General features: G+C 38.6%; 3 protein-coding genes across 3 annotated transcripts; 1 reads left to right on the top strand and 2 right to left on the bottom strand.

Moving 5' to 3' along the window:
• Nucleotides 1–33168: 33168 nt before the first annotated feature.
• On the bottom strand, nt 33169–33934 carry LOC147611305 (uncharacterized). Its single transcript, XM_086784861.1, has 2 exons — nt 33388–33934; nt 33169–33295 (listed from the first exon to the last, which is right to left on the bottom strand). The coding sequence occupies exons 1-2, from the start codon at nt 33750–33752 to the stop codon at nt 33169–33171; spliced, it is 492 nt and encodes a 163-aa protein (XP_086640987.1). The 5' UTR covers nt 33753–33934.
• A 336-nt stretch (nt 33935–34270) lies between these two features.
• Nucleotides 34271–36630, bottom strand: LOC147611304 (uncharacterized). Its single transcript, XM_086784860.1, has 3 exons — nt 36499–36630; nt 34451–35267; nt 34271–34380 (listed from the first exon to the last, which is right to left on the bottom strand). The coding sequence occupies exons 1-3, from the start codon at nt 36595–36597 to the stop codon at nt 34271–34273; spliced, it is 1026 nt and encodes a 341-aa protein (XP_086640986.1). The 5' UTR covers nt 36598–36630.
• A 1694-nt stretch (nt 36631–38324) lies between these two features.
• Nucleotides 38325–38853, top strand: LOC147611303 (uncharacterized). The gene is made up of 2 exons (XM_086784858.1): nt 38325–38452; nt 38532–38853. Exons 1-2 carry the CDS (start codon nt 38325–38327, stop codon nt 38851–38853), a joined length of 450 nt encoding a protein of 149 aa, XP_086640984.1.
• Nucleotides 38854–288358: the final 249505 nt, after the last annotated feature.

The following is a 288358-nucleotide window of genomic DNA, read 5'->3' as shown; positions in this document are numbered from 1 at the left end:
GTGTTTATCTTGGTCTACGGTGCCTCTGTTTTGTGCTATCTTTGTGGCGTGGGTGGTGTGGTGAACTGTGAAAAGTGTTCCAGCCGGTGGCTGGTGGTGCCCCCGTTCGTGTTGTTGTATCCAAGTTTGGGAGGTGAAGGGCTATAGAGGCATGGTCTTTTTTTCTTTTTTTCACCTCACATTCTTTTGGTGCCCCCACTGAGGATAGCTCAGGTATTTCTCTTGCCTACAAGGGTGTATGCCCTAGAGTAAGAGATTGAAGGAAGGTGTTTCCAGTTTTTTTCTTGGGATTTGAAGGTGAAGCTTGGGGATAAAAATGATGTTGTATCCGGAGTTTTTGGTGGTTCTAATGAAGATGTAGCAGATTTTCTTGAGAGGTTTGAGGTTGCATGCATTAGCAACCTTGTTGATAATGAAGAGCAGGTGTTGAAACTTTTGAGGATCTTTTTGAAGAGTGATGCTAGAGATTGGCTCAAAGGTTTTGAAGCAAAAGAAGCTAAGGCTGTACCACCTAGTGTTTTGACATTAGATAGGTTGACAAAGGCTCTTTTGGAGCAGTTCCAACGAGTTGAAGACTCGAGTGTGCTATGGCAGGAACTCAATGATTTGCGACAGGTACAAGGACAAAACGTGGATGATTTTTTGCATGTGTTCACAAGGTTGTGGGATCGATGGTGCTTTTCTTTGCGGAGTGAGGCTCCCTCGATGTTTGTGAAGAAAGGATTGTTTGTAAGTGGTTTGCTTCCTGCGTTGAAGCTCAAGGTCAAAGGGAAGAAACCCAAAACGTTTGAGGATGTTGTGCAGATCGCAAGGGACAAGGAGTGGAAGATGAAGAAGATGGCAGATCTCGGTATGCATTCACAGAGGGTGTGCATGAGGATCTCTTTAATGCTGGAAAGGATGCCAAATCTTTTTTGCTAGAAGGAATGCCTTCAAGGTCAAAGTAGGTGAATAAATGTATGCTTGATAAGCCGTCAGGGTTCTTTTCGTGGTTGAAAGGGTGTCCGAATGAGGATTCCATACAGGTTAAAAAGCCAAAGCAAAAGGAGTGCTTGACAGGTCTTGAAGAGAAGCCATTGTTCTTGGAAAGCGGGGTTGTTGAAGATGTTATTATGCCGAATGAAGAGATGGATGTGCTAATTTGTGTAGAGGAAGAGATATCCTTGCAAGAATCGAATGTCGATGCTGTTGTGGAAAGTAATTTGGAATGCTCTCTTGGTGACGAGTTGATTGTGGTTGTTGGATGTTGAACATATGTGTGGTGACACACCCATGTGGGAGGGTAAGCAAGTTCTTTTGGTTGATGGAAAAGATGCTTTTTCGAATGATATTTGTTTTGATGTTTCTTCTACACAAACCATTACCAGGAAGGAGGATAGGGTAGAGAGCTTTTCACTTGAGGATGATGATGTGAGTGCTTATATGTGTGGACAAGATGTGGACCATGAGCTGATTGCTTTGAAGAATGAAGAGGAGCAGGTCATTACGAACTTCTTGGATGAGCATGTTTATGATTGTGAGAATGTGATTGATGCTATGGATGTTTCCTTGTCTGATGAGCCAAGTGATATGGATCTTATGCATGAAGATGAAACCTGGATGGGCATAGACAAGAATGTTATGGATGATTGCTTTGATGTGACTTTGGACAGGAAAGATGATGCTCCCTTGTATGCTTTGAGTAGAGGATGGTGTTCACAAGTGGTCTTGAATTTGATGATGAGTGCTGCCATACAACAGGTTAGACAGATGAGTCTATGCATTGTGGGTTATCACTTATGTGATGCTTTGAAGCAAGAATCGACCAAACTTTTGGACAAAGAGGACAGGATGTGTGATGAGGATGTTACAAAGGGGTTTTTAGCTGCTATGGGTGAGAATGATGTAGTGATAAAGGAGAAGCTTTCAATGAAAAAGATGGATATATGGTCAAAACAAGTACTCTTGGATGTTAAAGTTGAATGGTGGTCTATGCGTTTTGGACACGGTTTGCATGCAATTGTTGAGGGTGCTTATCTTCTCAAGTGGTGGCAGTGTATTGATCAATCCTTGTTCTTTCAAGAGCCTTTATGCTAGCATGGTGAATTTAAAAGGATGCTCTTTGACCTAGGTGGGTGGATGTGGTATGCTATGATGTTAAGTTGGGTGATACAACTTTGGCCGTTTGATCCAGGAATATGAATGCAAGTTCTTGTTTTCTGTTGAGCATGAATGCTCTAGCAGATGGGGGGGTTGGCAAAGTATGTCAGGCATTTTTCTGAGAGGTGTTTTGGGCTTGGGTACATATGAATGCATGGTGTGAATAAACGCTTGGCCTTGGAATGCCTTGGTAGGTGTACAGGGTGGACGGTTTGGATGTAGGCTTGTACAGGCTTGTCCGCAATGTGGTTTGTTGGGGATGATATCAGCTGCTCGGTCGTTGGAAATGTGTGCGCGTCCCAAGTATAAGTGGGCACTCGGAAGGTCGTATTTGAAGGTGTGGAAACCTGGGGGGTAATTAATTATTGAGGGGACCAAGGTTGCCTTGTAGATGGTGTGAAAAGTAAGGTTTGGAAGGATGTAGCCTTGAGCATGGTGTGAAAAGGCATTGGGGGTGGCCATCCATTAGGCTTTAGGCAAAATAAAAAAATAATAATATTGAAGTGGCCAAAAAAGCAAAGAGGACGTGGAGGTTTCTGGAGCCGCTAGCGAGAAGCTCTGGAAAGTTGGCGAATGTGTGAGAAGCGTGGGCTGTGGGTGCGCCAAGTACAGGAGGAGAGACGCCTTGTGTAGTGAGGCCTTGCGGAAAACAGCTCGGGCGTGTGCAGCCACAAGCGTAGGAGGGAGCCTTGAAGAGGTCATGTGGCTAGGCGCAGCCGAGAGCTACAGTGAGCGGCGGGTGATGCGCAGCTGCTGCAGACAAAGAGAAGAGGCCGCCTTGTGGTGGTAACACAATGTGCAGGCATAGGGGCTCGAGCTGGTGAAGGGCCGCCGTTGGATGCGAAGGAGGGTACCTTTGCTTGGGCTGGCGTTACAGGTGGTCGTGTGGTTGGTGCAGAGAGAGGCATGAAGAAAGGAGGGGAGCCGATAGGCTGGTGGTCCGCTATTGGAGCTAGGGGCCTTTGGGTGCAGGCAGAGCTGGCAATGGATTAAAGGAGGCAGCCTTTGAAGTGGCTTGGGCTAGGTGAAGCCGGATGTGGAAGCACAGGTAGGTGCTGAAGACAGGGTGGCAAAGAGGGAACAGTGAAGAGGGCACGCGTGGTCGGACAGAGGATCGTGTAGAGGCTGGTGGGGCCAGTAGCACTACAGATAAGCTGCACGTGGCAGAGGATCAGCACAGAGAGAGAGAGAGAGAGATGTTTGGGTAGCTGCTCTGCTGACGACACACACAGAAGTGATGGGCTGCAGAGAGAGTTGAGGGTTAGCTGGTGGGGCGCCCTCTGAAGAGAGAAGTGGCCGGGTTCTTTCTGGTGTGGTTGGTATAGCACGCAGGCGAGAGGTTCGCGGTGATTGAGAGGATGTGGTGTATCCTCGGCAGTGAGATGACAGGTCAGAGTGTTGATGTGTTTGTGGTTGCAAAGGCTTGGTCGTCAGATGCAAGGTCGTAATTCCTGAGGTGGTGTGGCCGTGGTGGAATTCCCTTGGCAATAAATCCAGGCGTGAGTCTTTGTATGGTTGTGTGAGTAAGGCTTCTGTGTCGGGAGAAGCTTGTATGAAGTGTTATGTGACTGGGAATATATTGCTGGTGTTTATCTTGGTCTATGGTGCCCCTGTTTTGTGATGTCTTTGTGGCGTGGGTGGTGTGGTGAACTGTGAAAAGTGTTCCAGCCCCGCCGGGTGGGCTGGTGGTACCCCGTTCGTGTTGTTGTATCCAAGTTTGGGAGGTGAAGGGCTATAGAGGCATGGTCTTTTTTTCTTTTTTTCACCTCATAACGTCGACGAATTTACAATGATCATACAAAAAAATGGAGAATATTTCTGGTGGAGCAATTGGAACATCTAATTAGTGGCAATGTGCGCTTTAACAATGAGGAACCAGTGGATATTTGGCCTGAACGATGGAGACTAACAAGAGTAGCCACAAATGAGGTGATCCAACAACCCAAGGAATTTGAGGCGGATTCGAAGCAAATACTAGAATAGGACATGGATGACATGATAAATGCCTTACACGATGGTACATAAGATTGAGGTTTGGAACACGAAGGGGTAGAAGAAAACACACAATGTGTGGAATAAGCTTCCCACCAAGAAGAGAAACAGCTAAGCAGGCTTGCTCGTCTTCCACTATATCATGGAGCACATGTGTTTGTTTTACGCGCTTGCCTATCCATATTGAACTTGCAATCAATTTGTGGATGGTCTGATACGAACATATTTAAACTTTTGCATAAATGATGATATCATATGCATTTAGTCAGTTATGTATCTTTATATGCATTTTTTATCTGACTATTTTGTGTAAAAGCTTATTGAAACATCAAATATTGCCAGAAGATAATGAGATGCCAGTGGACCATAGTTGAGTAAAAGCAATGTTGCACTCGATTGGCATGAGCTACAACACACACCATGCGTGTCCAAATCATTGTATTCTTTATCATTGACAAGATTACAACAATGCAATACAATGTCCGCATTGTGGTACATCGAGATATAGACAAGATGTGCAAGGAGAAAGGGTACCAACAAAAGTTTTACGACACTTTCCCATCATCTCTCGGATTAAAACAATGTTCAAGTGCAATTCCATTACAGGATTGATGACATGGCACCGTAACACTAGGTCCACGGATGGTGTTATGTGTGTGCCCCCACAGATTCCCCTGCATGGAAGCACATTGAAGAGAAGTGGGAAGCCTTTCAAGAGGAGGCTCACCATATTCGACTCAGACTAGCGATGGATGGAGTGAATCCATTTGGTCTATGAAGTTCATCATGGAGTATATGGCATGCATAGAAGAATGCATAAAAGATAAATTTTTATTATAAAAGTGTTACTTTTATCATAATTAATTTTCATGCATAGAAGTATGCATAAAAGATAATTTTTTTAATTATAAAAGTGTTGCTTTTATCATAATTGATTTTCATGCATAGAAGTATGCATAAAAGATAAATTTTTATTTTATAAAAGTGTTACTTTTAACGTAATTGATTTTCATGCATAAAAGTATGCATAAAAGATATTTTTTTATTATAAAAGTGTTACTTTTATCATAATTGATTTTCATGCATAGAAGTATGCATAAAAGATAAAAAAAAATTATTATAAAAGTGTTACTTTTATCATAATTGATTTTCATGCATAGAAGCATGCATAAAAAAATAAATTTTTATTATAAAAGTGTTACTTTTATCATAATTGATTTTCATGCATAGAAGTATGCATAAAAGATAAATTTTTTAATTATAAAAGTGTTACTTTTATCATAATTGATTTTCATGCATAGAAGTATACATAAAAGATAAATTTTTATTTTATAAAAGGGTTACTTTTATCGTAATTGATTTTCATGCATAAAAGATAAATTTTTATTATAAAAGTGTTACTTTTATCGTAATTGATTTTCATGCATAGAAGTATGCAAAAATGATAATTTTTTTAATTATAAAAGTGTTACTTTTATCATAATTGATTTTCATGCATAGAAGTATGCATAAAAGATATTTTTTTTAACTATAAAAGTGTTACTTTTATCATAATTGATTTTCATGCATAGAAGTATACATAAAAGATAAATTTTTATTATAAAAGTGTTACTTTTATCATAATTGATTTTCATGCATAGAAGTATGCTTAAAAGATAATTTTTTTTATAAAAGTGTTGCTTTTATCATAATTGATTTTCATGCATAGAAGTATGCATAAAAGATAAATTTTTTTATTATAAAAGTGTTACTTTTATCGTAATTGATTTTCATGCATAAGAGTATGCATAAAAGATAAATTTTTATTATAAAAGTGTTATTTTTATCATAATTGATTTTCATGCATAGAAGTATGCATAAAAGATAATTTTTTTATTAAAAGTGTTACTTTTATTGATTTTCATGCATAAAAGTATGCATAAAAGATAAAATTTTTATTATAAAAGTGTTACTTTTATCATATTTGATTTTCATGCATAGAAGTATGCCTTTAAAAAAAAAAATTTATTCGGAGATCGAGGTAAATGAATATTCCTCAAGAAATCCATGTTTTTGAAATTTGTAAATAAGTATTCGTGGAAAGAAATTTAGAAAAAGAGAAATCGAGATAGTACCTTTCGAGAAAGATAATTTTAGGAAGAACCTTTCAGACCTAAACTCTGATTCAGACTATTGACTAAGACCTAATTCCTTCGTCAATTTTAATTAATGACGATGTGCCCACTTCAGGGAAAATGTACTCAAATCACCCACCGAATCTGAAACTAAATTAAGACTTTTGCTTTTGATCTGAGGATCAAGTTAACAGAATTCGAGGAATTCTGTTTGGAATTGAAACCTGGATCTAGAAGTATTGAGATACGGATTTAAGATATACTCATGGTATTCAAAAAAAAAAATCAAAACTGTAAACTTGCATAGAAACCCTGTCTTCTTAAAAGACTGTCTTACGCCAGAATGCTGGAGGGAGCATTTGGCATATATGTTTATCTAAGGGAAATTCGGTTGCAACAGCTGGCGGGGAGTGTTCGAGGGACAGCTCACGCGGCAAAGCCTGTCGAGGTCTTGACCAGCCTCGGTATGGTTAAAATGGTGCGCTTCCGGTACGATAGACGAGGACCGACGAAGCGGTCCCTGAGTGAAGTGCCACGACACCTAAGGAGGATCCTGGAGGGTTCTGAGCAGGCAATGCACGGGCTCGCAATGCCGAGGACATCCATGTGTATGTCGAGGAAGATATTATATGATGGACCTATGTTATTGTAATCTATCACACTGGATCTTGTTGTTGACTTGCTGGTCTCAACGAAGAGTTCGGAGTGATACTGTTTTGTGAGAAACAAAGTCTCAATGGAAATTTTGAAGTATGACATGTGTAACCCATAAATTGAATGTCAATGGATTGTTTTATAGATTAAAGTTTTAAAGAGGAGTGTGTGCGTATCTGTTTTCTAAAGCTAAAGTTAAGAATGGCATTTCAATTATGGGTGGGTGAGTACTTGTTTGGATCTACCGATTCCAGTGGTGTGGCAGGGTGGTGGCTAACCCATGGGCCGGATGGGGTTAGGCTAGAATCAGTGGAGTTTTAATAATCAAACTCAAAAATCTTAGGATTACGCTAAGATTCGAGTAGCTAGTCAATTCCCTGATAAATTTTTTAAATAAGTGGATCAACGGCGGCTGTGCCTGATCTTGACCAGGAAAAAAGCGTTGAATTTACTAAAATGATCAAATTATATCAGTGATAGTTTCCTTCTATCTAGTTTATTCAGTTGAAGGATAGCTTAGAATTGATCATGTTAGAAAAATTCGTTAAGAAAATTTAAAAAGGTGGAATCGTCCTCGCTTTTCGGGCATGGGAAATTTTCTCGGTTTCGGTTTTCGGAGTGACCACCAGCCTAGTTTCGTGCTCAAACATTCGTGGGCGAGGCCCTGAGTGAGAAACCCTACCCTGCGCATAAGGGGACTGCTTCCGCTCTGTCAGCTACTACCGGAAGCCTGGTGCGCGGAGGGGGTAGAGGGATCTCACAGTTGGTATCAGAGCCAGGTTGAAAGCTAATAAGGATAAATAAATTCTTATCAGAAATTGATAATAAGAACTCAAAAAAGAATTTTCATAATGTATTTTCATTCTGTAAGCTTCTTTAATAAATAAATTTTAATCAAAGAATTTGTTTTTATAGATGGAAGTTTCCTATTTATCTGGTATTCCTGACCTCACCCAATCTCAAGATATGATTGCGTTTGTGTAAGATTCCTCCCCAGCCTCTCAAGATGTCCAGCATCTTCCCGTGTAATTAAATTCCTCTTCAGAAATATAAAAGATCTTGTTTCTAACTGTTTTAACATAGAGAGAGAAAATATTCTAGAGAGAGAATATTCAAATTTTTAATATTTTTGGATAGAAAAATATCTCATCTTATTAAAATGAATTTCCCTGAAACAGAAATTTAAAAAGAACTTTCCAATGTGCAATTGGAATAAATTGGAAAACAATCCATGTGTGGGGAGGAGATGAATCCAATTTTGTAAAAGAAGATACCCAAAAAATGAGTAAATGCTCACATAAGTTGAAGAGTTGACTATGTACAAGGTTTATTAGTAAGAAACTATGAGTAATATCAAAAATATGAGAAATTTTGGATATAATGATTCCATTTTGACACATATGTAAGGAAGGGGAGGCCCTTCAATGAAGCACCTACTTCACATGCTTGAATGAGTTTTAAACTCATAAATAAAGGGATATTTTATCTCTCCTCTCTCCTAATTCAAGTCTAGTTCCAAAACGTTAGCTTAAGTGACCTAAAAATGGTCAAAAATTGACCAAACTGATTTGGAAAATTCTAGATCACTTTATTTGGTTAGGAGCTCAATTTTTCCTATAAATAAAAGCCTCCACTTTGTTGAAAAATAATAGTGTTTAATACATTGCTACTCTACTCCACCCAAGCCAAAAACTATGAATTTATTAATAATTCACTAGTTTTTGACATTTCCCTCTTCCAAAGATTGGTTGGCCACTCTTGTTCAAACAATATTTGAACCCTCAAACCATCAAGCCAAAGGAAAGCTTTCAAAGTCATTAGTAAGTTGGTGATTCTTATTTTCACTTATTTTATGGTTTTTATGGCTTTAAATGGTTTTTATGCTTTATGTCTTCTCTAAAAATGTTATACCTCATTACAAAAAGGCATTTCCTTCTCTTTTCTAACAAAACCAACCATTCTCTATCCTAGGTGAATGGCTAATTGATTAATGTCAAGTTTTTATAATGATTATTTTATTATAAAAGTGTTACTTTTAGCATAATTGAATTTCATGCATATAGGTATGCATAAAAGATGATTATTTTATCATAAAAGTGTTACTTTTAGCATAATTGAATTTCATGCATAGAGGTATGCACAAAAGATGAATATTTTATTATAAAAGTGTTACTTTTAGCATAATTGAATTTCATGCATAGAGGTATGCATAAAAGATATTTTATTGTAAAAGTGTTACTTTTAGCATAATTGAATTTCATGCATAGAGGTATGCATAAAAGATGAATATTTTATTATAAAAGTGTTACTTTTAGCATAATTGAATTTCATGCCTAGAGGTATGCATAAAAGATGATTATTTTATTATAAAAGTGTTACTTTTATATATTTGAATTTCATGCATAGAGGTATGCATAAAAAATGATTATTTTAGTGTAAATATTTTATCCAAAAAAATGATTATTTTATTGTAAAAGTGTTACTTTTATCATATTGAATTTCACGCATAGAGGTGTTGAAAAAATGATTATTTTATTGTAAAAATGTTACAAAAAAGATGATTATTTTATTGTAAAAGTGTTACTTTTATCATATTGAATTTCATGCATAGAGGTATGAAAAAAAATGATTATTTTATTATAAAAATGTTTTTTAAAAAATGATTATTTTATTGTAAAAGTGTTACTTTTATCACATTTGAATTTCATCCATAAAGGTATGCATAAAGATGATTATTTTATTGTAAAAGTGTTACTTTTATCATAATTGAAATTCATGCATAGGGATATGCATAAAAGATGATTATTTTATTATAAAAGTGTTACTTTTATCACATTTGAATTTCATGCATAAAGGTATGCATAAAGATGATTATTTTATTGTAAAAGTGTTACTTTTATCATAATTGAAATTCATGCATAGGGGTATGCATAAAAGATGATTATTTTATTATAAAAGTGTTAATTTTCACATTTGAATTTCATGCATAAAGGTATGCATAAAGATGATTATTTCATTGTAAAAGTGTTACTTTTATCATAATTGAAATTCATGCATAGAGGTATGCATAAAGATGATTATTTTATTGTAAAAATGTTACTTTTATCATTTTTGAAATTCATGCATAGGGGTATGCCTAAAAGATGATTATTTTATTATAAAAGTGTTACTTTTATCATATTTGAAATTCATGCATAGGGGTATGCATAAAAGATGATTATTTTATTATAAAAGTGTTACTTTTACCATAATTGAAATTCATGCATAGGGGTATGCATAAAAGATAATTATTTTATTATAAAGTATTACTTTTATCATATTGAAGTTCATGCATAGAGGTATGCATAAAAGATGTTTATTTTAGTGTAAAAATGTTACTTTTATCATATTTGGATTTCATGCATGAAACGGCCATCAATACTCGCTATGGGCATTATGAATTTACTGTCATGCCGTTCGGATTAACGAATGCCCCAGCTACATTCAATCGCCTAATGCAGGACATCCTCAGAGAATACTTGGACGTCTTTGTTCTAGTTTTCTTTGATGACATTCTGATTTACTCAAGGAATGCAGCTGACCATGGGACTCATGTCCAAAAAGTTCTTGAGATTCTAAGGAAGCATCAACTCTTTGCCAAAAAGAGCAAATGCACTTTCTCTGCCGACCACGTTGAATACTTGGGCTTTCTGGTATCTAAAGATGGAATTTCTCTAGATTCCACAAAAATCCAAGTTGGAATTTCTCTAGATTCCCCAAAAATCCAAGTTGTCATAGATTGGCCCGAACCAAAGACAGTGAAAGAAGTCAGAGGATTCTTGGGATTGACTGGTTGGTATAGAATTCTTATACCAAAGTATGCTCTCATAGCTTCCCCCCTGACTAGCCTTCTCAAAAAGAATACCCCATTTCAATGGTCTGCCAAGTGCCAAAGTGCTTTTGATAAGCTGAAAACTGCCTTGGTAACTAGTCCCGTTCTGAAGCTGCCAGATTTCTCTCTACCCTTTGAGGTAGTAACTGATGCAAGTGGTTTTGCCCTTGGAGGTGCACTCATGCAGGAAGGTCATGCAGTGGCCTATGAATCCCGAAAGCTGAGAACGCATGAGAGGAATTATACTGTACACGACCTGGAATTGCTTTCAGTAGTCTATGCCTTAAAGTTGTGGAGACATTACCTACGGGGAAAAAGATTCACTTTGATGACAAATCATCAGAGCTTAAAGTGGATCTTTACTCAGAAGGACCTCAACATGCACCAAAGAAGATGGATGCAGACCCTGCACGAATTTGATTTTGAAATCAAGTACCGCCCAGGCAAAGAAAATGTGGTAGCAGATGCCCTCAGCAGAAAAGCCTCCTTGCTTGCAATTACTATAATATCAAATCCTTTGATTATTCAAGCAAGTGAGAAGATCATGCAGGATAGATTCTTTGGCCCTATTGCTACCCTACTTATGTAGGAAAGCAAAACTCCGCAGGAGTTGAACAGAGTTCAAGGGTACAGCCTGGATGATGGCATTATGTATTATAATCGTAGACTATGCATCCCCAATGATGAGGGAACCAAAGGGCAAATTTTGAATGAAGCCCATGAACAGCCTTATTGCAGGACATCCAGGTTTCATCAAGACCTACATGTCCGTAAAGAAAAGCTTCTTTTGGCCTGGTTTGAAAAAGGATGTGCTGAATCATGTACGTCAATGTCTGACATGCCAGAAAGTCAAAGCTGAGAGAGTAAAAATGCCTCGGAAGTTACATCCATTGGACATCCCCCAGATGAAGTGGGAATGTATCAGTATGGACTTCATTACTAGATTACCTTCAGTGCAATCAGGTTACAACTCCATCTTCGTGGTAGTTGACAAACTAACCAAAGTTGCCCATCTAATTTCAGTAAAAGAAACCTACACTGCAGTGGATGTGGCCAAAGTGTTTCTCAAAGAAATCTTCAGATTGCATGGCCTACCCAAGAGAATAGTAAGTGACCGAGATCCCAAATTTACTTCAAGGTTTTGGACAGCATTTTTCGAAGCAGTGGGAACTTTCTTGGATCTCAACACAGCTTATCACCCGGAGACCGATGGTCAAACTGAAAGAGTAAACCAAGTAATTGAAAATATACTTCGGTCATGCTGTGGGGCAGGGAACCCAAGAAGTGGCTAAGCTATCTGCACCTAGTCGAGTTCGCCTACAATGCTTCTTATCACCGAAGTATCGGGATGAGCCCTTTAAAGCTCTCTATGGACAAGATTGCTTAACTCCATTAACTTGGTCCGACCCATTGATTAGGGTCGAGATGTCCAGACAGATGCTTGACGACATGGAGCATCAGATGCAGGAAATTCGTAAAGATATAAAATTTGCCTAGGATAGACAGAAGCAATATGTAGATAAGAAGAGGACAGATAGAAAATTCAAAGAAGCAGATATGGTCTTCATTCGAGTATGACCCAAAAGAAGTTCCTTATCTCTTGGGAAGTACAAGAAGTTATCCCCCAGATATTGTGGGCCATATCTGATTACAAAGAAAGTAGGTCTTACCCTACGAGCTTCTTCTGCCTCCTCATCTCAAAGTTCATAATGTATTTCATGTAAGCCTTCTAAAGAATTATGTGCCAAGCCCAAATCATATGCTTGATGATGAAATCCTAACCTCTTTAAACCAAGGGCAGATGGAACTCCAACCTAAAGAAATTCTTGATGTTCGAGAAAAGATTCTCAGGAACAGAATCAAGGATTTCACTGACGTAAACAAGAACATGTGAACATGTTAATAACATTTGTTAATAACACAAAAAATCTTGTGATCACATGTTATATTCACAAAGCTTTCACAAAGGCCTAAAAAATTTATCTTTGTCGGGCATAAAAAATCTTCTTAGGTGGCCACTGACTTGCTATTATGTGAAGATGGTAACATGAGAACATGTGAATAGCTTATTCCCATGTGTAGCCAAGCTTTTAAGGGGTTCCCAAATGGCAAGTGACCTGTTATTTTGTGAACGGTAACATGAGAACATGTGAATAACTTGTTCACATGTGTTATTATCACAAAAAATCTTGTGATCACGTGAATATTAAATCCCTGAACAGAATTCTCAGAGAATTATTAGTAAAATGGAAGTTCTATCCTTTTGAAGATGCCCCCAGTTTGCGAGATGAGGACATCTCGCGTTTTTTAAGTGGGAGAGAATGTAAGATTCCTCCCCAGCCTCTCAAGATGTCCAGCATCTTCCCGTGTAATTAAATCCCTCTTCAGAAATATAAAAGATCTCGTTTCTAACTGTTTTAGTCTAGAGAGAGAAAATATTCTAGAGAGAGAATATTCAGTTTGTTAATATTTTTGGATAGAAAAATATCTCATCTTATTAAAATAAGTTCCCCTAAAACAGAAGTTCAAAAAGATTTTCAGAAGGTGCATTAGAAATTAAGTATAATCTGTTCAAGAGGTATTATCCTAGGGGTGAAGATTTTTAAAAAAATTTAAATTAAGGTTCCTATGGACCAATAAGATTCATCCAAATGTAAGGAGGAGATAAATGAAGAAATAAAATAAAAATCCCCCAAAAATGAGTAAATACTCACATAAGATGAAGAGTTGACTAAGAACAAGGCTAATTATAGTTAAAAAGGAGAGATATTTAGAAGTAATGATGCATTTTTGACACCTCTGCATGGGGATTTTCCCCTCATGAATGAGGCGCGTACTTCACATGTGCAATTGAGTTTTCAAAAATTGAGATATTTCATCTCTCCTCTCTCCTAATTCAAGTCTAGTTCCACAAAGTTAGCTCAACTGACCTAAAAATGATCAAAAATTGACCAAACTGAATTGGAAAATTCTAGAATTAGTGTGTTTAGTTAGGAGCTCACTTTTTCCTATAAATAGAAGCATTTCTCTTTGTTGAAACTCAATAGTGTTTTATGCATTGTTACTCTACTCCTCCCAAGCTAAGAACTCTGAATTTATTAATAATTCACTAGTTTTTAAGATTTTCCTCTTCCAAAGATTGGTGGCCACTCTTGTTACAAACAAGAGTTGAACCCTCAAACCATCAAGCCAAAGGAAAGCTCTCAAAGTCATTAGTAAGTTGGTGATTCTTCTTTTTTTCACTTATTTTAGGTTTTTTTTTATGGTTTTAAATGGTTTTTATGCATTATGTCTTCTCTAAAATTACAAATAATGTTATGCCTCATTACAAAAAGGCATTCCCCTCTCTTCTGTAGCAAAACCAACCGTTCTCTATCCTAGGTGAATGGTTAATGTTTAAAGTCAAGTTTTTATAATGTTTGTCTTAATTAAGTGGAAAAATGTTTACTTTAGGATAAATTTCAATGCTCTTGGTGCACTTTTAATTAGTTTTAAAGACTTTAAAATTTGCAAAATGGTCAGCCATACAAAGGAGGTTATGGCAAAATTTTTAGAAATTAGTGAAATAAAATTCATCTTTTATTATTCTAAAAGAGTAATCCTTATAATTTCTATATTCTAAAGTATCATTTTCATGCATAGAAGATGCATTTTGATTATTTGTATAAAAAAGATAATTTTTTAATTATAAAAGTGTTACTTTTATCGTAATTGATTTCAATGCATAAAAGTATGCATAAAAGATAAACTTTTATTATAAAAGTGTTACTTTTATCATAATTGATTTTCATGCATAGAAGTATGCATAAAAGATAATTTTTTTTAATTATAAAAGTGTTACTTTTATCATAATTGATTTTCATGCATAGAAGTATGCATAAAAGATAATTTTTTTTAATTATAAAAGTGTTACTTTTATCATAATTGATTTTCATGAATAGAAGTATGCATAAAAGATAAATTTTTATTATAAAAGTGTTACTTTTATCATAATTGATTTTCATGCATAGAAGTATGCATAAAAGATATTTTTTTAAATTATAAAAGTGTTACTTTTATCATAATTAATTTTCATGCATAGAAGTATGCATAAAAGATAAATTTTTATTATAAAAGTGTTACTTTTATCGTAATTGATTTTCATGCATAAAAGTATGCATAAAAGATAAATGTTTATTATAAAAGTGTTACTTTTATCATAATTGATTTTCATGCATAGAAGTATGCATAAAAGATAAATTTTTTTATTATAAAAGTGTTACTTTTATCATAATTGATTTTCATGCATAGAAGTATGCATAAAAGATAAAGTTTTATTGTATAAAAGTGTTACTTTTATCGTAATTGATTTTCATGCATAAGAGTATGCATAAAAGATAAATTTTTATTATAAAAGTGTTACTTTTATCATAATTGATTTTCATGCATAGAAATATGCATAAAAGATATTTTTTTTATTATAAAAGTGTTACTTTTATCATAATTGATTTTCATGCATAGAAGTATGCATAAAAGATAAATTTTTATTATAAAAGTGTTACTTTTATCATAATTGATTTTCATGCATAGAAGTATGCATAAAAGATATTTTTTTTAATATAAAAGTGATACATTTATCATATTTGATTTTCATGCATAGAAGTATGCATAAAAGATAAATTTTTATTTTATAAAAGTGTTACTTTTATCGTAATTGATTTTCATGCATAAAAGTATGCATAAAAGATAAATTTTTATTATAAAAGTGTTACTTTTATCGTAATTGATTTTCATGCATAGAAGTATGCAAAAAAGATAATTTTTATAATTATAAAAGTGTTACTTTTATCATAATTGATTTTCATGCATATAGAAGTATGCATAAAAGATAATGTTTTTAATTATAAAAGTGTTACTTTTATCATAATTGATTTTCATGCATAGAAGTATGTATAAAAGATAATTTTTTATTATTAAAGTATTACTTTTATCATAATTGATTTTCATGCATAGAAGTATATTTAAAAGATAATTTTTTTATTATAAAAGTGTTACTTTTATCATAATTAATTTTCATGCATAGAAGTATGCATAAAAGATAAAAAAATTTATTATAAAAGTGTTACTTTTATCATAATTGATTTTCATACATAAAAGATAAATTTTTATTATAAAAGTGATATTTTTATCATAATTGATTTTCATGCATAGAAGTATGCATAAAAGATAAATTTTTTATTATAAAAGTGTTACTTTTATCATAATTAATTTTCATGCATTTTTTTAATTCGGAGATCGAGGTAAATGAATATTCCTCAAGAAATCCATGTTTTTGAAATTTGTAAACAAGTATTCGTCTAAAGAAATTTAGAAAAAGAGAAATCGAGATAGTACCTTTCGAGAAAGATAATTTTAGGAAGAACCTTCCAGACCTAAACTCTGATTCAGACTATTGACCAAGACCTAATTCCTTCGTCTCAGTTTCAATCAATGACGATGTGCCCAGTTCAGGGAAAATGTACTCAAATCACCCACCGAATCTGAAACTAAATTAAGACTTTTGATTTTGATCTGAGGATCAAGTTAACAGAATTCGAGGAATTCTGTTTGGAATTGAAACCTGGATCTAGAAGTATTTAGATACGGATCTAAGATATACTCATGGTATTCAAAAAAAAAATCAAAACTGTAAACTTGCATAGAAACCCTGTCTTCTTAAAAGATTATCTTACGCCAGAATGCTTGGAGGGAGCATTTGGCATATATGTTTATCTAAGGGAAGTTCGGTTGCAACACCTGGCGGGGAGTGTTCGAGGAATAGCTCACGCGGCAAAGCCTGCCGAGGTCTTGACCAGCCTTGGTATGGTTAAAATGGTGCGCTTCTAGTACGATGGATGAGGGCCGACAAAGCGGTCCCTGAGTGAAGTGCCAGGACACCTAAGGAGGATCCTGGAGGGTTCTGACTAGGCGATGCACGGGCTCGCGGTGCCGAGGACATCCATGCATATGTCGAGGAAGATATTATATGATGGACCTATGTTATTGTAATATATCACACTGGATCTTGTTGTTGACTCGCTGGTCTCAACGGAGAGTCCGGAGTGATACTGTTTTGTGAGAAACAAAGACTCAATGGAAATTTTAAAGTATGACATGTGTAACGCGTAAATTGAATGTCAATGGATTGTTTTATAGATTAAAGTTTTAAAGAGGAGTATGTGCATATCTGTTTTCTAAAGCTAAAGTTAAGAATGGCATTTCAATTATGGGTGGGTGAGTACTTGTTTGGATCTACCGATTCCAATGGCAGGGTGGTGGCTAACCCATGGGCCGGATGGGGTTAGGCTGGAATCAGTGGAGTTTTAATAATCAAACTGAAAAATCTTAGGATTACGCTAAGATTCGAGTAGCTAGTCAATTCCCTGATAAATTTTTCAAATAAGTGGATCAATGGCTGTGCCTGATCTTGATCAGAAAAAAAACATTGAATTTACTAAAATGATCAAATTATATCAGTGATAGTTTCCTTCTATCTGGTTTATTCAGTTGAAGGATAGCTTAGAATTGATCATGTTAGAAAAATTCGTTAAGAAAATTCAAAAAGGTGGAATCGTCCGCGCTTTCCGGGCATGGAAAATTTTCCCGGTTTCGGTTTTCGGAGTGACCACCAGCCTAGTCTCGTGCTCGGACATTCGTGGGCGAGGCCCCGAGTGAGAAACCCTACCCCGCGCATGAGGGGACTACTTCCGCTCTCAGCTACCGGAAGCCTAGTGCACGGAGGGGTAGAGGGATCTCACACTTTGGAAAGTACAAGGTGAAGAACATGGATGTGTATTTAGTCCCTTTAGTTGAGAAGCTTCGTGTTCTATGGGAGGGCATTGAAGTTCATGATATTTCCAAGAGGTTTGGATAACGTGAACTAACATTGAGAGGAATACTTATGTGGACTATGCATGATTGGCCTGGCTATGGAGAGTGCTCAAGTAATATTGTAGCTTGTTAACATATTATGTTAAGTCATGATTGTCATCCAAACTTACCTGCCTATAATCTTTTTAGATGTTCTACACGGCTTTGAGTGTCATGCTATATGTCCATTATGTGGGTTGCAACTTGAGGCTCAATACTCAAAGTCTATGAAGAAGATAGTATACAAGGGCCACAAGAAGTATCTCCCAGCGGACCATCCTTTGCATGAGGGATTTCTAGGGAGGTCTCCTTGCATATGGAAGAGAAGTGATTGGAGGACCTTGTGGGAGCTCGATCCAACCTGTACACCTCCATGAATGAAGCATCTGTCCATTTTCCATCAACTTCCATACTGGAATGACCTTTTAGTGAACCATCTTCTTGACCCAATGCATATTTTCAAGAATATAGCCGAGGTGCTTTGGAAAACCATCACAGGACTAAAGGAGAGCAAGGCACAATGAGATGATTTACAAGAGGTTCAATGCATGCACCACTTATGGGCCCAAAATACAGCAAATAGAAAGGTGAAGCTACCAAAGGCACCTTGTGTCATGACAAAAGATGAGCAACGGCGTGTAAAGAAGTGCATTAGTGAGTTTCATACCCCTATAGGATGCATGCATAGCTCGAAGGGAGCATTACAAGGCACGATGAGCTTAGTGGCTTGAAGCACAAATTCTTGCAATTCGTGCTTCCTATAGCCAGCAAGGATTGCCTCAACGATGACATTAGAAAAACAATTTACAAAATTGAAGCAGTGGTACGTTGGATATCAAGGAAAGAGACTAGTAGAGACACATTGGAAGTAGCACGGTTAAAATCCATCGAGGATGCACAATGGCTGAGAAATACTTTCCAACAAGTAATTTAACCATTCAATTGCACTTGCTAGTTCGTGTGGTTGATGAAGTTGCTATGGGTGGGGTTGTCCATAGGCGATCGATGTTTTTCTTGGAGAGATTTATGAAGACACTTAAAGGATTTGTTCATCAAAGAGCTCGTCTCGTGAAGGTAGTATGGCAGCGGGATGGCTTGTTCAAGAATCACTTGTATATATAACTGAATTTCTCGGTACGTATGATCTCCATATGCCAAGAGTATGGACACAAGAAGAAGATGATCAACTAGTTAGGGAAGAGCCACAAGGGAAAGGCCTGTGAGAACAATGAATGTAGCATTGCATGAGAAGATCAATAAATTTTACATCTAAAACTCACAAGAAGAAGATGATCAACTATTTGGGGAAGAGCCACAAGGGAAAGGCCTGTGAGAACAATGGATGTAGCATTGCGTGAGAAGATCAATAAATTTTGCATCTTAAACTCACATGCTATGGAGAAATGGATCAAGAGATATAACTTGGTGAAGGCTGAAAGGGACCAAGCTTGTTTGAGTTTTAGAAGGAATCCAACAACCCGCACACTACCGTACCCAACAAAACTTGTACTTCTTCCAGACTTTCCTTCTAATAAATGGCTCGAGCAAACCATACTACAAGCTAAATACAATGGTGAATCAATAAGTGATGAGGAGGCAGAGCTTGCATATGGTTGTGATTTCCATGTATGTGAGTTAGAGATATCTACGCATTATCTTTTATGTTGTGCTTTCATGAATTTATACAACAAAAGTACTTATTTATCGTGTGCTTGCATTATCATAAGTTTGGGACAATTTGGTCACGCGGATGTCACTTTCCAGTAGAAGGAATAGATAAAAAGAGAACAACATTTGATTGTGGTGTGAAGGCTAATTTCATGTAAGAAAGTCGTTCAAGTGCAAGTGATGGTAATACTAAAGTAGGCATGCTAGATTATTGTAGAACAATCCAAGATATTATCAAGGTTGGATGCATAAAGTTTGATATGTTCATTTTTTATGTGAAATGGTTCAAGTTGCTCACTGAAGGGGTGCAAGTAACTGTACACAAAGACAAGTGTGGATTTCTTTAAGTAGACCATACAAAGATATGGACTAACCAAAGGGACACAATTCACTACAAGGAAAAGCGACCATAGGCGTGTTTTGACAGTGTGCTTTAAAATGTTATGGGAGCGTTTATAATCGCGTCTACAGACATGCGTCTATGTGTGCATCTATTTTGGCATCTATATACGTGTCTATGCGTGCGTCTATTTTAGCGTCTACATGCACATCTATAATAATATAAATGCACATATAGATGCGTATATAGACTCCAAAATAGATACCTTTATAGTCTCTATTATAAACACATATATAGACGTAGATATAGATGCGCTTATACATGCATAAATTGATGCACTTAAAGATGCGCTCTGGAATTTTAAAAAAATTCCAGAGAGATGCCTGTGTAGATATACAGCTGCATTTTCTACACATGTAGCAGCTACATTTTCTGCATAGGTAGCTCTCTGGTTTAAGTTTTTGCTTACTTGTATATAGACGAATCAAGATCAGCAAAGATATCAACATAAAAACTTAAATTAAAGATAGATATGTACAATAAGATTTGTGAACACACATAATTAAAGAAGATGAGAAATTGCATTTTATATCCAAAACTTTCTCCATACATGAAGCACAAGTTCGTGTGGTCCGTTCTCTCATGGGGTCCCGGATCGTCAACTTCTAACTGTCTGAATCTAGGTTCTCGAAAAAGATGCACAAGCATGCCAAATGGCGAAATTTCCAACCGTGGCCCAAACGACGCCAAAGAGGCATGAAATTTGAATCATGCATGGACAAATGTGTGGCAACAAGCAACCCGGATCTTTCTTGTTGTGTTCAGATGCGATTCGGACTTATTTTGGATCCGAAACCTTGTTATGGCGGTTTTGCACTATCTTTGCCGAGAAGTGATTGCGATGCACAAATCCATGCACGAAGTGATGTGGACATAGAGAAACTTCCCTAGCACAAGTCCATGTGGTCCATTCTCTGATGGGTCCCGGATCCTCAACTTCTAACTGTTCGAATCCGGGTTCTTGAGAAAGATGCACGAACGTGCCAAATGGCAAAAATTTCCAACCGTGGCGCCGAAGAGGCATGAAATTCGAATCATGCATTGACAAATGTGTGGCAAGCCACCCGGATCTAGTTGTGTACCATGCAGATCAACAAAACCAATTACTGTCAGAAGAGACCTACTTCACATGACGAGAACCAAGGAGCTACAATTGCATTCGATCTAGCTGCGTACCATGCAGATCAACAAAATCAATCACTCCAAGAAGAGATCTACTTCACATGACAAGAACCAAGAAGCTAGAATTGAATTTTATCTAGCTCTACCACGTGGTAGAGCTGTATCCAACCTAGACCACATTGTAGAGCTAAATCGTAGAGCTAGAATGCTTTGAGGTCTAGCTCTACCATGTGGTGGAGCTAGAATTGCATTTGAGGTCTAGCTCTACTATGTGGTAGAGCTATAATGCATTGATCTAGCTGTGTACCATGCAAATCAACAAAACCAATTACTCCAAGAAAAGACCATGACAAGAGCCAAGGAGATAAACAAGTGTGTTGAATTTCGCTGGGACCCAACTTTGACGCACTGGGCAAAGTGATTGCGATGCCCAAATCCATGCACGTAGTGATGTGGACATAGAGCAACTTCCCTAGCACAAGTCCGTGTGGTCCGTTCTCTGATGGGGTCCCTGATCCTCAACTTCTAACTGTCTGACTCTGAGTTCTCAAAAAGGATGCACGAGCATGAAAAATGGCAGAATTTTCCAAAAGTGGCCCAAGCGGTGCCGAAGAGGCATGAAATTCAAATCATACATGGACAAATGTGTGGCAAGCAACCCGGATCTTTCTTGTTGTGTTCAAATGTGATTCAGACTCATTAAGGACCCGAAACTCTGTTATGGCAATTTTGCACTATCTTCGCCATTATCCTCGCCGGGACCCAACTTTGACGCGCTAGGAGAATTGATTACAATGCCCAAATCCATGCACAGAGTGATGTCGACATAGAGCAACTTCCCTAGCACAAACCTGTGTGGTCCGTTCTCTGATCGGGTCTCGGATCCTCAACTTCTATAATTGTCCAAATCCGGGTTCTCGAAAAAGATGCACGAGCATGGCAAATGGCGGAAATTTCCAACCGTGGCCCAAACGGCACGCCGAAGAGGCATGAAATTAGAATCATGCATGGACAAATAGGTGGCAAGTAACCCGGATCTTTCTTGTTGTGTTCAGATGCGATTCGGACTCATTTGGGATCCAAAACTCTGTTATGGCGATTTTGCACTATCTTCGCCCGAGACCCAACTTTGACGTGCTGGGGAAGTGATTACGATGCCCAAATCCATGCACGGAGTGATGTGGACATAGAGCAACTTCCCTAGCACAAGTTGGTGTGGTCCGTTCTCTGATGGGGTCCCACATCCTCAACTTCTAAACTGTTCGAATCCGGGTTCTTGAAAAAGATGCACGAGCGTGGCAAATGACAGAAATTTCCAACAGTGGCACAAACGGCACCGAAGAGGCATGAAATTCGAATCATGCATGGACAAATGTGTGGCAAGCAACCCGGACCTTTCTTGTTGTGTTCAGATGCGATTCGGACTCATTTCGGATTCGAAACTCTGTTATGGCGATTTTGCACTATCTTTGCCGGGACCCAATTTTGACGCGCTAGGAGAATTGATTGTTATGCCCAAATCCATGCACGGAGTGATGTGGACATAGAGCAACTTCCCTAGCACAAGTCATTATTGTCCGTTCTCTGATGGGGTCCCGGATCTAGCTGTTCATATCCGGGTTCTCGAAAAAGATGCACGAGCGTGCCAAATGGCGAAAATTTCCAACAGTGGCCCAAACAGCGCCGAAGAGGCATGAAATTTGAATCATGCATAGACAAATGTGTGACAAGCAACCCAGACCTTTCTTGTTGTGTTCAGATGCGACTCGGACTCATTTCGGACCCGAAACTCTGTTATGGCGATTTTACACCCAACTTTGACGCGCTAGGAGAACTGCCTGCAATGCCTAAATCCATGAACGGAGTGATGTGGACGTAGAGCAACTTCCCTAGCACAAGTCTGTGTGGTCCGTTCTCTGATGGGGTCCCGGATCCTCAACTTCTAACAGTCTGAATTCGGGTTCTAGAAAAAGATGCACGAGCATGCCAAATGGCGAAAATTTCCAACCGTGGCCCAAATGGCGCCGAAGAGGCATGAAATTGGAATCATGCATGGACAAATGTGTGGCAAGCAACCCGAATCTTTCTTGTTGTTGTGTTCATATGCGATTCGGACTCATTTCGGATCCGAAACCCTGTTATGGCGATTTTGCACTATCTTTGTCGAGACCCAACTTTGACGCACTGGGAGAATTGATTGCGATGCCCAAATTCATGCACAGAATCTGAAACTCTGTTATGGCGATTTTGCACTATCTTTGCCGGGAGACCCAACTTTGACGTGCTGGGACAATTGATTGTAGTGCCCAAATCCATGCACGAAGTGATGTGGACATAGAGCAACTTCCCTAGCACAAGTCCGTGTGGTCTGTTCTCTGATGGGGTCCCGGATCCTCAACTTCTAACTGTCCGAATCCAGGTTCTCGAAAAAGATGCACGAGCGTGACAAATGGCAGAAATTTTCAACAGTGGCCCAAACGGCGCCGAAGAGGCATGAAATTCGAATCATGCATGGACAAATGTGTGGCAAGCAACCCGGAACTTTCTTGTTGTGTTCAAATGCGATTCGGACTCATTTCGGATCCGAAACTCTGTTATGGCGATTTTGCACTATCTTCGCCGGGACCCAATTTTGACGCGCTGGGAGAATTGATTGTGATGCCCAAATCCATGCACGGAGTGATGTGGACATAGAGCAACTTCCCTAGCACAAGTCAGTGTTGTCCGTTCTCTGATGGGGTCTCGGATCCTCAACTTCTAGCTGTCCGTATATCCGGGTTCTCGAAAAAGATGCACGAGCGTGCCAAATGGCAAAAATTGCCAACCGTGGCCCAAACGACGCCGAAGAGGCATGAAATTCGAATCATGCATGGACAAATGTGTGGCAAGAAACCCGGATCTTTCTTGTTGTGTTCAAATGCGATTCGGACTCATTTCGGATCCGAAACTCTGTTATGGTGATTTTGCACTATCTTCGCCCCAGGACCCAATTTTGACGCACTGGGAGAAGTGATTGCGATGCCCAAAGCCATGCACGGAGTGATGTGGACATAGAGCAACTTCCCTAGCACAAGTCCGTGTGGTCCGTTCTCTGATGGGGTCCTGGATCCTCAACTTCTAACTGTCCGACTCTGAGTTCTCGAAAAAGATGCACGAGCGTGCCAAATGGCAAAAATTGCCAACCGTGGCCCAAACGGCACCGAAGAGGCATGAAATTCGAATCATGCATGGACAAATGTGTGGCAAGCAACCCGGATCTTTCTTGTTGTGTTTAGATGTGATTCGGACTCATTTCGGATCCGAAACTCTGTTATGGCGCTTTTGCACTATCTTCGCCAGGACCCAAATTTGACGTGCTGGGAGAAGTGATTGCGATGCCCAAATCCATGGACGTAGTGATGTGGACATAGAGAAACTTCCCTAGCACAAGTCTGTGTGGTCGGTTCTCTGATGGGGTCCCGGATCCTCAAATTCTAACTGTCCGAGTCCGGGTTCTCGAAAAAGATGCACGAACGTGGCAAATGGCAAAAATTTCCTGTAGTGGCCCAAATGACACGGAAGAGGCATGAAATTCTAATTTTGCATGGACAAATGTGTGGCAAGCAACCCGGATCTTTCTTGTTGTGTTCAGATGCGATTCGGACTCATTTCGGATCCGAAACTCTGTTATGGTGATTTTGCACTATCTTTGCCGGGACCCCAACTTTGACACGCTGGGAGAATTGATTGTGATTCCGTATGTGCTAGTTAGCATATCCTGCATGCTAACTAGCATCCTCGTTAGCATACTTTGTATGCTAACTAGCATCCTAGTAAGCATACCCTATATACTAACTAGCATAGCATATATGCTAGTTAGCATACCCAATACGCTAACAAGCATACCAGATATGTTGGAAATTTCCGCCATTTGGCACGCTCGTGCATCTTATTCGAGAACCCGGATACGAACAACTAGAAGTTGAGGATCCGGGACCCCATCAGAGAAGGGACAACACTGACTTGTGCTAGGGAAGTTGCTCTATGTCCACATCACTCCGTGCATGGATTTGGGCATCATAATCAATTCTCCCATTGCGTCAAAATTGGGTCCCGACGAAGATAGTGCAAAATCACCATAACAAAGTTTCGGATCCGAAATGAGTCCGAATTGCATCTGAACACAACAAGAAAGGTCTGGGTTGCTTGCTACACATTTGTCCATGCATGATTCGAATTTCATGCCTCTTCGGCTCCATTTGGGGCACTGTTGGAAATTTCCGCCATTTGCCACGCTCGTGCATCTTTTTCGAGAACCCGGATTCGAACAGTTAGAAGTTGAGGATGTGGGACCCCATCAGAGAACGGACCATGCGGACTTGTGCTAGGGAAGTTGCTCTATGCCCACATCACTCCGTGCATGGATTTGGGCATCGCAATCACTTCTCCTAGCACGTCAAAGTTGGGTCTCGGTCGAAGATAGTGCAAAATCGCCATAACAGAGTTTCGGATCCGAAATGAGTGCAAATCACATTTGAACACAACAAGAAAGATCTGGGTTGCTTCCACATATTTGTATATGCATGATTCTAATTTCATGCCTCTTTGGCGTGCCATTTGGGCCACGGTTGGAGATTTTCGCCATTTGCTACACTTGTGCATCTTTTTCGAGAACCCGGATTTGGACAGTTGGAAGTTGAGGTTTCGGGACCCCATAAGAGAACGGACCACATGGACTTGTGCTAGGGAAGTTTCTCCATGTCCACATCACTCCGTGCATGGGTTTGGGCATTGTAATCAAATCTCCTAGCGCGTCAAAGTTGGGTCTCGGCGAAGATAGTGGTGAAGATAGTGCAAAATTGCCATAACAGAGTTTCGGGTCCGAAATGAGTCTGAATCGCATGTGAACACAACAAGAAAGATTCAGGTTGCTTGCCACACATTTGTCCATGCATGATTCGAATTTCGTGCCTCTTCGTCGCCGTTTGGGCAACTGTTGGAAATTTTCGCCATTTGCCACGCTCATGCATCTTTTTCGAGAACTCGGAGTCGGACAGTTAGAAGTTGAGGATTCGGGACCCCATCACAGAGAACGGACCACATGGACTTGTGCTAGGGAAGTTGCTCTATGTCCACATCACTCTGTGCATGGATTTGGACATTGTAATCAATTCTCCTAGCGCGTCAAAGTTGGGTCCCAGCCAGGATAATGGCGAAGATAGTGCAAAATTGCCATAACAGAGTTTCGGGTCCTTAATGAGTCAGAATCACATTTGGACACAACAAGAAAGATCCGGGTTGCTTTCCACACATTTGTTCATGCATGATTTTAATTTCATGCCTCTTCGGTGCCACTTGGGCCACTTTTGAAAAATTCTGCCATTTGCCACGCTCGTGGATCCTTTTTGAGAACTCGGAGTCGGACAGTTAGAAGTTGAGGATCCGGGACCCCATCAGAGAACGGACCACATGGACTTAGGCTAAGGAAGTTTCTCTATGTCCACATCACTCTATGCATGGATTTGGGCATCGCAATCACTTCGCCCAGCGCGTCAAAGTTGGGTCCTAGCGAAATTCAACACACTTGTTTATCTCCTTGGTTCTTGTCATGGTCTCTTCTTGGAGTAATTGGTTTTGTTGATTTGCATGGTACACAGCTAGATCAATGCATTCTAGCTCTACCACATAGTAGAGCTAGACCTCAAATGTAATTCTAGCTCCACCACATGGTAGAGCTAGACCTCAAAGCATTCTAGCTCTATGATCTAGCTCTACAATGTGGTCTAGGCTAGATACAGCTCTACCACGTGGTAGAGCTAGATCAAATTCAATTCTAGCTTCTTGGTTCTTGTCATGTGAAGTAGATCTCTTCTTGGAGTAATTGATTTTGTTGATCTGCATGGTACACATCTAGATCGATGCATTCTAGCTCCACCACATGGTAGAGCTAGATCGAATGCAATTGTAGCTCCTTGGTTCTCATCATGTGAAGTAGGTATCTTCTTACAGTAATTGGTTTTGTTGATCTACATGGTACACAACTAGATCCAGGTTGCTTGCCACACATTTGTCAATGCATGATTCGAATTTCATGCCTCTTCGGCGCCGTTTGGGACACGGTTGGAAATTTTTGCCATTTGGCATGTTCGTGCATCTTTTTCGAGAACCCGGATTCGAATAGTTAGAAGTTGAGGATCCAGGACCCATCAGAGAATGGACCACATGGACTTGTGCTAGGGAAGTTTCTCTATGTCCATACCACTCTGTGCATGGATTTGTGCATCGCAATCACTTCTCGGCAAAGATAGTGCAAAATTGCCATAACAGGGTTTCGGATCTAAAATAAGTCCGAATCGCATCTGAACACAACAAGAAAGATCCGGGTTGCTTGTTGCCACACATTTGTCCATGCATGATTCAAATTTCATGCCTCTTCGGCGTCGTTTGGGCCACAGTTGGAAATTCCGCCATTTGGCATGCTCGTGCATCTTTTTCGAGAACCCGGATTCGGACAGTTAGAAGTTGACGATCCGGTACCCCATTAGAGAACGGACCACACGGACTTGTGCTAGGGAAGTTGCTCTATGTCCACATCACTCTGTGCATGGATTTGGGCATCACAATCAATTCTCCCAGCGTGTCAAAGTTGGGTCCCGGCGAAGATAGTGCAAAATCACCATATCAGAGTTTCGGATCCGAAATGAGTCCGAATCGCATTTGAACACAAGAAAGATCTGGGTTGCTTGCCACACATTTGTCCATGCAAAATTCGAATTTCATGCCTCTTCCGTGTCCTTTTGGCCACTATTGGAAATTTCTGCCATTTGCCACGTTCGTGCATCTTTGTCGAGAACCCAGACTTGGATAGTTAGAATTTGAGGATCCGCGACCCCATCAGAGAACCGACCACACGGACTTCGGTATCTGAGAAGTGGGTGAGTGGCAATGGCATATAAGAGGGCACTGAGTGGACACCTGTCTGACCGAATGACCCAAGGACCAAGATTGAGAAAGGTGATTGCCAAGGATGCATTGGGTTGTAGAGTCAGCATACAAGCAGTAGATGACATTAGCCATTTTTGGCCCGAATCCCATCTGAGCCATTGTCTGTGAGATAGAATCCCAGTTGACCGTGTCAAAAGCTTTAGCAAAGTCCACTTGTATAATAAAAACATCCTGGTCAGAATATTTTGCATATTCAATAGCCATGAGAGCATTGCCAATATTATCATGGATCTGCCGCCTAGGAACAAAGCCATATTGCAAGGGATGTAGACCCTCATAAAGCACTTGCAAACAACAGGCATCAATGTGATGGGCCTCCAATCCATGAGATGCTCACACAAATTCCGCTTGGGGATGAGTTTAACTATGCCATGCTTCCATGATTGGGGGAGTACTCCTGTATGCCAAGCCTCATTAATTATTTGCAGGATAACACCTTTAAGGTCTTCCCAAAAGTGTAAGAAAAATTCCACCGTGAGGCCATCATACCCTGGTGCCTTACCAGTGCTGAGATGGGACAAGGCATCATCAAGCTCGACATCAGTGAAAGGCATATCAAGTTTGAGAGCTTCCTGTGGGTTGAGAATAGGAAGAACATGTTGTAAAAGAGTATCCCGAGCTTGTAATTCGTGCAAAGAAGTGGTAGCAGGGGGTGCAAACAGTTTCTGAAATAAGAAAAGCATTCATGTTGGAGCTCTGAGAAAGATCAAGTCCATTCACCATCCAGTTTACGGACTCTGAGGCAAGAGGTCTTCCTCCTAGAAGCATGTAACCCTTGAAAGAAAGATTTTGAAGAGCAGTCTTTATCCATGAATTGAGTCATCCTTGCCCAAACGTGCCACTTGGCCAATTTCCATCAGTAATTAGCTTGCAAGAGAGCTATTGAGATGACTGAGAGAGAGTGTCCATTTGTTGAGAGGAGAGGGGCTGCAATTGGGAATGTGTAGTTAAGGACTGAACTACTACTTTGGCATGCTGAACTTTAGCTCTCCAGTCAGGCATGAAATTACTCCCATATTCATGAATAGCATGCTGAAGCCTTTCCACAAGGCGTTGCCATGCAAAATTACAGTCATAATGGACATGTGCTGTAAGAGGAATTATGGCATATCGGATCAATTGTTGAAATTGTGCATGATATGTTTCATCCGAATGGAATGTAAAGGCATGTCATCCCAGGGCTGACCAAACTGAATATTCAGCCATAAAAGAGCATGGTCCGAGAGACCAAGAGAGTGATCAACCTCAATATGAAGACTGAAATCTGTATATGCGGTAAATACCATCTATCCAAGCAAGCCCAGTAGTTAGTAAAGGCATTATGATGATAGGTGTAGCCCACTATTCCAGTGTGCATGGCTGTCCATAAATCTTGTGCATGTGTCGTGGTAAGTAACTCCTCCCATGATCGCTTTTCAGAAGGGATCATATGAGATCTATGAGTAGTGTTGTCTGATGGCATGGGAGAGTTATCAAAGTCTCCGCCAAGAAGAGCACAAGATCACCATGGGTAAGAAGCAATTGTGACATGTGAGGCTTCGACCGTAGTAATCACAACCTTAGTCTAACTAAACTGCACTTAATGATGTTTAAGAGATAGATAAATATGTGTCAATGCAATGCAGCTATATTAGATGATGAATGCGGTTACAATGAGATCCAAAGGGATCTATGCTGTCCTAGATGATGTCTACCCCTGGAAGAGAGGGAAACATGCTGAATAATGATGAAGGATGGCTGAAAGATGGCTGTCCAGACTCCAATGCTGAGTTCCACCACTTGTATGATGCTGGTATCCCTCTATGTAGGAGTTGGGAAGATGGCTGAATATGCTGATGCGTGGATGCGCTGCTGTTCCCAGCCCTCTTGGTGTAGAAACGCTGAAGGAACACACTGTTGGATGCTGAACTGTATCCCCCTTTGCTCCTAGGAAGGAAAATGCTGAAGAGATCTAGATGTCTATGCTGAAATGATGCATTTCTTTATATATGGGGAATTGGTGCTGGTCAGCCAGCTTGGCTACAGCAGCAGTCAGCCAGCTCTGAATATGCTCACGACTGCCATTTTAATGCCATAAATGCTTTAAAGGCTGGTTGGCTGACTTGAATGCTATCGGTTGCCTCCACAAGCCCCAATGCTTTTGTCTAGATGGTTAATATAATGCTACAATGCTGAATCCAATCCATACCATGTGGTACATGCTGAAAACATTCATTTAAATGTCCATAAAATGCTTGATAAATCCTGATTAAATGCCTGATGATGCCATGCCATAAAATAATGCCATGTCACTGTACACCTGAATGGTGTGCACGTGACATTCCCCACTGCTAAACTGTTGCTGGGTGGTATACCTTGCAAACTTCGACTCCTCTGTGATCCTTCTCCTCTGAACCGCTGCCCCCTTCTGTCTTCTGCTGCCGGGACTGAGGTTGTCTGCAGGAGTGAAATCCTTTGAGCCAAGACTCTATATACTGTGGAAATTGAACGGCAAATGCTGCTAAAACTGCTTGGAAATACCTGAGTCACCCCTGACCTGCCTGTGGAAACCTTTCACCTACCATCTCCGTTGTTTCTAAAGCTCTGAACCTCCTGAGGCGATGTTGGAGCAAACTTCCGTCTTCTGTGGAAGAGAAACCCCCTGCTGCTACCAGTTGAAGTCCAAAACTTATGTCCTCCTTTGATGATGGATGTCATTCTTTTCCAGAGAGTTCATGGGCAAACATTTATGCCTTGCAGATGCAAGATCGACTGCTAAGATGACTGCTAAGATATCTCCTATGCAAACCATGTGCAACTCTATATGCTGTGAAAGAATGCAGATAGATGGGTTACTAATGCATACCTAAGGGAAAATCCCTAAGGGTGGCCTGCAAGATTTTGAGAACTGGGTTTAACTGTGCGGAAGCGATTAACATAATGTCTGATTGAATGACTGATGGAATAAACATGATCTAAAGCTGGTTACCCCCTGTAACGCTCTGATACCAATGTGACATGTGAGGCTTCGATCGTAGTAATCACAACCTTAGTCTAACTAAACTACACTTAATGATGTTTAAGAGATAGACAAATATGTGTCAATGCAATGCAGCTATATGGGTGCGTCTATTTAGCGAGCCAAGAGCAGTGAGCACAGAGCAGTGAGTAGAAATAAAGTCCTTGTGAAAGTGAGCAAGTAGGGGCATGGTATGATGTTAAGCGAGCATGTAATGTTAAAAAGAGTGAAACCATAGTGCAACTCTATAATGAACAGAACAAAGAAGACTAAAAAAGTTTAAAAATGACTATTGCAAATAAAGCATTTTCAAATGAATGGTGCGGATATAAAAAATCACTACAAAACTCATACTACTTGGCTCGCTAAAAAGACGTTGAATTGGTCATTGGAGCTACTAATAGAAACAAACTATTGTTTGCAACCACATGGAAACCACAGCGACTAGATAGCATAGAAATCAAGCCATTAAGATGCACACCAATTTTAATAGCCATACCACTGACACAACAATATAATACTCTTTAGAAACCATAACCATAGGATTTAAAAAATTTATAATCCAAATAAAAATTGTCCAACAATCAGCTACATGCTATTGTAAAAAACATTCAGAAGCATAACATCCATCAAAACATTACTTCCAATAGTCCCAAAAAAATGATTGTCTCAATTAAAAAAAAGACTATCTCTAATGGCATTCTGATGTAGACATGTGATCCTCATAACTGCAAGAGACACAAAGAAAAGAAAATAAGCTTTATCAATACAAAATTATTCTCTACTAACATATTTATCTTTTCAACATGCATACCTTTGCTGAGTATGGTTCTAACAGGTGATCATAGATCCGCTCATCCTTGTCTAACATTATGACATTGCGATCCATAAATGCTGCCACTAGCCCAAGAGTTCCAGTGCCAGCAAACAAATCCAAAATCGTGTCCCCAGGACGACTGAAGACGGAGACGATGTATTTGCTAAGCCGCTGACCTCTCTGACAACCGCCCCGCCATGGTCTACCCTTTCTCTTCACCAGATCCTCCGATGGCACTCTTGAAAATGCACACAAACCATTAACCATATGCCATAAAGATCACCGAAAATCATTTTAAATTCTATCTTGATTTGAATGCATACATACATGTCAAAGATAAGATCTTGCCCTACATCAAGATCATCACCTAGTGCCAAATCCCTTAGTTGATCCCCATGCATCACAAAGCTTGTAGCAGGAGATGTTGAGCGAACAAAAACAGCCAATATTAGACAAGTGACCTACAAGCAAAGACACATTGGTTGTTCATGCATTTTCACCTTAAATGGGACAAAGAAGATTTGCACAAATGACAGCCCCAAAGAGAACAACACCAATACCTGGGTAGTAATCATTTGCCCCATCTTCTTCCCAATAGGTGGAGTACACCTCACAACCTGTCTATGATAAATGCCAAACCCAACGCTCTGTGCAACCTGCTCAATGGTCACTCCTTCTTCCATAGTGTAAAGGCATGTAAAGAAGCCTCGATCCGAGAGACAAGAATCAACAACTTTAAAAGTAGAGTCATACATGCCATCCCCAATCTTATTCCAATATGGAACCTTGTTTGCAACACAACCTCCAATGATGATATTTGAGGGGAAGTCTGCAAATATCAACTCCACACAGTAATCGGACCCTCTACTCTTAACATTCCCTACTGTGCAAATAACATTCATGGCATCAAGCACTTGCTTTCCCAATGAGGATGCATCCTCCATGTTCACAAAAGTAGCTGCAAGGTCCTCAATACTGACATTGAAGGCATAAATGGTTCCTATAGACAGGTTTTTGACATTTAACACACATAGTCTCAAGTCAAAACAATCGGATCACGATAGAGATGAGGTAGGAAGCTCACATACCTGGAGCTTGCAATGTCTTGGTTATGATGTCAGTTGGTTGTATCCCGCCTGCACTACTATTGGATGTCTGTTGTTGACTCTGCTCCCTATTTGCTTCCATTGCTCGATTCACCTCCAATGCACGATTCACTATTTCCCTCCCTAAATTCACTGGCAATGACTTACGAAAAGAAGCCGATGCAATCGATGTTGCATGTGATGTGGATGTGGCCTCATTATGATCAATTTGCTGGCTACGAAGCTCCAATATAGACTTATGTTGGCGATACAGATCAAGCTCCTCCTCCGGCACATGGTTTCTTTCAAGGTCCAACCACCACGGGCAGAAACGAGACTCTATGCTTGACATGGCCTGTTCAATGACAAACATGGGTAAACACAACTCACCCTCAATATGAACATGTTTCTCAATCATGGATTCAAAATGACAAATTCAATCACTTACTCTTCCAAGCTTCAAATCGGCATACATATAAGATTGATTGTCAACACAAAGCCACACACTAGCGAGAGGGGGTAAAATATCCAATTGGTGCTCCTCAATTTCAGAAAGCAACCATCTGCAAGCCAAAGCACAAATGATAAAACAACACACAGAAAGAAGCATGCATGTTTTTTAACAAGGAATATCTGGGTTATGTTGGAGGAAAACCTATAAACGACTCGCCGTGTAGCACTTTGTAGGCCTGGTTGATGGTCAATATCATGGCTAAATTTTATGCCTCCTTCGTGCACTTTGAAAGCCCTTTTGAAGTACTTTCTTCTGCATAGAACAACAAAAGAGGTGAATCGGCTCTCACCTGGCAACCTGACTCGATCGGCATTTTTAATATCATTTTGGATTCTCAAACCCAGCTCCGTGATCTGAAGCCAGTAGGAGTACATGTGCAGCCATTCCCTAACCTTTGTCTTATCATTTGGCATACCCTCAAGTGATCGCACTGCAGCCTGAGAGTTGTCCAATAGCTTGACAATGTGAGCCTTATCTGTGTCTCTGATGCAAGCAGAACCTATCATATTGAGCTTTTCCTCTGTGGCCACATGATTGCTTGACGCGTGCCATGGGAGGGAGAGCACTGCACACCAAAAGGCCTCACCATTGGAGGGATCAGCAATCCTTGCATATTTTGATGTTTTTCCTCTGTAGAGAACTTCTACCTTTCGAGTCACATTCTCCCTAGCAGACTCGGCAAGTGGTCCATTTGTTGATGCCTCATCAATTTTTTGCTACATCTCATCCTTGAACAAGAGCCAAGTCATAATCTGGATTGGCAAATGAAGCCAACTAGGCCTTCCTCTGGCAGATGCACTCTGCATCTCTCTCTCAACCCATAGCTTGTCCTCATTGTCCAAATGTGCCATGAGAGTTGTTAGGTCGGACTCTCCCAATCTTCTTAGTTGAAATAGACGATCACCAAATGTGGTTGGCACAAATGCATAATCATGCGTCCTACAAAACAAAGAAGAAATATGTTAATATTCTTGAGTACAAACAACTTACTTGACATAGAAGGAGACTCTGATGACAAATTAACTTACTTGTTCAACCTGGACAATGAAAACAAAAGCTCACCCACATCCCTCCGCTCGAACACATAAAATTTACAGAGAACACAACAATGCATGGACAAATCCCCTTGAAACCCTGTAATAAAACACAAAATTAGGAAGGACAAAGAAGCATAAGAAACTATAACATCCCAATGAGAACTCACCTGTAGAAATGCAGTCCATCCAAGCATTGTGTCGATTATTACCATCAAGAATATGCACCATTTTTCGGCTCAAGTACGGACCCCACTCGGGGTCAAGTGCAAGAGTTTCCTCAAATTGTTGATTCACAGTCCTCCAATGCTCATCCCAAGATTCCTCCCTCTCTTGTGTCAATGGTGTCTCCTCCCCTTCCAAGTCCATAATTGATACTGTGAAAGCTCCCATGCTCTCAATGTACCCACCTAGTTTTTTGAAGCTTCGAGTAAGAGATTTATCTGTTGAGGGAGAAACCTTTCGGATTGCCTCCGTCTGGATCATCCTACAGAGAGGAACACGTGGAGGTGGAGACCTAAATTTGACTCCTATCCTATCTAAAAAGGCTTGTGGAGTAGATGTCTCTAGAATCTTCCCAAAAATATCAACCTTATTTTTTTTCTGCTTGCTTCCTTCAGTTTGGGTTGTGACAACTGTTTCTTCTTGATCCTCTAGTGGATGTGTGTTCTCTTCCCCCTCTATCTCTCTCCCAGTATCCTCAGTATTCTCACCTTCATCCTCATTATCACCACCTTGAGTATTCTCACCCTCATTTTGATCACCTTTATTTTCCTCAATTGCCCCCACTACATTTTGTCCATCCTCCTCATTTCTTTCATCACTATGTAGATGCTGCCTATCCATATCCACCTCCAGGTTAGTGTCATCTATGATATGTACCGCATGCTCTGTAGTAGTAGGGTTTGAGGAGGCGGCTTGCTCCAAAGTGCTAGAAAAATCAGCTTGCCTCCTTGTGTGTCTCGATGAGCTCTCACCTGGGCCAACCTGCACACTCTTTTTTTGCTTAGCAAGAGGTAACTCATCCATTTTTGCACAACAAGAACCTTTCAAGCAAGATGCTCTAGTGAAATGACTCGAACTCATTTGAAAACCAGATAGCCATGCAAAAATACAAGAACAAATCTTCAAATAGTATTGTACTCGTATTGTATAATTAATTGATTATTTTAACAGCAAATTCAGTAATACGACACAAACTTAAAGAAAAGGTGGCACATTCACTAAAGAGATTAAATTCAGTACTGCAACACAATCATCAAACAAAGGTGGCACATTCACTATCCAACAAAACGGCCAACTCATTATAACGAACAGAATATCTTTGAGATTATCATATGGAGTGCTTTGGCCCAAATTCCAAGGCATTCAAAGCCGTATTGAATATTTTAAAAAAATCTCCATTGGAAAATATTTACGGAGCCCTTTTCAGGTGTTCAATTCAAGGCATTCAAATTTATTGGAAAATATATAAAGATTCGGTAGCCCAAATCTGAAGGCGTTCAATATTGAGTACTAAGAAACTTTAGAAGTGATATTTCGCAATCCAACACTTTTTTAAGGACAAACTTTTTTCTTTTTGTGCTATTGTTCTTTAGATGCACATGTTTGCTGGTCTCCTCTCTCGACTGTGTGAGTCGTTTCTCAACCAAGAAGACATCAAATGTGAGTTTTTTGAGCTTCTTGTATACACAAAGTCTGCATAATATAGACAGTAGTAAGAGAGACACTCTATGCAATGTGTTTGAGACAGCACCATATAGATAGCATGTTCTTACACTACTCTCTCCAAATTTCTGCCGTCGGGGGGATCCAAGGGGGGCCGGCGCGGCAGCCATTTAGGCCCCCCTTGGCGGGGGAGTTCGGGGGCAGCGCCCCCGAAGCTTGAAACGAACTCAAAATCGTGACGATTTTGTCACTGCTCGGCAGCAAAACATCCTATTATTTTGTGCGCTGAGCGCACAAATTAATTCAAGAAAAATAGCAAGAGGTAACGCCGCACATCTCATACTGTGTGTGGAGTGTGGCAGCAGCAAAACATCCTATTATTTTGTGCGCTGAGCGCACAAATTCATTCAATAAAAATAGCAAGAAGTAACACCGCACATCTCATACTACTGTGTGTGGAGTGTGGCGGCAGCAAAACATCCTATTATTTTGTGCGCTGAGCGCACAAATTCATTCAGGCAAAATAGCACAAATTCATGGATGATGATACCTTTCTGTGTCTCTTTGTTGGGGAGAAAGATTGGAGTGGGGAGAGGGCCCTGCGCATGAGATCAGCGTTTCTTTGCTGGGGAGACGTATGATGCTTCATGATCGCTTCTCTGCGTGTGTGTTCGAGGGAAGATGCTTCTGTGTGGAGGACGACTAAAAGCGTTAAGTAATTGCTTCATAAGAAGTAGCCAACTACTAAAAACCCTAAGTTAGGCACTGGACAAATTTTTTTATCCTAACACTAATGAATTTCAACACTAAAATTTAAGGGTTTGGTCAATATTTTTCCGATTTATTTAAATCTATAGCACAGTTATGCTATGGCATCCAACTGGTAGAGTTTTTGAAATCTAATAGGAGATTATGAAAAAGCGCAAGAACTAACACAAAGCAAATATGTGTGTGTGTGTGTGTGTGCGTGTGTGTGTGTATACATACACACACGTGTACACACAAACATATATACATATATACATGTACTCTTCTTGATACCCTTCATTATGACTATTTTTGCAATAAATATTTTTATTTGCTTCTACCCATAGTCTTAAAATGAGCCTGGTAAAATTGTATTATGGCTAGTATATGCTATTGATTAGAGCAAGAACATCTAGTATTAAAATATTTTTGGCTAATATTCAATGTAAATTCCTTAATTGTTGTTGTGATTGCATTATGCAGGGAGGCTCGTGTTTTCCTCCATTCTACAATGGGTGCATGCATTCGAGTCCCCTTCTTGAATGGCAAATGTCTTGTGTCAATCAACATGATCTGGGGGAAGCTTGGAACTATTGGTGGGATAAATGTGGAGGCCTTACTTGAAATTGGAGGAGAGTATGAGCCCATTTGTCCTTTACACTTGTATGCAGGGATTGGAGACGAGGCATATTTTATCTTGGAGCATTCATTGTCCTCTGTATATATTGCCAAATCAGAGAATTATTTTGAGACCCCAGAACAAGGCCCCTCAACTATATTTCCTCCCGGTTCTCGAAAGAGTACTCCAATGTAAGTGGCATTAACTTTGTCTTTGACATTTTTTGTTTTGCATTGCGCATTGAATTAGAGAGCATTGTGCTTTACAGTGACTTGGACACTGAAGAGATAGAAGAAATCAATGTCCAAGCACATGGGTCATTGCAAGAGGAGATAGAGGTCTCTCCTGTGGAAAAGTGCGTTCAACATTTGGAAGAGGAAGATGTTCAGTTTGATACTGCGGTCTCTTGCTTTCAAATAATCCGCATGTTACCTCCTACTGATGTCTTGCACACTTTAATCCATGATTGTGATTACAAAGGCAAGGTAAAAGAGCTTCCCAAGGTGTACCCAGAGTTCAGTACATATGAGCTTGAAGGTGGGAAAGGTATGGAAGGGATGGAGCAAAAATACGAGGGCAACATTTGGACAAAGCCACAAACGCAAACTAGGGCCAATAAAACTTTTGTTCTTACGAAGAGCTTCTGCGGGGGAACCTTCCAGTGCATGAATGAGCACTGCTCCTTTAGGACACGTATGAATCAACCAAACAAACTCCATTGGAATGGGCAGCTGATAAAATCTCCAAAATATGGGAATTTAGCAATTGGGAGCTTCGGGAACCTTGAGTGTTTTTTCTGCAAGCATGTGCCAATGTGTCTTAAAGAATGTCCTGCCTGTGTCTATTATTTTATGCCAAAAGAATCAATGCATAGCAGACTATTTATTCATTATGGCAAACATACACACATGGTTTCCAAGGGAATGTGCCGAGCATCGATACGAAATATCAAGGCCTTTGTAGCACGTGCAGTGGGCATCGACCACAACGCTGGGCCCAGAAAGGTACAAATGATTGTGGCAAGGGAGGTGGTTTTAAGAGCATTCACTGATGATGACAAGGCACAGGGAGAATTCATGACAGAGAGGGAGCTACAGGAGATGTCGCAAGAGTTGCAAAGTTTGATAAATGTCAAAAAGTACGTAGGAAGTGCAATTTAGCAAAGAATAGTATGCAATTATCATCTTTAATACACTAAGTATGCTTTATGAATGCAGGGTGAAGCAGATGGTAATGCAAACACGAAAAACAACACGGCCTCTGGGTGAAGGATATGAAGCCATTCTTAATCTAAAAAGAACATGCCATTTTGAGTTCTTCCATGGTTCTCGATTTCCATTGCAAGCCACCACTACTACTGAGCGTTGCTTTATCTTTAAGATGTCTACTACTGGACCTGGTTCTGGGATTGACATTGTTCGGCGAATGGACAAGGATGGTAATGGGGATCTTAATCAAGCATGGGTCTGCTTTGATCATGTGCATCGAGTGGATACTGGATGGCATACAATGGGAGCACATGTTTATGACCACATGTAAGTTACAAGCGGTAGAGAGCATTGCTTAATTTGTGTCTTTAATATAACTCTGTTTCCATTTGTGGCATGTAGGATTGGTGAGCTATTGACAATAGCAACTTGTGAATTTAGAGAAGAGGATGAGGATGCTCAAGTCATGTTTTGGGAAAATATGAATTTGGTAATGGTGGAGCACACAGGGAAGGTAGCAAATTTTTTTGGGTTTATGGCGGATGAGGCTGGCGCTAACTGGAATGCAGTGAGACGTGTCTTCAACGATGGAAAGGAGATGATTGAAAGGGAAAGGTCATGTTTATGGCATTGGGAAGACAACCTTTGTGTCCACACGCAGAGGTACATCTATAGCCCACATCAAGAAAAGCACAGGGAGATGTGTGAGAAGTGGAGGACTGCCCCAAACAAAGAAAGTGCCCTTCAGCAATTTCGCAGGATACGAGCATGGTGGGCAACTGGCAAGGCAGCTGATAGAAACATCCCTAAGCTTCTTAGCTGGTTGAGTTGGTGGCACTATAGGGTTAGTCGATGGGGTCATTTCATTTTAAAGGTAATGTTTGTAAGAGATTATTCATTGTATTATTGTGTGCCTCCTACTTATGTGCACTGCATTGTTTTTAATCAATTTCTACCACTCTCTTGTAGGATGGAGAGCCTATTGTCAATGCTCTTGTCCCAAGGACAAATATGTCAGAGACCAAGCATGCAAGCTGGTTGGCAGGGGAGGGGTATAGGCAAAAGATTAGTCTTTATGATGCTTGTGTGACAGATCTAATCAATGCTTACTTCCAATGTGCCAGACAACTGGCTTTCTTGGAAGGAAAATACACAGGTTGTGGGCCTACATTGGAGCTTTTGGTTGAGAGAGCTCTTTCTCGACAGAAAGCAAGTCCATCCCCAATAGCTACCTCACGAGCAGTGGATGATGCAGTGGCGGGGACCCCTATGTTTTCAAATAGGGTAAAATTCAAGGGTGAGAATAAAACTATTCGAGCCAAAAGGCCACTACACGACTCAACAGAAGAAAACTTTGGCAACTCTAGCCATAGGCCTGAGTTTAACTATGTGACAAGAGAGAGGTTAGAGCCTGCAATAGAGGTCGATGAGCAATGCAAAGTTTTAGAGAGCCTTGAAAGTGATGTGCATGATACAAAGTGGGCCTTGCGGAGGATACCAACAGTGAATCGAGTTGAGTGCAACCACTGGGCATCAGGGAAAAAGTGTAGCTCAAGGTTGCGAGGGGGTGATGTCAGTCCTTGTTTTTGGAGTGATTGTCAACTATCCTCCTGGAAAAAGGAGAAGTATTGCTATTTTTGTAATACAGATGTTAGGCACACTTGGAAAATTACAAAGACAATATTACATCCACCAGAGGATGTCCCTTGTGTTTGGCCCATTGCTAAAGGTACCAAGTTACAAGTGAAAGAAGCCTGCAAGCTTATTAGAGCAGGATATGACATTGGTATTCCTCTTGAGTTTTTTCTAGAAAAGGAGCTTGCAAAAGGCACTAGCGAGACAAACAAGGAGGTGAAACAATTTCCATATCGACGAGGAATTTCAAAGGCTGCATTTGGTCAAATCACTGCAGCCTTAGATATGCATGCAGAAGTTGTAGGCAGCCATATACATATAGAAGGGGTAAAGGAAACATTTAGTATTAATCCATTGACCAATGGGAGCCAAGACACATCTCTGATAGAGGTCACTATTCAGAAGAATCCAATGTGTTCATGTGTGGAGTTCAGAGATAGAGTGGCCAAGAAAAGACCATATCTTGCATGCAAGCACATATACTTTGTGTTCTTAATGATTCTGGGACAGGATGTGAACAACAATATGCATATTCATCAAGTTTGTATTTCTGAGAGAATTGTAAAAGACATGCTAACTAAGTCTATTAGAAGTCATCCTCAACAGCTTTAGGAACCTGCAACCCACTTTAGTTGAAATATGTATGGGGGTCATGTCATACCAGCTGAACCGTAGTACTTGTTTTGGAAATGTTTTGGTTATTTTATAAATTTTCCTGTCTATTGTCTTTTGTTTGCTAATGGCTCTCCAACATTGTGAATACTATAGATTCAATATCTTTTTAGCGAGCCAAGCAATATTGGTTTAATAGTGATTTTTTGTATCTGCACCATTGGTTCGAAAAAAAAAATATTGCAATGGTCATTTTAGAACATTTCATGTCTTCTTTGTTTGATTGCTACAGAATTGCACTGTGGTTCCACTCTCTCTTTAACATTTCATGCTCGCTTAACATCATACCATGCCCCTACCTGCTCACTTTCACAAGAACATGAGCTCTACTCATTGCTTTGTGCTCGCTGCTCTTGGCTCGCTTTTTGACCACCCCCCAGCTATATTAGATGATGAATGCGGTTACAATGAGATCCAAAGGGATCTATGCTATCCTAGATGATGTTTACGCCTGGAAGAGAGGGAAACATGCTGAATAATGATGAAGGATGGCTGTCCTAACTCCAATGCTGAGTTCCACCACTTGTATGCTGGTATCCCTCTATGTAGGAGTTGGGAAGATGGCTGAATATGCTGATGCGTGGATGCGCTGCTGTTCCCAGTCCTCTTGGTGTAGAAACGCTGAAGGAACACACTGTTGGATGCTGAACTGTATCCCCCTTTGCTCCTAGGAAGGAAAACGCTGAAGAGATTCAGATGTCTGTGCTGAAATGATGCGTTTCTTTATATATGGGGAATTGGTGTTGGTCGGCTAGCTTGGCTGCAGTCGGCCAGCTCTGAATATGCTCACGACTGCCATTTTAATGCCATAAATGCTTTAAAGGCTGGTCGGCTGACTTGAATGCTATCGGCTGCCTCCATAAGCCCCAATGCTTTTGTCTAGATGGTTAATATGATGCTACAATGCTGAATCCAACCCATACCATGTGGTACATGCTGAAAACATTCATTTAAATGTCCATAAAATGCCTGATAAATCCTGATTAAATGCCTGATGATGCCATGCCATAAAATAATGCCATGTCACTGTACACCTGAATGGTGTGCACATGACAGCAATGGCATGCCACATGGAAGCTTTGGAAGCAGAAGTTTGCGAGGCATAAACAGAGGCAAATTCCCAAATATCACCATTGACATCACATTGAATCACCATCCATCTGCCATCACAATCATTGAAGGCAAGCTGGGGCTGCAGTTCATGTCTGACCAATATGCAAAGACCCGAGAAATGCTTAGTACCTGCATAGTGGATATCATAGCCCCCAAAATAGCCAGCCTGGCCAGCCATAGAATGTTGGTTATGTTCTTGCAAACAAAGAATGTCCGACTGCCTGGTTAAAACATAATTCCACACTAGCCTCCACTTAGAAGGATTGCAGAGGCCCTGTACATTAAGAGTGACACAATGGAGTTTGTCAAGCATGAGGATATATACAAAGGAGGAGACCAAGAATATACAACCAAAGAGTGCTTAAGCATTAGCCATCATGGGCTGCAGCCCTTCCTTCCCTGGGTCAAAGGATAGCCCTTCCTCAGACTCACAAATAAGAATGTGTTTTTTGAGAATGGACCGTGGTTGTAGGGAGTTTGCCAAAAAGCCAAAAGTGTTTCCCAAAAAAAGAGTTAGGGAAACGAAGGCGAAGTAACATGGAAATTTTACGGATGAAGGCCTTAGTGCTGGAGCACGTCCAAAACAAATGAGGCACCGTTTCAGAAGGGGCCATGCATCGAAGACAAGAAGCAGATGCAATCCTTCATTTAGCAAGAGTGACCCCCACAGATAAGGAACCTGTAAGACAATGCCATAGGAAAAGCTTTTGCTTGAGAGGCAATTTACTCCTCCATAAATTGCAAAGATTCTTTCGCCACCAAGCAAGTGATTTTGTCATATGCCAAAGAGAATTAGCATGTGAATGAATCCATGGTGATGGTTGGAGGAAAGAGTATGTCGTCCTAACCATTAGGTCAGAAAGAATAACACGACGAGAATTTGAGCCCACCGGGTGTAACTGCCAATCCTGTAATCTGTCCCTGTTAGATAAAGGAGGGATGGGAAGAAAAGGCTGTAGCAAGTCAGCAATTTTCCTCCAAATGAACCTATGATGCATGGCTAGTGGATAGGAAGCCATAGCCTGAGGGAAGGAAAGCATTTGACCAGTAGCATCAACAACATCATTTATGCACCTAATCCCCAATTTGCTGAGATTGTATGCCCGAATCGGCTCTTGCAGGGCCAATGGAGAATCAAAAACAGCACTCTAGTAAATGCATTCCTGCCCCGAAGGGAATTGGCATGAGACAAAAGGAAGGGTGCCCAATGAGCATGCAAAAGGACCTGTTTCCAATTGCAAATAAGTGAAGTGGCAAAAGGGCAGCCCGGGATAGAACCTACAAATCTGCCCAAAATGACCTCCCCGTGATCAGTGATCCATGCACCATGTGCATAAGTGCATAAGGCCGTGCACGTGGTTGCAAGCATATGAGTCCATGGCTACGTCTGACGAAAAAAGGTGAGTAGGAGAGGAATTTTCCTTGCCAAGACATGATGCGCAATATTCAGCATAGCCTGAGACATGAAAGCAGAAGTGTCCTGAGAGGTCCAATGTATCAAAGGCAAATAGTATTGAACATAGGCCATGATAATCAACTGGACAATCTGGAGCCTAACATGGAGTGGCCAGGTGGAGAGCTTCCAGTAGTGGAGCTTGGCATGAAGTTTGTCAAAATCTACTTTAACTGTTGTTTCCTAGTGATGTACCAGCCAATAGGGTAACCAAGATAGCGGACCACATCATAGGGTTGCATAATGTGTCCGGGCCATAAAAGAACACGCCAATCATATAAATGCAGAGGTATGAGGCTGGATTTGTCAAAATTGACAGGCAGGCCAGCAGCCATGCCATATATAGAGAGAGTGTCCATAAGAGTCTTCAACTGTTGTGGAGAATTATGCTGCATAAAGAAGGAGTCATCTGCATATGCCTGAGCCATAAAGAGAGAAGCTCCAGGAATCTGAAGACCAATGAGAAGGTCCTGCGCGGTAAGATGATCCAAGTATTTGAGAAGTGGGTGAGTGGCAATGGCATATAAGAGGGCACTGAGTGGACACCCTTGTCTGACCGAATGACCCAAGGACCAAGATTGAGAAAGATGATTGCCAAGGATGCATTGGGCTGTAGAGTCAGCATACAAGCAGTAGATGACATTAGCCATTTTTGGCCGGAATCTCATCTGAGCCATTGTCTGTGAGATAAAATCCCAGTTGACCGTGTCAAAAGCTTTAGCAAAGTCCACTTGCATAATAAAAACATCATGGTCAGAATATTTTGCATATTCAATAGCCATGAGAGCATTGCCAATATTATCATGCCTAGGAACAAAGCCATATTGCAAGAAGGGATGCAGACCCTCATAAAGCACTTGCAACAGGCATCAATGTGATGGGCCTCCAATCCATGAGATGCTCACACAAATTTTGCTTGGGGATGAGTTTAACTATGCCATGCTTTCATGATTGGGGGAGTACTCCTGTATGCCAAGCCTCATTAATCATTTGCAGGATAACACCTTTAAGGTCTTCCCAAAAGTGTAAGAAAAATTCCACCGTGAGGCCATCATACCCTGGTGCCTTACCAGTGCTGAGATGGGACAAGGCATCATCAAGCTCCATCAAGCTCCACATCAGTGAAAGGCATATCAAGTTTGAGAGCTTCCTGTGGGTTGAGAATGGGAAGAGCATGCTGTAAAAGAGTATCCCCAAGCTTGTAATTCGTGCAAAGAAGTGGTGGCAAGGGGTGCAAACAGTTTCTGAAAATAAGAAAAGCATTCCTGTTGGAGCTCTGAGAAAGACCGAGTCCATTCACCATCCAGTTTACGGACTCTAAGGCAAGAGGTCTTCCTCCTAGAAGGCATGTAACCCTTGAAAGAAAGATTTTGAAGAGCAGCCTTTATCCATGAATTGAGTCATCCTTGCCCGAACCTGCCACTTGGCCAATTTTCGTCGGTCATTAGCTTGCAAGAGAGCTGTTGAGACTGAGAGAGAGTGTCCATTTGTTGAGAGGAGAGGGGCTGCAATTGGGAATGTGCAGTCAAGGACTGAACTACTGCTTTGGCATGCTGAACTTTAGCTCTCCAGTCAGGCATGAAATTACTCCCATATTCATGAATAGCATGCTGAAGCCTATCCACAAGGCGTTGCCATATGAAAAATTACAGTCATAATGGACATGGGCTGTAAGAGGAATTATGGCATATCGGATCAATTGTTGAAATTGTGCATGCTGCAGGTATCCTTTATTGATATGTTTCATCCGAATGGAATGTAAAGGCATGTCATCCCAGGGCTGACCAAACTGAATATTCAATCATAAAGGACCATGGTCAGAGAGACCAAGAGAGTGATCAACCTCAATATGAAGACTGAAATCTGTATATTGTTGAGCATGCAGTAAATATTACCATCTATCCAAGCGAGCCCAGTAGTTAGTAAAGGCATTATAATGATAGATGTAGCCCGCTATTCTAGTGTGCATGGCTGTCCATAAATCTTGTGCATGTGTCGTGGTAAGTAACTCCTCCCATGATCGCTTTTCAAAAGGGATCATATGAGATCTATGAGTAGTGTTGTCTGATGGCATGGGAGAGTTATTAAAGTCTCCGCCAAGAAGAGCACAAGATCGCCATGGGTAAGAAGCAATGGCATGCCACATGGAAGCTTTGGAAGTAGAAGTTTGCGAGGCATAAACAGAGGCAAATTCCCAAATATCACCATTGACATCACATTGAATCACCATCCATCTGCCACCCATCACAATCATTGAAGGCAAGCTGGGGCTGCAGTTCATGTCTGACCAATATGCAAAGACCCGAGAAATGCTTAGTACCTACATAGTGGATATCATAGCCCCCAAAATAGCCAGCCTGGCCAGCCATAGAATGCTGGTTATGTTCTTGCAAACAGAGAATGTCCGGCTGCCTGGTTAAAACATAATTCCACACTAGCCTTAGAAGGATTGCAGAGGCCCTGTACATTAAGAGTGACACAATGGAGTTTGTCAAGCATGAGGATATATACAAAGGAGGAGACCAAGAATATACAACCAAAGAGTGCTTAAGCATCACCCATCATGGGCTGTAGCCCTTCCTTCCCTGGGTCAAAGGATAGCCCTTCCTCAGACTCAAACAGGAATGTGTTTTTTGAGAACTCCAACCCAATTGAGAAGAACTGGGGGAGTGGCTGAGGTAGAGGCTTGGCCTGGAGTAGGAGTAGATGCATCCCAGTGGTGAGATTGAAGGGGTGTTTGCCTCAACACCCTCTTGGGCTGTAAAAAACCATCATTATCAGGGGCCTTCTCTTTCTCTTTACCTTTGTCCTTGCCTTTAGCTATGGCTAGCATTTGCGAAGCCACTTTCCCAACTTTGGGGGCATTTTTATCCAAATTCTTGGACCCAATAGTCTCTTGCTTATGAGTGGGCTGAACTAGGGGAGAAGGTATAGCAGTGGCTAGAGGGGGATGCAAGACAATAGTGTTGAGATTCAAGCTCGATGTCAGTGTGAGCCAGCTATGCTATGTGCTGGCATGTTAGGTAGGAACATGTGTGAGACATAAATGACCGCGTGTCCAGCTGGTCATAGTGTGTGGACATTAGCTAGGGTTAGATGTGTGTGGACACAACTCATAGTGTTGTGTGTATTATGGATTATGGCATTATGCTTTGTGTGAGAAGGGAGATGGCTTTCCTCTTTGGTTAGGGTTTGCAATATACATTAGGGTTTGCTCCTGTGTGTGTGTCTCCTTCCTCTCTACCATTCTTTCAACATGGTATCAGAGCCTTGTGCTGTTTATTAGGGTTTATATGAGTGAGTGAAGAGGGAGAAGAAGCTGTGAGGAGAAGCTGTGAAGCTTGCCATTGGAGCTGTGAAGCTTGCCATTGGAGCTGTGAAGCTTGGAGCACACTGATTCTTATCAGATCTGAGAGCTTGGCCTACCAGGTAAGGTCTTCTAAACATCCTTGAGCGGATTGCAGGTGATTCAGGCAAAAACAAAGCAAATTAGAGCAATTCAAAGCAAAGAAAATTTCTGGTTTTTGAAAGCTTTCCATTAAAGCTTGGAAGCACTGATGTATGGTGGAAATACATGTAAATCTGGCAAAGCAAACATGTATCTGACAAGGAGAGATGTATTGGCAACTCCTATGCAAGCCCTACTATGATTTTGGAGCAATTTACATGCATTTGAATGAGTGAAAATCTCTGGTTTTTTGAGCTCTCACAAAATAGAGAAAAAGGAGTCAAGATTTGATGCATTTGGAGCATATTTTTGGCAAAAATCCAACCATTGACTGGTTGCACACATACTTAGGTGTGTTGGGGACTTAAATACATCATCAATTTGTGTTATAATCATCCCCAAATCCCTGTAGAGCAGGCGGTGCAGCTCCTACAGTGAAACAAGGCAGAATTTTGACTTTTTTGCTACGAGGAGATTGATTTCCACTTGGTTGCTTGATAACTTCCACAATTTCTTTAGAAATTGGTTGCTATATACATTGGAGAAGAGGGCTACATGTTTGGTTTGATCAATTATGCTTAATTGAGCTGGGAATGAGCTGATTAAACAGGTTGTCCATTGGTTGCAGAGAAACAAAGTGATTTTAATTGAGCAATTAATCCTTGGTCTTAAACAATTGGACAAATTCCTCTTACATGGAGTTGATGGACACTATTGCTAAGCTAATGAATTCCTGGTTGCTCAATTTGGACAAAAAAAAAAAAATTAGAGCCAATTTACTACTGGTTTTTTTGGTTTTTCTGGTTTTTCCCAAAACAGAGAAAGGGGTTTTCAAAAATTGATCTGTACACATGTCAGATGGTGTTGATACTCTACATTGAGGTTGTTTAGGTGTCAATGCAAGTTGTCCATACTTGATTGCACCACTACATTGTGATTTGGAGCCGTGGAAGGTGCATCAAAACAGGGTATCTCGGACTGCATGAGCCAGTTCATTTTGGATGCATACAGGTTGATTTTCTACATCAAATTTGAAGATTTGTGGTTACTTTGGAGTATCTGGAACACTCATTGGAGTGTGGTTGAGCTGAGGAAGGCTCCGTTATAGTTTTGGACGAGTGCAGAAGGTGCACATTGAGCATGGTGAAAAGATGGATAGGAAGAACTTCCAGGCATGGAAGTACAGGATCAAAAGTTTCTTGAAAGGAAAAGGATTTTGGAATCTCATTACAGGTGCTGAGCTAGAGCCTGAGCTACCACGACAACCTACACAGCAGTAGGTTCTAGCTCACAAGCAATGGTCAAAAAGAGCATTCAAAGTGCTCCATTATCTGTCTATATGTATTTCTGATGCTATACTCATACACATACAGGATGCTGAGAATCCCAAAGATGCATGGGATACTTTGGTAAAGATGTTTGATACAGACACGAGTGCTCGCAAGTCTTAGTTTGCGACAGTAGATACATAACGTGAAGCGAAATAAAAGGAGCATCCATGATTATGTGCAAGAAATAAAGAAGTTTGCAGATGCATTGGCAACAATAAGTGCCGCTATGCCTGATGATGATTTGGTGGATATTACCTTGCGTGGTCTTAGCAAGGAATATAAATCTTTTGATACATCCATCTCGGTTCGGAGTACAGGTTTACCAGATTTTGATGAGTTGGTTTCCCTTTTGCTTGTTGAGGAAATCAAACTCAGTGATTCATTTATGGATGCATCTGCTAGCCATGATGATAATGGCAGAAATCAGGCTTTCTATTCTCAGAGAGGTTTTAGAGGCAGGGGGAGATTTGCATCACGTGGCCGTGGTGGTTATGGTCGTGGATGGCAGGACAGGTCACCACAACAGAATTTTCAGCCTACATATGGTGCTAGAGGTGGTCGTGGATATACACCTCAGAGAGGCAGAGGTAACCCCCATGGTAGAGGACATTGGCAAGGCCAACAAACATCTATGCAAGATGTGGAATGCCATTATTGTGGAAAATATGGTCATATGGCTAATGATGGCACTGCAAATCATTTGTTTGCCATGAAACATGTTGTGGGATCGATGATGACAAATGCTAAGAATGATGACACATGGTATATGGACTCAGGAGCATCAAACCATATGAGATGTCATGGTGAATGGTTTGAGCATATGAAGCCTATGGATGTGAAAGGCTATGTGGAAACAGGAGATGATACCCAACATGTCATTGTTGGAAGTGTACCATTGGTTATGCACAATGGTCAAACAAAGCATATGTCTGATGTATTGTATGTGCCTTCTATCACAAAGAGCTTGGCCTCAGTTGGTCAAATGGTGGAACAGGGATTACAGGTTCGTTTCAACGAGCATAGTTGCTTCGTTGAGGATTTTAAACATGGATGTAGAGTCATTGCTAAAGGCAAGAAAGAAGGCCGATTGTTTAAGCTGGATGCTGGAATTCTTGAGTTAAAATCAGCCATGTTCTCTAAAAGCAAAAATGTGGTACAGGGTCAATATACAAAGATTAAAGAACATGCAGACAAGAGGCATTGTCTCAGTGGATTGCCTAGATTCAAATATGATGGGAATATGCATGTTTGTAAAGCCTGTCAGTTTGGAAAGCAGGAAAGGTTGAGGTTTCCTAGAGAAGGAAATATGAGTAGTAGGCCACTTGAGATAGTGCACAGTGATGTATGGGGTCCTGCACAAAATGCATCTATCAAAGGCAGTTTATACTATGTGACATTTATTGATGATTTCAGCAGGATGACATGGATATACTTTCTTAGAGAGAAGAGTGAAGTATTGGAAAAGTTCATGGATTTCAAAGCTTTTGCAAAAAAGCAATATGGCTGTTGGATTAAATGTTTGAGGACAGATGGAGGTGGTGAATACACTTCAAAAGCTTTTGAGCATTTCTTGAGGAAGCATGGAATAAGAAGACAATTGACTTGCAGGTATACACCTCAGCAGAATGGTGTGGCTGAGAGAAAGAATAGAGTCATATGTGAAGTGGCTAGGGCGATGCTCATTGAAAAGAGTATGCCAGATTACTATTGGGCAGAAGCATGTGCTAATGCAGTGTACATACTGAACAAAACACCTACAGCAGCCATTCATGGAAGTACGCCAGAGATGCGGCTTATAGGTTATAGGCCAGACATTGGACACCTCAAAGTTTTTGGATGCATAGCTTATGTACATGTGCCTGATGAAAGAAGAAGGAAATTGGATCCTAAAGGAGAAAAATGTGTATTTGTTGGATATGCACAGGATCGAAAGGCATACAAATGTTACAATCCACAAACTAGACAAGTGGTCACCTCACGAGATGTGGTGTGATGAGCTTGCTAGTTGGTACAAAGCAAAGGATGAGGGTGTCATTGAGTCACTTGAAGCAGATGTGCCTGTGAACTTGCCACAAGCAAGTTCTAGTTCTACTTCTATGTCTGGGTGAGCAGCATCAGAGGCTGAGAGTAGTATACGTCCATGGTCAGGACGTTTGAGGCTGAGAGTAGTACTGTACGTCCATGGTCAGGACGTTTGAGGCTGAGAGTAGTATTGTACGTCCATGGTCAGGACGTTTGAGGCATGAGAGTGTGAGCACTGGGAGTAGTGCTATGGATAAAGGAAATAAGAAGGTCAAAGGAATTGGAATCACAGGTTATGAGTCATCTAGTTCGGAGAGTTTGGATGAGGAGCTTGGCATACCTGTTTTACGCACACCTGGTGCTAGGCAGGATAGATATGTGCCACCACATGCTAGAGTGACAGGTGTTCAGAGTGACCCGCAGGCATTGCGGAGATCCTAGAGAGTCAGATATCCAATTGACATATTGACATATCGAGATTTTGCTATGCACTATGCATATATGACATCTATGGTGAAGCATGTGGAACCTACATGCTACACAGAGGCTATTTAACACTAGTTCTGTAATTGGACACTTAAGTGTCCTGAGACACTAAAGTGTCTAGCATTTTTCTTGAATTTTTGTGGGCAATCTATTAAGAGTTTTGAAATGCTTAACATCCATAGATGTTCCTCAAGACCCAAAAAATCCTTGAGATTTTTTAAATTGCACTTTTCTTAGCTTTTGCAAGGTAATATTTTAATTTTCTTAGACACATGCTGATAAAACGCATGATTTTTGCTGTTTTCAAAATAGTAGTAATTTGGACATAACTTTTAGAAGGGACATAGTTTGATCATGAAACTTGGCTTGATGGAAAGCCCATGATGTAAACTAAATCCTGGAATCATCAAACGATAATTATTGGATAAATTTTTGACTCGCTAATATTGAAATGACGTTTTTTATACAGGTGGAGCATGAATTTTTCTCCTTCCATATGCAAGCTAATAATGTAAAACTTGAGGTGCACCCATGTTATATAGGTTAAATACTACTTTGTTTTGAATTTTCCAAAACTTTAGAGCCACTTTTTGGGCCTCTTCTCATACATGGCCTTTTGCGCAACCTGTTTTTAATACATAAAATGTCTAATTATTAGCCTAATTTTGATTTTCATCAAAGGGAAAAGCTATGTAAGTGCATTATTTGTTGTAACTATAGGTGTAGACTACTTGTGCAAGCATAGTTATGATTAGTTTTTGATAAAAGATGATCAAATTTTACATTTTTATTTTTTACAGTTTTTTTAGAACTAGGCGATAAGAACCTACTTAAGTGGAGGCTAAGTTAGTGTCATACACATCAAAATATGGCTTATTTATCTCATCTCAAGCATGAAAACCAATAATCAACATTCTCATTGATAGGGCTACATTATTTTTTAGTGGCGTGATTGAGTTTTGATAATACGCGTTACTTTTGCTGATTTTATGCAACTTTTTTGGAAAAAAATTTAGGAAAGGAAAATGATTTTTTTGGTGAACTTCTACCTCCTTGGACTAATGTATGCTATCAAAATATCTTGGGAAAAATGCTATCGATATCATTGCATTTTTTTTTGAGAGAATGATGCTTGCATATTTTGAAAAATCCTGAAAAATGTTCATTTTCAAGACATATGCTACTTTGTTGCTTATGTACTTCTAAATAAAAAGGCATTTTATATGTTTAGCATTTTTTACATAAGCATAGGGTTATGTTCTACATGCCCAATGAAGCATTTTGGTTTCTAAAGCCTACATTAGGAGTTTGATTTTTTTTCGCAACCCCCAAAAAAGGACACTTAAGTGTCCTGTTTTGATACCAAACTAGTGTTAAGAGCATGTATGGGAGAAAGCAATGGATGTTGAGATGGACGCATTGGTCCATAATGATACATGGGATTTGGTTGCACTATCAAAGGACAAGAATGTTATTGGATGTAAATGGGTTTACAAAGTGAAGTGCAAATCTAATGGTTCTATTGAAAGACATAAAGCAAGATTGGTAGCAAAGGGTTATGCACAAACCCAAGGATTGGACTATGATGAAACCTTTAGTCCAGTGGCTAAGATGGGCACAGTGAGAGCAATCTCATTGCTATGGCTGTAGCTAATGGTTGGGAAATGCATCAGATGGATGTCAAAAATGCATTTCTAAATGGAGATTTACAAGAGGAAGTGTATATGGCACAACCAGAAGGGTATGTACACCCAAGATATCCCACTCACGTATGCAAATTAAAAAAGACATTGTATGGTCTGAAGCAAGCACCTCGTGCTTGGAGTGATAAGATGAGCAGATATCTTATCTCACTTGGTTTTCAGTTTTCTACAGCAGATTCTTCACTCTATGTGAAGAAGACAGAGCATGGGATTGTTTTACTTGTCATCTATGTGGATGACTTGATTATTATAGGTGATTATGGTGCAAATGTGATGCATGTCAAGAAAGCTTTGAGTGGGCAATTTGACATGAAAGACCTTGGTGAGTTGAGATACTTTCTTGGAACAGAAGTGATCAAAGATCATGCAGGTACATGGTTAGTACAGCGCCAATATGCATTGGATATGTTGGCAAAATATGGCATGACAGGGTGTAAGCCTATGAGTACACCTTTGGAGCAAAATGTGAAGTTGCGGGGCTGATTATGGTGATGAGTTGGATGATCCATCTATGTACATAAAGATGGTTGGTAGTCTCATATACATGACTATCACACGCCCAGATTTGAGTTATGCTGTGGGGCTAGTAAGCCAGTTTATGCAGAGCCCCATAAAACCTCATTTGGATGCAGTGAGACGTATTATGAGATATGTTAAGACCACTGCACATTATGGTCTACTTTATGAGAGTGGTAAAAGCTTGGATATACATGGCTACACATATGCTGATTGGGCAGGTAGCTCATATGACACGAGGTCTACTAGTGTGGATATGCTTTTACACTTGGAAGTGCCGTTGTGAGTTGGAGTAGCAAGAAGCAACCTACAATTGCTTTATCTAGTACAGAGGCTGAATACAGGGGTGCAGCCATTGCTACTTGTGAGGCAGTATGGTTAAAGAGTCTCTTGGCAGATTTGGGTGAGCCTATTGATGGCAAAGTTGTCATTCATTGTGACAACATGAGCAGTATACAGTTGGCCAAGAATCCAGTATTTCATGCGAGGACCAAACACATAGAGGTCCATTATCACTTTGCCAGAGAGAAGATACTGGATGGTACAATTGATCTACAGTATGTGAAGACTGAAGAGCAAGTGGTGGCAGACATCTTTACAAAGCCACTTAGCAGGGAGAAGTTTGAGTACTTCCGTACTATGTTGGGAGTACATGAGATGAGCTTGAGTACTTCCGTACTATGTTGGGAGTACATGAGATGAGCTTGAGGGGGAGTGTTGAGAGCTTTGATATCCCAAGCTCATCTACATCTTCATCGACATTACATCATAAGCTTGAGAGGGGCTGTTGAGATTCAAGCTCGATGTCAGTGTGAGCCAGCTATGCTATGTGCTGGCATGTTAGGTAGGAACATGTGTGAGACATAAATGACCGCATGTCCAGCTAGTCATAGTGTGTGGACATTAGCTAGGGTTAGATGTGTGTGGACACAACTCATAGTGTTGTGTGTACTATGGATTATGGCATTATTGTGAGATCCCTGTCCCCACCATGCGACGGATTCGGGGTACTAGCAGCGGAAGTAGCACATCATGCGTGGGTAGGGGTCTCACACTCGGGGCCTCACCCACGGATATCCGGACAAGAGACTAATCCGTCGGTTTATCCAAAACCGAAACCGGAAAAACTTCCTTTACCCGGAAAGCATGGGCGATTCCACCAGGATAACTCTTTACTCTAACATAGTCAAGATCATTACGGATCATCTGATCTGACTGCACCTTTAACGGTACTTGGTCAAATCAAGGAAGAAACTTGCACTTGGATCATTGGGATCAACGCTTTTTTCCCCATCAAGAGGCACAGCCGTTGATTCCTATCCATAGAACAATTTCTATCCGGGATTTACTTCATCTATCGTAATAATAGAAATTAAATCTCGATTTACGGATCCATCAGTCCAGCCTAACCCCATCCGATCCCATGGGTTAGCCAACCGCCCAACCACTGTAGTGATGGGATCCAATTTGGAATTTGGTTAGGTTTTGTCCCAGGTACCAAGGAAAAGAGTTCCAAGGCCCCCTAGCCGGAATTTCCGTTCATGCAAACATAAAACTAGCCACACCACTTACACACCCAATATGAAATTGCCTTTTTCTTAGCATCGGCTAACTTTAAAACAATCCTTTAATGAAACCATAGTACCACTGATCACAATCTTCCAATTTATCCGGTTGATTCATAATTTCCCATCATTCCTTCATCAGAGTATCTATGGCATCATTGGCAACTAGAACGCTCACCACCTGTCCACACAGGGGCCTTTTCAATAGTTCCTAGCCCATAATACTCGGTAATATAATTACTTATAAAAATCAAGATGGACTCTCGTTGAAGATCAGCAAGATCAACCAACAGATCCATATAAAGAGCCATGGACTCATCCATTGAAGACCAGCAAGGTCAATCAACCAGATCCATGCCCGGTTTCACAAAACAACTCTTACTCCTTGTTCCAATATCTTCCTCGACGCACGCGTGGGTATCCTAGGCGACCCAGAGCCCGAGCACCGTATGGTCAGCACCCTCTAGGATCCTTCACAGGTGACCTAGCGCTTCACTTATAGGCCGCTTCCTTGGTCCCTCATCCACCGTACCGGAAGCTCACCATTTTAATCGAATCGAGGCTGGTCAAGACCTCGGCCGACCTTGCTACACGAGACGTCCTCCATTGACTCTCCGTCAGCAGTTGCAACTTTATCAGTTAGGTCTCCACGACCTTAATCACAAGACGGTCAAAATGCTTTCCCAGCATTCTTGACATAAAACAGCCATTTACAAACAGCATTTACAACAGTTTACAAATACAGTTTCTATATTAATTCTCATTTTTCCACATTATCCCTCATTAATCCACATTACTTATTCCACATTCTATTTATATATGTACTCATCCAATCACATCATTTTCCATCTCTTCACTTCAGATTCCTTCACATCACATATCATATATTCACATCCATATCCACATCCACATCCATATCCATATCCACATCCATTTATATATGTACTCATCTAATCACATCATTTTCCATCTCTTCACTTCAGATTCCTTCACATCACATATCATATATTCACATCTATACATCCACATCTACATCCACATTCACATACATCCACATCCACATTTCCATACATCTACATCCACATTCACATACATCCACATCCATATTCCCATTCACATCTATACATCCACATCCACATTCCCATTCACATCTATACATCCACATCTACATCCACATACATACATACATCCACATCCACATTCCACATTCACATCTATACATCCACATCTACATCCACATTCACATACATCCACATCCACATTCCCATTCACATCTATACATCCACATCTACATCCACATACATACATACATCCACATCCACATTCCACATTCACATACATCCACATCCACATTCCCATTCACATCTATACATCCACATTCACATCTATGCATATACATCCTCATGCATACATCCACATTCACATTCACATCTATACATCCACATCTACATCCACATTCACATCTATGCATATACATCTTCATGTATACATCCACATCCACATTCACATCTATGCATCTACATCCATATTCACATCTATGCATATACATCTTCATGCATACATCCATTTTCACATTCATACATCCACACTCCCATCTCCACATCCACACATCCACATACATACATCCATTTCCACATTCCCATTCATATAACCCCATATGCCTTCACATCTAATCTTTTACATCACATCCATTCTCGCCCTATCACAACCCATATACATCTTATCCTATCACATACACTTCTTACCTCATCCCATACACATCTTAATTCATCTTATCACCTCCTAACTTATTTCATAAGCATCTTATCACCTCTTATCACATCTTATACACTTCTTATCACATCCTATCACCTCTCATTTCTATTTATAGAATACAAGAGAATTCTTATATTTGATATAAGATTTCTTTACACATTTATTTATGCATAAATTCCATTTAAGGAGATTAATACTTTCGAAGTAAAAATCAATCTTTTATGCATCTTCCTATGCATAAAGTCATTTTAAATGAAAATGACGCTTTTGAATTAAAATTCAATCTTTCATGCATCTTCCTATACATGAATTCAATTTAGATGAGAATGACACTTTTGAATCAATCTTTTATGCATCTTCCTATGCATAAATTCAATTTGGTAGGAATTACACTTTTAGAATAAAAGAATTTCTCTTATGCATCTAAGTTATGCATAAAATCCATTTATAAGGAAAATCACACTTTTAGTATAAAAAGAATATCTTTTATGCATACCTATATGCATGAAATCCAATATGATAAAAGTAACACTTTTGATATAAAAATTTTCCTTTATGCATACTTCTATGCATGAAAATTAAAAATGATAAAAGTAACACTTTTGATATAAAAATTTTCCTTTATGCATACTTCTATGCATGAAAATTAAAAATGATAAAAGTAACACTTTTGATATAAAAAATTTTCCTTTATGCATACTTCTATGCATGAAAATTAAAAATGGTAAAAGTAACACTTTTGATATAAAAAATTTTCCTTTATGCATACTTCTATGCATGAAAATTAAAAATGGTAAAAGTAACACTTTTGATATAAAAAATTTTCCTTTATGCATACTTCTATGCATGAAAATTAAAAATGATAAAAGTAACACTTTTGATATAAAAAAATTTTCTTTATGCATACTTCTATGCATGAAAATTAAAAATGATAAAAGTAACACTTTTGATATAAAAAATTTTCCTTTATGCATACTTCTATGCATGAAAATTAAAATGATAAAAGTAACACTTTTAATATAAAAAAATTATCCTTTATGCATACTTCTATGCATGAAAATTAAAATTTAATAAAAGTAACACTTTTATGTTAAAATAATAATCTTTTATGCATACCTCTATGCATGAAATCCAAATATGATAAAAGTAACTCTTTTATGTTAAAATAATAATCTTTTATGCATAGCTCTATGCATGAAAATCAATGATGCATAATATAAAAATCAATTTCTCTATGATTACAATGAATATCTTTCAATTAATCCAGGATGATAATTCCTAGAATATGGTAGGAAGTCCTCTTTTTATGCTTTGAATGAAATTATTTTATGCATAATTTTTATAAAAATTTTGCCATAGCTCCGCTGCTATGACTGATAAATCTCAATTTTTCTAAGGGATAAAGCTTATCATTAAGGAAATAATTAAAATGATCTCTAATTGGATCATTAATCCATAATGGATTGAATCATCAATATACATAAACTAAAAGCATAGAAAAAAGCCATTAATTTGGCCTCAAGCATAGCTTAATCTTGGGTTAAGGAAAAGCTTTATGAAAAGCTTGATTTGGATTGAGTATGGGTCATGAGTATGACCATTTCTTGAGTGAGAGAGAGAAATTACATAAAAACCATTAGAATTTAAACATAAATGGAAATTTACTTCAATAGCATTTATTAAATTATGTAACTCTTCACTACTATTCACCAATTAACTTCAATAGCATTTAAAAAACCATACCAATTAAGCTTCTCAAGCTTGAGAGGGGTTGAGAAGAGAGAAACATTGAGAAATTATAGAAAAGACCAATATTCACTAATTACCTTACAAATTGCTTGATTCTTTGTTCACGGTAGAGGCCCCCAACCAATCAATTGGTTAAGTATGTTGATGGAGCCACTAATTGGGATTGAAGAAAGAGGGAAGCTCCAAAAACTAGTGAATTATTAAATGAATTCACAGTTCTTGGCTTAGGTGGAGTAGAGTAACGATGCATAAACACTATCTATTTTTCAACAAGGGGGAGGCTTCTATTTATAGGAAAAATTGAGCTCCTAACCAAACAAACTGATTCTAGAATTTTCTAAATCAGTTTGGTCAATATTTGACCATTTTTAGGTCAGTTAAGCTAACTTTTTGGAACTAGACTTGAATGAGGAGAGAGGAGAGATGAAATATCTCAATTTTTATGAGTTTAAAACTCATTCAAGAATGTGAAATATGCACCTCCTTTAAAGAACTCCCCTTCCTTACATATGTGTCATAATGGAATCATTTTAATATTGCTCATAGTTTTTTTACTAATAAACCTTGTACATTTTCAACTCTTCATCTTATGTGAAATATGCACCTCCTTTAAAGAACTCCCCTTCCTTACATATGTGTCATAATGGAATCATTTTAATATTGCTCATAGTTTTTTACTAATAAACCTTGTACATTTTCAACTCTTCATCTTATGTGAAATATGCACCTCCTTTAAAGAACTCCCCTTCCTTACATATGTGTCATAATGGAATCATTTTAATATTGCTCATAGTTTTTTACTAATAAACCTTGTACATTTTCAACTCTTCATCTTATGTGAGCATTTACTCATTTTTGGATACCCAAAATATCTCATATTTTTAATATTGCTCATAGTTTTTTACTAATAAACCTTGTACATTTTCAACTCTTCATCTTATGTGAGCATTTACTCATTTTTGGGTATCTTCTTTTACAAATTGGATTTATCTCCTCCCTACATATGGATTGATGCTATTGGCCCATAGGAACCTTAATTGGACCATAATCCAAAAATTTCTGAAAATCTAGACCCTTAGGCTAAGGTCCTTTATACCCATTTCCAATTAATTCCAATTGCACATTGGAAAGTTCTTTTTGAATTTCTGTTTCGGGGGAACTTATTTTAATAAGATGAGTTATTTTTCTATCCAAAAATATTCATAATCTCAATATTCTCTCTCTAGAATAATTTTCTCTCTCTAGGCTAAAACAGTTAGAAACAAGGTCTTTATATTTCTGAAGAGGGATTGATTACAGGGGAAGATACTAGACATCAAAAAGGGGGTTGGGGAAGGAATCTTACAATTATGCTTTGTGTGAGAAGGGAGATGGCTTCCCTCTTTGGTTAGGGTTTGCAATATACATTAGGGTTTGTTCCTGTGTGTGTGTCTCCTTCCCCTCTATCGTTCTTTCAACAAATAGGACATTCAGAGTCCAGATGCCCGTACTTATGGCATGAAAAGCAAGCACCTGCAAAAATTCCCCATTTCAATTCAAAGTACTTTTGGCCCATTGGCAAACCTTCAACCTCGACTGCAATCGAGGGGAGGGTAGGGGTATCTGTGTCCCACAAAACAAAATCTATTACGATTCCCAGCAGCAGGCAGGGCGAGGGGGGCAGATAACTTGGCCCAGTGCAGCGGCCAACACTGGCAATTCTTCTCGCATATAGTCTGGGAAATTAACCACCTCCACCCAGACAGGACAATGATGTCGTATGAGACTTTGATAGTCCTTATTGGGGGACCATGGTATAGCATGTACCACTTGCCTGCCATAAAATAAAGGAGAAAATTCAAGCACACGTTGCTTCTGCAAGGCAGAAGATAATGACTGCAGTTTGTGCAAGCTTCTTAAGCGGTTGTACCAGAGATGGTAGCTGCAATTTATAAGTAACCTGAGGAATAGGCTTGCTCCAATCCTGGCGAGATTGATGGAAGTCCTCTTTCAGAGTATGAAAAACATATTGAGCCTCTGCATCTATACTTGCATTTGAAATCAAATCAGCACATCGTCTTTTGACCTCCTGAGTGCGCTCCTTGCGCACCTAAGAGGTTAATCTATGGGTTTAAGAGAGTTTTAGGTAGCATGAAAGGGTGGGTCTAATCAAGGTAGAGAGAGAGAGAGAGAGAGAGAATTAAGATAATTCACATGTTTGAACTTCCCCTTATAGCTTAATCATACTCTTAAGTAAGACGCCTCTATTTGGTTACCCGCTCATCAATTTATGGTTTCAACATGAACCCACACACTTGGTTCATAATAATCAAAGTATTGTCAATCTATGAAATAAATAGTTAAAACCAAAGCTAATGCTCGACATGACTAATCAATTGTGGGTCCTATGGACGCCCCTCTCCCAAGGTCTAATTGCCACAGAGGAACACCCTTAAAACTAAGTTGCACCCCAGAATCCAAATCACACTAAAATCAACTATCTAGCCTCCATGCTAGCCTTGTTATGTCTAGACAATGGGACATAATATCAAGTAATGAATTCTTAAGGCAATCCAAAGAGTTTCAAAAAGGTGTTACAACCACTTGCTTAGTCAAATAAGTACAGTGTCAAAACTTGATGAGTTTCATTTAATACTGCTATGCTATATATAGCAGGGTTGCATCTGAATCCATGATGAGGGAGAAGAGAACAAGAAAAGGAAGGCAAGGGGTATAAAACAGGAAATATTACTAGCAACACACATTTTTTTCCCCATCGCTGGTCGCATGCCCGCTTCTTAGCTCGCCCCTCACTACACAAACACCACACACACCACACACACACACACACACCACACAGAGCATCGATACCCCAACAACACACACGCTACCTGTGGCCGCTGTGAGCTTGGGATTGTGAGATGAAGCGAATGTTTGAAGATGCTACAGTGTGCGCGAAATGCAAAAGGAAATTGACATACATGTTGATGTTTTTTTTTAAGATTTGGTCTTATAAACGACCCAAGAAATAATGTGGGTTATGCATCGCAATTTCGATGCTTATGCCACTTATTTCCAGTTTGCTATGGTCGCTACTACGGTGGCATATACAACTGCATTTCAAAGGTCACATAAGCATCTACGAAAGTGACCCACGCTATTTTCTTCATATTTATATGAGGGTCGCTATGTATAGACCATTCTTGTAGTGGTTGAGGATCCGGGACCCCATCAGAGAACGAACCACACGGACTTGTGCTAGGGAAGTTGCTCTATGTCCACATCACTCCGTGCATGGATTTGGGCATTGTAATCAGTTCTCCTAGCACGTCAAAGCTGGGTCCCGCGGCGAGGATAGTGGCGAAGATAGTGCAAAATTGCCATAACAGAGTTTCGGGTCCTTAATGAGTCTGAATCACATCTGAACACAACAAGAAAGATCCAGGTTGCTTGCCACACATTTGTCCATGCATGATTCGAATTCCATGCCTCTTCAGTGCCGCTTGGGCCACTGTTGGAAATTTTCGCCATTTGCCACGCTCGTGCATCCTTTTCGAGAACTCGGAGTCGGACAGTTAGAAGTTGAGGATCCGGGAACCCTATCAGAGAACGGACCACACGGACTTGTGCTAGGGAAGTTTCTCTATGTCCACATCACTCCGTGCATGGATTTGGGCATCGCAATCACTTCGCCCAGCGCATCAAAGTTGGGTCCCAACGCCATTCAACACACTTGTTTATCTCCTTGGTTCTTGTCATGGTCTCTTCTTAGAGTAATTGGTTTTGTTGATTTGCATGGTACACAGCTAGATCAATGCATTCTAGCTCTACCACATAGTAGAGCTAGACCTCAAATGCAATTCTAGCTCCACCGCATGGTAAAGCTAGACCTCAAAGCATTCTAGCTCTACGATGTGGTCTAGGTTGGATACAGCTCTACAACATGGTAGAGCTAGATCAAATTCAATTCTAGCTTCTTGGTTCTTATCATGTGAAGTAGATCTCTTCTTGGAGTAATTGATTTTGTTGATCTGCATGGTACACAGCTAGATCCATGCATTCTAGCTCCACCACATGGTAGAGCTAGATCGAATGCAATTGTAGCTCCTTGGTTCTCGTCATGTGAAGTAGCTCTCTTCTTACAATAATTGATATGTATGGTACACAACTAGATCCGGGTTGCTTGCCACACATTTGTCAATGCATGATTCGAATTTCATGCCTCTTCGGCGCCGTTTGGGCCACGGTTGGAAATTTTTGCCATTTGGCACGTTCGCGCATCTTTTTTGAGAATTCGGATTCGAACAGTTAGAAGTTGAGGATCTGGGACCCATTAAAGAATGGACAACATGGACTTGTGCTGCTAGGGAAGTTTCTCTATGTCCACATCACTCCGTGCATAGATTTGTGCATCGCAATCACTTCTCGGCAAAGATAGTACAAAATCACCATAACAGGTTTTCGGATCTGAAATAAGTCCGAATCGCATCTAAACACAACAAGAAAGATCGGGGTTGCTTGTTGCCACACATTTGTCCATGCATGATTCAAATTTCATGCCTCTTCGGCGTCGTTTGGGCCACGGTTGGAAATTCTGCCATTTGGCATGCTCGTGCATCTTTTTCGAGAACTCGGATTCGGATAGTTAGAAGTTGAGGATCCGGGACCCCATCAGAGAACGGACCACACGGACTTGTGCGCTAGGGAAGTTTCTCTATGTCCACATCACTCTGTGCATGGATTTGGGCATCACAATCAATTCCCCCAGCGCGTCAAAGTTTGGTCCCGGCGGTGAAGACAGTGCAAAATCACCATAACAAAGTTTCGGATCCGAAATGAGTCCGAATCGCATCTGAACACAACAAGAAAGATCTGGGTTGCTTCCCACACATTTGTCCATGCATGATTTGAATTTCATGCCTCTTCCGCGTCGTTTGGGCCACTATTGTAAATTTTCACCATTTGCCACGTTCGTGCATCTTTTTCGAGAACCCAGACTCGGACAGTTAGAATTTGAGGATCCGGGACCCCATCAGAGAACCGACCACACAAAATTGTGCTTGGGAAGTTGCTCTATGTCCACATCACTCCGTGCATGGATTTGGGCATCGCAATCACTTCTCCCAGCGCGTCAAATTAGGGTCCCGATGAAGATAGTGCAAAATCGCCATAACAGAGTTTCAGATCCGAAATGAGTCCGAATGGCATCTGAACACAACAAGAAAGATCCGGGTTGCTTGGCACACATTTGTCCATGCATGATTTGAATTTTATGCCTCTTCAGCACCGTTTGGGCCACGGTTGGAAATTTCTGCCATTTGGCATGCTCGTGCATCTTTTTCGAGAACTGGGATTTGGACAGTTAGAAGTTGAGGATCCGGGACCCCATCAGAGAACGGACAACACGGACTTGTGCTAGGGAAGTTGCTCTATGTCCACATCACTCCGTGCATGGCTTCGCAATCACTTCTCCCAGCGCATCAATGTTGGGTCCCGACGAAGATAGTGCAAAATAACCATAACAGAGTTTCGGATCCGAAATGAGTCCGAATCGCATTTGAACACAACAAGAAAGATCCGGGTTTCTTGGCACACATTTGTCCATGCATGATTCGAATTTCATGCCTCTTCTGCACTGTTTGGGCCACGGTTGGCAATTTTCGCCATTTGGCACGCTCGTGCATCTTTTTCGAGAACCCCAATTCGGACAGCTAGAAGTTGAGGATCCAGGACCCCATCAGAGAACCAACAACAATGACTTATGCTAGGGAAGTTTCTCTATGTCCACATCACTCCGTTCATGGATTCGGGCATCACAATCAATTCTCCTAGCGCATCAAATTTGGGTCCAGGCAAAGATAGTGCAAAATCACCATAACAGAGTTTCGGATCCGAAATGAGTCCGAATAGCATCTGAACACAACAAGAAAGGTCCGGGTTGCTTGCATGATTTGAATTTCATTTGTCCATGCATGATTCAAATTTCATGCCTCTTCGGAGCCGTTTGGGCCACTGTTGGAAATTTCTGCCATTTTCCACGCTCGTGCATCCTTTTCGAGAACTCAGAGTCGGACAATTAGAAGTTGAGGATCCGCGACCCCATCAGAGAACGGACCAGACGGACTTGTGCTAGGGAAGTTTCTCTTTGTCCACATCACTCCGTGCATGGATTTGGGCATCGCAATCACTTCCCTAGCACGTCAAATTTGGGTCTCGGGCGAAGATAGTGCAAAATTGCCATAACAGAGTTTCGGATCCGAAATGAGTCCGAATGGCATCTGAACACAACAAGAAAGATCTGGGTTGCTTGCCACATATTTTCCCATGCATGATTCTAATTTCATGCCTCTTCCGCGTGCCGTTTGGGCCACGGTTGGAAATTTCTGCCATTTGCCATGCTCGTGCATCTTTTTCGAGAACCCGGATTTGGATAGTTAGAGGTTGAGGATCCGGGACCCCATCAGAGAACGGACCACACAGACTTGTGCTAGGGAAGTTGCTCTATGTCCACATCACTCCGTGCATGGATTTGGCCATTGTAATCAGTTCTCCTAGCGCGTCAAAGTTGGGTCCCGGCGAAGATAGTGGTGGTGGGCGAAGATAGTGCAAAATTGCCATAACAGAGTTTCGGTTCCGAAATGAGTCTGAATCGCATCTAAACACAACAAGAAAGATCCGAGTTGCTTGCCACACATTTGTCCATGCATGATTCGAATTTCATGCCTCTTCGGCGCCGTTTGGGCCACTCTTGGAAATTTCCGCCATTTGCCTTGCTCGTGTATCTTTTTTGAGAACTCGGATTCGGATAGTTAGAAGTTGAGGATCCGAGAGCCCATCAGAGAACGGACCATGCGGACTTGTGCTAGGGAAGTTGCTCTATGTCCACAGCATGGATTTGGGCATCGCAATCACTTCTCCGAGCACGTCAAAGTTGGGTCCCAGTGCTATTCAACACACTTGTTTATCTCCTTGGTTCTCGTCATGGTCTCTTCTGGAGTAATTGGTTTTGTTGATTTGCATGGTACACAGCTAGATCAATGCATTCTAGCTCTACCACATAGTAGAGCTAGACCTCAAATGCAATTCTAGCTCCACCACATGGTAGAGCTAGACCTCAAAGCATTCTAGCTCTACGATGTGGTCTAGGATGGATACAGCTCTACCACGTGGTAGAGCTAGATCAAATTCAATTCTAGCTTCTTGGTTCTTATCATGTGAAGTAGATCTCTTCTTGGAGTAACTGATTTTGTTGATCTGCATGGTACACGGCTAGATCGATGCATTCTAGCTCCACGACATGGTAGAGCTAGATGGAATGCAATTGTGGCTCCTTGGTTCTCGTCATGTGAAGTAGGTCTCTTCTTAGAGTAATTGGTTTTGTTGATCTGCATGGTACACAGATAGATCTGGGTTGCTTGCCACACATTTCTCCATGCATGATTTGAATTTCATGCCTCTTCGGCGCTGTTTGGGCCACAGTTGCAAATTTTCACCATTTGGCACGTTCGTGCATCTTTTTTGAGAACCCGGATTCGAACAGTTAGAAGTTGAGGATCGGGGACCCCATCAGAGAACGGACCACATGGACTTGTGCTAGTGAAGTTTCTCTATGTCCACATCACTCCATGCATGGATTTGGGCATCGCAATCACTTCTCGGCAAAGATAGTGCAAAATCGCCATAACAGGATTTCGGACCCGAAATGAGTCCGAATCGCATCTGAACACAACAAGAAAGATCGGGGTTGCTTGTTGCCACACATTTCTCCATGCATGATTCAAATTTCATGCCTCTTCGGCATCGTTTGGGCCACGGTTGGAAATTCCGCCATTTGGCACGCTCATGCATCTTTTTCGAGAACCCGGATTTGGACAGTTAGAAGTTGAGGATCCGGGACCCCATCAGAGAACGGACCACACCGACTTGTGCTAGGAAAGTTGCTCTATGTCCACATCACTTCGTGCATGGATTTGGGCATCACAATCAATTCTTCCAGTGCGTCAAAGTTGGATCCTGGGCGAAGATAGTGCAAAATCACCATAACAGAGTTTCGGATCCGAAATGAGTCCGAATCGCATATGAACACAACAAGAAAGATCCACGTTGCTTGCCACACATTTGTCCATGCATGATTCGATTCTCATGCCTCTTCAGCACCGTTTGGGCCACGGTTGGAAATTTTCACCATTTGGCACGCTTGTGCATCTTTTTCGAGAACTGGGATTTGGACAGTTAGAAGTTGAGGATCTGGGACCCCATCGGAGAACGGACCACACGGACTTGTGCTAGGGAAGTTGCTCTATGTCCACATCACTCCGTGCATGGCTTTGGACATCGCAATCACTTCTCCCAGTGCGTCAAATTGGGGTCCCGGCGAAGATAGTGCAAAATCGCAACCATAACAGAGTCTCGGATCCGAAATGAGTCTGAATCGCATTTGAACACAACAAGAAAGATCCGGGTTTCTTGCCACACATTTCTCCATGCATGATTCGAATTTCATGTCTCTTCGGCGCTGTTTGGGCCATGATTGACAATTTCCGCCATTTGGCACGCTCGTGCATCTTTTTTGAGAACCCGAATTCGGACAGCTGAAGTTGAGGATCCGGGACCCCATCAGAGAACGGTCAACACTGACTTGTGCTAGGGAAGTTGCTCTATGTCCGCAATACTCTGTGAATGGATTTGGGCATCACAATCATTTCTCCCAGCATGTCAAATTTGGGTCCCGGTGAAGATAGTGCAAAATCGCCATAACACAGTGAAATGAGTCCGAATCGCATCTGAGCACAACAAGAAAGGTCCGGGTTGCTTGCCACACATTTGTGCATGCATAATTTGAATTTCATGCCTCTTTGGCGCCGTTTGGGCCACTGAACTTGGAAATTTCTGCCATTTGCCACACTCGTGCATCTTTTTCGAGAACCCGGATTCGGATGGTTAGAAGTTGAGGATTTGGGACCCCATTAGAGAACGGACCACACGGACTTGTGCTAGGGAAGTTGCTCTATGTCCACATCACTCCGTGCATGGATTTAGGCATCGCAATCACTTTCCCAGCGCGTCAAAGTTGGGTCTCGGGCAAAGATAGTGTAAATCGCCATAACAGAGTTTTGGATCCAAAATGAGTCCGAATCGCATCTAAACACAACAAGAAAGATCCGAGTTGCTTGCCACATATTTTTCCATGCATGATTCTAATTTCATGCCTCTTCAGCACGCCGTTTGGACCATGGTTGGAAATCTCTACCATGTGCCACGCTCGTGCATTCGAGAACCCGGATTTGGACAGCTAGAAGTTGAGGATCCGGGACCCCATCAGAGAACGGACCACACAGACTTGTGCTAGGGAAGTTGCTCTATGTCCACATCACTCCGTGCATGGATTTGGCCATTGTAATCAGTTCTCCTAGCGCGTCAAATTTGGGTCCCGGTGAAGATAATGGCGAAGATAGTGCAAAATCACCATAACTGAGTTTCGAGTCCGAAATGAGTCCGAATCGCGTCTGAACACAACAAGAAAGATCCGGGTTGCTTGCCACACATTTGTCCATGCATGATTCGAATTTCATGCCTCTTCGGTGCCGTTTGGGCCACTGTTGGAAATTTCTACCATTTGCCAGGCTCGTGCATCTTTTTCGAGAACTCTTATTCACACAGTTAGAAGTTAAGGATTCGGGACCCCATCAGAGAACGGACCACACGGACTTGTGCTAGGGAAGTTACACTATGTCCACATCACTCCGTGCATGGATTTGGGCATCGCAATCACTTCTCCCAGCGCATCAAAGTTGGGTCCCAGCGCCATTCAACACACTTGTTTATCTCCTTGGTTCTCGTCATGGTCTCTTCTTGGAGTACACAGCTAGATCAATGCATTCTAGCTCTACCACATGGTAGAGCTAGACCTCAAATGCAATTCTAGGTCCACCATATGGTAGAGCTAGACCTCAAAGCATTCTAGCTCTACCATGTGGTCTAGGTTGGATACAGCTCTACCACCTAGTAGAGCTAGATTAAATGCAATTCTAGCTTCTTGGTTCTTGTCATGTGAAGTAGGTCTCTTCTTAGAGTAAAAGGTTTTGTTGATCTGCATGGTACACAGCTATATCCGAGTTGCTTGCCACACATTTTTCCATGCATGATTCCAACTTTTTGCCTCTTCGGCGCCGTTTGGGCCACTGTTGGAAATTTCCACCATTTCTACGCTCCTGCATCTTTTTTGCTCGAGAACCCAGATTCGGACAGTTAGAAGTTGAGGATCCGGGACCCCATCAGAGAATGGACCACATAGACTTGTGCTAGGGAAGTTACTCTATGTCCACATCACTCTGTGCATGAATTTGGGCATCGTAATCACTTCTCCCAGTGCGTCAAAGTTGGGTCCCGGCGAAGATAGTGCAAAATCGCCATAACAGAGTTTCGGATCCAAAATGAGTCTGAATCACATCTGAACACAACAAGAAAGATTCGGGTTGCCTTCCACACATTTGTACATGCATGATTCGAATTTCATGCCTCTTCGGTGCCATTTGGGCCACGGTTGGAAATTTTTGCCATTTGGCATGCTCGTGCATCTTTTTCGAGAACGGACCACACGGACTTGTGCGAGGGAAGTTGCTCTATGTCCACATCACTCCGTGCATGGATTTGGACATCGCAATCACTTCTCCCAGTGCGTCAAAGTTGGGTCCCAGTGCCATGCAACACACTTGTTTATCTCCTTGGTTCTCGTCATGGTCTCTTCTTGGAGTAATTGGTTTTGTTGATTTGCATGGTACACAGCTAGATCAATGCATTCTAGCTCTACCACATGGTGGAGCTAGACCTCAAATGCAATTGTAGCTCCACTAGGTAGAGCTAGACCTCAAAGCATTCTAGCTCTACGATGTGGTCTAGGTTGGATACAGCTCTACCACGTGATAGAGCTAGATCAAATTCAATTCTAGCTTCTTTGTTCTTGTCATGTGAAGTAGATCTCTTCTTAGAGTAACTGGTTTTGTTGATCTGCATGGTACACATCTAGATCCGGGTTCCTTGCCACACATTTGTCCATGCATGATTCGAATTTCATGCCTCTTTGGTGCCGTTTGGGCCACGGTTGGAAATTTTTGAGATTTGGCACGCTCGTGCATCGTTTTCGAGAACCCGGATTCAAACAATTAGAAGTTAAGGATCCGGGACCCCATCAGAGAATGAACCACACAGACTTGTGCTAGGGAAGTTGCTCTATGTCCACATCACTCCGTGCATGGATTTGGGCATCACAATCAATTCTCGAAGCGCGTCAAAGTTGGGTCCCGGCGAAGATAGTGCAAAATCCCCATAACAGAGTTTCGGATCCGAAATGAGTCCGAATCACATCTGAACACAACAAGAAAGATCGGGGTTGCTTACCACACATTTGTCCATGCATGATTTGAATTTCATGCCTCTTCAGCACCGTTTGGGCCATGGTTGAAAATTTCCACCATTTGGCACGCTCGTGCATCTTTTTCGCGAGAACCCAGATTCGGACAGTTAGAAGTTGAGGATCCGGGACCCCATCAGAGAACGGACCACACGAACTTCTGCTAGGGAAGTTGCTCTATGTCCACATCACTCCGTGCATGGATTTGGGCATCACAATCAATTCTCCCAGCGCATCAAAGTTGGGTCCCGGCAAAGATAGTGCAAAATCGCCATAACAGAGTTTCGGGTCCGAAATGAGTCCGAATCGCATCTGAACACAACAAGAAAAATTTGGGTTGCTTGCCACACATTTATCCATGCATGATTCGAGTTTCATGCCTCTTCGGTGCCGTTTGGGCCACGGTTGGAAATTTCTGCCATTTGGCACGCTTGTGCATCTTTTTCGAGAACTTGGATTCGGACAGTTAGAAGTTGAGGATCCGAGACCCCATCATAGAACAGACCAAACTGACTTGTGCTAGGGAAGTTGCTCTATGTCCACATCACTCAGTGCATGGATTTGGGCATCACAATCAATTCTCCCAGTGCAACAAAGTTGGGTCCCCGCGAAGATAGTGCAAAATCACCATAACAGAGTTTCGGATCCGAAATGAGTCCGAATCGCATATGAACACAACAAGAAAGATCCACGTTGCTTGCCACACATTTGTCCATGCATGATTCGATTCTCATGCCTCTTCAGCACCGTTTGGGCCACGGTTGGAAATTTTCACCATTTGGCATGCTTGTGCATCTTTTTCGAGAACTGGGATTCGGACAGTTAGAAGTTGAGGATCTGGGACCCCATCGGAGAACGGACCACACGGACTTGTGCTAGGGAAGTTGCTCTATGTCCACATCACTCCGTGCATGGCTTTGGACATCGCAATCACTTCTCCCATGCGTCAAATTGGGGTCCCGGCGAAGATAGTGCAAAATCGCAACCATAACAGAGTCTCGGATCCGAAATGAGTCCGAATCGCATTTGAACACAACAAGAAAGATCCGGGTTTCTTGCCACACATTTCTCCATGCATGATTCGAATTTCATGTCTCTTCGGCGCTGTTTGGGCCATGATTGACAATTTCCGCCATTTGGCACGCTCGTGCATCTTTTTTGAGAACCCGAATTCGGACAGCTGAAGTTGAGGATCCGGGACCCCATTAGAGAACGGTCAACACTGACTTGTGCTAGGGAAGTTGCTCTATGTCCGCATCACTCTGTGCATGGATTTGGGCATCACAATCAATTCTCCCAGCATGTCAAATTTGGGTCCCGGTGAAGATAGTGCAAAATCGCCATAACACAGTGAAATGAGTCCGAATTGCATCTGAGCACAACAAGAAAGGTCTGGGTTGCTTGCCACACATTTGTCCATGCATAATTTGAATTTCATGCCTCTTTGGCGCCGTTTGGGCCACTGAACTTGGAAATTTCCGCCATTTGCCACACTCGTGCATCTTTTTCGAGAACCCGGATTCGGATAGTTAGAAGTTGAGGATCCAGGACCCCATCAGAGAACGGACCACACGGACTTGTGCTAGGGAAGTTGCTCTATGTCCACATCACTCCGTGCATGGATTTAGGCATCGCAATCACTTCCCCAGCGTGTCGAAGTTGGGTCTCGGGCAAAGATAGTGCAAATCGCCATAACAGAGTTTTGGATCCAAAATGAGTCCGAATCGCATCTAAACACAACAAGAAAGATCCGAGTTGCTTGCCACATATTTGTCTATGCATGATTCTAATTTCATGCCTCTTCAGCACGCCGTTTGGACCATGGTTGGAAATCTCTACCATGTGCCACGCTCGTGCATTCGAGAACCCAGATTTGGACAGCTAGAAGTTGAGGATCCGGGACCCCATCAGAGAACGGACCACACAGACTTGTGCTAGGGAAGTTGCTCTATGTCCAAATCACTCCGTGCATGGATTTGGCCATTGTAATCAGTTCTCCTAGCGCGTCAAATTTGGGTCCCGGTGAAGATAATGGCGAAGATAGTGCAAAATCACCATAACTGAGTTTCGAGTCCGAAATGAGTCCGAATCGCGTCTGAACACAACAAGAAAGATCCGGGTTGCTTGCCACACATTTGTCCATGCATGATTCGAATTTCATGCCTCTTCGGTGCCGTTTGGGCCACTGTTGGAAATTTCTACCATTTGCCACGCTCGTGCATCTTTTTCGAGAACTCTTATTCAGACAGTTAGAAGTTAAGGATTCGGGACCCCATCAGAGAACGGACCACACGGACTTGTGCTAGGGAAGTTACACTATGTCCACATCACTCCGTGCATGGATTTGGGCATCGCAATCACTTCTCCCAGCGCATCAAAGTTGGGTCCCAGCGCCATTCAACACACTTGTTTATCTCCTTGGTTCTCGTCATGGTCTCTTCTTGGAGTACACAGCTAGATCAATGCATTCTAGCTCTACCACATGGTAGAGCTAGACCTCAAATGCAATTCTAGGTCCACCTTATGGTAGAGCTAGACCTCAAAGCATTCTAGCTCTACCATGTGGTCTAGGTTGAATACAGCTCTACCACCTAGTAGAGCTAGATTAAATGCAATTCTAGCTTCTTGGTTCTTGTCATGTGAAGTAGGTCTCTTCTTAGAGTAAATGGTTTTGTTGATCTGCATGGTACACAGCTATATCCGAGTTGCTTGCCACACATTTTTCCATGCATGATTCGAATTTTTTGCCTCTTCGGCGCCGTTTGGGCCACTGTTGGAAATTTCCACCATTTCTACTCTCCTGCATCTTTTTTGCTCGAGAACCCAGATTCGGACAGTTAGAAGTTGAGGATCCGGGACCCCATCAGAGAATGGACCACATAGACTTGTGCTAGGGAAGTTACTCTATGTCCACATCACTCTGTGCATGAATTTGGGCATCGTAATCACTTCTCCCGGCGAAGATAGTGCAAAATCGCCATAACAGAGTTTCGGATCCAAAATGAGGCCGAATCGCATCTGAACACAACAAGAAAGATTCGGGTTGCCTTCCACACATTTGTCCATGCATGATTCGAATTTCATGCCTCTTCGGTGCCATTTGGGCCACGGTTGGAAATTTTTGCCATTTGGCATGCTCGTGCATCTTTTTCGAGAACGAACCACACGGACTTGTGCTAGGGAAGTTGCTTTATGTCCACATCACTCCGTGCATGGATTTGGACATCGCAATCACTTCTCCCAGCGCGTCAAAGTTGGGTCCCAGTGCCATTCAACACACTTGTTTATCTCCTTGGTTCTCGTCATGGTCTCTTCTTGGAGTAATTGGTTTTGTTGATTTGCATGGTACACAGCTAGATCAATGCATTCTAGCTCTACCACATGGTGGAGCTAGACCTCAAATGCAATTGTAGCTCCACCAGGTAGAGCTAGACCTCAAAGCATTCTAGCTCTACGATGTGGTCTAGGTTGGATACAGCTCTACCACGTGGTAGAGCTAGATCAAGTTCAATTCTAGCTTCTTTGTTCTTGTCATGTGAAGTAGATCTCTTCTTAGAGTAACTGGTTTTGTTGATCTGCATGGTACACAGCTAGATCCGGGTTCCTTGCCACACATTTGTCCATGCATGATTCGAATTTCATGCCTCTTTGGTGCCGTTTGGGCCACGGTTGGAAATTTTTGAGATTTGGCACGCTCGTGCATCGTTTTCGAGAACCCGGATTCGAACAGTTAGAAGTTAAGGATCCGGGACCCAATCAGAGAATGAACCACACAGACTTGTGCTAGGGAAGTTGCTCTATGTCCACATCACTCCGTGCATGGATTTGGGCATCACAATCAATTCTCGAAGCGCGTCAAAGTTGGGTCCCGGCGAAGATAGTGCAAAATCCCCATAACAGAGTTTCGGATCCGAAATGAGTCCGAATCACATCTGAACACAACAAGAAAGATCGGGGTTGCTTACCACACATTTTTCCATGCATGATTTGAATTTCATGCCTCTTCAGCACCGTTTGGGCCATGGTTGGAAATTTCCACCATTTGGCACGCTCGTGCATCTTTTTCGCGAGAACCCAGATTCGGACAGTTAGAAGTTGAGGATCCGGGACCCCATCAGAGAACGGACCACACGAACTTCTGCTAGGGAAGTTGCTCTATGTCCACATCACTCCGTGCATGGATTTGGGCATCACAATCAATTCTCCTAGCGCGTCAAAGTTGGGTCCCGGCAAAGATAGTGCAAAATCGCCATAACAGAGTTTCGGGTCCGAAATGAGTCCGTCGCATCTGAACACAACAAGAAAAATTTGGGTTGCTTGCCACACATTTATCCATGCATGATTCGAGTTTCATGCCTCTTCGGTGCCATTTGGGCCACAGTTGGAAATTTCTGCCATTTGGCACGCTTGTGCATCTTTTTCGAGAACTTGGATTCGGACAGCTAGAAGTTGAGGATCCGAGACCCCATCATAGAACAGACCAAACTGACTTGTGCTAGGGAAGTTGCTCTATGTCCACATCACTCCGTACATGGATTTGGGCATCACAATCAATTCTCCCAGTGCAACAAAGTTGGGTCCCCGCGAAGATAGTGCAAAATCACCATAACAGAGTTTCGGATCCGAAATGAGTCCGAATCGCATATGAACACAACAAGAAAGATCCACGTTGCTTGCCTGACATTTGTCCATGCATGATTCGATTCTCATGCCTCTTCAGCACCGTTTGGGCCACGGTTGGAAATTTTCACCATTTGGCACGCTTGTGCATCTTTTTCGAGAACTGGGATTCGGACAGTTAGAAGTTGAGGATCTGGGACCCCATCGGAGAACGGACCACACGGACTTGTGCTAGGGAAGATGCTCTATGTCCACATCACTCCGTGCATGGCTTTGGACATCGCAATCACTTCTCCCAGTGCGTCAAATTGGGGTCCCGGCGAAGATAGTGCAAAATCGCAACCATAACAGAGTCTCGGATCCGAAATGAGTCCGAATCGCATTTGAACACAACAAGAAAGATCCGGGTTTCTTGCCACACATTTCTCCATGCATGATTCGAATTTCATGTCTCTTCGGCGCTGTTTGGGCCATGATTGACAATTTCCGCCATTTGGCACGCTCGTGCATCTTTTTTGAGAACCCGAATTCGGACAGCTGAAGTTGAGGATCCGGGACCCCATCAGAGAACGGTCAACACTGACTTGTGCTAGGGAAGTTGCTCTATGTCCGCATCACTCTGTGCATGGATTTGGGCATCACAATCATTTCTCCCAGCATGTCAAATTTGGGTCCCGGTGAAGATAGTGCAAAATCGCCATAACACAGTGAAATGAGTCCGAATCGCACCTGAGCACAACAAGAAAGGTCCGGGTTGCTTGCCACACATTTGTCCATGCATAATTTGAATTTCATGCCTCTTTGGCGCCGTTTGGGCCACTGAACTTGGAAATTTCTGCCATTTGCCACACTCGTGCATCTTTTTCGAGAACCCGGATTCGGATAGTTAGAAGTTGAGGATCCGGGACCCCATCAGAGAACGGACCACACGGACTTGTGCTAGGGAAGTTGCTCTATGTCCACATCACTCCGTGCATGGATTTAGGCATCGCAATCACTTTCCCAGCGCGTCAAAGTTGGGTCTCGGGCAAAGATAGTGTAAATCGCCATAACAGAGTTTTGGATCCAAAATGAGTCCGAATCGCATCTAAACACAACAAGAAAGATCCGAGTTGCTTGCCACATATTTGTCCATGCATGATTCTAATTTCATGCCTCTTCAGCACGCCGTTTGGACCATGGTTGGAAATCTCTACCATGTGCCACGCTCGTGCATTCGAGAACCCGGATTTGGACAGCTAGAAGTTGAGGATCCGGGACCCCATCAGAGAACGGACCACACAGACTTGTGCTAGGGAAGTTTCTCTATGTCCACATCACTCCGTGCATGGATTTGGCCATTGTAATCAGTTCTCCTAGAGCGTCAAATTTGGGTCCCGGCGAAGATAATGGCGAAGATAGTGCAAAATCACCATAACTGAGTTTCGAGTCCGAAATGAGTCCGAATCGCATCTGAACACAACAAGAAAGATCCGGGTTGCTTGCCACACATTTGTCCATGCATGATTCGAATTTCATGCCTCTTCGGTGCCGTTTGGGCCACTGTTGGAAATTTCTACCATTTGCCACGCTCGTGCATCTTTTTCGAGAACTCTTATTCAGACAGTTAGAAGTTAAGGATTCGGGACCCCATCAGAGAACGGACCACACGGACTTGTGCTAGGGAAGTTACACTATCTCCACATCACTCTGTACATGGATTTGGGCATCGCAATCACTTCTCCCAGCGCAACAAAGTTGGGTCCCAGCGCCATTCAACACACTTGTTTATCTCCTTGGTTCTCGTCATGGTCTCTTCTTGGAGTACACAGCTAGATCAATGCATTCTAGCTCTACCACATGGTAGAGCTAGACCTCAAATGCAATTCTAGCTCCACCATATGGTAGAGCTAGACCTCAAAGCATTCTAGCTCTACCATGTGGCCTAGGTTGGATACAGCTCTACCACCTAGTAGAGCTAGATTAAATGCAATTCTAGCTTCTTAGTTCTTGTCATGTGAAGTAGGTCTCTTCTTAAAGTAAATGGTTTTGTTGATCTGCATGGTACACAGCTATATCCGAGTTGCTTGCCACACATTTTTCCATGCATGATTCCAACTTTTTGCCTCTTCGGCGCCGTTTGGGCCACTGTTGGAAATTTCCACCATTTCTACGCTCCTGCATCTTTTTTGCTCGAGAACCCAGATTCGGACAGTTAGAAGTTGAGGATCCGGGACCCCATCATAGAATGGACCACATAGACTTCTGCTAGGGAAGTTACTCTATGTCCACATCACTCTGTGCATGAATTTGGGCATCCCAATCACTTCTCCCAGTGCGTCAAAGTTGGGTCCCGGCGAAGATAGTGCAAAATCGCCATAACAGAGTTTCGGATCCAAAATGAGTCCGAATCGCATCTGAACACAACAAGAAAGATTCGAGTTACCTTCCACACATTTGTCCATGCATGATGCGAATTTCATGCCTCTTCGGTGCCATTTGGGCCACGGTTGGAAATTTTCGCCATTTGGCATGCTCGTGCATCTTTTTCAAGAACGGACCACACGGACTTGTGCGAGGGAAGTTGCTCTATGTCCACATCACTCCGTGCATGGATTTGGACATCGCAATCACTTCTCCCAGCGCGTCAAAGTTGGGTCCCAGTGCCATTCAACACACTTGTTTATCTCCTTGGTTCTCGTCATGGTCTCTTCTTGGAGTAATTGGTTTTGTTGATTTGCATGGTACACAGCTAGATCAATGCATTCTAGCTCTACCACATGGTGGAGCTAGACCTCAAATGCAATTGTAGCTCCACCAGGTAGAGCTAGACCTCAAAGCATTCTAGCTCTACGATGTGGTCTAGGTTGGATACAGCTCTACCACGTGGTAGAGCTAGATCAAATTCAATTCTAGCTTCTTTGTTCTTGTCATGTGAAGTAGATCTCTTCTTAGAGTATCTGGTTTTGTTGATCTGCATGGTACACAGCTAGATCCGGGTTCCTTGCCACACATTTGTCCATGCATGATTCGAATTTCATGCCTCTTTGGTGCCGTTTGGGCCACGGTTGGAAATTTTTGAGATTTGGCACGCTCGTGCATCATTTTCGAGAACCCGGATTCGAACAGCTAGAAGTTAAGGATCCGGGACCCCATCAGAGAATGAACCACACAGACTTGTGCTAGGGAAGTTGCTCTATGTCCACATCACTCCGTGCATGGATTTGGGCATCACAATCAATTCTCGAAGCGCGTCAAAGTTGGGTCCCGGCGAAGATAGTGCAAAATCCCCATAACAGAGTTTCGGATCCGAAATGAGTCCGAATCACATCTGAACACAACAAGAACAATCGGGGTTGCTTACCACACATTTGTCCATGCATGATTTGAATTTCATGCCTCTTCAGCACCGTTTGGGCCATGGTTGGAAATTTCCACCATTTGGCACGCTCGTGCATCTTTTTCGCGAGAACCCAGATTCGGACAGTTAGAAGTTGAGGATCCGGGACCCCATCAGAGAACGGACCACACGAACTTCTGCTAGGGAAGTTTCTCTATGTCCACATCACTCCGTGCATGGATTTGGGCATCACAATCAATTCTCCCAGCGCGTCAAAGTTGGGTCCCGGCAAAGATAGTGCAAAATCGCCATAACAGAGTTTCGGGTCCGAAATGAGTCCGAATCGCATCTGAACACAACAAGAAAAATCTGGGTTTCTTGCCACACATTTATCCATGCATGATTTGAGTCTCATGCCTCTTCGGTGCCGTTTGGGCCACGGTTGGAAATTTCTGCCATTTGGCACGCTTGTGCATCTTTTTCGAGAACTTGGATTCGAACAGCTAGAAGTTGAGGATCCGAGATCCCATCATAGAACAGACCAAATTGACTTGTGCTAGGGAAGTTGCTCTATGTCCACATCACTCCGTGCATGGATTTGGGCATCACAATCAATTCTCCCAGTGCAACAAAGTTGGGTCCCGGCGAAGATAGTGCAAAATTGCCATAACAGAGTTTCGGATCCGAAATCAGTCTGAATCGCATGTGAACACAACAAGAAAGATCCGGGTTCCTTGCCACACATTTGTCCATGCATGATTCAAATTTCATGCCTCTTCGGCACCATTTGGGCCACTGTTGGAAATTTCTGCCATTTGGCACGCTCGTGTATCTTTTTCGAGAACCCGGATTCGGACAGTTAGAAGTTAACGATCCGGGAACCCATCAGAGAACGGACTACACGGACTTGTGCTAGGGAAGTTTCTCTATGTCCACTTCACTCCATGCATGGATTTGGGCATCGCAATCACTTCTCGCAGCGCGTCAAAATTCGGTCCCGGGGAAGATAGTGCAAAATCACCATAACAGAGTTTCGGATCCAAAATGAGTCCGAATCGCATCTGAACACAACAAGAAAGATCCGGGTTTCTTGCCACACATTTGTCCATGCATGATTCGAATTTCATGCCTCTTCAGCACCGTTTGGGCCACGGTTGGAAATTTCTGCCATTTGGCACGCTCGTGCATCTTTTTCTTCGAGAACCCAGATTCTGACAGTTAGAAGTTGAGGATCTGGCACCTCATCAGAGAACGGACCACACGGACCTGTGCTAGGGAAGTTTCTCTATGTCCACATCATTCCGTGCATGGATTTGGGCATCACAATCAATTCTCCCAAGGCGTCAAAGTTGGGTCCCGGAGCGAAGATAGTGCAAAATCACCATACCAGAGTTTCGGGTCCGAAATGAGTCCGAATCGCATCTGAACACAACAAGAAAGATCCGGGTTGCTTGCCACACATTTTTCCATGCATGATTCGAATTTCATGCCTCTTCGGCGCCGTTTGGGCCACTGTTGAAAATTTCTGCCATTTGCCACGCTCGTGCATCTTTTTCGAGAACCCAGATTCGGACAGGTAGAAGTTGAAGATCCGGGATGCCATCAGAGAACGGATGATGCACTTGTGCTAGGGAAGTTGCTCTACGTCCACATAACTCCGTGCATGGATTTGGGCATCGCAATTATATCTCTCGGCACGTCAAATTCTGTCCCAGCGAAGATAGTGCAAAATCGCCATAACAGAGTTTCGGATCCGAAATGAGTCCGAATCGCATCTGAATACAACAAGAAAGATCCGGATTGCTTGCCACACAATTGCCCATGCATGATTCGATTTTCATGCCTCTTTGGCGCCGTTTGGGCCATGGTTGAAAATTCTCGCCATTTGGCACGCTCGTGCATCTTTTTCGAGAACTCAGATTCGGACAGTTAGAAGTTAAGGATCCGGGACCCCATCAAAGAACCGACCACACGGACTTGTGCTAGGGAAGTTGCTCTATGTATCACTCCGTGCATGGATTTGGACATCAGAATCAATTCTCCCAGCGCATCAAAGTTGGGTCCCGGGCGAAGATAGTGCAAAATCGCCATAACAGAGTTTCGGGTCCGAAATGAGTCCGAATCGAATCTGAACACAACAAGAAAGATCCGGGTTGCTTGCCACACATCTTTCTGTGCATGATTCAAATTTAATGCCTCTTCGGCACCGTTTGGGCCACGGTTAGAAATTTCTGCCATTTGCCACGCTCGTGCATCTTTTTCGAGAACTCGGATTCGGACAGTTTTAGAAGTTGAGGATCCAGGACCCCATCAAAGAAGGGACCACACAGACTTGTGCTAGGGAAGTTTCTCTATGTCCACATCACTCCGTGCATGGATTTGGGCATCAGAATCAATTCTCCCAACGAGTCAAAGTTGGGTCCCGGCGAAAATAGTGCAAAATCGCCATAACAGAGTTTCGGGTCCGAAATGAGTCTGAATCGAACCTGAACACAACAAGAAAGATCCGGGTTGCTTGCCACACATCTTCCCATGCATGATTTGAATTTAATGCCTCTTCGATACCGTTTGGGCCGCCACAGTTGGAAATTTCTGCCATTTGCCACGCTCGTGCATCTTTTTCGAGAACTCGGATTCGGACAGTTAGAAGTTGAGGATCCAGGACCCCATCAGAGAAGGGACCACACAAACTTGTGCCAGGGAAGTTGCTCTATGTCCACATCACTCCGTGCATGGATTTGGGCATCGCAATCAATTCTCCCAGGGCATCAAAGTTGGGTCCCGGGCGAAGATAGTGCAAAATCGCCATAACAGAGTTTCGGATCCGAAATGAGTCTGAATCGCATCTGGACACAACAAGAAAGATCCGGGTTGCTTGCCACACATTTATCCATGCATGATTCGATTTTCATGCCTCTTCGGTGCCGTTTGGGCCACGGTTGGAATTTTCCACCATTTGGCACGCTCGTGCATCTTTTTCTAGAACCCGGATTCGTACAGTTAGAAGTTGAGGATACGGGATCCCATCAGAGAACGGACCACATGGACTTGTGCTAGGGAAGTTGCTCTATGTCCACATCACTCCGTGCATGGATTTGGGAATCGCAATCAATTCTCCCAGCACATCAAAGTTTGGTCCCGGGCGAAGATAGTGCAAAATCGTCACAACAGAGTTTCGGATTTGAAATGAGTCTAAATCGCATCTGAACACAACAAAAAAGATCCAGGTTCCTTGCCACACATTTGTCCATGCACGATTCAAATTTCATGTCTCTTCGGTGCCTTTTAGGCCACGGTTGGAAATTTTTGCCATTTGGCATGCTCGTGCATCTTTTTCGAGAACCTGGATTCAGACAGTTAGAAGTTGAGGATCCGGGACCCCATAAGAGAGCGGACCACACGGACTTGTGCTAGGGAAGTTTCTCTATGTCCACATCACTCCGTGCATGGATTTGGGCATCGCATTCACTTCTTGTAGTGCATCAAAGTTGGGTCCCAACGAAGACAGTGCAAAATCGCCATAACAGAGTTTCGGATCCGAAATGAGTCCGAATCGCATCTGAACACAACAAGAAAGATCCGGGTTGCTTGCCACACATTGTTCCATGCATGATTCGAATTTCATGCCTCTTCGGCGCCGTTTGGGCAACTGTTGGAAATTTCCACCATTTGCCATGCTCGTGCATCTTTTTCGAGAACCCGGATTCGGATAGTTAGACGTTGAGGATCCGGGACCCCATCAGAGAACGGACCACATGGAATTGTGCTAGGGAAGTTGCTCTATGTCCACATCACTCCGTGCATGGATTTGCGTGTCACAATCAATTCTTTTAAGTGCGTCAAAGTTAAGTTGGGTCCCGACGAAGATAGTGCAAAATCGCCATAACAGAGTTTCGGGAAATGAGTCCGAATCACATCTGAACACAACAAGAAAGATCCGGGTTGCTTGCCACACATTTGTCCATGCATGATTCGAATATCATGCCTTTTCGGCACTGTTTGGACCACGGTTGGAAATTTTCGCCATTTGGCATGCTCGTGCATCTTTTTCGAGAATCCGGATTCGGACAGCTAGAAGTTGAGGATCCGAGACCCCATCAGGGAAACGGACCACACGGACTTGTGCTAGGGAAGTTGCTCTATGTCCACATCACTCCGTGCACGGATTTGGGCATCACAATCAATTCTCCCAGTGCGTCAAAGTTGGGTCCCGGCGAAGATAGTGCAAAATCGCCATAACAGAGTTTTGGATCCGAAATCAGTCCAAATCGCATCTAAACACAACAAGAAAGATCCGAGTTGCTTGCCACACATTTGTCCATGCGTGATTCGAATTTCATGCCTCTTCGGCTCCGTTTGTGCCACGGTTGGAAATTTTCGCCATTTGGCACGCTCGTGCATCTTTTTCAAGAACCTGGATTAGGACAGCTAGAAGTTGAGGATCCGGGACCCCATCAGAGAACGGACCACACGGACTTGTACTAGGGAAGTTGCTCTATGTCCACATCACTCCGTGCATGGATTTAGGCATCGCAATCACTTCTCGCAACACGTCAAAGTTGGGTCCGACGAAGATAGTGCAAAATCGCCATAACAGAGTTTCGGATCCGAAATGAGTCCGAATCGCATCTAAACACAACAAGAAAGATCCGGGTTGCTTGTCACACATTTGTGCATGCATGATTCGATTTTCATGCCCCTTCGACGCCGTTTGGCCCACGGTTTGAAATTTCTGCCATTTGGCATGCTCGTGCATCTTTTTCGAGAACTCGGATTCGGACAGTTAGAAGTTGAGGATCTGGGACCCCATCAGAGAACGGACCCCACGCACTTGTGCTAGGGAAATTTCCATGTGGTCTAGATTGGACATAGCTCTACCACGTGGTAGAGCTAGATCAAACGCAATTCTAGCTCCTTGGTTCTAATCATGTGAAGTAGGTCTCTTCTTGGAGTAATTGATTTTGTTGATCTGCATGGTACAGAGCTAGATCGATGCATTCTAGCTTCACCACATGATAGAGCTAGACCTCAAATTAATTCTAGCTCCACCACATGATGGTAGAGCTAGACCTTAAAGCATTCTTGCTCTACAATGTGGTCTAGGTAGAATACAGCTCTACCGCGTGGTAGAGCTAGATCAAATGTAGTTCTAGCTCCTTGGTTCTCGTCATGGTCTCTTCTTGGAGTAATTGGTTTTGTTGATTTGCATGGTACACAGCTAGATCAATGCATTTTAGCTCTACCACATGGTAGAGCTAGACCTCAAATGCAGTTCTAGCTCCACCACATGGTAGAGCTAGACCTTAAAGCATTCTAGTTCTATGATGTGGTCTAGGTTGGATACGGTTCTACCATGTGGTAGAGCTAGATCAAATGCAATTGTAGCTTCTTGGTTCTTGTCATGTGAAGTAGATCTCTTCTTGGAGTAATTGATTTTGTTGATCTACATGGTACACAGCTAGATCGATGCATTCTAGCTCCACCACATGGTAGAGCTAGATCGAATGCAATTGTAGCTCCTTGGTTCTCGTCGTGTGAAGTAGGTCTCTTCTTAGAGTAATTGGTTTTGTTGATCTGCATGGTACACAGCTAGATTGATGAATTCTAGCTCCACCACATGGTAGAGCTAGACCTGAAATGCAATTCTAGCTCCACCACATGGTAGAGCTAGACCTCAAAGAATTCTAGCTCTACGATGTGGTCTAGGTAGAATACAGCTCTACCACATGGTATAGTTAGATCAAATGCAATTCTAATAATTGGTTTTGTTGATGTTCATGGTACACAGCTAGATCGATGCATTCTAGCTCTACCACATGGTAGAGCTAGACTTCAAATGCAATTCTAGCTCCACCACATGATAGAGCTAGACCTCAAAGCATTCTAGCTCTATGATATGGTCTAGGTTGGATACAGCTCTGCCACGTGGTAGAGCTAGATCAAATGCAATTCTAGCTCCTTGGTTCTTGTCAATGACATGTGAAGTAGGTCTCTTCTTGGAGTAATTGATTTTGTTAATCCGCATGGTACACAGCTAGATCGATGCATTCTAGCTTCACCACATGATAGAGCTAGACCTCAAATTAATTCTAGCTCCACCACATGGTAGAGCTAAACCTCAAAGCATTCTTTCTCTACAATGTGGTCTAGGTTGAATATAGCTCTACTGCGTGGTAGAGCTAGATCAAATGTAATTCTAGCTCCTTGGTTCTCGTCATGGTCTCTTCTTGGAGTAATTGGTTTTGTTGATTTGCATGGTACACAGCTAGATCAATGCATTCTAGCTCTACCACATGGTAGAGCTAGACCTCAAATGCAATTCTAGATCCACCACATGGTAGAGCTAGACCTCAAAGCATTCTAGCTCTACGATGTGGTCTAGGTTGGATACAGATCTACCACGTGGTAGAGCTAGATCAAATGCAATTCTAGATGCTTGTTTCTTGTCATGTGAAGTAGATCTCTTCTTGAAGTAATTGATTTTGTTGATCTGCATGGTACACAGCTAGATCAATGCATTCTACCTCCACCACATGGTAGAGCTAGATCGAATGTAATTGTAGCTCCTTGGTTCTCGTCATGTGAAGTAGGTCTCTTCTTAGAGTAATTGGTTTTGTTGATCTACATGGTACACAGCTAGATCGATGAATTCTAGCTCCACCACATGGTAGAGCTAGATCTGAAATGCAATTCTAGCTCCACCACATGGTAGAGCTAGACCTTAAAGCATTCTTAGCTCTACGATGTGGTCTAGGTAGAATACAGCTCTACCACATGGTAGAGCTAGATCAAATGCAATTCCAGCTCCTTGGTTCTTGTCATGTGAAGTAGGTCTCTTCTTGGAGTAATTGGTTTTGTTGATGTGTATGGAACAGAGCTAGATCGATGCATTCTTGCTCTACCACATGGTAGAGCTAGACCTCAAAGCTTTCTACCTCTACGATTCTAGCTCCACCAGATGGTAGAGCTAGACCTCAAATGCAATTCTAGCTCCACCACATGGTAGAGCTAGACCTCAAAGCATTCTATCTCTACAATGTGGTTTAGGTAGAATACAGCTCTACCACAGTTACATTCAACCTCAGCCGGTTACATTCATTGAAGTCTAGCTCTACCACATGGTAGAGCTAGAAGAATGCATTCTAGCTCCACCACATGGTAGAGCTAGATTTCAAAGCATTCTAGTCAATACATTTATTAATCTTGCTCTGCCACCTAGTAGAGATAATATCCATTGAAAATCCAGCACTAGAATACTTTAAAGTCCAGCTAGAATGCATTTATCTAGCTCTACCATGTGGTAGAGCAAGACTAATAAATGTATTGAGAGCTCCAAGATGGAAATACTCTTCATCTCCTCCACAGTGTTTTCATGGATATATATTGTGATTTTTGAATATGATATTTTAAGTTTTTTTTAAAGTGTAAGAATACAATAACTATAATTAACAATTGTGGTTTTTGTTGCAGGTGAAAGATGTCTCAGAAAAGAAAAGTGGTGGAAGTTCCGATCAGTGTTAACTTTGCCTCTGCTGATCAACAACGACATTGGTACTTAGATATTTGGGGTCTTCAGGGTTCACAATTTAACAAAATTCATCTATTTGTTGCTAGTGATGTGGGCATGGATACTTTTGAGGATCTAGGACCAATGCCTCTATCTTATATTTCTGTAGTTGATTCTCATCCCGATATTGAATGCATAAATATTGGGGTACCTGGGATCCATGAGTATCAACTAGATCCCAAGGCATTCATTATTGAACGAATGGTAAGAGATAAACAAGATACTATGTTCTCTCGAGGGTGGAAGTTAGATTGTGCAAGTCAAGAAATAACTCTTGAAGAGTTGCAAGCTTCCATTGCTTATTGTGTGAAAGGCAAACAAAAAAAAGAGAAAATGCCCTCTAAAAATCCAGTTCAAAAAAAGGCAAAAAGCAGTACAAGTATTATGGATGTAGATGAAGCAGTTCTTAAATCTACAGTAGAGAAAACAGGCTTGGAAAATTCAACAAAAATAAGATTTGTGGATCCCAAAGTTTTGGAAAATGAGGTGCAAAAGGCACTAAAGAGTGATACAGGGGGTATGGAAAAATACTCTAAGTATTTTCCATTCAAGTACAAAGAGTATGAGATCCCTGTAGATCAATGGCTAGCTTCTGATCACTATAACTCCCGTCAAATAGAACCTCATCGTGTGGATGAATGCGTGTTATTTTTTGGTGCAAGTGCAAACAGGCCAGGAGTATGTGCATACTTGATGCCTGTAAAGAATGTTGGCAAGAAGAAAGGAATTCCAATGAAACTAAGTGAGGTAATAGAGGAGAAACTCATTGAGTATTCATATTAGATTATTGATGGCCAACATTCCATCTATGCTGCAAAATTCTTACGGTATCAAGAAATGGAAAAAGATGGTTGTACTCAAGACCTGATACAAGTGTATGAAAAAGGGAAGGCTCGAATTGTTGTCGATCCAGAGCCACAAGTTACGACGGCCATATCTGCTATAGCTAATGAAGAGGCCCAATCATTATATATCAAACAACCATACTATGATGTCTTGCAGCACTTGAGGAGTCAGTGGATCTTCAATAATTCTCCGTCAAGGCTAGCATCTGGAGTAACAGAGGGCTCATCATCTCGTGTAGACTGGGATGTATGTCTATATCCCTTGCTCTCTTATAATTATATGTTTTGAAAGAAATACTTGATTTTGATCTTTTTTCTTTTATTTCTTTTTGCGAATGGCTAGAATTACGGTGGGAGCATCCTTCATTTCAAAGCAGTCTCACATGGTCATTTACTCTGATGAAGTTTTCAAAGGCTAGCTTGAAATCATGGAGAAGCAAAACAAGAAACCAACTGCCACAGTTTTCAGATGTCTTGCTGGGCCAGATAAATAAGAAGTCAAACAAATACAATCAAAAATCAGGTCTGGACAAATTGTTCTTCCAAGGGTACTAAGGATGTAGATGTAATTGACATGCCAGAGCGTATCAAGTAGCTCAAGCAAGATAAAATTATTCAAGATGCATTGCTTGTAGAGTTCAACACTCTGAACAAGGACAAACAATGTCAAGATTGGTCAGAATTAACTATCACCTATAGCATCAATGAGGTTGTATACTCAGTTCTTTTGAAGTTATGTGATGTGTATATAAAGTCAAAGCTACAGGTTTGATCAAAGAAGATTGATTTTCCAGTAGAAGCAAGGCAATATGTGGAGTGGAATATCAGCCTTAGCAAAGAAAGTTCAACCTTGTCCTTGGATCTTCCTTGGTGTATTTATGCTGTGAGTCTTCCATTCGACGGGAGTTACTACTTGAAGCGCCACCTCAACAATCCAATTTCCATTGGGTTATGTGTTCTAGATAACACTGAAGATTTGGGAAGAAATATGCATTGGGATGTGGAATCATTTTGCAACACCATATTGGGGAATATGGGAATTTCCCAGTAGTTTGGGACACGTGATCAAATCTTTGGATTAATCATAACTTGAACACCGTTACTCCAAATTGAGCGCTCTATAGCTCACTAGATTCCATTTTCCAAGCGCTTTCCAACAATAGGTCACATGATATGGTTTTAAGAAACTTATAGGCATGTTATCTAGGTCCCACCTTTTTAGTATTCAAAAAATGGGAGTTGGGAAATTCCCAAACTCACGAATATAGTGTTTTGCAATCTTTTGAATGGCATTATGATCATTACAGGGGTAGATCTTTGCCATCCCAATATGTGTTGCTTACCTTTCTTAATATTACAGATTTTATTCACTTGCAAAATGCTCTAAAAAATTTGAGTGGCATACCAAAGTAACAGTATAATGCGGCATTGCATTTTCGACGTGACAACTGATGCATTGGTGCAATAGAGTTCTTCACATCCTTAGTGTTTTTCAGCTAGTGTTTTTCAGCAAGGGAGATGCCTTTCAAGGACTAGCAGATGTTCCTGATCCAGGTACACAAGCGACAATATTGGATACTGGACTTCTTGATATAGATAATGAAGATGTTAAAACTATCCCATATATTGAGTTTCTAAGAATCAAGAAGAATCTTTTGATCAAGCAATGTATTCAAAAGTATTGCAGAGAAGGCTGCAAGCTTGTTGATTTTTTCATTCAGTAATGGCTATATCATCGAGCTAGGGCTAGCACTAAATAACGAAGTGATTTTCCTAGTGGAGAGTATTGAAGATCAAAGAAAGATGGGAACAAGGCTTCTTGACTTTGCAAAGTCAAGAAATGAGCAACCAGTTCTGCCTATTACTAATAATCAAAGGAATACCACGGAAAGATCGAGACATGGTGAAGTTCGTTCAGCTCGAGATTTTTTGGATTTTGAAGACAGTATGTAACTTCTTAATGGGCTTTCCTTGTATCTTCAATACTTTGATTTGGTGATGTTTTGACTTGTTATATCCTTGGTTCATTTTTTAGTAGTATTTAGTTCTTTTGATTTTATACAATGCTTTTATTATTTTTGAAGCTCTCTCCAAATTGGGCTTTAGAATCTAGAATTACCAAGTTATGGATCCTAACATGTTCATTGACGAATTCACTTTTTACATAACCAATTGGTGAATTTGGAAAGCCTACTTAGTGGTCGCACAATGGAAAGCCTACTAAGTGGTCGCACAATGGCCAGGTGGTGAATATGAAAATCTTGCTTATAAATCTAAGATGATAGAGCTAGAGATCCTCTCATTTACTTCAATCCTACCCTGTGGTAGATCTAGATTTCAATAGGTCTACAATTTGGTGGAGCTAGCTACCTCCTCAAAGTGGTGGACCAAGAATCCATTAAAGTCTAGCTACCTCTTCAAAGTGGTGGAGCTAGGCCAATGCACCCCCTCGACGACAATTTTTGCAGAGCATCCATTTAAGTCTAGCTCTACCATATGGTAGAGCTAGGCCAATGCATTTCTAGCTCCACCACATGGTAGAGCTAGATCAAATGCAATTCTAGCTCCTTGGTTCTTGTCACGTGCGATGAGCTAGAACCCACTGAAGTCCATGTGGTAGACCTAGAACCTATGTGGAAGTCTACTGGCTCCACCCATAAAGAAGCTATCTTGATCCCCAACTCAACCACGTGGTAAAGCAAGACTTATAAATTGTAACTCTACCATGTGGAAAATCTAAAACATCTAAAATTTTAGCTTTACCATATAGTTGAGTGGTTTTGTGTTTCTCACCTCCACCTACTCTTGGAGCTCAAGGGTGGATCTCAAGGCCTACTTCCAACAAGAGCTCCCTTGCAAACTGGCTCTACCAAATGGTAGAGCTAGAATAATGGGTGTATTTGGAAATCCATTTTAAACCCTCCAATTCTAGAGTGAGCAAGATCAAAAATTCATTAATATGAAAGGTTGAGATACATTGAAAATTGAGATACATCATTTTTTGTTCCCATTTTCTCTGCGAATACAATGGGCCAAGTGCATATCCTTTACCATTATGGTGACCCGCTTTGCATGGATGGCATACAAGTTTGTGTCCTCCAATAAATTAACGAGATATGCTTGCAAGTTCTCTAGGGCAAACAACTGCATCCGACATTCTTTCTTGTATTCCCATAAAATTTCTTTGCATGTTAGTGAGAAAGGTGCCCTCCGGATGAGAAGATCCACTCAGCGTCTCCTGCAAGCGGGGCCACAAGGAAGATAATCAGCGGGACGTGGTTGTAGGGGGAGAGGCCTATAATACGTTGACTTCCTTCTGTTTCTTTTTGGGGCCAATGCTTGTTCCTCTTTCTCCCCTTGCTACTCTTGTTGTTGCTCTTTCTCTTGCTCTTGCTGTTACTCTTGCTCTTAGTTCTTCTCTTGCTCCCCTTGCTGCTCTTGATGTTGCATGATGTTAATGTGTGGCAAGGTGTAAGATTCCTCCCCCACCCCCTTTTTGATGTCTAGTATCTTTCCCTGTAATCAATATAAAGACTTTGTTTCTATCTGTTTTAGCCTAGAGAGAGAAAAATATTCTAGAGAGAGAATATTTAGATTTTGAATATTTTTTGGATAGAAAAATATCTCTTCTAATTCAGATGAGTTCCCCTGAAACAGAAATTCAAAAAGAATTTTCCAATGTGCAATTGGAATTAATTGAAAATAGCTATAAAGAACCTTAGCCTAAGGGTCTAGATTTTCAGAAATCTTTAGACTATGGTCCAATTAAGGTTCCTATGGACCAATAGCATCAATCCATGTGTAGGGAGGAGATAAATCCAACTTGTAAAAAGAAAATACCCAAAAATGAGTAAATGCTCACATGAGGTGAAGAGTTGAAAATGTACAAGGTTTATTAGTAAAAAATTATGAGCAATATTAAAAGTATGACATATGTAAGGAAGAGGAGTTCTTTAAAGGAGGTGCATATTTCACATAAGATGAAGAGTTGAAAATGTACAAGGTTTATTAGTAAAAATTTATGAGCAATATTAAAAGTATGACATATGTAAGGAAGGGGAGTTCTTTAAAGGAGGTGCATATTTCACATAAGATGAAGAGTTGAAAATGTACAAGGTTTATTAGTAAAAAACTATGAGCAATATTAAAAATATGACATATGTAAGGAAGGGGAGTTCTTTAAAGGAGGTGCATATTTCACATGCTTGAATGAGTTTTAAACTCATAAAAATTGAGATATTTCATCTCTCCTCTCTCCTCATTCAAGTCTAGTTCCAAAAAGTTAGCTTAACTGACCTAAAAATGGTCAAATATTGACCAAACTGATTTAGAAAATTCTAGAATCAGTTTGTTTGGTTAGGAGCTCAATTTTTCCTATAAATAGAAGCCTCACCCTTGTTGAAAAATATATAGTGTTTATGCATCGTTACTCTACTCCACCTAAGCCAAGAACTGTGAATTCATTTAATAATTCACTAGTTTTTGGAGCTTCCCTCTTTCTTCAATCCCCATTAGTGGCTCCATCAACATACTTAACCAATTGATTGGTTGGGGGCCTCTACCGTGAACAAAGAATCTAGCAAGTTGTAAGGTAATTAGTGAATATTCATCTTTCTATAATTTCTCAATGTTTCTCTCTTCTCAACCCCTCTCAAGCTTGAGAAGTTTAATTGGTATGGTTTTTTTTAAATGCTATTGAAGTTTGAATAGTAGTGAAGAGTTACATAATTTAATAAATGCTATTGAAGTTAATTTTCATTTATGTTTAAATTCTAATGATTCTTATGTAAATTCTCTCTCTCACTCAAGAAATGGTCATACTCATGACCCATTCTCAATCCAAATCAAGCTTTTCATAAAGCTTTTCCTTAACCCAAGATTAAGCTATGCTTGAGGCCAAATTAATGGCTTTTTCTTATGCTTTTAGTTTATGTATATTGATGATTCAATCCATTATGGATTAAGGATCCAATTAGAGAATCATTTTAATTATTTCCTTAATGATAAGCTTTATCCCTTAGAAAAATTGAGATTTATCAGTCATAGCAGCGGAGCTATGGCAAAATTTTTATAAAAATTATGCATAAAAAATTTTCATTCAAAGCATAAAAAGAGGACTTCCTACCATATTCTAGGAATCATCATCCTAGATTAATTGAAAGAATTTCATTATAATCATGGAGAAATTGAATTTTAATATTATACATAAAGGATAAATTTTTATATCAAAAGTGTTATTTTTACCATTTTTATTTTCATGCATAGAAGTATGCATAATGGATAAATTTTTATATCAAAAGTGTTATTTTTACCATTTTTATTTTCATGCATAGAAGTATGCATAATGGATAAATTTTTATATCAAAAGTGTTACTTTTATCATTTTTATTTCATACATAAAAGTATGCATAAAAGAAAATTTTTATATCAAAAGTGTTACTTTTATCATTTTTAATTTTCATGCATAGAAGTATGCATAAAGGAAAATTTTTATATCAAAAGTGTTACTTTTATCATTTTTAATTTTCATGCATAGAAGTATGCATAAAGGAAAAATTTTTATATCAAAAGTGTTACTTTTATCATATTGGATTCCATGCATATAGGTATGCATAAAAGATATTCTTTTTATACTAAAAGTATGATTTTCCTCATAAATGGATTTTATGCTTAACTTAGATGCATAAGAGAAATTCTTTTATTCTAAAAGTATAATTCCCTACCAAATTGAAATCATGCATAAGAAGATGCATAAAAGATTGATTTTAATTTCGAAAGTGTTAGTCTCCTTAAATGGAATTTATGTATAAATAAATGTGTAGAGAAATCTTATATCAAATAAAAGAATTCTCTTTTTTTTTTTAAAAAGATATGAAATGTGATAAGATGTGATAAGAGGTGTATGAGATGTGATAAGAATTGATAAGATGCGTATGGAAAGTGATAGGATGTGATAAGAGGTGTGATAAGAGGTGATAAGATGCTTATGAAATAAGTTAGGATGTGATAAGATGAATTAAGATGTGTATGGGGGGATGAGGTAAGAAGTGTATGTGATAGGATAAGATGTATATGGGTTGTGATAGGGCGAGAATGGATGTGATGTAAAAGATTAGATGTGAAGGTATATGGGGTTATATAAATGGGAATGTGGAAATGGATGTATGTATGTGGATGTGTGGATGTGGAGATGGGAGTGTGGATGTATGAACGTGAAAATGGATATATGCATGAAGATATATATGCATAGATGTGAATGTGGATGTAGATGTGGATGTATAGATGTGAATGGATGTGGATGTATAGATGTGAATGGGAATGTGGATGTGGATGTAGATGTGGATGTATAGATGTGAATGTGAATGTGGATGTGGATGTATGTGAATGTGAATGTGGATGTGGATGTATGTATGTTTGTGGATGTAGATGTGGATGTATGAACGTGAAAATGGATATATGCATGAAGATATATATGCATAGATGTGAATGTGGATGTAGATGTGGATGTATAGATGTGAATGGATGTGGATGTATAGATGTGAATGGGAATGTGGATGTGGATGTATGTGAATGTGGATGTAGATGTGGATGTATAGATGTGAATGTGGAATGTGGATGTGGATGTATGTATGTATGTGGATGTAGATGTGGATGTATAGATGTGAATGGGAATGGGGATGTGGATGTATGTGAATGTGAATGTAGATGTGGATGTATAGATGTGAATGTGGAATGTGGATGTATAGATGTGGATGTATGGGAATGTGGATGTGGATGTATGTGAATGTGAATGTGGATGTGGATGTATGTATGTATGTGGATGTAGATGTGGATGTATGGATGTGTATGTATGAATGTGGATATGGGATGTGGATGTATAAATGAGGATGTGAAAATGGAGGTAAGCAGGTAGATGTGGATGTATGGATGTGAATGTGGATGTGGATGTGGATGTATGGATGTGGATATGGATGTGTATGTATGAATGTGGATATGGGATGTGGATGTATAAATGAAGATGTGAAAATGGAGATAAGCATGTAGATGTGGATGTATGGATGTGAATGTGGATATGGATGTGGATGTATGGATCTGGATATGGATGTGAATATATGATATGTGATGTGAAGGAATTTGAAGTGAAGAGATGGAAAATGAGGTGATTGGATGAGTACACATATAAATGGAATGTGGAATAAGTAATGTGGATTAATGAGGAACAATGTGGAAAAATGAGAGTTAATATAGAAACTGTATTTGTAAACTGTTTGTAAATGCTGTTTGTAAATGGCTGTTTTATGTCAAGAATGCTGGGGAAGCATTTTGATCGTCTTGTGATTAAGGTCGTGGAGACCTAACTGATAAAGTTGCAACTGCTGACGGAGAGTCAATGGAGGACGTCTCGCGTAGCAAGGTCGACCGAGGTCTTGACCAGCCTCGGTTCGATTAAAATGGTGAGCTTCCGGTACGGTGGATGAGGGACCAAGGAAGCGGCCTATGAGTGAAGCGCTAGGTCACCTGCGAAGGATCCTAGAGGGTGCTGACCATACGGTGCTCGGGCTCTGGGTCGCCTAGGATACCCACGCGTGCATCGAGGAAGATATTGGAACAAGGAGTAAGAGTTGTTTTGTGAAACCGGGCATGGATCTGGTTGACTGACCTTGCTGGTCCTCAACGGATGAGTCCATGGCTCTTTTATATGGATCTGTTGGTTGATCTTGCTGATCTTCAACGAGAGTCCATCTTGATAAGTGATTATATTGCCGAGTATTATGGGCTAGGAACTATGGAAACGGCCTCTGTGTGGACAGGTGGTGAGCGTTCTAGTTGCCAATGATGCCATAGATACTCTGATGAAGGAATGATGGGAAATTATGAATCAACTGGATAAATTGGGAGATTGTGATCAGTGGTACTATGGTTTCATTAAAGGATTGTTTTAAAGTTAGCTGATGCTAAGAAAAAGGCAATTTTCATATTGGGTGTGTAAGTGGTGTGGCTAGTTTTATGTTTGCATGAAATTCCGGCTAGGGGGCCTTGGAACTCTTTTCCTTGGTACCCGGGACAAAACCTAACCAAATTCCAAATTGGATCCCATCACTACAGTGTGTTGGGCGGTTGGCTAACCCATGGGATCGGATGGGGTTAGGCTGGACTGATGGATCCGTAAACCGAGACTCAGTTTCTGTTATTACGATAGATGAAGTAAGTCCCGGATAGTAATTGTTCTATGGATAGGAATCAACGGCTGTGCCTCTTGATGGGGAAAAAAGCGTTGATCCCAATGATCCAAGTGCAAGTTTCTTCCTTGATCTGACCGAGTATCTTTATAGGTGCAGTTGGATCAGCGTGATCAGTAATGATCTTGACTACGTTAGAGTAAAAAATTATCCTGGTGGAATCGCCCGTGCTTTCCGGGTAAGGGAAGTTTTTTCCGGGTTCGGTTTTGGAAAAATCGACGGATTAGTCTCTTGTCCGAATATCCGTGGACGAGGCCCCGAATGTGGGACCCCTATCCCGTGCGAGAAGTGCTACTTCCGCTGCTAGTACCCGAATCCGTTGCTCGGTGGGAACAGGGGGATCTCACAGTTGGTATCAGAGCATTTGGTTAATAAAGATAAATTGAGAAGACAAATAGGTCAGAAATTTATCAAGAAACACAAAAAGGTTGTAATTGTGTGATATAATTCATACAATTTGATATTCAAATTGAAATTCGTAATTTGGTAATTGGGTTTTCAGATGGAAGTACCGCAATTATATAGAATCCTTGGCTTGCTTGAGGCCTAGACATGATGGTATTTACCTTATAATTCCAAGGGCCGTGACTATCCGTATATACTGAGAGTATAACTGCAGCTCTTTACTGACAGTATATACGAGTAAATCTAAGACTTGAAATTATAAGCGTTAATGCTATCCAGATGATGAATTTGAATGTGGTTGATATGATTTTTAATTCTGTTTGGGAACTGATGAATTGATTGGGATTCTGATTGAAAAATGATGAATTTTGAAATTTAGTTGAAATATAATAACTTGAGCAAAACCGCAATGAGGATGAATGGGACGAGTCCCTGTAATGATAAATGATGATAATGATTTCAACAAATCACTATGAGATTAGTGGATTGTGCTGTCAAAGTACTACTGTTAACACTTGACTCGGTATATCAAGTTAAGGGATGACAAATTGAAAACTTGCTTGACTGAAATTCCCGTGGAGGAATGTTCAGAAAGAAAAAAATTTCGATCTGATGGACCATTATCGTGTTAAAGATATGAATGATATGATCTGAAATGAATTTATTTAATGATGAGTTCTATATAAGGGATATTTATCCCCGTATTCTGTTGGGTTGACCAGAATATAAGGAACCCTAGAATAAATTGGATCTTAAGAAAAAGAGTTGTCCTCTACTTGGCGAGATGAGGACATCTCACACTTTTTTAAGTGGGGTAGAATGTAAGATTCCTCCCCAGCCTTCGAGGCATACAGGAGTAAGAATCTCCCTTTTTTATCTTAAAATTATTCCCTCTCAAAAATAAAAGAAAGATTCTGTTTAAAAAAAGGAAGACCCTTTCCCTAGAATACTTCTCAGGAGTCACACTGTTTTAAGGATTCAGAACAATGAGTTCAGAAGTGAAAATCGGTGTTTTGGATACCAAGGTTTTGGTCTTCATTCGAGTACGACACAAAAGAAGTTCTTTATCTATTGGGGAGTTTAAGAAGTTATCCCCCAGATATTGTGAGCCTTATCTGACTTCAAAGAAAGTAAGTGACTTAGCTTACGAGCTTCTTTTATCTCCTCATCTCAAAGTTCTTAATGCCTTCTATAGAAAATTGTGCCAAACCCAAATCATGGAAAGACGGTAAAACTTCAGTGGCAAGCTACCGTTGGCTTCTAAGTTACGCTAGCTCCTTCCTTTATATAAGTCGTAACTTTTACTTGTCACTCACAGTAATCTTACTCCCATCGATCTCCTTTCTTCCTAATCTCCTTCATGGCTTGGCAACAAGAATTAGTTTTATCCATAATGATTCCTCACCTTCAAGACGCAAGTGAGTCTGTGAAGAAGGATTTTATAGAACAGTATGAGCGCTCACTTTTCCCTCACTTGGGAACTTCTGTAGCGCAGACAAAATGGCGGACCTATCAAGACATAACTAGGGTAACACCCTGGGGTCAGCAACACTTTCGCAACAATGTCCGCTTGGCCATGGTTATTGAAGCCTTGGGTTTGGGTCCCCGATACTACTGCGTCATGAGATCAAGGCATCCTGGGTTTTCTGAGCGGGTCTTCTTATTGGCGTGTTTTCTTCCTCATGAGAAGATATGCCTTTACCCCGTTTTTGACTTGCCTCTCAGAGGTCCTTTTGTTAGATCACCTCATACCACTGAGATAGGTGCGGCAATAACCAGCAGAATCATTCCCATAGATGAGTTACCCTATACTTGTGCAGCTTGTGAGTGCTGCTTTTGTGATCATATGATGGACGGGCTTATGGAAGTGTAAAGAGTTCTTCTATCTTTACTGTATAAGTTCCGAGAATGAATAAAGTTTAAATCTTGTTCTTATCTTGAATCCTGCTCTCTTTGAGACTTTTTCTTGGTGGTTAATCCTGATTTAAATTTTTCTCTAAGTCTCATAATTCGTGCATCTTGCGAAATTATCCCAGTTTGCGAGATGAGGACATCTCGCGTTTTTTAAGTGGGGTAGAATGTAAGATTCCTCCCCCACCCCCTTTTTGATGTCTAGTATCTTTCCCTGTAATCAATATAAAGACCTTGTTTCTATCTGTTTTAGCCTAGAGAGAGAAAAATATTCTAGAGAGAGAATATTCAGATTTTGAATATTTTTTGGATAGAAAAATATCTCTTCTAATTCAGATGAGTTCCCCTGAAACAGAAATTCAAAAAGAATTTTCCAATGTGCAATTGGAATTAATTAAAAATAGCTATAAAGAACCTTAGCCTAAGGGTCTAGATTTTCAGAAATCTTTAGACTATGGTCCAATTAAGGTTCCTATGGACCAATAGCATCAATCCATGTGTAGGGAGGAGATAAATCCAACTTGTAAAAAGAAAATACCCAAAAATGAGTAAATGCTCACATGAGGTGAAGAGTTGAAAATGTACAAGGTTTATTAGTAAAAAATTATGAGCAATATTAAAAGTATGACATATGTAAGGAAGAGGAGTTCTTTAAAGGAGGTGCATATTTCACATAAGATGAAGAGTTGAAAATGTACAAGGTTTATTAGTAAAAATTTATGAGCAATATTAAAAGTATGACATATGTAAGGAAGGGGAGTTCTTTAAAGGAGGTGCATATTTCACATAAGATGAAGAGTTGAAAATGTACAAGGTTTATTAGTAAAAAACTATGAGCAATATTAAAAATATGACATATGTAAGGAAGGGGAGTTCTTTAAAGGAGGTGCATATTTCACATGCTTGAATGAGTTTTAAACTCATAAAAATTGAGATATTTCATCTCTCCTCTCTCCTCATTCAAGTCTAGTTCCAAAAAGTTAGCTTAACTGACCTAAAAATGGTCAAATATTGACCAAACTGATTTAGAAAATTCTAGAATCAGTTTGTTTGGTTAGGAGCTCAATTTTTCCTATAAATAGAAGCCTCACCCTTGTTGAAAAATATATAGTGTTTATGCATCGTTACTCTACTCCACCTAAGCCAAGAACTGTGAATTCATTTAATAATTCACTAGTTTTTGGAGCTTCCCTCTTTCTTCAATCCCCATTAGTGGCTCCATCAACATACTTAACCAATTGATTGGTTGGGGGCCTCTACCGTGAACAAAGAATCTAGCAAGTTGTAAGGTAATTAGTGAATATTCATCTTTCTATAATTTCTCAATGTTTCTCTCTTCTCAACCCCTCTCAAGCTTGAGAAGTTTAATTGGTATGGTTTTTTTTAAATGCTATTGAAGTTTGAATAGTAGTGAAGAGTTACATAATTTAATAAATGCTATTGAAGTTAATTTTTATTTATGTTTAAATTCTAGTGATTCTTATGTAAATTCTCTCTCTCACTCAAGAAATGGTCATACTCATGACCCATTCTCAATCCAAATCAAGCTTTTCATAAAGCTTTTCCTTAACCCAAGATTAAGCTATGCTTGAGGCCAAATTAATGGCTTTTTCTTATGCTTTTAGTTTATGTATGTTGATGATTCAATCCATTATGGATTAAGGATCCAATTAGAGAATCATTTTAATTATTTTCTTAATGATAAGCTTTATCCCTTAGAAAAATTGAGATTTATCAGTCATAGCAGCGGAGCTATGGCAAAATTTTTATAAAAATTATGCATAAAAAATTTTCATTCAAAGCATAAAAAGAGGACTTCCTACCATATTCTAGGAATCATCATCCTAGATTAATTGAAAGAATTTCATTATAATCATGGAAAAATTGAATTTTAATATTATACATAAAGGATAAATTTTTATATCAAAAGTGTTATTTTTACCATTTTTATTTTCATGCATAGAAGTATGCATAATGGATAAATTTTTATATCAAAAGTGTTACTTTTATCATTTTTACTTTCATGCATAGAAGTATGCATAAAGGATAAATTTTTATATCAAAAGTGTTATTTTTACCATTTTTATTTTCATGCATAGAAGTATGCATAATGGATAAATTTTTATATCAAAAGTGTTACTTTTATCATTTTTACTTTCATGCATAGAAGTATGCATAAAGGATAAATTTTTATATCAAAAGTGTTATTTTTACCATTTTTATTTTCATGCATAGAAGTATGCATAATGGATAAATTTTTATATCAAAAGTGTTACTTTTATCATTTTTAATTTTCATGCATAGAAGTATGCATAAAGGAAAAATTTTTATATCAAAAGTGTTACTTTTATCATATTGGATTTCATGCATATAGGTATGCATAAAAGATATTCTTTTTATACTAAAAGTATGATTTTCCTCATAAATGGATTTTATGCTTAACTTAGATGCATAAGAGAAATTCTTTTATTCTAAAAGTATAATTCCCTACCAAATTGAAATCATGCATAAGAAGATGCATAAAAGATTGATTTTAATTTCGAAAGTGTTAGTCTCCTTAAATGGAATTTATGTATAAATAAATGTGTAGAGAAATCTTATATCAAATAAAAGAATTCTCTTTTTTTTTTTTAAAAAGATATGAAATGTGATAAGATGTGATAAGAGGTGTATGAGATGTGATAAGAATTGATAAGATGCGTATGGAAAGTGATAGGATGTGATAAGAGGTGTGATAAGAGGTGATAAGATGCTTATGAAATAAGTTAGGATGTGATAAGATGAATTAAGATGTGTATGGGGGGATGAGGTAAGAAGTGTATGTGATAGGATAAGATGTATATGGGTTGTGATAGGGCGAGAATGGATGTGATGTAAAAGATTAGATGTGAAGGTATATGGGGTTATATAAATGGGAATGTGGAAATGGATGTATGTATATGGATGTGTGGATGTGGAGATGGGAGTGTGGATGTATGAACGTGAAAATGGATATATGCATGAAGATATATATGCATAGATGTGAATGTGGATGTAGATGTGGATGTATAGATGTGAATGGATGTGGATGTATAGATGTGAATGGGAATGTGGATGTGGATGTATGTGAATGTGGATGTAGATGTGGATGTATAGATGTGAATGTGAATGTGGATGTGGATGTATGTGAATGTGGATGTGGACGTGGATGTATGTATGTTTGTGGATGTAGATGTGGATGTATGAACGTGAAAATGGATATATGCATGAAGATATATATGCATAGATGTGAATGTGGATGTAGATGTGGATGTATAGATGTGAATGGATGTGGATGTATAGATGTGAATGGGAATGTGGATGTGGATGTATGTGAATGTGGATGTAGATGTGGATGTATAGATGTGAATGTGGAATGTGGATGTGGATGTATGTATGTATGTGGATGTATAGATGTGAATGGGAATGGGGATGTGGATGTATGTGAATGTGAATGTAGATGTGGATGTATAGATGTGAATGTGGAATGTGGATGTATAGATGTGGATGTATGGGAATGTGGATGTGGATGTATGTGAATGTGAATGTGGATGTGGATGTATGTATGTATGTGGATGTAGATGTGGATGTATGGATGTGTATGTATGAATGTGGATATGGGATGTGGATGTATAAATGAGGATGTGAAAATGGAGGTAAGCAGGTAGATGTGGATGTATGGATGTGAATGTGGATGTGGATGTGGATGTATGGATGTGGATATGGATGTGTATGTATGAATGTGGATATGGGATGTTTGTAAATGGCTGTTTTATGTCAAGAATGCTGGGGAAGCATTTTGACGGTCTTGTGATTAAGGTCGTGGAGACCTAACTGATAAAGTTGCAACTGCTGACGGAGATTCAATGGAGGACGTCTCGCGTAGCAAGGTCGACCGAGGTCTTGACCAGCCTCGGTTCGATTAAAATGGTGAGCTTCCGGTACGGTGGATGAGGGACCAAGGAAGCGGCCTATGAGTGAAGCGCTAGGTCACCTGCGAAGGATCCTAGAGGGTGCTGACCATACGGTGCTCGGGCTCTGGGTCGCCTAGGATACCCACGCGTGCGTCGAGGAAGATATTGGAACAAGGAGTAAGAGTTGTTTTGTGAAACCGGGCATGGATCTGGTTGACTGACCTTGCTGGTCCTCAACGGATGAGTCCATGGCTCTTTTATATGGATCTGTTGGTTGATCTTGCTGATCTTCAACGAGAGTCCATCTTGATAAGTGATTATATTGCCGAGTATTATGGGCTAGGAACTATGGAAACGGCCTTTGTGTGGACAGGTGGTGAGCGTTCTAGTTGCCAATGATGCCATAGATACTCTGATGAAGGAATGATGGGAAATTATGAATCAACTGGATAAATTGGGAGATTGTGATCAGTGGTACTATGGTTTCATTAAAGGATTGTTTTAAAGTTAGCTGATGCTAAGAAAAAGGCAATTTTCATATTGGGTGTGTAAGTGGTGTGGCTAGTTTTATGTTTGCATGAAATTCCGGCTAGGGGGCCTTGGAACTCTTTTCCTTGGTACCCGGGACAAAACCTAACCAAATTCCAAATTGGATCCCATCACTACAGTGGTTGGGCGGTTGGCTAACCCATGGGATCGGATGGGGTTAGGCTGGACTGATGGATCCGTAAACCGAGACTCAGTTTCTGTTATTACGATAGATGAAGTAAGTCCCGGATAGTAATTGTTCTATGGATAGGAATCAACGGCTGTGCCTCTTGATGGGGAAAAAAGCGTTGATCCCAATGATCCAAGTGCAAGTTTCTTCCTTGATCCGACCGAGTATCTTTATAGGTGCAGTTGGATCAGCGTGATCAGTAATGATCTTGACTACGTTAGAGTAAAAAATTATCCTGGTGGAATCGCCCGTGCTTTCCGGGTAAGGGAAGTTTTTTCCGGGTTCGGTTTTGGAAAAACCGACGGATTAGTCTCTTGTCCGGATATCCGTGGACGAGGCCCCGAATGTGGGACCCCTATCCCGTGCGAGAAGTGCTACTTCCGCTGCTAGTACCCGAATCCGTTGCTCGGTGGGAACAGGGGGATCTCACACAAGGTCTTTCCCCTACAACTGGGTGCCTACGAGACTGGGTGGGAAGGTCTTGCTCCTACTTCTCCTCTTGCTCCCCTTACTGCTCTTGATGTTGCATGTTAATGTGTGGCAAGGTCTTTCCCCTACGGCTGGGTGGGTGGGAATCTCCATGTGTGCCCATGTAGGCTCCCCATAGTCCGTGTCGGTGTCAGTGTCAGTTTCTGTTACGCTGCTATCTTCCATGCCATAATCCACTAACTTTACCTGCTTGCTTGGCTGGGATGAGCTAGCTTTCTCTGTCAATTTTTTATTCAATTTGCCATTGTAATGCTCCAAATTCTTGTTTGTGTTGTCCCTCAATCGAGCATGTCATTCTTCACTCATCTTCTTCATTGTTTTCTTTGTCCGCGCCATAGTGAGGAGAGCTGAGGGTAAGGATGAGGGTAAGAATGGGAAAAAATAGAGGTCGACCTTTATTTATACAAAAAAATGCCATCATTTCAATAACCCTAATTTTAAGAGGTCACTTATGCATGCAAACAAATCGTACGCATGCTACATCTATGGGGCATCATTCGAATAAGTGTTCACTAGAGACATTTGATTGAATCGAGGAAATATTTAATTGGTTTGGAAGGGTGCAAAATTAGCCTTTCTGGCCAAATTGCATAGTGAATTTTTGCACCCTTCTAGCACTTATCACAAAGCATCAAAACACACAAATATGTGGATTACCAAGCATGTAATATTTCAAAATCAGCATCAGACTTCTTCAAGTATTACAACGCAACGTAAATCTTTGGGATACAATTCAAGTCATCAAAAAAACTATATTTGAAGATATTACAAAGGTTCCTTGCTACCAATCAAACCTAGCAAGGGTAGTATATCAATTTATCAAAATTGGTAATGATGCATGACTTCACGGTCCTCGAAACCAAGGGGGACTCTAAAAACCACAACAAAATTTGCATAATAGACTGCCGGTGCTTGTCAATGTTCCTAGCAAACCCCAACGCCCTTCTGCGGTCAGCTTGTTGTATGGAGTGGTCATTACGTGGCCTCCCGCTCATCAGCATGGAAAACTGAGCCCTGTAGATGCTACATGCAACAACAAAATTATCGATCTGGCTGGCAAGGTTGTGCAAATCCTTGACTTCTAGCTCCTTGGGTTGAGAGGGCATCCTCATCAGGTTGCATGGGAACCTCGATAGAGAATAAGTACCGTGCAAGTTTCGAAGCAGTGAGTGTGCCTATGAGGAGTTGAGTGCTTGTGTGCTCTTAAATTGCTTATACAAAATGGACAAATAGAGAGAGGGTGTTCATTTATAGTGGCCAATGTAATCATTACACAAAGCCCTAGTTTTCAAAAAAATGTGACGCACCAGAAAAATGGAATTTTAAACACGAAAGATAACATGGTTGAATATTAGGCAAAAAAGAACCATTTACATTCTCAATTATTACATTCAATAGATAGTATCCCCATAGATCAGCTACACATCAACCATAGGCCTCATTCAAGCCTATAGGGATCCATACTTTACCAACTCTCCCATGTGTAACCCTCATAGATAGTATCCCCATAGATCAACTACACATCAACCATAGGCCTCATTCAAGCCTATAGGGATCCATACTTTACCAACTCTCCCATGTGTAACCCTCCATGCCGCATGACATGCACGTCTTGTCTGTGCCCTCCACCTTGCTATTTTCTGACCCTTACTTTTCATTTTGGCAATTTGGGCCGATTTGGACATTTGAGCCCTCTCGCTTGAAAGGTTTCTTCCAAAGGTATAACCAAAGAACTAATCAAACATTTCTTGAGATAGTTTGTTCAAGTCCTTCCACCTCCATGTCTTGTGTTCTTGAAATAGACTCCCTGTGCATAGTAATGACTTTTCTCCATTGCTTGGGTGCTCCACATGTCAAGCGAGCTGTAGGCGTTCATGAAATATGCAGCATGAGCGTACAAGATGTGCTGCAGATACCAAACAAACCACCATTCAGGAAAAGTGCATTAGAAGAAGAAATTTGTTTTCAAAAACCTTTAAAAGCATTATATTACCATGTAATGCACAATATTCAATTCACCCCATGTGCGGACCACGGCTTCAATGAAGCTTTTCACCTCTATTGTTTTACAATTTTTGTCTGTTGTGCTGCTTTGACTCATCAACCGCACTACCTTATTGAAATTTTCCCGCACTTGCTCACGCAAAACAACAATGTTTGCATCCAAACTGTCTGAAGTAGTACAAGCACAAAGGTCTTTCCACAGCTCCCATCTCTTCGCCATAAACATTTTCACCCTCCTCAACATGTTCCATGTCTCCATTTCTCTGAACCTTGTCCCACTTGTTTGCAAGGCTTCTGGAAAAACCTTCTCGCCTTGCCTCCACTCATTGAAACCTTCTCTCCTTGCTCAAAGTTGCATACTCTTCCAACACCTACACATGCAAATCCACCTTGTGTTGATTCAATGGCACATGACTGCTAGTGATTTCACACAATGCCATGCTTAGAAGGAGTTGATAGTGGAAAAGAAGAGGAAGGCCCTAAGATCACAATAGATATATATATATATAGAGAGAGAGAGAGAGAGAGGGAGAGGGAGAGGGATAGGAGTTGAGATTAGAGAGAGGGAGGATGCAGTCACATGAGGTAGAGAGAGAGAGAGAGAGAGAGAGCGTGTTTGCATGCCATTAGAGAGAGAAAGGGAGAGTTCAAAGTAGCGTTGAGAGGATTGCATAGAGAGGGATAGAGTGAGGCTATGTAGGCCAAGCTCACGATAGAGAGAAAAGAGAGAGAGAGAGAGAGAGAGAGAGAGAGAGAGAGAGAGAGTTGGTACAATTTTTAGGGGAAAAAGAGATTGAAATTTGAATTTTGACATATATGTGGGTTTGGGATAACTTTTAAAGCAAAAAAGTTAAAAATGAAATATTTGTTATTCACAATTTTTGGTCCTCCCCTTAGTTGTGAGATTGATGATGTGGAAAGTGACAAGAGATCTCTGATTTGGTTGATTTGGTGGGGAAATAGAGGCAATAAATAAAGGAGAAAAAGGTGGAGGCATTCAATGATGAGATATAGTGGGCTTTAGGGAAAAATCAAGGTTAAAAATTGAATGTTATACATGTATATGGGTCTGGGGTCAGTTTCAAAGTATAAAACTTGCAAAATGGGGGTAAAAAATACTCCATTTTGGGCTCCCCCTTAGTTACGAGTTTTCTAGAAAGAGAAGAGGAGAGATAATGATAACATGAGACCCTATTTTTGTAGAGGAGTTATGGGCTAGAAAGCTCAAATTATAGGCTCCAAGTAGCCCTCTTGATTGACCTTCTCTCCTTAAGAAAGCACAAAATTAGCCTTAATTCCTAAAAATTAGGAATCCTTACAGGGCCCAAAATTGTCCAAAGGTCTCCTAATGATGAATTATGATTGAGGACTAATCTATAATAATAATAAAATAGAGACAATATTATCATGAAGGAATGCACATATTATTCCAAAGAGTGCATACATATTTACAACCTTGGAGGCTGCGACACTCATCAATACACTCTTCCTTGTTTTGCCACATACAACAAATGATTCATCACATTTTGAAACCTAGAGGCATGTGTTTCCCCTTTTCTAATGATACACCTATTCCTCTTAGGACCGTAGACTTTGCACCTTACAATATTACCTTTGACAAACCTTTTTAACCAAGGTTTATGCTCAATCTTAGGCTATGACATCACTATTTTAACACCCTCCCTTTATCTCATATACCTAGACTTTGGACCATTTAAAGAGACAAGTGAGGTATTTTCTTACACCTAAAATAGAACAAGGACCTTGAATATGAGCAATTCATAAAAAGATTCTCATCTTCAGTTGAAGATGATGTTGAGGTGTCTTCAATTACCTCCATGGTGTTTGTCGAGTGTTCCTTCTTCTTTTTGTTCCAACAATATTGGATAACCCACATCTCGTATGACTACCATTTAGGTGTCTCATTGCTTTGGCAGCACATCATGGGTGGAATGTACATCAATTGGACATTAAGACTGCATTCTTGAATGGTGATTTACATGAGGAGGTGTATGTATTGCAACCTACTAGTTTTGATGTGAAAGGGAAGAGTCTAAAGTATACAGGTTGAAAAAAGGAAGAGTCTAAAGTATACAGGTTGAAAAAGGCCCTGAATGGCCTTAAGCAGGCTCCTAGAGCATGGTATGAGAAGATTCATGCATACTTGGTTACAAATGATTTTTGTAATAGTCCAATAGAGAGTACCCTCTATGTGAAGAGGAGTAAGGACACATTTTTGGTCATTGTTCTATACGTTGATGACATGCTACTCACGGGACCTGATATAGATTAGATTTCAGCCTTTAAGGCTAATTTGCAGCCATTGTTTGAGATGTTAAATTTGGGGCCCTTGCATTATTATTTGGGGATTCAATTTATGCAGCTCAATGATGGCATTGTTATGCTGCAGTCTAAATATATACAGAAGCTATTGAAGAGGTTTCATTTTAAAGACTATAAACCTGTGGCTACACCTATGGAGACAGGTACTTGACGTAGTCTTCAAGATGAAGGAGACTCTTTTGATGCTAGTTTGTATTAGCAGGCTATTGGATCCCTTCTTTAGCATGAGGCCAGATATATAGTATGCGGTCTCACAGTTGAGCAGATTTATACATAGCCCAAGTATGAAGCATTGGTAAGCTATCAAATGAGTTTTCCACTATTTATAGGGCACTCAATATTTTGGATTGTTTTATCCAAAGGGGGGTTTCACAGCTGCATGCTTTTAGTGATTCAGATTGGACTGGATGTTATGACACACAAGTGTCCACTAGTGGGTTTTCTTTCGCCGCCTTGCAGATTCATGTATATCATGGCTCAGTAAGAAGCAGCCTACAGTGGCCACTTCAAGCTATGAAGCTGAGCATAGGGTAACTTTTACAGCTACAGTTGAGTGTGTGTGGCTCAGACATCTTATCATTTATGGCTAGACAGTCATCTAGCACTACGATTTTCACCGACAACCTGAGCGTATTAGCAGTTCGAGGAATCCAGTGTTTCATGCTCGCACTAAGCACATTGAGGTGCATTACCACTTTGTCAGGGAAAGACTCTCTACACCAAAGATCAGCTTGGTCTATGTGCCTACACATGACAACATGGCAGATTTATTCACGAAGGGTCTTCCTCGTGAAAAGTTTGAAGCTTTTCATAAATCTTTGGGCTTACTGCCTTCTCAAGATTGATCGGCCATCCCATGTACATGTTCACATTATCACTACAGGGGGGGATTTGTAGCATTATATGGTAGTGATGTGTATGAACACACTTAGGACCACTGGGGCACTTTTTTCACTACGAGGTTTTTTCCCCCGTGCATATGTACATCCTCTTACCTACTCATTTTGGGGTGTGTACTTATCTTTAGTATTTGGCACACATTTGTTCATTCTAATCTAGTGAGTTTGTGTGCTCTCAAGCTTCTCTATATTGTTTGTGTGCAATGTTGTAACCCTAACCCTAACTCCAACAAGCACAACACTCAAAGTAAATTGATGAGAATGAGTGAAGTACAAGTAAAATGACATGATAGGGTCAATTACACACACTCCTACGTGTGTACATATACTTAGAGGAAAAGAATTCCTAAAGAGGGAAAAAGTGCCCCGGTCCATCATTAGTCTATGTCCACATATCACTACCATTCAAATGGTTACACTAACTACTACTAACGGAAAAAGTGCCTAAAGGGTGCATGTGCCCCCTTGCCTTGAAGTCTCCTGGACACCATCATGGATTGCATGTGCATGTGTCTATCCTCCAAAACTCTCTTGCCCAAACTCTATTTGAGAGTAGAAATGGATGATCATTGGATCTACCACTATTTTGTGTCTCCATGATAATTGCAGAGCAATGAGGTCTTCACAACTCAACTAATGGTTCTCCTTCTCGAACATTTAATATAATATTAATACTCTCAAGATAATCTAAATTACTAATGAAACATTTGATCGTTTAAATACTTTTGAGACACTCAAGATAATCCAAGTTACTAATGAAACAATTAGGCATCAAAAACTTGCCATGGTTAAGGATTTTTCAATTTTTCTTCTCTATTTTTAGCACCTTAGCAACAAGCTTTAAATCATTCCCCATATAACAAATTGTTACATATTTTAGGATATTTCATAGTTAGATGAAATAATATTCTCTTCATTATCTAGGAAATTGCATTCCTATTTGTTATGTATTTTAGTATATTTCCTAGTTAGATAAAGGGTAATCTCTTCATTATTTGGTTAGACAAAAGGATATGCTTTTCATTTGTTATGTATTCTAGTATATTTCCTAGGTAGATAAAAGGGTATTCTCTTCATTATCTCATTAGACAGAAGGATATTCTTTTCATTATCTAGAAAGTATCTTCATTATCTCATTAGATGATTTGGTTAGATGAAAGAGTATTCTCTTCATGATCTAGTTAGATAAAAAGCATATTATTTTCATTATCTAGAAATGAGATTTCCTAGTTAGATAAAAGGGTATTCTATTCATTATCTGGTTAGATGAAAGGATATTCTTTTTAATATCTAGAAAGGATATTCTCTTCATTTTCTATTTTCTTATATGTATTTTAGTATATTTCCTATTTAGATAAAAGGGTATTCTCTTCATTATCTGGTTAGATGAAAGAATATTCATTTCATTATCTAGAAAGGATATTCTCTTCATTTCCTATTTGCTTATATGTATTTTAGCATATTTCCTAGTTCAATGAAAGGAAATTCTCTTCATTATCTAAGAAATAGAGCTATCTATGACGTGGGGTATGTACCCCACATAGAGCTATCTAGTCAATGTTTCTTTTTACATGGAGAATTAGATAGATTCTATATTTTCTATTAATATAGGCATAGGAAATAAGATAGTGAATTATTAGACCTTGTTCTTTCTATACAAAAAAGTTATAATTACCTATATTGAAAATGATAAAAGACATTGTAATTACCTAAATAAGAAATAAGAAAGGACAATACATTCTCCATGGTCCAAAATTTTTACTTTGTAAGATACAAGGTTAGGATATTACGGAATATAAAATATTATTATTATTTTTTTAGGATATGGAAAAAAATCACTATTTAGTAAATGAGACAGAGCAAGTTGTAATTAATATAGAAAATTATTTTCATAATATATCTCTCATAATGAAAAGTTGATCAATATGCACACATAGACATGTTGAATTTGAACTCTACACTTCTGATTTTTCACTCTCTAAAATGCTATGAAAACTAAACACCAAGTTATGATTGAATGAAATGAGCATAGAAGTGTTTACATTTGTAGGAATGAACCCTCTCTTATCTTGTATTGTATTGGATATTCTAATTCATAAGATAATATTTTTTAATTCAAGTTGATGACTATGGATTCATAGATAAGAACTTAAATATATATATATATATAATACATTTTGTTAGATTTTTGAAATTTAAAAAATTTAAAAAATGTATTATTTTTAAAATATTATTTCTAAAAAATAAATATGTTAGTTTAACTACTAAATAATACATTATTCTATCCCCAAATTTTTTTCTTTTATTGAAATATTTTTTTATTTAAGAATTTAAAATATTTTTTAAAAAATTAAAAATATTTTTAAAAATACATGCATTTAAATTATATATATTACATGAAATAATAAATACATATATTATATTGCATTTAAAAATAGCTCAAAGAAAAAATCATGAATTTAAGTTATATATATTACATGAAATAATAAATTATATATATTATATATTATATTGGGTCCGCCACTATCACCATGCGCTTCTTCATGGTGGTAGCGCTGTGTAACGACAACTCGAATGTGCTGGCCACAGGCTGCGTATTCCATCCTTCGTGTCGGCGGAGCGATACGGTCCGACTTGCTTCTAACCAGCCGCACAAAGGGCTTCCCTGACTATGATTCCTTCAACGCCGCCGGACGCTTGCTGTCGGACTTCCCGTCTGGCACAAACGGACTTCCGTTGTCCGTCTCCAACATGGTCGCTTGCCCTTCGCCTAGTGCCACCATTCCCTAGCATACGTATCCTCTTAGAACACAACAAAACGTAACGCCATTCATGATCCCACATGAGTGATACTTTGCCCACACCAATGCCCTCAATTCTACCTATTACCTAGCACAATCCTACAATGGTGTGATAAACATCTTGGAGTGGGTTGCAAGGATTATTGATTATCCACATGAATCCGCTCCTTTTGAGATTGGATACATTGTCTATGATTGCTACAAATCATGAATATATTCTCACAATTGATACTAATAGACTCTCACAATTGATACTAATAGACGCTAAGGCAATGGCAAAATTTTTAAACAACACAATGATTTTGTTTCTCAAAAACATCTATCTTTTTTATTATTATTTAAAGACCCAACGCACCTATCAATTAAAGGTATATACGTTAGCCTTGCAAGTTGAGGCAAGCTCAACCACCACCCCTTTTTTGTAACACGCCCCCTTCATTCAAACGCACTTGTCCACATTAGCCAGAAAAGTAGGGTAGTTAAAATGGGATTATACAACCCACACCATTCATTTCCTTTGTGGGGAGGAACTAATACGTGCCTTAGTTTAAAGAAGGAAATTACCTTGCAAATTTATTTATAAATGGTTTCAAGTTTTTTCAAGGTTTTAAAAAGCATATAGCATGATCAAAATTCAAAATTTATGTTACACCCCCTTACAGTGTGTGAAGATGACTCCACCAAAGAGATGTTGGGTGGAGTCATCTTCACTTCCATTTAATGTGTGAATATGACTCCACCAAACAAGAGATATTGTGGAAAGTAGATTCATCACTCTACATGAATTGAATGATTTTCTGAGTTCCTAGCTATATGAATTGTGTAAGATTCCTCCCCCAACCCCTTTTTGATGTCTAGTATATTCCCCTGTAATCAATTCCTTTTCTGAAATATAAGAGATCTTGTTTGTGGCTGTTTTAACCTAGAGAGAGAAAATATGCTAGAGAGAGAATATTCAGATTATGAATATTTTTGGATAGAAAATTAACTCATCTTATTAAAATAAGTTCCCCTGAAATAGAAATTCAAAAAGAATTTTCCAATGTGCAATTGGAATTAAATGGAAATAAGTATAAAGAACCTTAGTCTAAGGGTCTAGATTTTCAGAAATTTTTAGATTATCGTCCAATTAAGGTTCCTATGGGCCAATAGCATCAATCCATGTGTAGGGAGGAGATAAATCCAATTTGTAAAAGAAGATATCCAAAAATGAGTAAATGCTCACATAAGATGAAGAGTTGAAAATGTACAAGATTTATTAGTAAAAAAACTATGAGCAATATTAAAAATATGAGATATTTTGGGTATCCAAAAATGAGTAAATGCTCACATAAGATGAAGAGTTGAAAATGTACAAGGTTTATTAGTAAATAAACACATATGTAAGGAAGGGGAGTTATTTAAAGGAGGTGCATATTTCACATAGGATGAAGAGTTGAAAATGTACAAGGTTTATTAGTAAATAAACACATATGTAAGGAAGGGGAGTTCTTTAAAGGAGGTGCATATTTCACATAAGATGAAGAGTTGAAAATGTACAAGGCTTATTAGTAAAAAAAAACTATGACACATATGTAAGGAAGAGGAGTTCTTTAAAGGAGGTGCATATTTTACATAAGATGAAGAGTTGAAAATGTACAAGGTTTATTAGTAAAAAACTATGAGCAATAAAATTTTGACACATATATAAGGAAGGGGAATTCTTTAAAGGAGGTGCATATTTCACATGCTTAAATGAGTTTTAAACTCAAAAATAATGTGATATTTTTATCTCTCATCTCTCTTGAACCAAACCAAATCAAAATGGAACCAAACCGAATCAAAAAGTAACCAAACTAGGTCTAAATCTAGTCCAAATTCAACCAAACTGACTTGGAAAATTCTAGAATCAGTTTGTTTGGTTAGGAGCTCAAATTTTCCTATAAATAGAAGCCTCCCCTTGTTGAAAAAAATATAGTGTCTTATGCTTTGTCACTCTACTCCACCTAAGCCAAATTAGATAGAGTCTTATGCTTTGTTACTCTACTCCACCTAAGCCAACTTTGTTACTCTACTCCACCTAAGCCAAATTAGATAGAGTCTTATGCTTTGTTACTCTACTCCACCTAAGCCAAATTAGATAGAGTCTTATGCTTGTTACTCTACTCCACCTAAGCCAAAATATAGAGTGTCTTATGCATTGTTACTCTACTCTACCTAAGCCAAGAGTTGTGAATTCTTTAATAATTCACTAGTTTTTGATACTTCTCTCTTTCTTCAATCCCCATTGGTGGCTCCATCAACATACTAAACCAATTGATTGGTTGGGGGCCTCTACCGTGAATAAAGAATCAAGCAAATTATAAGGTAAGTATATTGAATTTTGATCTTTCTATAATTTCTCAATGATTCCCTCTTCTCAACCCCTCTCAAGCTTGAGAAGTTTAATTGGTATGGCTTTTAAATGCTATTGAAGTTAATTGGTGAATAGTAGTGAAGAGTTACATAATTTAATAAATGCTATAGAAGTTAATTCCATTTATGTTTAAATTCTAATGGTTTTTATGTAATTTCTCTCTCTCACTCAAGAAATGGTCATACTCATGAACCATTCTCAATCCAAATGAAGCTTTTCATAAAGCCTTTCCTTAATCCAAGATTAAGCTATGCTTGAGGCCAAATTAATGCCTTTTTGCTATGCTTTTAGTTTATGCACATTGATGATTTAATCCATTATGGATTGATGACCCAATTAGAGACCATTATGGATTGATGATCCAATTAGAGACCATTCTAATTATTTCTTTAATAATGAGCTTTATCCCTTAGAAAAAAATTGAGATTTATCAGTCATAGTAGCGGAGCTATGGCAAAATTTTTATAGAAATTACGCATAAAATAAATTCATTCAAAGTATAAAAAGAGGAATTCCTACCATATTCTAGGAACTATCATCCTAGATTAATTAAAAGAATTTTATTATGTATGGAGATGTGGATGTTGCATGTAGATGTAGATGTATGGATGTGAGTGTGAATGTGGAGGTGGATGTATGCATGGGACGTGGATGTATGCATGTAGAAATAGATGTGTAGATGAGGATGTAAATGGAGATGTGGATGGATGCATATAGATGTAGAGGTATAGATGTAGATGTGAATGGATGCATATAGATGTAGAGGTATAGATGTAGATGTGAATGGAGATGTGGATGTATACATGTAGATGTAGATGTATAGATGTAGATGTGGATGTTACCTGCGAAGGATCCTAGAGGGTGCTGACCATACGGTGCTCGGGCTCTGGGTCGCCTAGGATACCCACGCGTGCGTCGAGGAAGATATTGGAACAGAGTTGGAGTTGTTTTCTGAAATCGAGCATGGATCTGGTTGATTGACCTTGCTGGTCTTCAATGGATGAGTCCATGGCTCCTTATATGGATCTGTTGGTTGATCTTGCTGATCTTCAACGAGAGTCCATCATGTTAAGTGATTATATTGCCAAGTATTATGGGCTAGGAACTATCGAAACGGCTCCTGAGCGTTCTAGTTGCCAATGATGCCATAGATACTCTGATGAAGGAATGATGGGAAATTAAGAATCAATTGGATAAATTGGAAGATGATGATCAATGATACTATGGTTTTATTAAAGGATTGTTTTAAACTGGTTGAATCTGGTTGAAAAAGGCAATTTCATATTGGGTGTGTGAGTGGTGTGACTAGTTTTATTTTGCATGAACATCCGGCTAGGGGGCCTTGGAACTCTTTTCCTTGGTACCCGGGACAAAACCTAACCAAATTTTTAATTGGATCCCATCACTACAGTGGTTGGGCGGTTGGCTAACCCATGGGATTGGATGGGGTTAGGCTGGACTGATGGATCCGTAAATCGAGACTCAAACTTTTGTTTTTACGATAGAAAAAAAAAAATCCCGGACAGAAACTGTTCTATGGATAGGAATCAACGGCTGTGCCTCTTGAATGGGGAAAAAAGCGTTGATCCCAATGATCCAAGTGCAAGTTTCTTCCTTGAACTGACTAAGTATCTTATAGATGTAATCGGATTATCTCGATCAGAAATGATCTTGACTACGTTAGAGTAAAAAGTTATCCTGGTGGAATCGCCCATGCTTTCCGGTAGAGGAAGTTTTTTCGGGTTCGGTTTTGGAACAACCGACGGATTAGTCTCTTATCCGGATATCCGTGGGCGAGGCCCCAAGTGTGGGACCCCTGTCCCGCGCGAGAAGCGCTACTTCCGCTGCCAGTACCCTGAATCCGTTGCTCGGTGGGAACAGGGATCTTACAAATTGAGCATTGTAAACATATTGTTCTCTATGATTTTTTATTGCTTTCAAGAGGCTCTTTCATCTCTCTCTCTCTCTCTCCTCCCACACATGTTTGTGTGTGTGTGTGTGTGTTGATTTGAATTCTCCTCCCTTTTTATACATCCAAACCTTCCTTGAATGCCCTTGATTCATGTAACAAAGAGCTGATAATAGATCTAAGATTCATCATTCTTAAAACCCTTTTCTTTCTAAAAAAACATTTGAGAGGTACCTTTCCTAGTTTATTTTCTGTTTCCCTTTTAGTTGATCAAAATTCTACCATCAAAGATGTCTCTCTCTCTCTCTCTCTCTCTCTCTCTCTCTCTCTCACTCTCTCTCTCTCTAATTAGGACTCTACATATGTTCTATTACACAAGTTCTTCTTGGATCCAACCACCTGTATGTAGATCAAAGGTAGATACTAGGTAAAAATTTTAATATCTTAGATAGGTATTGGTAACATTTAGATCAATGCTCCAATCCTTCTAAAGTAAATAACAAGATCAATGCTCCAACCTTCTAAAACTATCATGAAGTTTGAAATGGTTTAAAATGCTCACCTCACCCAAGCCTATACCTTCACAGACATGCCACCCATCTTCACACTACTTGAGACACCAAAAGGTAGATTTAAATGTTTTACTCAATGTTTCAATATTTATGCTTTTTCCTACAACCAACTCTAAGCCATAGAGCCTTTGGAGTCCCCAATCTCTGGTTATATTGACACCTTCAATGTTGACTCAAGTTGAGTGTATACTCAATGTAATGAGTTAAAGCATGTTTCAAACACTATAAAATAACACCCTTCAATATGCCTATCTCGAAGTTTTTGCACCAAGGCTAGCCCTTGAAAGTTAAAAGTTGACCCACTTCAAAAAAAAAATCCTTTTTGAGATTTCATCTCGAACTCGGCCACCTATGTTGAACATGGAGTTTGAGGTAAGATCTCTTACCTTTTTAAAAAGAACCTATTATTCCTTAAAATAATGAAAGAATATCATTTCAGATCTAAGCATAAACTTTAAAAGACATTATGTTTCTTATCCAAGAACTATGTTGAAATTTATGATTTTTCATGAAAATAGACAACCTTTTTCTTGAATATTTTAGTGTAAAACCATGACTATTTTGATTTATAATCATTTTGATATTAAAAATTGGCTTACCTACAGTATTACATGATGGCACTGCCAACAAGAAAAGAGTTAAGAAATACTTTTTATCCTCTAAGCACTCCACCTAAATTTACAAAATTAATTATAAGGGTTTCTAAATGAGAAATAATCTAGATACACTATTTTATATTGTAAGTAAATGTGTCCTACATAGCCTGGCCTAACAAGGCCTTGGCTCGAACCTTTTAAAAATGTCTAAGCGATCAAGGATTTTTATAATGTACAATGTAGCTTTTTGATCCCAATTTCATGAAGTATTTTCTTTAAAAAAATATAAATTCTTATTAGAAGATTAATGTTGACAATTTGATTGAGGATAATACCCTAAAAAAATTTCATGTGATACCATGTCATTACAACACCCCCCTTGATCACACTTACTAACTGAATTGCACAACCAAAACTAGTCTTAAATAGCTTAAGTAGATTTTTAATCCCTTAAAGCTCTAGCTTCACCAACTTAGTACAATAATCAGTTTTCATGAGGATATACGTATTTGCAGTTTAGTAAGAAGGAGGGTTAAACAATCCTATAAAATCAAGACTCCACTTTTGAAATGGTTTAAGAGACAACAATAGATTGTGTGGCATCTAGTTTGTTGCATTTCACCGACCCAATCTTTAACAAACATCACACTCTCAAGAAACTTTGAAGACATCCTTTCAAACTATGGGCCAACATAATTTTTCTTGAGACAGCTTTTAGCTTGTAATTCGAATGGAAAAATCAAATTCCAAATGTATGTCGCATGGAAAAATCAAATTCCTGTAGCCAATTCATCCATAACAGGCCATCTTTCTTGCTAACTTTGGATTATTAACCATAAATAGTAAGGCTTGATGATCGAATTGAAATGTAAAATGGTTACCAAAAGGTAATATCAAAATTTATTTATGCTTCTCCCTCTATAGTGAAGTAGATGCATGCTGCACTGAACACCATCTGACCAATATAATATATTGGTAAATCCATCCTTCATTTTATTCTTGCATAAATCACACCTTCTATTGCCACATCTAATGCATCAATGGATACACGAAATAGTTTCCACTAATCTAGGGGATGCACATCTAGAAAAGGGCTAACATAAGCTATAAATAGTGAAAAGCCTTATAACAATTATCTAACCAGTCATATTGTGCATCTTTCTTTGTCAACAAGTAAATTGGATAAGACACACATTGGCCACTAAAAAGCGACTATGCCATTGGATTTGACCTTGAACTTGGCTCAACTCCTTGTGCTTTGAGTGCTTTGATTGGAAGACACCATCTCCTCAAAGAGTTCCATTGGCCCAACAACAAAATTGCATCTAGTAGGATTCAAACTGAGTCAAGCAATATGACATTTTTCTAGAGATAGTGATAAATAGACTAAATGTTCCATTACTTTACTAAAAAGACTGCAATCATCCAAAAATACCCTCATGTATGAAATTAGATATTTATTAAATATTTCCTAAACCAATCATTATAATATTTCTAGAGAATTGTCTCACAAAGCATTTGGTCAATGCTCGACCCTCATGTTGCTACTACAGGTGACATATGTGCTCTATTTTATAAGCCCCCCTATATGAGGAGTATCCATTGTGGTGGTGGTGAGCATTGGGCACCTAGAATTTTCCAATATAGACATTGGATGGTAAAACCAAATGTAGCCATATGGTTAGGAGATGCCTTATGTAGACTTGGCACGCTGCCAAGTCAAGTATGATGCATGCTTATGTGGGCTATGTGATTGCATTAGTCAGTGCTAGATAGCAAATAGAGGATACATTATTCTCAGGTTAGCGGCCCATTTGATGAATCGAGATGGTCTTAGATGTTTGTGGAACCTACAAAATTTACCTCTACGATGCTTTGTCGTAGTCTAATATTGTCCTAGTTAAATGATATAGTCTATTGGTAATTTTGGACCAAGTTATGGGTTGGCAGAAATATCTAACCTACATCCATGTCGACCCTAGGCACTACTCATTGTGCTCGAGTACTGATTTAAAAAAGACATCCTCCTTCCATAGTACATCTAGATTGCCATTAAAACTCTTTACTCCAAGCACACGGGTCCGCAGACAACCATCAGTTTTGTAGTCAAGATTGCAAGCAGTAAATTTTTTACTCTCCACTTCTTTCAACAATTAAGTACTTTATAATGTATTAATCTTACTTATTCTATTAGGTTTTTTAACATGGTATCAGAGCATTGGCTCCAGGAAAAGCTTATTTTAGTAGTTTACTATTTGAAGGTATTTTTGGAGAGATGACCCAACCTACAAATAACATAACCTGCTCGTGTTTATCCTCCACTATTTGGCGATGAAAAGTTGGATAAGATAAATTACACTTTTGGAAGTTCAAGATTAGGCCATTCTTGATTCATATGATTTGTGAGAAATCTCAAATAGTGGTTGATGCAAAGTAGAGTCCTACTCCAGATCCAACAGATCCACTATAGAACATTTGCTAGATCCTACTCTTGCTTTAGTGTGGAGGAAAAAGAATGTAGATATGCTATGTGTCATTGTCACCATCGTCTCACTGTTTCGATTCGGTTCGATGATGATGACCCTAATTCAACATACTACCACAACTTTTGAAGCATGGCAAGTCCTTAAAAACCAATATGAGACGAGGAATCATACAAGGATTTAAAACCTTGAGAGTAAGATTATAATAGAAAGACATTCCACAAATAAAGAATTTGTAAGATTAAATGGGAGTGGGGATCACTAGACTAGTGAATAAATAGCCAAAGATAAATTAGAGTGTTGTCCCCAAAGTATGACAATTTAGTGACCTCAGTAAACACAGAGGTGCACAACATGTGCCAATACTTTTGAGGTGGAAGAGAAGATTCTCTTTAAACCTAGAGATGATAGTGTTATTGTATTCTTTGTTGCAAATATAAAGAAAGGCAAGGAGAAGGGATCCAGTAACCCCAATGCTTATGAAAACAAAAGTCAAAGGAAAAATATTTTTCCTACAAAAGCTTGGTCATGTAGTCAAATCACGTAGATTGAAGAAGAAAGAAGATGAGAAGAATGGCACTTTGAAGCCTTTGAAGAAGGAGTCTGGGTATAGTGCTAAAGCAAACTTGGAGCTATTTCTGGTGGCAATAGAAGAAATCTATGTAAAGTTAGAGCATTCCTCATCATCTCATGGTTCATGGATCATCAATGGTTGAGTATCCCAACATAGGACCAATAAAAAGGGTTTGTATATATTGCTCAAGCCTATGGTGGGGGACTCCACCTTGTTAGCATCAAGAATGATGCCAAATACTAGCCATGGGTTCAGGTACCATTTCTTTCATTTCTAGCAATGGTGATACTAAGAAGTTGTCTTATGTCCTTTATATGCTAGACATCGAGAGGAACCTATATGCTAAGAAGTTATCTTACACCAACATCAAGAGGAATATACTGTCTATGCTAAGAAGTTCTCTTATGTCCTTTATATGCTAGACATCAAGATGAACCTATATGCTAAGAAGTTGTCTTATGCAAGACATCAAGATGAATCTATATGCCAACATCAAGAGGGATATATTGTCTATGGCCATAGCTGATCATGACTTGAAGGTTCTCTTCGATAAGGTTGGTGTAATCATCACATGCCAGTGAAAATTTTATTGGGAGAGTAATCAAGTTCTAGCCCGAGTTGATGTTAGGACAAGCAGACTATGGCTTGAGATATTTAGACACATGGGCTTTCTAGTCCGGGCATGGGATCTATACCTATAGTCATACTCTTCTTTTGTTAGTTCATGAACAACAACCTCACTATACAAAAAAAAAAAAGAAAAAAGAAGATACAATTATTTAAAGAGAACAATATAGTTTAAAACTAAAATGGATTAAATAAATGAAAATAGTAAAAGAGACACTTACAAAACAAGAAGTAAAGGAGGATTTTCCTCCCGAGCCAAAGTGCAACACTCCTCACTTTCACACTCTTGAAACACTTACCTCGCATGTTGGTGAAGAGCACTTAGATACTTTCTCCACTCCTCTTGTAAGCAAACGCTTGGTTTCTCCATGTTGGTCTTTGCTGCTCTCTTAATGTTTGCTTTCCTATTACAGAGGAGAATCTTCATCCTCTTCTTCATCTAGTCTTTCGAGAAGCCAAGGCCCGAATGTGAAACAAGAAATGCAATCTTGAGCACATCAGTAACATCTTGTTTTAATAGCTTATCTTGTGCTTTTCAGAATTTTGTGAACTCCAAGTTTGCAAGTACATGCATCCAATTGATGACTTGCTTCCCTTCGTTAAGAGTCCTAATATGGGATTGATCATGGTGATAGACACAAGATTAAACATAAGATTAAGGTGGATTAAATCACACAAGAAACTACATGACTAGAGAGAAAGAGAGAGAGAGAGATTGTACACTCAACAATAGCTCTATTGCATTTCCCAATGAACAATACAATGAGGATCACAATATCACATGCAACATTCTTATCTTACCACAATATCTTGCACCTCTAGGGTGCGTTCACATACTCAACCCTAAGATTCACTCTCACACATTTTACATTGCACATTTCAACACCCCTCCTCAATGTAAACTTGGGTGTTTGCATATAATCTCTCGATGTGACCAACTCATCTCTCACCCCCAATAACTTGGCGTTACCTGTGAGATCCCTGTTCCCACCGCGCAATGGATTCGGGGTGCTAGCAGCGGAAGTAGCACATCTGCGCGGGGCAGGGGTACCACACTCATGGCCTCGCCCATGGATATCCGGACAAGAGACTAATCCGTCAGTTTTTCCAAAACCGAACCCGAAAAAACTTCCTTTACCCGGAAAGCACGGGCGATTCCACCAGGGTAACTCTTTACTCTAACATAGTCAAGACCATTACTGATCAAGCTGATTCGATTGCACCTATAAAGATACTCGGTCAGAAAAAGAAAGAGACTTGCACTTGGATCATTGAGATCAGCGCTTTTTTCCCCATCAAGAGGCATAGCTGTTGATTCCTATCCATAGAATAATTTCTATCCTGGATTTACCTTATCTATCGTAATAACAGAAATAGAGTCTCGATTTAGGATCCATCAATCCAGCCTAACCCCATCCAGTCCCATGGGTTAGCCAACCGCCCAACCACTGTAGTGATGGGATCCAATTAGGATTTTAGTTAGGTTTTGTCGCGAGTACCAGGGAAAAGAGTTCCCAGACCCCCTAGCCGGAAGTTCATGCAAACATAAAATTAGTCACACCATTTACGCACCCAATATGAAATAGCCTTTTTCTCAGCATCAGCTAACTTTAAAACAATCCTTTAATGAACCCATTATATCATTAATCACTATCCTCAAAATCTCTAGTTGAATCCATATTTCCAATCATTCATTCATCATTGGTGCACTTCGGCATCATTGGCAACCAGAACGCTCACCACCTGTTCACTCAGGGGCCTTTTCAATAGTTCGGAGCTCATAATACCCGACAATACTTTCACATATAAAAATTCAAGATGGAATCCTCGTTGAAGATCACCAAGATCAATCAAGAGATCCATAAGAGAGCCATGGACTCATCCGTTTTGAAGACCAGCAAGGTCAATCAACCAAATCCATGCTCGATTTCAGAAAACAACTTTTACTCCATGTTCCAATATCTTCCACGACGCACGTGTGGGTATCTTCAACGACCCAGAGCCCGAGCACCGTATGGTCAGCACCCTCTAGGATCCTTCGCAAGTGACCTAGCGCTTCACTCATAGGCTGCTTCCTTGGTCCCTCATCCACCGTACCGGAAGCTCACCATTTAAATCGAACCGAGGCTGGTCAAGACCTCGATCGACCTTGCTACGCGAGACGTCCTTCATTGACTCTCCGTCAGCAGTTGCAACTTTATCAGTTAGGTCTCCATGAACTTAATCCATAAGACGGTCAAAATGCTTCCCCAGCATTCTTGACATAAAACAGTCATTTACAAACAGTCACAAAATACAGTTTCTATATCGAACTCTCGTCTTTCCACATTATCCCTCCTCAGTCCACATTACTTAATCCACATTCCATTCAATGTGTACTCATTCTCATCCATTCCCTCATATCGACGACACATTAATTCACATACACGTTCACATTCATTATTCTACATACACATCCATGTTCGTACATCCACATCATACATCCAATCCCATATCCACATTCATACATACACATCCATATCCACATTCATACATCCACATCCACATCCACATTCACATCCATACATCCACATCTACATGCATACATCCATTTTCACATCCTCATTCATACATCCATATCCCATATCCGCGTTCATACATACACATCCATATCCACATACATCCACATCTACATGCATACATCCATTTTCACATCCTCATTCATACATCCACATCCCATATCCGCATTCATACATACACATCCATATCCACATCCATACATCCACATCCACATCCACATTCACATCCATACATCCACATCTACATACATACATCCATTTTCATATCCTCATTCATACATCCACATCCACATACATACATCCACATCTGTATCTACATCCATACATCGACATCCACATCCACATTAACATTCATACATACACATCTACATGCATACATCCATTTTCACATTCATACATCCACACTCCCATTTCCACATCCACACATCCATATTCACATTCATACATCCACATCCACATACATACATCCACATCCGTATCGACATCCATACATCCACATCCACATCCACATTCATACATCCATTTTCACATTCCCATTCATATAACCACATACGCCTTCATTTCTATTCCTTTACATCACATCCATTCTCGCCCTATCACAACCCATATACATCTTAACCCATCACATACACTTCTTACCTCATCCCATACACATCTTATCACATCTTAACTCATCTTATCACATCCTAACTCATCTCATATGCATCTTATCACATCTTAACTTATCTTATCACATCCTAACTCATCTCATATGCATCTTATCACACCGTATCACATCTCATACACCTCTTATCACATCCTATCACTTCCCATACACATCTTATCACATCTCGTACACCTCTTATCACATCCTATCACTTCCCATACGCATCTTATCACATCTCATACACCTCTTATCACATCCTATCACTTCCCATACGCATCTATTTATGCATAAATTCCATTTTAAAGAGAATAACACTTTCAAAATAAAAATCAATCTTTTATGCATCTTTCTATGCATAAACTCATTTTAAATGAGAATGACACTTTTGAATCAATCTTTTATGCATCTTCTTATGCATAAATTCAATTTAGTAGGAATTACACTTTTAGAATAAAAGAATTTCTCTTATGCATCTAATATATGCATAAATATCATTTAGGATGAAAATCACACTTTTAGTATAAAAATATCGTTTATGCATACCTCTATGCATGAAATCCAAATATGATAAAAGTAATATTTTTACAATAATATAATCATCTTTTATGCATACCTCTATGCATGAATTTCAAATGTGATAAAAGTAACACTTTTACAATAAAATAATCATTTTTTGTAACATTTTTATAATAAAATAATCATTTTTTTTCATACCTCTATGCTTGAAATTCAATATGATAAAAGTAACATTTTCACAATAAAATAATCATTTTTTAAACATTTTTATAATATAATAATCATTTTTTATCATACCTCTATGCTTGAAATTCAATATGATAAAAATAACATTTTTATAATAAAATAATCATTTTCTTGTAACATCTTTACAATAAAATAATCATTTTTTTAATGCATACCTCTATGCATGAAATTCAAATATGATAAAAGTAACACTTTTATAATAAAATAATCAACTTTTATGCATACCCCTATGCATGAATTTTAATTATGATAAAGGTAACACTTTTATAATAAAATAATCATCTTTTATGCATACCTCTATGCATGAAATTCAACTATGCTAAAAGTAACACTTTTATAATAAAATATTCATCTTTTATGCATACCTCTATGCATGAAATTCAACTATGCTAAAAGTAACACTTTTATAATAAAATATTCATCTTTTATGCATACCTCTATGCATGAAATTCAACTATGCTAAAAGTAACACTTTTATAATAAAATATTCATCTTTTATGCATACCTCTATGCATGAAATTCAACTATGCTAAAAGTAACACTTTTATAATAAAATATTCATCTTTTATGCATACCTCTATGCATGAAATTCAACTATGCTAAAAGTAACACTTTTATAATAAAATATCCATCTTTTATGCATACCTCTATGCATGAAATTCAACTATGCTAAAAGTAACACTTTTATAATAAAATATCCATCTTTTATGCATACCTCTATGCATGAAATTCAATTATGCTAAAAGTAACACTCTTATAATAAAATAATCATTATAAAAACTGGACATTAATCGATTAACCATTCACCTAGGATAGAGAATGGTTGGTTTTGTTAGAAAAGAGAAGGAAATGCCTTTTTGTAATGAGGTATAACATTTTTAGAGAAGACAAAAAGCATAAAAACCATTTAAAGCCATAAAAACCATAAAATAAGTGAAAAGAAGAATCACCAACTTACTAATGACTTTGAAAGCTTTCCTTTGGCTTGATGATTTGAGGGTTCAACTCTTGTTTGAACAAGAGTGGCCAACCAATCTTTGGAAGAGGGAAATGTCAAAAACTAGTGAATTATTAATAAATTCATAGTTTTTGGCTTGGGTGGAGTAGAGTAACAATGCATTAAACACTATTCTTTTTCAACAAAGAGGAGGCTCCTATTTATAGGAAAAATTGAGCTCCTAACCAAACAAACTGATTCTAGAATCTTCCAAATCAGTTTGGTCAATTTTTGACCATTTTTAGGTCAGTTAAGCTAACTTTTTGGAACTAGACTTGAATTAGGAGAGAGGAGAGATAAAATATCACATTATTTATGAGTTTAAAACTCATTCAAGCATGTGAAGTAGGCGCCTCATTGAAGGGCCTCCCCTTCCTTACATATGTGTCAAAATGGAATCATTATACCCAAAATATCTCATATTTTTAATATTGCTCATAGTTTCTTACTAATAAACCTTGTACATATTCAACTCTTCATCTTATGTGAGCATTGAAAGGACTCCCCTTCCTTACATATGTGTTAAAGTGGAATCATTATACCCAAAATATCTCATATTTTTAATATCACTCATAGTTTCTTATTAATAAACCTTGTACATATTCAACTCTTCATCTTATGTGAGCATTTACTCATTTTTGGGATATCTTCTTTTACAAAATTGGATTTATCTCCTCCCCACACATGGATTGATCTTATTGGCCCATAGGAACCTTAATTGGACCATAATCCAACAATTTCTGAAAATCTAGACCCTTAGGCTAAGGTCCTTTATACCCATTTCCAATTAATTCCAATTGCACATTCGAAAGTTCTTTTTGAATTTTTGTTTCAGGGGAATTCATTTTAATAATATGAGAAATTTATCTATCTAAAAATATTCAAATTTTGAATATTCTCTCTCTAGAATATTTTCTCTCTCTAAGTTAAAACTGGTAGAGACAAGATCTTTTATAGGGGATTGATTACAAGAGAAGATGCTGGACATTTTGAGAGGCTGGGGAGGAATCTTACATTCTCTCCCACTTGAAAAACGCGAGATGTCCTCATCTCGCTGGGGGGTAATTTCGCAAGATGCACGAATATGAGACTGAGAGAAAATTTAATTAAGATTAACCACCAAGAAAAGTCTCAAAGAGAGCAAGACTCAAGACAAGAACAAAGATTTCAACTTTATTCACTCTTGGAACAATACAGTAAAGATAGAAGAACTTTTTACAATTCCATAAGCCCGTCCATCATATGGTCACAAAAGTAGCACTCACAAGCTGCACACGTATAAGGTAACTCATCTATGGGAATAATTCGGCCGTATAAGGTATAAGCTGCACACGTATAAGGTAACTCATCTATGGGAATAATTTGGCCGGTTATTGCAGCGCCTATCTCATTGGTATGAGGTGATCTAACAAAAGGACCTCTAAGAGGCAAGCTGAAAATGGGGTAAAGGAATATCTTTTGGTGAGGAAGAAAACACGCAAGTAAGAAGACTCGCTCAGAAAATCCACCATGCCTTGATCTCATCACGCAGTAGTATCGGGGACCCAAACCCAAAGCTTCAATAACCATAGCCAAGCGGACATTGTTACCAAAGTGCTACTGACCCCACGGTGCTACCCTAGTTATGTCTCGACAGGTCCGCCATTTGGTGTGAGCTACAGAAGTTCCCAAGTGAGGAAAAAGTGAGCGCTCATACAGTTCTATAAAATCCTTCTTCACAGACTCGCTTGCGTCTTGAAGGTGAGAAATCATCATGGATAAAACCAAGTCTTGCTGCCAAGCCATAAAAGAGATTAAGAAAGAAAGGAGATCGATGGAAGTAAGATAAATGCGAGCGACAGGTAAGAGTTACGACTTATATAAAAGAAGGAACTAGCGTAACCTAGAAGCCAATGGGGTATCTTGCCAACTGAAGTTTTACCGTCTTTCCATGATTTGGGTTTGGCACATATTTCTATAGAAGGCTTTCATGAGATACATTATGAACTTTGAGATGAGGAAATAAAAGAAGCTCGTAGGCTAAGTCACCTACTTTCTTGAATTCAGATAAGACCCACAATATCTGGGGGATAACTTCTTATACTTCCCAAGAGATAAAGAACTTCTTTTGGTCCATACTCGAATGAAGACCAAAACCTTGGTATCCAAAACATCGATTCTCACTTCTGAACTCATCGTTTTGAATCCTTAAAACAGGAGAGACTCCTGAGAAGTATTCTGGGGAAAGGGTCTTCCTTTTTTAAACAGAATCTTTCTTTTTTTTTAGAGAGGAAATAATTATAAGATCAGAAAGGGAGGTTCTTACTCCTGTATACCTCGAAGGCTGGGGGAGGAATCTTACATTCTACCCCACTTAAAAAAGTGCGAGATGTCCTCATCTGGCAAAGTAACTCTTTTTCTTAAGATCCAATTTATTCTGAGGTTCCTTATATTCTGGTCAACCCAACAGAATACTGGGATAAATATCCCTTATATAGAACTCATCATTAAATAACAATTCATTCAGATCATATCATTCATATCTTTAACACGATAATGGTCCATTAGACCGAAAAATTTCTTTCTGAACATTCCTCCATGAAATTTTCAGTCAAGCAATTTGTCATCCCTTAACTTGATCTACTGTGTCAAGTGTTAACAGTAGCAATTTGACAGCACAATCCACTAATCTCATAGTGATTTGCTGAAATCATTATCATCATTCTAGTTATGAATATCATCACAGGGACTCGTCCCATTCATCCTCATTGTGGTTTCGCTCAGCTTATTACATTTCAACTAAATTTCAGAAATCATCATTTTTCAATCAAAATCCAAATCAATTCAATAGAATTAAAAATCATATCAACCACATTCAAAATCATCATCTGGATAGCATTAATGCTTATAATTTCAAGTCTTAGATTTACTCGTATATACTGCCGATAAAGAGCTGCAGTTATTTCCTCGGTATATATGGGTAGTCATGATACTTGGAACTATAAGGTAAATACCATCATGTCTAGGCCTCAAGCAAGTCAGGGTTCCATACAATTGCGATAATTCCATTTGAAGACCCAATTACTAATTTATGAATTTTCAGTTTGAATATCAAATTGTATGAATTATATCACACAATTACAACCTTTTTGTGATTCTTGATAAATTTTTGACATATTTGGCTTCTCGGTTGATCCTCATTAACCAAATGCTCTGATACCAATTGTGAGATTCCTGTTCCCACCGCGCAAAGGATTCGGGGTGCTAGCAGCGGAAGTAGCACATCTGCGTGGGGCAGGGGTCCCACACTCGGGGCCTCGCCCTCGGATATCCAGACAAGAGACTGATCCGTCGGTTTTTCCAAAACCGAACTTGGAAAAACTTCCTTTACTCGGAAAGCACGGGCGATTCCACCAGGGTAACTCTTTACTCTAACGTAGTCAAGACCATTACTGATCAAGTTGATCCGACTGCACCTATAAAGATACTCGGTCAGAAAAAGGAAGAAACTTGCACTTGGATCATTGAGATCAACGCTTCTTTTCCCATCAAGAGGCACAGCCGTTGATTCCTATCCATAGAACAATTTCTATCCGGGATTTACTTTATCTATCGTAATAACAGAAATAGAGTCTCGATTTAGGATCCATCAGTCCAGCCGAACCCCATCCAGTCCCATGGGTTAGCCCACTGCCCAACCACTGTAGTGATGGGATCCATTTAGGATTTTAGTTAGGTTTTGTCCCGGGTACCCTGGAAAAGAGTTCCCAGACTCCCTAGCTAGAAGTTCATGCAAACATAAAATTAGTCACACCACTTACGCACCCAATATGAAATAGCCTTTTTCTCAGCATCAGCTAACTTTAAAACAATCCTTTAATGAACCCATTATATCATTAATCACTATCCTCAAAATCTCTAGTTGAATCCATATTTCCAATCATTCATTCATCGGTGCACTTATGGCATCATTGGCAACCAGAACGCTCACCACCTCTTCACTCAGGGGCCTTTTCAATAGTTCCTAGCTCATAATACCCGACAATACTTTCACATATAAAAATTCAAGATGGAATCCTCGTTGAAGATCAACAAGATCAATCAACAGATCCATAAGAGAGCCATGGACTCATCTGTTGAGGACCAGCAAGGTCAATCAACCAGATCCATGTCCGATTTCAAAAAACAACTTTTACTCCATGTTCCAATATCTTCCACGACGCACGTCTGGGTATCTTCGGCAACCCAGAGCCTAAGCACCGTACGGTCACCACTCTCTAGGATCCTTCGCAGGTGACCTAGCGCTTCACTCATAGAAGGCTTCCTTGGTCCCTCATCCACCGTACCGGAAGCTCACCATTTAAATCGAACCGAGGCTGGTCAAGACCTCGGTCGACCTTGCTACACGCGAGACGTCCTCCATTGACTCTCCGTCAGCAGTTGCAACTTTATCAGTTAGGTCTCCATGAACCAAATCCATAAGACGGTCAAAATGCTTCCCCAGCATTCTTGACATAAAATAGTCATTTACAAACAGTCACAAAGTACAGTTTCTATATCGAACTCTCGTCTTTCCACATTATCCCTCCTCAGTTCATATTACTTAATCCACATTCCATTCAATGTGTACTCATTCTCATCCATTCCCTCATATCGACGACACATTAATTCACATACACATTCACATTCATTATTCTACATACACATCCATGTTCGTACATCCACATCATACATCCAATCCCATTATATCCACATTCATACATACACATCCATATCCACATCCGTACATCCACATCCACATCCACATTCACATCCATACATCCACATCTACATGCATACATCCATTTTCACATTCTCATTCATACATCCATATCCCATATCCCCGTTCATACATTCACATCCATATCCACATCCATACATCCACATCTACATGCATACATCCATTTTCACATCCTCATTCATACATCAACATCCCATATCCACATTCATACATACACATCCATATCCACATCTATACATCAGCATCCACATCCACATCCACATTCACATCCATACATCCACATCTACATGCATACATCCATTTTCACATCCTCATTCATACATCCACATCCACATACATACATCCACATCCATACATCCACATCCACATCCACATTCATACATCCACATTCACATTCATACATACACATCTACATGCATACATCCATTTTTACATTCATACATCCACACTCCCATTTCCACATCCACACATCCACATTCACATTCATACATCCACATCCACATACATACATCCACATCCATATCTACATCCATACATCCACATCCCCATCCACATCCACATTCATACATCCATTTTCACATTCCCATTCATATAACCACATAGGCCTTCATTTCTATTCCTTTACATCACATCCATTCTCGCCCTATCACAACCCATATACATCTTAACCCATCACATACACTTCTTATCTCATCCCATACACATCTTATCACATCTTAACTCATCTTATCACATCCTAACTCATCTGATATGTATCTTATCACATCTTAACTCATCTTATCACATCCTAACTCATCTCATGTGCACCTTATCACATCTTATCACATCTCATACACCTCTTATCACATCCTATCACTTCCCATACGCATCTTATCACATCTTATCACATCTCATACACCTCTTATCACATCCTGTCACTTCCCATACGCATCTTATCACATCTCATACACCTCTTATCACATCCTATCACTTCCCATACGCATCTATTTATGCATAAATTCCATTTTAAAGAGAATAACACTTTCGAAATAAAATCAATCTTTTATGCATCTTCCTATGCATAAATTCATTTTAAATGAGAATAACACTTTTGAATCAATCTTTTATGCATCTTCCTATGCATAAATTCAATTTAGTAGGAATTACACTTTTAGAATAAAAGAATTTCTCTTATGCATCTAATATATGCATAAAATTCATTTAGGATGAAAATCACACTTTTAGTATAAAAATATCTTTTATGCATACCTCTATGCATGAAATCCAAATATGATAAAAGTAACATTTTTGCAATAATATAATCATCTTTTATGCATACCTCTATGCATGAATTTCAAATGTGATAAAAGTAACACTTTTACAATAAAATAATCATTTTTTTGTAATATTTTTATAATAAAATAATCATTTTTTTTCATACCTCTATGCTTGAAATTCAATATGATAAAAGTAACACTTTTACAATAAAATAATCATTTTTTGTAACATTTTTATAATAAAATAATCATTTTTTTTCCATACCTCTATGCTTGAAATTCAATATGATAAAAATAATATTTTTACAATAAAATAATCATTTTTTTGTAACATTTTTACAATAAAATATTCATTTTTTTATGCATACCTCTATGCATGAAACTCAAATATGATAAAAGTAACACTTTGATAATAAAATAATCAACTTTTATGCATACCCCTATGCATGAATTTCAATTATGTGATAAAAGTAACAGATGCTACATGCAACAACAAAAAGGTCAATCTGGGTGGCAAGGTTGTGCAAATCCTTGACTTCTAGCTCTTGGGTTGAAAGGGCATTCTCATCAGGTTGCATGGGAACCTCGATAGAGAATAAGTTTCGTGCAAGTTTGAAAGCAGTAAGTGTGCCTATGAGCATAAGGCCTTATGCTTTAAGCTTTAAGGCCTTATGCTTTATGCTTAAGGCCTTATGCTTAAGCTTTATGCCTTATGCTTTAATCTTGATGCATAAGCCTTATACATAAGCTTTATGTTAGGGAGGTAGAGGGCATCGTTGCATATACTCCCACACCCCCCAGAAGTTGGCAACCTATGCAGTAGCAGCAAAGGGGTGCAGGGGCTCCACAAATGCATCAACAGTATACTAATTTTGAACATAAGCCACCGATGGCACAAGAGTAAGCACGACCTGTACTTGGAGCTCAACCTCCTGCTCCTGGAACTGCTCCTATGAGGTTTGTTGACTACGACAATTCAAATATGTGTAGAGACTTGGTAAACCCAAGCTCTGTGGAGGAGGAATATGCATCATATTCATCCAAGGAAAATCTCTTTCAAAGTCCCGCATATCCAAGCCAAGCACTGAGCCTCAACCGGGGGAACAAAATTCTTTGATGTTGCTAGGTGGCTACCAACTCCAGGCCCCTCAGGTCAATGGAAGCAAAGGAAAGTAGAAGACAAACTAATTGGCCCCTGTTTTGTGAGTGCAGAGAATCCCATTGGGCTCGTGATTGTTCACATCGCCCAAGGCAAGCAGCTCGATCCAATACAACAGTACCACCGTTTTCACCAATTGAAAGATATTGTCTAGGGTGTTATGTAGAACACTTTCCAAAGGATTGTTTGCTGAAACCATATGAGGAAGGCACCTCTCAACCAAAGGTCTCACTCAACTTTGTAGAGGCAGTTCCATCACCACCTTCATCAGAGAATGAGGATGTCGTGCCACTTAGAGTCATGACTAGATCACAGACACGAAATGCCGAAATGCAGACTGATGAGACACCTCGAACTAGGGATGCAAAGGCAAATCTAGTGGACAAGACCCTTTATTCCAATAGAAAAAGGACCACTAGGAGGAAAAAGAACCGCAACAAGCAAACTAAGAGTGCATCCACTAGTTCTCAAGAAGTCTCTAAACAAAACATGAAGGATCAAGCTTTTACATCCCAAGAAGTGCATGAGGAGCATCAGGCCTAGTGCTAAACAAGACGAGGCTAGTACAATCGAGGATAGTTCTGGGGGTTCTATTTTTGTGGATAAGGTGAACGAGATTCTAGATGCCATCATTGATGCTCATAGAAGTCGCATTGCAGCTTTATATGAGCTACCCAAGAAGCTTCAAGAATACCCAAACCCTCGTGAGGAGAAGATCAATCTAGCTGTACATCAGCAACTCATTAGGGAAGCTCACTCAATACTCGAGGGCCCACCTCCACCTATCCCTCGGGGCCCCACCTCTCTTAAGCCAACATTAGAAACCATACCAAAAGTATCATCAAGTTGGGAAATGAAAAGTGAGCTGATCTCACAAGCTCATAGCAAGAAGTCTGCACCAATTGACACCCCATTGAAAGAAGGCATTCTGCCACCACCTAGTCTTGCCTTCCCATGCAATGATGAAGTTATTGATGCTAACAAGCACATGGTAAATGAGATGTGGGCAGCAGTTCATGAGAAAGTTAATGAGAATATGTCCTCTATTATTTCACCTCCATTCTCTGAAGTGGATTTTACCAGGGACACAGAAAATAACTTTAGATGCCCAAGCACCCAGGAGGAAGTTCAAACAATTGTTTCTCCTAGAAGTAAGCATACAATGAAAACCTTACCATCTTGTTTGGGAGAATATGAGAACTATTCTCAAACCTTGAGGATACCCTCCATGCATAGAAGGTTGACAAAGGAGATGGATATGGGTATCGTGCAAGCTATTTTGTCAGCACCAGTTTGTCAGCACCAGTGGCTTGTACCTTACCTTTGCTTGATTTGATAAAGCTTCGACCAGAGTTGTGGAATGATACTGCCACATGTTTGTCAGAGCAGGTATTGCTACAAAAGGGTCACCATCAATGTACTATACACCCTGAGACAAAGCATGTTATGCCAGTTCCTATCAACAAAGTAGGAAAATTTTGTGAGGATGATCAGGGAAATGCTACCCTCCCATTATAAGTGCGAAAAGTAGCTTCAACTGCAATACTTGATAGTGGTGCAGGAGTGGGCATTGTGACAAGGTCCATTTGGGAAAAGTGGGGCAAACCAGCTATTAGGAGTACAAGGATGTGCTTGCATCTAGCAGATGGAAGCTTAGAACATCCCATTGGGCTGCTAGAGAACATATTGGTCACCACATGTGGGATTGACTATGAGCACACATTTGCAGTAGTGGATTTTGGAAAAAGCATCCAAACTATGAAGTGATATTGGGTAGACTATTCATGCAACAATTTCAAATGATTGAGGATTGGGGATACAATTATTTGTACCTCCGACATGATTCTATCATCACAAGGGTCAATCTAAAGAATCACTCATATCGTGATGTAACGCGGTCTCCAATAGATAAGTTTGATTCTGCTTCATGTGAGGGCTCAAGAGTTACATTGTCAGATGGGCGAGAAGATCTGTGGATGTGTGGAGCATCATGTAAGGATTTCAACACTGAGAGACTTAAGGGTAATTGAAGTGTATCAGATGAGGCATACATTCCACAACCCTTTCCCTGAGCACTTAATTAATCTCCTAGAATGGAGTCATGTCCTTGCAACATTATTGACATGTGCTTTACCTAAGCCAATTCAATTTTGTGACTCAGATGGATATGACATTATTCCTATACGAATGGTACAACCACGTGACCCTCTAGATGATTTGTAATATGGGGTTGCATCCACAGCACTGCATGTAGAGGAAGTCTTAGTGGAGGATTTAACACTCGAATCGGCTAATGATGCTGATAAGGAAGCCGGATGGGACTCTGATTTTGATGATGATGTGATAATCCCCGAGGAAGAGTTAGGAAAGGCACGCCTACTCTTGAGAGGAAGGGAGGTTCAAATAGAGATCCCTCGAAGCCGACCCAAACGTAAATGCTGTAAGAGCCATAAGAGAATCCGTAAACAAGATGAGAGGGAATGACGTGAGAGAATACAAAAAGAAAACGAGGAGTTTAAGAAACACTCTCGACCACCACCTCACTTCTCAGGAAAGAATGGATATCTATACTATGTCCAAGCACAAGATAGTATCAAAGACCAAGTAAAACGATCAGATGGATTCCAACCAGGAGAAAAGCTAAAAACTGTTAGCAAAAATCACAAAAAAACAAAGAGACCAAAACAAAAACTCAAGTTTCAAACCGATTCAAAAGAGAGTGTCGGAAGTGCAAAGATAACGATTGAACAAAAAACTCTGATGCAAGATTGCAAAAGAGAGCTCAAAACCTCATGGTCTTCAATTAGTGATGACTCAACAAGTGGACAAGACAAGGTCTCAATGTTTCCCCCAACTTCACACAGTACACTCTTCAAGATCAGAAGATTGTTCTTCAACAGCCCATGCGACAAAAGCCAAGCATGCTAGGGGTTTCATATGATGGTCCAGAAGATGCAAAAAAAATTGATATCACTGAGCCAGGAAAAGAGCCTCGCTATGTGTGGATTGCCACAAACTTGTCCTTAGATGGGGAGAAGTTATTAATTCAAACAATAAAGGAGTATCGCGATGTTTTTGCTTGGAGTTATAAAGACCTCAAAGGAGTTGATCCAAGCATATGTCAGCATACAATTCCATTGCGAGAGGATGCAAAGCCTTCCAAGCAACGTCCTTATACTTACAATGAGAATTTTGCATGAAATATAAAAGAAGAAATAGACAACTCTTAGAGGCAAAATTTATCTATGAGATTGAACACATTGAATGGGTCTCCCCTATTGTAGTGGTGCCCAAGAAAAATGGAAAACTTCGAGTATGTGTAAACCTCAAGAAGGTAAATGCAGCTACAGTACGTGATCATTACCCACTTCCAATCACGGATCATGTTTTGGAACGTGTTGCAGGGAAAAATTTCATATAGTTTCTTGGATGGATTCTCCGATTACAATCAAGTGTCAATTGATCCGAAGGATCAACATAAGACAGCCTTTGCAACAACTGAAGATGGCATCTTTGCCTATCGTGTTATGCCATTTTGTCTAACAAATGCACCTGCAACCTTTCAGCGGCTAATGAGTCATGTATTCAAGGAGTACCTTAGGCTATTTCTTGAGATCTTCATGGATGATTTATGTGTTCACTCGCAAGAGCGTGATGATCATATAGAACACCTCAGACTTGTGTTTCAAAAGTGTCAAGTTTATCGTATATGCTTGAATCCTGACAAGTGCAAATCAGACAAGGGAAGATTTTGGGCCATATTGTTTCTCGCAATGGTATTTCAACAGATATGGATAAAATTGATGTCATTATCTCATTACCTCGGCCTATCAACCCTAAAGGGGTACAAATATTCATGGGACATTGTGGCTATTATCGTCGATTCATCTACATGTACGCTGTCCTAGCGAGACCATTGTATGCTCTTCTTATAAAGTTTAATTGGACTGACGAGTGTGAGGAATCCTTTGAAAAGTTGAAGCAAGCATTAGTATCTGCACCCATCTTACGGGCACCAAATTGGAACCAAATCTTTCATGTCCATATTGATGCTTCAAACTTTGCAATTGGATGTATTTTGGTTCAATCGGGAGAACATAATAAGGATTTCCCAATCTCATATGCTAGTCGATAATTGAACAATGCTGAGAAGAATTATAACACAACAGAAAGAGAAGGTTTGTCCATGATATATGCAGTGAAAAAGTTTTGCCATTACCTTTTGGCAAACAAATTTATATTTTTTGTGGACCATCAAGCACTGCTATATTTGGTGAATAAGCCTTGTGCAACTGGAAGGATTGTGAGGTGGTTTGTCATCCTTCTTGAGTTTGATTTTGAAGTGGCTGTCTGAAAAGGAACAACTCATCTTCTTAGGGCAGATCATTTGTCTCGAATCACCTCTGTGGTGAAGCTCCTGTGGGTGTGGATGATGATATGTTAGATTCAACACTTTTCCTTTAGAGACAGCTCCTAAATGGTCTGAACCCATCATAGAAATTTCGACAAGTGGACAGATACAACTAGTGGATCCTAATGTGGACCTATGGTGACCATTCAAGTTAATCTCAAGGAGATTATATCGTCAGGGTAATGATGGAGTGTTGCGGTTTATACCTAACCCTGACCAATATGAGGAGATCTTGGAATGGGCACATGAGGGTATTTGTGGAATCCATGCATCAACTACTACTTGTGTGTGACGTATAACTTAGGATTGGCAATGTTGGCCTACCATGCATGCGGATGCTGAAAAATTTGTTCGTAACTGTGCTTTATGTCATATTCAACAACCAATTTATAATGTCACATTATTCCAAATTTCAACTACACCAAGTTGGAGTAAGTATATTGTGGACAGCATGGTCATACTGATCGAACAATTCCTAAATATCGAAAGCATGCTATTGAAGTTGAAGCGGCCAACTATATGCTGATAGAGGGCCAACTCTACAAGAGGGGCAAGGATGGCAACTTGTGCATGTGTGTATGTGAAGCTGACTACTTGAAAATCTTCACTCATGCACATGCAGGTGTTGGGGGTGGACACTTTTCAGGCAATATCACAGCTAAGTTGATTAGGTGGTCTGGGATTTGGTGGCTAACCTTACAAATGGATGCCAAAGAATATGTGAAAGCAAGTGATGCCGCAACATATTCAGATTCGGTTGTAGAAACTGCAACACAACGTTGTTTCGCTGGTCCAAGAAATAAGACAACCATTAATGAAGAAACAATTGCCACTAGTAGATCGCATAGATAAATATGAGCTGGCCCAATCTGCATCTGTGTAACCCAAAAGAGAAAGAGATGGAATGGAGTTGGATGTGAATTGTCGTTGATAAACCAAACCATAATCTGTAGTGCCTTTCAAGTATTTCAACATGCGCTTTGCTGAAGACCAATGCTTAAGAGAAGGACATGCAAGATGTTACCCGAGATAGTTAGCAATAAACAAAATGTCAGGACGAGTGTTCAAACCAACAACTTGAAGACATACAACCAAATTAGCATATGGTTGATTTGTAACAAGCTGGCCACCACCATCAGAAGTGTTTTTCATGGAACTCGCAAGACAAGGAGTAGTTGCTGAATGTGCAGATTCCAAACCAAACTTCTTAATAGTATCTTCAATAAACTTTGACTGTCAAAGTAATAAAATACCTTTGCTGCGATCCCTTTGAATCTGAATGCCAAGACATGAGTGGAGCTCTCCAAGATCCACCATATCAAATGCCGAAGATAACAACTGCTTAATTTGGTGTAGAAATCCCAAATCATTGGAAACAAGGATTGTATCATCCACACAAAGGGCAAGGATTACAAAACTACCATTTTGGTGTTTGGTAAATAAGTTGGGATCAGAAGAGCAAGAGAGAAAGCCATGGGAGGTAAGAAAAAGATCAAACTTGATGTACCAGGCCCGTGAAGCTTGTTTAAGACCATATAAAGCCCTATGAAGATGAGCAACAAGATCTTCCTTACCTGCAATAACAAATCCTTCTGGCTGCTCCATGCAAATTTCTTCATTCAAATCTCCATTCAAGAAAGCTGTGCGCACATCCATCTGATGAATTTCTAAGTCAAATTGAACAGCAAATGCCAATAAAACCCGAATACTAGTAATGGGAACAACTGGTGAAAAGGTTTCATGATAATCAATGCCACCAACTTGAGAATAACCTTTGGCAACTAAATGTGCCTTGAATTTATCAAAGGATCCATCTGCTTTAAATTTTGTCTTATATACCCACTTACACTTAATGGCAGTACGGCCAGGAGGCAGCCCAGTGAGTATCCATGTATCTTTAGAGATAAGAGAATCGTACTCTGCTTCCATAGCCTCTTGCCATTGATCCTTTTGTGGAGAATATATAGCATCACTGTACGTGGCAGGATCTTCAAAAGTAGAGAAAACATTAGCATCAAAATCTTCATCACAAACATGACAAGAACCATTCTCAAAATCAATAGGCAGATCAATAAAAATGTCAACATCATCAATGACAGCATTCGGAATCAATGGTTGTGAAGAGGAAAGTTGCTCTTTAGATGGTTGTGAAGAGGAAAGTTGCTCTATAGAAGAAGATTCATCATCACACAAGAATGGAAAAGCTTGAAGCAAAGATTTAGTATCATCAGAATCATCCATGGACCATGTACCGCCCATAAGCTGTTCATTGAAAATAGCATCACGATTCACAAGCACTTTCTTGGAGGACGGGTCATAGAATTTGTAGCCTTTGGAAGTGTCATAATACCTAATAAAAATAACTTTAAGCCCAGGAGCATCAAGCTTTGCTCGTGTTTCTTTAGGAACATGCATATAAGCAATACATCCAAAGGTTCGAAAATGAGATACAGAAGGAATTTCACCTGTCCATGCTGTGATGGGTATCTTACCAGAAGGAGCAGTAGTAGGAAGATGATTTTGAACAAAGACTACTGTCAAGAGAGCTTCACTCCAGAAAACACGAGATAACCCAGAATGAATTAGCATACATCGTATAGCATTGATAATAGTGCGATTCTTACGTTCAGCAACACCGTTCTGTTGAGGTGAATATGGAATAGTATGTTCATGATGAATACCAATATGGTCCGTACAATAACTCTCAAACTCACGAGACACATATTCTCCACCATTATTGCTACGAAGTTTCTTGAGGCGACGACCAGTTTGAAGTTCGGTAGCCTTGTGAAATTGCTTAAAAATAGATAACGCCTCAGATTTTTGTCGAAGCAAGAAAACAACTATATACCGTGAGTAATCATCAATAAACGTAATGAAATAACGATGTTGTGTTCTTGATGGAGGCAAAGGTCCACAAATGTCAGTATGAACAAGATCCAACAAATCATGAGAATGAACTGAATTCGAGAGAGGAAAGGGTTTATGATTGTGTTTGCCAAGAGCATAAAACTCACAGATTCCCATATGAGGATGAGCTTTAAGATCCATGCCACGTACAAGACCTTGACGATGAAGATCAAGAAGCTTTGAGAAATCAGCATGAACAAAGCGATGAGGCCATATCTTGCAATCATGATCACCTGGAGCAGTGAGAACATTTGCTACAGCATCATTAAGAGAGAGCTCAAACAAATTACCATTACGAGAAGTAGTTGCAATAATCTATCCATCTTTCTCAATGTGGCATTTGGTGTGGTTGAATCCAACAAACAAACCAAGATCAACAAGTCTTGCAACTGAAAGAAGATTATGTTGAAGTTCTGGGACATGTAAAACCCCTCGTAAAACTCGAGTTGAAGAAGATAAGGTGCCAAGATATAAATCTCCAATGCCCTTGACTTGACAAGTTATATCATTAGCAAGATAAAAAACACGCTTAACAGGTAAAGAATGATAGTTATGTAGCCACTTAGATTCATATGTCATATTTCCTGTAGCACCAGAATCAATAATGAAAAGTGAACCATCACGTACATGAAGTATTCTGTCTGGGGGAACTGAACATAAAACACAACTTGTTTTAGGCACAACATTATCATGATGCTTGGCTGCATATGCTCGATTTCGATCTACATCAAATCGACGCTTAAAGCACATGGAAGAGGGATGATCAGATCTTCCACAATAAGAATCTCTAGATAAATGTGGTTGTTTTGTGGTAATGTTGTGTTCTTCATCATATTGACGTGCCCAACAGTCATCTTCAGTATGACCATTCCTATTGCAGTAAGAACAATGCTTGTTAGGAAATTTGAGACGAGAGAAACTACCACCACCACGACCACCTCTGCGGTTGCCTCGTTGAAAAGGACGCCTTCGCACATAAAAGGCCCGTTCCAATTGTTGTGACTCAGGCTCCTCTTGTTGTGAAAACATAGCTCCATCATGACCAACGCTACGTCGTTGTTGACGTTGAGAATACTCAATCAAAGATATGCAAGTTTGGTCAAAATCAAGATCATCCTTGTTAGAAAGAATGGTAACAATGTTGTCATAAGACAGATCCTTTATCGTATCAAGAAGAATTATAATAAGTTGCTTTTGTGCAACAGGATCACCCGCAGCAAGTTGATTAATAATATATTTGAAAGAATCAATATGCCCCGTCATAGCAGTACCAACTTCATACTGTAACTTTGAAAGCAAACCTCTCAAATAAGTGTTTCTGTAACAGACTTTTTCTGAAAATTTGCTATAAGATACTCCCATACGTCATGGGAAGTAGGAAAGTCATACACATCAAGCATGAGAGAATCACTAAGAGCAGAAAGAATGTACCAATGAGCTGCTTTATCATGCCTCTACCAATCCATATAAGCACGATGCCATGCATCAAAAACAGGGCCTTCCGTGATAAGAACGTTGTCAAAATCCGGAATAGTAGACTGAGACGGACATAGAGAATCGCCAATAACAACATCTGAGAGCTCATCGCCTTCAAGAATTAACAACATCTTTGCTTTCCAACCGGGAAACCCTTAGCTTTGAAAAGAAGGAATAGAACGTTGGCCAGAAGGAAAACCATTGACGAGAACAGTCATAGCCATATCTATCTGCGAGAAGACGTATAAGATAAAATCACAAAATCTGCACACCATAGACAAGGACGACCGCAAGAGATAAGAGATGTCAATCAGAAAAGAGTCCTCAAAATAGAGAGACGTGGGACACAAGATTCATTGATAGATGCTTGATGAAAAAGCTAGATTGGTGATTTTGCTAAAAATAGCAAAATAATAAGAGACGCTTGACGAAAAAGCTAGATTTGGCAGTTTGCTGAAAATAGCAAAATAATAAAAGACGCTTAATGAAGATGAAACCTGTGTGCTCACAAAGACGCTTGACGAAGACGAAACCTGTGTGCTCACACAAAGAACCTGTTTGCTTATTCAAAGAACCTGTTTTACTGTTACAGATGCAGTTTGCCTGAACTGTCATAACTTTTGACTCACAACTCCCTTTGACAAACTTTTTTGATAGGTTTTGGTTTTAAGGATGCGATTAAGAAACAACTCTAATTACAACAAGTTAAGCTATAAAATCATGTAGACAACACATAATCAAAGAATAATCTTGTAAGACATGAAATTATAATCATGAATTTAACAAGAAGACATATATGCTTCCCTTATAGATGCTCTGACACCATGTTGAAATGTAAAGAGAAAGAGACGAGACAAGAGACACATCATGTATGCTCCCAAAGACTGATTCATATTGAGGACAAAATACATATATATAGGTGAGACCAAGTTAGGTAAAGTGAGCCATATATAGAGCTCCAAACATGACTAACTCAATTGGACAACCAAAACTAGTCTTAAACAACTTAAGTAGATTTTTAATCCCTTAAAGCTCTAGCTTCACCAGCTTATTAGTACAATAATCAGTTTTCATGAGGATATACGTATTCGTAGTTTAGTAAGAAGGAGGGTTAAACAGTCCTATAAAATCAAGACTCCACTTTTCAAATGATTTAAGAGACAACAATAGATTGCGTGGCATCTAGTTTGCTGCATTTCACCGACCCAATCTTTGATAAACATCACACTCTCAATAAAATTTGAAGACATCCTTTCAAACTATGGGCCAACATGATTTGGCTTGAAACACCTTTTAGCTTGAAACACCTTTTAGCTTGTAATTCAAATGGAAAAATCAAATTCCAAATGTATGTCGCGTGGAAAAATCAAATTCTTGTAGCAAATTCATCCATAACAGGCCATCTTTCTTGCTAACTTTGGCTAATTAACCATAAATAATAAGGCTTGATTATCCAATTGAAATGTAAAATGGTTACCAAAAGGTAATATCAAAATTTATTTATGCTTCTCCCTCTATAGTGAAGTAGATGCATACTGCACTGTGAACACCATCTGAAGACCAATATAATATATTGGGAAATCCATCCTTCATTTTATTCTTGCATAAATCACACCTTCGATTGCCACATCTAATGCATCAATGGATACACGAAATAATTTCCACTATTCTAGGGGATGCACATCTGGACAAGGGCTAACATAAGCTATAATAGTGAAAATTCTTCTAACACTTCTCTAACCAGTCATATTGTGCATCTTTCTTTGTCAACAAGTACATTGGATAAGACACACATTGGCCACTAAAAAGCGACTATGCCACTAGATTTGACCTAGAACTTGGCTCAACTCCTTGTGCTTTGAGAATGCTTTGATCACCTCCACTTTCTTATAATCTACTACTATTCTCATGGAAGACACCATCTCCTCAAAGAGTTCCATTGGCCCAACAACAAAATTACATCTAGTAGGATTCAAACTGAGTCAAGCAATATGACATTTTTCTAAACACAGTGATAAATAGACTAAATTTTCCATTACTTTACTGAAAAGACTGCAATCATCCAAAAATACCCTCGTATGAAATTAGATATTTCCTAAACCAATCATTAGAATGTTTCTAGAGAACTTTCTCACAAAGCATTTGGTCAATGCTCGACCCTCATGTTGCTACTATGGGTGACAAATGTGCTCTATTTTATAAGCCCCGCTACATAAGGAGTAGCCATTGTGGTGAGCATTGGGCACCTAGAATTTTCCAATATAGACATTGGATGGTAAAACCAAATGTAGCCAGATGGTTAGGAGATGGCTTATGTAGACTTGGCACTCTGCCAAGTTCGACGCATGATTATGTGGGCTATGTGATTGCATTAGTCAGTGCTAGATAGCAAATAGAGGATATATTATTCTCAGGTTAGAGGCCCATTCGATGAATCGAGATGGTCTCATATGTTTGTGGAACCTATAAAATTTACCTACGATGCTTTGTCATAGTCTAATATGGTCCTAGTTAAATGATATAGTCTATTGGTAATTTTGGACCAAGTTATGGGTTGGCAGAAATATCTAACCTACGTCCATGTCGACCCTAGGCACTATATATAACCTAGCTTGGTAGCCTTAGTTTATTGTGCTCGAGTACTATTATAAAAAAGACATCCTCCTTCCATAGTACATCTAGATCACCATTAAAGCTCTTTACTCGGAGCACACACGGGTTCGCACCAGACCATCAATTTTGTATTCAAGATTGCAAGCAGTAAATTCTTCACTCTCCACTTCTTTTAACAATTTAGTACTTTATATTTTATTAATCTTACTTATTCTATTATGTTTTTTAACATGGTATCAGAGCATTGGCTCTAGGAAAAACTTATTTTAGTAGTTTACTATTTGAAGATATTTTCGGTGTAAGATTCCTCCCCAGCCTCTCAAAATGTCTAGCATCTTCCTCTGTAATCAATCCCCTCTTCAGAAATATAAAAGACCTTGTTTCTAACTGTTTTGACTTAGAGAGAGAATATTCTAGATAGAGAATATTCAAATTTTGTATATTTTTAGATAGAAAAATTTTTCATATTATTAAAATGAATTCCCCTGAAACAGAAATTCAAAAAGAACTTTCCAATGTGCAATTGGAATTTATTGGAAATGGGTATAAAGGACCTTAGCCTAAGGCTCTAGATTTTCAAAAAATTTTGGATTATGGTCCAATTAAGATTCCTATGGGCCAATAGCATCAATCCATGTGTAGGGAGGAGATAAATCCAAATTGTAAAAGAAGATACCCAAAAATGAGTAAATGCTCACATAAGATGAAGAGTTGACTATGTACAAGGTTTATTAGTAAGAAACTATGAGTAATATCAAAAATATGAGATATTTTGGGTATCCAAAAATGAGTAAATGCTCACATAAGATGAAGAGTTGAAAATGTACAAGGTTTATTAGTAAAAAACTATGAGCAATATTAAAATTATGAGATATTTTGGGTATAATGATTCCATTTTGACACATATGTAAGGAAGGGGAGTCCATTAAAGAACGTGCATATTTCACATGATTGAATGAGTTTTAAACTCAAAAATAATGTGATATTTTTATCTCTCCTCTCTCTTGAATCAAACCAAATCAAAATGGAACCAAACCGAATAAAAAAGGAACCAAACTAGATCCAAATCTAGTCCAAATTCAACCAAACTGAATCTAAAAAATTCTAGAATTCAGTTAGCTTTGGTTAGAGCTTCCCTCTCCTATAAATAGAACATGAGTCCTTTGGAAAAAAATAGAACATGAGTCCTTTGGAAAAAAATAGAAGAATTTTACTATACTAGAGTTATGCTGAAATAATGCTAATTCCTACTATTCTCTAAAATTCTCTCCAAATTGAAGAAATTGGAGCTTCCCTCTTTCTTTAATCCTCATTGGTGGCTCCATCAACATACTTAACCAATTGATTGGTTGGGGGCCTCTACCGTGAACAAAGAATCAAGCAATTTGTAAGGTAAATGGTGAATTTTGATCTTTTCTATAATTTCTCAATGTTTCTTTCTTCTCAACCCCTCTAAAGCTTGAGAAGCTTAATTGGAATGATTTTTGAATGCTATTGAAGTTAATTGATGAATGGTAGTGAAGAGTTACATAATTTGATGAATGCTATTGAAGTTAATTGATTAATGATAGTTAAGAATTACATAAATTTCCATTTATGCTTAATTCAAATGGTTTTTATGTAATTTCTCTCTCTCACTCAAGAAATGGTCATACTCATGACCCATTCTCAATCCAAATGAAGCTTTTCATAAAGCTTTTCCTTAATCCAAGATTAATCTATACTTGAGGCCAAATTAATGGCTTGTTTCTATGCTTTTAGTTTATGTATTTCATGAATATTGATGATTCAATCCATTATGGATTATTGATCCAATTAGGGATCATTCTAATTATTTCTTAATGATAAGCTTTATCCCTTAGAAAAATTGAGATTTATCAGTCATAGCAGCGGAGCTATGGCAAAATTTTTATAAAAATTACGCATAAAATAATTTCATTCAAAGCATGAAAAGAGGACTTCCTACCATACTCTAGGAATTATCATCCTAGATTAATTGAAGATATTCATTGTAATCATAGAGAAATTGATTTTTATATTATGCATAATTGATTTTCATGCATAGAGGTATGCACAATAGATTATTATTTTAACATAAAAGTGTTACTTTTATCATAATTAGATTTCATGCATAGAGGTATGCATAAAAGATTATTATTTTAATGTAAAAGTATTACTTTTAGCATAATTGAATTTCATGCATAGATGTATACATAAAAAATGATTATTTTATTATAAAAGTGTTATTTTTATCATATTTGAATTTCACGCATAGAGGTATGCATAAAAGTTGATTATTTTATTATAAAAGTGTTACTTTTATCACAATTGAATTTCATGCATAGAAGTATGCATAAGAGTTGATTATTTTATTATAAAAGTGTTACTTTTATCATCATTAGATTTCATGCATAGAGGTATGCATAAAAGATTATTATTTTAATGTAAAGGTGTTACTTTTAGCATAATTGAATTTCATGCATAGATGTATGCATAAAAGATGATTATTTTATTATAAAAGTGTTATTTTTATCATATTTGGATTTCATGCATAGAGGTATGCATAAAAGTTGATTATTTTATTATAAAAGTGTTACTTTTATCACAATTGAATTTCATGCATAGAAGTATGCATAAGAGTTGATTATTTTATTATAAAAGTGTTACTTTTATCATAATTGGATTTCATGCATAGAGGTATGCATAAAAGTTGATTATTTTATTATAAAAGTGTTACTTTGATCATATTTGGATTTCATGCATAGAGGTATGCATAAAAGTTGATTATTTTATTATAAAAGTGTTACTTTTATCACAATTGAATTTCATGCATAGAAGTATACATAAGAGTTGGTTATTTTATTATAAAAGTGTTACTTTTATCATAATTAGATTTCATGCATAGAAGTATGCAAAAAAAGATATTCTTTTTATACTAAAAGTGTGATTTTCATCATAAATGGATTTTATGCATAACTTAGATGCATAAGAGAAATTCTTTTATTCTAAAAGTGTAATTCCTATCAAATTGAATTTATGCATAGGAAGATGCATAAAAGATTGATTCAAAAGTGTCATTCTTATCTAAATTGAATTTATGCATAGGAAGATGCATAAAAGATTGAATTTTAATTCAAAAGTGCCATTTTCATTTAAATTGAATTTATGCATAGGAAGATGCATAAAAGATTGATTTTACTTCGAAAGTATTAATCTCCTTAAATGGAATTTATGCATAAATAAATGTGTAAAGAAATCTTATATCAAATATAAGAATTCTCTTGTATTCTATAAATAGATATGAGATGTGATAGGATATGATAAGAGGTGTATAAGATGTGATAAGAGGTGTATAAGATGTGATAAGAGGTGATAAGATGCTTATGAAATAAGTTAGCAGGTGATAAGATGAATTAAGATGTGATAAGATGTGTATGAGATGAGGTAAGAAGTGTATGTGATAGGATAAGATGTATATGGGTTGTGATAGGGCAAGAATGGATGTGATGTAAAAGATTAGATGTGAAGGCATATGGGGTTATATGAATGGGAATGTGGAAATAGATGTATGAATGTGGATGTGGATGTATGGATGTAGATACGGATGTGGATGTATGTATGTATGTGGATGTAGATGTGGATGTATAGATGTGAATGGGAATGTGGATGTGGATGTATGAATGTGGATGTGGATGTGGATGTGGATGTATGGATGTGGATATGGATGTGTATGTATGAATGTGGATATGGGATGTGGGTGTATAAATGAGGATGTGAAAATGGATGTATGCATGTAGATGTGGATATATGGATGTGAATGTGAATGTGTATGTAAATTAATATGTCGTCGATATGAGGAAATGGATGAGAATGAGTACACACTGAATGGAATGTGGAATAAGTAATGTGGACTAAGGAGGGATAATGTGGAAAGATGAGAGTTCGATTTAGAAACTGTATTTTGTGACTGTTTGTAAATGACTGTTTTATGTCAAGAATGCTGGGGAAGCATTTTGACCGTCTTGTGGATTAAGGTCATGAAGACCTAACTATTAAAGGTTCAACTGCTGTGACAGAGAGTCAATGGAGGACGTCTCACGTAGCAAGGTCGACCGAAAGCATTTTGGCCGTCTTGTGGATTAAGGTCATGAAGACCTAACTATTAAAGGTTCAACTGCTGTGAGACGGAGAGTCAATGGAGGACGTCTCACGTAGCAAGGTCGACCGACTTGACCAGCCTCGGTTCGATTAAAATGGTAAGCTTCCGGTACAGTGGATGAGGGACCAAGGAAGCGGCCTATGATGAGTGAAGCGCTAGGTTACCTGCGAAGGATCCTAGAGGGTGCTGACCATACGGTGCTCGGGCTCTGGGTCGCCGAAGATACCCACACGTGCGTCGTGGAAGATATTGGAACAAGGAGTAAGAGTTGTTTTCTGAAACCGGACATGGATCTGGTTGATTGACCTTGCTGGTCTTCAACGGATGAGTCCATGGCTCTTTTATATGGATCTGTGGGTTGATCTTGCTGATCTTCCACGGAGATTCCATTCTATTATATGAATATATTGCCGGTTACTATGAGCTAGGAACTATGGAAAAGGCCCCTGAGAGAACAGGTGGTGAGCGTTCTGGTTGCCAATGATGCCATAAGTACACCAATGAAAGAATGACTGAAAATAAGGATTCAACCAGAGACTTTGAGGATTGTCATCAGTGACATAATGGTTTTATTAAAGGATTGTTTTAAAGTTAGCTGATGCTAAGAAAAAGGCAATTTCATATTGGGTGTTTAAGTGGTGTGACTAGTTTTATGTTTGCATGAACTTCCGGCTAGGGGGCCTTGGAACTCTTTTCCTTGGTACCCAGGACAAAACCTAACCAGATTCCAAATTGGATCCCATCACTACAGTGGTTGGGCAGTTGGCTAACCCATGGGATCAGATGGGGTTAGGCTCGACTGATGGATCCGTGAATCGAGACTCATTTTCTGTTTACGATAGATAAAGTAAATCCTGGATAGTAATTGTTCTATGGATAGGAATCAACGGCTGTGCCTCTTAATGGGGAAAAAAGCGTTGATTCCAATGATCCAAGTGCAAGTTTCTTCCTTGATCTGACCGAGTATCTTTATAGGTGCAGTCGGCGGATCAGTCTGATCAGTAATGGTCTTGACTACGTTAGAGTAAAGAGTTATCCTGGAGGAATCGCCTGTGCCTTCCGGGTGAAGGAAGTTTTTCCGGGTTCGATTTTGGAAAAATCGACGGATTAGTCTCTTGTCCGAATATCCGTGGGCGAGGCCCCGAGTGTGGGTCCCTGCCCATGCATGAAGTGCTACTTCCGCTGCTAGTACCGCGAATCCGTCGCATGGTGGGGATAGGGATATCACAATTGGTATCAGAGCAGGTTTAAAACTAATACGGATAAGTAAATTCTTATTATAAATTGATAATAAAAATTCAGAAAAAGCATTTTTCATAATGTATTTTCATTCCGTAAGCCTCTTTAATGAAGAATTTTTAATAAAAGATTTTTTTTTATAGATGGAAGTTCCCTACTTATCTGGTATTCCCGACCTCACCCAGTCTCAAGATATGACTGCGTTCGCCTTCGAACATCTCATCTCTTCCGCTTCAACTCAAACAAGCCGAGCAAGACTCGCACGCCATTTTGCGGATTTATATTTTCCTACCCCAGTGGAGAGAATACAGCATAAGTGGTTTGCAGGGCAATATGTCCACGCCCCTTGCGACCGTCGTACAATGCTGTGGGTGGCAGAATCTCTCATTGACTATGATCCTGTTAAAGCTGAAAATGGTGTGTGGTGTCATTCTATATCATTCAACGCCTCGAAATTTCAAACTTTCATGTCGAATTTATAGACTCCTTAGTCGATTTATCCCTAAGGAGAAAATAATAGCTCCCTTCGCAGTTAGAGAACTTATGTAACAGGGCATGACTATGGCCCAGTACGGTCCTCTTATATGTCTTCTGAGGAGATTTTGAACTCAGAGCCAAGTTGCTCTATGTACATATTGCAACTTTTATATAAATAAAGAAACGTTTTCCGGTGAAAAAATTCATGTTGGATAAATGATTGTTTATGGCGGATGATCTGTTGATACAGAAAAAAAATCTGTTATCGAACATATGTCATAGATCTCCATTAAGATCTTGTCTTGTATAAGAAATTGTTTTCCGAACTCTTAAGTCTTAGGATCTCGTGAATAATATCAAAATAAAAATTTAATAATATATAAATTTTGGCAGAATCATGAGACGAGGAAACCGTGGTCATCAGCCAGACCCTGTCTCTGAAGATGACGAGCTTGAACTTGATGTTCGCAAGGCTCTTCATAGGACTCAGCCAGGACCCTTCAAAGGAGAAGGGGAGAACCTGGGCGAGGCTATGGAGAAATGGGTGGAAGCCTTGGAAGAGTATTTTAATGTCACAGGATACAATCATCAGAGCAATTGGCTAATGAAGATCAACTGAGAAGCCAAATATGTCAAAATTTATCAAGAAACACAAAAAGGTTGTAATTGTGTAATATAATTCATACAATTTGATATTTAAACTGAAAAATTCGTAATTTAGTAATTGGGTTTTCAGATGGAAGTACCGCAATTGTATGGAACCCTGACTTGCTTGAGGCCTAGACATGATGGTATCTATCTTATAGTTCCAAGTATCATGACTACCCGTATATACCGAGAGTATAACTGCAGCTCTTTACTGACAGTATATACGAGTAAATCTAAGACTTGAAATTATAAGCGTTAATGCTATCCAGATGATGATTTCGAATGTGGTTGATATGATTTTTAATTCTGTTTGAGAATTGATGAATTGATTTGGATTCTGATTGAAAAATGATGATTTCTGAAATTTCGTTGAAATATAATATAACCTGAGCGAAACCACAATGAGGATGAATGGGACGAGTCCCTGATGATAAATGATGATAATGATTTCAGCAAATCACTATGAGATTAGTGGATTGTGCTGTCAAATTGCTACTGTTAATACTTGACACGGATGATCAAATTAAGGGATGTCAAATTGAGAACTTACTTAACTGAAATTCCCGTAGAGGAATGTTAGAGGAATGTTCAGAAGGAAATTTTTTGGTCTAATGGACCATTATCGTGTTAAAGATATGAATGATATGATCTAAATGAATTGTTATTTAATGATGAGTTCTATTTAAGGGATAATTATCCCCGTATTCTGTTGGGTTGACCAGATTATAAGTAACCCCAGAATAAATTGGATCTTAAGAAAAAGAGTTGTCCTCTACTTTGCGAGATAAGGACATCTCGCACTTTTTAAGTGGGGTAGAATGTAAGATTCCTCCCCCAGCCTTCGAGGTATATAGGAGTAAGAATCTCCCTTTCTGATCTTAAAATTATTCCCTCTCTAAAATAAAAGAAAGATTCTGTTTAAAAAGGGAAGACACTTTCCCCAGAATACCTTATCAGGAGCCCCCTGTTTTAAGGATTCACAGCAATGAGTTCAGAAGTGAGAACCGGTGTTTTGGATGCCAAGGTTTTGGTCATCAGTTAAAAGACTGCCCGACTCCTACCATGAAAAGGGCACAGGGAAGTCTAGAACCCAAATTCAGAGACTAATTCCTTCATACCAATCTAATCAGGGTCCGTCTCGGACAAGATTGCTTAAACTAGGTCCAACCCATTGATTAGGGTCGAGATGACCAATCAAATGCTTGGCGACTTAGAGCAGCAGATGTAGGCAATTCATAAAGATATAAACGCTGCCCAAGATCGACAGAAACAATATACAGATAAGAAGAGGATAGTCAGAGAATTCAAAGAAGCAGTTAGGGTCTTCAATTGAATACGGACCAAAAGAATTTCTTTATCTCTAGGGGAGTATAAGTAGTTATCTCCCAGATATTGTAGACCAAAGAAAGTAGGTGACTTAGCCTATGAGCTTCTTTTATCTCTTCATCTCAAAGTTCTTAATGCCTTCTATAGAAAAATGTGCCAAACCCAAATCATGGAAAGATGGTAAAACTTCAGTGGCAAGATACCGTTGGCTTCTAGGTTACGCTAGCTCCTTCCTTTATATAAGTCGTAACTTTTACTTGTCGCTCACAGTAATCTTACTTCCATCGATCCCCCTTCTTCTTAATCTCCTTCATGGCTTGGCAAAACAGGAATTAGTTTTATCCATGATAATTTCTCACCTTCAAGACGCAAGCGAGTCTGTGAAGAAGGATTTTATAGAACAGTATGAGCGCTCACTTTTTCCTCACTTGGGAACTTCTGTAGCTCAGACCAAATGGCGGACCTATCAAGACATAACTAGGGTAACACCCTGGGGTCAGCAGCACTTTCGTAACAATGTCCGCTTGGCCATGGTTATTGAAGCCTTGGGTTTGGGTCCCCGATACTACTGCGTCATGAGATCAAAACATCTTGGGTTTTCTGAGCGGGTCTTCTTACTGGCGTGTTTTCTTCCTCATCAGAAGACATGCCTTTACCCCGTTTTTGGCTTACCTCTCAGAGGTCCTTTTGTTAGATCACCTCATACCACTGAGATAGGTGCGGCAATAACCAATAGAATTATTCCCATAGATGCGTTACCTTATAACACCATATTGGGGAATATGGGAATTTTCCATAAGTTTGGAAGATGTGGTCAAATCTTTGGATTAATCATAACTTGAACACTGTTACTCCAAATTGAGCGCTCTATAGCTCACTAGATTCCATTTTCCAAGCGCTTTCCAACAATAGGTCACATGATATGGTTTTGAAAAACTTATAGGCATGTTATCCAGGTCCCACCTTTTTAGTATTCAAAAAATGGGAGTTGGGAAATTCCCAAACTCACCAATATAGTGTTTTATACGTGCGCAGCTTGTGAGTGCTGCTTTTGTGATCATATGATGGACGGGCTTATGGAAGTGTAAAGAGTTCTTCTATCCTTACTGTATATGTTCCAAGAATGAATAAAGATTAAATCTTGTTCTTGTCTTGACCCTTACTCTCTTTGAGACTTTTCTTGGTGGTTAATCTTAATTAAAAAAATTTCTCTCAGTCTCATATTTGTGTATCTTGCGAAATTACCCCAGTTTGCAAGATGAGGGCATCTCGCGTTTTTCAAGTGGGAGAGAATGTAAGATTCCTCCCCAGCCTCTCAAAATGTCTAGCATCTTCCTCTGTAATCAATCCCCTCTTCAGAAATATAAAAGACCTTGTTTCTAACTGTTTTGACTTAGAGAGAGAGAATATTCTAGAGAGAGAATATTCAGATTTTGAATATTTTTAGATAGAAAAATTTCTCATATTATTAAAATGAATTCCCCTGAAACAGAAATTCAAAAAGAACTTTCCAATGTGTAATTGGAATTTATTGGAAATGGGTATAAAGGACCTTAGCCTAAGGGTCTAGATTTTCAGAAATTTTTGGATTATGGTCCAATTAAGGTTCCTATGGGCCAATAGCATCAATCCATGTGTAGGGAGGAGATAAATCCAAATTGTAAAAGAAGATACCCAAAAATGAGTAAATGCTCACATAAGATGAAGAGTTGACTATGTACAAGGTTTATTAGTAAGAAACTATGAATAATATAAAAAATATGAGATATTTTGGGTATCCAAAAATGAGTAAATGCTCACATAAGATGAAGAGTTGAAAATGTACAAGGTTTATTAGTAAAAAACTATGAGCAATATTAAAAATATGAGATATTTTGGGTATAATGATTCCATTTTGACACATATGTAAGGAAGGGGAGTCCATTAAAGGAGGTGCATATTTCACATGCTTGAATGAGTTTTAAACTCAAAAATAATGTGATATTTTTATCTCTCCTCTCTCTTGAATCAAACCAAATCATAATGGAACTAAACCGAATAAAAAAGGAACCAAACTAGATCCAAATCTAGTCCAAATTCAACCAAACTGAATCTGGAAAATTCTAGAATTCAGTTAGCTTTGGTTAGAGCTTCCCTCTCCTATAAATAGAACATGAGTCCTTTGGAAAAAAATAGAACATGAGTCCTTTGGAAAAAAATAGAAGAATTTTACTATACTAGAGTTATGCTGAAATAATGCTAATTCCTACTATTCTCTAAAATTCTCTCCAAATTGAAGAAATTGGAGCTTCCCTCTTTCTTTAATCCTCATTGGTGGCTCCATCAACATACTTAACCAATTGATTGGTTGGGGGCCTCTACCGTGAACAAAGAATCAAGCAATTTGTAAGGTAAATGGTGAATTTTGATCTTTTCTATAATTTCTCAATGTTTCTTTCTTCTTAACCCCTCTAAAGCTTGAGAAGCTTAATTGGAATGATTTTTGAATGCTATTGAAGTTAATTGATGAATGGTAGTGAAGAGTTACATAATTTGATGAATGCTATTGAAGTTAATTGATTAATGATAGTTAAGAATTACATAAATTTTCATTTATGCTTAATTCAAATGGTTTTTATGTAATTTCTCTCTCTCACTCAAGAAATGGTCATACTCATGACCCATTCTCAATCCAAATGAAGCTTTTCATAAATCTTTTCCTTAATCCAAGATTAATCTATACTTGAGGCCAAATTAATGGCTTTTTTCTATGCTTTTAGTTTATGTATTTCATGAATATTGATGATTCAATCCATTATGGATTATTGATCCAATTAGGGATCATTCTAATTATTTCTTAATGATAAGCTTTATCCCTTAGAAAAATTGAGATTTATCAGTCATAGCAGCGGAGCTATGGCAAATTTTTTATAAAAATTACGAATAAAATAATTTCATTCAAAGCATGAAAAGAGGACTTCCTACCATACTCTAGGAATTATCATCCTAGATTAATTGAAGATATTCATTGTAATCATAGAGAAATTGATTTTTATATTATGCATAATTGATTTTCATGCATAGAGGTATGCATAATAGATTATTATTTTAACATAAAAGTGTTACTTTTATCATAATTAGATTTCATGCATAGAGGTATGCATAAAAGATTATTATTTTAATGTAAAAGTATTACTTTTAGCATAATTGAATTTCATGCATAGATGTATACATAAAAGATGATTATTTTATTATAAAAGTGTTATTTTTATCATATTTGAATTTCACGCATAGAGGTATGCATAAAAGTTGATTATTTTATTATAAAAGTGTTACTTTTATCACAATTGAATTTCATGCATAGAAGTATGCATAAGAGTTGATTATTTTATTATAAAAGTGTTACTTTTATCATAATTAGATTTCATGCATAGAGGTATGCATAAAAGATTATTATTTTAATGTAAAAGTGTTACTTTTAGCATAATTGAATTTCATGCATAGATGTATGCATAAAAGATGATTATTTTATTATAAAAGTGTTATTTTTATCATATTTGGATTTCATGCATAGAGGTATGCATAAAAGTTGATTATTTTATTATAAAAGTGTTACTTTTATCACAATTAAATTTCATGCATAGAAGTATGCATAAGAGTTGATTATTTTATTATAAAAGTGTTACTTTTATCATAATTGGATTTCATGCATAGAGGTATGCATAAAAGTTGATTATTTTATTATAAAAGTGTTACTTTTATCACAATTGAATTTCATGCATAGAAGTATGCATAAGAGTTAATTATTTTACTATAAAAGTGTTACTTTTATCATATTTGGATTTCATGCATAGAGGTATGCATAAAAGTTGATTATTTTATTATAAAAGTGTTACTTTTATCACAATTGAATTTCATGCATAGAAGTATACATAAGAGTTGGTTATTTTATTATAAAAGTATTACTTTTATCATAATTAGATTTCATGCATAGAAGTATGCAAAAAAAAGATATTCTTTTTATACTAAAAGTGTGATTTTCATCATAAATGGATTTTATGCATAACTTAGATGCATAAGAGAAATTCTTTTATTCTAAAAGTGTAATTCCTACCAAATTGAATTTATGCATAGGAAGATGCATAAAAGATTGATTCAAAAGTGTCATTCTTATCTAAATTGAATTTATGCATAGGAAGATGCATAAAAGATTGAATTTTAATTCAAAAGTGCCATTTTCATTTAAATTGAATTTATGCATAGGAAGATGCATAAAAGATTGATTTTACTTCGAAAGTATTAATCTCCTTAAATGGAATTTATGCATAAATAAATGTGTAAAGAAATCTTATATCAAATATAAGAATTCTCTTGTATTCTATAAATAGATATGAGATGTGATAGGATGTGATAAGAGGTGTATAAGATGTGATAAGAGGTGTATAAGATGTGATAAGGGGTGATAAGATGCTTATGAAATAAGTTAGCAGGTGATAAGATGAATTAAGATGTGTATGAGATGAGGTAAGAAGTGTATGTGATAGGATAAGATGTATATGGGTTGTGATAGGGCAAGAATGGATGTGATGTCAAAGATTAGATGTGAAGGCATATGGGGTTATATGAATGGGAATGTGGAAATAGATGTATGAATGTGGATGTGGATGTATGGATGTAGATACGGATGTGGATGCATGTATGTATGTGGATGTAGATGTGGATGTATAGATGTGAATGGGAATGTGGATGTGGATGTATGAATGTGGATGTATGGATGTGGATATGGATGTGTATGTATGAATGTGGATATGGGATGTGGGTGTATAAATGAGGATGTGAAAATGGATGTATGCATGTAGATGTGGATATATGGATGTGAATGTGAATGTGTATGTAAATTAATATGTCGTCGATATGAGGAAATGGATGAGAATGAGTACACACTGAATGGAATGTGGAATAAGTAATGTGGACTAAGGAGGGATAATGTGGAAAGATGAGAGTTCGATTTAGAAACTGTATTTTGTGACTGTTTGTAAATGACTGTTTTATGTCAAGAATGCTGGGGAAGCATTTTGACCGTCTTGTGGATTAAGGTCATGAAGACCTAACTATTAAAGGTTCAACTGCTGTGTGACAGAGAGTCAATGGAGGACGTCTCACGTAGCAAGGTCGACCGAAAGCATTTTGACCGTCTTGTGGATTAAGGTCATGAAGACCTAACTATTAAAGGTTCAACTGCTGTGAGATGGAGAGTCAATGGAGGACGTCTCACGTAGCAAGGTCGACCGACTTGACCAGCCTCGGTTCGATTAAAATGGTAAGCTTCCGGTACAGTGGATGAGGGACCAAGGAAGCGGCCTATGAGTGAAGCGCTAGGTTACCTGCGAAGGATCCTAGAGGGTGCTGACCATACGGTGCTCGGGCTCTGGGTCGCCGAAGATACCCACACGTGCGTCGTGGAAGATATTGGAACAAGGAGTAAGAGTTGTTTTCTGAAACCGGGCATGGATCTGGTTGATTGACCTTGCTGGTCTTCAACGAATGAGTCCATGGCTCTTTTATATGGATCTGTGGGTTGATCTTGCTGATCTTCCACGGAGATTCCATTCTATTATATGAATATATTGCCGGTTACTATGAGCTAGGAACTATGGAAAAGGCCCCTGAGAGAACAGGTGGTGAGCGTTCTGGTTGCCAATGATGCCATAAGTACACCAATGAAAGAATGACTGAAAATAAGGATTCAACCAGAGACTTTGAGGATTGTCATCAGTGACATAATGGTTTTATTAAAGGATTGTTTTAAAGTTAGCTGATGCTAAGAAAAAGGCAATTTCATAGTGGGTGTGTAAGTGGTGTGACTAGTTTTATGTTTGCATGAACTTCCGGCTAGGGGGCCTTGGAACTCTTTTCCTTGGTACCCAGGACAAAACCTAACCAGATTCCAAATTGGATCCCATCACTACAGTGGTTGGGCAGTTGGCTAACCCATGGGATCAGATGGGGTTAGGCTCGACTGATGGATCCGTGAATCGAGACTCATTTTCTGTTTACGATAGATAAAGTAAATCCTGGATAGTAATTGTTCTATGGATAGGAATCAACGGCTGTGCCTCTTAATGGGGAAAAAAGCGTTGATTCCAATGATCCAAGTGCAAGTTTCTTCCTTGATCTGACCGAGTATCTTTATAGGTGCAGTCGGCGGATCAGTCTGATCAGTAATGGTCTTGACTACGTCAGAGTAAAGAGTTATCCTGGAGGAATCGCCCGTGCCTTCCGGGTGAAGGAAGTTTTTCCGGGTTCGGTTTTGGAAAAATCGATGGATTAGTCTCTTGTCCGGATATCCGTGGGGCGAGGCCCCGAGTGTGGGTCCCTGCCCATGCATGAAGTGCTACTTCCGCTGCTAGTACCGCAAATCCGTCGCATGGTGGGGATAGGGATATCACAATTGGTATCAGAGCAGGTTTAAAACTAATACGGATAAGCAAATTCTTATTATAAATTGATAATAAAAATTCAGAAAAAGCATTTTTCATAATGTATTTTCATTCCGTAAGCCTCTTTAATGAAGAATTTTTAATAAAAGATTTTTTTTTATAGATGGAAGTTCCCTACTTATCTGGTATTCCAGACCTCACCCAGTCTCAAGATATGACTGCGTTCACCTTCGAACATCTCATCTCTTCCGCTTCAACTCAAACAAGCCGAGCAAGACTCGCACGCCATTTTGCGGATTTATATTTTCCTACCCCAGTGGAGAGAATACAGCATAAGTGGTTTGCAGGGCAATATGTCCACGCCCCTTGCGACCGTCGTACAATGCTGTGGGTGGCAGAATCTCTCATTGACTATGATCCTGTTAAAGCTGAAAATGGTGCGTGGTGTCATTCTATATCATTCAACGCCTCGAAATTTCAAACTTTCATGTCGAATTTATAGACTCCTTAGTCGATTTATCCCTAAGGAGAAAATAATAGCTCCCTTCGCAGTTAGAGAACTTATGTAACAGGGCATGACTATGGCCCAGTACGGTCCTCTTATATGTCTTCTGAGGAGATTTTGAACTCAGAGCCAAGTTGCTCTATGTACATATTGCAACTTTTATATAAATAAAGAAACGTTTTCCGGTGAAAAAATTCATGTTGGATAAATGATTGTTTATGGCGGATGATCTGTTGATAAAGAAAAAAAATCTGTTATCGAACATATGTCATAGATCTCCATTAAGATCTTGTCTTGTATAAGAAATTGTTTTCCGAACTCTTAAGTCTTAGGATCTCGTGAATAATATCAAAATAAAAATTTAATAATATATAAATTTTGGCAGAATCATGAGACGAGGAAACCGTGGTCATCAGCCAGACCCTGTCTCTGAAGATGACGAGCTTGAACTTGATGTTCGCAAGGCTCTTCATAGGACTCAGCCAGGACCCTTCAAAGGAGAAGGGGAGAACCTGGGCGAGGCTATGGAGAAATGGGTGGAAGCCTTGGAAGAGTATTTTAATGTCACAGGATACAATCATCAGAGCAATTGGCTAATGAAGATCAACTGAGAAGCCAAATATGTCAAAATTTATCAAGAAACACAAAAAGGTTGTAATTGTGTGATATAATTCATACAATTTGATATTTAAACTGAAAAATTCGTAATTTAGTAATTGGGCTTTCAGATAGAAGTACCGCAATTGTATGGAACCCTGACTTGCTTGAGGCCTAGACATGATGGTATCTATCTTATAGTTCCAAGTATCATGACTACCCGTATATACCGAGAGTATAACTGTAGCTCTTTACTGACAGTATATACGAGTAAATCTAAGACTTGAAATTATAAGCGTTAATGCTATCCAGATGATGATTTCGAATGTGGTTGATATGATTTTTAATTCTGTTTGAGAATTGATGAATTGATTTGGATTCTGATTGAAAAATGATGATTTTTGAAATTTCGTTGAAATATAATATAACTTGAGCGAAACCACAATGAGGATGAATGGGACGAGTCCCTGATGATAAATGATGATAATGATTTCAGCAAATCACTATGAGATTAGTGGATTGTGCTGTCAAATTGCTACTGTTAATACTTGACACGGATGATCAAATTAAGGGATGTCAAATTGAGAACTTACTTAACTGAAATTCCCATAGAGGAATGTTAGAGGAATGTTCAGAAGGAAATTTTTTGGTCTAATGGACCATTATCGTGTTAAAGATATGAATGATATGATCTAAATGAATTGTTATTTAATGATGAGTTCTATTTAAGGGATAATTATCCCCATATTCTATTGGGTTGACCAGATTATAAGTAACCCCAGAATAAATTGGATCTTAAGAAAAAGAGTTGTCCTCTACTTTGCGAGATAAGGACATCTCGCACTTTTTAAGTGGGGTAGAATGTAAGATTCCTCCCCCAGCCTTCGAGGTATACAGGAGTAAGAATCTCCCTTTCTGATTTTAAAATTATTCCCTCTCTAAAATAAAAGAAAGATTCTGTTTAAAAAGGGAAAACACTTTCCCCAGAATACCTTATCAGGAGCCCCCTGTTTTAAGGATTCACAGCAATGAGTTCAGAAGTGAGAACCGGTGTTTTGGATGCCAAGGTTTTGGTCATCAGTTAAAAGACTGCCCGACTCCTACCATGAAAAGGACACAGGGAAGTCTAGAACCCAAATTCAGAGACCAATTCCTTCATACCAATCTAATCAGGGTCCGTCTCGGACAAGATTGCTTAAACTAGGTCCAACCCATTGATTAGGGTCGAGATGACCAATCAAATGCTTGGCGACTTAGAGCAGCAGATGCAGGCAATTCATAAAGATATAAACGCTGCCCAAGATCTACAGAAACAATATACAGATAAGAAGAGGATAGTCAGAGAATTCAAAGAAGCAGTTAGGGTCTTCAATTGAATACGGACCAAAAGAATTTCTTTATCTCTAGGGGAGTATAAGTAGTTATCCCCCAGATATTGTAGACCAAAGAAAGTAGGTGACTTAGCCTACGAGCTTCTTTTATCTCTTCATCTCAAAGTTCTTAATGCCTTCTATAGAAAAATGTGCCAAACCCAAATCATGGAAAGATGGTAAAACTTCAGTGGCAAGATACCGTTGGCTTCTAGGTTACGCTAGCTCCTTCCTTTATATAAGTCGTAACTTTTACTTGTCGCTCACAGTAATCTTACTTCCATTGATCCCCCTTCTTCTTAATCTCCTTCATGGCTTGGCAAAACAGGAATTAGTTTTATCCATGATAATTTCTCACCTTCAAGACGCAAGCGAGTCTGTGAAGAAGGATTTTATAGAACAGTATGAGCGCTCACTTTTTCCTCACTTGGGAACTTCTGTAGCTCAGACCAAATGGCGGACCTATCAAGACATAACTAGGGTAACACCCTGGGGTCAGCAGCACTTTCGTAACAATGTCCGCTTGGCCATGGTTATTGAAGCCTTGGGTTTGGGTCCCCGATACTACTGCGTCATGAGATCAAGACATCTTGGGTTTTCTGAGCGGGTCTTCTTACTGGCGTGTTTTCTTCCTCATCAGAAGACATGCCTTTACCCCGTTTTTGGCTTACCTCTCAGAGGTCCTTTTGTTAGATCACCTCATACCACTGAGATAGGTGCGGCAATAACCAATAGAATTATTCCCATAGATGCGTTACCTTATAACACCATATTGGGGAATATGGAAATTTTCCATAAGTTTGGAAGATGTGGTCAAATTTTTGGATTAATCATAACTTGAACACTGTTACTCCAAATTGAGCGCTCTATAGCTCACTAGATTCCATTTTCCAAGCGCTTTCCAACAATAGGTCACATGATATGGTTTTGAAAAACTTATAGGCATGTTATCCAGGTCCCACCTTTTTAGTATTCAAAAAATGGGAGTTGGGAAATTCCCAAACTCACCAATATAGTGTTTTATACGTGCGCAGCTTGTGAGTGCTGCTTTTGTGATCATATGATGGACGGGCTTATGGAAGTGTAAAGAGTTCTTCTATCCTTACTGTATATGTTCCAAGAATGAATAAAGATTAAATCTTGTTCTTGTCTTGACCCTTACTCTCTTTGAGACTTTTCTTGGTGGTTAATCTTAATTAAAAAAATTTCTCTCAGTCTCATATTTGTGTATCTTGCGAAATTACCCCAGTTTGCAAGATGAGGGCATCTCGCGTTTTTCAAGTGGGAGAGAATGTAAGATTCCTCCCCAGCCTCTCAAAATGTCTAGCATCTTCCTCTGTAATCAATCCCCTCTTCAGAAATATAAAAGACCTTGTTTCTAACTGTTTTGACTTAGAGAGAGAGAATATTCTAGAGAGAGAATATTCAGATTTTGAATATTTTTAGATAGAAAAATTTCTCATATTATTAAAATGAATTCCCCTGAAACAGAAATTCAAAAAGAACTTTCCAATGTGCAATTGGAATTTATTGGAAATGGGTATAAAGGACCTTAGCCTAAGGGTCTAGATTTTCAGAAATTTTTGGATTATGGTCCAATTAAGGTTCCTATGGGCCAATAGCATCAATCCATGTGTAGGGAGGAGATAAATCCAAATTGTAAAAGAAGATACCCAAAAATGAGTAAATGCTCACATAAGATGAAGAGTTGACTATGTACAAGGTTTATTAGTAAGAAACTATGAATAATATCAAAAATATGAGATATTTTGGGTATCCAAAAATGAGTAAATGCTCACATAAGATGAAGAGTTGAAAATGTACAAGGTTTATTAGTAAAAAACTATGAGAAATATTAAAAATATGAGATATTTTGGGTATAATGATTCCATTTTGACACATATGTAAGGAAGGGGAGTCCATTAAAGGAGGTGCATATTTCACATGCTTGAATGAGTTTTAAACTCAAAAATAATGTGATATTTTTATCTCTCCTCTCTCTTGAATCAAACCAAATCATAATGGAACTAAACCGAATCAAAAAGGAACCAAACTAGATCCAAATCTAGTCCAAATTCAACCAAACTGAATCTGGAAAATTCTAGAATTCAGTTAGCTTTGGTTAGAGCTTCCCTCTCCTATAAATAGAACATGAGTCCTTTGGAAAAAAATAGAAGAATTTTACTATACTAGAGTTATGCTGAAATAATGCTAATTCCTACTATTCTCTAAAATTCTCTCCAAATTGAAGAAATTGGAGCTTCCCTCTTTCTTTAATCCTCATTGGTGGCTCCATCAACATACTTAACCAATTGATTGGTTGGGGGCCTCTACCGTGAACAAAGAATCAAGCAATTTGTAAGGTAAATGGTGAATTTTGATCTTTTCTATAATTTATCAATGTTTCTTTCTTCTCAACCCCTCTAAAGCTTGAGAAGCTTAATTGGAATGATTTTTGAATGCTATTGAAGTTAATTGATGAATGGTAGTGAAGAGTTACATAATTTGATGAATGCTATTGAAGTTAATTGATTAATGATAGTTAAGAATTACATAAATTTCCATTTATGCTTAATTCAAATGGTTTTTATGTAATTTCTCTCTCTCACTCAAGAAATGGTCATACTCATGACCCATTCTCAATCCAAATGAAGCTTTTCATAAAGCTTTTCCTTAATCCAAGATTAATCTAAACTTGAGGCCAAATTAATGGCTTTTTTCTATGCTTTTAGTTTATGTATTTCATGAATATTGATGATTCAATCCATTATGGATTATTGATCCAATATTAGGGATCATTCTAATTATTTCTTAATGATAAGCTTTATCCCTTAGAAAAATTGAGATTTATCAGTCATAGCAGCGGAGCTATGGCAAAATTTTTATAAAAATTACGCATAAAATAATTTCATTCAAAGCATGAAAAGAGGACTTCCTACCATACTCTAGGAATTATCATCCTAGATTAATTGAAGATATTCATTGTAATCATAGAGAAATTGATTTTTATATTATGCATAATTGATTTTCATGCATAGAGGTATGCATAATAGATTATTATTTTAACATAAAAGTGTTACTTTTATCATAATTAGATTTCATGCATAGAGGTATGCATAAAAGATTATTATTTTAATGTAAAAGTATTACTTTTAGCATAATTGAATTTCATGCATAGATATATACATAAAAGATGATTATTTTATTATAAAAGTGTTATTTTTATCATATTTGAATTTCACGCATAGAGGTATGCATAAAAGTTGATTATTTTATTATAAAAGTGTTACTTTTATCACAATTGAATTTCATGCATAGAAGTATGCATAAGAGTTGATTATTTTATTATAAAAGTGTTACTTTTATCATCATTAGATTTCATGCATAGAGGTATGCATAAAAGATTATTATTTTAATGTAAAAGTGTTACTTTTAGCATAATTGAATTTCATGCATAGATGTATGCATAAAAGATGATTATTTTATTATAAAAGTGTTATTTTTATCATATTTGGATTTCATGCATAGAGGTATGCATAAAAGTTGATTATTTTATTATAAAAGTGTTACTTTTATCACAATTGAATTTCATGCATAGAAGTATGCATAAGAGTTGATTATTTTATTATAAAAGTGTTACTTTTATCATAATTGGATTTCATGCATAGAGGTATGCATAAAAGTTGATTATTTTATTATAAAAGTGTTACTTTTATCACAATTGAATTTCATGCATAGAAGTATGCATAAGAGTTAATTATTTTACTATAAAAGTGTTACTTTTATCATATTTGGATTTCATGCATAGAGGTATGCATAAAAGTTGATTATTTTATTATAAAAGTGTTACTTTTATCACAATTGAATTTCATGCATAGAAGTATACATAAGAGTTGGTTATTTTATTATAAAAGTGTTACTTTTATCATAATTAGATTTCATGCATAGAAGTATGCAAAAAAAAGATATTCTTTTTATACTAAAAGTGTGATTTTCATCATAAATGGATTTTATGCATAACTTAGATGCATAAGAGAAATTCTTTTATTCTAAAAGTGTAATTCCTACCAAATTGAATTTATGCATAGGAAGATGCATAAAAGATTGATTCAAAAGTGTCATTCTTATCTAAATTGAATTTATGCATAGGAAGATGCATAAAAGATTGAATTTTAATTCAAAAGTGCCATTTTCATTTAAATTGAATTTATGCATAGGAAGATGCATAAAAGATTGATTTTACTTCGAAAGTATTAATCTCCTTAAATGGAATTTATGCATAAATAAATGTGTAAAGAAATCTTATATCAAATATAAGAATTCTCTTGTATTCTATAAATAGATATGTGATAGGATGTGATAAGAGGTGTATAAGATGTGATAAGAGGTGTATAAGATGTGATAAGAGATGATAAGATGCTTATGAAATAAGTTAGCAGGTGATAAGATGAATTAAGATGTGATAAGATGTATATGAGATGAGGTAAGAAGTGTATGTGATAGGATAAGATGTATATGGGTTGTGATAGGGCAAGAATGGATGTGATGTAAAAGATTAGATGTGAAGGCATATGGGATTATATGAATGGGAATGTGGAAATAGATGTATGAATGTGGATGTGGATGTATGGATGTAGATACGGATGTGGATGCATGTATGTATGTGGATGTAGATGTGGATGTATAGATGTGAATGGGAATGTGGATGTGGATGTATGAATGTGGATGTGGATGTATGGATGTGGATATGGATGTGTATGTATGAATGTGGATATGGGATGTGGGTGTATAAATGAGGATGTGAAAATGGATGTATGCATGTAGATGTGGATATATGGATGTGAATGTGAATGTGTATGTAAATTAATATGTCGTCGATATGAGGAAATGGATGAGAATGAGTACACACTGTGAATGGAATGTGGAATAAGTAATGTGGACTAAGGAGTGATAATGTGGAAAGATGAGAGATCGATTTAGAAACTGTATTTTGTGACTGTTTGTAAATGACTGTTTTATGTCAAGAATGCTGGGGAAGCATTTTGACCGTCTTGTGGATTAAGGTCATGAAGACCTAACTATTAAAGGTTCAACTGCTGTGACAGAGAGTCAATGGAGGACGTCTCACGTAGCAAGGCCGACCGAAAGCATTTTGACCGTCTTGTGGATTAAGGTCATGAAGACCTAACTATTAAAGGTTCAACTGCTGTGAGACGGAGAGTCAATGGAGGACGTCTCACGTAGCAAGGTCGACCGACTTGACCAGCCTCGGTTCGATTAAAATGGTAAGCTTCCGGTACAGTGGATGAGGGACCAAGGAAGCGGCCTATGAGTGAAGCGCTAGGTTACCTGCGAAGGATCCTAGAGGGTGCTGACCATACGGTGCTCGGGCTCTGGGTCGCCGAAGATACCCACACGTGCGTCGTGGAAGATATTGGAACAAGGAGTAAGAGTTGTTTTCTGAAACCGGGCATGGATCTGGTTGATTGACCTTGCTGGTCTTCAACGGATGAGTCCATGGCTCTTTTATATGGATCTGTGGGTTGATCTTGCTGATCTTCCACGGAGATTCCATTCTATTATATGAATATATTGTCGGTTACTATGAGCTAGGAACTATGGAAAAGGCCCCTGAGAGAACAGGTGGTGAGCGTTCTGGTTGCCAATGATGCCATAAGTACACCAATGAAAGAATGACTGAAAATAAGGATTCAACCAGAGACTTTGAGGATTGTCATCAGTGACATAATGGTTTTATTAAAGGATTGTTTTAAAGTTAGCTGATGCTAAGAAAAAGGCAATTTCATAGTGGGTGTGTAAGTGGTGTGACTAGTTTTATGTTTGCATGAACTTCCGGCTAGGGGGCCTTGAACCTCTTTTCCTTGGTACCCAGGACAAAACCTAACCAGATTCCAAATTGGATCCCATCACTACAGTGGTTGGGCAGTTGGCTAACCCATGGGATCAGATGGGGTTAGGCTCGACTGATGGATCCGTGAATCGAGACTCATTTTCTGTTTACGATAGATAAAGTAAATCCTGGATAGTAATTGTTCTATGGATAGGAATCAACGGCTGTGCCTCTTAATGGGGAAAACAGCGTTGATTCCAATGATCAAAGTGCAAGTTTCTTCCTTGATCTGACCGAGTATCTTTATAGGTGCAGTCGGCGGATCAGTTTGATCAGTAATGGTCTTGACTACGTTAGAGTAAAGAGTTATCCTGGAGGAATCGCCCGTGCCTTCCGGGTGAAGGAAGTTTTTCCGGGTTCGGTTTTGGAAAAATCGACGGATTAGTCTCTTGTCCGGATATCCGTGGGGCGAGGCCCCGAGTGTGGGTCCCTGCCCATGCATGAAGTGCTACTTCCGCTGCTAGTACCGCGAATCCGTCGCATGGTGGGGATAGGGATATCACAATTGGTATCAGAGCAGGTTTAAAACTAATATGGATAAGCAAATTCTTATTATAAATTGATAATAAAAATTCAAAAAAAGCATTTTTCATAATGTATTTTCATTCCGTAAGCCTCTTTAATGAAGAATTTTTAATAAAAGATTTTTTTTTATAGATGGAAGTTCCCTACTTATCTGGTATTCCCGACCTCACCCAGTCTCAAGATATGACTGCGTTCGCCTTCGAACATCTCATCTCTTCCGCTTCAACTCAAACAAGCCGAGCAAGACTCACACGCCATTTTGCGGATTTATATTTTCCTACCCCAGTGGAGAGAATACAGCATAAGTGGTTTGCAGGGCAATATGTCCACGCCCCTTGTGACCGTCGTACAATGCTGTGGGTGGCAGAATCTCTCATTGACTATGATCCTGTTAAAGCTGAAAATGGTGCGTGGTGTCATTCTATATCATTCAACGCCTCGAAATTTCAAACTTTCATGTCGAATTTATAGACTCCTTAGTCGATTTATCCCTAAGGAGAAAATAATAGCTCCCTTCGCAGTTAGAGAACTTATGTAACAGGGCATGACTATGGCCCAGTACGGTCCTCTTATATGTCTTCTGAGGAGATTTTGAACTCAGAGCCAAGTTGCTCTATGTACATATTGCAACTTTTATATAAATAAAGAAACCTTTTCCGGTGAAAAAATTCATGTTGGATAAATGATTGTTTATGGCGGATGATCTGTTGATAAAGAAAAAAAATCTGTTATCGAACATATGTCATAGATCTCCATTAAGATCTTGTCTTGTATAAGAAATTGTTTTCCGAACTCTTAAGTCTTAGGATCTCGTGAATAATATCAAAATAAAAATTTAATAATATATAAATTTTGGCAGAATCATGAGACGAGGAAACCGTGGTCATCAGCCAGACCCTGTCTCTGAAGATGACGAGCTTGAACTTGATGTTCGCAAGGCTCTTCATAGGACTCAGCCAGGACCCTTCAAAGGAGAAGGGGAGAACCTGGGCGAGGCTATAGAGAAATGGGTGGAAGCCTTGGAAGAGTATTTTAATGTCACAGGATACAATCATCAGAGCAATTGGCTAATGAAGATCAACTGAGAAGCCAAATATGTCAAAATTTATCAAGAAACACAAAAAGGTTGTAATTGTGTGATATAATTCATACAATTTGATATTTAAACTGAAAAATTCGTAATTTAGTAATTGGGTTTTCAGATGGAAGTACCGCAATTGTATGGAACCCTGACTTGCTTGAGGCCTAGACATGATGGTATCTATCTTATAGTTCCAAGTATCATGACTACCCGTATATACCGAGAGTATAACTGCAGCTCTTTACTGACAGTATATACGAGTAAATCTAAGACTTGAAATTATAAGCGTTAATGCTATCCAGATGATGATTTCGAATCTGGTTGATATGATTTTTAATTCTGTTTGAGAATTGATGAATTGATTTGGATTCTGATTGAAAAATGATGATTTCTGAAATTTCGTTGAAATATAATATAACCTGAGCGAAACCACAATGAGGATGAATGGGACGAGTCCCTGATGATAAATGATGATAATGATTTCAGCAAATCACTATGAGATTAGTGGATTGTGCTATCAAATTGCTACTGTTAATACTTGACGCGGATGATCAAATTAAGGGATGTCAAATTGAGAACTTACTTAACTGAAATTCCCATAGAGGAATGTTAGAGGAATGTTCAGAAGGAAATTTTTTGGTCTAATGGACCATTATCGTGTTAAAGATATGAATGATATGATCTAAATGAATTGTTATTTAATGATGAGTTCTATTTAAGGGATAATTATCCCCATATTCTATTGGGTTGACCAGATTATAAGTAACCCCAGAATAAATTGGATCTTAAGAAAAAGAGTTGTCCTCTACTTTGCGAGATAAGGACATCTCGCACTTTTTAAGTGGGGTAGAATGTAAGATTCCTCCCCCAGCCTTCGAGGTATACAGGAGTAAGAATCTCCCTTTCTGATTTTAAAATTATTCCCTCTCTAAAATAAAAGAAAGATTCTGTTTAAAAAGGGAAAACACTTTCCCCAGAATACCTTATCAGGAGCCCCCTGTTTTAAGGATTCACAGCAATGAGTTCAGAAGTGAGAACCGGTGTTTTGGATGCCAAGGTTTTGGTCATCAGTTAAAAGACTGCCCGACTCCTACCATGAAAAGGACACAGGGAAGTCTAGAACCCAAATTCAGAGACCAATTCCTTCATACCAATCTAATCAGGGTCCGTCTCGGACAAGATTGCTTAAACTAGGTCCAACCCATTGATTAGGGTCGAGATGACCAATCAAATGCTTGGCGACTTAGAGCAGCAGATGCAGGCAATTCATAAAGATATAAACGCTGCCCAAGATCGACAGAAACAATATACAGATAAGAAGAGGATAGTCAGAGAATTCAAAGAAGCAGTTAGGGTCTTCAATTGAATACGGACCAAAAGAATTTCTTTATCTCTAGGGGAGTATAAGTAGTTATCCCCCAGATATTGTAGACCAAAGAAAGTAGGTGACTTAGCCTACGAGCTTCTTTTATCTCTTCATCTCAAAGTTCTTAATGCCTTCTATAGAAAAATGTGCCAAACCCAAATCATGGAAAGATGGTAAAACTTCAGTGGCAAGATACCGTTGGCTTCTAGGTTACGCTAGCTCCTTCCTTTATATAAGTCGTAACTTTTACTTGTCGCTCACAGTAATCTTACTTCCATTGATCCCCCTTCTTCTTAATCTCCTTCATGGCTTGGCAAAACAGGAATTAGTTTTATCCATGATAATTTCTCACCTTCAAGACGCAAGCGAGTCTGTGAAGAAGGATTTTATAGAACAGTATAAGCGCTCACTTTTTCCTCACTTGGGAACTTCTGTAGCTCAGACCAAATGGCGGACCTATCAAGACATAACTAGGGTAACACCCTAGGGTCAGCAGCACTTTCGTAACAATGTCCGCTTGGCCATGGTTATTGAAGCCTTGGGTTTGGGTCCCCGATACTACTGCGTCATGAGATCAAGACATCTTGGGTTTTCTGAGCGGGTCTTCTTACTGGCGTGTTTTCTTCCTCATCAGAAGACATGCCTTTACGCCGTTTTTGGCTTACCTCTCAGAGGTCCTTTTGTTAGATCACCTCATACCATTGAGATAGGTGCGGCAATAACCAATAGAATTATTCCCATAGATGCGTTACCTTATAACACCATATTGGGGAATATGGAAATTTTCCATAAGTTTGGAAGATGTGGTCAAATTTTTGGATTAATCATAACTTGAACACTGTTACTCCAAATTGAGCGCTCTATAGCTCACTAGATTCCATTTTCCAAGCGCTTTCCAACAATAGGTCACATGATATGGTTTTGAAAAACTTATAGGCATGTTATCCAGGTCCCACCTTTTTAGTATTCAAAAAATGGGAGTTGGGAAATTCCCAAACTCACCAATATAGTGTTTTATACGTGCGCAGCTTGTGAGTGCTGCTTTTGTGATCATATGATGGACGGGCTTATGGAAGTGTAAAGAGTTCTTCTATCCTTACTGTATATGTTCCAAGAATGAATAAAGATTAAATCTTGTTCTTGTCTTGACCCTTACTCTCTTTGAGACTTTTCTTGGTGGTTAATCTTAATTAAAAAAATTTCTCTCAGTCTCATATTTGTGTATCTTGCGAAATTACCCCAGTTTGCAAGATGAGGGCATCTCGCGTTTTTCAAGTGGGAGAGAATGTAAGATTCCTCCCCAGCCTCTCAAAATGTCTAGCATCTTCCTCTGTAATCAATCCCCTCTTCAGAAATATAAAAGACCTTGTTTCTAACTGTTTTGACTTAGAGAGAGAGAATATTCTAGAGAGAGAATATTCAGATTTTGAATATTTTTAGATAGAAAAATTTCTCATATTATTAAAATGAATTCCCCTGAAACAGAAATTCAAAAAGAACTTTCCAATGTGCAATTGGAATTTATTGGAAATGGGTATAAAGGACCTTAGCCTAAGGGTCTAGATTTTCAGAAATTTTTGGATTATGGTCCAATTAAGGTTCCTATGGGCCAATAGCATCAATCCATGTGTAGGGAGGAGATAAATCCAAATTGTAAAAGAAGATACCCAAAAATGAGTAAATGCTCACATAAGATGAAGAGTTGACTATGTACAAGGTTTATTAGTAAGAAACTATGAATAATATCAAAAATATGAGATATTTTGGGTATCCAAAAATGAGTAAATGCTCACATAAGATGAAGAGTTGAAAATGTACAAGGTTTATTAGTAAAAAACTATGAGCAATATTAAAAATATGAGATATTTTGGGTATAATGATTCCATTTTGACACATATGTAAGGAAGGGGAGTCCATTAAAGGAGGTGCATATTTCACATGCTTGAATGAGTTTTAAACTCAAAAATAATGTGATATTTTTATCTCTCCTCTCTCTTGAATCAAACCAAATCATAATGGAACTAAACCGAATCAAAAAGGAACCAAACTAGATCCAAATCTAGTCCAAATTCAACCAAACTGAATCTGGAAAATTCTAGAATTCAGTTAGCTTTGGTTAGAGCTTCCCTCTCCTATAAATAGAACATGAGTCCTTTGGAAAAAAATAGAAGAATTTTACTATACTAGAGTTATGCTGAAATAATGCTAATTCCTACTATTCTCTAAAATTCTCTCCAAATTGAAGAAATTGGAGCTTCCCTCTTTCTTTAATCCTCATTGGTGGCTCCATCAACATACTTAACCAATTGATTGGTTGGGGGCCTCTACCGTGAACAAAGAATCAAGCAATTTGTAAGGTAAATGGTGAATTTTGATCTTTTCTATAATTTATCAATGTTTCTTTCTTCTCAACCCCTCTAAAGCTTGAGAAGCTTAATTGGAATGATTTTTGAATGCTATTGAAGTTAATTGATGAATGGTAGTGAAGAGTTACATAATTTGATGAATGCTATTGAAGTTAATTGATTAATGATAGTTAAGAATTACATAAATTTCCATTTATGCTTAATTCAAATGGTTTTTATGTAATTTCTCTCTCTCACTCAAGAAATGGTCATACTCATGACCCATTCTCAATCCAAATGAAGCTTTTCATAAAGCTTTTCCTTAATCCAAGATTAATCTATACTTGAGGCCAAATTAATGGCTTTTTTCTATGCTTTTAGTTTATGTATTTCATGAATATTGATGATTCAATCCATTATGGATTATTGATCTAATATTAGGGATCATTCTAATTATTTCTTAATGATAAGCTTTATCCCTTAGAAAAATTGAGATTTATCAGTCATAGCAGCGGAGCTATGGCAAAATTTTTATAAAAATTACGCATAAAATAATTTCATTCAAAGCATGAAAAGAGGACTTCCTACCATACTCTAGGAATTATCATCCTAGATTAATTGAAGATATTCATTGTAATCATAGAGAAATTGATTTTTATATTATGCATAATTGATTTTCATGCATAGAGGTATGCATAATAGATTATTATTTTAACATAAAAGTGTTACTTTTATCATAATTAGATTTCATGCATAGAGGTATGCATAAAAGATTATTATTTTAATGTAAAAGTATTACTTTTAGCATAATTGAATTTCATGCATAGATATATACATAAAAGATGATTATTTTATTATAAAAGTGTTATTTTTATCATATTTGAATTTCACGCATAGAGGTATGCATAAAAGTTGATTATTTTATTATAAAAGTGTTACTTTTATCACAATTGAATTTCATGCATAGAAGTATGCATAAGAGTTGATTATTTTATTATAAAAGTGTTACTTTTATCATCATTAGATTTCATGCATAGAGGTATGCATAAAAGATTATTATTTTAATGTAAAAGTGTTACTTTTAGCATAATTGAATTTCATGCATAGATGTATGCATAAAAGATGATTATTTTATTATAAAAGTGTTATTTTTATCATATTTGGATTTCATGCATAGAGGTATGCATAAAAGTTGATTATTTTATTATAAAAGTGTTACTTTTATCACAATTGAATTTCATGCATAGAAGTATGCATAAGAGTTGATTATTTTATTATAAAAGTGTTACTTTTATCATAATTGAATTTCATGCATAGAGGTATGCATAAAAGTTGATTATTTTATTATAAAAGTGTTACTTTTATCACAATTGAATTTCATGCATAGAAGTATGCATAAGAGTTAATTATTTTACTATAAAAGTGTTACTTTTATCATATTTGGATTTCATGCATAGAGGTATGCATAAAAGTTGATTATTTTATTATAAAAGTGTTACTTTTATCACAATTGAATTTCATGCATAGAAGTATACATAAGAGTTGGTTATTTTATTATAAAAGTGTTACTTTTATCATAATTAGATTTCATGCATAGAAGTATGCAAAAAAAAGATATTCTTTTTATACTAAAAGTGTGATTTTCATCATAAATGGATTTTATGCATAACTTAGATGCATAAGAGAAATTCTTTTATTCTAAAAGTGTAATTCCTACCAAATTGAATTTATGCATAGGAAGATGCATAAAACATTGATTCAAAAGTGTCATTCTTATCTAAATTGAATTTATGCATAGGAAGATGCATAAAAGATTGAATTTTAATTCAAAAGTGCCATTTTCATTTAAATTGAATTTATGCATAGGAAGATGCATAAAAGATTGATTTTACTTCGAAAGTATTAATCTCCTTAAATGGAATTTATGCATAAATAAATGTGTAAAGAAATCTTATATCAAATATAAGAATTCTCTTGTATTCTATAAATAGATATGTGATAGGATGTGATAAGAGGTGTATAAGATGTGATAAGAGGTGTATAAGATGTGATAAGAGATGATAAGATGCTTATGAAATAAGTTAGCAGGTGATAAGATGAATTAAGATGTGATAAGATGTGTATGAGATGAGGTAAGAAGTGTATGTGATAGGATAAGATGTATATGGGTTGTGATAGGGCAAGAATGGATGTGATGTAAAAGATTAGATGTGAAGGCATATGGGATTATATGAATGGGAATGTGGAAATAGATGTATGAATGTGGATGTGGATGTATGGATGTAGATACGGATGTGGATGCATGTATGTATGTGGATGTAGATGTGGATGTATAGATGTGAATGGGAATGTGGATGTGGATGTATGAATGTGGATGTGGATGTATGGATGTGGATATGGATGTGTATGTATGAATGTGGATATGGGATGTGGGTGTATAAATGAGGATGTGAAAATGGATGTATGCATATAGATGTGGATATATGGATGTGAATGTGAATGTGTATGTAAATTAATATGTCGTCGATATGAGGAAATGGATGAGAATGAGTACACACTGTGAATGGAATGTGGAATAAGTAATGTGGACTAAGGAGTGATAATGTGGAAAGATGAGAGATCGATTTAGAAACTGTATTTTGTGACTGTTTGTAAATGACTGTTTTATGTCAAGAATGCTGGGGAAGCATTTTGACCGTCTTGTGGATTAAGGTCATGAAGACCTAACTATTAAAGGTTCAACTGCTGTGACAGAGAGTCAATGGAGGACGTCTCACGTAGCAAGGCCGACCGAAAGCATTTTGACCGTCTTGTGGATTAAGGTCATGAAGACCTAACTATTAAAGGTTCAACTGCTGTGAGACGGAGAGTCAATGGAGGACGTCTCACGTAGCAAGGTCGACCGACTTGACCAGCCTCGGTTCGATTAAAATGGTAAGCTTCCGGTACAGTGGATGAGGGACCAAGGAAGCGGCCTATGAGTGAAGCGCTAGGTTACCTGCGAAGGATCCTAGAGGGTGCTGACCATACGGTGCTCGGGCTCTGGGTCGCCGAAGATACCCACACGTGCGTCGTGGAAGATATTGGAACAAGGAGTAAGAGTTGTTTTCTGAAACCGGGCATGGATCTGGTTGATTGACCTTGCTGGTCTTCAACGGATGAGTCCATGGCTCTTTTATATGGATCTGTGGGTTGATCTTGCTGATCTTCCACGGAGATTCCATTCTATTATATGAATATATTGCCGGTTACTATGAGCTAGGAACTATGGAAAAGGCCCCTGAGAGAACAGGTGGTGAGCGTTCTGGTTGCCAATGATGCCATAAGTACACCAATGAAAGAATGACTGAAAATAAGGATTCAACCAGAGACTTTGAGGATTGTCATCAGTGACATAATGGTTTTATTAAAGGATTGTTTTAAAGTTAGCTGATGCTAAGAAAAAGGCAATTTCATAGTGGGTGTGTAAGTGGTGTGACTAGTTTTATGTTTGCATGAACTTCCGGCTAGGGGGCCTTGAACCTCTTTTCCTTGGTACCCAGGACAAAACCTAACCAGATTCCAAATTGGATCCCATCACTACAGTGGTTGGGCAGTTGGCTAACCCATGGGATCAGATGGGGTTAGGCTCGACTGATGGATCCGTGAATCGAGACTCATTTTCTGTTTACGATAGATAAAGTAAATCCTGGATAGTAATTGTTCTATGGATAGGAATCAACGGCTATGCCTCTTAATGGGGAAAACAGCGTTGATTCCAATGATCAAAGTGCAAGTTTCTTCCTTGATCTGACCGAGTATCTTTATAGGTGCAGTCGACGGATCAGTTTGATCAGTAATGGTCTTGACTACGTTAGAGTAAAGAGTTATCCTGGAGGAATCGCCCGTGCCTTCCAGGTGAAGGAAGTTTTTCCGGGTTCGGTTTTGGAAAAATCGACGGATTAGTCTCTTGTCCGGATATCCGTGGGGCGAGGCCCCGAGTGTGGGTCCCTGCCCATGCATGAAGTGCTACTTCCGCTGCTAGTACCGCGAATCCGTCGCATGGTGGGGATAGGGATATCACAATTGGTATCAGAGCAGGTTTAAAACTAATATGGATAAGCAAATTCTTATTATAAATTGATAATAAAAATTCAGAAAAAGCATTTTTCATAATGTATTTTCATTCCGTAAGCCTCTTTAATGAAGAATTTTTAATAAAAGATTTTTTTTATAGATGGAAGTTTCCTACTTATCTGGTATTCCCGACCTCACCCAGTCTCAAGATATGACTGCGTTCGCCTTCGAACATCTCATCTCTTCCGCTTCAACTCAAACAAGCCGAGCAAGACTCACACGCCATTTTGCGGATTTATATTTTCCTACCCCAGTGGAGAGAATACAGCATAAGTGGTTTGCAGGGCAATATGTCCACGCCCCTTGCGACCGTCGTACAATGCTGTGGGTGGCAGAATCTCTCATTGACTATGATCCTGTTAAAGCTGAAAATGGTGCGTGGTGTCATTCTATATCATTCAACGCCTCGAAATTTCAAACTTTCATGTCGAATTTATAGACTCCTTAGTCGATTTATCCCTAAGGAGAAAATAATAGCTCCCTTCGCAGTTAGAGAACTTATGTAACAGGGCATGACTATGGCCCAGTACGGTCCTCTTATATGTCTTCTGAGGAGATTTTGAACTCAGAGCCAAGTTGCTCTATGTACATATTGCAACTTTTATATAAATAAAGAAACCTTTTCCGGTGAAAAAATTCATGTTGGATAAATGATTGTTTATGGCGGATGATCTGTTGATAAAGAAAAAAAATCTGTTATCGAACATATGTCATAGATCTCCATTAAGATCTTGTCTTGTATAAGAAATTGTTTTCCGAACTCTTAAGTCTTAGGATCTCGTGAATAATATCAAAATAAAAATTTAATAATATATAAATTTTGGCAGAATCATGAGACGAGGAAACCGTGGTCATCAGCCAGACCCTGTCTCTGAAGATGACGAGCTTGAACTTGATGTTCGCAAGGCTCTTCATAGGACTCAGCCAGGACCCTTCAAAGGAGAAGGGGAGAACCTGGGCGAGGCTATAGAGAAATGGGTGGAAGCCTTGGAAGAGTATTTTAATGTCACAGGATACAATCATCAGAGCAATTGGCTAATGAAGATCAACTGAGAAGCCAAATATGTCAAAATTTATCAAGAAACACAAAAAGGTTGTAATTGTGTGATATAATTCATACAATTTGATATTTAAACTGAAAAATTCGTAATTTAGTAATTGGGTTTTCAGATGGAAGTACCGCAATTGTATGGAACCCTGACTTGCTTGAGGCCTAGACATGATGGTATCTATCTTATAGTTCCAAGTATCATGACTACCCGTATATACCGAGAGTATAACTGCAGCTCTTTACTGACAGTATATACGAGTAAATCTAAGACTTGAAATTATAAGCGTTAATGCTATCCAGATGATGATTTCGAATGTGGTTGATATGATTTTTAATTCTGTTTGAGAATTGATGAATTGATTTGGATTCTGATTGAAAAATGATGATTTCTGAAATTTCGTTGAAATATAATATAACCTGAGCGAAACCACAATGAGGATGAATGGGACGAGTCCCTGATGATAAATGATGATAATGATTTCAGCAAATCACTATGAGATTAGTGGATTGTGCTCTCAAATTGCTACTGTTAATACTTGACACGGATGATCAAATTAAGGGATGTCAAATTGAGAACTTACTTAACTGAAATTCCCGTAGAGGAATGTTCAGAAGGAAATTTTTTGGTCTAATGGACCATTATCGTGTTAAAGATATGAATGATATGATCTAAATGAATTGTTATTTAATGATGAGTTCTATTTAAGGGATAATTATCCTCGTATTCTGTTGGGTTGACCAGATTATAAGTAACCCCAGAATAAATTGGATCTTAAGAAAAAGAGTTGTCCTCTACTTTGCGAGATAAGGACATCTCGCACTTTTTAAGTGGGGTAGAATGTAAGATTCCTCCCCCAGCCTTCGAGGTATACAGGAGTAAGAATCTCCCTTTCTGATCTTAAAATTATTCCCTCTCTAAAATAAAAGAAAGATTCTGTTTAAAAAGGGAAGACACTTTCCCCAGAATACCTTATCAGGAGCCCCCTGTTTTAAGAATTCACAGCAATGAGTTCAGAAGTGAGAACCGGTGTTTTGGATGCCAAGGTTTTGGTCATCAGTTAAAAGACTGCCCGACTCCTACCATGAAAAGGGCACAGGGAAGTCTAGAACCCAAATTCAGAGACCAATTCCTTCATACCAATCTAATCAGGGTCCGTCTCGGACAAGATTGCTTAAACTAGGTCCAACCCATTGATTAGGGTCGAGATGACCAATCAAATGCTTGGCGACTTAGAGCAGCAGATGCAGGCAATTCATAAAGATATAAACGCTGCCCAAGATCGACAGAAACAATATACAGATAAGAAGAGGATAGTAAGAGAATTCAAAGAAGCAGTTAGGGTCTTCAATTGAATACGGACCAAAAGAATTTCTTTATCTCTAGGGGAGTATAAGTAGTTATCCCCCAGATATTGTAGACCAAAGAAAGTAGGTGACTTAGCCTACGAGCTTCTTTTATCTCTTCATCTCAAAGTTCTTAATGCCTTCTATAGAAAAATGTGCCAAACCCAAATCATGGAAAGATGGTAAAACTTCAGTGGCAAGATACCGTTGGCTTCTAGGTTACGCTAGCTCCTTCCTTTATATAAGTCGTAACTTTTACTTGTCGCTCACAGTAATCTTACTTCCATTGATCCCCCTTCTTCTTAATCTCCTTCATGGCTTGGCAAAATAGGAATTAGTTTTATCCATGATAATTTCTCACCTTCAAGACGCAAGCGAGTCTGTGAAGAAGGATTTTATAGAACAGTATGAGCGCTCACTTTTTCCTCACTTGGGAACTTCTGTAGCTCAGACCAAATGGCGGACCTATCAAGACATAACTAGGGTAACACCCTGGGGTCAGCAGCACTTTCGTAACAATGTCCGCTTGGCCATGGTTATTGAAGCCTTGGGTTTGGGTCCCCGATACTACTACGTCATGAGATCAAGACATCTTGGGTTTTCTGAGCGGGTCTTCTTACTGGCGTGTTTTCTTCCTCATCAGAAGACATGCCTTTACCCCGTTTTTGGCTTACCTCTCAGAGGTCCTTTTGTTAGATCACCTCATACCACTGAGATAGGTGCGGCAATAACCAATAGAATTATTCCCATAGATGCGTTACCTTATAACACCATATTGGGAAATATGGGAATTTTTCATAAGTTTTGAACATGTGGTCAAATCTTTGGATTAATCATAACTTGAACACTGTTACTCCAAATTGAGCGCTCTATAGCTCACTAGATTCCATTTTCCAAGTGCTTTCCAACAATAGGTCACATGATATGGTTTTGAAAAACTTATAGGCATGTTATCCAGGTCCCACCTTTTTAGTATTCAAAAAATGGGAGTTGGAAAATTCCCAAACTCACCAATATAGTGTTTTATACGTGCGCAGCTTGTGAGTGCTGCTTTTGTGATCATATGATGGACGGGCTTATGGAAGTGTAAAGAGTTCTTCTATCCTTACTGTATATGTTCCAAGAATGAATAAAGATTAAATCTTGTTCTTGTCTTGACCCTTACTCTCTTTGAGACTTTTCTTGGTGGTTAATCTTAATTAAAAAAAATTCTCTCAGTCTCATATTTGTGTATCTTGCGAAATTACCCCAGTTTGCAAGATGAGGGCATCTCGCGTTTTTCAAGTGGGAGAGAATGTAAGATTCCTCCCCAGCCTCTCAAAATGTCTAGCATCTTCCTCTGTAATCAATCCCCTCTTCAGAAATATAAAAGACCTTGTTTCTAACTGTTTTGACTTAGAGAGAGAGAATATTCTAGAGAGAGAATATTCAGATTTTGAATATTTTTAGATAGAAAAATTTCTCATATTATTAAAATGAATTCCCCTGAAACAGAAATTCAAAAAGAACTTTCCAATGTGCAATTGGAATTTATTGAAAATGGGTATAAAGGACCTTAGCCTAAGGGTCTAGATTTTCAGAAATTTTTGGATTATGGTCCAATTAAGGTTCCTATGGGCCAATAGCATCAATCCATGTGTAGGGAGGAGATAAATCCAAATTGTAAAAGAAGATACCCAAAAATGAGTAAATGCTCACATAAGATGAAGAGTTGACTATGTACAAGGTTTATTAGTAAGAAACTATGAATAATATCAAAAATATGAGATATTTTGGGTATCCAAAAATGAGTAAATGCTCACATAAGATGAAGAGTTGAAAATGTACAAGGTTTATTAGTAAAAAACTATGAGCAATATTAAAAATATGAGATATTTTGGGTATAATGATTCCATTTTGACACATATGTAAGGAAGGGGAGTCCATTAAAGGAGGTGCATATTTCACATGCTTGAATGAGTTTTAAACTAAAAAATAATGTGATATTTTTATCTCTCCTCTCTCTTGAATCAAACCAAATCAAAATGGAACTAAACCGAATCAAAAAGGAACCAAACTAGATCCAAATCTAGTCCAAATTCAACCAAACTGAATCTGGAAAATTCTAGAATTCAGTTAGCTTTGGTTAGAGCTTCCCTCTCCTATAAATAGAACATGAGTCCTTTGGAAAAAAATAGAAGAATTTTACTCTACTAGAGTTATGCTGAAATAATGCTAATTTCTACTATTCTCTAAAATTCTCTCCAAATTGAAGAAATTGGAGCTTCCCTCTTTCTTCAATCCCCATTGGTGGCTCCATCAACATACTTAACCAATTGATTGGTTGGGGGCCTCTACCGTGAACAAATAATCAAGCAATTTGTAAGGTAAATGGTAAATTTTGATCTTTTCTATAATTTCTCAATGTTTCTTTCTTCTCAACCCCTCTCAAGCTTGAGAAGCTTAATTGGAATGATTTTTGAATGCTATTGAAGTTAATTGATGAATGGTAGTGAAGAGTTACATAATTTGATGAATGCTATTGAAGTTAATTGATTAATGATAGTTAAGAATTACATAAATTTCCATTTATGCTTAATTCAAATGGTTTTTATGTAATTTCTCTCTCTCACTCAAGAAATGGTCATACTCATGACCCATTCTCAATCCAAATGAAGCTTTTCATAAAGCTTTTCCTTAATCCAAGATTAATCTATACTTGAGGTAAAATTAATGGCTTTTTTCTATGCTTTTAGTTTATGTATTTCATGAATATTGATGATTCAATCCATTATGGATTATTGATCCAATTAGGGATCATTCTAATTATTTCTTAATGATAAGCTTTACCCCTTGGAAAAATTGAGATTTATCAGTCATAGCAGCGGAGCTATGGTAAAATTTTTATAAAAATTACGCATAAAATAATTTCATTCAAAGCATGAAAAGAGGACTTCCTACCATACTCTAGGAATTATCATCCTAGATTAATTGAAGATATTCATTGTAATCATAGAGAAATTGATTTTTATATTATGCATAATTGATTTTCATGCATAGAGGTATGCATAATAGATTATTATTTTAACATAAAAGTGTTACTTTTATCATAATTAGATTTCATGCATAGAGGTATGCATAAAAGATTATTATTTTAATGTAAAACTGTTACTTTTAGCATAATTGAATTTCATGCATAGATGTATGCATAAAAGATGATTATTTTATTATAAAAGTGTTATTTTTATCATATTTGGATTTCACGCATAGAGGTATGCATAAAAGTTGATTATTATCATAATTAGATTTCATGCATAGAGGTATGCATAAAAGATTATTATTTTAATGTAAAAGTGTTACTTTTAGCATAATTGAATTTCATGCATAGAAGTATGCATAAGAGTTGATTATTTTACTATAAAAGTGTTACTTTTATCATATTTGGATATCATGCATAGAGGTATGCATAAAAGTTGAATATTTTATTATAAAAGTGTTACTTTTATCACAATTGAATTTCATGCATAGAAGTATGCATAAGAGTTGATTATTTTATTATAAAAGTGTTACTTTTATCATAATTGGATTTCATGCATAGAGGTATGCATAAAAGTTGATTATTTTATTATTAAAGTGTTACTTTTATTGCAATTGAATTTCATGCATAGAAGTATGCATAAGAGTTGATTATTTTACTATAAAAGTGTTACTTTTATCATATTTGGATATCATGCATAGAGGTATGCATAAAAGTTGAATATTTTATTATAAAAGTGTTACTTTTATCACAATTGAATTTCATGCATAGAAGTATGCATAAGAGTTGATTATTTTATTATAAAAGTGTTACTTTTATCATAATTGGATTTCATGCATAGAAGTATGCAAAAAAAAAGATATTCTTTTTATACTAAAAGTGTGATTTTCATCATAAATGGATTTTATGCATAACTTAGATGCATAAGAGAAATTCTTTTATTCTAAAAGTGTAATTCCTATCAAATTGAATTTATGCATAGGAAGATGCATAAAAGATTGATTCAAAAGTGTGATTCTCATCTAAATTGAATTTATGCATAGGAAGATGCAGAAAAGATTGAATTTTAATTCAAAAGTGCCATTTTTATTTAAAATAAATTTATGCATAGGAAGATGGCATTGCATAAAAGATTGATTTTACTTCGAAAGTATTAATCTCCTTAAATGGAATTTATGCATAAATAAATGTGTAAAGAAATCTTATATCAAATATAAGAATTCTCTTGTATTCTATAAATAGATATGAGATGTGATAGGATGTGATAAGAGGTGTATAAGATGTGATAAGAGGTGATAAGATGCTTATGAAATAAGTTAGCAGGTGATAAGATGAATTAAGATGTGATAAGATGTGTATGAGATGAGGTAAGAAGTGTATGTGATAGGATAAGATGTATATGGGTTGTGATAGGGCAAGAATGGATGTGATGTAAAAGATTAGATGTGAAGGCATATGGGGTTATATGAATGGGAATGTGGAAATGGATGTATGAATGTGGATGTGGATGTGAATGTGGATGTATGGATGTAGATACGGATGTGGATGCATGTATGTATGTGGATGTAGATGTGGACGTATAGATGTGAATGGGAATGTGGATGTGGATGTATGAATGTGGATGTGGATGTGGATGTGGATGTATGGATGTGGATATGAATGTGTATGTATGAATGTGGATATGGGATGTGGGTGTATAAATGAGGATATGAAAATGGATGTATGCATGTAGATGTGGATATATGGATGTGAATGTGAATGTGTATGTAAATTAATGTGTCGTCGATATGAGGAAATGGATGAGAATGAGTACACATTGAATGGAATGTGGAATAAGTAATGTGGACTAAGGAGGGATAATGTGGAAACACGAGAGTTCGATTTAGAAACTGTATTTTGTGACTGTTTGTAAATGACTGTTTTATGTCAAGAATGCTGGGGAAGCATTTTGACCGTCTTGTGGATTAAGGTCATGAAGACCTAACTATTAAAGTTGCAACTGCTGACGGAGAGTCAATGGAGGACGTCTCGCGTAGCAAGGTCGACCGAGGTCTTGACCAGCCTCGGTTCGATTTAAATAGTGAGCTCCGGTACGGTGCATGGATCTGGTTGATTGACCTTGCTGGTCTTCAACGGATGAGTTCATGGCTCTTTTATATGGATCTGTGGGTTTAGGGTTGCTGATCTTCCACAGAGATTCCATTCTATTATATGAATATATTGCCAGTTACTATGAGCTAGGAACTATGGAAAAGTCCCCTGAGAGAACAGGTGGTGAGCGATCTGGTTGCCAATGATGCCATAAGTACACCGATGAAAGAATGACTGAAAATAAGGATTCAACCAGAGACTTTGAGGATTGTCATCAGTGACATAATGGTTTTATTAAAGGATTGTTTTAAAGTTAGCTGATGCTAAGAAAAAGGCAATTTCATATTGGGTGTGTAAGTGGTGTGACTAGTTTTATGTTTGCATGAACTTCCGACTAGGGGGCCTTGGAACTCTTTTCCTTGGTACCCGGGAAAAAACCTAACCAAATTCCAAATTGGATCCCATCACTACAGTGGTTGGGCGGTTGGCTAACCCATGGGATTAGATGGGGTTAGGTTGGACTGATGGATCCGTAAATCGAGACTCAATCTGTTTACGATAGATAAAGTAAATCCTGGATAGTAATTGTTCTATGGATAGGAATCAACGGCTGTGCCTCTTAATGGGGAAAAAAGCGTTGATCCCAATGATCCAAGTGCAAGTTTCTTCCTTGATCTGACCGAGTATCTTTATAGGTGCAGTCGGTGGATCAGTCTGATCAGTAATGGTCTTGACTACGTTAGAGTAAAGAGTTATCCTAGAGGAATCGCCCGTGCCTTCCAGGTGAAGGAAGTTTTTCCGGGTTCGGTTTTGGAAAAATCGACGGATTAGTCTCTTGTCCGGATATCCGTGCTACTTCCGCTGCTAGTACCCCAAATCTGTCGCAGGGTGGGGATAGGGATCTCACTTTCGGAGAGATGACCCAACCTGCAAATAACATAACCTGTTCGTGTTTATCCTCCACTATTAGGCGATGAAAAGTTGGATAAGATAAATTACACTTTTTGGAAGTTCAAGATTAGGTCATTCTTGATTCATATGATTTGTGAGAAATCTCAAATAGTGATTGATGCAAAGTAGAGTCCTACTCCAGATCCAATAGATCCACTATAGAACATTTGCTAGATCCTACTCTTGCAAAGTAGAGTCCTACTCCAGATCCAACAGATCCACTATAGAACATTTGCTAGATCCTACTCTTGCTTTAGTGTGGGGGAAAAAGAATGTAGAGATGCTATGTGTCATTGTCACCATCGTCTCATTGTTTTGATTTGGTTCGATGATGATCCTAATTCAACATACTACCACAACTTTTGAAGCATGGCAAGTCCTTAAAAACCAATATGAGACGAGGAATCATACAAGGATTTAAAACCTTGAGAGTAAGATTGTAATAGAAAGACATTCTGCAAATAAAGAATTTGTAAGATTAAATGGCAGTGGGGATCACTAAGACTAGTGAATAAATAGCCAAAGATAAATTAGAGTGTTATCCCCAAAGTATGGCAATTTAGTGACCTCACTAAACACACAGGTGCACAATGTGTGCCAATACTTTTGAGGTGGAAGAGAAGATTCTCTTTAAACCTAGAGAGATAGTGTTATTGTATTCTTTGCTAATATAAAGAAAGTCAAGGAGAAGGGATCCAATAACCCCAATGCTTATGAGAACAAAAAATCAAAGGGAAAATATTTTTACTACAAAAGCTTGGTCATGTAGTCAAATCACGTAGATTGAAGAAAGAAGATGAGAAGAATGGCACTTTGAAGCCTTTGAAGAAGGAGTTTGGGTATAGTGCATAAGAAAAATTGGAGCTATTTTTGGTGGCAATAGAAGAAATCTATGTAAAGCTAGAAAATTCCTCATCATCTCATGGTTCATGGATCATAAATAGTGGAGTATCCCAACACACGACCAATAAAAAGGGTTTGTATATATCGCTCAAGCCTATGGTGGGGGACCTTGTCAGCATCAAGAATGATGCCAAATACTAGCCCTGGGTTCAGGTACCATTTCTTTCATTTCTAGCAATGGTGATACTAAGAAGTTGTCTTATGTCCTTTATATGCTAGACATCGAGACAAACCTATACGCTAAGAAGTTATCTAATGCCAACATCAAGAGGAATATATTGTCTATGATAAGAAGTTTTCTTATGTCCTTTATATGCTAGACATCAAGATAAACCTATATGCTAAGAAGCTGTCTTATGCAAGACATCAAGATGAATCTATATGCCAACATCAAGAGGGATATATTATCTATGGCCATAGCTGATCATCATGACTTGAAGCTTCTCTTCGATAAGGTTGGTGTAATCATTAGATGCTAGTGAAAATTGGGAGAGTAATCAAGTTCAACAACTTGTATAAGTTGTCTGCTTTTATGTCATATTTTATAGCCTGAGTTGATGTTTGGACAAGCAGACTATGGCTTGAGATAATAAGACACATGGGCTTAGCTGATCATCATGACTTGAAGCTTCTCTTCGATAAGGTTGGTGTAATCATTAGATGCTAGTGAAAATTGGGAGAGTAATCAAGTTCAACAACTTGTATAAGTTGTCTGCTTTTATGTCATATTTTATAGCCTGAGTTGATGTTTGGACAAGCAGACTATGGCTTGAGATAAAAAGAAACATGGGCTTTCTAGTCTTAAAAGAGATACAAAGGACTGGGATTGTGACACATCTACTAGCATTTTTAGAGATTTTAGATGTGTGTGAATCTTTTATGATGGGCAAGCAACATCTGCATGCATTTCCACAAGAAAGTAAGAATCATGCAAAAGGTTTTATAGGATTCTATCTGCATGCATTTCCACTACATTGGGTGGTCCTTTCTACTTCATATTAATTATCGATGACTTTAGTAAAAAGAAGTGGGTGTATTTTCTTTCAGATAAGGTTGAAGATTTTAGAGAATTTAAAATATGGAATAGCTTGGTAGAGAATGAGAAAGGAAAGAAGTTTTGAATATATCAAGGAGGAGAATTCACATAACAAGTGAGTTTAATGCCTACTAAAAGCAGCACATGATTAACAGAGATTCGACAATTTCTCATCCTATAGTGCTCAAGAGTGCAAAATTATGGATATATAGTGGAGTATGCTTAAAGGCAAAGGAGTTCATAATTCTTTTTGGGGCAAGGGAGTTAACACTATAGTGCATACCCTTAACAAGAGTTACACAAAGGCAGTGAAGGGCGTGACACACTACAAACATAATGAGGGTCTAGTATCTAATGAAAATCTTCATTAGATTCCTCCAACTTGTCTTCATCTTCATCTTTACTTCCTTTGCCCACTTCACGTTCAGTCTAAATCTTCTTCTTCCTCTTCATCTTGTATACATGCAAACAAGAGTCGAGTAAGTATAAACTAATGGAGGATACGGTATGTGGATCAAACTGTGGGATCCATGTTATATGGTACGGTTTGTGGATCAAAATGTGGGATGGATCTCCTTGACGGTGGCTCAAAATGAGCAAATGATGAACCCTCCCACTGGGGAGATGTCTCGGGAAACTTAGTGCTTCTTTTTCCAAAGTAAAAGAACCATGCTCCCCTCCACTACTATGTCTAGAAAACCCCCCAAACTCCCCTAGGATGTCATGTGGTGAAGCTGGGGACTTGAGGGAGGGGGGGTGGGTCTAGTCAATGTTGGTGGTGTAGGCTCATCTCACAACCATAGCATAATGGGCAACTACCACTTGGAACTACACCTATCAATGGATTGGATCGTCCCCCCTCGAGAAGACAAGACATATGGATTAGATTACCAATATGGGTAGATTGGCGTGATGGTTTGTTGGCTTACATATCAAAATGCATGAATTGACTTACAAAACAAAATGCATAAAGGGGGCATAAAATATGCAAAGAATAAATACTGTTTATGTGAAAAGAGATGTCAAAATTGCTATTAATAAACCTTCAAAGCCATAGCTTAAAGCTACAAAATAAATAAGAAGGAGATAAATATAGCAAGATATGCACAACAAAGAGATTGGGTCCAATCTCTCCCCATGCATGAGTGAGCACGCTTCCTCATGCATGTATTTATTTATTAGCCAAAAAGAAAGTGCTCAAAAATAGCTTGATACATTCCACTTTGGGCCATTAATATCAAAAAGTAACTTGGTCCCCAAGCTTGCCTATTTACATTCAAATTGTAGCAATTTAGATAAATGAAACTATGGGCGGATGACCATCAGCACACACCAAAATCCGACGCCCGCGCAGTGACCAAAATCCGATGGCCATGCATAAGCTTTATGCTTAAGGCTTTATGCTTAAGCTTAATGCCTTATGATTTAAGCTTTATGCCTTATGCATAAGCTTTATGCTAGGGAGGTAGAGGGAATCTTTGCATATAATCCCACCCCCGAGCAGTTGGCAGCCTACGCAGCAAGCACCCCTTTTCCATCAGGTCCCACCCACAGCCCATCAGAGTCCCTTGCCAGGCACTTTATCCTTGCGAGGCACTTCAACTGACTTTACATTCACCCCTTGTCCGTCAGCCCCAGTTAGTGCTACAACATCTCCTACACCTACACCTTCAGGAGATGTGACACCTCACAGTCATCATGGCTCTTATGAGAGTGGTAGCCACCATCGTCGTAGGGAGGGTAGTCGTGGAGATAGTGGCGGTCGTACCTCACGTCCCATAGCACTTAGAGTGAAGGTAGAGGAGATAGAGGATTCTTAAGGTAGTGCTTTGGGGGTGAGGATAGTTCTTCAGAGTCACCACCACATCATGATGATATATCATATTATGATATCACAGATGTGGGTGGCATAGTTGATGACTCTCGTGGGAAGGAGGTGGTAAACTACTTGTGCCAAGTAGTTTTTGCACACTCTAAAGACTGCTTTATACATTTTTAGTAGCAAAGGAAGAGCCTAGTGGATGATTGCATTAAAGCTGTCCACAAAAAGTATCCTAATCCTCACAACCAAAGCCTTAACAGTAGATGGGCGCAACACAAAATCAAAGACATACTTAAGAATAAGAGGTCTCTAGTAAGGAGACATGCAAAGGAGTCGAAATCCCGAATAGATACAAGTCAAAATGGACACGGAAAGCCATCTACTGCTCTCATAAGGGCGAGTGGAAGAAAGCCAAGAAGGAGGTCCTAGAAGGAGTAGTGAACCAGCAACAAAGAGAAGCGTGACAAATACAAATGGAGCGATATGGATCGTCGCACTTCGGATCGGGAAGTCGTGCATCATGGGAGGCCGAGTTTATATGTATAGTGCAACTTCATGTCTTTTCTTTGTATTCTCTCTATTTGAGTTGTGTTATAATGCTTGTCTTGTGATGTAGCGTGACATTGTGGGTAGAGATCCTACCCCATTGCTACCATCATCTCGCCACAGTAGAGGGCGTGGCTTGCATAGTTCCTTATGCATAAGCCTCATGCATAATGCCTCATGCATAGCTTTATGCATAAGGCCTCATGCATGCTTTATGTATAAGCTTTAGCATAGCTTTCATAAGGCTTGCATAGCGGCATAGTTTGTATAAGGCTTGCATAAGCATTAGCATAGCTTGCATAAGCTTTTGTATGTATGCATTACTAATCCAATCCTCACCTTTTTGTTGGTTTTGTAGGTCCTCTAATCCTCTCTTTTAACATCACAAAAAAGAGGTAAGTGCTTTTGTATCCATCCTCTCTTTCCTCTATTATTATTGCACCCTTGGGTGCTAGGGATTTTTTTTGTAAGTTTGTGCATAAGCATTATGCATAATGCTTTATGCATAATGCTCATTCATGCTTTATGCATAAGCCTTATGCATAGCTTTATGCATAAGGCCTCATGCATGCTTTATGCATAAGGTCTCATGCATAGTTTTATGCTTAAGGCCTTATGCATAGTGCTTTATGAATAAGCCTTATGCCTAATGCTTTATGCATAAGGCCTTATGCATAGCTTTGTAGGTTTGCGCATAAGCTTTATGCATAATTCTCATGCATGCTTTATACATAATGCTTTATGTATAAGCCTCATGAGTAGCTTTATGGATAAGGACTCATACATAGCTTTATGCATAAGGCCTCATGCATAAATGAATGAATGTTGAAGGATAATTCAAGTGTATGCTCTTATTAAAGTGTCCATGTAGGCTTTGTTATGGGTGTGTAGAAACATGTCTCGCACTCCAGATGAGACATTGGCTTACTCTCCATCCTTATCTCCATATGCCATGTTACCTAACCAGTTTATGGGTTTTTTAGCACAAGCCACACCCGAGCAAAGAGTGATGGCACAACAATATTGGAGAAGGGCGGGCGCTTCGGCCGCACCATCGGGCACCACCATCGCTAACCCTAGTTCACCTATACAAAACCCACAAAGAGTCGCTAGAACCCCTTCCTCAAGGATGCTCGTCCACTCTCGCAGAGGGCACCGCTTGAGTAGTGGAGGTGGAGGTGGTTGTTTTCCAAGTGGGGGCATAGATGGGTCTATGCCCCCACGTGAGTGTCCTTCTCCATCTAGCACCAGAAGCACTCCATGCTCGCGATCATCGCGTGACGTTTCAGCACATAGCCCACACCTACCGATGGAAAAAAATATTACACAATTGTAAAAGGCAATGTGGTTTTTTATTATGTATTTGCAAATTACTTTATGACTTTATGGCCAAAGTTGGATAAAGATAAGAAAGAATCATAAATCAAATCAAGGATGAGTACAAGCCGGCCATCGGTAGTGATGTCGTCCTGATAAGGTGGATAAAGAACCACATGGTGGACGTCATGAAACATTGGTGGGGAGATGTGACTAGGAGAGTGAAGGCAGGGGGTGAGAAGCCTTGGTACATGAGCACCGAGGATTGGAATGAGGAGAGAAGCAAAAGCATGCAAGAAATCCCCAACGCTACAAGCAACAAGAGGATGTGGCCAAAGCCCGAATGGAGAGCGTAGGAAGCTCTCACCTTGGAAGCGGCGGTTGGGATGCATTTCATGTCTACTTTGTAAGTATCAACGCTTATCTCGTATGTTTCATTTGATGTTATGTCTACTTTGTAAGTATCAACGCTTATCTTGTTGTTTTGGTACTTTTAGAATTAAGTGGTTGGTCGGCCGGCAACGGGAGAATAGGAGGACATTGCTCGCCACCATAACACGTACTTTCTTTTGGAGAAGCTTGAGTTAGAAGGCACCAACCTCAATTGGGGGTGCATTACAGATATGGTAAGTGCGGAAATCCTTAACCTCATGATTTCTATACTTGCTTTACCATGTCATGTTAGATCGTTGTTTTGTATACCAAAAAAAGCATCTGGTATGGTTTTCACAGGGATTAATGCTTGACCCTGAGTGAGGGCTCCGCATAGAGTGGCCTTGCCTATATCTTTCTTCTTGTACATACATATTTTGGTCAGCTCACATCTTTGTTTGAGCTTGTATAGCTTGTATGCAACTACTTTATGTAATTTTAGTCTTGAGTATAGCTTGTAGACCTTGTATGCAATTCTATGCAACTACTTTATGCAATTTTGGCTTATCTCGTCAGAGCTTGATATGTAAATTTCACATCTTGTAATATAATTTGGCCATTGTTTGCACTTGTGTGAATTGTGTACCTACTTTGTAATGTTGAAAAATGTTATGACACTCTAATGTTTTCAATAAATTCGCTTCGTTCTTCACATCAGAGTACAGTTGCCTTTGATACTCTAAAAGTTTGGCATAATTGTGCATCCAGCTACAAGATTGCAGGCAGCTGGATGCACCATTATGCCAAAAAAAATTAATACCTGTAGGCATCGAAACAACCATTCAAAAAAAGCATTGAAAGTTTTTTGCATCCATCGAAATAAGCATCAAAATGTTAGTCAAAATTGGTGTCAAAATGTCAGTCAAAATGAGAGTCGAAACGTTAGTCAAAATCAGAGTCAAAATATCAGTCGAAATAAACGTCAAAAAGTGTTGGCTATATATAGAATGTCTCTATATATATAGCCCTAGGATCTCCTCTATATATACTCATCTATTGTGTGTATTCCACACACCTTTGGGGATGCATATGACGTGTCTCTCTCTCTCTCTCACGTTGGTTCAACATGGTATCAGAGCGTGGTTGCTTTTTCGCTATGAAAAGCATTCGTTTTCGGCTTCGCGCGGCTCCGCGCAGCGCGCGCGCAGAAAAATCTGCAATTCTGCGAAACGTAAAATCGCCATATTTTGTTGCTCCGGACTCGGAATTCAGTGTTTTTGAAGTCGTTTTGGGGGTATATGGTGCGTTTCTGAGCTATCTAGCATATCAGATTTATCAAATTCTACACCGATTGTAATCTGCAGCAGCAGACTGATAGCAATCTTTTGACCGTTGGCTATCAAAACTTCTGTCTGGACAAAAGAAGATAAGTGATTTAGTTTTCTCAATCTTTACAATGATTTATTGCTTGATTATGTGTATGTTATGCATGAGAAATTTTTTAGAGAAGATCTCGTTATCCCTTATATGTATGATGTTCGTATTAGATAGAGATTTGTGAAACTAATAAAATATTTCATGAGCATTGATTTTCATGTATAGATTGCATCATACTTGTGAAAAAGAAAATATCGTTTGTTTCTCATAGAAAATAAAGGTTTCTAGGAGAAAGAAGATCTTTCATGAGTATATGTTTGCATGTATATATTTCTTCATACTTGTGAAAGAGAATATATTGTATGTTTTTTCATGGTTGCAAGATCCCCTCAAGAAGTTTTAGGTGAATTTCCTTGAATCATTTCAACATTGAAGATAGTTTATAGGTTGATACGACGGCTTCTACAGTGGTTTACTTCCTACGACGGCTCATGGCAATTTTATCAAAACTAAGAGAAAATTCATATTTAGCGTTAAAAGATCTCTCGCATCATGCATAGAGTTTAGCCATCATCATGATGGTATTTGATATTGATGAGATGCATATTCCTCAGAGTTGTTTGTCCATGATAATCAACATATTTGATTCTTTCTTTCATGATGTAAGTAGAAGAAGATCTTTCGTATCTTATGCAACTCACATTGATCATGACTTATGCCATGGTCTGGTATAACTCTTATGCTACCATGATGTACTTCTACAATAATCTTGATCGTTTTGATTGCTTCATGAGCTAATATGTTGTGATCTTGTTTCAGTGCTAGCTACAGGAATCACATGATTAAGCTTGGACGTTCATAATGTATTTATTGACAATCCAAGGTATTATCACATGATGGTAATTATGCCTTTCTTTTCGATCGATCGATGTTATGTATATGGATTTTGTTCATCCTGCCATGGTTTTATTTTGTGATGCTCATTATGATGATTTCTTTATATTCGTTGATGACGTTTCCATGGACTTTATCCATGATGTCATGGTTTTGGCTTGCTATCCTTTTGGTGTACGTCGGCTTGATATTACTTACATATCTGATGTTGGATCTTACTTTTTGAATGGTTACTTCTTCTCTAAATATCAATTCGTAGCCCTGTGCGTGTGAGCAAAAATCTCGCATACCAAACCAAAGGTGTGCATTAGTTTGTTTGAAATAGATTGGTTCTAATTTGTGCCCATGAAATGCTTGTGATAAATTCAATGATCCTGACTTTGAAATCGTTACAGTTACTTGCTCATGGTCATCTCGGTGATGATCTGATAGTTTTAACTCATGATTTAGGAATCGTTATAGTTACTTGCTCGTGGTCATCGCGATGATGATCTGATTGTTTTATCTCATGACTTCAGAATCGTTACAATTACTTGGTCATGGTCATCTTGGTGATGATCTCATTATCCTTTTATCTCGGCGGTGATGTTGATCTCTCGTTTGATTGTTCTCACAAGGAAGTTGTGTAATTGTTCTTTCTATGGCTTCGAGGAAGTTTGTCTTGTGCGTAAAGAGGACTTTATTGATGCTTAGCATGCTGTTACTACTCGAGAGGCTTTGTAAGCATGCAACTATTTCTCGGGAGCCTTTGCAAGAAATAGTTAAAGGTGCCATGTGTTCTGCCTTTGCTTGTTACATTACAACCAGCCTCACAGACTTGACAATTATTATTTTAAGCATGCAAGCCTCGGTGATTCTGACAGGTTTGGTGAGTTTGTAATTTTGGTGCCTTGGTATGATGCCATGGTGGTGATGGTTACACATTTTATTGATATATGTATATGTGTTCATTGCATTGATGTAATTCACTCACTACAATCCATGATGCCATGGTGTTGTTCCATGATGATGGTTACATGTTTCGTCAATGATGGTTGACTACGTTTCCATGGATTGCATCCATGATGCCATGGTGTTGTTCCATGATGATGGTTACATGTTTCGTAGATGATGATTGATTACGTTTCCATGGATTGTATCCACGATGCCATGGTGTTGTTCCATGATGATGGTTATATGTTTCGTTGATGTTGGTCATTCCAAGGTTGACTACGTTTCCATGGATTGCATCCATGATGCCATGGTGTTGTTCCATGATGATGGTTACATGTTTCGTAGATGATGATTGATTACGTTTCCATGGATTGTATCCATGATGCCATGGTGTTGTTCCATGATGATGGTTATATGTTTCGTGAATGTTGGTCATTCCAAGCTATATGTTTTGTTGATGTTGGTCATTCCAAGCTACATGTTTCGTTGATGTTGGTTCACTTGGCTAATCTATATTGGTTGATTGTGTTTCCATGGATTTTATCCATGATGCCATGGTGTTGTTCCATGATGATGGTTACATGTTTCGTGAATGATGGTTGACTACGTTTCCATGGATTGTATCCATGACGCCATGGTGTTTGGATGCACTGTGCCTTGGCTTTGGCTCATCAGATTGACTAGGTTTATTTAAGTCTATCAATGTCTTTTGTGGTCAACAATGCAACCATGCAGGTCTAAATGGCTATAATGGTGGTCAAGTCTTAGAATTCAATCTATGGCAACTAACAAGAAATTACGTCGAGCATATTTCCCGAGAGGTTTGATTTCTCGTCCCGTCAGCTTATGAGGTTTATGTTCACGTCATGTCATCTTGACTACATGATAGAGGTTTGATTTCTTGTCCCGTCATCTAACGAGGTTGGTTTACGTTCACGTCATGTCATCCTGACTACATGTCAGAGGTTTGATTTCTCGTCCTATCAGCTTATGAGCTTTATGTTCACATCATGTCATCTTGGCTACATGCTGCTTGTGGATGTCAAAGGTTTGATTTCTTGTTCCATCATCTTATGAGGTTTACTATCCTGATTGTGAATGTCACATGATTGATTTCTCAGCCTATCATCTTATGAGGTTTACTTTCAAGTACATCATGTCAGAGGTTTGCTTTTTCATCCTGTCAGAGGTGTCTACATCCTAATTATTGTTTCATGTCAGAGGTTCGCTTTTTCATCATGTCTGGTGGTTATCCTACCTATGGACGTAAGAGGTTTGATTTCTCGTCCTATCATCTTATGAGGTTTACTTTCATATCATGTCATCTTGGAGGTTTGATCCAAGTTATAGTTGTCTCATTATCTTGACTCATAATATTGGAGGTTTGATCTTATGTCATAGAATTTTCCCATGGCAAAGATATGATTCTAGCTTTCCATGATATCCTTACTAACTAGAATGAGTGTCATTTTCTATTTTAGTGACAGGTCAATCTTCCAAGTCAACTTCTCCAAGGTTTATGGATCAGGATTGTATTCGGATATTGCTGAGCTTCAATATAGAGAAGAGACTACAAAAATATTATTTGGCATCGTCACCCCACGAAGATAGACTCGCACCCAACCTACATGAATGGATCAAGAAAACATGAAAATGGATGACCTTCAAAGCCTTCGTTTGGCTATTGTACACATAAGAGTGATGAAGTATATATGGGAGTGATGTAGCTCCTTCATGGCTATTGTATATATGGGAGTGATGTAGCTCCTTCATGGATATTGTATATATGGGAGTGATGTAGCTCCTTCGCAGCCTTCATGGCTATTGTATATATGGGAGTGATGTAGCTCCTTTGAATAATACTTTGTAACTATAAAATAATTTAATATAGCGATAGGTGTATATAGAGCTGTGGGTTTTTCCCTTGAGCCCCCAAGGGTTTTTTCATCCACAGTTAGAGACCCTTCTTTGAGCGGGGGTGTTGGCTATATATAGAATGTCTCTATATATATAGCCCTAGGATCTCCTCTATATATACTCATCTATTGTGTGTATTCCACACACCTTTGGGGATGCATATGACGTGTCTCTCTCTCTCTCTCACTTTGGTTCAACAAAAAGCACGTCGAATTAAGCATGGAAAACATAATTATTTTGACCCTTATTTCAACGTATATATCGGTGCTTATTTTGACATTTCTATTTCGATGCGTATTTCGATGTTTCAGGGATTTTAAGCTTAGTTCTAAAGCGTGGATAATGGCCCCGCCTCTTGTAGTGAGAGGGGTGTGAAAATGGCTTGCACGAGGCCCCCCGTACATAGCTTTTTTGCACCCCTCTGGCCATCACAATTTTGAAAGCTTTACACCCTCCACTAGAATGAGAATAAATTCTTTAGCCCCTAATTAAACATATAAAACGGTGTCTTTAAATTTTAGAAAAAAAACTACAAAATATTCTAGAAGAGCCAGAGGGGTGCAAAAATGGCATGTACAAGGCTCTCGTACAGCATTTTTGCACCCCTCTGGCCTCGTACATGCTTTTTCGCACCCCTCCGACCCTTCTAAATGTTTTTTTAGTTTTTCTCCTAAAATTTGAAGACACACCATTTTATATGATTAATTAGGGGCTAAAGAAGTTATGAGGCCCCCGTACATAGCATTTTCACACCCCTCTGGCCATCACAATTTACTCACATTCACTGTACCTGTCTAAACCTACGAGAGGGCTTGTATACAAACTTGGTTCCCAAAGAAAAGGGGATTTGCAATTATTGGATATTCGATCAGATTATAGTTTTAGGTGCCCAACTTTGCATATGATGTTTCATTAGAAGACCTTGAAGTGAAACTCCTTGGCTAACTATGAGAGATTAGCTATTCTTCTTCAAAAAATGCCTGTTTTCTAGCTAAAGCCAAGGGCGCCCACTACATGAAACTAGATAACCTCATCTTGCAACCACCTAATTCCATGGTATTTCCATCCTAATGGAAATTTTTTTCAATAGCCAATTTTAAGGGATTTAAGTTTTAATATTCATAAAAAGCTTCAAATTTTAGGAAAAAAGTTACAAAAAATTTCAGGAGTGCTAGAGGGTGACAGTTAAAAACCATGTGTGCCAGAAGGGCACGAAAATGTCCATTGCATGCAGCCCAGAGGGGCCTTTTTCGCACCCTTCTGCCCTTTATTGAAACGTGATGAAAGATATATTACACAGCTAAATCGATTAGACAATGGAATAGACAATCAAATAGAAAATTAAATATGCAAAAGGAAGATATAAAACACATAAAAATTCATTAATATGAAAAGTTGAGATACATTAAAAATTGAGATACATCATTTTTTGTTCCCGTTTTCTCCGCCGCGAATACGATGGGCCAACTGCATATCCTTTACCATTATGGTGACCCGCTTTGCATGGATGGCATACAAGTTTGTGTCCTCCAATAAATTAATGAGATATGCTTCAATGACTTCCTACAAGGTCTCTAGGGCAAACAACTACATCTGACATTCTTTCTTGTATTCCCATAAAATTTCTTTGCACGTTAGTGAGAAAGGTGGGCTCCGGATGAGAAGATCCACTAAGCGTCTCCTGCAAGCACGGCCACGAGGAAGATAATCAGTGGGACGTTGTCATGCCATGGCACGTCTATGGTGTGAAACCATGCATATGAGGCCATTAAATGCAAATCCAGATGCATGGGATTAAGTGCCATGACTTGAGTCATTATATGACGCCTAAGTACATATGTTCATATTGTAAATGAGGTTCAATAAGACGAGCTGAGACTGAGTCAGGTCTCAAAGCCTGTGTACATAAGGGGTGTAGTAGGTGTTTTAACACTTGGATAGTGTGATGTTTTTAGTGGAGGAAAAGGGCAGTCTTTTGCTGTGCAGATGCATGCTTGAAGGCCAGGCAAACAGTGGAAAAATGTGTGAGTTTTTGTGAAGTGCAAAGGCTGATAAGGAGCCATTTTGGAGGGCAGATAGCAGGAGCTGGGAGTGCCTGATGGGTATGTGATGAACTGAAGAGTTGTGGTCAGACATGATACGAACAACTTCCTAGAAGGAAATTTTTGCAGAGGAGCTACAGTTTGAGATCTTTTTAGCACCCAAGGTGGGTACTTTTCATCCGAAATAGCTACAGATGATAGATGGCTAGTTTGAAGCGGCTTTTGTGTGCACATGATGAGCATGCTGTGGTGAGACCCAGGTGTCTCGACATAGGTGGTCATATGGAATTCAAGGCCATGAAGTTGGATTGGTGATCGGGTGCATGAGCGGTGAGATATGGACACACCAACTGGGGCACCTTTCATGATGTGCAGGAAAGAACTAGATTTTTTGTAAGTGTTGAGTACGGGGATGGCAACTAGAACTTTTGCACGCCTTGGACGAATGGCTTCTTGATGGAGTTTTTGTGCACAGAGGCTATGGCTGGTACCCGGGTATGTGGACAAGAGGGTGATCTAATTAGCTTGGCAACTGGAGCCTTGAGCAGAGGGCAACTGGCAGACAGCAAGGCAGGTGGGCGTTGCCATGGACTTCTCGCTTGGGAGTAGGTATGTTTTGGAGTGGGCTCTCAAGAACATAGTGAAGGAAGGGGATCACCTCATGTTTGTGGTTGTCAACAAGAAACTGAATGAGATGGGCGAGATGCATCTGTGGGAAGACACCGAATCTCCTTTGATTTCGCTCGTGGACTTCGCATCACCTAGCATTGCAAGCAAGTATGGGGTTCTGCAGGATGGTGAGCTTCTCTGTTTGCTGCAGGAGGAGGCGCGATAAAAGCAGCCTACTGGTGGTCTTTAAGATCTATTGGGGTGATGCAAGGGAGAAGATATGTGATGCCGTAGTTGATCTGCCCTTGGATTGCATTGTGATCGGAGTAGAGGGCTTGGAACACTGAAAAGAGCACTTCTTGGTAGTGTGAGCAACTATGTTGTGAGCCATACCCCTTGCGTGAGAATCCAAATGACAATAGCAGACGTATACGCAAGGTGGTGGCTTGCGTGGCAAAAAACACGATGGATTTTTTTAAAAAGGGGAATGACCAAATAATAAGGAGGCGCAAGCGTATTTTTAATTTGGGAAAATGCAATTTTTGGGCTGCAAAAGGCGAAGGAGCCTGATTCTCTTGCGGGAAAGAATTGGGGAAAAAACCAGAAACGCAGAGGAGAGAAATTATTATGCAGAAACGGGGAGAGGAAAAACTAGAGTTTGGATTTTTGCAGAGTATCTTGTTTTGTGAAGACAACTTCTGTTCAAGTCTTGTAGGAGTTTGAATTACAGAGGAAATCAAGCTGCATCTGGTGATACGCTTCCTGAAATTTTCAAAAAATGAAGGGAACCGCTGCCAAATTCATGAGAGATGCGTGGGTAATTGTGTAGAAGCTGAGGCTGCCGTTTATGATAATAAGTTGCTGGCGTCGACGAGACTGAAGCTGAGGTCGCTTGCATCAACTAGAGGAGCTAAGATGGTCGTGAAGTTGGCAAAGGATGATTATCAAAAAGCTGCAGTTTTTCGCCATCCTTATTTTGTTGCTATTGGTGATATCAAAGAGGTAAAGACTCCTTTAGCAATTTTGGCGGCAGAAATAGCCCATAAGAGGCACATCAGAAAATTCTAGAATGGTTTTGGAGATTTACTTTAGAAGTGCTGGTGCTATGGATATTGTGGAGGCTGATGCATGCTAGCTGGGAGACCGTCCTTATCCATGAATACGAATACAAAGTAAATTTGTTCTATCTTCGGATGTACATAACCTATAACATCAATGTATAAAGGAGAAGATTGACAATCCTTGAGGATATCACTTGTTGGGACTTAATGAGTAGGATCTATGATGCATTGATGGATTAAAGTTGTTAATCAGGCATGATGCTACCCAATAAACATATGTATCGACAGTTTGGCAGTTGCTCCATTGATGCTCTTATGGGTTGTATTAGGTCCCTTGCCTTACAAGGGGAGGTGCTCTTTTTTTTGTGTACATGGTGAGTGGTTACTTTAGTTTGGATAAAGGAAGGTCCGTAAATCTACAGAGGCGAGAGAGAGTGAAGCCCTGGGTTCTGCAGACAGATGAGAAAGTTATAACCTTGGATTTTGGTTTGAGCCATGATGCCTGTGATGGTTTTTGGTACAACTCATATGTCTTGCTAAGATTTGGTATGTAAATATTATGGTTCCAGCTTCTACTGGTGGTGCCCCTTGAAGAGTTATATGTTTTGTTTCCTTGCTGGGATTTGAAAGCTACTCTCACAGCCAGAAGTCTCGCACTTTCCCAGCGACATCGCCCACGTCACGACAGCTCTGGTGAACCCGACGTGAAACTGCTGGGGTGAGAGTGTGGTGAAATATACAGGGAAGCTATGGCTCAGAATCCTGAGGGTCAGGGGGTTCATTTTGACCCCGGGGTTATGCAAATGTTTCAGATGTTTACTATGTATATGCAACAGTAACAAGCTGCTGACAGGGGGCAAATTTCCACGACTAAAGCACTGTAGTCAATTGTGAAAAAGGTGGATCAATTTGATGGTAAGGACATCACAAAGTATCTGCGCAATTACACAAAGGAAATGGAGCTAAAAAGGGTGACTGAGGAGGATATGGTTAGAAGCTTTGAGCTGGTATGTGTTCCTGAAATAAAAGAGCGCATAAGAGGATTACAGGCAGCACATGGTGGCAGAAATTGGGAGGAGTTCAAGCTTGCTTTGAAGGACGATTATTTCATGGAGGATTCCGAGCGGGTGACCAAACGAACTTTCTTGGAATGGGTCACAAAACCCAAAATGGGAATTTCTGCCACCACAGAGTTGCTAAGAGAGTTTGAGAAGCGCTATGCCCAGCTGTCAAGGATAGAGCGAACAACCTTGGACAGGGAAAAAACAGAGCTTTTCTTACAAGCGGCTGGGAAAGATCTCCAAGAAAAACTGGAAATTCTCCTTGAGGATAAGGATACAGAGCAGGGGCTAAAGAATGATTGGAATGATGTCGAGGATGCGGTCACCATGCTAGCAAAGTGGCAACGAAGGAGGGATGAAATGGTGATGAGCTCGGCAACTCCTATAACTGTTGTTACCCCTGAGAATCTACCAAAACTAGCTGCTGCAATCCCAAAGGTAGAAGGGCCGATGGATGAGCTTATTAAGGGCATGCGAGACCTAAAGCTGAAGATGTCCAGGATTGAGGAAAAAGGGCTACCATTAGGGCAGGCTTCTATGCAAAGGCCTCAAAGCAAAGAAGGGTTTACATTCAGATGTATATGGTGTGATGACCCAGAACATGCAAAGAAAGAATGTGCTAGCTATAAAGAAGCCCTCAGAAATCAACTTGTGTTTTTCAAAGATGGGAAAATCCACCTTACAGAGACTGGTCTTCCATTAAGCACAAACTTTGGAAAAGGAGGGATGAAAAAGCTGGTTGAAGACATGGTTGCTGGACATGCCATCTCTATGGTTGAGGCAGCAACCTATGGGTTAAAGGTTGGTCAATCAAAGCAGGAATCTGAGAATGATGAAGATTATGAGAATGAAGATTTTTGGCCATCAACAATGGAGCTAATTGCGTCAAAGAAGGTGTCTAAACAGGCTTTGCATGAGGCAGGTGACTGTATACGTCTTGAGACTGGCTGGGAAGAGCCTATGGATTCTTTATCTGTTCATGCCTACATTGCAAAATGCCAGAATAATGAGGCACAGGTAGAGGAAAAGTGTAAGAGGGAAAATGAGGAAGGAGGGCCATCAAAAAGGGTTACCCGTGGTAGTGAAAAGAAGGATCCTGGGCCATCACATATGCCTCCACCACATAGCAGACCTCCACAGGAAGTATCAATGGAAGAAGTGTCAGCAAAAATGAAGCATGAGAAGGAGAAGGGTAAAGGGAAAAGTCCACTCTACAAGCTTCAATCTGATATTGAAGCCGCAATAGATCTCAAAAAGGTGCTTGAAGAGAGGATTCTAAACAGTAGGGTGGAATTTACACTAGGGGAAGTCTTGGGAATTGCAAAGAAAGAATTCCATGATGAGATAATTGATATTATACGGAGGAAAAGACAGTCCATAATTGAATCTATTCCATCACAAGGGGAGACAAGCACTTCCAAGACTCATGGAGTACAGGTACAGCAAAAGGAAGAGAGAGAGAATGTGGTGGAATGTAATCACTCTACTGAAGGGGCACGACAAGTGCGCTTTGTGGATGAGGATGATGAAAAAGAAGTTCTTACAAAGAGTCATTACTCCAGGAGCCATTGGGCAAGGGCCACCACTGAAACCCTTGTCAAGATAGGTGACTTGGAAGAGCCGTATGTCGCTCTAATCGATCATGGGTCTGAAATAAATCTTATGGCTAAAAATCTCTACAACAAATGTAAGTGGCCAATGGATGTAGATCATGGGTGGATGATTAAAGCAGCTAATAACTCATCTGGAGAGCTCTATGCAGCCTGTCCAAATGTAAGGGTAACTATAGGGGATGTGAAAGATGATCAGAACTTCTTTGTTCAGGAGATGTCATCGTATCCCCTCATCCTTGGGCAACCCTACATTACAGCTGTGAGGATGGAAACAAAGGTTTTGGATGATGGCTCAGCATATGCAAGAATAAGGAGTAAAGATGGCAAGAAAGCTGTTCAGTTTTTGATAGTTTGCATTAACCATGAAAGGAACCGTGAGTCTCTTCGAGCACAGTCACTCCCAAAGATAAACAGAGAATTCATGAACTACAGGGAGATGAGGGATTTTGGCCAGGTGCCATTGTAAAGCAGGATTCCAATGGTACAAGGGAAAATGAGTTCTCGCAGGACTCAATCAATGTAAATAACTTTTTAGCAAATTTTTAGGGATTTTCTAGCTATGGGTCACTGGTCTTTGTAAAAAGCAAGGATTTGAAGCGTGGCATGCGTCGACATGTACAAAATGAACAAAAAAGTTTTGAGCAGTGTGGTCTTTTGGAAAAGAATGAGTTTATTTCAGGGGTGCTTGATGAGGTGTCATTTGTGGATACTATGGGTGTACTTTTTGCTATGGAAAGAGCATGCTTACAGGGTGGAAATGAGATGATAGAGGTGTCATCTGTGAGGATGTATGATATAATCTGGGAATTTGAGGGGATGGAATGTAAAAACATGAATTGTGAGATGGATGCTTATGTTGATACAAAGTACAAAACAGTTGCAAAGAAGGTGAAACCAGTTGCCTTGCCCTTGCCACCAGGAAGCAAGGAGAAAATAGATGAAGCCTCTATGCAACCGAATCTCAGAGATCCGAAGAAAATTGGGCATAAGTTTACACAGGAAACCCTAAAAGAGCTGAAGATTGGTGAAAAGGATTTTCTGTTGCTAGTTGAAAGGGAATGCTTTGAGGAGATGCTTGTAAAACATGGGAAAGCCTTTGCTTTTCAGCCACATGAGATAGGCTGTGTTGATCCAAGTGTAACAGCGTCAATGGTGATCTTCACTGTTCCACATGTGCCCTGGAACCTACGGCGGCCGATTCCAGTACCAAAGGCTCTCTTGCCAAAGCTGATGGAATTACTAAAAGAAAAGATCAGGATGGGAATTTTGGAGCCATCATGTGCTCCATACTCCAACAGATGGTTTACCGTGCCAAAGAAAAATGGAACATTGCGCTTCATTCAAGACATGCAGCCTGTAAACAAGGTCACAATCAGGAATGTGGGAGCAGGTCCGATTGTGGACGAGTTTGCAGAAGCATTTGCAGGGAAAGCTATATACTCTATGGGTGATCTGTATTCGGGATATGATCAGTTCCAGTTGGATATGCAAAGCAGGGTCTTGACCACAATGAAAACTCCTTTGGGATTGGTAAGGATGTGTACCTTACCACAGGGAGCCACCAACTCAGTGGCGCATATGATGAATGGAATGAATAAAGTCTTGCGAGACTTCATACCACAAATAACTATGCCTTTTCTGGATGATGTGCCAATAAAAGGCTGTGATGATGAGAAAGACAAAGATGGGGATTTGGATTCGAAGGGGTGCCGCAAGTTTGTGGCGAATCATATAAAAGATTGTGATATGATTCTATCCAGGCTTGAAGAGGTGAATCTTACTTTATCTGGACTAAAATCAGTGTTTGGGGTTGGTGAAGTGCTAATAGTGGGGCATCTTTGTAGTACTAGTGGACGCCGACCTTGTCCAGCCAAGATAGATGCAATACAAAGAATGAAAGAGATATGCATTAATGTTACAGAGCTGAGGAGATTTCTTGGTGCATGTGTCTTTTATGTTATTTGGATCCCACATTATGCACATGTAGCAGATCCTCTTTATCAACTTTTGAGAAAAAATCAAAAATTTTTGTGGAGTCCAATACATATTAAAGCTATGCGGAAGCTGAAATATCTGCTCCAATCATCACCTACTCTAAGGAAGGCAGATTATGAGTGTGGCAGGCCTGTGATTGTTACAGTTGATACTAGTCCTGCTGGGATAGGATGGGCAGTAGGGCAAGATGATGAGGATGATCACAGGTATGTAATCAGATTTGGAGCAAAGATATTAAGCATTCGTCAGCGAAATTATCCGCAGATCAAGAGGGAGTTATGGGGAATAGTCACTGCTCTAAAATGTGAAAAAGAATATCTTATTGGGGCATCTGTACTTGTGGAAACTGATTGCTTGCCACTCCTTGGGATGATTGCAAGCTGCACCACTCCAGATATAGCTATGCTTAGGTGGATTGCCTATATCAAGTCACTAAATCCTAAGTTTGAGCATATTGCAGGAAAAGATAACCCAGTTGCAGATATGCTATCAAGAGCCAGGTATGAAGATGAAGAAGTGATGATTAGTGACATTGATGATGTAGGTACAAGATTCTATACTACTGCATATGCAAAAGGGGACCATACTTGCTTATCAAATGCACTTGAGTCTTTTAGTGAGGAAATGTATGAAGGAGATTGGTTGCTTATTGGTCAATACTTGAGTACTTTGACAAGACAGGAAAATTGGTCTGACTCAGAATTTAAGAGGATCCGTAGAAAAGCATATGGGTATTTTCTAAAGAATGGATACCTGTGGAAGCATCCTAAACAGAGGAATGCTATGCCACAGAGAGACATATGTGATAAAGAGACTCAAGGGAAGCTCATGAAAGAATTCCATGAGAGTCTCTGGGCTGGACATCGAAGTGTGTGGGCCACCTTTACCAAAATAAAGGAAAGATATTGGTGGAAAGGAATGTACAAGGATGTTTCCCAATATGTGGAAACATGCATGGTATGTCAAATGTACTCAAATGTGTGACATCGTGATGGCTTGCAACCAACCTACCCACCTGCCATGCACTACAAATGGGTAGTGGATCTAGTTACAATGCCTTTGGGAATTTGGCAGATGCGGTATATAGCACTTGCAAGAGAAGATTTGACAAATCAGGTGGAAGGGCGTGCTCTTAGAACAAAGAGTACGGAAACAATATGCAAATTTCTCTTGGAAGATGTGATTTGCCGGTATGGTTGTGTTGGGAAAATAATAGCTGACAGACGTGAGCTAGATGTTGAAGAAGCAAGGGAATTCTTCTCTAGAATTGGCATCAACAAATTGGCCCTAACATGTGCTTACAACCTTGAGGGCAATGGTAAAAGTGAGCGAGGACATCCTCCAATCATTAAAGCTTTGGCTAAGGCATGCAGAGGAAGAATGTGAGAGTGGCCAAGGCTGCTACCATACGCCTGGTGGGCTGACCGTACAACTCATAGCTCAGTGTGACAGGATACATGCCTCCAGAATTAATGTATGGTCAGAAGCCAGTAATGCCAGTTGAAGAAGTAGTTCCAACTTGGAATGTATTACCTTGGGTGGAAGAATTGAATAGAGAAGACCTCCTTGCATTGCGAATAAGACAGCTGGAGAGGAGGCCTGAAGATGTAGAGCTTGCTAAAGCTTGTTTGAAAGATGCAAGGTTGAAAAATAAAGAAAGATTTGATAGAAGACACAGACTCCGGCCAAAACCTATTGAAGAAGGTGATTGGGTTCTAATGTACGATAGTAGTCTTGAAAACCAGTTTACTGTGCAAAGGAAGTTTGCAAAAAGATGGTTTGGCCCATACATTGTCAAGCATGTGCATGGAAATACCACGTATACCCTGTGTGAGCTTGATGGAACAAAGATAAAGAATCTTGTAGCAGGCAAAAGGATCAAGATGTTTAAAAGAAGGCATGACAGTGATCCTTTTGATTCACAGGAGACTCAGGATGAGAGGCTTGACAGTGATAGCATGGATATGGTTGAAGAGGAAGAAGATGATCTTCCTGGTAATGTAGAAGATGAAGACGACATCCAGATATATGTGGATCTTGATAATGATTTGGCACATACCAGAGGATGTGCAGGTTTAGAGGGGGTGGATGTCGTGCCATGGCACGTCTATGGTGTGAAACCATGCATATGAGGCCATTGAATGCAAATCCAGATGCATGGGATTAAGTGCCATGACTTGAGTCATTATATGATGCCTAAGTACATATGTTCATATTGTAAATGAGGTTCAATAAGACGAGCTGAGACTGAGTCAGGTCTCAAAGCCTGTGTACATAACGGGTGTAGTAGGTGTTTTAACACTTGGATAGTGTGATGTTTTTAGTGGAGGAAAAGGGCAGTCTTTTGCTGTGCAGATGCATGCTTGAAGGCCAGGCAAACAGTGGAGAAATGTGTGAGTTTTTGTGAAGTGCAAAGACTGATAAGGAGCCATTTTGGAGGGCAGATAGTAGGAGCTGGGAGTAAGACCGTATTAGGTAAAGTGGGAAAAATCCCATTCCCACATTGAAAAATTGTATGCATTTAATCTAGAATCTACCTTCTTCAACCTAGTATAAAAAATTTAAAAATGGTTTGCTTTATGAAGTGCTGCTAGATCGAACCTAGCTTGATCTTAGAAATAGAAACTTAGGTTTCAAGATTTTTCAGATCCACCACTTGAAGGTATCCTTATATACACAACCACTATAAATTATCATTATTAAGGATAGAAAGAGTCTCCTTGGAGTAGGATGCACTTTGTGAAAATTACGATTATAAATTTTCATTTTGATGAAGCTAATTCTACTAAAGAAATAATAAAACTTTTGCATTAACAACCAAAAGATAGCTGGATAAAAGGAGTCCCCTTAAAGTAGGATGCACTGTGGATGCATAAGAGGAGCCTCCTTAGACTAGGATGCACTCCATCTATGAATTTATTTATTGTGTTAAAATTTGTTCAATGCATTGCAAAGATACACAATTGAACAGTCTGCTCCCAAAGTTGGCCAAATTACAAAGATCCTCTATATTTTATTATACTAGAGACCATATTCAAAGACCATTTACATTCAATTATAAAATGAAGTAACAAAATGTGCTAGTATCATGGGGGTGTAATTTTGATTTTAAGGGATTCTAGCTCCACCACATGGTAGAGCTAGAATTTTGAGCTAGCTCTACCATGTGGAGCTACAACACATTGAGGAGCATTTAAAGATTTTTAGATCCACCACTTGGCCATTCTACAGTCCATAAGAAACCAAGATATAACATTTGATTGATCTAGACCCCCAATTACAAACATTGATACAAGAGATTGCATTTTGAGAGTCCCCTTAGAGTAGGATGCACTCTCCAATTTTAAAGCTTCATTGTAATGAACAAGACAAAATGAACAAGATTTTATAAATTGAGGTGGTGAAGGTATTATACTTATATATACAATCGTTACAGATTAACATTATTAAAGATAGAAAGAGTCTCCTTGAGTAGGATGCACTTTGTCAAAATTACGGTTAAAAGATTTCATTTTGATGAAGCTTATTCTACTAAAGAGTCCCCTTAAAGTATGATGCACTTTGTCAATAGATAAAAGGAGTCTCCTTAAAGTAGGATGCACTCCATCTACGACTCCATTATAATAAAACATTGTAAATAAAACTGAATTTATTTTTTTGTGTTAAAATATGTTCAATGCCTTGCAAAAGGCACACAATTGAACAGCACACTCGCGAAGATGGCCAGATTACAAAGACCCTTTATATTTTATTATAATAGAGACCATTTACAAAGACCATTTACATTCAATTACAAAAGGGAGTAACAAAATGTACTAGTGTCATGGGGGTGTACTGGTTGAATGAGGTATTGAGCTTCTTTTTAAGCATGTTCATTTTGTGTACTCACAAGATTACACACTTAGATTATTCTCTCAATTATTATCTTGATTATCATCTTGATTGTTGAACACATTGTAGTAGCTATCATCGAGTTTCAATGTATTCTTGTTGTTGTACAAAACATGGAGACCCCAAAAGAAATGAACTTTTTTGAAGAAAACTCGTGTAGTTATTTATCTGAAATGGACAATGTAGCGAGATATTTGACTTGTTGCTCATATTGAGGTGTCTAGCTAGCATGGGCTAGCAGTCCAACGTCAATCACTTTATCTCTTCACTTTAGATCTAGCACTTGTCTGTTATAGAGCTGAAAAGGATTTCTTGATCCATGACTTATCCATTCTAGATCCTGTTCCACCACTTGGACATTATAGAGCTAGACTTCAGTGGATGCAAGCTCCACCAAACGGTAGATCTAGACTCAAAATTCTAGTCGTATTTTATGACTTCCAAAGGTTTAGGTCTACCACACATGGATACTAGCTCCACCATGTGGTAAGGCCAAAATTCCATGAAGAGACCATGGCTGCTACCTCCACCACATGGTGGAGCTAGAGCTCAATAAGATACCACATGGTGGAGCTAGCTAGCTCCATGAAATTATACAGCTAGACTTCAATGGTTGGTAGCTCCACCACATGGTAGATATAGACATAGAATGCTAGCTCTACCAACGTGGAGCAAGAACGCATTGAAAGAACCAAGATCTACCATTTGTTCAATCTAGACTCCCAAGTAAAAACATTGATACAAGAGATTGTATATTGAGAGTCCCCTTAGAGTAGGATGCACTCTCCAATTTTATGACTGCATTGTAATGAACAAAGACTAAATAATTTGAAACAAGAATTTATAATTTGACATGGTGAAAGTTTCCTTATATACACAACTACTACAAATTAACATTACTAAAGATAGAAAGAGTCTCCTTGCAGTAGGATGACCTTTGTCAAAATGATAGTTAAAAGTCTTCACCTACTCTAACTAAAATAATAATAATTTGCAAGCTTTGACCAAAAGATAAAAGGATAAAAGGAGTCCCCTTAGAGAAGGATGCACTCCATTTATGACTCAATTATAATAAGACATTGTAAATGAACATGAATTTATTGCTTGTGCTAGAATTTGTTCAATGCTTTGCAAAGGCAAACATTTGAACAGTATGCTCCATAAGAGGCCTGATTACAATATCATATTTCAATACATGGCTTTTTATTACATTAAAAAAAGGCCAAAATACTTGCATCCTCTACATTTGATTATATTAGGGACAAACAAAATGAGCTTCATGGTGGTGTATTACTTTCATGATGCCTCCTCTTGTTGCTTTGCTTGATTTGTACTCTCTGCTTGCCTCTCTGCCTCAGCTTCAGCCTCCTCTCTTTGCTTTCTTTGAATTTCAAGTTGTTCCTGTCTCTCTGCCTCAGCATCAGCCTCCTGCTGTTGCTTCCACACCTCTGCCTTTTTCCTATTCTCTACTTCCAATTTCTCTTCTTCAAGCCATTTCTTCATCACATCATCTGAGAATTGGTTAGGTTTTTCTTCAAAGGCATTATCCCATGTATACTCTTGCCGATCTTCATTCTGTAGCCATAAAAACAACCAATTTCTTAAATCTTCTGTCAAAAAACTATACCTTTCCTTGGAAGGTTGATGGTATAATTCTCGGACTATTAACCAGGTTCCTCGTTCATTCTTAAACACCTTATAGTAGCTATCATCAATTATCAATGTATTTTTCTTGTTGTACAAAGGATGGAGACCCCAAAAGGTCTCAAGCTTTTTAAAGAAAACTTGTCTATTCTGCACAACCCATGTGGATTTTGAACAATGCTCTTGTGAGAGAACACCTGCAAACTTGGGCTTTTGTTGTGGAAATACTGTGTCAATTATTCCAGAGAGCTTAGTTCTCCTACATGCGCTCCAAATAAAAACATAAAAGAATTGAATACACCAATCTAAGAACTCATGTGCATCCTTGTGACATAGGACATAACGATATTGGTTAATTGGATATTTTACCAACTCGTTGCTATAAGGAGGATCCTTCTCATCATATTGGGTTTCGACAACATGGCACAACAAACCATTAAGGTTTAGAATAATAGCCCTCCTATCATCCTCTTTGCGTAGGGGTACGCATATTGGGTCTGACGAATACCATGTCAGTATGATAACCCCCTCGGAGGGATGCACAAAGCGCAACCTTGCATCAATTTCCCGTAGACGGTCAAGACGGCGCTGAACCAACTGTCTTCGTACACTCTGGATTTTCTTGGACATGTGACGTACTAATGCTCTGTGACGAAGAAGTCGCCTCTGCCAATTAGAATCAATCACATGACCTGGAAAAAAATGAGCATGCTTAATGATAAAGGTGTGCATGTGGGGGAAGGCATGTTACAACTACTTTTATGCAAAGATAGATTTTAAACAATTACAAAACAAATGTGACTATGCACGCTAACATTAAACTATATACTGTTCTAAAATGTTGACTTTAGTTGCATTACAAAATGACTCAAGATGCAAAGACTCTTTCCATTTGATTCTAAAAAGACGCGACAAAATGTGCTAGAAGGTATCAAAATGTGATGAAATTAGAATGCATTGATCTAGATCAACCACGTGGTAGAGCTAGAATGCACTGTTCTAGCTCAACCATGTGGTAGGGCTAGAATATTTTTAAATCTAGTTCTACCATGTGATAGAGCTATATCAAAGTATTCTAGCTCGATCCCATGGCAAAATTAGAAATAATATTTGAAGTCCAGCTCTAGCACGTGGTAGAGCTGTATCAAAATATTTTAGATAGACCCCATGGTAGAACTAGAATGGTTGGAAGTCCAACTCAACCATGTGTGGTGACGTGGAAGAGCTAGAATGCATTGATCTAGCTCTACCATATGGTAGAGCTAGAACGCTTTCAAGTCTAGCTCTACCATGTCGTGGAGGTAGAATGCTTTGATCTAGCTCTACCATATGGTAGAGCTAGAACGCTTTCAAGTCTAGCTCTACCATGTCGTGGAGGTAGAATGCTTTGAAGTCTAGCTCTACCATGAGGTGGAGCTAGAAGGCATTGATCTAGCTCTACCATAGTCCATATATGTAGGAATTAAAATCATAAGACAAAGATCAAGCTTCCATACATTTTCAAATTAGGAGGCCCCTTATAATAGAGTGCACTCCAACATTTATAAAATTATTTGAAGAGTAATACATTTGCCACTACTTTAAAAACAAGACAAAATTTCTTGTCAATTCATGATTGCAAAAAGATAAAATTCCTCCAAAAAAAATACAATCCTTGGTGACAAATGGCTTCTTTAAGTGAATACTCCTTGGAACAATATCCTTGAAATAAATCTGCAAGAAACCATCATAAATTAAGTTTCTTCATTGTGAATACACAATTGTTGTATAAAATCATGTATTTAGTTATAATTATCATTTATGTTGGATAGTACCTTAGTTATTTCTATCACGTTGGAGAAGATTGTACTCATTTAACACCTTGTTTATGAAAGCCCTTGCATTGGCTGCCTTCAACTGTGTTGTGGTAGAACCCAATTTTCTAGCTAGAGAAATCACTTGTGGTCCCCTCATGCTAGCAATACTGACTCGTTCTTTTGCCATAATTTCTATTATCTCTTCTCTTTTGTTTTCATATTGTCTCGCTAATACCTCTTGATTGTTGACATACTTTTGTATAATCTCTGATAGTGGTAGCCTATCAGTGTAGATTGTCTTCTGTGACCAATTTAAATTGCGCTTTCTCCAAAAATCTACCACACCTCTGTATTCATTTTCATTGGATACTGGAGGTTGTCCGTAGCGATTAGAGCCAATGATCTCACGCACATCTTCACTCTCATCAAGCTGCAATAAGTAAGGGAGCAGCTCATCAATGAGAATATTGTCGACCATCCTTTCTTCATCAAACTTTGCAGGATATATACAATTATTATCAGGAGAAGCACATCCCTTGTATGGAGAGTCATCAATAAGAACCGTTCTACGAGCATCACAATCAAAACATGAAGCAATTTTTGACAATGGCTTGAACATTGCCTGAACTGTTGGATTATCAGGTCTAGCTATTTTACCACTTTTATCCTTCTCGCAAGCCTCTTGAGCCCAAACTACAAAAAAAGGCAATATCTCTCCTGCTCTGTCTTGTAATGTTCTCAATATTTGAAGAACATTACTCTCTGTCGCTGTTGACCAGATCCCAACATTAATATTTTTTAATAAAATCTTCAAGAATTGGATACATCCTGGCCTTAGTACAATATATCGTTTTGAATCCATTTGAATAGTTTCATGTATTGAAGATGGTTGTTGTTGACAACGTTTCAGTAGTAGACCATTCAGGTCCAACACAATTGTCAACACAGATTTCTTGGAGATAGCAGTGTCGGCACTTCTTGGTACTTCTTCTTCAGGCTGGAAACTCTCACCCATTGCTTCATTTGTTGGAGATTTAGGTACCCCAATCTCATTGTCAGCATTTGTCTTTAAACCTTCTGGATGGACATCACTGAATGTGTGGGAGAAGCTCTCATCCACAGTTTGATTGTGGCATTCCGCCGCCGTAGCTACTTCACTTGGTGCTACTATCTCAATTTCGGGATCTAAAAGAAAAAAAAGTAACATTGACTCAACAATCTTTCAAACTAAAAGAATTTACAATTGTAACACTCACTCTTAACACATGTTTATTGTTGTAATCTAAAAGAAAATCATGTTTGGATACCAATTATAAATTCTAGTTGCTCACTCTAGAATTGGAGGGTTTAAAATGGATTTCCAAATACACCCATTATTCTAGCTCTACCGTTTGGTAGAGCCAGTTTGCAAGGGAGCTCTTGTTGGAAGTAGCCCTTGAGATCCACTCTTGATCCACTCTTGAGCTCCAAGAGTAGGTGGAGGTGAAAAACACAAAACCACTCAACTATATGGTAAAGCTAAAATTTTAGATGTTTTTGATTTTCCATATGGTAGAGCTGAAATTTATAAGTCTTGCTTTACCACGTGGTTGAGTTGGGGATCAAGATAGCTTCTTTATGGGTGGAGCTAGTAGACTTCCATAGGTTCTAGGTCTAGACTTCAATGGGTTCTAGCTCATCGCACGTGACAAGAACCAAGGAGCTAGAATTGCATTTGAACTAGCTCTGGTGGAGCTAGAAATGCATTGGCCTAGCTCAACCATATGGTAGAGCTAGACTTAAATGGATGCTCTGCAAAAACTGTCTTTGGGGGGGGGTGCATTAGCCTAGCTCCACCACTTTGAAGAGGTAGCTAGACTTTAATGGATTCTTGGTCCACCACTTTGAAGAGGTAGCTAGCTCCACCAAATTGTAGACCTATTGAAATCTAGATCTACCACAGGATAGGATTGAAGTAAATGAGAGGATCTCTAGCTCTGTCATCTTAGATTAATAAGCAAGATTTTCAGATTCACCAACTGGCCATTGTGCGACCACTAAGTAGGCTTTCCAAATTCACCAATTGGTTATGTAAAAAGTGAATTTGTCAATGAACATGTTAGGATCCATAACTTGGTGATTCTAGATTCCAAAGCCCAATTTAGAGAGCTACAAAAATACTACTAAAAAATGAACCAAGGATATAACAAGTCAAAACATCACCAAATCAAAGTATTGAAGATACAAGAAAAGCCCATTAAGAAGTTACATACTGTCTTCAAAATCCAAAAAATCTCGAGCTGAACGAACTTCACCATGGCTCGATCTTTCCGTGGTATTCCTTGGATTGTTAGAAATAGGCGGTACTGGTTGCTCATTTCTTGACTTTGCAAAGTCAAGAAGCCTTGTTCCCATCTTTCTTTGATCTTCAATACTCTCCACTAGGCAAATCACTTCTTTATTTAGTGCTAGCCCTAGCTCGATGATGTAGCCATTACTGAAAAGATCAACAAGCTTGCAGCCTTCTCTGCAATACTTTCGAATACATTGCTTGATCAAAAGATTCTTCTTGATTCTTAGAAACTCAATGTCTGGGATAGTTTTAACATCTTCATTATCTATATCGAGAAGTCCAGTATCCAATATTGTCGCTTGTGTACCTGGATCAGGAACATCTGCTAGTCCTTGAAAGGCATCTCCTTTGCTGAAAAACACTAAGGATGTGAAGAACTCTATTGCACCAATGCATCGGTTGTCACGTCGAAAATGCAATGCCCCATTATACTGTTCCTTTGCTATGCCACTCAAATTTTTTAAAGCATTTTGCAAGTGAATAAAATCTGTAATATTTAGAAAGGTAAGCAACACATATTGGGATGGCAAAGATCTACCAGCTGCTGTAATAATCATAATGCCGTTCAAAAGATTGCAAAATGATTCCACATCCCAATGCATATTTCTTCCCAAATCTTCAGTGTTATCCAGAACACATAACCCAATGGAAATTGGATTGTTGAGGTGGCGCTTCAAGTAGTAACTCCCGTCGAATGGAAGACTCACAGCATAAATACACCAAGGAAGATCCAAGGACAAGGTTGAACTTTCTTTGCTAAGGCTGATATTCCACTCCACATATTGCCTTGCTTCTACTGGAAAATCAATCTTCTTTGATCCAACCTGTAGCTTTGACTTTATATACACATCACATAACTTCAAAAGAACTGAGTATACAACCTCATTGATGCTATAGGTGATAGTCAATTCTGACCAATCTTGACATTGTTTGTCCTTGTTCAGAGTGTTGAACTCTACAAGCAATGCATCTTGCATAATTTTATCTTGCTTGAGCTGCTTGATACGCTCTGGCATGTCAATCACATCTACATCCTTAGTACCCTTTGAAAGAACAATTTTTCCAGACCTGATTTCTGATTGTATTTGTTTGACTTCTTGTTCATCTAGCCCAGCAAGACATCTGAAAACTGTGACAGTTGGTTTCTTGTTTTGCTTCTCCATGATTTCAAGCCAGCCTTTGAAAACTTCATCAGAGTAAATGACCATGTGAGACTGCTTTGAAATGAAGGATGCTCCCACCGTAATTCTAGCCATTCGTAAAAATTTCTGCAAAGAAATAAAAGAAAAAAAGATCAAAATCAAGTATTTTTTTCAAAACTTATAATTATAAGAGAGCAAGGGATATGGACATACATCCCAGTCTACACGAGATGATGAGCCCTCTGTTACTCCAGATGGTGGCCTTGACGGAGAATTATTGAAGATCCACTGACTCCTCAAGTGCTGCAAGACATCATAGTATGGTTGTTTGACATATAATGATTGGGCCTCTTCATTAGCTATAGCAGATATGGCCGTCGCAACTTGTGGCTCTGGATCTACAACAATTCGAGCCTTCCTTTTTTCATACACTTGTATCAGATCTTGAGCACGACCATCTTTTTCCATTTCTGGATACCGTAAGAATTTTGCAGCATAGATGGAATGTTGGCCATCAATAATCCAATATGAATACTCAGTGAGTTTCTCCTCTATTACCTCACTTAGTTTCATTGGAATTCCTTCCTTCTTGCCAGCATTCTTTACAGGCATCAAGTATGCACACGCTCCTGGCCTGTTTGCACTTGCACCAAAAAATAACACGCATTCATCCACACGGTGAGGTTCTATTTGACGGGAGTTATAGTGATCAGGAGCTAGCCAGCATTGATCTACAGGGATCTCATACTCTTTGTACTTGAATGGAAAATACTTAGAGTATTTTTCCATACCCCCTGTATCACTCTTTTGTGCCTTTTGCACCTCATTTTCCAAAACTTTGGGATCCACAAATCTTATTTTTGTTGAATTTTCCAAGCCTGTTTTCTCTATTGTAGATTTAAGAACTGCTTCATCTACATCCATAATACCTGTACTGCTTTTTGCCTTTTTTTGAACTGGATTTTTAGAGGGCGTTTTCTCTTTTTTTTGTTTACCTTTCACACAATAAGCAATGGAAGCTTGCAACTCTTCAAGAGTTATTTCTTGACTTGCACAATCTAACTTCCACCCTCGAGAGAACATAGTATCTTGTTTATCTCTTACTATTCGTTCAATAATGAATGCCTTGGGATCTAGTTGATACTCATGGATCCCAGGTACCCCAATATTTATGCATTCAATATCGGGATGAGAATCAACTACAGAAATATAAGATAGAGTCATTGGTCCTAGATCCTCAAAAGTATCCACGTCCACATCACTAGCAACAAATAGATGAATTTTGTTAAATTGTGAACCCTGAAGACCCCAAATATCTAAGTACCACTGTCGTCGTTGATCAGCAGAGGCAAAGTTAACACTGTCCGAAACTTCCACCACTTTTCTTTTCTGAGACATCTTTCACCTACAACAAAAACCACAATTGTTAATTATAGTTATTGTATTCTTACACTTTAAAAAAAACTTACAATATCATATTCAAAAATCACAATATATATCCATGAAAACACTGTGGAGGAGATGAAGAGTATTTCCATCTTGGAGATCTCAATACATTTGTTAGTCTTGCTCTACCACATGGTAGAGCTAGATAAATCCATTCTAGCTGGACTTCAAAGTATTCTAGTGCTGGTTTTTCAATGGATATTATCTCTACCGGGTGGCAGAGCAAGATTAATAAATGTATTGACCAGAATGCTTTGAAATGTAGCTCTACCATGTGGTGGAGCTAGAATCCATTCTTCTAGCTCTACCATGTGGTAGAGCTAGACTTTAATGAATGTAACCGGCTGAGCTTGAATGTAACTGTGGTAGAGCTGCATTCTACCTAAACCTTACTGTAGAGATAGAATGCTTTGAGGTCTAGCTCTACCATGTGGTGGAGCTGGAATTGCATTTGAGGTCTAGCTCTACCATGTGGTAGAGCTAGAATCGTAGAGGTAGAAAGCTTTGAGGGCTAGATCTACCATGTAGTAGAGCAAGAATGCATCGATTTAGCTGTGTTCCATACACATCAACAAAACCAATTACTCCAAGAAGAGACCTACTTCTCATGACAAGAATCAAGGAGCTAGAATTGCATTTGATCTAGCTCTACCACGTGGTAGAGCTGTATTCTGCCTAGACCACATCGTAGAGCTAGAATGCTTTAGGTCCAGCTCCACCATGTGGTGGAGCTGGAATGCATTCTTCTAGCTCTACCATGTGATAGAGCTAGACTTCAATGAATGTACCGGCGGCTGAGGTTGAATGTAACTGTGGTAAACCACATTATAGAGATAGAATGCTTTGAGGTCTAGCTCTACCATGTGGTGGAGCTATTATTGCATTTGAGGTCTAGCTCTACCATGTGGTGGAGCTCGAATCGTAGATGTAGAAAGCTTTGAGGTCTAGCTCTACCATGTCTAGCTCTACCATGTGGTGGAGCTAGAATCGTAGAGGTAGAAAGCTTTGAGGTCTAGCTCTACCTTGTGGTAGAGCAAGAATGCATCGATCTAGCTGTGTTCCATACACATCAACAAAACCAATTACTCCAAGAAGAGACCTACTTCACATGACAAGGACCAAGGAGCTATAATTGCATTTGAGGTCCAGCTCTACCACGTGGTAGAGCTGTATCCAACCTAGACCACATCGTAGAGCTAGACTGCTTTGAGGTCTAGCTCTACCATGTGGTGGAGCTAGAATTGCATTTGAGGTCTAGCTCTACCATGTAGTAGAGCTGTATTCTATCTAGACTACATCGTAGAGCTAGAATGCTTTGAAGTCCAGCTCTACCATGTGGTGGAGCTAGAATGCATTCTTCTAGCTCTACCATGTGGTAGATCTAGACTTCAATGAATGTGACCGGATGAGGTTGAATGTAACTGTGGTAGAGGTAGACCTCAAAGCTTTCTACCTCTACGATTCTAGCTCCACCACATGGTAGAGATAGACCTCAACTGAAATTCTAGCTCCACCACATGGTAGAGCTAGACCTCAAGGAATTCTATCTTAATTACTCCATCTTGGAGCTCTCAATTATACATTTATTAGTCTTGCTCTACCACATGGTAGAGCTAGATAAATGCATTCTAGCTGGACTTTAAAGTATTCTAGTGCTGGTTTTTCAATGGATATTATCTCTACCAGGTGGCAGAGCAAGATTAATAAATGTATTGACCAGAATGCTTTGAAATCTAGCTCTACCATGTGGTGGAGCTAGAATGCATTCTTATAGCTCTACCATGTGGTAGAGCTAGACTTCAATGAATGTAACCGGCTGAGGTTGAATGTAACTGTGGTAGAGCTGTATTCTACCTAAACCACATTGTAGAGATAGAATGCTTTGAGGTCTAGCTCTACCATGTGCTGGAGCTAGAATTGCATTTCAGGTCTAGCTCTACCATGTGGTGGAGCTAGAGTCATAGAGGTAGAAATCTTTGAGGTCTAGCTCTACCATGTGGTAGAGCAAGAATGCATTCATCTAACTGTGTTCCATACACATCAACAAAACCAATTACTCCAAAAAGAGACCTACTTCACATTACAATAACCAAGGAGCTAGAATTGCATTTGATCTAGCTCTACCATGTGGTAGAGCTGTATTCTACGTAGACCACATCGTAGGACTAGAATGCATTCGTCTAGCTCTACCATGTGGTGGAGCTAGAATGCATTCTTCTAGCTCTACCATGTGGTAGAGCTAGACTTCAATGAATGTAACCGACTGAGCTTGAATGTAATTGTGGTAGAGCTGCATTCTACCTAAACCTTACTGTAGAGATAGAATGCTTTGAGGTCTAGCTCTACTATGTGGTGGAGCTAGAATTGCATTTGAGGTCTAGCTCTACCATGTGGTAGAGCTAGAATCGTAGAGGTAGAAAGCTTTGAGGGCTAGATCTACCATGTAGCAGAGCAAGAATGCATCGATCTAGCTGTGTTCCATACACATCAACAAAACCAATTACTCCAAGAAGAGACCTACTTCTCATGACAAGAATCAAGGAGCTAGAATTGCATTTGATCTAGCTCTACCACGTGGTAGAGCTATATTCTACCTAGACCACCTCGTAGAGCTAGAATGCTTTAGGTCCAGCTCCACCATGTGGTGGAGCTAGAATGCATTCTTCTAGCTCTACCACCATGTGGTAGAGCTAGACTTCAATGAATGTACCGGCCGACTGAGGTTGAATGTAACTGTGGTAAACCACATTATAGAGATAGAATGCTTTGAGGTCTCTACCATGTGGTGGAGCTATTATTGCATTTGAGGTCTAGCTCTACCATGTGGTGGAGCTAGAATCGTAGATGTAGAAAGCTTTGAGGTCTAGCTCTACCATGTCTAGCTCTACCATGTGGTGGAGCTAGAATCGTAGAGGTAGAAAGCTTTGAGGTCTAGCTCTACCTTGTGGTAGAGCAAGAATGCATCGATCTAGCTGTGTTCCATACACATCAACAAAATCAATTACTCCAAGAAGAGACCTACTTCACAAGACAAGAACCAAGGAGCTATAATTGCATTTGAGGTCCAGCTCTACCACGTGGTAGAGCTGTATCCAACCTAGACCACATCGTAGAGCTAGACTGCTTTGAGGTCTAGCTCTACCATGTGGTGGAGCTAGAATTGCATTTGAGGTCTAGCTCTACCATGTGGTAGAGCTGTATTCTATCTAGACTACATCGTAGAGCTAGAATGCTTTGAAGTCCAGCTCTACCATGTGGTGGAGCTAGAATGCATTCTTCTAGCTCTACCATGTGGTAGATCTAGACTTCAATGAATGTAACCGGATGAGGTTGAATGTAACTGTTATAGAGCTAGACCTCAAAGCTTTCTACCTCTACGATTCTAGCTCCACCACATGGTAGAGCTAGACCTCAACTGAAATTCTAGCTCCACTACATGGTAGAGCTAGACCTCAAGGAATTCTATCTTAATTACTCCATCTTGGAGCTCTCAATTATACATTTATTAGTCTTGCTCTACCACATGGTAGAGCTAGATAAATGCATTCTAGCTGGACTTTAAAGTATTCTAGTGCTGGTTTTTCAATGGATATTATCTCTACCAGGTGGCAGAGCAAGATTAATAAATGTATTGAGACCAGAATGCTTTGAAATCTAGCTCTACCATGTGGTGGAGCTAGAATGCATTCTTCTAGCTCTACCATGTGGTAGAGCTAAACTTCAATGAATGTAACCGGCTGAGCTTGAATGTAACTGTGGTAGAGCTGCATTCTACCTAAACCTTACTGTAGAGATAGAATGCTTTGAGGTCTAGCTCTACCATGTGGTGGAGCTAGAATTGCATTTGAGGTCTAGCTCTACCATGTGGTAGAGCTAGAATCGTAGAGATAGAAAGCTTTGAGGGCTAGATCTACCATGTAGCAGAGCAAGAATGCATCGATCTAGCTGTGTTCCATACACATCAACAAAACCAATTACTTCAAGAAGAGACCTACTTCTCATGACAAGAATCAAGGAGCTAGAATTGCATTTGATCTAGCTCTACCACGTGGTAGAGCTGTATTCTGCCTAGACCACATCGTAGAGCTAGAATGCTTTAGGTCCAGCTCCACCATGTGGTGGAGCTAGAATGCATTCTTCTAGCTCTACCACCATGTGGTAGAGCTAGACTTCAATGAATGTACCGGTGGCTGAGGTTGAATGTAACTGTGGTAAACCACATTATAGAGATAGAATGCTTTGAGGTCTCTACCATGTGGTGGAGCTATTATTGCATTTGAGGTCTAGCTCTACCATGTGGTGGAGCTAGAATCGTAGATGTAGAAAGCTTTGAGGTCTAACTCTACCATGCCTAGCTCTACCATGTGGTGGAGCTAGAATCCTAGAGGTAGAAAGCTTTGAGGTCTAGCTCTACCTTGTGCTAGAGCAAGAATGCATCGATCTAGCTGTGTTCCATACACATCAACAAAATCAATTACTCCGAGAAGAGACCTACTTCACATGACAAGAACCAAGGAGCTATAATTGCATTTGAGGTCCAGCTCTACCACGTGGTAGAGCTGTATCCAACCTAGACCACATCGTAGAGCTAGACTGCTTTGAGGTCTAGCTCTACCATGTGGTGGAGTTAGAATTGCATTTGAGGTCTAGCTCTACCATGTGGTAGAGCTGTATTCTATCTAGACTACATCGTAGAGCTAGAATGCTTTGAGGTCCAGCTCTACCATGTGGTGGAGCTAGAATGTATTCTTCTAGCTCTACCATGTGGTAGATCTAGACTTCAATGAATGTAACCGGATGAGGTTGAATGTAACTGTGGTAGAGCTAGACCTCAAAGCTTTCTACCTCTACGATTCTAGCTCCACCACATGGTAGAGCTAGACCTCAACTGCTCCACCACATGGTAGAGCTAGACCTCAAGGAATTCTATCTTAATTACTCCATCTTGGAGCTCTCAATTATACATTTATTAGTCTTGCTCTACCACATGGTAGAGCTAGATAAATGCATTCTAGCTGGACTTTAAAGCATTCTACAATGTGGTGGAGTTAGAATTGCATTTGAGGTCTAGCTCTACCATGTGGTGGAGCTAGAATCGTAGAGGTAGAAAACTTTGAGGTCTAGCTCTACCATGTGGTAGAGCAAGAATGCATCGATCTAGCTGTGTTCCATACACATCAACAAAACCAAGGAGCTAGAATTGCATTTGATCTAGCTCTATCACATGGTAGAAAGCTTTGAGGGCTAGATCTACCATGTGGTAGAGCAAGAATGCATCGATCTAGCTGTGTTCCATACACATCAACAAAACCAATTCCTCCAAGAAGAGACCTACCTCTCATGATAAGAATCAAGGAGCTAGAATTGCATTTGATCTAGCTCTACCATGTGGTAGAGCTGTATTCTGCCTAGACCACATCGTAGAGCTAGAATGCTTGAGGTCCAGCTCCACCATGTGATGGAGCTAGAATGCATTCTTCTAGCTCTACCACCATGTGGTAGAGCTAGACTTCAATGAATGTACCGACTGAGATAGAATGCTTTGAGGTCTACCTCTACAATTTGGTGGAGTTAGAATTGCATTTGAGGTCTAGCTCTACCATGTGGTGGAGCTAGAATCGTAGAGCTAGAATGCTTTGAGGTCCAGCTCTACCATGTGGTGGAGCTAGAATGAATTCTTCTAGCTCTACCATGTGGTAGAGCTAGACTTCAAAGAATGTAACCGGCTGAGGTTGAATGTAACTGTGGTAGAGCTAGACCTCAAAGCTTTCTACCTCTACAATTCTAGCTCCACCACATGGTAGAGCTAGACCTCAAAGCTTTCTACCTCTACAATTCTAGCTCCACCACATGGTAGAGCTAGACCTCAAGTGCAATTCTAGCTCCACCACATGGTAAAGCTAGAACTCAAAGCATTCTATCTCAATTACTCCATCTTGGAGCTCTCAATACATTTATTAGTCTAGCTCTACCACATGGTAGAGCTAGATAAATGCATTCTAGCTGGACTTCAAAGTATTCTAGTGCTGGTTTTTCAATGGATATTATCTCTACCAGGTGGCAGAGCAAGATTAATGAATGTATTGACCAGAATGCTATGAAATCTAGCTCTACCATGTGGTAGAGCTAAAATACATTCTTCTAGCTCTACCATGTGGTAGAGCTAGACTTCAATGAATGTAACCGGTTGAGGTTGAATGTAACTGTGGTAGAGCTGTATTCTACCTAAACCACGTTGTAGAGATAGAATGCTTTGAGGTCTAGATCTACCATGTGGTAGAGCTAGAATTGCTTGTAACCGGCTGAGGTTGAATGTAACTGTGGTAGAGCTGTATTCTACCTAAAGCACATTGTAGAGATAGAATGCTTTGAGGTCTAGCTCTACCATGTGGTGGAGCAAGAGTCGTAGAGGTAGAAAGCTTTGAGGTCTAGCTCTACCATGTGGTAGAGCAAGAATGCATCGATCTAGCTGTGTTCCATACACATCAACAAAACCAATTACTCTAAGAAGAGACCTACTTCACATGAGAATAACCAACGAGCTAGAATTATTGTTTTGTTTTGTCTACCACGTGGTAGAGCTGTATTCTACCTAGACCACATCGTAGAGCTAGAATGCTTTGAGGTCCAGCTCTACCTTGTGGTGGAGCTAGAATTGCATTCTTCTAGCTCTACCATGTGGTAGAGCTAGACTTCAACGAATGTAACCGGCTGAGGTTGAATGTAACCGAATGTAAGTGGCTGAGGTTGAATGTAACTGTGGTAGAGCTGTATTCTACCTAAACCACATTGTAGAGATAGAATGCTTTGAGGTCTAGTTCTACCATGTGGTGGAGCTAGAATTGCATTTGAGGTCTAGCTCTACCATGTGGTGGAGCTAGAGTCGTAGAGGGAGAAAGCTTTGAGGTCTAGCTCTACCATGTAGAGTCGTAGAGGTAGAAAGCTTTGTGGTAGAGCAAGAATGCATCGATGTAGCTGTGTTCCATACACATCAACAAAACTAATTACTCCAAGAAGAGACCTACTTCACATGACAAGATCCAAGGAGCTAGAATTGCATTTGATCTAGCTCTACCATGAGGTAGGACTGTATTCTACCTAGGCCACATCGTAGAGCTAGAATGCTTTGAGGTCTAGCTCTACCATGTGTGGTGGATCTAGAATTGCATTTAAGGTCTAGCTCTACCATGTGGTAGAGCTAGAATGCATTGATCTAGCTGTGTACCATGCAAATTAACAAAACCAATTACTCCAAGAAGAGACCATGATGAGAACCAAGGAGCTAGAATTACATTTGATCTAGCTCTACCACGCGGTATTCAACCTAGACCAAATTTTAGAGCAAGAATGCTTTAAGGTCTAGCTCTACCATGTGGTGGAGCTAGAATTAATTTGAGGTCTAGCTCTATCAAGCTAGAATTTATCGATCTGGTTGTGTACCATGCGGATCAACAAAATCAATTACTCCAAGAAGAGATCTACTTCACATGACAAGAACCAAGAAGCTAGAATTGCATTTGATCTAGCTCTACCACGTGGTGGAGCTGTATCCAACCTAGACCACATCGTAGAGCTAGACTACTTTGAGGTCTAGCTCTACATTGTGGTGGAGCTAGAATTGCATTTGAGGTCTAGCTCTACCATCATGTGGTAGAGCTATGCATTGATCTAGCTGTGTACCATGCAAATCAACAAAACCAATTACTCCAAGAAGAGACCATGAGGAGAACCAAGGAGATAAACAAGTGTGTTGAATGGCGCTGGGACCCAACTTTGACGCGCTGGGAGAAGTGATTACGTTACCCAAATCCGTACACGGAGTGATTTGGACATAGAGCAACTTCCCTAGCACAAGTCCGTGTGGTCCGTTCTCTGATGGGGTAATGGATCCTCAACTTCTAACTGTCTGAATCCAGGTTCTCGAAAAAGATGCACGAGCGTGCCAAATGGCGAAAATTTCCAACAGGGACCCAAACAGCGCCAAAGAGGCATGAAATTCGAATCATGCATGGATAAATGTGTGGCAACCAACCCGGATCTTTCTTGTTGTGTTCAGATGCGATTCGGACTCATTTCGGATCCGAAACTCTGCTATGGCGATTTTGCACTATCTTCGCCGGGACCTAACTTTGACGCGCTGGGAGAAGTGATTGCGATGCCCAAATCCGTGCGGCACGGAGTGATGTGGAGATAGAGCAACTTCCCTACCACAAGTCCGTGTGGTCCGTTCTCTAATGGAGTCCCAGCTCCATTTTGCATCTTTCTAAATGCAAAGAAATTAAATTTAATAATTAATATCAGTGGTATCCATGCATATTCATAGGTGAATATGTACATGGAGTAAATTAAATTTTTTCTATAGAATGCACAAACAGAGTGAATTACTCTTTGGGAATAACATAAAAACAAACTTTCTTTTCCACAAAAATATGAAAAATTTTGCCATAACCTCCTTTGTATGGTTGACCATTTCTCATTTTTATCATTCTAATTGTAACTTAAATTAACCCCAATTAGATGTATAGTACTCTAATCTACACAATTCTTAATTTTCAAGAGAATAAATAAAAAGAAAAGTTTAATTAATTTTTTTGTTAATCATTCTAGGATAAAGAAAGGGTGGAATGTAAAGAAGACAAGGAGGTGGCCTATTCATCAAGGCATAGCATTAGAATTTACTTTAATCAACTATAAAACAAGAAAATCAAGAAAACCATAGATTTAAAATTTTTTAAAAAAAAGAAAAATTTAGCTTACATGGAGTTGTAAGCTTTTCTTTGTCTTGAGAGATTGAGGGTTCTACTCTTGTTTTAAGCAAGAGTGGCCACCAATTACTTTGGACATAGAGCAACTTTCCTAGCACAAGTCCGTGTGGTCCGTTCTCTGATGGGGTCCCTGATCCTCAACTTCTAACTGTCCGAATCCGGGTTCTCGAAAAAGATGCACGAGCGTGCGAAATGGCGGAAATTTCCAACCGTGGCCCAAACGGCGCCAGAGAGGCATGAAAATGTGGGAATCATGCATGGAAAAATGTGTGGCAAGAAACCTGGATCTAGCTGTGTACCATGCAGATCAACAAAACCAATTACTCTAAGAAGAGACCTACTTCACATGACGAGAACCAAGGAGCTACAATTGCATCAGATCTAGCTCTACCATGTGGTGGAGCTAGAATGCATCAATCTAGCTGTGTACCATGGAGATAACCAAAATCAATTACTCCAAGATGAGATCAACTTCACATGACAAGAACCAAGAAGCTAGAATTGCATTTGATCTAGCTCTACCACGTGGTAGAGCTGTATCCAACCTAGACCACATCGTAGAGCTAGATTGCTTTGAGGTCTAGCTCTACCATGTGGTGGAGCTAGAATTGCTTTTGAGGTCTAGCTCTTCCATGTGGTAGAGCTAGAATGCATTGATCTAGCTGTGTACCATGCAAATCAACAAAACCAATTACTCCAAGAAGAGACCATGACGAGAACCAAGGAGATAAACAAGTGTGTTGAATGGCGCTGTAACCCAACTTTGACGCGCTAGGAGAAGTGATTGCGATGCCCAAATTCGTGCACGGAGTGATGTGGACATAAAGCACCTTCCTTAGCACAAGTCCGTGTGGTCCGTTCTCTGATGGGGTCCCGGATCCTCAACTTCTAACTGTCCGAATCTGGGTTCTCGAAAAAGTTACATGAGCATACCAAATGGCGGAAATTTCCAACAGGGGCCCAAACCGCGCCGAAGAGGAATGAAAATCGAATCATGCATGGACAAATGTGTGGCAACCAACCCGGATCATTCTTGTTGTGTTCAGATGCGATTCGGACTCTTTTTGGATCCGAAACTCTGTTATAGCGATTTTGCACAATCTTCACCGGGACCCAACTTTGACGCGCTGGGAGAAGTGATTGCGATCTCCAAATGCATGCACGGAGTAATGTGGACATAGAGCAACTTTCCTAGCACAAGTTCGTGTGGTCCGTTCTCTGATGGGGTCCCGAATCCTCAACTTCTAACTGTCTGAATCCGGGTTCTTGAAAAAGATGCACAAGCGTGCCAAATGGCGGAAATTTCCAACCGTGGCCTAAACGGCGCCGAAGAGGCATGAAATTCTAATCATGCATGGAAAAATGTGTGGCAACCAACCCGGATCTTTCTTGTTGGGTTCAGATGCGATTCGGACTCATTTTGGATCCGAAACTCGGTTATGGCGATTTTGCACTACCTTCGTCGGGACCCAACTTTGACGCGCTGGGAGAGGTGATTGCGATGCACAAATCCATGCACGGAGTGATGTGGACATAGAGCAACTTCCCTAGCACAAGTCCATGTGGTCCGTTCTCTGATGGGGCCTCGGATCCTCAACTTCTAATTGTTCGAATCCGGGTTCTCGAAAAAGATGAATGAGCGTGCCAAATGGCAGAAATTTCCAACCCTGGCCCAAACGACGCCAAAGAGGCATGAAATTCGAATCATGCATGGAAAAATGTGTGGCAACCAACCCGGATCTTTCTTGTTGTGTTCAGATGCGATTCGGACTCATTTCGGATCCGAAACTCTGTTATGGCGATTTTGCACTATCTTCGCCGGGACCCAACTTTGACGCGCTGGGAGAACTGATTGCAATGCCCAAATCCATACACGGAGTGATGTGGACATAGAGCTACTTCCCTAGTACAAGTCCGTGTTGTCGGTTCTCTGATGGGGTCCCAGATCCTCAACTTCCAACTGTCCCAATCCGGGTTCTCGAAAAAGATGCACGAGCGTGCCAAATGGCGAAAATTTCCAACTGTAGACCAAACGGCACCGAAGAGGCATGAAAATCGAATCATGCATGGACAAATGTGTGGCAAGCAACCGGATCTTTGTTGTTGTGTTCAGATGCGATTCGGACTCATTTCGGATCCGAGACTCTGTTATGGCGATTTTGCACTATCTTCGCCAGGGACCTTGACGCGATGGGAGAAGTGATTGCGATGCCCAAACCCATGCACGGAGTGATGTGGACATATAGCAACTTCCCTAGCATAAGTCCGTGTGGTCCGTTCTCTAATGGGGTCCGAGATCCTCAACTTCTAACTGTTCGAATCCGGGTTCTCGAAAAAGATGAACGAGCGTGCCAAATGGCGAAAATTTTCAACCGTGGCACAAACGGCACCGAAGAGGCATGAAATTCAAATCATACATGGAAAAATGTGTGGCAAGCAACCCGGAACTAGCTGTGTACCATGCAGATCAACAAAACCAATTACTCTAAGAAGAGACCTACTTCACATGACGAGAACCAAGGAGCTACAATTGCATCCGATCTAGCTCTACCATGTGGTGGAGCTAGAATGCATCGATCTAGCTGTGTACCATGCAGATCAACAAAATCAATTACTCCAAGATGAGTTCTACTTCACATGACAAGAACCAAAAAGCTAGAATTGCATTTGATCTAGCTCTACCACGTGGTAGAGCTGTATCCAACCTAGACCACATCGTAGATTGCTTTGAGGTCTAGCTCTACCATGTGGTGGAGCTAGAATTGCATTTGAGGTCTAGCTCTACCATGTGGTAGAGCTAGAATAGCTGTGTACCATGCAAATCAACAAAACCAATTACTCCAAGAAGAGACCATGATGAGAACCAAGGAGATAAACAAGTGTGTTGAATGGCGCTGGGACCTAACTTTGACGCGTTGGGAGAAGTGATTGCTATGCCCAAATCCATGCACGGAGTGATGTGGACATAGAGCAACTTCCTTAGCACAAGTCCGTGTGGTCCGTTGTCTGATGGGGTCCCGGATCCTAACTTCTAACTGTCCGAATCCGGGTTCTCGAAAAAGATGCAAATGAGAGCTCTCATGCAAAAAGAGCTCTTACTAAATGCGAGCTCTCATGGATAGGGAACTCACATGCATATAGAGATATCATGCAGCGCAAGAGAGCTCGTACACTCAATGCAAATAAATGAAAATAAGAGATCTTATGCATAGAGATCTCTTGCAGCCATGAGATATCTAATGCTCTTATAAAAAACTCCCATAGCACCCTGATGGGTTGCAACATAAAAAAGAGAGCATTGGGTTTAGAGCTTACCACAACTCGGTAGGTGGTGAGGACCTAACACCAAAGCATGGTCAGGACGTGAGGTCAAGAGAATAACACAATAGAGAATTATTTACATACTTTTATTTACTGTGATGCATGTGTTATCAATTATGCATAGAGGGCTCTCATGCGTATAGATCTTGGATATATCTACGCAAGGTGTGAGAGCTCTCATGCATAGAGAGTTTTCATGCATTGTGAGAGATCTTACATAAAGCTCTCAAGCGTGGATCTCTTCCATGAGAGATCCATGCATATAGATCTCATAAATATAGAGCTAACATTGTGTGTGATTCATTGTGAGAGCTCCCATGCATATAGATCGCAAATCTCATGCAAAGAGAGCTCTAATGCATATAGATCAGCTATTATCAAGTGCCAGTCATTGTGAGAGCTCTTATGCATAGAGGGCTGTCGTGTGCATATATATCTCATGCATAGAGGGTTATCATGCATAGAGGGCTGTCATGCATATATATCTCATGCATGAGAGCTCTTATGCATATCGATGAGCTCTCATGTATATAGAGTTATCATACATGAGATCTTATGGATCGAGCTCTCTTGTATTCTAATCTAAGAGGTCTCATGAATGAGATCCCTTTTGCATTGTAAGATCTCTCATGCATTAATAGCTCTCATATGCATAGATCTCTCATATCATGCATGAGAGCTATAGAGATTTTGGTCTTGCACTAGAGCTCTCATGCAAAGAGCTAGGTCTTACATTAAGAGCTCTCATACATAGAGCTCCCATGCATAGAGCTTGGTCTTGCATTAGAGCGTTCATTCATAGAGATAGGTATTACATTAAGATCTCTCATACATAGAGCTCGCATGCATAGAGCTATATCTTGCATTATTATAAGAGTTCCCATGGATAGATCTCATGTATAGAGTGAAAGAGCTCTCATGCATAGAGCTAGGACTTGCATTCAAAGCTCTCATACATTGATCTCACATGCATAGAGTTAGATCTTGCATTATTATGAGAGCTCTCTTACATACATCTCATGCATAGAGCTATAATATCTTGCATTATTATAAGAGCTCCCATGGATAGATCTCATGTATAGAGTGAAAGAGCTCTCATGCATAGAGCTAAGTCTTGCATTAAGAGCTCTCATACATAGAGATCGCATGCATAGAGTTAGATCTTGCATTAATTATTATAAGAGCTCTCATACATAGAGCTATATCTTGCATTATTATAAGAGCTCCCATGGATAGATCTCATGTAAAAAGTAAAAGAGTTCTCATGCATAGTCTCAATGATATGCTTAGAGAGTAAGAGCATTAGGAGCTACATCTTGCATTATTATGAGAGCTCTCTTGCATAGATCTCATGCTTAGAGTGTAAGAGCAGGAAAGTACAATTTCAAGCAAGGAGAGGGGAGAAGCTATGCTATGAATAGAGGTACGATACTAGATGGATGGTTTTTCATTTCAAGTAATCTTGCACTAGTTTAAGTCATTTCAACTCCAGCTCTACCATGTGGTAGAGCTAGAATGCATTTTTCCAGCTCTACCATGTGGTAGAGCTAGAATGCATTTTTCCAGCTCTACCATGTGGTAGAGCATTCAAATTATCCCGCCCAATTTTAAATTCAAATTATCCCGCCCAATTTTAAATTCAAATTATCCCGCCCTTAAAGAATTTAAAATGGTCTTGCTATTTTTCAAGTTTTCCTTGACGTCCATGTCGTTTATGTAATACAAACCTACTTTCCCATCTTGTCATTGACAACTAGCACTTGGACATCACCGCATCTATTATCAAATTCAACGATACAACAAGGTACACATATTTTTGTCTCAATGCATATTAAATCATTATCTATGATTAGATTTAAAGTTTTAAACATGTCAATTAAAAATCAGATCATACACATTGACATAGAGTAGAAAATAAAAGCATGCAAGAATTCAAAAACTCAGGAAATTATGGTTGAAGAGAAAAAACCTGATTCAGAAGAGAAAATCCAAGTATATGCTGGCTGCTCTCTCTTATTGCTGTAGAAGATGTGGCCTGCAACTATGCAATGTCTTGTATATGCTGCGTAGGAGAGTGGGCCTGCTCACAGCAATAAGAGACGCCTAATGAAAACCAAGCATGAGAGATTTATGGCCAGGGCCTGTTTATTGCCCTTTATGACCTACAATGCTCTTGCTAATGAAACTACTACTGTAACATTTTATCGTCTGATTCAGAAGAGAAAATAAAAAAATTAAAGTTTAAGAGACTCCCATATACCTGCTAGAATCCAGATTGCATGGCTGTGGAGGGACGGATAAGCTTAGATAGATTATAACCCCAGTGCTGGCAGGTGTACATAACCTTTGATTTGGAGGTAAAGAGTAGCTGCTAGGTAAGAGCAAGGTGGAGGTGCTGAAGGGGCGAGTGGCTGCAGAGAGATAAGAGCAAGGTGGCTGCAGAGAAGAGCCGCCCACAGAACCCGCAGTATGAGAGGGGTCCGTAGAGAGAGCGCCGTCAGTAGTTCCGCAGTATGAGAGGGGTCCGTAGAGAGAGCGTCGTCAGTAGTTTGTGTTGATGGAGGGCCACGAAAGTGCGCCCCGCATAGGATAGAGAGCCGCCCAGAACAGAACCCGCAGAGAGAGCGCCGTCCAGAACAGAGCCGTCCGCAGAGAGAGCGCCGTCCAGATACGTTTAGGGGAGAGCGCCGTCCGGATACGTTTAGGGTTGAGGAGGATAAGTCTAAATTCAAGATTTTCATAAAATTAGCGTTGCTATATAAAATTAGCATTCAATTTGGTAACATACCAAATTTGAAGTTACAAAATTTTGGTAATTTTTTAGATCTTAAAGTTTCCAAAGATCTCTTCATTTCTCCATACATTTGGGATTAGGCCATCCCATCATGTACACAATTTTGAAATAAAAAATCAAGAGCAAAGATAATTTCATATAATTCTTTTTTTGCTCTTGGATTTACTTAAATTATGAAGATCAATTATTACGAATTTATCTTGACAAATCACCTTGTTTTATCTTTTGAACATGCAATGGCTGTGCAAAATCAATATTGAGGTCCCCGGCTCTTGACGCCTAATCCATAGTTTCATACTAGACTCATCTATGCTCCTTATGCATCCATACACACGTGTGCGCGCATAGCGGACCGACATAGCTCGGGACTAGATGTTGTATGAGTTTCAAAAAATTAAAGCTATTTCTATCAGTTATTGAGAGAACTGAGAGAACTTGGAAAAAAGAGCAAGATATTATAGTGATTTCTACTTGGTGAACCTCAAGTTATCAATTTGAGCCTTGTTAAGCATGCATCATATAGGCTTATGGAAAAACCGTAATGGTAATTTTTTATAAAAGGTGATTTCTATAATTGATTTAGTGAACTTGGAGCTCCGATTGAAACTAGATAAGTTTAAGAAGGCGAGGGTTAATTTGTTTTTTTGGGATTTATGCTCGTAGGCACTTATTCCAACTCACCGTGCCTATAGGCACTTATTCCAACTCACGGGTTGCAAAAAAGGGTTGTGATAATCCTTGTAAAGCATAGGAATAATTATAACAATAAGGTGAGGCTTGTGTCGAATATGATGTTTTTGAGGTCATGTGTTGGACATGGGTCAAGTTGATACGTGGCCCCATCTCACCTTCTAAATCTAGAACCACCAACAAATTTATGCTTATGTGTGTACTAATTGATGATCAAGAGCCTCAGGTTAACAGGTATTGAGACTGAACATTGCCCTAGTTTTGATCATTATTTGGCATAGATATTTATAACTTCTTCAACTTACCTTTTTCAAGCCTCGTTAGGTCTTTTTTTAATTGTAATGTGAAAAGACCCTAGTGTTTATAGAAGGGGCACGTGTGGGAATGGCCCCTTGAATGGACGGATGGGAGAGAGAGGCGAGCGATGGGCCGTGAAGCGCTTATTTAAATAGGATTAAAGCTATATTTAAATATGTTACAGTAGGTTAACTATAGTAACTTAAAGCATGTTTATAGTTTACAATTATACTTTACTTATTTATAGACTTTATATAGCTATATAAATCAAACCTATAATTTATTATAAACCCATATAATTTAAGTTTATAAATAACCTATTTTTAGGAGTAATGGAGTCTGACCTTTTTTCTAGATCCTTGGTTCTCATTTTGTGCAGTAGGTCTCTTCTTGGAGTAATTAGTTTTATTGATCTACATTAGCTCCACCACATGGCAGAGCTAGACCTCAAATAATTCTAGCTCTATGATGTGGTCTAGGTAGAATAAAGCTCTACCACGTGGTAGAGCAAGATCAAATGCAATTCTAGCTCCTTGGTTCTTGTCATGTGAAGTAGGTCTCTCTTGGAGTAATTGGTTTTGTTAATCTGCATAGTACACAGTTAGATCGATGCATTCTAGCTCCACCACATGGTAGAGCTAGATCGATGCATTCTAGCTCCACCACATGGTAGAGCTAGACCTTAAATGCAATTCTAGCTCCACCACATGGTAGAGCTAGACCTCAAAGTATTTGATCTAGCTTTGCCACGTGGTAGAGCTGTATTCTACCTAGACCACATTGTAGAACTTTAAGGTCTAGCTCTACCATGTGGTGGAGTTAGACTGCATCAATCTAGCTGTACCATAAACCACATTGTAGAGCTAGAATGCCTAGAGGTCTAGCTCTACCATGTGGTGGAGCTAGAATACATTGAACTAGCTATACTATCTGGTAACTATATCATGTGGTGGAGCTAGAATGCATCAATGTAACTATATCATGTAACAGAGCTAGAGTTCATTGATCTAGCTCTACCATGTGGTAGTGTAAGATCCCTGTTCCCACCGAGCAACGGATTCGGGGTACTGGCAGCGGAAGTAGCGCTTCTCGCGCGGGACAGGGGTCCCACACTCGGGGCCTTGCCCACGGATATCCGGATAAGAGACTAATTCGTCGGTTGTTCCAAAACCGAACCCGGAAAAACTTCCTTTACCGGAAAGCACGGGCGATTCCACCAGGATAACTTTTTACTCTAACGTAGTCAAGATCATTTCTGATCGAGATGATCCGATTACATCTATAAGATACTTAGTCAGTTCAAGGAAGAAACTTGCACTTGGATCATTGGGATCAACGCTTTTTTCCCCATTCAAGAGGCACAGCCGTTGATTCCTATCCATAGAACAGTTTCTGTCCGGGATTTATTTTATTTTTTTCTATCGTAAAAACAAAAGTTTGAGTCTCGATTTACGGATCCATCAGTCCAGCCTAACCCCATCCAATCCCATGGGTTAGCCAACCGCCCAACCACTGTAGTGATGGGATCCAATTAAAAATTTGGTTAGGTTTTGTCCCGGGTACCAAGGAAAAGAGTTCCAAGGCCCCCTAGCCGGATGTTCATGCAAAATAAAACTAGTCACACCACTCACACACCCAATATGAAATTGCCTTTTTCAACCAGATTCAACCAGTTTAAAACAATCCTTTAATAAAACCATAGTATCATTGATCACCATCTTCCAATTTATCCAATTGATTCTTAATTTCCCATCATTCCTTCATCAGAGTATCTATGGCATCATTGGCAACTAGAACGCTCAGGAGCCGTTTCGATAGTTCCTAGCCCATAATACTTGGCAATATAATCACTTAACAAGATGGACTCTCGTTGAAGATCAGCAAGATCAACCAACAGATCCATATAAGGAGCCATGGACTCATCCATTGAAGACCAGCAAGGTCAATCAACCAGATCCATGCTCGATTTCAGAAAACAACTCCAACTCTGTTCCAATATCTTCCTCGACGCACGCGTGGGTATCCTAGGCGACCCAGAGCCCGAGCACCGTATGGTCAGCACCCTCTAGGATCCTTCGCAGGTAACCTAGCGCTTCACGCATAGGCCGCTTCCTTGGCCCCTCATCCACCGTACCGGAAGCTCACCATTTTAATCGCACCGAGGCTGGTCAAGACCTCGGCCGACCTTGCTACGCGAGACGTCCTTCATTGACTCCCCGTCAGCAGTTGCAACTTTACCATCACGACTTTAATCACAAGACGGTCAAAATGCTCCCCCCAGCATTCTTGACATAAAACAATCATTTACAAACAGCATTTACAAACAGTATTTACAAACAGTTTACAACACAATTTCTATTTTAACTTTCATTTTTCCACATTATCCCTCATCAATCTACATTACTTATTCCATATTCCATTTATATGTATACTCATCCCATCACATCATTTCTATCTCATCACTTCAGATTCCCTCACATCGCATATCATATATTCACATCCATACATCCACATCTATATGCGTACATTCACATCTACATGCATACATCTACATCTCTATGCATACATCCACATCCCATTCACATCTACATCTATACATCTACATCTACATGCATCCATCCACCTCCACATCCACATCTACATCTATACATCTACATCTACATGTATACATCCACATCCACATCTATACATCTACATCTACATGCATACATCCACATCTCCATTCACATCTACATCTACATGCATCCATCCACCTCCACATCCACATCTACATCTATACATCTACATCTACATGCATACATCCACATCTCCATTCACATCTACATCTATACATCTACATCTACATGCATCCATCCACCTCCACATCCACATCTACATCTATACATCTACATCTACATGCAAACATCCACATCTCCATGCATAATAAAATTCTTTTAATTAATCTAGGGTGATAGTTCCTAGAATATGGTAGGAAGTCCTCTTTTTATGCTTTGAATGAATTTATTTTATGCGTGATTTCTATAAAAATTTTGCCATAGCTCCGCTACTATGACTGATAAATCTCAATTTTTTTTCTAAGGGATAAAGCTCATTATTAAAGAAATAATTAGAATGGTCTCTAATTGGATCATCAATCCATAATGGTCTCTAATTGGATCATTAAGAAAACAATTAGAATGGTCTCTAATTGGGTCATCAATCCATAATGGATTGAATCATCAATGGGCATAAACTAAAAGCATAGCAAAAAGCCATTAATTCGGCCTCAAGCATAGCTTAATCTTGGATTAAGAAAAAGCTTTATGAAAAGCTTCATTTGGATTGAGAATGGGTCATGAGTATGACCATTTCTTGAGTGAGAGAGAGAAATTATAAAAACCATTAGAATTTAAATATAAGTGGAAATTAACTTCTATAGCATTTATTAAATTATGTAACTCTTCACTACTTTTCACCAATTAACTTCAATAGCATTTAAAAAACCATACCAATTAAACTTCTCAAGCTTGAGAGGGGTTGAGAAGGGAGAATCATTGAGAAATTATAGAAAGATCAAAATTCAATATACTTACCTTATAATTTGCTTGATTCTTTATTCACGGTAGAGGCCCCCAACCAATCAATTGGTTTAGTATGTTGATGGAGCCACCAATGGGGATTGAAGAAAGACAGAAGTGTCAAAAACTAGTGAATTATTAAGGAATTCACAGTTCTTGGCTTAGGTGGAGTAACATAGCATAAGACACTATATATTTTGGCTTAGATGGAGTAGAGTAACAAAGCATAAGACACTATCTAATTTGGCTTAGGTGGAGTAGAGTAACAAGGTATAAGACTCTATCTAATTTGGCTTAGGTGGAGTAGAGTAACAAGGCATAAGACTCTATATATTTTGGCTTAGGTGGAGTAGAGTAACAAAGCATAAGACTCATATATTTTGGCTTAGGTGGAGTAGAGTAACAAGGCATAAGACTCATATATTTTTTTCAACAAGGGGAGGCTTCTATTTATAGGAAAATTTGAGCTCCTAACCAAACAAACTGATTCTAGAATTTTCCAAGTCAGTTTGGTCACTTTTTGACCATTTTTAGGTTAATTAAGCTAACTTTGTAAGATTCCTCCCCCACCCCCTTTTTGATGTCTAGTATCTTTCCCTGTAATCAATCCCTCTTCAGAAATATAAAGACCTTGTTTCTATCTGTTTTAGCCTAGAGAGAGAAAAATATTCTAGAGAGAGAATATTCAGATTTTGAATATTTTTGGATAGAAAAATATCTCTTCTAATTTAGATGAGTTTCCCTGAAACAGAAATTCAAAAAGAATTTTCCAATGTGCAATTGGAATTAATTGAAAATAGCTATAAAGAACCTTAGCCTAAGGGTCTAGATTTTCAGAAATCTTTAGACTATGGTCCAATTAAGGTTCCTATGGACCAATAGCATCAATCCATGTGTAGGGAGGAGATAAATCCAACTTGTAAAAAGAAAATACCCAAAAATGAGTAAATGCTCACATGAGGTGAAGAGTTGAAAATGTACAAGGTTTATTAGTAAAAAACTATGAGCAATATTAAAAATATGACATATGTAAGGAAGGGGAATTCTTTAAAGGAGGTGCATATTTCACATAAGATGAAGAGTTGAAAATGTACAAGGTTTATTAGTAAAAAAATTATGAGCAATATTAAAAGTATGACATATGTAAGGAAGAGGAGTTCTTTAAAGGAGGTGCATATTTCACATAAGATGAAGAGTTGAAAATGTACAAGGTTTATTAGTAAAAAACTATGAGCAATATTAAAAATATGACATATGTAAGGAAAGGGAGTTCTTTAAAGGAGGTGCATAATTCACATGCTTGAATGAGTTTTAAACTCATAAAAATTGAGATATTTCATCTCTCCTCTCTCCTCATTCAAGTCTAGTTCCAAAAAGTTAGCTTAACTGACCTAAAAATGGTCAAATATTGACCAAACTGATTTAGAAAATTCTAGAATCAGTTTGTTTGGTTAGGAGCTCAATTTTTCCTATAAATAGAAGCCTCACCCTTGTTGAAAAATATATAGTGTTTATGCATCGTTACTCTACTCCACCTAAGCCAAGAACTGTGAATTCATTTAATAATTCACTAGTTTTTGGAGCTTCCCTCTTTCTTCAATCCCCATTAGTGGCTCCATCAACATACTTAACCAATTGATTGGTTGGGGGCCTCTACCGTGAACAAAGAATCAAGCAAGTTGTAAGGTAATTAGTGAATATTCATCTTTCTATAATTTCTCAATGTTTCTCTCTTCTCAACCCCTCTCAAGCTTGAGAAGTTTAATTGGTATGGTTTTTTTTTAAATGCTATTGAAGTTTGAATAGTAGTGAAGAGTTACATAATTTAATAAATGCTATTGAAGTCAATTTTCATTTATGTTTAAATGCTAATGATTCTTATGTAAATTCTCTCTCTCACTCAAGAAATGGTCATACTCATGACCCATTCTCAATCCAAATCAAGCTTTTCATAAAGCTTTTCCTTAACCCAAGATTAAGCTATGCTTGAGACCAAATTAATGGCTTTTTCTTATGCTTTTAGTTTATGTATATTGATGATTCAATCCATTATGGATTGAGGATCCAATTAGAGAATCATTTTAATTATTTCCTTAATGATAAGCTTTATCCCTTAGAAAAATTGAGATTTATCAGTCATAGCAGCGGAGCTATGGCAAAATTTTTATAAAAATTATGCATAAAAAATTTTCATTCAAAGCATAAAAAGAGGACTTCCTACCATATTCTAGGAATCATCATCCTAGATTAATTGAAAGAATTTCATTATAATCATGGAGAAATTGAATTTTAATATTATGCATAAAGGATAAATTTTTATATCAAAAGTGTTATTTTTACCATTTTTATTTTCATGCATAAAAGTATGCATAAAGGAAAATTTTTATATCAAAAGTGTTACTTTTATCATTTTTAATTTTCATGCATAGAAGTATGCATAAAGGAAAATTTTTATATCAAAAGTGTTACTTTTATCATTTTTAATTTTCATGCATAGAAGTATGCATAAAGGAAAAATTTTTATATCAAAAGTGTTACTTTTATCATATTGGATTTCATGCATATAGGTATGCATAAAAGATATTCTTTTTATACTAAAAGTATGATTTTCCTCATAATTGGATTTTATGCTTAACTTAGATGCATAAGAGAATTTCTTTTATTCTAAAAGTATAATTCCCTACCAAATTGAAATCATGCATAAGAAGATGCATAAAAGATTGATTTTAATTTCGAAAGTGTTAGTCTCCTTAAATGGAATTTATGTATAAATAAATGTGTAGAGAAATCTTATATCAAATAAAAGAATTCTCTTTTTTAAAAAAAAAGATATGAAATGTGATAAGATGTGATAAGAGGTGTATGAGATGTGATAAGAATTGATAAGATGCGTATGGAAAGTGATAGGATGTGATAAGAGGTGATAAGATGCTTATGAAATAAGTTAAGATGTGATAAGATGAATTAAGATGTGTATGGGGGGATGAGGTAAGAAGTGTATGTGATAGGATAAGATGTATATGGGTTGTGATAGGGCGAGAATAGATGTGATGTAAAAGATTAGATGTGAAGGTATATGGGGTTATATAAATGGGAATGTGAAAATGGATGTATGTATGTGGATGTGTGGATATGGAGATGGGAGTGTGGATGTATGAACATGAAAATGGATATATGCATGAAGATGTATATGCATAGATGTGAATGTGAATGTAGATGTGGATGTATGTGAATGTGAATGTAGATGTGAATGTGGAATGTGGATGTATAGATGTGGATGTATGGGAATGTGGATGTGGATGTATGTGAATGTGAATGTATGTGAATGTGAATGTATGTGAATGTGAATGTAGATGTGGATGTATAGATGTGAGTGTGGAATGTGGATGTGGATGTATGTATGTATGTGGATGTAGATGTGGATGTATGGATGTGTATGTATGAATGTGGATGTATGAATGTGGATATGGGATGTGGATGTATAAATGAGGATGTGAAAATGGAGATAAGCATGTAGATGTGGATGTATGGATGTGAATGAGGATGTGGATGTGGATGTATGGATGTGGATATGGATGTGAATATATGATATGTGATGTGAAGGAATCTGAAGTGAAGAGATGGAAAAGGAGGTGATTGGATGAGTACACATATACATGGAATGTGGAATAAGTAATGTGGATTAATGAGGGATAATGTGGAAAAATGAGAGTTAATATAGAAACTGTATTTGTAAACTGTTTGTAAATGCTGTTTGTAAATGACTGTTTTATGTCAAGAATGCTGGGGAAGCATTTTGACCGTCTTGTGATTAAGGTCGTGGAGACCTAACTGATAAAGTTGCAACTGCTGACGGAGAGTCAATGGAGGACGTCTCGCGTAGCAAGGTCGACCGAGGTCTTGACCAGCCTCGGTTCGATTAAAATGGTGAGCTTCCGGTACGGTGGATGAGGGACCAAGGAAGCGGCCTATGAGTGAAGCGCTAGGTCACCTGCGAAGGATCCTAGAGGGTGCTGACCATACGGTGCTCGGGCTCTGGGTCGCCTAGGATACCCACGCGTGCGTCGAGGAAGATATTGGAACAAGGAGTAAGAGTTGTTTTGTGAAACCGGGCATGGATCTGGTTGACTGACCTTGCTGGTCCTCAACGGATGAGTCCATGGCTCTTTTATATGGATCTGTTGGTTGATCTTGCTGATCTTCAACGAGAGTCCATCTTGATAAGTGATTATATTGCCGAGTATTATGGGCTAGGAACTATGGAAACGGCCTCTGTGTGGACAGGTGGTGAGCGTTCTAGTTGCCAATGATGCCATAGATACTCTGATGAAGGAATGATGGGAAATTATGAATCAACTGGATAAATTGGAAGATTGTGATCAGTGGTACTATGGTTTCATTAAAGGATTGTTTTAAAGTTAGCTGATGCTAAGAAAAAGGCAATTTTCATATTGGGTGTGTAAGTGGTGTGGCTAGTTTTATGTTTGCATGAAATTCCGGCTAGGGGGCCTTGGAACTCTTTTCCTTGGTACCCGGGACAAAACCTAACCAAATTCCAAATTGGATCCCATCACTACAGTGGTTGGGCGGTTGGCTAACCCATGGGATCGGATGGGGTTAGGCTGGACTGATGGATCCGTAAATCGAGACTCAATTTTTGTTATTACGATAGATAAAGTAAATCCCGGATAGTAATTGTTCTATGGATAGGAATCAACGGCTGTGCCTCCTTGGTGGGGAAAAAAGCGTTGATCCCAATGATCCAAGTGCAAGTTTCTTCCTTAATCTGACCAAGTATCTTTATAGATGCAGTCGGATCTGTTTGATCAGTAAGGGTTTTGCCTACGTTAGAGTAAAAATTATCCTGGTGGAATCGCCCGTGCTTTCCGGGTAAGGGAAGTTTTTTCCGGGTTCGGTTTTGGAAAAACCGACGGATTAGTCTCTTGTCCGGATATCCATGGACGAGGCCCCGAATGTGGGACCCCTGTCCCGTGAGAGAAGTGCTACTTCCGCTGCTAGTACCCGAATCCGTTGCTCGGTGGGAACAGGGGGATCTCACAGTTGGTATCAGAGCATTTGGCTAATAAAGATCAACTGAGAAACCAAATATGTCAAAAATTTATCAAGAAGCACAAAAAAGGTTGTGATTGTGTGATATAATTCATACAATTTGATATTCAAACTGAAATTCGTAAATTGGTAATTGGGTCTTCAGATGGAAAGTACCGCAATTATATAGAATCCCTGACTTGCTTGAGGCCTAGACATGATGGTATTTACCTTATAATTCCAAGGGCTGTGACTACCGTATATACCGAGAGTATAACTGCAGCTCTTTACTGACAGTATATACGAGTAAATCTAAGACTTGAAATTATAAGCGTTAATGCTATCCAGATGATGATTTCGAATGTGGTTGATATGATTTTTAGTTCTGTTTGGAAACTGATGAATTGATTTGGATTCTGATTGAAAAATGATGATCCCTGAAAATGGATTGAAATGTAATAAGCTGAGCGAAACCACAAGGTGGATGATTGGGACGAGTCCTTGTAATGATAAATGATGAAAATGATTCAGCAAATCACTATGAGATTAGTGGATTGTGCTGTCAAATTGCTACTGTTAACACTTGACCGTTAGATCAAGTTAAGGGATGACAAATTGAGAACTTACTTAACTGAAATTCCCGTGGAGGAATGCTCAGAAGGAAATTTTTCGGTCTAATGAACCTTTATCATGTTAAAGATATGAATGATATGATTTGAATGAATTGTTATTTAATGATGAGTTCTAAGGGATATTTATCCCAGTATTCTGTTGGGTTGACCAGAATATAAGGAACCCCAGAATAAAATTGGATCTTAAGAAAAAGAGTTGTCCTCTACTTTATGAGATGAGGACATCTCGCACTTTTCAAGTGGGGTAGAATGTAAGATTCTCCCCCAGCCTTAGAGGTATACAGGAGTAAGAATCTCCCTTTTTGATCTTATAATTATTCCCTCTCTAAAATAAAAGAAAGATTCTGTTTAAAAAAAGGAAGAACCTTTTTCCTGAATACTTCTCAAGAGTCCCACCTGTTTTAAGGATTCAGAACAACGAGTTCAGAAGTGAGAATCGATGTTTTGGATATCAAGGTTTTGGTCTCGAGTACGACCCAAAAGAAGTTCTTTATCTCTTGGGAAGTATAAGAAGTTATCTCCCAGATATTGTGGACCAAAGAAAGTAGGTGATTTAACTTACGAACTTCTTTTATCTCCTCATCTCAAAGTTCTTAATGCCTTCTATAGAAAATTGTGCCAAACCCAAATCATGGAAAGACGGTAAAACTTCAGTGGCAAGCTACCGTTGGCTTCTAAGTTACGCTAGCTCCTTCCTTTATATAAGTCGTAACTTTTACTTGTCGCTCACAGTAATCTTACTCCCATCGATCTCCTTTCTTCCTAATCTCCTTCATGGCTTGGCAACAAGAATTAGTTTTATCCATAATGATTCCTCACCTTCAAGACGCAAGTGAGTCTGTGAAGAAGGATTTTATAGAACAGTATGAGCGCTCACTTTTCCCTCACTTGGGAACTTCTGTAGCGCAGACCAAATGGCGGACCTATCAAGACATAACTAGGGTAACACCCTGGGGTCAGCAGCACTTTCGCAACAATGTCCGCTTGGCCATGGTTATTGAAGCCTTGGGTTTGGGTCCCCGATACTACTGCGTCATGAGATCAAGGCATCCTGGGTTTTCTGAACGGGTCTTCTTATTGGCGTGTTTTCTTCCTCATGAGAAGATATGCCTTTACCCCGTTTTTGGCTTGCCTCTCAGAGGTCCTTTTGTTAGAACACCTCATACCACTGAGATAGGCGCAGCAATAACCCACAGAATCATTCCCATAAATGAGTTACCTTATACTTGTGCAGCTTGTGAGGACTGCTTTTGTGATCATATGATGGACGGGCTTATAGAAGTGTAAAGAGTTCTTCTATCTTTACTGTATAAGTTCTGAGAATGAATAAAGTTTAAATCTTGTTCTTATCTTGAATCTTGCTCTCTTTGAGACTTTTTCTTGGTGGTTAATCCTGATTTAAATTTTTCTCTAAGTCTCATAATTCGTGCATCTTGCGAAATTATCCCAGTTTGCGAGATGAGGACATCTCGCGTTTTTTAAGTGGGGTAGAATGTAAGATTCCTCCCCCACCCCCTTTTTGATGTCTAGTATCTTTCCCTGTAATCAATCCCTCTTCAGAAATATAAAGACCTTGTTTCTATCTGTTTTAGCCTAGAGAGAGAAAAATATTCTAGAGAGAGAATATTCAGATTTTGAATATTTTTGGATAGAAAAATATCTCTTCTAATTTAGATGAGTTCCCCTGAAACAGAAATTCAAAAAGAATTTTCCAATGTGCAATTGGAATTAATTGAAAATAGCTATAAAGAACCTTAGCCTAAGGGTCTAGATTTTCAGAAATCTTTAGACTATGGTCCAATTAAGGTTCCTATGGACCAATAGCATCAATCCATGTGTAGGGAGGAGATAAATCCAACTTGTAAAAAGAAAATACCCAAAAATGAGTAAATGCTCACATGAGGTGAAGAGTTGAAAATGTACAAGGTTTATTAGTAAAAAACTATGAGCAATATTAAAAATATGACATATGTAAGGAAGGGGAATTCTTTAAAGGAGGTGCATATTTCACATAAGATGAAGAGTTGAAAATGTACAAGGTTTATTAGTAAAAAAATTATGAGCAATATTAAAAGTATGACATATGTAAGGAAGAGGAGTTCTTTAAAGGAGGTGCATATTTCACATAAGATGAAGAGTTGAAAATGTACAAGGTTTATTAGTAAAAAACTATGAGCAATATTAAAAATATGACATATGTAAGGAAAGGGAGTTCTTTAAAGGAGGTGCATAATTCACATGCTTGAATGAGTTTTAAACTCATAAAAATTGAGATATTTCATCTCTCCTCTCTCCTCATTCAAGTCTAGTTCCAAAAAGTTAGCTTAACTGACCTAAAAATGGTCAAATATTGACCAAACTGATTTAGAAAATTCTAGAATCAGTTTGTTTGGTTAGGAGCTCAATTTTTCCTATAAATAGAAGCCTCACCCTTGTTGAAAAATATATAGTGTTTATGCATCGTTACTCTACTCCACCTAAGCCAAGAACTGTGAATTCATTTAATAATTCACTAGTTTTTGGAGCTTCCCTCTTTCTTCAATCCCCATTAGTGGCTCCATCAACATACTTAACCAATTGATTGGTTGGGGGCCTCTACCGTGAACAAAGAATCAAGCAAGTTGTAAGGTAATTAGTGAATATTCATCTTTCTATAATTTCTCAATGTTTCTCTCTTCTCAACCCCTCTCAAGCTTGAGAAGTTTAATTGGTATGGTTTTTTTTTAAATGCTATTGAAGTTTGAATAGTAGTGAAGAGTTACATAATTTAATAAATGCTATTGAAGTCAATTTTCATTTATGTTTAAATGCTAATGATTCTTATGTAAATTCTCTCTCTCACTCAAGAAATGGTCATACTCATGACCCATTCTCAATCCAAATCAAGCTTTTCATAAAGCTTTTCCTTAACCCAAGATTAAGCTATGCTTGAGACCAAATTAATGGCTTTTTCTTATGCTTTTAGTTTATGTATATTGATGATTCAATCCATTATGGATTGAGGATCCAATTAGAGAATCATTTTAATTATTTTCTTAATGATAAGCTTTATCCCTTAGAAAAATTGAGATTTATCAGTCATAGCAGCGGAGCTATGGCAAAATTTTTATAAAAATTATGCATAAAAAATTTTCATTCAAAGCATAAAAAGAGGACTTCCTACCATATTCTAGGAATCATCATCCTAGATTAATTGAAAGAATTTCATTATAATCATGGAGAAATTGAATTTTAATATTATGCATAAAGGATAAATTTTTATATCAAAAGTGTTATTTTTACCATTTTTATTTTCATGCATAAAAGTATGCATAAAGGAAAATTTTTATATCAAAAGTGTTACTTTTATCATTTTTAATTTTCATGCATAGAAGTATGCATAAAGGAAAATTTTTATATCAAAAGTGTTACTTTTATCATTTTTAATTTTCATGCATAGAAGTATGCATAAAGGAAAAATTTTTATATCAAAAGTGTTACTTTTATCATATTGGATTTCATGCATATAGGTATGCATAAAAGATATTCTTTTTATACTAAAAGTATGATTTTCCTCATAATTGGATTTTATGCTTAACTTAGATGCATAAGAGAATTTCTTTTATTCTAAAAGTATAATTCCCTACCAAATTGAAATCATGCATAAGAAGATGCATAAAAGATTGATTTTAATTTCGAAAGTGTTAGTCTCCTTAAATGGAATTTATGTATAAATAAATGTGTAGAGAAATCTTATATCAAATAAAAGAATTCTCTTTTTTTAAAAAAAAGATATGAAATGTGATAAGATGTGATAAGAGGTGTATGAGATGTGATAAGAATTGATAAGATGCGTATGGAAAGTGATAGGATGTGATAAGAGGTGATAAGATGCTTATGAAATAAGTTAAGATGTGATAAGATGAATTAAGATGTGTATGGGGGGATGAGGTAAGAAGTGTATGTGATAGGATAAGATGTATATGGGTTGTGATAGGGCGAGAATAGATGTGATGTAAAAGATTAGATGTGAAGGTATATGGGGTTATATAAATGGGAATGTGAAAATGGATGTATGTATGTGGATGTGTGGATATGGAGATGGGAGTGTGGATGTATGAACATGAAAATGGATATATGCATGAAGATGTATATGCATAGATGTGAATGTGAATGTAGATGTGGATGTATGTGAATGTGAATGTAGATGTGAATGTGGAATGTGGATGTATAGATGTGGATGTATGGGAATGTGGATGTGGATGTATGTGAATGTGAATGTATGTGAATGTGAATGTATGTGAATGTGAATGTAGATGTGGATGTATAGATGTGAGTGTGGAATGTGGATGTGGATGTATGTATGTATGTGGATGTAGATGTGGATGTATGGATGTGTATGTATGAATGTGGATGTATGAATGTGGATATGGGATGTGGATGTATAAATGAGGATGTGAAAATGGAGATAAGCATGTAGATGTGGATGTATGGATGTGAATGAGGATGTGGATGTGGATGTATGGATGTGGATATGGATGTGAATATATGATATGTGATGTGAAGGAATCTGAAGTGAAGAGATGGAAAAGGAGGTGATTGGATGAGTACACATATACATGGAATGTGGAATAAGTAATGTGGATTAATGAGGGATAATGTGGAAAAATGAGAGTTAATATAGAAACTGTATTTGTAAACTGTTTGTAAATGCTGTTTGTAAATGACTGTTTTATGTCAAGAATGCTGGGGAAGCATTTTGACCGTCTTGTGATTAAGGTCGTGGAGACCTAACTGATAAAGTTGCAACTGCTGACGGAGAGTCAATGGAGGACGTCTCGCGTAGCAAGGTCGACCGAGGTCTTGACCAGCCTCGGTTCGATTAAAATGGTGAGCTTCCGGTACGGTGGATGAGGGACCAAGGAAGCGGCCTATGAGTGAAGCGCTAGGTCACCTGCGAAGGATCCTAGAGGGTGCTGACCATACGGTGCTCGGGCTCTGGGTCGCCTAGGATACCCACGCGTGCGTCGAGGAAGATATTGGAACAAGGAGTAAGAGTTGTTTTGTGAAACCGGGCATGGATCTGGTTGACTGACCTTGCTGGTCCTCAACGGATGAGTCCATGGCTCTTTTATATGGATCTGTTGGTTGATCTTGCTGATCTTCAACGAGAGTCCATCTTGATAAGTGATTATATTGCCGAGTATTATGGGCTAGGAACTATGGAAACGGCCTCTGTGTGGACAGGTGGTGAGCGTTCTAGTTGCCAATGATGCCATAGATACTCTGATGAAGGAATGATGGGAAATTATGAATCAACTGGATAAATTGGAAGATTGTGATCAGTGGTACTATGGTTTCATTAAAGGATTGTTTTAAAGTTAGCTGATGCTAAGAAAAAGGCAATTTTCATATTGGGTGTGTAAGTGGTGTGGCTAGTTTTATGTTTGCATGAAATTCCGGCTAGGGGGCCTTGGAACTCTTTTCCTTGGTACCCGGGACAAAACCTAACCAAATTCCAAATTGGATCCCATCACTACAGTGGTTGGGCGGTTGGCTAACCCATGGGATCGGATGGGGTTAGGCTGGACTGATGGATCCGTAAATCGAGACTCAATTTTTGTTATTACGATAGATAAAGTAAATCCCGGATAGTAATTGTTCTATGGATAGGAATCAACGGCTGTGCCTCCTTGGTGGGGAAAAAAGCGTTGATCCCAATGATCCAAGTGCAAGTTTCTTCCTTAATCTGACCAAGTATCTTTATAGATGCAGTCGGATCTGTTTGATCAGTAAGGGTTTTGCCTACGTTAGAGTAAAAATTATCCTGGTGGAATCGCCCGTGCTTTCCGGGTAAGGGAAGTTTTTTCCGGGTTCGGTTTTGGAAAAACCGACGGATTAGTCTCTTGTCCGGATATCCATGGACGAGGCCCCGAATGTGGGACCCCTGTCCCGTGAGAGAAGTGCTACTTCCGCTGCTAGTACCCGAATCCGTTGCTCGGTGGGAACAGGGGGATCTCACAAACTTTTTGGAACTAGACTTGAATGAGGAGAGAGGAGAGATGAAATATCTTAATTTTTATGAGTTTAAAACTCATTCAAGCATGTGAAATATGCACCTCCTTTAAAGAATTCCCCTTCCTTACATATGTGTCAAAATTGTATTGCTCATAGTTTTTTACTAATAAACCTTGTACATTTTCAACTCTTCATCTTATGTGAAATATGCACCTCCTTTAAAGAACTCCTCTTCCTTACATATGTGTCATAGTTTTTTACTAATAAGCCTTGTACATTTTCAACTCTTCATCTTATGTGAAATATGCACCTTCTTTAAAGATCTCCCCTTCCTTACATATGTGTTTATTTACTAATAAACCTTGTACATTTTCAACTCTTCATCTTATGTGAAATATGCACCTCCTTTAAAGAACTCCCCTTCCTTACATATGTGTTTATTTACTAATAAACCTTGTACATTTTCAACTCTTCACCTCATATGAGCATTTACTCATTTTTGGGTATTTTCTTTTTACAATTTGGATTTATCTCCTCCCTACACATGGATTGATGCTATTGGCCCATAGAAACCTTAATTGGACCATAGTCTAAAGATTTCTGAAAATCTAGATCCTTAGGCTAAGGTTCTTTATACCTATTTTCAATTAATTCCAATTGCACATTGGAAAATTCTTTTTAAATTTCTGTTTCAGGGAAACTCATCTGAATTATAAGAGATATTTTTCTATCCAAAAATATTCAAAATCTAAATATTCTTTCTCTAGAATATTTTCTCTCTCTAGGTTAAAACAGCCACAAACAAGATCTCTTATATTTTAGAAAAGGAATTGATTACAGGGGAAGATACTAGACATCAAAAAGGGGGTTGGGGGAGGAATCTTACATTCTACCCCACTTAAAAAACGCGAGATGTCCTCATCTCGCGACTTGGAATAATTTCGCAAGATGCACGAATATGAGACTTAGAGAAAAATTTTAATCACGATTAACCACCAAGAAAAGTCTTAAAGAGAGCAAGATTCAAAATAAGAACAAGATTTAAACTTTATTCACTCTCGGAACTTATACAGTAAAGATAGAGAAACTCTTTACACTTCCATAAGCCCGTCCATCATATGGTCACAAAAGCAGTCCTCACAAGCTGCACAAGTATAGGGTAACTCATCTATGGGAATGATTCTGCTGGTTATTGCCGCACCTATCTCAGTGGTATGAGGTGATCTAACAAAAGGACCTCTGAGAGGCAAGCCAAAAACGGGATAAAGGCATATCTTCTCATGAGGAAGAAAACACGCCAGTAAGAAGACCCGCTCAGAAAACCCAAGATGCCTTGATCTCATGACGCAGTAGTATCGGGGACCCAAACCCAAAGCTTCAATAACCATGGACAAGCGGACATTGTTACGAAAGTGCTGCTGTCCCCAGGGTGTTACCCTAGTTATGTTTTGATAGGTCCGCCATTTGGTCTGAGCTACAGAAGTTCCTAGGTGAGGAAAAAGTGAGCGCTCATACTGTTCTATAAAGTCTTTCTTCACAGACTCTCTTGCGTCTTGAAGGTGAGAAATCATCATGGATAAAACTAGTTCTTGTTGCCAGGCCATGAAGGAGATTAAGAAAGAAAGGAGATTGATGGGAGTAAGATTACTGTGAGCGACAAGTAAAAGTTACGACTTATATAAAGGAAGGAGCTAGCGTAACCTAGAAGCCAACGGTAACTTGCCACTGAAGTTTTACCGTCTTTCCATGATTTGAGTTTGACACATTTTTCTATAGAAGGCATTAAGAATTTTGAGATGAGGAGATAAAAGAAACTTGTAGGCTAAGTCACCTACTTTCATTGAATTCAGATATAAGGTCACAATATCTGGAGGATAATTTCTTATACTCCCCAAGAGATAAAGAACTTCTTTTATTTTAGAGAGGGAATAATTATAAGATCAGAAAGGGAGATTCTTACTCCTGTATACCTCGAAGGCTGGGAGGAATCTTACATTCTACCCCACTTAAAAAGTGCGAGATGTCCTCATCTCGCAAGGTAGAGGACAGCTCTTTTTCTTAAAATCCAATTTTATTCTAGGGTTCCTTATATTCTGGTCAACCCAACAGAACACTGGGATAAATATCCCTTATATAGAACTCATCATTAAATAACAATTCATTCAGATCATGTCATTCATATCTTTAACATGATAATGGTCCATTAGACCGAAAAGTTTCCTTCGGAACATTCCTCCACGGAAATTTCAGTCAAGCAAGTTCTCAATTTGACATCCCTTAACTTGATCTACCGGTCAAGTATTAACAGTAGCAATCTAACAGCACAACCCACTAACCTCATAGTGATTTGCTGAATTCATTATCATCATTCTAGTTATGAATATCATCACAGGGATTCGTCCCATCCCCCTCATTGTGGTTTCATTATATTTCAACTGGTTTTTAAAAATCAACATTTTTCAATCAGCATTTTCAATCAGAATCCAAATCAATTCATCAATTCTCAAACAGAATTAAAAATCATATCAATCACATTCGAAATCATCATCTAGATAGCATTAACGCTTATAATTTCAAGTCTTAGATTTACTCGTATATACTGTCAGTAAAGAGCTGCAGTATACTCTCGGTATATACGGGTAGTCACGGCCCTTGGAATTATAAGATAATTACTATCATGTCTAGGCCTCAAGCAAGTCAGGGATTCTACATAATTGCGGTACTTCCATCTGAAGACCCAATTACCAAATTACAAATTTCAGTTTGAATATCAAATTGTATGAATTATCTCACACAATTATAACCCTTTTGTGTTTCTTCACAAATTTTTGATATATTTGTCTTCTCAGTTGATCTTTATTAACCAAATGCTCTGATACCAACTGTAAGATCCCTGTTCCCACCGAGCAACGGATTCGGGGTACTGGCAGCGGAAGTAGCGCTTCTCGCGCGGGACAGGGGTCCCACACTCGGGGCCTTGCCCACGGATATCCGGATAAGAGACTAATTCGTCGGTTGTTCCAAAACCGAACCCGGAAAAACTTCCTTTACCGGAAAGCACGGGCGATTCCACCAGGATAACTTTTTACTCTAACGTAGTCAAGATCATTTCTGATCGAGATGATCCGATTACATCTATAAGATACTTAGTCAGTTCAAGGAAGAAACTTGCACTTGGATCATTGGGATCAACGCTTTTTTCCCCATTCAAGAGGCACAGCCGTTGATTCCTATCCATAGAACAGTTTCTGTCCGGGATTTATTTTATTTTTTTTCTATCGTAAAAACAAAAGTTTGAGTCTCGATTTACGGATCCATCAGTCCAGCCTAACCCCATCCAATCCCATGGGTTAGCCAACCGCCCAACCACTGTAGTGATGGGATCCAATTAAAAATTTGGTTAGGTTTTGTCCCGGGTACCAAGGAAAAGAGTTCCAAGGCCCCCTAGCCGGATGTTCATGCAAAATAAAACTAGTCACACCACTCACACACCCAATATGAAATTGCCTTTTTCAACCAGATTCAACCAGTTTAAAACAATCCTTTAATAAAACCATAGTATCATTGATCACCATCTTCCAATTTATCCAATTGATTCTTAATTTCCCATCATTCCTTCATCAGAGTATCTATGGCATCATTGGCAACTAGAACGCTCAGGAGCCGTTTCGATAGTTCCTAGCCCATAATACTTGGCAATATAATCACTTAACAAGATGGACTCTCGTTGAAGATCAGCAAGATCAACCAACAGATCCATATAAGGAGCCATGGACTCATCCATTGAAGACCAGCAAGGTCAATCAACCAGATCCATGCTCGATTTCAGAAAACAACTCCAACTCTGTTCCAATATCTTCCTCGACGCACGCGTGGGTATCCTAGGCGACCCAGAGCCCGAGCACCGTATGGTCAGCACCCTCTAGGATCCTTCGCAGGTAACCTAGCGCTTCACGCATAGGCCGCTTCCTTGGCCCCTCATCCACCGTACTGGAAGCTCACCATTTTAATCGCACCGAGGCTGGTCAAGACCTCGGCCGACCTTGCTACGCGAGACGTCCTTCATTGACTCCCCGTCAGCAGTTGCAACTTTACCATCACGACTTTAATCACAAGACGGTCAAAATGCTCCCCCCAGCATTCTTGACATAAAACAATCATTTACAAACAGCATTTACAAACAGTATTTACAAACAGTTTACAACACAATTTCTATTTTAACTTTCATTTTTCCACATTATCCCTCATCAATCTACATTACTTATTCCATATTCCATTTATATGTATACTCATCCCATCACATCATTTCTATCTCATCACTTCAGATTCCCTCACATCGCATATCATATATTCACATCCATACATCCACATCTATATGCGTACATTCACATCTACATGCATACATCTACATCTCTATGCATACATCCACATCCCATTCACATCTACATCTATACATCTACATCTACATGCATCCATCCACCTCCACATCCACATCTACATCTATACATCTACATCTACATGTATACATCCACATCCACATCTATACATCTACATCTACATGCATACATCCACATCTCCATTCACATCTACATATACATGCATCCATCCACCTCCACATCCACATCTACATCTATACATCTACATCTACATGCATACATCCACATCTCCATTCACATCTACATCTATACATCTACATCTACATGCATCCATCCACCTCCACATCCACATCTACATCTATACATCTACATCTACATGCAAACATCCACATCTCCATGCATAATAAAATTCTTTTAATTAATCTAGGGTGATAGTTCCTAGAATATGGTAGGAAGTCCTCTTTTTATGCTTTGAATGAATTTATTTTATGCGTGATTTCTATAAAAATTTTGCCATAGCTCCGCTACTATGACTGATAAATCTCAATTTTTTTTCTAAGGGATAAAGCTCATTATTAAAGAAATAATTAGAATGGTCTCTAATTGGATCATCAATCCATAATGGTCTCTAATTGGATCATTAAGAAAACAATTAGAATGGTCTCTAATTGGGTCATCAATCCATAATGGATTGAATCATCAATGGGCATAAACTAAAAGCATAGCAAAAAGCCATTAATTCGGCCTCAAGCATAGCTTAATCTTGGATTAAGGAAAAGCTTTATGAAAAGCTTCATTTGGATTGAGAATGGGTCATGAGTATGACCATTTCTTGAGTGAGAGAGAGAAATTATAAAAACCATTAGAATTTAAATATAAGTGGAAATTAACTTCTATAGCATTTATTAAATTATGTAACTCTTCACTACTTTTCACCAATTAACTTCAATAGCATTTAAAAAACCATACCAATTAAACTTCTCAAGCTTGAGAGGGGTTGAGAAGGGAGAATCATTGAGAAATTATAGAAAGATCAAAATTCAATATACTTACCTTATAATTTGCTTGATTCTTTATTCACGGTAGAGGCCCCCAACCAATCAATTGGTTTAGTATGTTGATGGAGCCACCAATGGGGATTGAAGAAAGAGAGAAGTGTCAAAAACTAGTGAATTATTAAGGAATTCACAGTTCTTGGCTTAGGTGGAGTAACATAGCATAAGACACTATATATTTTGGCTTAGATGGAGTAGAGTAACAAAGCATAAGACACTATCTAATTTGGCTTAGGTGGAGTAGAGTAACAAGGTATAAGACTCTATCTAATTTGGCTTAGGTGGAGTAGAGTAACAAGGCATAAGACTCTATATATTTTGGCTTAGGTGGAGTAGAGTAACAAAGCATAAGACTCATATATTTTGGCTTAGGTGGAGTAGAGTAACAAGGCATAAGACTCATATATTTTTTTCAACAAGGGGAGGCTTCTATTTATAGGAAAATTTGAGCTCCTAACCAAACAAACTGATTCTAGAATTTTCCAAGTCAGTTTGGTCACTTTTTGACCATTTTTAGGTTAATTAAGCTAACTTTTTGGAACTAGACTTGAATGAGGAGAGAGGAGAGATGAAATATCTTAATTTTTATGAGTTTAAAACTCATTCAAGCATGTGAAATATGCACCTCCTTTAAAGAATTCCCCTTCCTTACATATGTGTCAAAATTGTATTGCTCATAGTTTTTTACTAATAAACCTTGTACATTTTCAACTCTTCATCTTATGTGAAATATGCACCTCCTTTAAAGAACTCCTCTTCCTTACATATGTGTCATAGTTTTTTACTAATAAGCCTTGTACATTTTCAACTCTTCATCTTATGTGAAATATGCACCTTCTTTAAAGAACTCCCCTTCCTTACATATGTGTTTATTTACTAATAAACCTTGTACATTTTCAACTCTTCATCTTATGTGAAATATGCACCTCCTTTAAAGAACTCCCCTTCCTTACATATGTGTTTATTTACTAATAAACCTTGTACATTTTCAACTCTTCACCTCATATGAGCATTTACTCATTTTTGGGTATTTTCTTTTTACAATTTGGATTTATCTCCTCCCTACACATGGATTGATGCTATTGGCCCATAGAAACCTTAATTGGACCATAGTCTAAAGATTTCTGAAAATCTAGATCCTTAGGCTAAGGTTCTTTATACCTATTTTCAATTAATTCCAATTGCACATTGGAAAATTCTTTTTAAATTTCTGTTTCAGGGAAACTCATCTGAATTATAAGAGATATTTTTCTATCCAAAAATATTCAAAATCTAAATATTCTTTCTCTAGAATATTTTCTCTCTCTAGGTTAAAACAGCCACAAACAAGATCTCTTATATTTTAGAAAAGGAATTGATTACAGGGGAAGATACTAGACATCAAAAAGGGGGTTGGGGGAGGAATCTTACAGGTAGAGCTATATCATATAATCTATTTAGACACCATGGTATCGCTAGAATGCTTTGAAGTCTAACTCCACCACATAGTAGAGATAGTCTTTAATGGGTTCTATCTCTACCATATGATAGAGCTAGTTCTAGCTCTAGTTCTAGCTCGACCACATGGTAGAGCTATACTTCATGGTAGAGTCTGATGTACGTTTCAATCTAAAAAAAATTGCTTGCTAGATTTGATTACTAGTTTAACAAGTCCAACATGATTATGTGCAGGATGGATTTCCAATCTGGAGGGAGGGTCTACATGATGTTGAACAATGATTCTGTTGGTATTGGCTGCGTGTGTAGAATTGATCCAAATTCCACTTGTAGTGGAACAAAGATTGGTCAAGGAAATGTGTCATTACTTGTGGAGGAATGCTTGAAGGATGTGGAACTACCATTCCCTACTATGGATACCATTTATCTAAAAAATGCATTATGGAGTAATGTTCGTTGGCCAAAAATGCTTTTAAGGCCTTTCACAAGGGAGCTGGAATTTGGAGAGTGGAGTGAAAGATGTAGTGATGCAGATCAAGAAGAGTCTGTGGAACCTCCAATTATAGATGCAATACCGATAACATCTCCAGAACTTGACATGCAAATCCGACAATCTTGGAAGAATGAGATGGTTCTTCTAAAGGATGAGAGCATGGTGCAAACTATCAATCAAGGGACTATCTTATATGTGTTTCCATTTGAATGTGTCAACTTTCAACAACTTGGTGATGATTGTGTGGGTGTGGCTATTGAAAGTGCGAATGTATTTCAAACTATGCCGCAAGTGGATAGTATCACCCTAGTTAAATGGCCTATTAAACAGCTGACAATGCTGGATGGGAGCCCATTGCAACGCTATGTTCCACTTAATGGCATGCATGTTGAACATGCTGATGTATGTAATGAGGATAATGATGGAGATGTAACTAATGAGGCTATTGTTGCCCAAACCTCTGCAAAAAGACGCTACACTTTCATAAACAGGATTCCAAAGCAGAAACCACAACCAGCTTCTGCATTATATATGTCACGTGAATCAGTTCAAAGGATTTCATCCATTGATTGTTGTGCAAAAAAATGTTGTCAGCTAATCGATCGTGATGTACTAATGAGGATACGACAAGACTTTTGGGGACAATCTCAGGAGTCTCGTACAAATTATGTATATGATGTGCTTTCTACAGCTTGGCATCGTGATTCAGCTCAAAAAATTAAATATGAATTTAGGTTAAATGGGGTGATTGTTTGTTGCAGAGCATGGTATGAGATGCATGGTATACCAAAGACATCCTTTTACCGTTACAGGGAAAAGTTTGAGTCCGGTGTGTGTCAATATCTGCATGGAAACACAGGGGTATTGAGGAGAGGCCTACAACATGCTAGTGAGGCAAGAGCACTACTTGATGAATTTGTGAACATGAACTCCGAGCCTGCGCCACACAAAAGTAGAACAATGCTAGATGGCTCAAGGGAAACCAGGTTGTCGATTCCATCAATATTCAAGCAAGTTGACATTTTAAATGAAATCAACGCAACACTTGAGCAATTGGGACATGAGAAGAGGCTATCAAAGTCATCGTTTAGTAGAATTTGGAATAAAGAGTACCCACAAGTGTCCCTAACAAAGGCAAGTGAGTTCTCCAAGTGCACCTTGTGTAGTGGTCTCAAGGCAAAACTAGAAGCCAAACCTAGTCTAGAAGAAAGAGCAAGGCTCCTCAGTGAAAGAGATATTCACATGCGACAACAACAAAGTTGTAGGAGCTTATACTATGCATGGCGCATATTTTCGGAAACCCAACCACAAAAGTATGTATGCATCATCCATGACAAGATGGATCAAAAGAAAACAGCCATTCCCAGACTACGGGTCCTTCCCAAGGGTGTGGATTCGGGATATAATTTACCAATTGCATTGATTGGTATGATCACTCATGGCCATGCAGAAGGTCATTATGGACACTTTATTTTGAATGGTTTATGGCCATCTGATCCTAATCTAACAATTGGCTCAATTGCAAGTTGTTTACATAACTTAGAGAGGATGGATAAGCATCCTCTTGGTGATCTAGTAACAAATGGGCTTCCAAGGAGCAATGTTTCACTTCTACATGCTTTAAATTCAAGGACAGCTTTAGACAACCACAATATGAGTGATGGTAAAGATCCCATTGTTGAACCATGTATAAATCAGGGAGACACAATGAATTGGGTTTCCTCGTTTTGCAAGTTGCCAGAAAACTTGTTGCTACAACTAGATAATTGTGCTGGAGAAAATAAAAATCGGTACTTATTTGCCTATTTGTCATTGCTTGTTGCACGGGGTGCTTTCAAAACTGTACAGTTGGGATTTCTAATGGTCGGACATACACATGAGGATATAGATGCCATGTTTAGCAGGTTTTCAGAGAAATTAAGAGTGGGACAAACCTTTACTTTACCACATTTGATGGATGCTTTAAGAACCAGCTCAACTTCTTCTCCAGCTCCCTTCTTGCTTACAGAGGTCCCTGACTTCAAGGCATATTGTGATGGCTACATTTGTGATGGGCAAGAAGCACTTATAGGTCACTCCAAACCACTTCTATTCAGGTTCTTCATGGAAGGAGACACACCGGTAATGCAATTTAAGGCACATGTAGCTATTCGTAATTGGAGTGGAAGTATCCGTCTTTGGAAGACAGACAGTGAAGGTAAACCAAGGTTACCAAAAGGAGATCCACCTCTACTACCAATGGCCGAGCATATAAAGATGCATGCAGAAGTAATATCAGGATTGAAGGGTTACATAAAATTTTGGCAGAATCTAAGTAATGGTTCATTTGTGCCAAGATATTATAGGCCCGTCATAGATTATTGGAGTAATGTAATCGAAGAGCTTGGAAAACCAATACAATTAGAGGTAAGAAAGTACATAAATTTTTGGCCAAAATCTGAAGGGTCCCATCAATTAGATGATATGAATGTTGAACAATTGCAGGCACAAAGATTCTTAGGTATTGAAGAACATAATGATCATTATTGTGGGCTTGCACGGGATAAACCAAGGGAGGCATTTAACCCTATGCTACATGTTCAGCAAGGACACTTTGTTATGCTGCACCCAGATGACACAAACATCTATCCAGTTTGGCTTGCTATGGCTGAATCGGATATTGATGATGAGCCTACATCACCAAATTACAAGAAACTCTTGATTCAATATTGGGGACCTTGTGCAAGGAAGAAAGGTTTGACAGATACTCAAGCTTATGCTGATTGTTGGAAGGGATATTGGCAAATTAATGAGGCAAAACAACAAGTATGGGAAAATGCTGATGCAATTCTTTGGTCGTGGAGACCAAGGAATCCACCACCATACAAAAGAATCAAGATACCAGAAAAGGAAGCCCGTAAAGCAAAAGCATGCTTAGGCTTGGCCTGTGAGGATGAAGCTCATATTGATGGTTCCTTCAATGAGGAGTAGCATTTGTAGATGCAATATTGACAATGTGGATTTTTAGGTTATAACTCTAATATCCAAATGAGATGTACTTTTGTACTATCATCTTTTAAATTACTTTTTATTTTCACTTATTGAATGAAATTTTTCTTTGTGCCTCCTACATTTTTTTGATATAATAATATTTCTATCTTATTTGTTCAATTGTTTCATAAATTTTGTGCAGTGTACAACTCAATTGGTGCAGGTCCTTGTTGCAAAGAAACAAATACCACTTTCTTATTAATGGTGTTTATCAACACCACCTTTCTACATGATTATCAAACTCCTTTCAAAATATGTTTATGCACAAATACTAATTATACCACTTTTTTGGTTCGAGCAGTGATTATCTCAACACTACCTTCCTCCATTCTATATTAAGAAATTCCACAATAACTATTCCCACATTAAGTGGGAAATTCCCATAATACATGAAACCTCTCAATTTCAAAATTCCCATAATGCGAGATTTTTCCCATAATACCTAATACGGTCTTGAGTGCCTGATGGGTATGTGATGAACTGAAGAGTTGTGGTCAGACATGCTACGAACAACTTCCTAGAAGGAAATTTTTGCAGAGGAGCTACAGTTTGAGATCTTTTTAGCACCCAAGGTGGGTACTTTTCATCCGAAATAGCTACAGATGATAGATGGCTAGTTTGAAGCGGCTTTTGTGTGCACATGATGAGCATGCTGTGGTGAGACCCAGGTGTCTCGACATAGGTGGTCATATGGAATTCAAGGCCATGAAGTTGGATTGGTGATCGGGTGCATGAGCGGTGAGATATGGACACACCAACTGGGGCACCTTTCATGATGTGCAGGAAAGAACTAGATTTTTTGTAAGTGTTGAGTACGGGGATGGCAACTAGAACTTTTGCACGCCTTGGACGAATGGCTTCTTGATGGAGTTTTTGTGCACAGAGGCTATGGCTAGTACCCGGGTATGTGGACAAGAGGGTGATCTAATTAGCTTGGCAACTGGAGCCTTGAGCAGAGGGCAACTGGCAGACAGCAAGGCAGGTGGGCGTTGCCATGGACTTCTCGCTTGGGAGTAGGTATGTTTTGGAGTGGGCTCTCAAGAACATAGTGAAGGAAGGGGATCACCTCATGTTTGTGGTTGTCAACAAGAAACTGAATGAGATGGGCGAGATGCATCTGTGGGAAGACACCGAATCTCCTTTGATTTCGCTCGTGGACTTCGCATCACCTAGCATTGCAAGCAAGTATGGGGTTCTGCAGGATGGTGAGCTTCTCTGTTCGCTACAGGAGGAGGCGCGATAAAAGCAGCCTACTGGTGGTCTTTAAGATCTATTGGGGTGATGCAAGGGAGAAGATATGTGATGCCGTAGTTTATCTGCCCTTGGATTGCATTGTGATCGGAGTAGAGGCCTTGGAACACTGAAAAGAGCACTTCTTGGTAGTGTGAGCAACTATGTTGTGAGCCATACCCCTTGCGTGAGAATCCAAATGACAATAGCAGACGTATACGCAAGGTGGTGGCTTGCGTGGCAAAAAACACGATGGATTTTTTTAAAAAGGGGAATATCCGAATAATAAGGAGGCACAAGCGTATTTTTAATTTGGGAAAATGCGATTTTTGGGCTGCAAAAGGCGAAGGAGCCCGATTCTCTTGCGGGAAAGAATTGGGGAAAAAACCAGAAACGCAGAGGAGAGAAATTATTATGCAGAAACGGGGAGAGGAAAAACCAGAGTTTGGATTTTTGCAGAATATCTTGTTTTGTGAAGACAACTTCTGTTCAAGTCTTGTAGGAGTTTGAATTACAGAGGAAATCAAGCTGCATCTGGTGATACGCTTCCTGAAATTTTCGAAAAATGAAGGGAACCGCTGCCAAATTCATGAGAGATGCCTGGGTAATTGTGTAGAAGCTGAGGTTGCCGTTTATGATAATAAGCTGCTGGCGTGGACTGAAGCTGAGGAGTCGCTTGCATCAACCAGAGGAGCTAAGGTGGTCGTGAAGTTGGCAAAGGATGATTATCAGAAAGCTGCAGTTTTTCGCCATCCTTATTTTGTTGCTATTGGTGATATCAAAGAGGTAAAGACTTCTTTAGCAATTTTGGCGGCAGAAATAGCCCATAAGAGGCACATCAGAAAATTCTAGAATGGTTTTGGAGATTTACTTTAGAAGTGCTGGTGCTATGGATATTGTGGAGGCTGATGCATGCTAGCTGGGAGACCGTCCTTATCCATGAATACGAATACAAAATAAATTTGTTCTATCTTCGGATGTACATAACCTATAACATCAATGTATAAAGGAGAAGATTGACAATCCTTGAGGATATCACTTGTTGGGACTTAATGAGTAGGATCTATGATGCATTGATGGATTAAAGTTCTTAATCAGGCATGATGCTACCCAATAAACATATGTATCGATAGTTTGGCAGCTGCTCCATTGATGCTCTTATGGGTTGTATTAGGTCCCTTGCCTTACAAGGGGAGGTGCTCTTTTTTTGTGTACATGGTGAGTGGTTACTTTAGTTTGGATAAAGGAAGGTCCGTAAATCTACAGAGGCAAGAGAGAGTGAAGCCCTGGGTTCTGCAGACAGACGAGAAAGTTATAACCTTGGATTTTGGTTTGAGCCATGATGGTTGTGATGGTTTTTGGTACAACTCATATGTCTTGCTGAGATTTGGTATGTAAATATTATGGTTCCAGCTTCTGCTGGTGCCCTTGAAGAGTTATATGTTTTGTTTCCTTGCTGGGATTTGAAAGCTACTCTCACAGCCAGAAGTCTCGCACTTTCCCAGCGACACCGCCCACGTCACGACAATGTGGTTGTAGGGGTAGAGGCCTATAATACGTTGCCTTCCTTCTGTTTCTTTTTGGGGGCAATGCTTGTTTCTCTTTCTCCCCTTGCTACTCTTGTTGTTGCTCTTTCTCTTGCTCTTGCTATTACTCTTGCTCCTACTTCTCTTCTTGCTCCCCTTGCTGCTCTTGATGTTGCATGTTAATGTGTGGCAAGGTCTTTCCCCTACGGCTGGGTGGTTGGGAATCTCCATGTGTGCCCATGTATGCTCCCCGCAGTCGGTGTCGGGTGTCAGTGTCAGTTTTTGTTGCGCTGCTATCTTCCATGCCATAATCCACCAACTTTACCTGCTTGCTTGGCTAGGATGAGCTAGCTTTCTTTGTCTATTTTTTATTCAGTTTGCCATTGTAATGCTCCAAATTCTTGTTTGTGTTGTCCCTCAATCGAGCATGTCATTCTTCACTCATCTTCTTTACTGTTTTCTTTGTCCGGGCCATGGTGAGAAGAGCTCCATACTTTACCAACTCTCCCATGTGTAATCCTGCATGCCGCATGACATGCAGGTCTTGTCTGTGCCCTCCACCTTGCTATTTTCTGACCCTTACTTTTCATTTTGGCAATTTGGGCCAATTTGGACATTTGAGCCCTCTCCCTTGAAAGGTTTCTTCCAAAGGTATAACGAAAGAACTAATCAAACATTTCTTTGAGATAGTTTGATCAAGTCCTTCCACCTCCATGTCTTGTGTTCTTGAAAGACTCCCTGTGCATAGTAATGACTTTTCTCCATTGCTTGGGTGCTCCACATGTCAAGCAAGCTGTAGGCGTTCATGAAATATGCAGCATGAGCGTACAAGTTGTGCTGCAGATACCAAACAAAACCACCATTCAGGAAAAGTGCATTAGAAGAAGAAATTTGTTTTCAAAAAGCATTATATTACCATGTAATGCAAAATATTCAATTCACCCCATGTGCGGACGACGGCTTCAATGAAGCTTTTCACCTTTGCTTGAAATTGTTTTACAATTTTCGTCTATTGTGCTGCTTTGACTCATCAACCGCACTACCTTATTGAAATTTTCCCACACTTGCTCACGCAAAACAACAATGTTTGCATCCAAGCAGCCTGAAGTAGTACAAGCACAAAGGTCTTTCCACAGCTCCCATCTCTTCGCCTCCCAGGAACATTTTCACCCTCCTCAACATGTTTCATGTCTCCATTTCTGTGAACCTTGTCCCACTTGTTTGCAAGGCTTCTGGAAAAACCTTCTCGCCTTGCCTCCACTCATTGAAACCTTCTCTCCTTGCTCAAAGTTCCATACTCTTCCAACACCTGCACATGCAAATCCACCTTGTGTCAATTCAATGGCACATCACTGTTAGTGATTTCACACAATGTCATGCTTAGAAGGAGTTGATAGTGGAAAAGAAGAGGAAGGCCCTAAGATCACAATAAATATATATATAGAGAGAGAGAGAGAAAGAGAGAGAGAGGGAGACGGATAGGAGTTGAGATTAGAGAGAGGGAGGAGGCACTCACATGAGGTAGAGAGAGAGAGAGAGAGAGAAAGAGAGAGAGAGGGAGACGGATAGGAGTTGAGATTATGGTTGGGGACCTCTACCGTGATCAAAGAATCAAGCAAATTATAAGCTAAGTATAGTGAATTTTGATCTTTTCTATAATTTCTCAATGATTCTCTCTTCTCAACCCCTCTCAAGCTTGAGAAGCTTAATTGGTATGGTTTTTGAAATGCTATTGAAGTTAATTAATTAATGATAGTAAAGAATTACATAAAATTCTATTTATATTTAATTCTAGTGGTTTTTCTCTCTCTCACTTAAGAAATGATCATACTCATGACCCTTTTTCAATCCAAATGAAGCTTTTCATAAGGCTTCTCCTTAATCCAAGATTAAGCTATGCTTGAGGCCAAATTAATGGCTTTTTCTATGCTTTTAATTTATGTATATTGATGATTCAATCCATTATGGATTGATGATCCAATTAGAGACCATTCTAATTATTTCCTTAATGATAAGCCTTATCCCTTAGAAAAAATTGAGATTTATCAGTCATAGTAGCGGAGCTATGGCAAAATTTTTATAGCTCATAGTTTTTTACTAATAAACCTTTTACATTTTCAACTCTTCATCTTATGTGAGCATTTACTCATTTTTGGGTATCTTCTTTTACAATTTAGATTTATCTCCTCCCTACACATGGATTGATGCTATTGGCCCATAGGAACCTTAATTGGACCATAATCCAAAAATTTCTGAAAATCTAGACCCTTACAGTTGGTATCAGAGCATTTGGTTAATAAAGATCAACTGAGAAGACAAAAATAAAGTTCAGAAGTAAAAATCGGTGTTTTGGATACCAAGGTTTTGGTTTTCATTCGAGTACAACCCAAAAGAAGTTCTTTATTCTCTTGGGGAGTATAAGAAGTTATCCCCCAGATATTGTGGACCTTATATCTGAATTCAATGAAAGTAGGTGACTTAGCCTACAAGCTTCTTTTACTTCCTCATCTCAAAGTTCTTAATGTATGTGAGGTCCCTGTTCCCACCGAGCAACGGATTCGGGGTACTAGCAGCGGAAGTAGCACTTCTCGCGCGGGACAGGGGTCCCACACTCGGGGCCTCGCCCACGAATATCCGGACAAGAGACTAATCCGTCGGTTTGTCCAAAACCGAAATCGAAAAAAACTTCCTTTACCCGGAAAGCACGGGCGATTCCACCAGGATAACTCTTTACTCTAACGTAGTCAAGATCATTACTGATCAAACTGATCTGACTGCACCTTTAACGGTACTTGGTCAAATCAAGGAAGAACTTGCACTTGGATCATTGGGATCAACGCTTTTTTCCCCATCAAGAGGCACAGCCGTTGATTCCTATCCATAGAACAATTTCTATCCGGGATTTACTTCATCTAACGTAATAATAGAAATTAAATCTCGATTTACGGATCCATCAGTCCAGCCTAACCCCATCCGATCCCATGGGTTAGCCAACCGCCCAACCACTGTAGTGATGGGATCCAATTTGGAATTTGGTTAGGTTTTGTCCCGGGTACCAAGGAAAAGAGTTCCAAGGCCCCCTAGCCGGAAGTTCATGCAAACATAAAACTAGTCATACCACTTACACACCCAATATGAAATTGCCTTTTTCTTAGCATCAACTAGCTTTAAAACAATCCTTTAATAAAACCATTATGTCACTGATGACAATCCTCAAAGTCTCTAGTTGAATCCTTATTTCCAGTCATTCTTTCATCGGTATACTTATGGCATCATTGGCAACCAGAACGCTCACCACCTGTTCTCTCAGGGGCCTTTTCCATAGTTCCTAGCTCATAGTAACCGGCAATATATTCATATAATAGAATGGAATCTCCGTGGAAGATCAGCAAGATCAACCCACAGATCCATATAAAAGAGCCATGGACTCATCTGTTGAGGACCAGCAAGGTCAATCAACCAGATCCATGCCCGGTTTCAGAAAACAACTCTTACTCCTTGTTCCAATATCTTCCACGACGCACGTGTGGGTATCTTCGGCGACCCAGAGCCCGAGCACCGTATGGTCAGCACCCTCTAGGATCCTTCGCAGGTGACCTAGCGCTTCACTCATAGGCCGCTTCCTTGGTCCCTCATCCACAGTACCGGAAGCTCACCATTTAAATCGAGCCGAGGCTGGTCAAGACCTCGATCGACCTTGCTACGCGAGATGTCCTCCATTGACTCTCCGTCAGCAGTTGCAACTTTATCAGTTCAGTCTTCATGACCTTAATCCTCAAGACGGTCAAAATGCTTCTCCAGCATTCTTGACATAAAACAGTCATTTACAAACAGTCACAAATACAGTTTCTATAACGAACTCTTGTCTTTCCATATTATCCACTCTCGGACCACATTACTTATTCCACATTCCATTCAGTGTGTACCCGTTCTCATCCATTCACTCATATAAACTACATTATCTCACATACATTTTCATATTCATTATTCTACATACATATCCATGTTCGTACGTCCACATCATACATCCAATTTCACATTCATACATACGCATCTACATGCATACATCCACATCTACATTCATACATCCATACCTCCATTTCCACATCCACACATCCACCTTCATATTCATACATCCACATTCACATGCATACATCCATTTTCACATCCTCATTCATACATCCACATTCACATACATACATCCACATCCGTATCTACATCCATACATTCACATCCACATCAACATTCACATTCATACATATACATCTACATGTATACATCCACATTACATTCATACAACCATATTACATTCATTCTCATCCTAACACATCCCATATACATCTTAACACATCCTAACTCATCTTAACACATTCTATCACATCTCATACACATCTTATCACATCTTTTTACATCTCATACACCTCTTATCACATCCTATCACTTTCCATACGCATCTTATCAAATCTTATCACATCTCATACACATCTTATCACATCTTTTTACATCTCATACACCTCTTATCACATCCTATCACTTTCCATACGCATCTTATCAATTATTATCACATCTCATACACCTCTCATCACATCCTATCACTTTCCATACGTATCTTATCAATTCTTATCACATCTCATACACCTCTTATCACATCCTATCACTTTCCATACGCATCTTATCAATTCTTATCACATCTCATACACCTCTTATCACATCCTATCACTTTCCATACGCATCTTATCAATTCTTATCACATCTCATACACCTCTTATCACATCCTATCACTTTCCATACGCATCTTATCAATTCTTATCACATCTCATACACCTCTTATCACATCTTATCACATTTCATATCTTTTTTTTTAATTAAAAAGAGAATTCTTATATTTGATATAAGATTTCTCTACACATTTATTTATACATAAATTCCATTTAAGGAGACTAACACTTTCGAAATTAAAATCAATCTTTTATGCATCTTCTTATGCATAAATTCAATTTGGTAGGAAGTAACACTTTTAGAATAAAAGAATTTCTCTTATGCATCTAAGTTAAGCATAAAATCCATTTATGAGGAAAATCACACTTTTAGTATAAAAAGAATATCTTTTATGCATACCTATATGTATGAAATCCAATATGATAAAAGTAACACTTTTGATATAAAAATTTTTCCTTTATGCATACTTCTATGCATGAAAATTAAAAATGATAAAAGTAACACTTTTGATATAAAAAATTTTCCTTTATGCATACTTCTATGCATGAAAATTAAAAATGATAAAAGTAACACTTTTGATATAAAAATTTTCTTTTATGTATACTTCTATGCATGAAAATTAAAAATGATAAAAGTAACACTTTTGATATAAAAAATTTTCTTTTATGCATACTTCTATGCATGAAAATTAAAAATGATAAAAGTAACACTTTTGATATAAAAATTTTCTTTTATGCATACTTCTATGCATGAAAATTAAAAATGATAAAAGTAACACTTTTGATATAAAAATTTTCTTTTATGCATACTTCTATGCATGAAAATTAAAAATGATAAAAGTAACACTTTTGATATAAAATTTTTTCCTTTATGCATACTTCTATGCATGAAAATTAAAAATGATAAAAGTAACACTTTTGATATAAAAAAATTTTCTTTATGCATACTTCTATGCATGAAAATTAAAAATGATAAAAATAACACTTTTGATATAAAAATTTATCCACTATGCATACTTCTATGCATGAAATAAAAATGGTAAAAATAACACTTTTGATATAAAAATTTATCCATTTATGCATACTTCTATGCATGAAATAAAAATGATAAAAATAACACTTTTGATATAAAAATTTATCCATTATGCATACTTCTATGCATGAAATAAAAATGGTAAAAATAACACTTTTGATATAAAAACTTATCCTTTATGCATGATATTAAAATTCAATTTCTCCATGATTGTAATGAAATTCTTTCAATTAATCTAGGATGATAATTCCTAGAATATGGTAGGAAGTCCTCTTTTTATGCTTTGAATGAAATTATTTTATGCATAATTTTTATAAAAATTTTGCCATAGCTCCGCTGCTATGACTGATAAATCTCAATTTTTCTAAGGGATAATGCTTATCATTAAGGAAATAATTAAATTGATCTCTAATTGGATTATTAATCCATAATGGATTGAATCATCAATATACATAAACTAAAAGCATAGAAAAAAGCCATTAATTTGACCTCAAGCATAGCTTAATCTTGGGTTAAGGAAAAGCTTTATGAAAAGCTTGATTTGGATTGAGAACGGGTCATGAGTATGACCATTTCTTGAGTGAGAGAGAGAATTTACATAAAAATCATTAGAATTTAAACATAAATGAAAATTAACTTCAATAGCATTTATTAAATTATGTAACTCTTCACTACTATTCAAACTTCAATAGCATTTAAAAAAAACCATACCAATTAAACTTCTCAAGCTTGAGAGGGTTGAGAAGAGAGAAACATTGAGAAATTATAGAAAGATCAATATTCACTAATTACCTTACAACTTGCTTGATTCTTTGTTCACGGTAGAGGCCCCCAACCAATCAATTGGTTAAGTATGTTGATGGAGCCACTAATGGGGATTGAAGAAAGAGGGAAGCTCCAAAAACTAGTGAATTATTAAATGAATTCACAGTTCTTGGCTTAGGTGGAGTAGAGTAACGATGCATAAACACTATATATTTTTCAACAAGGGGGAGGCTTCTATTTATAGGAAAAATTGAGCTCCTAACCAAACAAACTGATTCTAGAATTTTCTAAATCACTTTGGTCAATATTTGACCATTTTTAGGTCAGTTAAGCTAACTTTTTGGAACTAGACTTAAATGAGGAGAGAGGAGAGATGAAATATCTCAATTTTTATGAGTTTAAAACTCATTCAAGCATGTGAAATATGCACCTCCTTTAAAGAACTCCCTTTCCTTACATATGTGTCATAATGGAATCATTTTAATATTGCTCATAGTTTTTTACTAATAAACCTTGTACATTTTCAACTCTTCATCTTATGTGAAATATGCACCTCCTTTAAAGAACTCCCCTTCCTTACATATGTGTCATAATGGAATCATTTTAATATTGCTCATAGTTTTTTACTAATAAACCTTGTACATTTTCAACTCTTCATCTTATGTGAAATATGCACCTCCTTTAAAGAACTCCCCTTCCTTACATATGTGTCATAATGGAATCATTTTAATATTGCTCATAGTTTTTTACTAATAAACCTTGTACATTTTCAACTCTTCATCTTATGTGAAATATGCACCTCCTTTAAAGAACTCCCCTTCCTTACATATGTGTCATAATGGAATCATTTTAATATTGCTCATAGTTTTTTACTAATAAACCTTGTACATTTTCAACTCTTCATCTTATGTGAGCATTTACTCATTTTTGGATACCCAAAATATCTCATATTTTTAATATTGCTCATAGTTTTTTACTAATAAACCTTGTACATTTTCAACTCTTCATCTTATGTGAGCATTTACTCATTTTTGGGTATCTTCTTTTACAAATTGGATTTATCTCCTCCCTACACATGGATTGATGCTATTGGCCCATAGGAACCTTAATTGGACCATAATCCAAAAATTTCTGAAAATCTAGACCCTTAGGCTAAGGTCCTTTATACCCATTTCCAATTAATTCCAATTGCATATTGGAAAGTTCTTTTTGAATTTCTGTTTCAGGGGAACTTATTTTAATAAGATGAGATAATTTTCTATCCAAAAATATTAAAAATTTGAATATTCTCTCTCTAGAATATTTTCTCTCTCTAGGTTAGAAACAAGTCTTTTATATTTCTGAAGAGGGATTGATTACAGGGGAAGATGCTGGACATTTTGAGAGGCTGGGGAGGAATCTTACATTCTCTCCCACTTAAAAAACGCGAGATGTCCTCATCTCGCAAACTGGGGGTAATTTCGTAAGATGCAGAAGTATGAGACTGAGAGAAATTTTTTTAATTAAGATTAACCACCAATTAAAAAAATCTCAAGAGAGCAAGATTCAAGATAAGAACAAGATTTAAACTTTATTCATTCTCGGAACTTATACAGTAAAGATAGAAGAACTCTTTACACTTCCATAAGCCCGTCCATTATATGATCACAAAAGCAGCACTCACAAGCTGCACAAGTATAAGGTAACTCATCTATGGGAATAATTCTGTTGGTTATTGCCGCACCTATCTCAGTGGTATGAGGTGATCTAACAAAAGGACCTCTGAGAGGCAAGCCAAAAACGGGGTAAAGGCATATCTTCTCATGAGGAAGAAAACACGCCAGTAAGAAGACCCGCTCAGAAAACCCAGGATGCCTTGATCTCATGACGCAGTAGTATCGGGGACCCAAACCCAAAGCTTCAATAACCATGGCCAAGCGGACATTGTTACGAAAGTGCTGCTGACCCCAGGGTGTTACCCTAGTTATGTCTTGATAGGTCCGCCATTTTGTCTGCGCTACAGAAGTTCCCAAGTGAGGGAAAAGTGAGCGCTCATACTGCTCTATAAAATCTTTCTTCACAGACTCCCTTGCGTCTTGAAGGTGAGAAATCATCAAGGATAAAACTAATTCTTGTTGCCAAGCCATGAAGGAGATTAAGAAAGAAAGAAGATCGATGGAAGTAAGATTACTGTGAACGACAAGTAAAAGTTACGATTTATATAAAGGAAGGAGCTAGCGTAATTTAGAAGCCAACGGTAACTTGCCACTGAAGTTTTACCGTCTTTCCATGATTTAGGTTTAGCACATTTTTCTATAGAAGGCATTCAGAACTTTGAGATGAGGAGATAAAAGAAGTTCGTAAGCTAAATCACCTACTTTCTTTGGTCCACAATATTTGGGAGATAACTTCTTATACTTTCCAAGAGATAAAGAACTTCTTTTGGGCCGTACTCGAGACCAAAACCTTGATATCCAAAACATCGATTCTCACTTCTGAACTCGTTGTTCTGAATCCTTAAAACAGGTGGGACTCTTGAGAAGTATTCAGGAAAAAGGTTCTTCCTTTTTTAAACAGAATCTTTCTTTTATTTTAGAGAGAGAATAATTATAAGATCAGAAAGGGAGATTCTTACTCCTGTATACCTCTAAGGTTGGGGGAGGAATCTTACATTCTACCCCACTTAAAAGGTGCAAGATGTCCTCATCTCGCAAGTAGAGGACAACTTTTTTGCTTAATATCCAATTTATTCTGGGGTTCCTTATATTCCGGTCAACCCAACAGAATATGGGGATAAATATCCCTTATATAGAATTCATCATTAAATAACAATTCATTCAGATCATATCATTCATATCTTTAACACGATAATGGTCCATTAGACCAAAAATTTCCTTCTGAACATTCCTCCACGGAATTTAAGTTAAGCAAGTTCTCAATTTGTCATCCCTTAACTTGATCTACCGTCTCAAGAATTAACAGTAGCAATTTGACAACATAATCCACTAATCTCATAGTGATTTGCTGAATCATTTTCATCATTTATCATTACAGGGACTCGTCCCAATCATCCACATTGTGGTTTCGCTCAGCTTATTACATTTCAACCCATTTTCAAGGATCATCATTTTTCAATCAGAATCCAAATCAATTCATCAGTTCCCAAACAGAATTAAAAATCATATCAACCACATTCAAAATTATCATCTGGATAGCATTAACGCTTATAATTTCAAGTCTTAGATTTACTCGTATATACTGTCAGTAAAGAGCTGCAGTTATACCCTCGGTATATACGGATAGTCATGATACTCGAAACTATAAGGTAAATACCATCATGTCTAGGTCTCAAGCAAGTCAGGGTTCCATACAATTGCGGTACTTCCAATTGAAGACCCAATTACTAATTTACAAATTTCAATTTGAATTAACAATTTGTATGAATTATATCAAACAATTACAACCTTTTTGTGCGTCTTGATAAACTTTTGACATAATTTGCTCCTCAGATGATCTTATTGGAGATCTATGACTTAAGTCTGATAAATAGATTTTTCTTTATCCGATCGTCCGTAAAAAAAAAACATTTGTATATTTATATACAAGTTGCAATAATTACATAGAGTGGCTCGTCTCCAAAATTCAAAATCTCTTCGAGAGACGCATAAGACGATGGTACTGGGCCATAGTCATGCCCTGTTACATAAGTTCTCTAACTGCGAAGAGAGTTATTATTTTCTCCTTAGGGATAAATCGACTAAGGAGTCTATAAATTCGACATGAAAGTCTGAAATTTCGAGGTGTCGAATGATATAGAATGACACCACGCACCATTTTCAGCTTTAACAGGATCATAGTCAATGAGAGATTCTGCCACAGCATTGTATGGCGGTTGCAATGGGCGTGGACATATTGCCCTGCAAACCACTTATGTTGTATTCTCTCCACTGGGGTAGGAAAATATAAATCCGCGAAATGGCGTGCGAGTCTTGCTCGGCTTGTTTGAGTTGAAGCGGAAGAGATGAGATGCTCGAAGGCAAATGCAATCATATCTTGAGACTGGGTGAGGTCGGAAATACCAGATAAATGTGGAACTTCCATCTATAAAAACAATTTCTTTGATTAAAATTTCTTCATTAAAGAAGCTTACGGAATGAAAATACATTATGAAAATGCTGTTTCTGAATTCTTATTACCAATTTCAGATAAGAATTTAATTATCTTTATTAGCTTTCAAAACCGCTCTGATACCAACTGTGAGGTCCCTGTTCCCACCGAGCAACGGATTCGGGGTACTAGCAGCGGAAGTAGCACTTCTCGCGCGGGATAGGGGTCCCACACTCGGGGCCTCGCCCACGGATATCCGGGCAAGAGACTAATCCGTCGGTTTGTCCAAAACCGAAATCGAAAAAAACTTCCTTTACCCGGAAAGCACGGGCGATTCCACCAGGATAACTCTTTACTCTAACGTAGTCAAGATCATTACTGATCAAACTGATCTGACTGCACCTTTAACGGTACTTGGTCAAATCAATGAAGAACTTGCACTTGGATCATTGGGATCAACGCTTTTTTCCCCATCAAGAGGCACAGCCGTTGATTCCTATCCATAGAACAATTTCTATCCGGGATTTACTTCATCTATCGTAATAATAGAAATTAAATCTCGATTTACGGATCCATCAGTCCAGCCTAACCCCATCCGATCCCATGGGTTAGCCAACCGCCCAACCACTGTAGTGATGGGATCCAATTTGGAATTTGGTTAGGTTTTGTCCCGGGTACCAAGGAAAAGAGTTCCAAGGCCCCCTAGCCGGAAGTTCATGCAAACATAAAACTAGTCATACCACTTACACACCCAATATGAAATTGCCTTTTTCTTAGCATCAACTAGCTTTAAAACAATCCTTTAATAAAACCATTATGTCACTGATGACAATCCTCAAAGTCTCTAGTTGAATCCTTATTTCCAGTCATTCTTTCATCGGTATACTTATGGCATCATTGGCAACCAGAACGCTCACCACCTGTTCTCTCAGGGGCCTTTTCCATAGTTCCTAGCTCATAGTAACCGGCAATATATTCATATAATAGAATGGAATCTCCGTGGAAGATCAGCAAGATCAACCCACAGATCCATATAAAAGAGCCATGGACTCATCTGTTGAGGACCAGCAAGGTCAATCAACCAGATCCATGCCCGGTTTCAGAAAACAACTCTTACTCCTTGTTCCAATATCTTCCACGACGCACGTGTGGGTATCTTCGGCGACCCAGAGCCCGAGCACCGTATGGTCAGCACCCTCTAGGATCCTTCGCAGGTGACCTAGCGCTTCACTCATAGGCCGCTTCCTTGGTCCCTCATCCACAGTACCGGAAGCTCACCATTTAAATCGAGCCGAGGCTGGTCAAGACCTCGATCGACCTTGCTACGCGAGATGTCCTCCATTGACTCTCCGTCAGCAGTTGCAACTTTATCAGTTCAGTCTTCATGACCTTAATCCTCAAGACGGTCAAAATGCTTCTCCAGCATTCTTGACATAAAACAGTCATTTACAAACAGTCACAAATACAGTTTCTATAACGAACTCTTGTCTTTCCATATTATCCACTCTCGGACCACATTACTTATTCCACATTCCATTCAGTGTGTACCCGTTCTCATCCATTCACTCATATAAACTACATTATCTCACATACATTTTCATATTCATTATTCTACATACATATCCATGTTCGTACGTCCACATCATACATCCAATTTCACATTCATACATACGCATCTACATGCATACATCCACATCTACATTCATACATCCATACCTCCATTTCCACATCCACACATCCACCTTCATATTCATACATCCACATTCACATGCATACATCCATTTTCACATCCTCATTCATACATCCACATTCACATACATACATCCACATCCGTATCTACATCCATACATTCACATCCACATCAACATTCACATTCATACATATACATCTACATGTATACATCCACATTACATTCATACAACCATATTACATTCATTCTCATCCTAACACATCCCATATACATCTTAACACATCCTAACTCATCTTAACACATTCTATCACATCTCATACACATCTTATCACATCTTTTTACATCTCATACACCTCTTATCACATCCTATCACTTTCCATACGCATCTTATCAAATCTTATCACATCTCATACACATCTTATCACATCTTTTTACATCTCATACACCTCTTATCACATCCTATCACTTTCCATACGCATCTTATCAATTATTATCACATCTCATACACCTCTCATCACATCCTATCACTTTCCATACGTATCTTATCAATTCTTATCACATCTCATACACCTCTTATCACATCCTATCACTTTCCATACGCATCTTATCAATTCTTATCACATCTCATACACCTCTTATCACATCCTATCACTTTCCATACGCATCTTATCAATTCTTATCACATCTCATACACCTCTTATCACATCCTATCACTTTCCATACGCATCTTATCAATTCTTATCACATCTCATACACCTCTTATCACATCTTATCACATTTCATATCTTTTTTTTTAATTAAAAAGAGAATTCTTATATTTGATATAAGATTTCTCTACACATTTATTTATACATAAATTCCATTTAAGGAGACTAACACTTTCGAAATTAAAATCAATCTTTTATGCATCTTCTTATGCATAAATTCAATTTGGTAGGAAGTAACACTTTTAGAATAAAAGAATTTCTCTTATGCATCTAAGTTAAGCATAAAATCCATTTATGAGGAAAATCACACTTTTAGTATAAAAAGAATATCTTTTATGCATAACTATATGCATGAAATCCAATATGATAAAAGTAACACTTTTGATATAAAAATTTTTCCTTTATGCATACTTCTATGCATGAAAATTAAAAATGATAAAAGTAACACTTTTGATATAAAAAATTTTCCTTTATGCATACTTCTATGCATGAAAATTAAAAATGATAAAAGTAACACTTTTGATATAAAAATTTTCTTTTATGTATACTTCTATGCATGAAAATTAAAAATGATAAAAGTAACACTTTTGATATAAAAAATTTTCTTTTATGCATACTTCTATGCATGAAAATTAAAAATGATAAAAGTAACACTTTTGATATAAAAATTTTCTTTTATGCATACTTCTATGCATGAAAATTAAAAATGATAAAAGTAACACTTTTGATATAAAAATTTTCTTTTATGCATACTTCTATGCATGAAAATTAAAAATGATAAAAGTAACACTTTTGATATAAAATTTTTTCCTTTATGCATACTTCTATGCATGAAAATTAAAAATGATAAAAGTAACACTTTTGATATAAAAAAATTTTCTTTATGCATACTTCTATGCATGAAAATTAAAAATGATAAAAATAACACTTTTGATATAAAAATTTATCCACTATGCATACTTCTATGCATGAAATAAAAATGGTAAAAATAACACTTTTGATATAAAAATTTATCCATTACGCATACTTCTATGCATGAAATAAAAATGATAAAAATAACACTTTTGATATAAAAATTTATCCATTATGCATACTTCTATGCATGAAATAAAAATGGTAAAAATAACACTTTTGATATAAAAACTTATCCTTTATGCATGATATTAAAATTCAATTTCTCCATGATTGTAATGAAATTCTTTCAATTAATCTAGGATGATAATTCCTAGAATATGGTAGGAAGTCCTCTTTTTATGCTTTGAATGAAATTATTTTATGCATAATTTTTATAAAAATTTTGCCATAGCTCCGCTGCTATGACTGATAAATCTCAATTTTTCTAAGGGATAATGCTTATCATTAAGGAAATAATTAAATTGATCTCTAATTGGATTATTAATCCATAATGGATTGAATCATCAATATACATAAACTAAAAGCATAGAAAAAAGCCATTAATTTGACCTCAAGCATAGCTTAATCTTGGGTTAAGGAAAAGCTTTATGAAAAGCTTGATTTGGATTGAGAACGGGTCATGAGTATGACCATTTCTTGAGTGAGAGAGAGAATTTACATAAAAATCATTAGAATTTAAACATAAATGAAAATTAACTTCAATAGCATTTATTAAATTATGTAACTCTTCACTACTATTCAAACTTCAATAGCATTTAAAAAAAACCATACCAATTAAACTTCTCAAGCTTGAGAGGGTTGAGAAGAGAGAAACATTGATAAATTATAGAAAGATCAATATTCACTAATTACCTTACAACTTGCTTGATTCTTTGTTCACGGTAGAGGCCCCCAACCAATCAATTGGTTAAGTATGTTGATGGAGCCACTAATGGGGATTGAAGAAAGAGGGAAGCTCCAAAAACTAGTGAATTATTAAATGAATTCACAGTTCTTGGCTTAGGTGGAGTAGAGTAACGATGCATAAACTCTATATATTTTTCAACAAGGGGGAGGCTTCTATTTATAGGAAAAATTGAGCTCCTAACCAAACAAACTGATTCTAGAATTTTCTAAATCAGTTTGGTCAATATTTGACCATTTTTAGGTCAGTTAAGCTAACTTTTTGGAACTAGACTTAAATGAGGAGAGAGGAGAGATGAAATATCTCAATTTTTATGAGTTTAAAACTCATTCAAGCATGTGAAATATGCACCTCCTTTAAAGAACTCCCTTTCCTTACATATGTGTCATAATGGAATCATTTTAATATTGCTCATAGTTTTTTACTAATAAACCTTGTACATTTTTAACTCTTCATCTTATGTGAAATATGCACCTCCTTTAAAGAACTCCCCTTCCTTACATATGTGTCATAATGGAATCATTTTAATATTGCTCATAGTTTTTTACTAATAAACCTTGTACATTTTCAACTCTTCATCTTATGTGAAATATGCACCTCCTTTAAAGAACTCCCCTTCCTTACATATGTGTCATAATGGAATCATTTTAATATTGCTCATAGTTTTTTACTAATAAACCTTGTACATTTTCAACTCTTCATCTTATGTGAAATATGCACCTCCTTTAAAGAACTCCCCTTCCTTACATATGTGTCATAATGGAATCATTTTAATATTGCTCATAGTTTTTTACTAATAAACCTTGTACATTTTCAACTCTTCATCTTATGTGAGCATTTACTCATTTTTGGATACCCAAAATATCTCATATTTTTAATATTGCTCATAGTTTTTTACTAATAAACCTTGTACATTTTCAACTCTTCATCTTATGTGAGCATTTACTCATTTTTGGGTATCTTCTTTTACAAATTGGATTTATCTCCTCCCTACACATGGATTGATGCTATTGGCCCATAGGAACCTTAATTGGACCATAATCCAAAAATTTCTGAAAATCTAGACCCTTAGGCTAAGGTCCTTTATACCCATTTCCAATTAATTCCAATTGCATATTGGAAAGTTCTTTTTGAATTTCTGTTTCAGGGGAACTTATTTTAATAAGATGAGATAATTTTCTATCCAAAAATATTAAAAATTTGAATATTCTCTCTCTAGAATATTTTCTCTCTCTAGGTTAGAAACAAGTCTTTTATATTTCTGAAGAGGGATTGATTACAGGGGAAGATGCTGGACATTTTGAGAGGCTGGGGAGGAATCTTACAATGTATTTCATAGAAATATGTGCCAAATCCAAATCATGGAAAGACGGTAAAACTTCAGTGGTAAGTTACCGTTGGCTTCTAAGTTACGCTAGCTCCTTCCTTTATATAAGTCGTAACTTTTACCTGTCGCTCACAGTAATCTTACTTCCATCGATCTCCCTTCTTCTTAATCTCCTTCATGGCTTGGCAACAGGAATTAGTTTTATCCATGATGATTTCTCACCTTCAAGACGCAAGAGAGTCTATGAAGAAAGATTTTATAGAACAGTATGAGCGCTCACTTTTTCCTCACCTACTAGGAACTTCTGTAGCTCAGACCAAATGGCGGACCTATCAAAACATAACTAGGGTAACACACTGGGGTCAGCAGCACTTTCGTAACAATGTCCGCTTGGCCATGGTTATTGAAGCTTTGGGTTTGGGTCCCCGATACTACTGCGTCATGAGATCAAGGCATCTTGGGTTTTCTGAGCGGGTCTTCTTACTGGCGTGTTTTCTTCTTTATGAGAAGATATGTCTTTACCCCGTTTTTGGCTTGCCTCTCAGAGGTCCTTTTGTTACATCACCTCATACCACTGAGATACGTGCGTTAATAACCAGTAGAATCATTCCCATAGATGAGTTACCCTATACTTGTGCAGCTTGTGAGTGCTGCTTTTGTGACCATATGATGGACGGGCTTATGGAAGTGTAAAGAGTTCTTCTATCTTTACTGTATAAGTTCTGAGAATGAATAAAGTTTAAATCTTGTTCTTATTTTGAATCTTGCTCTCTTTAAGACTTTTCTTGGTGGTTAATCTTGATTAAAATTTTTCTCTAAGTCTCATATTCGTGCATCTTGCAAAATTATCCTAGTTTGCGAGATGAGGACATCTCGCATTTTTTAAGTGGGGTAGAATGTAAGATTCCTCCCCCAACCCCCTTTTTGATGTCTAGTATCTTCCCCTGTAATCAATCCCTCTTCAGAAATATAAAGACCTTGTTTCTAACCGTTTTAGCCTAGAGAGAGAAAATTATTCTAGAGAGAGAATATTCAAATTATGAATATTTTTGGATAGAAAAATAACTCATCTTATTAAAATAAGTTTTCCTGAAACAGAAATTCAAAAATAATTTTCCAATGTGCAATTGGAATTAATTGGAAATGGGTATAAAGGACCTTAGTCTAAGGGTCTAGATTTTCAGAAATTTTTGGATTATGGTCCAATTAAGGTTCCTATGGGCCAATAGCATCAATCCATGTGTAGGGAGGAGATAAATCTAATTTGTAAAAGAAGATACCCAAAAATGAGTAAATGCTCACATAAGGTGAAGAGTTGAAAATGTACAAGGTTTATTAGTAAAAAACTATGAGCAATAAAATTTTGACACATATGTAAGGAAAGGGAGTTCTTTAAAGAAGATGCATATTTCACATAAGATGAAGAGTTGAAAATGTACAAGGTTTATTAGTAAAAAACTATGAGCAATAAAATTTTGACACATATGTAAGGAAGGGGAGTTCTTTAAAGAAGGTGCATATTTCACATAAGATGAAGAGTTGAAAATGTACAAGGTTTATTAGTAAAAAAACTATGAGCAATAAAATTTTGACACATATGTAAGGAAGGGGAGTTCTTTAAAGGAGGTGCATATTTCACATGCTTGAATGAGTTTTAAACTAAAAAATAATGTAATATTTTTATCTCTCATCTCTCTTGAACCAAACCAAATCAAAATGGAACCAAATCGAATCAAAAAGTAGCCAAACTAGATCCAAATCTAGTCCAAATTCAACCAAACTGACTTGGTTAGGAGCTCAATTTTTCCTATAAATAGAAGCCTTCCCTTGTTGAAAAAAATATAGTGTCTTATGCATTGTTACTCTACTCCACCTAAGCCAAGAACTGTGAATTCTTTAATAATTCACTAGTTTTTGATACTTCTCCCTTTCTTTAATCCCCATTGGTGGCTCCATCAACATACTAAACCAATTGATTGGTTGGGGGCCTCTACCGTGAACAAAGAATCAAGCAAATTATAAGATAAGTATAGTGAATTTTGATCTTTTCTATAATTTCTCAATGATTCTCTCTTCTCAATCCCTCTCAAGCTTGAGAAGCTTAATTGGTATGGTTTTTGAAATGCTATTGAAGTTAATTAATTAATGATAGTAAAGAATTACATAAAATTCTATTTATATTTAATTCTAATGGTTTTTCTCTCTCTCACTTAAGAAATGGTCATACTCATGAACCATTCTCAATCCAAATGAAGCTTTTCATAAAGCTTTTCCTTAATCCAAGATTAATCTATGCTTGAGAACAAATTAATAGTTTTTTTATCTATGCTTTTAGTTTATGACTATTTTGATTTAATCCATTAAGGGTTAATGATCCAATTAGGGATCATTCTAATCATTCCCTTAAAGATAAGCCTTATCTTTAAAATAATTGAGATTTATCAGTTATAGTAGCGAAGCTATGGCAAAATTTTATAAAAATTTACACATAAAATAATTTCATTCAAAGCATGAAAAGAGGACTTCCTACCATATTCTAGGAAGTATCATCCTAGATTAATTAAAAGAATTTTATTGTAATCATGGAGGTGTGGAGGTATGCATGTAGATGTAGATGTATAGATGTGGATGTGAATGGAGATGTAGATGTATGCATGTAGATGTAGATGTATAGATGTGGATGTGAATGGAGATGTGGATGTATGCATGTAGATGTAGATGTATAGATGGGGATGTGAATGGAGATGTGGAAGTATGCATGTAGATGTAGATGTATAGATGGGGATGTGAATGGAGATGTGGAAGTATGCATGTAGATGTAGATGTATAGATGTGGATGTGAATGGAGATGTGGAGATGTGGATGTGAATGGAGATGTGGATGTATGCATGTAGATGTAGATGTATAGATGTGGATGTGAATGGAGATGTAGATATATGCATGTAGATGTAGATGTATAGATGTGGATGTGAATGGAGATGTGGATGTATGCACGTAGATGTAGATGTATAGATGTGGATGTGAATGTGGAGGTGGATGTATGCATGTAGATGTAGATGTATGGATGTGAATGTGAATGTGGATGTGGAAGTATGCATGGAGATGTGGATGTATGCATGTAGATGTAGATGTATGGATGTGAATGTGAATGTGGATGTGGATGTATGCATGGAGTTGTGGATGTATGCATGTAGATAGGAATGTATGCATATAGAGGTGGATGTATCGATGTGAATGTGGATATAGATGTGGATATATGTATGGATGTGAATATATGATATGTGATGTGAAGGACTCTGAAGTGAGGAGATGGAAAATGATGTGATTGGATGAGTACACATATAAATGGAATGTGGAATAAGTAATGTGGGTTGATGAGGGATAATGTGGAAAAATGAGAGTTAATATACAAACTGAATTTGTAAACTGTTTGTAAATGCTGTTTGTAAATGATTGTTTTATGTCATGAATGCTGGGGAAGCATTTTGGCCGTCTTGTGATTAAGGTCGTGATGATAAAGTTGCAACTGCTGACGGAGAGTCAATGAAGGACGTCTCGCGTAGCAAGGTCAGCCGAGGTCTTGACCAGCCTCCATGCGATTAAAATGGTGAGCTTCCGGTACGGTGAATGAGGGGCCAAGGAAGCGGCCTATGAGTGAAGCGCTAGGTCACCTGCGAAGGATTGTAGAGGGTGCTGACCATACGGTGCTCGGGCTCTGGGTCGCCTAGGATACCCACGCGTGCGTCGAGGAAGATATTGGAACAAGAGTAGGAGTTGTTTTCTGAAATCGGGCATGGATCTGGTTGATTGACCTTGCTGGACTTCAATGGATGAGTGTATGGCTCTTTATATGGATCTGTTGGTTGATCTTGCTCATCTTCATCTTGATAAGTGATTATATTGCCGAGTATTATGGGCTAGGAACTAGGAAACGGCCCCTGAGTGGACAGGTGGTGAGCGTCCTAGTTGCCAATGATGCCATAGATACTCTGATGAAGGAATGATGGAAAAAATTAAGAATCAACTGGATAAATTGGAAGATGGTGATCAGTGATACTATGGTTTTATTAAAGGATTGTTTTAAACTGGTTGAATCTGTGAAAAGACAATTTCATATTGGGTGTGTGAGTGGTGTGACTAGTTTTATTTTTGCATGAACAGCCGGCTAGGGGGCCTTGGAACTCTTTTCCTTGGTACCCGGGACAAAACCTAACCAAATTCTTAATTGGATCCCATTACTACAAGGGTTGGGCGGTTGGCTAACCCAAGGGATTGGATGGGGTTAGGCTGGACTGATGGATCCGTAAATCGAGACTCAAACTTTTGTTTTTACGATAGATAAAATAAATCCCGGAGAGTAACTGTTCTATGGATAGGAATCAACGGCTGTGCCTCTTGAATGGGGAAAAAAGCGTTTATCCCAATGATCCAAGTGCAAGTTTCTTCCTTGATATGACCAAGTATCTTATAGATGTAATTGGATCAGTTCGATCAGAAATGATCTTGACTACGTTAGAGTAAAAAGTTATCCTGGTGGAATCGCCCGTGCTTTCCGGTAAAGGAAGTTTTTCTGGGTTCAGTTTTGGAACAACCGACAGATTAGTCTCTTATCCGGATATCCATGGGCGAGGCCCGAATGTGGGACCCCTGTCCCGCGCGAGAAGTGCTACTTCCACTGCTAGTATCCCGAATCTGTTACTCGGTGGGAACAGGGATCTTACAGTTGGTATCAGATCATTTGGTTAATAAAGATCAACTAAGAAGACAAATATGTCAAAAATTTATCAAGAAACACAAAAAGGTTATAATTGTGTGATATAATTCATACAATTTGATATTCAAACTGAAATTCATAATTTGGTAATTGGGTCTTCAGATGGAAGTACCACAATTATATAGAATCCCTGACTTGCTTCAGGCCTAGACATGATAGTATTTACCTTATAATTCCAAGGGCCGTGACTACCCGTATATACCGAGAGTATACTGCAGCTCTTTACTGACAGTATATACGAGTAAATCTAAGACTTGAAATTATAAGGGTTAATGCTATCCAGATGATGATTTCGAATGTGATTAATATGATTTTTAATTCTATTTGAGAATTGATGAATTGATTTGGATTCTGATTGAAAAATGATGATTTCTGAAATTAGTTGAAATATAATAATCTGAACAAAACCACAATAAGGATTAATGGGATGAGTCCCTGTGATGATATTCATAACTAGAATGATGAAAATGATTTCAGCAAATCACTATGAGATTAGTGGGTTGTGCTGTCAAATTGTTACTGTTAACACTTGACCGGTAGATCAAGTTAAGGGATGACAAATTGAGAACTTACTTGACTGAAATTTCCGTGGAGGAATGTTCAGAAGGAAATTTTTCGGTCTAATGGACCATTATCATGTTAAAGATATGAATGATATGATCTGAATGAATTGTTATTTAATGATGAGTTCTATATAAGGGATATTTATCCCAGTATTCTGTTGGGTTGACCAGAATATAAGGAACCCCAGAATAAAATTGAATCTTAAGAAAAAGAGTTGTCCTCTACCTTACGAGATGAGGACATCTCGCACTTTTCAAGTGGGGTAGAATGTAAGATTCTTCCCCCAGCCTTCGAGGTATACAGGAGTAAGAACCTCCCTTTCTGATCTTATAATTATTCCCTCTCTAAAATAAAAGAAAGATTCTGTTTAAAAAAGGAAGACCCTCTCCCTAGAATACTTCTTAGGAGTCACGCCTGTTTTAAGGATTCAGAACAATGAGTTCAGAAGTAAAAATCGGTGTTTTGGATACCAAGGTTTTGGTTTTCATTCGAGTACAACCCAAAAGAAGTTCTTTATTCTCTTGGGGAGTATAAGAAGTTATCCCCCAGATATTATGGGCCTTATATCTGAATTCAATGAAAGTAGCTGACTTAGCCTACAAGCTTCTTTTACTTCCTCATCTCAAAGTTCTTAATGTATTTCATAGAAATATGTGCCAAACCCAAATCATGGAAAGACGGTAAAACTTCAGTGGTAAGTTACCGTTCGCTTCTAAGTTACGCTAGCTCCTTCCTTTATATAAGTCGTAACTTTTACCTGTCGCTCACAGTAATCTTACTTCCATCGATCTCCCTTCTTCTTAATCTCCTTCATGGCTTGGCAACAAGAATTAGTTTTATCCATGATGATTTCTCACCTTCAAGACGCAAGAGAGTCTGTGAAGAAAGATTTTATAGAACAGTATGAGCGCTCACTTTTTCCTCACCTAGGAACTTCTGTAGCTCAGACCAAATTGTAAGATTCCTCCCCCAGCCTTAGAGGTATACAGGAGTAAGAATCTCCCTTTCTGATCTCATAATTATTCTCTCTCTAAAATAAAAGAAAGATTCTGTTTAAAAAAGGAAGAACCTTTTCCTGAATACTTCTCAAGAGTCCCACTTGTTTTAAGGATTCAGAACAACGAGTTCAGAAGGGAGAATCGATGTTTTGGATATCAAGGTTTTGGTCTCGAGTACGGCCCAAAAGAAGTTCTTTATCTCTTGGAGAGTATAAGAAGTTATCTCCTAGATATTGTGGACCAAAGAAAGTAGGTGATTTAGCTTACGAACTTCTTTTATCTCCTCATCTCAAAGTTCTGAATGCCTTCTATAGAAAAATGTGCCAAACCCAAATCATAGAAAGACGGTAAAACTTCAGTGGCAAGTTACCGTTGGCTTCTAAGTTACGCTAGCTCCTTCCTTTATATAAATGGTAACTTTTACTTGTCGTTCACAGTAATCTTACTTCCATTGATCTTCTTTCTTTCTTAATCTCCTTCATGGCTTGGCAACAAGAATTAGTTTTATCCATAATGATTCCTCACCTTCAAGACGCAAGTGAGTCTGTGAAGAAGGATTTTATAGAACAGTATGAGCGCTCACTTTTCCCTCACTTGGGAACTTCTGTAGCGCAAACAAAATGGCGGACCTATCAAGACATAACTAGGGTAACACCCTGGGGACAGCAGCACTTTCGTAACAATGTCCGCTTGGCCATGGTTATTGAAGCTTTGGGTTTGGGTCCCCGATACTACTGCGTCATGAGATCAAGGCATCCTGGGTTTTCTGAGCGGGTCTTCTTACTGGCGTGTTTTCTTCCTCATGAGAAGATATGCCTTTACCCCGTTTTTGGCTTACCTCTCAGAGGTCCTTTCGTTAGAACACCTCATACCACTGAGATAGGCGCAGCAATAACCCACAGAATCATTCCCATAGATGAGTTACCTTATACATGTGCAGCTTGTGAGGACTGCTTTTGTGACCATATGATGGACGGGCTTATGGAAGTGTAAAGAGTTCCTCTATCTTTACTGTATAAGTTCCGAGAATGAATAAAGTTTAAATCTTGTTCGTATTTTGAATCTTGCTCTCTTTAAGACTTATCTTGGTGGTTAATCTTGATTAAAATTTTTCTCTAAGTCTCATATTCGTGCATCTTGCGAAATTATCACAAGTTGCGAGATGAGGACATCTCGCGTTTTTTAAGTGGGGTAGAATGTAAGATTCCTCCCCCAACCCCTTTTTAACTGTAAGATCCCTATTCCCACCGAGCAACGGATTCGGGGTACTAGCAGCGGAAGTAGCACTTCTCGCGCGGGACAGGGGTCCAACACTCGGGGCCTCGCCCACGGATATCCGGACAAGAGACTAATCCGTCGGTTTGTCCAAAACCGAAACCGGAAAAACTTCCTTTACCCGGAAAGCACGGGCGATTCCACCAGGATAACTCTTTACTCTAACGTAGTCAAGATCATTACTGATCAAACTGATCTGACTGCACCTTTAACGGTACTTGGTCAAATCAAGGAAGAACTTGCACTTGGATCATTGGGATCAACGCTTTTTTCCCCATCAAGAGGCACAGCCGTTGATTCCTATCCATAGAACAATTTCTATCCGGGATTTACTTCATCTATCGTAATAATAGAAATTAAATCTCGATTTACGGATCCATCAGTCCAGCCTAACCCCATCCGATCCCATGGGTTAGCCAACCGCCCAACCACTGTAGTGATGGGATCCAATTTTGGAATTTGGTTAGGTTTTGTCCCGGGTACCAAGGAAAAGAGTTCCAAGGCCCCCTAGCCGGAAGTTCATGCAAACATAGAACTAGCCACACCACTTACACACCCAATATGAAATTGCCTTTTTCTTAGCATCAACTAACTTTAAAACAATCCTTTAATGAAACCATAGTACTACTGATCATAATCTTCCAATTTATCCGGTTGATTCATAATTTCCCATCATTCCTTCATCAGAGTATCTATGGCATCATTGGCAACTAGAACGCTCACCACCTGTCCACACAGGGGGCCTTTTCAATAGTTCCTAGCCCATAATACTCGGCAATATAATCACTTATAAAAATCAAGATGGACTCTCGTTGAAGATCAGCAAGATCAACCAACAGATCCATATAAAGAGCCATGGACTCATCCATTGAAGACCAGCAAGGTCAATCAACCAGATCCATGCCCGGTTTCACAAAACAACTCTTACTCCTTGTTCCAATATCTTCCTCGACGCACGCGTGGGTATCCTGGGCGACCCAGAGCCCGAGCACCGTATGGTCAGCACCCTCTAGGATCCTTCGCAGGTGACCTAGCGCTTCACTCATAGGCCGCTTCCTTGGTCCCTCATCCACCGTACCGGAAGCTCACCATTTAAATCGAACCGAGGCTGGTCAAGACCTCGGTCGACCTTGCTACGCGAGACGTCCTCCATTGACTCTCCGTCAGCAGTTGCAACTTTAACAGTTAGGTCTTCATGACCTTAATCCACAAGATGGTCAAAATGCTTCCCCAGCATTCTTGACATAAAACAGTCATTTACAAACAGTCACAAAATACAGTTTCTAAATCAAACTCTCGTCTTTCCACATTATCCCTCCTTAGTCCACATTACTTATTCCACATTCCATTCAATGTGTACTCATTCTCATCCATTTCCTCATATCGACGACACATTAATTCACATTCACATTCATACATCCACATTTACATGGATACATCCATTTTCACATCCTCATTTATACATCCACATCCACATCCATATTCACATCCATACATCCACATCTACATGCATACCTCCATTTTCACATCCTCATTTATACATCCACATCCCTTACCTACATTCATACATACACATCCATATCCACATCCATACATCCACATCCACATCCACATTCATATTCACATCCATATATCCACATCTACATGCATACATCCATTATCACGTCCTCATTCATACATCCACATCCACATACATACATACATCCACATCCACATACATACATACATCCACATCCACATTCCCATTCACATCTATACATCCACATCTACATCCACATACATACATACATTCCACATCCACATTCCCATTCACATCTATACATCCACATCTACATCCACATTCATATACATCCACATCCACATTCCCATTCACATCTATACATCCACATCTACATCCACATTCACATCTATGCATATACATCTTCATGCATACATCCATTATCACGTCCTCATTCATACATCCACATCCACATACATACATACATCCACATCCACATACATACATACATTTCCACATTCCCATTCATGTAACCCCATATGTCTTCACATCTAATCTTTTACATCACATCCATTCTCACCCTATCACAACCATATACATCCTATTCTATCACATACACTTCTTACCTCATCCCATACACATCTTATCACATCCTATCACTTTCCATACGCATCTTATCAATTCTTATCACATCTCATACACCTCTTATCACATCTTATCACATTTCATATCTTTTTTTTAAAAAGAGAATTCTTATATTTAATATAAGATTTCTCTACACATTTATTTATACAAAAATTCCATTTAAGGAGACTAACACTTTCGAAATTAAAATCAATCTTTTATGCATCTTCTTATGCATAAATTCAGTTTGGTAGGAAATTACATTTTTAGAATAAAAGAATTTCTCTTATGCAACTAAGTTAAGCATAAAATCCATTTATGAGAAAAATCACACTTTTAGTATAAAAAGAATATCTTTTATGCATACCTATATGCATGAAATCCAATATGATAAAAGTAACACTTTTGATATAAAAATTTTTCCTTTATGCATACTTCTATGCATGAAAATTAAAAATGATAAAAGTAACACTTTTGATATAAAAAAATTTTCCTTTATGCATACTTCTATGCATGAAAATTAAAAATGATAAAAGTAACACTTTTGATATAAAATTTTTTCCTTTATGCATACTTCTATGCATGAAAATTAAAAATGATAAAAGTAACACTTTTGATATAAAATTTTTTCTTTATGCATACTTTTATACATGAAAATTAAAAATGATAAAAGTAACACTTTTGATATAAAAATTTTTCCTTTATGCATACTTCTATGCATGAAAATTAAAAATGATAAAAGTAACACTTTTGACATAAAAATTTTTCCTTTATGCATACTTCTATGCATGAAAATTAAAAATGATAAAAATAACACTTTTGATATAAAAATTTATCCATTATGCATACTTCTATGCATGAAATAAAAATGGTAAAAATAACACTTTTGATATAAAAATTTATCCTTTATGCATGATATTAAAATTCAATTTCTCCATGATTGTAATGAAATTCTTTCACTTAATCTAGGATGATAATTCCTAGAATATGGTAGGAAGTCCTCTTTTTATGCTTTGAATGAGATTATTTTATGCATAATTTTTATAAAATTTTTGCCATAGCTCCGCTGCTATGACTGATAAATCTCAATTTTTCTAAGGGATAATGCTTATCATTAAGGAATAATTAAAATAATCTCTAATTGGATTATGAATCCATAATGGATTGAATCATTAATATACATAAACTAAAAGCATAGAAAAAAGCCAATAATTTGGCCTCAAGCATAGCTTAATCTTGGGTTAAGGAAAAGCTTTATGAAAAGCTTGATTTGGATTGAGAATGGGTCATGAGTATGACCATTTCTTGAGTGAGAGAGGGAATTTTCATAAAAATCATTAGAATTTAAACATAAATGAAAATTAACTTCAATAGCATTATGTAACTCTTCACTACTATTCAAACTTCATTAGCATTTAAAAAAAACCATACCAATTAAACTTCTCAAGCTTGAGAGGGGTTGAGAAGAGAGAAACATTGAGAAATTATAGAAAGATCAATATTCACTAATTACCTTACAAATTGCTTGATTCTTTGTTCACGGTAGAGGCCCCCCAACCAATCAATTGGTTAAGTATGTTGATGGAGCCACTAATGGGGATTGAAGAAAGAGGGAAGCTCCAAAAACTAGTGAATTATTAAATGAATTCATAGTTCTTGGCTTAGGTGGAGTAGAGTAACGATGCATAAACACTATCTATTTTTCAACAAGGGGGAGGCTTCTATTTATAGGAAAAATTGAGCTCCTAACCAAACAAACTGATTCTAGAATTTTCTAAATCAGTTTGGTCAATATTTGACCATTTTTAGGTCAGTTAAGCTAACTTTTTGGAACTAGACTTGAATGAGGAGAGAGGAGAGATGAAATATCTCAATTTTTATGAGTTTAAAACTCATTCAAGCATGTGAAATATGCACCTCCTTTAAAGAACTCCCCTTCCTTACATATGTGTCATAATGGAATCATTTTAATATTGCTCATAGTTTTTTTACTAATAAACCTTGTACATTTTCAACTCTTCATCTTATGTGAAATATGCACCTCCTTTAAAGAATTCCCCTTCCTTACATATGTGTCATAATGGAATCATTTTAATATTGCTCATAGTTTTTTACTAATAAACCTTGTACATTTTCAACTCTTCATCTTATGTGAAATATGCACCTCCTTTAAAGAATTCCCCTTCCTTACATATGTGTCATAATGGAATCATTTTAATATTGATCATAGTTTTTTACTAATAAACCTTGTACATTTTCAACTCTTCATCTTATGTGAGCATTTACTCATTTTTGGATACCCAAAATATCTCATATTTTTAATATTGCTCATAGTTTTTTACTAATAAACCTTGTACATTTTCAACTCTTCACCTTATGTGAGCATTTACTCATTTTTGGGTATCTTCTTTTTACAAATTTGGATTTATCTCTTCCCTACACATGGATTGATGCTATTGGCCCATAGGAACCTTAATTGGACCATAGTCTAAAGATTTCTGAAAATCTAAACCCTTAGACTAAGGTTCTTTATACCTATTTCCAATTAATTCCAATTGCACATTGGAAAATTCTTTTTGAATTTCTGTTTCAGGGGAACTCATCTGAATTATAAGAGATATTTTTCTATCCAAAAATATTCAAAATCTGAATATTCTCTTTCTAGAATAATTTTTCTCTCTCTAGGCTAAAATAGTTAGCAACAGGATCTTTATATTTATGAAGAGGGTTGATTACAGGGGAAGATACTAGACATCAAAAAGGGGTTGGGGGAGGAATCTTACATTCTACCCCACTTAAAAAACGCGAGATGTCCTCATCTCGCAACTTGTGATAATTTCGCAAGATTCACGAATATGAGACTTAGAGAAAAATTTTAATCAAGATTAACCACCAAGATAAGTCTTAAAGAGAGCAAGATTCAAAATACGAACAAGATTTAAACTTTATTCATTCTCGGAACTTATACAGTAAAGATAGAGGAACTCTTTACACTTCCATAAGCCCGTCCATCATATGGTCACAAAAGCAGTCCTCACAAGCTGCACAAGTATAAGGTAACTCATCTATGGGAATGATTCTGTGGGTTATTGCTGCGCCTATCTCAGTGGTATGAGGTGTTCTAACGAAAGGACCTCTGAGAGGTAAGCCAAAAACGGGGTAAAGGCATATCTTCTCATGAGGAAGAAAACACGCCAGTAAGAAGACCCGCTCAGAAAACCCAGGATGCCTTGATCTCATGACGCAGTAGTATCGGGGACCCAAACCCAAAGCTTCAATAACCATGGCCAAGCGGACATTGTTACGAAAGTGCTGCTGTCCCCAGGGTGTTACCCTAGTTATGTCTTGATAGGTCCGCCATTTTGTTTGCGCTACAGAAGTTCCCAAGTGAGGGAAAAGTGAGCGCTCATACTGTTCTATAAAATCCTTCTTCACAGACTCACTTGCGTCTTGAAGGTGAGGAATCATTATGGATAAAACTAATTCTTGTTGCCAAGCCATGAAGGAGATTAAGAAAGAAAGAAGATCAATGGAAGTAAGATTACTGTGAACGACAAGTAAAAGTTACCATTTATATAAAGGAAGGAGCTAGCGTAACTTAGAAGCCAACGGTAACTTGCCACTGAAGTTTTACCGTCTTTCTATGATTTGGGTTTGGCACATTTTTCTATAGAAGGCATTCAGAACTTTGAGATGAGGAGATAAAAGAAGTTCGTAAGCTAAAGCACCTACTTTCTTTGGTCCACAATATCTAGGAGATAACTTCTTATACTCTCCAAGAGATAAAGAA

This window comes from Cibotium barometz, chromosome 47, assembly GCF_041138505.1.
Source record: "Cibotium barometz isolate CiBa-2024 chromosome 47, ASM4113850v1, whole genome shotgun sequence".
In the NCBI taxonomy this organism is placed as follows: domain Eukaryota; kingdom Viridiplantae; phylum Streptophyta; class Polypodiopsida; order Cyatheales; family Cibotiaceae; genus Cibotium; species Cibotium barometz.
This window is presented reverse-complemented; position numbering and strand designations above follow the sequence as displayed.

What these genes read in the sequence shown, in the direction of transcription:
- LOC147611305 (XM_086784861.1), bottom strand. Translation starts at nt 33,752, where the DNA reads ATGATAGGTTCTGCTTGCATCAGAGACACAGATAAGGCTCACATTGTC. An exon ending in ACACGGCGAGTCGTTTATAG is followed by an intron (nt 33,296 to 33,387) that starts GTTTTCCTCCAA and finishes TTTGGCTTGCAG; the next exon opens with ATGGTTGCTTTCTGAAATTG.
- LOC147611304 (XM_086784860.1), bottom strand. Translation starts at nt 36,597, where the DNA reads ATGAAGCATCATACGTCTCCCCAGCAAAGAAACGCTGATCTCATGCGC. An exon ending in CAACAAAGAGACACAGAAAG is followed by an intron (nt 35,268 to 36,498) that starts GTATCATCATCC and finishes AAGAGTGTGCAG; the next exon opens with GTTGGCCCAGGTGAGAGCTC. An exon ending in GATGGACTGCATTTCTACAG is followed by an intron (nt 34,381 to 34,450) that starts GTGAGTTCTCAT and finishes GTTTTATTACAG; the next exon opens with GGTTTCAAGGGGATTTGTCC.
- LOC147611303 (XM_086784858.1), top strand. Translation starts at nt 38,325, where the DNA reads ATGATTGTGGCAAGGGAGGTGGTTTTAAGAGCATTCACTGATGATGAC. An exon ending in AGTTTGATAAATGTCAAAAA is followed by an intron (nt 38,453 to 38,531) that starts GTACGTAGGAAG and finishes TTATGAATGCAG; the next exon opens with GGTGAAGCAGATGGTAATGC.